This window comes from Eumetopias jubatus, unplaced genomic scaffold (genome assembly GCF_037043125.1).
Source record: "Eumetopias jubatus isolate StellerSeaLion01/CBP00866 unplaced genomic scaffold, mEumJub1_p1.0 scaffold_2, whole genome shotgun sequence".
Lineage (NCBI taxonomy): Eukaryota > Metazoa > Chordata > Mammalia > Carnivora > Otariidae > Eumetopias > Eumetopias jubatus.
In genome coordinates, this window is record NW_028274808.1 from 144007951 (window position 1) to 144256716 (window position 248766).

Consider the following 248766-nt stretch of genomic DNA (forward strand, 5'->3'; position numbering starts at 1 on the left):
GAGTATTTTTGTCTAGGATCTTGCATTCACAAAACCTCTTGAAGCTCGTCTTTGATGTTATCAATGAATAAAACCATACCCTCAGTCACAGAAATAGATTGATAGAATTTAATATTCAACTTTGAACTGTTTACCCCATCATGGACCAGAGCCTGAATGTACTACAGAATGCTTATATATTTAGGTTTGGTTCCTCTATCCCTCTGTAGAAAGGCCACAACACTACTTTGGGATTCAGTTATTTTATTTTTATTTTTTTATTCTCTTCATTCTCATTATTTTTCTTTTATGTATTTGTTTATTTTTAAATTCCAGTATTAATTAACATATATTATAATAAAACTAATATTATATCAGTTTCAGGTATACAATATAGTGCTTCGAGAATTCTATATATTACTCAGTCTTCATCATGATAAGTGTGCTCTTAATCCTCTTCATCTACTTCAAGAAGTGCTTGTATTTTTCATAACATGAATATCTTGCAATATATTTATGCAATCTTGAAATAACATAAATATCTTGCAATATATTTATGCAGTCTTAAAAGTGTAGCTTCTTAAACATAGGCAATGGATTTATTTTAAGAAGTCTTATAATCTTGTTTTGACACTTCTCCTTTTTCTTCTTCTTCTTTCTCTTCTCCCCCCATTCCCTTCAACATACTGTATTCCAAAGGGAGAGCAAAAAAGGTAGTGGCTCAGGCTCACCTTGACCTTTCAGGGGCTTTGTGAAGGAATCCTGTAGCACAGGAAAGCTCTACCTACCTGCACGAATATACCATGGCAACGGAAAAAGAACTCTGAGAAAATAAGGAATATCTTTCCTATGATAAGTAAGTGTTCCAGATGCAGGTCTTAAGCTATGCACTAATTCCATTCTGGGTGCTTTTGGAATCCTGCAGCCTGGTAAGGTAATGTGTAGTAAGCTACTCTAGGTTGCCCTCAATCATATCTACGTGACAACATAAAAAGTTTTCTAAATGGAAAAGGCTAACACAAAGAATCTAATGTTCAGTACATTCCAATACAAACCCCACCTTGCGGTCGGAAAGGAGCAACACCGCACCCCTGTGTACAAAAGATTTGCGAAAAGGTGGGGCTGGGAAAGTTTCAGGAAATGCAGGCAGGATTGGAGGCAAGCACGTACATAGCCCTCTATTCTTCCTATTTCTCAATTCTTTGGAATTTTATCAATGCACCTGCTCATTTCTTCTGTGTGTGTGTGTGCGCACGCATGCATGCATGCAAGCACCTGTGTGTGCTGTTGCATTTAAACACCTGGGTTTGTCATCTGTTCTATCTACTTTCTTCCAGTTTCATCTTCCTCAGATTTCCAAGCTTCTTGGAAATTGGTGCCTTCCCAGATGTTTCTTCTTCCATTGACAGTGTTAGGGTCAAGTGAGCTTGTTCTGCATCACTGCTGTTCAGAAACACTATGAGGACCAGGGTGTAGCCTTGGCAACAGTGGCTGGTCGTGTGGGTGCGGATTGTGTGTATATGTGTGTGTTGGGGAAGGGGGCAGTCTATCCATCTATCCGTTCAGGGTGGGGAGGAGTGAGAGGAGGAGAACAGAGATGAGAATGGAAGAAATGAGTGAGGATGTTAAGACACCTGTTTTTCTCTCCAAAAAGCAGGCACTTCCTTCACGCCAAGGATTGTTAAAATGGTCATATTAAATTATCTTTGGAATATGTACCTATGTAATGTACAACAGTACAGCCTTTGTAAAAAAAACAGTCGTGGCAAAATACACATCACATACAATTTGCTATCTTAACCATTTTTAAAGGTACGGTTCAGTGATATCAAGTACATTCTCATTGTGGTGCCGCCATCAACACTGTTCCGGTTCTGAACTGTTGATACTGACTTTTAAATAAAAATGACCTTGCTTCAATTTGAGACTCTTGGTGGAATCACTTTTGTCCGAGGCTTCGGTCTGTCTCACTTGTAAATTTTTTTAAGCAAATTGACAGGGTTGTTGTGAGGATTAAATAATTAATGTTTGTAAAGTGCTTAGTATAGTGATAAATGATAGTATTCTTTTGTTTTTGTTTTTGTTTTAGAGAGAGTGCACACATGCCTGTGTGAAGTGGGGGAGGGTCAGAGGGAGAGGGAGAGGGAATCTTAAGCAGGCTCCACACCCAGTGGGGAGCCCGATGCAGGGCTCAATCTCACGATGCTGAGATCATGACATGAACCGAAATCAGGAGATGGATAATCAACCGACTGAGCCACCCAGGTGCCCCTAAATGACAGTATTCTTATTGTTATTATTATGACTTCCTGTCATTCTAGTCACTTATTACTTCTCCATAAATGAGATGATCCAAAGCTTTCTACCATCATCTACTGATGCCATTTCTCTCACTCCTAGATCTATTGCTCCATAGATTTCTTATATTATTATTATTTATTATTTATTATTTATTATTATTATTATTATTATTTTAGAACCATGTGTCATTTTCTAGAGCAGGGAAATGGGCCCGGGGGGGGGAGGGAAGAAAAAAAAAAGTAGCTGCTAAGGCAATCAAAGAATAATCTTTAGCGCTACCCTGATCCAACACATTTAAATTATCAAACTATCTCAACAACTAGAGCAGCAAATGCTCTGAATCAGTGGGGCAGGGCCAAGGTCTGGGCAGCCAGTCCTCAGTATGGCTTTGGCAGGGCAGCTTCCATCCAAGATGTCAAACTGCACCTTGGTTTCCAGGACACAGTTTGCACGCCTCACTGAGATAAAAGTCCTGCTCCAGTGGACCCAAACTCTCCAAACTCCTCTCTGGCTCTGTCTGTCTCCCCTCTCGCCCTCAGTTTCAGTCTTTCCATTCTTGGCTCTTTGAGCCTAGTGCACACTCTGTCTAGAGCACCCTTCCTCCACCAACCTCTCTCTCTCCCTTTTTTTTTCTCAGCAAACTTACTGATCCTTTACAAGGGCTGAGCAGCAGCATCCTCTCTACCTTGCCTTCAACCTGCCCCCGTCTGGGTTCTGATCTCCCCATCTACTCTCCCCTAAATCTGTGGGCCTACCTCTAGCCTTTAGTGGAGTACATCAGAATCACCTGGAAGGCTTGTTGATACACAGATCACAGGACGCTACTCCCAGAGTTTCTACTTCAGAAGGTCAAGGGGGCCCAAGAATTTGCATTTCTACAAGTTTCTAGGTGAGGTTGATGCTGGTTTTCTAGGGAACAGAATTTAAGACCGGCTGCTGTAGCCTCATATGTAGTATCATAAGGAATTTTGTGTTTGTTTCTCCCTTCTGGACAGTGACTTCTGTGTAACAGGGTCTGAAGAGAATCCCAAGATCCTAGTACATAGTGAGCACATCAAAACATTTCCTGATACAGGAGCTCTTCCAGGCTCAGCAGCCATGCAGTAACCATGACCATCCACAGTCCACTTCCTCTGCAGGCTCCATTATAAGAGATTTCTGAGGCATGACTCAATATACATTTCTGTGCAAGGCCCCTTGCTGACATGCTGCAGGAGTCATGGTATGAGCCCATTGACCATGTGTGGGATTTCCCAAGGATTTTGGAAATCTCCCTTCAAATCCCCATTCTTCAGTGAATTTTCCATCACATGTGCCTCAAAGATAAGAACAATAAAACATTGTTTTCCTGTGGATAAATCACCAATTGTGTAAATGTCTGTCATTAACTTTGCTATTAAGAGCCACAAAAAGACAGGGGAAGCTACACGAGGCTTATCTTAAAATTTTGGTAAAATGTTTCCCATATGTAAATTATTTGTATTTCTGGTAAAGGGTAGGGAACAAGAAAGGCAGAACTCCATCTCAAGGAAAATATGGTGTTATGGAAAGAAAAGCCCCTTTGAATGTGACCTAATGGAAGCTTTCCACAGGACCAATTCCGTTCCTCCTACTACCTTCTAACCATATCTGCTTTTGTACAGATGACATGTCGAGTCTAAATCAAATTCTACCAAATTCAGGGAAAAAACTGGTTTGTTCAACTTCCGTTAAACAATTGAAGCCGGGAACCCAAGTGCTGCTTCCCCAAAGTGTGCTGGTTTCATTTTCACATATGAAACATGCAGGTGTTAAGATAGTCTTTTCAACTGTGCTGATCATTTCTATTAAGAAATTGCTAGTAATTTCTTCAGTGGTAGCAGATAGAAGAACTCATCCTGGCTCTGTATTTTCTAAAGACCTCTGTGAAAAAAATTTCAGTTTCCTCAGGCAAGCTTAGAAGACAGCTTTCATTCTTAATACTAAAAAAGAGGAAGCAAGGCAATAAGAGTGATCCAGCTCTCTCACAACACATCTTCCCTTATTTGTTTTTTCTGCAATTGTTGCCCAGTCTTTATGGGGCCACCCACTTGTGTTGCTTTTATTTCTTCATTAATACCATAATCACCAGGGCACCAATTACTTAATACTTAGTACGTGAATACATGTGTAGGGAGCTGGACTCAAAATGACAATTCAATTGCATACCTCATGAATGACCAACAGTTAACTTACAGATATTTAATCAGCAAAAAATAAAGATAGTGAACAACACAGACGCATTTCAAGTCATTTTTCCCTATAAATAAGTCCTAGCCTTTAATGGAATACACAGGCAACTGGGGGTGACAAATGGAGGCATAAACATAGGAAAGATTGTAGGTGTTAGGTTGTATGCTTCCATACCCCCAAGACCAGAGCACGCTGATCCTCAGGATTACACATCTTTATACCAGATTGTACAAGAAGACATAAGATCAACATGGGCATCTCCCTGTATCAGCAGCTTTAATGGGTGTAAAGAAACTTGAAATATTACTTTTATGGTGCACTAAAATAATCAAGAAAAAGTTATTAGGTAGGAAATGCTGCTTAAACAGATGTTTTCAGGGGTGCCTGGGTGGTTCAGTCGTTAAGCGTCTGCCTTCGGCTCGGGTCATGGTCCCAGGGTCCTGGGATCAAGCCCTGCTTCTGGCTCCCTGCTCAGCGGGGAGCCTGCTTCTCCTCCCACTCCCTCTGCTAATGTTCCCTCTCTCGCTGTCTCTCTCTCTCTGTCAAATAAATAAATTAATAAATCTTTAAAACAACAACAACAAAAAACAAATGTTTTCAAAGGAATTTTACCCTTGTATGGGTCATCAGGCTACTACTACTGGTTCCCAACCCCTAGGCTCCAAATGCTCTCCTGTCCCATTAGAGGTACTCTGGTTGTAAGAGTGAGAAGTGCTGGTGCACTGTGATTTCTGCTGACTTCTACTCACTCCTATCAGCTCTGCTGTGTTTAGCAATCTGTTGCAGATAAGTGTGCGTTTATATTCTGTCTCCTATTAGAGAGGGCACTCTGTGAGGACAGGGAGTGTGTCATTTATATCTTACCCCTTCCACTATGCTCAGCCCATGGCTTACTGCACTGGAAACAGAGTAAGACTCATTAACTCTGGGACGGGATTATTACTTTAGGAATATTCCAGGGCAGAATTGATTACAAGCAAAATTGTGGAGAAGTTGCCCTCAAAGTTCTCAAACCACCCACTTCCATGCTCCGCTTCCAGAGCCCAAGACCCCCATTGTCTCTTCTCCTTTCCCCTTTTCAAAACCCCTCTTTTGATTTATCTTTTATGATAAATGATTGATAAAACCTGGGAGTGTTCTCCCTAAGAGAAAAAGATTGTAGATGTTAGGTTGCATGCTTCCATACCCCCAAGTGTGTATTTTGCACTTTGAATACATGTTCAAATATGCAAATATTCAATATTTGCATATTTGAACAGGGAACAAATCCTTAGACTAAAGGGAATTGCAAGCATCAGTTAGTGGTTGAGAGAAATGATTTTTGTCATAGAGCATTCCCAGTTCTCTGAACACACAGACAATGACATATCCCAATGACTTATAAGGCCAGACTTGAAGTAATCCTATGATGGATGACATGAGTCAGACTGAACTCACTTTTTCATGGAAAAAAAAAAAAGAAAGATTTTCAAATTCCAAAATAAACAGTCAGTAACCGATGGCGTTACACACTGTAGGATCCATTGGGATTAAGTACACAGATATAAGTCTATCACAGATTAAGTTCTATTCTCTGATAAATATAAAAAAGCCATTTTATCCTGATGGGTCTCACTTTCCTTTATCAAATGAGAATCTTAGGCATTTAATAGCAGAGACTATTTAACAGTGTATTCTCTAGGTGCCAGGAAATTTCCTTAGTGCTTTCCACGTAGTAAGTCATTTAATTCTCACATCAACCGTAAAAAGTCGGTACTATTTTTTTTAAGGATTTATTTGAGAGAGAGCACGGGGAGGGGCAGAGGGAGAGGGAGAGAGAGCAGAGTCCTTGCTGAGCACAGAGCCCAACTTGGGGCTCGATCCCACGACACTGAGATCATGACCTGAGCTGAAACCAAGAATCGGAGGCACCCCAGAAGTCAGTACTATTACTATCCTCAGTTTACAGAGAGGACACTGAGGCAGGAGAGGTAATACAGCTTGTCCAAGACCCCACAGGGACTGAGTGGCAGAGCCAGATTCAAACTCTGATATCAAATTTCGGAGCCTGCCTTCTTTACCATTTCCATGAACTACAAAGCTCTTCCAGGACTAAGACTCTGGGGGCCTCTTTCATTCATCCTTGCTGCATGTCTGATGTCACAGCAAGTGCTTATGAAGGGTCCTAATAAAGAAACTGCACAATATGAAATACCTGCATAATGAAGAAATTTTGAGGATCATGATATGTGACTTGTTTGTCCAACTTTCTCCATATATAATAAAAATTTGAGAAAGACTTATCTAAACCTCTTTATTTTCAGGCGATTTTATTTTTTATTATTTTTTAAAGGTTTTATTTATCTATTTGTCAAAGAGAGAGCGTGCGTGAGAGAGAGAGAGCACTAGCAGGGGGAGCAGCATAGGGAGAGGGATAAGCAGACTCCCCGCTGAACAGGGAGCCTGATGCGGGACTCAATTCCAGAACCCTGGGATCATGACCTGAGCCAAAGGCAGACACTTAACCAATGGAGCCCCCCGGGTGTCCTGATTTTAAAGTTCTATATGTGGACTGTGGAATAGGAAGACCACTAATAAATAATCACTAATGTTAAAAGTTTTTCTCCTATTTGTTGATCCTGGTGGAATGGATAAGTTTGTTGCGTGTAATCCCATTGCACGTGAGCGGTAACAGCTGCCGGGCTACTCAAGGTCATATCTAGAGTTGGAGAGTTCTAAGTGTCCTTGGAAGTTCTCCAGGCCCAATTCTACACTACAAATTATGTCTCCTATTTTTCACTTGGGAAAATGTTTTGTTGTATATTCAGAGGATAAAATTCAAGGAATTGGAAATATTTGGCTGTTTTTCATGGGTGAGAGGTTTCTACTTACAAAATGGGACAAAGCCTCTAAACATTGAAAGGGACATTATTGATGGCACTAGAACTAAGATATATGTTAGGAACCCTATTAAAAAAATCCTTATCCAGTAACCTGACTTGGGTTTGGAATTTCATCGCTTAGAACTAACCTAAACAAATCATTTTCCTTTGTATTTTTTTCACAGAGAGCTTTGGGTCACTTTTTCACAATAAAGCATTTATAGAACTCTTAACTATTAAAACCATCTTGTTGCATGCTCACCAAACCAGATAAATATCAGATGATGGATTCTACTTTGCAATATTAAAGCTGATAATTAAACATATTAAATGCTTTTAGTCAATTTCTCCTTTTTTTAAAGCACTTTCCAGGTAGTTTAAACTGGCTGGGACATCAGGGAACTGGGTTCCGAGCACTTGCTCAGCTGCTTGCATGTTCTGTGACCTTAAGAAAGCCACTCAATCTCTTTGGATATCAGATGTTTCCTCTTCTAAACTAAGGATTAGACTCACCTTTATCATTCCTTTCTGCAGTTGTCCTGGTGACTAATTTATACATGGAACCTAAACAGTGTCAGTCTCATTTGAGGGGACGGTCAGAAAAAGTAAATGTCATATCCTTTGAAGTTCCTCAATCCAATCACCCACAAAAAGTTGAGGTTTCTCAAAGCATAACTATAACCAGGCCATTATAGTGTGCTTTTGTGTATCTCCCTCTCCTAAAAAAATGCGAACTGTTGTGTATTTCAGAAAAAATTCAAATTTCTGATGTGTGTGAGCACTTGTTTTAAAATCATAACATCATTAATATATATGAGCCATTATAAAACCAGGCTTAAGCATGCTGGTCCAAAAAATAACCATGCATTACCAGGAAAGTTTTCAGTAATCTCTATGTTCAGTCTGAACTTGTTATTTATTTGAACTACCCTGTTACATCAACTAGTCTTCATTTTACTGATGTGCCATTTTGACATTTTTTTCCTTGTCCTGGGATAATTTGACCAGCTTAGAAAAATAATTAAAAGGTAAAAGGAATGGGGGGAGAAAAAGAAAAAGATTATAGTCTATCTAGTAAAGATTAGCTAAATTGATTTCCAGGTATACCCTAATAAGTAATCATCATCAGCATCTTGAATTTTGAGCAACTGTTAAGAATATAGTTAATGAGACTCTGGGGAGAATTTTCCCAAGTCCTTCATTGGTGCTCCTGAAATGTATTTTCAGAATAGATCCACATTAGTAGGCACCATCTTGATTGAGCACCATCCTTGAAGGAGAAAATGATCAACATTCTCTAAACGGTAACCAGTTTTGGAAAGCATTCATTGAAAAAGGAGATAGTGCCAAAAATATTTCATGGGAGACTTGAAATATTTCTGTTTAGCAATAACATTCTAACCTAGCTTCCTCAACTCAGGTTAACCTGATCCCACTATTGGTAGCTTGTGTTTATCTTTGCAGCTACCGAGTCTGCCAAACCCATCACTACCCACGTCTTCTTTCTGCCTTTGAACCATGTATCCTCAGTGACACTGAAACTTTGAGCAATCTTGGACACAGGATTGGGAGGATATCATTTCCCAAGGCATGAAATATGTATCAAGGACAATCCCTCACCTTACCCCCATTCTCATATTTTATGAAATAATTGTATCACTAAATTTCTCATTTATGATTCACCAATAAACAATAACCCTTCTTTAGTAATCCCCTTTGTGGTTCTTTATAAATATTTGAGCTAAGAGCAGTTCATACCATGATTCTTACCTGTCTTCCACATTCTGATGTTTAGGCCTGAGTCTAACTTATAGAATAAAAATGTGGACATGGACTTACTTCGCCTTCATGCAGCCCTAATTCAGCTCTACAGAGCAGACTCTGTGGTCAGATAAACCTGGCTTCCAACCCTAAGTCTGAAGGTATAACCTTCAGCAAGTTGTTAAAGGAGTTTCTAGTTCCTTGTGTGCAAATTTGGGGTAATTATAACTACTTTGAAGGATTAACCAATATGATGAGTGTATGAATAGTAATCAAAACACAATAGACATTCAGTAAATAATACAATTGTTATCACTATCATTTGCTGAAAGAATTACTCAGACTAGCTTATTTTGAAGACCCAAATCAACCCAAATCTTCTGAAGAGTCAAGAGTAGCAATGAGTTATGTCAAACATTCTAATTATTTGAAAGAATGAATATCTGTAATTTGCAGGGAAGTTGTTAAGGAAGACAACCTGACACGGAGGGCAATATCCTCTTGGCACTACCCTGAGGCAGCATTTCTTCTAATGATTCAGAAACCTTTTCTCATACATGAGAACATAAATGCTGTCATTGAGATGTGCCAAGAATTCCACCCAGGGTTCTGACCCAGAAATGACTATACTCTTTCACATCATGAGTCTAACTTTATAAACTAGTAATATGAGACTATAGTTTTCTTAATTGTTTTTTTTCTTTTTCTTTTTCTTTTTAAAATTTCAACACTTACCTTACCATTCCAGGCATTTTCATGTGTGCCATCTTATTTAATCCTAACATCTCTGAGATAGGCATCATTACTCCCCATCACCAATGTCAGCCACTCATTGGCCGTGAATGATCCAAGGAAGGGGGTGTGGCATATAACCACTGCGGACAAGGGCATTTCTTCTGGCAAGGGGACAGCTATGAGTTGTTATTAGCCAGCACTTCTAGTAGCTGAGGGATGGGTGCCTGGCCTGGGGGAAAGGGGATAGCATTGGGCACCAGCAGGATCTACTATAACCCCATTTTGCAGAGGGAAAATGAGAATCAGAGCATTTACATGACTTTACTATGTTCATATATCTGATAATGGAAAACCATATCCTAAATCAGACTGCCTGATTCCAAGTCAAGTTCTCTTTCTACCATCCCACAGCTGGTTTACTTGAGGATACTGGAGGGGCAGTTGTGAATTTATATGAACCTCTTATCAAGTGGTAAGTTAGAAGAATGACTTAAGTGCATTACTCACTGTCAAAAGTAGTAGTTCCTTTAAATTTCCCTACAGTTAGCCCTTCTCAACTTCATCTGATATCCCCTTCACCTTTGTTTTATGGGAAATAGAAAACAAATCCATGGGCATTCTATCCATGTAATCCACGACTGCATGCACCTTGATCCCAAGTCTTCTCAGAAATTCATTCCAAACTTGAGTCCTGTCCTTTGTCTGACCTCATAGAGCAGTTTTTCATTTCCTTGGAACAAAATTGAAGTTTGAGACTTGGCCACACAAAGCCTGATGTTCAACAGGTCTGTTCTTGTATGCCTTATGTCTTATAGCTTAGTTTGGGTGACATCCACAATCAGCTCTTGGACTGTGACCACTACAAGGCATCACAATGGTTGAATGGCCAACACCTAAATTCAGTATGTTGAGGATGCTACTTTGGCTGGGGTATTGCACAGGCATAGACTTGAAAGGAGATCCTTGCTCTCAAGATAATTTCACATTTAAGGCAAAAGCGGAGAAATGCCTGAGGTACAGAAAACACTGGAGCCAAGAGGAAAGAAGTTTATTCTAATTGAGAGGATTGGAAAAGACTTCTTGGAAAAGAATGCAATTAAACTGTATTTTGAATATTGAATAAAATTTGAAAGACAGACATTTCCTTCCCAAAAGCAAAGGTCAGAACTGAAATCAGGAACTAAAGAAAGTAGATAAATATCTGGAACCAAGATCTAACAGCAGTAAGTTCAGAAATACAATGAGGGTCAGATTTCAGACCCAGAAGATAAACAAATCTAAAACCAAAACCAAAAACTGGAGTCACAATTAAAGACAGAGATAACAAAAACAAAACCGAGAAATATAACTAAAGTAACTGGAACCTAAAGATAATATGGGAAGTTTGACACGGAATCTTTTTTTTTTTTAAGATTTTATGTATTTATTTGTCAGAGAGAAAGAGCGAGAGCACAAGCAGGGGGAGCGGAAGGCAGAGGGAGAAGCAGGCTTCCTGCTGAGCAGGGAGACCAATGCAGGACTCGATCCCAGGGTCCTGGGCTGAAGGCAGCTGCTTAACCGACTGAGCCACCTAGCCATCCTTGACACAGAGTCCTTTATTGAAAGAGCTTTCTAAGAACTTAGGGAAGGTTATTAACAGGAGGCAGAAGTGGGTCATAAGGTTGCTTCGGCCTCATCTGGTCAAAGTCACCCTGAGGCTTCTAATCAGGACCTGACCACAATTACTTTTAGGGATGGTGGCTTATGAAGACTTTTTTGTCCAAGAATCACTTTGGAGGAGCAAAACGTCTCACTTGCTCCCATTCCTAGAACAAGCCCACTGATTAGAGAAACAAGATCCTCTTAGCCCAGGTGTGGGTTCTGGAAGTGCAAAAAGAAAGGGTCATCTTCTTTGATATCTTAGTTCTAATATCACAAGTTAGCAATGGTCTATAACATCATAGGGTCTCCCTTCCTTCCTTCCTTCCTTCCTTCCTTCCTTTAACTGTCACTTAGCATCTTTTATGTGCCTAGTGGCCTAGGCATTATCACGTTGAAACTAATTTACTTTCAACTACTTGAGTGTCCTAATTTGTAGTAAAGAAAGAAGAAGAGGAGATATGGGGAAAAAGAGTAAGAAGGAGACACTTAGGGTCAACTGATGAAAGCATTCCTTCCAGAGAGCTGAGGAGTTATGATGCCCAGACATAATGGAGCTGAATGGTCATGATTCAGGGCTTTCCAGGCAAAGCAAGAGAAAGAGAGAGAGGGGGCGGGAAATAACATTTCCAAGTGCCTGTTTGAATCAAGCACTGTGCCAATTATTTTGCATGGTTATCTCCATTTAATCCTCTTCATGTTGCAAGTTGGTAAGTTTCCAAAGTACTCCAAAGTAAAGTCACTCAGAATAAAAAATATGCCTCCTTTAACTATATGCATCCAACCTGAAGTGTAGCTCAGTTTGGCATTTTGGACCAAGTAGAGGGTCTTCACTGATCTTTCTTTCTTTTCTTTTTTTTTTTTAAGATTTTATTTATTTATTTGAGAGAAAGAGAGAGCATGAGCAGGGAGGAGGGGCAGAGGGAGAGAGAGAGAGAAGCAGACTCCTTGCTGAGCAGGGAGCCCTACGGCGAACTTGATCCCAGGGTTCTGGGATCATGACCTGTACTAAAGGCAAGGGTTTAACGCACTGGCAGGTGGGCTCTCTGTCAGGCTCAGTTGGTTAAGCGTCTGCCTTCAGTTTAGGTCATTGATCCCAGGGTCCTGGGATCAAGCTCTGAGTTCCACATCAGGCTTCCTGCTCAGCAGGAAGCTTGCTTCTCCCTCTTCCTCTCTCTCTGCTGCTCTCTTGCTCTCTCTGTCTCTCTCAAATAAATAAATAAAATCTTTAAAAAAAAGAATCTCTGCTCTTATGAGATTAAAAATTTAATTTGTTTTATTTTTACACAGTTGAGTAGCAGATACAGCCTAATTCATGAACGGAAGAGGGATGATAAAGTGTACCATTTGTTTCTGTTTTTATTGTACTATTACCCATAACTGATATCACAGCTCAGAAAACCACTGGTATAACAAAGTATAACCATATCCAGTCCCTGAGGATGAAAACCATTCCTGATACTACTGCTTCTTCAACATTGAGGGGCCCTGTTACATCTCACTGAGGCCTCTGTCAGGTCTAATTTTGAAAATATCCATATAGATATAATTGAAGATTAAAGTACTCATTTCATATAAAGTCCTAAACAGTTTAGTCTTTGCTTAACCACTATGTAGAACATTTAATTCAACAAAGATTTGGTATTTGAATGTTTCAAGATGTTATTGAAATAGCTAGAGTTTCAGAAGACTGTTTTCAAAAACATCTGGCATAGAGATTCAAGACAACACTAAGGGGCGCCTGGTGGCTCAGTTGGTTGCTTTTGGCTAAGGTCATGATCTCAGGGTCCTGGGATCAGGCTCCTGCTCAGCAAGGAGTCTGCTTGAGGATTCTCTCTCCCTCTGCCCTTCCCCCCTCAAATAAATAAATACATCTTTTCAAAAAGATAATACATAAAAATATTTTAGATAATCAGATTCTAAATAATTTAGATAATCAGGTAATTTTTTATATTAGCTGTCCTATTGACTCAGCCAGTTTTCTACTAACTAAAGATCTTTTATTTTCTTTTTGACATCTCTTGTTTTCTTTGAGTAAAATCTACCTTAACATAATATTTCTTAGGTGCTCAGACCTAGGAAATCATTTGTTACACAAAAAAGGTGATGAAAGAAAATTCATCCAGTGGAACTCATCACAAGACCCTCACATGAGTACCTTTATTTGTAGCACTTGACATTGGTTCAGTCCATTTTTATCATTGCTATTCATCAAATATCTTTTTTGATAAGTTGATTGTTTAAAAATTATTTATTAACAGTAATAATATAGGCCAGGTACTATGAAGCCTCTTGGGATAAAACAGTAAGTGAGATAAACCCAGTTCCTGCTCTCACAGAGTATACGGTCCAGTGGGCTCAACAATCCCCAGCCCCAGTGGAAGATTCTGAATTTCTAAGTATGTGGCTCTACATTTTCCTGAGCAATTATTCACATCTCTCTCTTCCTTGGTCTAAATTGGTGACATTAAAAGTAGTCTATGTGGGCATCTCTTCAGCCTAGGATGGAACTGAGAGCTGGCAGGCCTGTGAAATCAAGCAGAACACAATCATACAGCAAATGTTTATTGTGCACTAACTATAAACTAGTTGGTGGAGGTTACAGTTTTGGCAACAATAGACATATTCTTAGCTCTCGGAGAATTTTATGTTTTAGAAGGATGGATGTTTAAAAAAATAGATACTTAAATTACCATGTGATACAGTACAGATCCAAAGAACAGGGTTCACTCTCTCTTCCTGTCCCAGGCAGTACAATAAACACCACTAGACACAAGTAGCCAACGAGTCTTACAGCTGCTTATAGAACCCCACTAAGGAACTGTGGCCTTGAAGAACCCAGCGTCCTGTGCAAACTAAATCTGTGAGTTACCAGAATTATTCAAAATATCTATGTCCAATCTTTATATTCATCTCCACAGGCAAGGTCTTAAGCCATTTCTGACAGTTTAGCCTGCAGAAAATCCAATCCGCAGATGACACATGGTGAGTATATTCCGTGGTAGTCAGGGCTCACCTTCTCACAGGTGTTGTGAATGGGCATTGCAAAGCCAAAGCAGAGATCTGGTACTCCCGGCTGTGCCTCCCAAAACATTTCCTGTCACCTGGTAATGTGACTGGAAGAAAGTCATATGGCCTTCCTTATCTTCAACTAAGAAATAAAGGATCTGGGCCAGAAGAAATAGAAAATTATGATTCTGCATTTACTTATTCATGTCATTACAAAACTTTGATTAGCTAAAGACACCACTGGGGACAAATGCATATCTCCATCCTTTGGTCATTTCACTTTTTAGTGTAAATAATTCAGCTTCTCCCTTAGTAAAAATGGTTCTTGTCATTTGGAGAAAACACTTACATGGCAGACCTCACAGCCCACACCTCTCATGGCAGGTATCACCCCAGCAGATACATTTGGGGACTCCATTTCCACTTTGGGAAGAGCCATTTTCAATCTGCAGGGTTAATGTGCCAGTTGAGGAAGATGTACTTATAAAGTATCAGGTAGAGTATCATGCAGAGTGAGCATGAAGATTGTCTTATTTTATTCCATATTCCTTTCATCTCTCCCTCCTTTTAGCTGCCCCTTAATGCATAAAATGAATTATCCTTAAAAATTCATTTAGGAAGCAAAATTCTGTATATCAAGATGATTCCTCACTATTATAATTTATTAAAGTATAAATTTAATGGGTAAAAGAGAATCTATCTTACTTCAGCTTTTATGAAATACCTCTAAGAAATATTTGATTTCCTCCCATTTTAAGTTTCACTCTCTTGGGAGATACAGAGTCATGCTTTCTATCTTCATGAAATTATGGATGGGATTAAATTTTATTTTGGGAAGTCTCAAGTAAATTTTTTTTAATGAAATAAAGCATTGACTAAATTCTTTGCCAGGTGTTGTGACAGGTTATGCTATGTTGTACAAATATTGTTTTTATTTAATTCATGCCATAATGCTGTGAAGAAAATATTACCTTACCTATGGCATTCGACCCAGGAGCTCTCTTTCTCCTTCTCAGCTTACTTTCTTTCCTTGGCTTCCAAGACATGACACTTCCTGACTTTCTTCTACCTCTCTAAACGTTGGCAGACTTCAAGCCTCAGAACTTGGATATCTTCTCTTCTCTACTTAGACCCACTTCTGTGAACTTGAAATGTTTTTAATACCTGACAACTCCCAGATTTATATGTCCAGCCTGGTCCCCTCTGCTGACTCCAGACTTGACTATTCAACTGACTTCTTGCCATCTCACTTGGGCAGCACTAGGAATCTCAGACTTAACTTGCCCAAAATCATGCATGGTCCCCCCCAAGAGTTACCATTTCTGTAAATGAAAGCTCCGTTATTTCAATTGTGCAGTCTGAAAACTCGACTCCTCCATTGTCCCCATGTCCTCTTGATTTCCATTCAATCTGTTTCAGCCACCCGTTTTTTTTTTTCCTTTGATCCCTCCAGGCAGGTCCCCACCTCAAAGCTTTTATACTAGCTCTTCAGTCTGCTGAAACAGCCCCTCTCAGATCTGCATGACTCCTTTTCTTTCCCCTGCCCCCCGACTCTTTGCCTCTCAGTAAAAGCTTCCTTGACCATCCTTTTACAATTCTAACCCTTCAACACCTTTGGCCCCTATCTCTACCCACAGCAAACACTCCATCACACCTTCCCTGATTTTTCTCTTTGATACTTATAACCATATGATATACTATATATTTCACCATTTCCTTGGTTTATTACTTGACTCTCTACATTGCTCCTTCCTCCTACACATACACTAGAATATAAACTCAACAAGGGTGAAAATTTTGCATGTTTTGTTCAAGGCTGTATCCAGCACCTGCAGCAGTATCTGGCACATTGTGGGCATTCAGTACATATCTGTTGAATAAATCCCCATTTTGCAATTATAGCAATTGAGGCTCAATGAGATTAAAAACTTTAGATGACTGTGTGAATGACAGAGTGAAGATTAAAACCCAGTTCTGTTGGACTCTTAATATTCTCTGACCCTGAGCTATCAGCCCTTGATATTCATTTATTTGATTATTTGTTTGTTTGTTCTATTTGACATCAGGTAGCTCCAGACTTGAATACCCAACTGTCAACTTGATATCTCACTTGGGAAGCAATAGGAACCTCAAACATAACTTGTCCAAAATGAAAAATGCTCATTTTCATCAGCAGACCAACAGTTCTGAGAACTGGGAATTAAGTTCTCCTCTTAGAAACGTCAGGATTTCTGCCACAGGAAAAGGAAAAGACAGGATCAGAGCTCTTTTCTCACAGGGCCAAGTGATGTGGTCCTTCCCTTGACCTCCCTCCATCAAGCTCAAGACTGTACATGCCACATACCCCACTTTTCCAAGATGTTATTTCTGCACATTCTTGATACTTTGAGGCAATGGTAGACAAATTAAATTTAATATGGAAATTAAATTCTAGGAAGAAAAGATCTATGAATTGTAGAGTTCACATTGAGTTACAGTTTTCAACCATGCTTGGAAAACCTTCCTCTTTAAATGATTATGACATATGGGACAGTCTATTTCCATTCTTTTTAAGACTTCATATAAAAAAGAACAAAACCATGAATGGAAAAACTGGAAAACTGATGAAAGCTTGATGTGCATATATGTATTTTTTAATTGTACAGAAAAACTCCTTTTAAAAATTGCACACATATTTAGTTCATCCTCCTTAAATTAATAACCCAGAAGACCAGAAGAGAATTATGGTTAAGAGCGTATGGCTTTTGGAGATTTAAATTTGAATTCCAGTTCTACTAACTACCAGTTTGTGATCTTGGGTGAGTTACTTAACCTCTCTGCATTCAGTAGCTAATCCATAAAATTGAGATAAAAAGAGTACCTACCCAACAGTGTTGTTGTGAGGAAGATTCAGTGTGTTCACAAAGGTGCTCTGAAAGTATCGCCATTATGGGGCACCTGGGTGGCTCAGTTTGTTAAGCATCTGACTCTTGGTTTTGGCTCAGGGTCATGATCTCAGGGTCCTGAGATCCAGCCTGGTGCTCAGCATGGAGTCTGGAGTCTGCTCAAGATTCTTTCTCCCTTCCCCTCTGCTCCTCCCCCTACTCATGGGCATGCACGCTCTCTCTCTCAAATAAATAAATAAAATCTTAAAAAAAAAAGTATTGCCATTATTATCATTATGGACCTTGATCTCCACCTGTAACAATGTGATTGGAAATTTGCCTCAGATGGAGGCAAATTAGACAAGATGGAGGAGCTGCTCAAAACTTACAGGATAGTACGGAAGAACACATGTGTGCAGTCAAATAACACTGGGTTGAAGACTCAAACCATCAAAGATTACCAAAGATTATTGTTATGTGGAACTATGGCACATTTCATCCTTTCTACATCTTCTTTCTCAGTCTAAAGCATGATGCCAATAGTACCTACCTCAAAATATGGTAAAGGATTCAGTTAAGAAGGAATTAAGTTAATACTCGTAAAGCCTTCAGATAGGCCTTAGTGCAAAATTAGTGCTAAATAATTGGAAGAATTCAGTCTTACCACAGATAAATGAAATTAAATTACCAGGTGGAAATTTAAAATGTAGTCCAAAAAATTATCCAATATATGTAGCCTTATATACTACTCTCTGAGAGAGAAAAAGAAGGAAGGGAGGGAGGGAGGAAGGAAGAAAGATCTTTTACTAAGAAAGCTTTGCACTTTCCATTTCTTACAAGTCTGCTCTGTCATCCCATACTAAATGAGGCCAGTTGCCAAAGGAACTGATCACAAGTGGAATTCAAAAACTCTTAATATTTTTTAGGTGTCGTCCATGGACCACTTCATCAAAATTCACAGGGGCTGATTCTTAAAATAGAAGGAACCGGAGCCCATCCTATGTCTGCTGTGTCCAAAAGAGAGCAGTGGGTTGAGAGATGTCTACACTTTGAATAATTATTCATGTGTATTGTGGTATTCATTCAAGTTAGAAAGTCTCTGTTGTGAATTGCAACAAGGTGTTCTTAAAATTTTGAAAACAAAACAAAACCTCTTGATAATCTGGGCAGATTGTTCCTCAAACCTCATCAGAGAACTCAGTTCCCTTTTTACAATGACGTAAACTCCATTCAGAGTCTTGGCAAGAAAACAAAATGTTCTCGTATTGGTTACTGGTGTCATACTTATTCACCTAAACATGGGGATGTACATTTTGGAATAACTTAAGCAATGGCAGAAATCAGAAAGACTTCGTCAGAGTGGACCCAATCCTTAGAAATCTTGCCTAATCTCTATTTTTTTTTTCATCATCATTCCTCTGTTGGTATCCGGAGTCAGGAGGAGAGGCAGCAGAGCATTACCTAGTAGTTGAGGCATCCCTTCCTGGGCTGGAGCTTTACCTCCCCATTCTCTCCTTTTCTTCATCTATAAGATGGGAAAGTAGAACTTCGGACTTGGAGAGGATCTGGAAAGACTGAGATAAATGTAAAGCCCTTAGCCAGCATTGGGCCACATAATAAATACCACTATGCGGCAGTTATTATTATGAAAGTTGTCAGAGATCCAACTAATCTTCTTAAATAAGTAATCCACCAATTTTTGTTAAACTATAATCTAAATAAATGCAATGCTCCAAAATAAATCTCTAATCCTCCACTGAAGTGTTCTATTGATTTCCCCTTTCAGAAAGAATGATGGTAAATATCATATCAGAATATTCTTTTTAAAAAGATAAATGATCCATGTGTATTTTTGTAGTTTCAAAAAGGCACCTCTGACCAAAAGGTGGTATCATTCCTTCATTCAGGAAAATTGCATTTTAGTAAAACACTTACCTAGGAGATTCTTTGATGGTATTATTTATTGGGTATGAAGAGACAGCCCAGTTAAAACACAAGTTATAAAGTCAAAGTTGTTCAGAACTAGAATCTCCCAGCCACTCAGCTCATGGCCTGTGGGACTCTAGGTACCTCTCTAAGTCTCAGTTATTTTACCTATAAAATAAACTAATAATGTCTTTTCATAGGATTGGTACAAAAAGTAAATAACTAGAACCACATAAAAAGCCAGCCCAAAGCAGATTCTCAATGTAAATTTGAATTTTTTCACCCTCTTTGTAACCTTTACTCTAGTATAGTCTCAAAATTCACTAATCTAGACATCAATATGCGTATTTATAATCACTCACACAGAGTAACAATTTTGAGTTTGCAAACTGCTTGCATTTAGATCATTGGAAACTGAAGTTCTGAGAACCTAATTGTATTTGCAAGGCTGCTGAGGTGCAGAGCTGAGATGCTGGGAAGATCCCCAGGCCTGGAACCCAGCAAATGGCCCCCTCCCCCCTCCCTCCCTCAGGGGTTCTCAGACAGCCAGTACCAGGGTGATCTATGCTTTACTAAGCAGTTGTCAGAGAAGGTGCCCTACATCTGTGGATTATTACTCTGGCTTAGAAAATTTCAACAGAAATACTTAAGGCAAGATTTTAAATTGCAGGAGGAAGCCATACGTGCTTTCCTTACTTTCTCAGAGTGGATCTTCCGCATAGTTCTGCCAAATCAGCCCCTTTGCTGCAAACACCTGGCCTATCCCGAGTGCTGTGAAGCATCATAGGGTATGAACTCTGATGAAGTCTATCAAAGTAACTAACCAAGCCTCTGCTAAAGTGTAAGTTCCCACAAGAGTAGGGAATTAGGTTGGATTCTTGACAGGGCTGTTGTAATTCTCTAGATCAGTACCTTGCACAAAGTAGCACTCAATATACGTTGTCTTAATGAGGGAATTCTCTTTCATGTGAATGGGATTCTGATTATGACTTCCCACGAAATCCCAGACAGCCATCATGTGGTGCCCGTCAGAACTGCTCTTAAACTTTGAATAGTTGACCAAGAGTTGTCATGATATTTTTCCAACAAAACTGTAAACTATTTTAGGGCAGGACTGGGTCTTGCCTCCTGAGGAAAGAATACCTAGCATGGCATGTATTGAATACACAAATAACTTCTCTTTGAGGAATTACTTTTGTCTAAATTATCAAGTCACTTTTACAGACACAATTCCTTTCTAGAAGAATTCAGACAATTTGGTCCACCTGCAGTGGCATAGGTAACATTTTCTTTAAAAAATCTGGAATGCCGGTATCCTAATATATAATCTAGTCAGCGGGATGCTGAGGTGGAGGATCAAAGGGCCCTTTCAACCAGGTCAAGGGGAGGCCTCTCCACAGAGAGCCCACCTGCCAGTGACTTCATGGCTAGAATCTCTTCCTGGTTCCCCCAACTCATTTTTTATTTATATTTTATATATTTTATATATAAGTGTGTTATATTTTATATTTCTCATGTGTATTAATGTTTTTTCAAAGCAGCGTTTTGAATACAGAAATATTCACAGGAAACTCTGACAGTATCACCTCTTAGCAAGGAAAAGAATAGTACTTATTGTAAAACAAATTTTCCCAATTGGTTTTGTATAAACTCCTGTTTTGGCTTTTTGTAGTTGTTCCTCTGATGACTGCCTTTCTAGCAGATCTTCTAAGTAGCCCACGCACCTGCTATGATTATTGTGGCCACAACTTCAGAACTACAGAACAGGATGGCTAACCCCAGGCCTGTACTCATACAGCCAGAAAGTTTTAACCTGGAAAGGCAACAGATGCCAACCATGTATAAATGTTTGTAGAACAGCATTGCAGCTAGCCACTTCCAGTGGAAATTAGTTCATTGTACACTGTGGCAACTAAAGGTCATAACCAGGAAACAAATAGTGTTTTTCTTCAATCTATTCTCCAGTAAAGTGAACTCCAAGAGAGCAGGGGTTTTGGGGGTGCACTCAGCACCTAGGTCATTGATTAGCATGTGGTAAGCCATATAGCACACGGTGGGAAGTTAATATTTCGTTGTTGGATTGAATGCACTTTCTTGTGGTCCTTATAATAATATTAACATAGTAGACATGGTAGAATTAACAGTGCCCAGAAATGGCAATCAGGAACGTGACTTTCACCAACAAGCCACTTTGAATGAGGAATCTCTCTGAGCCTCTCCTCGTTCATCACAAAATTAAAAGAGTTGGGGTCGATTATTTTTTAGACCCTTAATATTATCTCTCTCCATCTTCACTTAGGACAATTTACTACCTTACACCCGGGCAAGCAGACGTTCTTTGGTCATTGCTTGGAACAGTGGTCCCAGTAGAAATGGGGGTGGGAAAAATGAAAGTGGACCCAGAGCTGGTTACTGAGAATTTGTACTTGGAATCTACACATACTAATTTGGGGACACAGAATGCTTCACCAGTTTATGACATTTAGGAAGTGATGCTAGTCCATGAGAAATAAGTTCTTGATCGTTTAACTCTTCATTTCTAGACCTTTGGTTGGTGTCAAAGAACACCTTCACCACTTCGTCCAATGAGGACAAACTCTTAGGACAGACATTTTCTACCACAAGTGCTGCCTGGTTGGATAAAACTAGGTAACTAAAAGCTGAGGGAAAAACTGGAGCTGCCCAGTAGAGAACAGTGCAAGTGGAAGACAGAGACCCCAAGGGGGAGTATGTTCATACAGTATGGCAGGTGGACCTTAGGGGCTCTAACTGACACCTGGAAACACTTGCAGACCAACAGTGAGCCCCTCTAGGACCAAGAGACTATAATTCTTCTATTGCAGAATACTTTCTTTTTCTGGATATTTATTTTGTTGTAATGAAACTTTCTGACATATTAATGACCATTGCATTTTCACTTTAGGGAATCAGTGTTCATATCCTATTAGTCAAGAGGAGACAGGTTTCTTTTGAGTGGGAGTTGGCATAAAGATGTGGCTTCACCCTCAAGTGCCAGGCACGTCTGCTCCCAGGGTTAGATAGTAATTCCTATTCCTTTAGTGAACCCTAACCACTCTGAGATGGGAGGGGATGGGAGAGAAAGGACTAGAACATCAGTGAAACTGCCTGGTACTGTCTCCCTGCCCCAGAGCCTCCCACTCACAGCCCTGCTTGTAGGGCCTTGGCCTTTCTGTGAAATAGACACTGTTTGGCCCTAGCTTGTAGAAAAATTAGAAGAGCTAGACTCTAAAATAAACTAATATAAGACACAGTATGGGCAGAAAAAAAAAAGGAAACACTTGGCAGAAAGAAACTGCCTTCAAGAAATTATTTTCCATGTTGTATTTGCATAAATTTGTCATGGGCCTGCCATTTCAATAGAAGAGGAAAAATGGCCTGGCCTTGACTCTGCTGGCATCCTGTTGCCCTTTGCAGCCAAGGTCAGACTATTTCACCTCTTACTTCTTTTCTGCTCCTCTTCAGGGTCTCAAAGCTGGCAGATGATCATATTTAAAATCATATGCGCTAAGAGTGAGCAGCCCGAATTGCGTAACATTTCACATGGCTAATAGTTCAGTCTCTTGAGTCATAGCCTGACAGACAGCTGCACAGCATGAAGCAGCATTTCCTGAGTCAGTGCATGTGAGAGAGAAGTTAGAGATGAAGGTTATGCACAGCAGACACTCTTGGGACCACCATCCGATGCCTTATTCTCCGATGTAGGAGACATCTCCACTTAATTCAGTGACATTAGCGCCTATAAAATTAATATAAACATCAGACCTTTGGAAACATATCCCAAGACACGGGATGAACAGCACTGGGTATTCAGCCTCTCCTTGCCCTAACAGTGAAAGTTCCCCACCAGGAAATGACAGTAGCTGTCAGCATATTAATTCATGAGCTATTTAATGTCTCTTAAGTGATAAGTGCCAGTTGGGAAATGAAATTCCAATGCTTTAGAAACTCTTCAATGAATAAATATAATTTTGTTCTCTACATTCACAGTAATAAAAAATTTTTTTCTTAAAACCAAACAAATTAAGTGACTTAACAAATGTCAGTGTGCTGAGTTCGGTTCCTAAACCATCAAACAGCGCATCTACTTCATGTTTGTACTTTTTTTTTAAAGATCCATTGAAGATTCATGAAAGGCAAGACATGATTCTCCATTTTTTCCTAATTATGGCCCATTGTTCTATGTTATTATAACATGACATAATTAAAATGTTCTTTCATTAATTGCCCAAGAAATTTTACTTGAAAAGAACAGATGTTTGTACACTGGGTGTAAATGTCTCATCTGGAAGCCTTAAGTGCTGAAGCTGTACCCCAGTGTCTTCCCAAAAGATTTTCCCCCAATTCGTTATGCACTTACTGGGTTCAAATAGCATACTATGAAAGGTGTGAGAGGAAAAAATATAACTATAAAGAAAAAGTTTTTCAAAAAGATCACAAAATGTAAAATAATCATAATAACTACTTATTTTGAAACTTAGCTTTTCAATCATTTCTTCTAGAATTCCTTTCTAAAACTCTTCCCCCAAGTTCAACACTCTCTGTAGAGAGTTATACATAATATACGACACTCTTTCTCTGCCTTGATTACTTATTTTAACTTCTAGGTTTACTCCTTAAAGACAGGGGCCATGCATACTCCCGTCTTTTACCACTAGGGTCTAACCCAGAGCCTGAATAAGGCCTGGCACCATCCTCACCTACTGACCTGTCTCCTCATTTGAATTGTGCAACATTTGTTGCTCATGGTGTGAGCTCCTTGAGAGAAAAAACTGTTTTAGGGGAACCTGGGTGGCTCAGTGGGTTAAGCATCTGCCTTCAGCTCAGGTCATGATCTCAGGGTCCTGGGATCAAGTCCCGCATCGGGCTCCCTGCTCAGCGGGGAGCCTGCTTCTCCACCCCTCCAATCATGCTCTCTCTCTCTCTCAAATAAATAAATACATTCTTTAAAAAAAAAAAGAAAGAAAAGCTGTTTTATCATGGCTTTCAGAGATCTGCTCAGAAATTTGATATTTAACATATGCTTATAGAGTTGGTAAACTGAATATATGTGGAGCCTCCAGAACTGTCATAATTAAAGACCTGCAGGAACAGCACAGTCCTTATCCCACAGGGCTTAAATGTTGGTCAGACAAAAAGCTAAAAAAATTACAAAGAAAATATCAGTTGGGAATAGCTTGGGAGTCCGAAGTGGCTTCTGGGCCCTATTCCACTGTCTTAGTCATACATCTCTCTCTTACTGTTGCAATGTTACAGTTGTTGACCTTGGTTCACCCAGTTGGTCGTGCCCTTAGAGTTGGGTGAGGGACCTTATACTCCTTCCTCCTACTGTTTTCTCCTATCCCAAGGCCCCTTTGTCCTTGTATACTCCTTTATCAGAACTTCTAGTGGTTCCCTTCCTGTTGGCCTCCTCCTATACTGTTTTCTCCTATCCCAAGGCCCCTTTGTCCTTGTATATTCCTTTATCAGAACTTCTAGTGGTTCTCTTCCTGTTGGCCTCATTATCAGCCCTTCTTTTCCAACTTCTCCCTGATGAATCACAGAGGAGTAAAGGGAGACCAAGAGCTATGCTGGAGGGAAGTGGTACCAGCAAGGTCATCAAATCCTGCATACCACTCCAACTAACAGTCTTATGGTCTGTTTTCCTTTGTCATCTCAGCCAATATGAACTCAATCCCAGGAGGGAAAAATAAAAAGAATTTTGTTTTTTTTTACACTTTGATATACTATTTATTTATTTAGTTAGTTATTAATACGGACAGCCTATTCAACATTACAGATGTTTTTTAAAAACCTATAATAAAATATAGTCCACTATCCAGCCCAGAAGAAGACAATAAACAAGATCATTCTTACAGTAAGTGTAGCATAAGCACTCACAATAATAGTCCCTTTCCTGGACATCAAAGGGAACAAACAATCAAAGTTTCTTTACCTACACTGAGGTTTTAATTTTCTTCAATTATAGCTGTTTCAGAGTCAAAAGTCAAATTTCAATCACCCCACAAATATGCGCAGCATCTCCCATTGAAGAGGAAAGAGCTGCCACCCCGGGCAGTCCATTTTACTGTCCTGCAGTCCTTCCATATTGGAGCCCATCATACCTTTCAGCCAGTATTTGTCAAAATTGTGCATGCAGACAAGATACGTAGGTTACAGGGATCTTTTGATTAATTTACAAAGACTGTGTTTCAGAGTTCTAAAAATCCATTTGGTGGTCGTAGTGGCAGTGAAGAGTACACTATATTTCGTCAAGCGGGTCTTATCTCTGGAGTCTTGGCATCGTCACCTTTTCTGGTAGCTTTAAGATCTGTTGCAGTTCTCTGTGGCAAGTGGAGGTGGGAAACTCTAAACAGCTACTGCTATGAGGCCATCTGCAGAATGAACTGGACTGGCTACTATGGCTTTTATAACCGCTTCCTTTCTTTAGTATAAGACAAACTTCTTTCTTAATCTTTCTTTCTATGTCCTGCTAGCTCTATTTTCTTAATCTTTTTTCCTATGTCCTGCTAGTTCTAATATAAGATTTAAATGGACTGTGACAGAGGAAACTTCTTGCTTTCAAGCTGAATGTTGAAAAACAAAAAAACCCAACAACCCCAACCTCCAATGAGCTATACTCAATTTCCTCAGTTGAAAATAAATGCCAGGGGGCGCCTGGGTGGCTCAGTCAGTTAAGCGTCTGCCTTCGGCTCAGGTCATGATCCCAGGGTCCTGGGATCGAGCCCCGCATCAGGCTCCCTGCTCCGCCAGGAGCCTGCTTCTCCCTCTCCCACTCCCCCTGCTTGTGTTCCCTCTCTCGCTGTGTCTCTCTCTGTCAAATAAATAAATAAAATCTTTAAAAAAATCTTTAAAAAAAGAAAAGAAATGCCAGGTGAACTTTTAAAGACAAGTGTTGGACAATGCTGATGTCAAAATGTACATAGATTCTAAAATATAGGCCAAAAGAGATGTTACTTAGTGTAACACAGATACTTCAACCCCTTAGTTTCATGCTGAAAGTACAAATGATTTCAATGTTAGGTTTCAGTGATGACAGCCAATTAAATATGAAATTAAAAAGCCTCAGGGAAGTCTTGCCAAGTTTGTGGCAGTTTCAGGAGTCTACAAAGTTAGGAAGAAGGAGAAACCATAGGGTAAAGAGTGAGAGCATTGGATTTTATTTAACTCTAGGTACCATGGGTTTGACATTAGTAGGTAAAACCAATGAATGAACAGTCATACAGTTTTTTGGTCACCGTGCTTCCCAAGCACCAAAAAATGGAGCTATTTTTACTATTCAGTTCCATCCTTAATAAGCTAGACAGACCCTGCTGCATTCTTGTTTGTTTCTTATTTACCAGTACATTATTATGTAGTTTACCAAATGTGAGGAGCAAGTCATTATGTAGTACCAAGTTTACATCATCATAGGACTACAACATGCACATTCTACTTAATGTAGCTCAAGCAACAGGAATACAAGAGAACAGTTATGGGGGGAGACTTGTTTTTGACAAAGTCATGTTCACACTAACTATGGGTTTAGAAATCTTATTGGCAGGTACCTACAGCAGTTCTTCAATTGGTACTGGAACATTACACGCATGCACAAGTGATATGGAAGAAAATGAAGCAGAAGAGGCAGCTGGATGGAGGACAAAGGGGAAATCGGAGCTGGGATAATGCCATGTATCAGAGACGGGCTGTTCTCAGCTGTCCACAGTAAGTCTCTGCTCTGTGAGAGAGACTCTTCAAAAAACAAATAGAATATGATAAAAGGGAAATGATTTTTGAAGTTCTTGCTCCATTGGCAGAAAGCAGCACTTTTGTTCTCATGACTGCGAAGTTTGGATACAACATCTAGAAAGGCCATATCCTGTACTTCCTTGTGTAGAGATTCAGATCCCATGAGATCACAAATCAGGACCATGGAATTATATTTGATTTCAGGAGCACTTCTTTCATCTGCTAACAGTCTGTGTAAAATCTCTACAAGTTTAGAACTTTCTAGATCTTTCTCATCAGTGCCCAACTCTAAAGCTATTAGTGCCAAAGCAACAAGGGCTTCATTCTGCATTACTACATGTTCACTAGTTGCCATGGTAACTAGATGCTTGATGCCACCACTCTGTACAATGGTTTTAATTACATCTTTTGATTTACTGTGTTGTATGAGGGCAGACAGCAGTCTGTTGGACTCCCCCATCACACCAGCGTGATCTTTGGCTTCACAACATTCTACCAAATGCTCCACTAATTTAACAGTCTTTCCCAGTTGTTCAGCAGCTTCTGCTTGTGCATCTATTAACATTCTTAATGTTCCCAGAAGTTTGAACTGAACCGGGGGTATTTCAGGCTTAAGGAATTTCAAAACTGCCTCTGTGACTCCAGCTGATAACATCTTTGCTTTATTTATAACTGGAATGGCCAGATTTCTGAGGGCACTTAATGCTGCATGCTGTACTGTTACATTTCCATCTTCAACATGTCTGTCCAGTAAATCCATAAGTTTTTCTACAATTCCACTGTAGAAACTGTGAATACAGTTTCCATCATTTCTGGCAAAATTTGCAATTGCCAATGATCCAGCAAGGTGTAGCTGGTGGTTATTTGATGGAATCCAGGACAGCACCTTTTGAAACACATTACCTTTTCCTCCTTCAAATAATTTCTGCATGGTTTCATCTCCAAGAAGTAGTAAAACCATTAGATCTGAAGCAGTTTTGAGCTCAGCAATATCATCCTCTTTGGCACTATCCACTTTCTGCTGAACAATCTCTAGTAGACATTCTACCAGGCCTGCTTCAACCAGCTATAGCTTAATAGTGTCATTTTCTGCCAATGGAGCAAGAACTTCAAAAATCATTTCCCTTTTATCATATTCTATTTGTTTTTTGAAGAGTTTTACCAGCTCTTCAACAATGTTCATACTGGCAAACTCTTCTTTACTTGACTTAAGTTCTGCTAGGTTGCCAAATGGAACAAGACACATTTCTGTAAGAGCTGCATTTTGGCAATGGATGCCCAATAATTTCACTAAGGTAGGTATAACACCCGTATTGATAAGCTGAGCTTGAAAGGAATCATTCTCATTGCTATAGTTCATCAGCATGCCACAAAAGACAGTCAAGAGCTTCTCATTGGCAGCATCTGTTATACTGCACAGTGACCTTAAAGGGTCAATTACAATCTGTGCACCACCTGTTTGGTCAACTGCACTTCTGCCCTCATGGCTATCATAACATATGTTTCCTAGAGCCCTGCCTGTTTGAAGTAGCCCTTCCTGGTCTTTGTTAGTTAGCAGCTGCACCAGTGGTGAAATCAATCCAGCATCCACACACGGAATATGCATAAATTCATTTTTGGCTATTTCTGCTATGATGTTAGCTACTTTGGCTGTGCAGGAAGACTGTGGAATCAACAGACTTGCAAACAGCTGAAGTATTCCACTTCCTTGGATTTTTTCACTCGCTTCCATATTATTTTGAGCCAGCGCTTGAAGCAGACAATCCAAGCATCCTTCTAAACTATCCTCAGTTCTGTCAACAGCTGTTATCTTCAACTTCTTCAAGGTATCACTGAGATTATCCATGTTTCTCCCAGAGGGTGAGGAGCCAGCAGGGCGAGGCGAAGGTCTCTGGTGCAGGTGGCCAATAAAAAGAACTTTAAAAGCTCATCCTGCTACTGATGAGTTCTGTTTCAGACAAGTTGATTCCGAGGTGCTAAAGGCATGCAGGAGAGAAAGGTGTCCAGGCAGATTAAAACATGGACTTCAAAGCTCCAGAGGGAGGTGGGCAGTTGAGCTCTCCATGGCTCCATAGCAGGAGAGATCAGACACCTCTCTGTCTAGACCACCAGGACTCCAGAGTTCCTTGCTTAAAAACAGACAACTTAGAAAGGCTTCTGCAAAATTTCATGCTTAATGACTGAAAAGCACATTAACACTTACACACAAAATTCTGTGACTCTGACCCTTGGCAGCTCTTTCACAGGGCTTTCCCCTGTTGTCAACTCCTTGGCCACCATGGCTTTCTGTATTCCCTGTTACTTAAAAAAAATTGTGAAAATTGTCATATTCATAGAATAAGTGAATAAGAATATATATAGTTTAAAACATTATTATAAATATATGTGTAACCACCACCCAGATCAAGAAATAGTACATTACTACCACCCCCAGAACATTCTTCCCAATCCTCCGCCCCCACACCTCATATAACCACTCTCTGGTTTTCTCAACAATCATTCTCTTACCTTTCTTTTTGCCTGCATTCCTAAATAATACAGCTCATTTTGCCTGGTTTGGGACTTTATATAAAGGGAATCATACTGTTTACATTTTTGGTGCCTGCTTCTTTTGCACCAAAAATTCTTTTCCACATTGTTTGTGTAATTTAGCCATGACATTCCACATGGCTATAGTTGGTTTATTTTCCTTGCCATTAGTGGTCAAGAGCAGGGACTCTAGAGCCAGACTACCAGGTTTAAATCTCAGTTCTATCAGTTCTCAGATGCGTAATCTTGCGTAGATTATTTTACCTCTCTATACACCTTCATTTCACCTTACCTGGAATTGATTTTGGCATATGGCATGGGTTAGGAGTCTATCATAGGTGGACCTCCCTGGGAAACAGTCTTCGAGCTGGTGATTTGCATACTTGTGGTTTATTGGAGAATGCTCTTAGGAACAATACCCAGAAGAAAGTGAAGGTAGCAGAATTTGACAGAGGGAGAATTGAACTTGAACTTGAATTTGAATGGGGAAGTAGATGCAGCAGAGGCCTCAGCTGATCCCATGGGGAGATATGGAGCTGGGATAACCTTCCCAAATCCCTCAAATTGATAGATTTGTACCCCCACACACACCAGTCTTTGAAAATGGGCTTCCCTTAACAAGGGGGACACAGACTTAAGCAAGGCAGCTTTCTTAAGCCAAAGGAACTTCCTGAGGAGGGATTCTGTTATGAGCTGTCATCTAGCAATACTCCTGGCAGCTAGAGAATTAGTACCACTACCCTGAAAAGGAGATCTGAGCTGGCGTGCCAGGATCCAATACAGAATCAATCTAATCTTTTCCCGTACAAATACTCAATTGTCCCAGCACCTTTCTCCACTTTATGCCATATGTATGCAATTCTGCCTCTTTCATATTAACTGTTCACACAGGAGTCTATTTCTGAGGGGTTTTTTATTCTAATTCTGTTTCCTTGGTCAATTATCTAATTATGACAGAGTGATATCAACACATGTATTGTCCAAAGGAACCAGAATAAGAAGACATTTGAACTATAAGGTATTAAGGGTTTCTATGCTGTTCTTAGCCTTTGGACTGTCTCTCTCCCCCCCTCTTTGCTTTATATGAAATATCCACACATACCTTGTTCATCTGGGATGCATAGTTTACTACTCATCCTTCCAGACTACGGTGAAACATGATTTCCCCTCAGAATCTTTCATTAGCCTCAGGTCCTTCTTTCTTTGTGATTCTTCAGAACCTCAAGAGCTGTCTTATAAGTTGTGTAAAGTTCAAGTCCTGACTTAAGTCCTATTGCTGTATGATCTTAGACTAGCTGTTTAATCTCTACATGCTTCCATTTCCTCATGACTTTTTCTGAGCATTCAATTTGAAGGGTTTCTTACATCACCATTTAACTTTTATAATATTGCTTGAATTATTTTTTCTTTTTTTAAGATTTTATTGATTTATTTGAGAGAAGAGAGAGAGAGATCATGACAGGGTGGGGCGGACAGGGGCAGAGGGAGAGGGAGAAGCAGACTCCCCGTTGAGCAGGGAGCCCAATACAGGGCTCCATCCCAGGACCCCAAGATCATGACCTGAGCTGAAGGCAGATGCTTAACCAGCTGAGCCACCCAGGTGCTCCCAAGTTATTTTTATTTGCCATTCTACATGATGAGTTTATGCACTTGTAGGTGTCATGAACTATTCATCTTTGTACCCTTGTCTCCTAGCAGATAGTTTCACCATATGGACACAACAGAAATTCCAGACAATATTGTTCATAATCTAGAATCCAAGAGGCACATTGGCTCACCAGAAAGAATGGTCAAGGATATTCATACACAAGTCGCTTGTTTCTGGCAATAAGACTCCAAGACTGGAGAATTTAGTTTTAAACTGTGAAACTAGTAATACTTTCCTTAATTCTAAGTTTCATATCTTACCTACTCTTTTCCCCTAGTAAAGGATGCCCCACTCACCATTATCACTGCCCTACACAGAACCATAGATTTCCACGTAGGCTAGGGGAAACAGATAAACTGAAGAATAAGAAGGAGAAGGAGGAGGAGAAGGAGGGAAGATGGAGAAGAAGAAATTGAGAAAGGGGAAGAGAAGGAAAAAGAAGGGGAGTGAGAAGAAAGAAGGAGGAAGAAGAGAGGAAGAAGAAAAGGAAGAAGCAGAAGCAGCAGCAGGAGGAGGGGGAGAAGGAAGAGGTTGACGGGGAGGAGGAAGAGAAAAAGAGGAAGAAAAACAACAAACAACAAAAGGAGGAGGAGGAATAAGAAGAAAATACAAAATATGGCAATATGTTTATATACCCTTCCCAATAAAGCAAATTTTTAAGAATATCATTTAATATTCTAGTTTGGTATCTTTGAACTACTTTTCTAAACGTCTGAGCTACCCGGGAGCCTGGGTGGCTCAGTTGATTAAGCGACTGCTTTTGGCTCAGGTCATGATCCTGGAGTCCTGGGATCGAGTCCCGCGTCGGGCTCCCTCCTGAGCCAGGGAGTCTGCTTCTCCCTCTGACCCTCCCCCTCTCATGCTCTCTCTTTCTCATTCTCTCTCTCAAATAAATAAATAAAATCTTTTAAAAAAATAAAAACATAAATGTCTGAGCTACCCAAACAAAAACGAATAAGTAAGTCCCAGAAATCGGATGAACTATCTAGAGGGTACACCACTTAAGACAATGAATGGATATGTCAAAAGCAAAAAACTCTGCTTTTACCCTGGAAGCTCAGGAAATAAGTTTTCTATTGAGGCACACAGAATGAGCTCAGTAGAAAACAAATTTACTAGAGTAAAATGGAACCAATGAAGTTTCTTCTTATTTCTGGAAATTTCTTTGGGAAAGTGGATGTGAAATTAAACCAACAAATTTGGATTCCAGAGCCTTTTTCCTTGCCTAGACCATAGGAAGAGGACCCAGAGGGCAAGTGACAGGACCGTCTTCAAGGCAGGTCATGGGGCTCAAAGATGAGTAGTGTCAAATAAACTTAAAAGCCAAGGAGTTGTTTGCACCTCCTCACAAAATGTAAATGATTTTTTTTCCCTTTGTTATAAGGTTTGGGTTGTGAGACCCATGAATGAGGAGGTGTTTCTTTCCCAGAACTACCTTTGTCTTTATTCCAAGTACCATTACACTGAGATCACGCACAACTCAGTGAAGCAAAAGCATCTCTCTTTCTCTGGGGCGTAATCTTTTGGGTAGCTGTTTCTTGGGTGATAATATGACAAGGCTGAGAACCTCAGGAATGTTAGTAGGTCAGTAGGGCGTTAGGAAAGTAGGCCATATGGGCTGCAGACATGCAAGAACAGATCTCAGGAGTTTGCTTTTGTTTCTTCCAGGCACAAGTAAGAGAGTGCATTGTTAGTTCTGCCATGTGCAACTGGATGCCATAGTTAATTTTGATGGCAAAGCTCTAACTAGATAAGATATTACTCTAATGAGGTAAATAACTGTGAGGACTAGGAATATCTGAGGATTCCAAAGTGTACTGCATTTGTTGCTGTCCCTCAGCACATGAATAACTGAGGAGTAAGTAGTTCAGGGCCAAGGTTGGTCAGCATGGTGATGGCCTTCTCAAGTGTGGTGGGATGCTTTATGTGATTATCATTATATGTTTTAACTCCCTTTGCCCTTTGTAGTCTCTTGCCTCAGGGGAGCTTAGATTTATTGGCTCTAAAGGAGATGTCTAAAGACTTCTTCTTTTTTTTTTTAATAAAAGCCTAAAGTAATTGAGATTATCCTAGCAATCCTGATGGAGGAGAAGAAAGAGAAGAGTGTCTTTATAAAGAAAGAGACCTGAGAAGGGAAGAGAAAGTACATTATCCAAGACTAGGAAAGGCACTATGATCTGAGTTTCTGCTAGGAATGAAAATCCCGAACTTCTCTCAGATCCCCAGAAAGGTGGCAGGACTCTGGGACAATGGTTGTATTTTTACATCTAGGAAAGTTAGACACAAGATCTGGAGTTTCCAAGTTGGCAAAGATTTCTGTGCTCTAAGCATGGTTTCTTGATCTGTGCTCCAAGCTTAGAGCTTTCTGTGCTTGAAGCATGCAGCTTTGCACTTAAATAGACCATGTGGGCTTGGAAAATGGGTCTTTCAGGGATTGTAAGACCACAGGAACATTCTTCAAATATTTTCTTTTGCATGCATCTCCTAGGATCATAGAAGTATCTGGGAGATGGGTGGTAGAAATTGAGAAGCCCCATTAATGGATGAAGTTAAATCTCATGAAACTTTGGGGGAATAAGGAGTATAGTCAGATTTATGTTCTTTACTTTAAAAAAAAAAGGAATGTGAATTTTCCCACATACTTAATTTTGTAGTCTAAGATTCATACTTGCTACACAAGGTTTGACAATAACAAAAGGGTCCTGGGTTAATAGCGTTAAGTGTTTGAGAAATCGTAGATAAAAGATGGATTCTTTTTAGAAGGGCAGGTTAGGAACCCAGAATTTAAATTTATGCTACTGATTTTGCTCTGAGTCCTAATTTTAAATGGAAAACATATACAAAAGAGCTAAGGACTACTTCTTATCTCACAGAGCTTTATCTATTAATCTATCTATGTTTTTAGACTCAAACAGTGCAAGATAGAGAAAGCTGTCTGTATGTGAGTGTGTCAGGAAAGGGTTATATTCCAGATACACATGAGAAAACAGAGGAGAGCTCTGTATAATCCAAAGATTTTCAAGGCTCAACAAATAACTCATTTATGTAAAATAATGTTGATTTAAACAAGATCTTATCATCAAAGGATGTGGATATGCCTTGGTAATATGTGAAAATAATTAATAATATTAATTTCACCTATAGGATTCTGAGTAGAGGGTGCAAAACTTTCAAAAGACTAAGCATAACACAGGATGTTGAAGTGTCACAAACTTGGTAGAAACTGGAAATCTGCCTTTTTTTTTTTTAGTATTTTAAACATTGGACAGTATTTGCCCAGAGTGGTGCTTCAAATTTTGAATCCTGAAACAACCCCATGGAAAAGGATTAAAGAATTTCCCCCAAACTGTTAACAAGACAAACTGTAAAAATAAATAAATAAATAAATAAATAAATAAATAAATAGGACCTTTGATGACAGGATAAAACACCTAGGATTTCATCTTCAGTGGCTCCATGTTGAGTGATATATTTAATATGCTTAAAATATTCTGCAATTCCTTGGTCTTGCACCTTTTCACTGTCCTCTACTACCTCATGTTCTCACTTTGCTCCTTACCTAGCTTGGATTCCACAGTGTATCGTTTTAATCTCTCTCTTGCCCCTTTTTCCCTTGATTAAATTTTCTGGCAAAGTGTTAACTCCAGGTAGTAAACAACCGCACCCTGAATACGGTACTAGAAGAGTAGAGTAGTATCCAGAGGAGGAAGGGCCCCCTAACTATGGATGGAGAAAAACAGAAAACCATGCCCACTGATGTCTCTTTAAATCCATGACCGCTAATCTCAAGAGGCCCTTAGGTAAGCTAGGTGTCACTATTCCCTGCCTTACTTCTCTATTATTCCAACATTGCTTCCACACCTTCTTATGCAGCCTAATGACCTCACTTCTTATTTCACTGAACACAGGAAAGTGATCAGAAGAGCAATTCCATAAGCCACCACCACCACATCTACCCTCATGCCTGTATCTGAATCCACACACCTTACCTTCCATTACAATGAACCAACTGCCCATGTCCCTATCAAGGCCAACTGTGCTACCTATGTTTGAGATCCCTTCCACTTTCAGCTACTGAAGGTCGTCCCTGCAGCAACTGACCTGGCTTCTATTGGCCAACTTTCCTCTCTAGAGCTACGCTGTCCAATTCATCACCAGCATGGGTGACTATTGAAATTTAAATTAACTACAATTAAATAAAATTTGAAACTCAATTCCTCAGTCATACTAGCCACATTTCAAGTGCTCAATGCCACTTGTGATGAGTGGTTACCATATAGGACAGCAAGAGTCAGATGATAGAACACTGCTGTCTAGTGAGAGTTTTATTGAGCAACACTGTTCTAGGAGATTATTCCCATTTATAAATTCTGTAATCTCGCATCTTAAAAATTATATATCTTCTCTTCCTTCTCTGGATACTGCTCTACTCTTCTCATACCACCTAACAGCACATTTCTTCGAAAGAGGATCTACGCTTGGCTGTCTTAACTTTTGTTTCTCTTTTGGGCTCAATTAAGACTTTCGTTTCACTATTCTATATAAAATATTTTGCCAAAGACACCAAAGACCTGTTACTAATCCCATTTTGCCAAATCAGTCCTTGCCTTAATCAACCAGAAACCCTGAACACAGGTAATCTGAAAGCATGCGTCTTCATTTGATTTCCAAGATGTCACTCTCCAGAGCCCCTTTCTACTTCTGTGCTATCCTTCTCAATGTCCACGGATAAATCCACTTCATTAACTTCAGGACTCATTTTTTGACTTCTTTTTTCTCTCTGCATTCATTGCCTTAATAATCTCATGGGGTTTCATTGCTTTAGATACCATCTTTACAATGATAAATCCAAAATTTATATCTCCCAGACCTGACTTCTTTCTCAACTCCATACTCCTGTATCTAATTGCTTCTTTGCACTCACCATTTGAATGCCTAAAACGCATCTCAAACGTGGCATTCCCAAAATTAAACTCCTGCTTTCCCTCCCACACACAGCCTGCTGCTCCTTAAGTCTTCCCACTTCAGTAGATATCTAGTCCATTCTTCAAACTGCTCAAGTGTGTATCTATAATTCAGCCACTTCTTAGCTCCTCCTCTTCACTACCACTAAAATCCAGGCCACCATCATCTCTTACCTGAAGTATTGACAAAGCCTCCTATTCAGTCTAATTGGTCTACCTACTTCTCTTACAACTCTACACTCTATTTTCAGTTGGAACATATTCATTGTGACTGAGTGAAAGAAAGAAAGGCCTTTGTTAAAATACAAGTCTTATCATGTTACTTCTCAGCACAATAGCTCCAGTGGTTCCCCCTGTAAGATAATAGTCAGAAGTTCTTGTAGTGGCTTTCAAGTCCCTGGATGATCTCTTCCTGTGGCAACTCTCTGACCTCACCCTCCACCACTTCTGCACTTGGCCCTACGGGTTCTGCTGCAACCCTCTCAGGCTGGGCTTCTTACAGATGAGTCCACATTTTAAGCACACTCCCTCAGGATCCTCTTCTGCCTTATGTGATCTTCCTTGCTTCTTTCGGTTCTCTTTGCAAATGGAAACACTTGACAGAAGTCTCCTGACTGCCCTAAAAAACAGCAGCCCCTTAGCACACTCTATTCCCTTTACCTCCCCATGGTATTTGAATTACCAATTTGCTCATTCTTGCCAACACTTTTCTGTTTAGGAATTAAGTGGTGAAGCCATCAAGCTTAAAGAAACATTTTACAAAGCCACAGCAAATAAAACTGTCAAAGAGTGTTCTACCGTCTTATTTTCTCCGTTCCCTGTCTTCTTTTATTACCTACAAATCAGCCTGTTCTGTTATTACTTATCCTAACACTGTTTTTTTATTCTAATGTCCACACCCTGATGCCTGGGCTTTCATCTCTGTGTACTTCTTGTATGGAGTGGTTTTTGAACTACTCCTCTCAAATGTGAACTTACTCATTTTAAGTAGGTACAAGCTTCTGTCTGCTTCATTATCTCTTCTAGTGTATCTATGCCAGAACATCATATAAAACACATTATTTAATTATAAATTGATTTCTCTTTATTTCTGCCTTATAGTATGGATATGATATTATATTGAATTCCACTAAATTATGTGTGCAAAGACTACTGGGTATTTACCACAAAGATACAAATGTAGGGACCCGAAGGGGTACGTGTACCCCAATGTTTATAGCAGCAATGTCCACAATAGCCAAACTGTGGAAAGAGCCAAGATGCCCATCGACAGATGAATGGATAAAGAAGAAGTGGTATATATACACAATGGAATATTATGCAGCCATCAAAAGGAATGCGATCTTGCCATTTGCAACGACGTGGATGGAACTGGAGGGTGTTATGCTGAGTGAAATAAGTCAATCAGAGAAAGACATGTATCACATGACCTCACTGATATGAGGAATTCTTAATCTCAGGAAACAAACTGAGTGTTACTGGAGTGGCTGGGGGTGGGAGGGATGGGGTGGCTGGGTGATAGACATTGGGGAGGGTATGTGCTACGGTGAGTGCTGTGAATTGTGCAAGACTGTTGAATCACAGATCTGTACTTCTGAAACAAATAACGCAACATATTTTAAGAAAAAAGAAAAAGAAGAAGATAACAGGAGAGGAAGAAAAGGGGAGTATGTCAGAGGGGGAGACGAACCATGAGAGATGATGGACTCTGAAAAACAAACTGAGGTTTCTAGAGGGGAGGGGGTAAGGGGATGGGTCAGCCTGGTGATGGGTATTGAGGAGGGCACGTTCTGCATGGAGCACTGGGTGTTATGAACAAACAATGAATCATGGAACACTGCACCAAAAACTAATGATGTAATATATGGTGATTAACATAACAATAAAAAAATTAAAAAAAATATTATGTGTGCAAAGAGATTATATTGCTTCTGCATTTTTGGATAGTGGGAAATAGTATAAAATATTTACTATAATAAGGAAAATTTGGATCTGTATGGTTGTAGACACCCAATCTAACCCCATTCCCTCATTTAATAGATGAGAAAACAGAAGCAGAGACATCCAAAGACCATGATGCTGGTTGGCACAGGGTAAGTGTACAATGACTTTCATTCATTCTTTTCCTACAAAACATTGCCTCAATATGATTCCAAATCTAAAAGAAAGAAATACCTATTAAATTACCCTTCTTGCCTAAGAATATTTCTTTTTAAAGGGAAATTTTATTCCTAATTGGATCTCTGAAATTATGTCAATGAAATTTTAACCCTGATTAGATTATCTGAAATCACCTCAACACCTTTTTTTTTTTACAGAAGTCCATAATTTAAGAGACATGGCCTTTTATAAAAATGAGGTATATCAGCTTGTAAATATAACCTTTCAAGGAGCCATCACGCACAATCATATTCTTGTGCTGTTGGTTTTAAGTGTTAAGTTACTGTTGATTGTTCAGTGAAGTCTCCCCACAGACACTCTTGTATTTCAATGCCAAATACATACAAAATGCTTATATAGTAGGAATGTCTTTAATTTCCACGGAATCATTCAATATTCAGACATGAAATCAAACATTTCATAGAGAGGTTTGCCAAATAGCAGTTTTTCAAATTTAACATGTAAATATGAAATTTCTAGCAGATGAAAGTAAAATCTAAGCCCCAAATGGTGGATTAAAATGCATTTTGCTTATAAAAATGATACAGAGGCGGCGGAGCAAGATGGCGGAGGAGTAGGAGACCTGAATTTCATCTGGTCTCAGGAATTCAGCTGAATAGGGATCAAACCATTCTGAACACCTAAGAACTCAACAGGAGATGGAAGAAGAGTAGCAACAACTCTCTGAACAGAGAAGCGACCACTTACTGGAAGGTAGGACGTGCGGAGAAGTGAATCCGAGGTGATATTCGGGAGGATAGACGGCGGGGAAAGGGGGCCTCCGTCGGCCGCTTCTGGCAAGTGATAGAGCCAAAATCGGAACTTTTAGAAGGCGGCTCCGCGGAGGGACGTCGCTCCAGTGGCTAAGCGGGGGGGTGGAACCCTCGCAGGACAGTGTGGTCTCAGGACCCTCGGGGTCACAGAAAAACCAGGGGTGCCTGAGTGCAGCAGAGCTCCCAGGTATTGGAGCGGGGAAGCCGGATGCAGTGACGGAGCCGAGGCGCGGGCTCTCAGCTCGGGGTTGCCATAAACTGTGATCTGCGGCACAGTCGGGGCACTGTTCCTCCAGCAGGGAACCAACAAGTGGCAGAGCTGGGGAGACTCCCCTTCCTCGCCGGGGAGGAGCAGTGCAGGAGTGCACCGCAGGGATCTGCTGGGTTTGGAGACTCCACACGGGGTTGGGAGCCAGAGATAGAAACGCTCGGTCACAGGCCGGGTGAGCACGCAGTGCGGCCGGAGACCGGGAAGACAGGAGTGACTGCTTTTCTCTGGGGGCGCACTGAGGAGCGGGGCCCTGATTTCTCAGCTCCTCCAGGTGGAAATTGGGAGGCCACCATTTTCACCCTGGTCCTCCAAAGCTTTACCGAGAGCTTGCAGGGAACAAAAGCTCCTGAGAGCAAACCCGAGCAGCTTGCTTAGCCCGGACTGACAAGGGCGGGGCAATTCCGCCTCCGGCAAAGACATTTGGGAACCACGGCAACAGGCCCCTCCCCCAGAAGATCAGCACGAACAGCCAGCAAGCCAAGACCAAGTTCACCCATCAGGGAGAAGTGGAGAATTCCAGCGCTAGGGCAATACTGCACATAGAATTCATGGCTTTTTTTACTATGATTCATTAGTTTTTCAAAGTTAATTTTTTTAACTTTTTTTTAAATTTTTCTTTTTCCCTTTTTCAACCAACATCTTATAAATCTCTTTTTAAAAAAAAATTTTTTTATTTTTCATTTTTAGAGTCATATTTTATCCCTTCATAGTAGTTACCCTTATTTTTGGCATATATATATATGTATATATATAAGTTGTTCTCTCTTTAAAATTTTAAGATATAGTTTCTTCTAACAGATCGAAATATACCCTAAATCACTAGTGTATGGCTTTGTTCTAGTCTCCTGCCTGATCACATTCTCTCCCTTTTTTTTCTTTTTTTTTTAAATCTCCTTTCTTTTTTCAAACAACTTCTTATCAATTCCTTTTCTAAAAGCTTTTATAATTTTTATCTTTACAGGCATCTTCCATCCCTTCATTATATCAACCCTTATTTTGTACATATATGTTTTTCTTCCTTTAAAATTTTAGGAAGCACTTTTTTCTAACAGACAAAAATACGCCCAAAATCTAGTGTGTGGCACTGATCTATGCACTAGCCTGATCATATTTGATCATATTCTGTTTTTTTTGTTCTGTTTTTGCTTTTATCTTTTTCTTTTTCGTTTTTTTCTCTTTCTTTTTTTTTCTTTCTTTCCCTGTCTTTTCCCCTGGTTTCAGGTCTTTTCTGATTTCCATAGGGTCTATTTGCTGGGGACGTTGTAAACCTGTTAGCATTTTGTTCTCTCATTCATCTATTCTCCTCTGGACAAAATGACAAGATGAAAAAAATCACCTCACAAAAAGAACAAGAGGTAGTACCGTCAGCCAGGGACCTACTCAATACGGACATTAGTACGATGTCGGACCTAGAGTTCAGAATCATCACTTTAAAGATACTAGCTGGGCTTGAAAAAAGCGTGGAAGTTATTAGAGAAACCATTTATGGAGAAATAAAAGAACTAAAATCTAACCAAGTTGAAATCAAAAAAGCTATCAGTGAGGTGCAATAAAAAATGGCGGAACTAACTGCTAGGATAAATGAGGCAGAAGAGAGAATCAGCGATATAGAAGACCAAATGATGGAAAATAAAGAGGCTGAGAAAAAGAGAGAGAAACAACTACAGGATCACGAGGGCAGAATTCGAGAGATAAGCGATTCAATAAGATGAAACAACATTAGAATAATTGGGATCCCAGAAGAAGAAAGAGAGAGAGGGGCAGAAGGTATATTGGAGCAAATAATAGCAGAGAACTTCCCTAATGTGAGGAAGAAAACAGGCATCAAAATCCAGGAGGCACAGAGAACCCCTCTCAAAATCAATAAAAATAGGTCAACACCCCGACATCTAATAGTAAAACTTACGAGTCTCAGAGACAAAGAGAAAATCCTGAAAGCAGCTCGGGAGAAGAGATATGTAACCTACAATGGTAGAAACATTAGATTGGCAACAGACCTATCCACAGAGACCTGGCAGGCCAGAAAGGACTGGCATGATATCTTCAGAGCACTACACGAGAAAAATATGCAGCCAAGAATATTATATCGAGCTAGGATCTCATTGAAAATAGAAGGAGAGATAAAAATCTTCCAGGACAAACAAAAACTAAAGGAATTTGGAAACACAAAACCAGCCCTCCAAGAAATATTGAAAGGGGTCCTCTAAGCAAAGAGAGGGCCCAAAAGCGCATAGATCAGAAAGGAACAGAGACAATATACAGTAACAGTCACCTTACAGGCAATACAATAGCACTAGATTCCTATCTTTCAATAGTTACCCTGAATGTAAATGGGCTAAATGCCCCAATCAAAAGACACAGGCTATCAGATTGGATTAAAAAACAAGACCCAGGGCGCCTGGGTGGCTCAGTTGGTTAAGCGACTGCCTTCGGCTCAGGTCATGGTCCTGGAGTCCCAGGATCGAGTCCCGCATCAGGCTCCCTGCTCGGCAGGGAGTCTGCTTCTCCCTCTGACCCTCTTCCCTCTCGTGCTCTCTATCTCTCATTCTCTCTCTCTCAAATAAATAAATAAAATCTTTAAAAAAAAAAAAAACAAGACCCATCGATATGCTATCTGCAAGAGACTCATTTTAGACCCAAAGACACCCCCAGATTGAAAGTGAGGGAGTGGAAACACATTTACCATGCTAATGGACACCAAAAGAAAGCTGGGGTGGCAATCCTTATATCAGACAAATTAGATTTTAAACCAAAGACTGTAATAAGAGATGAGGAAGGACACTATATCCTACTTAAAGGGTCTACCCAACAAGAAGATCTAACAATTGTAAATATCTATGCCCCTAACATGGGAGCAGACAATTATATAAGGCAGTTAATAACAAAAGCAAAGACACACATTGACGACAATACAATAATAGTGGGGGACTTTAACACCCCCCTCGACTGAAATGGACAGATCATCTAAGCAAAAGATCAACAAGGAAATAAAGACTTTAAATGACACACCGGACCAAATGGACTTCACAGACGTATTCAGAACATTCCACCCCAAAGCAATGGAATACACATTCTTCTCTAGTGCCCATGGAACATTCTCCAGAATTGATCACATCCTAGGTCACAAATCAGGTCTCAACCGGTACCAAAAGACTGGGATCATTCCCTGCATATTTTCAGACCACAATGCTTTGAAACTAGAACTCAATCGCAAGAGGAAAATCGGAAAGAACTCAAATACATGGAGGCTAAAGAGCATCCTACTAAAGAATGAATGGGTCAACCAGGAAATTAAAGAAGAATTAAAAAATTCATAGAAATCAATGAAAATGAAAACACAACTGTTCAAAATCTTTGGGATACAGCAAAGGCAGTCCTGAGAGGAAAGTATATAGCAATACAAGCCTTTCTCAAGAAACAAGAAAGGTCTCAAATACACAACCTAACGCTACACCTAAAGGAGCTGGAGAAAGAACAGCAAATAAAGCCTAAACCCAGCAGGAGAAGAGAAATCATAAAGATCAGAGCAGAAATCAATGAAATAGAAACCAAAAGAACAGTAGAACGATCAACAAAAGTAGGAGCTGGTTCTTTGAAAGAATTAACAAGATTGATAAACCTCTGGCCAGACTTATCAAAAAGAAAAGAGAAATGACCCAAATCAACAAAATCATGAATGAAAGAGGAGAGATCACAACCAACACCAAAGAAATACAAACAATTATAAGAACATATTATGAGCAACTCTATGCCAGCAAATTAGATAACCTGGAAGAAATGGGTGCATTCCTAGAGATGTATCAACTACCAAAATTGAACCAGGAAGAGATAGAAAAACTGAACAGACCTATAACCACTAAGGAAATTGAAGCAGTCATCAAAAATCTCCCAAGAAACAAAAGCCCAGGGCCAGATGGCTTCCCAGGGGAATTCTATCAGACATTTAAAGAAGAATTAATACTTATTCTCCTAAAACTGTTCCAAAAAATAGAAATGGAAGGAAAACTTCCAAACTCATTTTATGAGGCCATCATTACCTTGATCCCAACACCACACAAAGACCCCATCAAAAAGGAGAATTACAGACCAATATCCTTGATGAACATGGATGCAAAAATTCTCACCAAAATACTAGCCAATAGGATCCAACAGTACATTAAAAGGATTATTCACCATGACCAAGTGGGATTTATCCCTGGGCTGCAAGGCTGGTTCAACATCTGCAAATCAATCAACGTGGTACAATACATTAACAAAAGAAAGAACAAGAATCATATAATCCTCTCAATAGATGCAGAAAAAGCATTTGACAAAGTACAGCATCCTTTCTTGATCAAAGCTCTTCAGAGTATAGGTGTAGACGGTACCTACCTCAATATCATAAAAGCCATCTACGAAAAACCTACAGCGAATATCATTCTCAATGGGGAAAAGCTGAGAGCTTTTCCCCTAAGGTCAGGAACGTGGCAGGGATGTCCACTCTCACCACTGCTATTCAACATAGTATTAGAAGTCCTAGCCACAGCAATCAGACAACAAAAAGAAATCAAAGGCATCCAAATCGGCAAAGAGGAAGTCAAACTCTCACTCTTTGCAGATGATATGATACTGTATGTGGAAAACCCAAAAGACTCCACCCCAAAACTGCTAGAACTCATACCGGAATTCAGTAAAGTGGCAGGCTATAAAATCAATGCACAGAAATCAGTGGCAGTCCTATACACCAACAACAAGACAGAAGAGAGACAAATCAAGGAGTCGATCCCATTCACAATTGCACCCAAAACCATAAGATACCTAGGAATAAATCTAACCAAAGAGGCAAAGGATTTGTACTCAGAAAACTATAAAATATTCATGAAAGAAATTGAAGAAGACACAAAGAAATGGAAAAAGGTTCCATGCTCATGGATTGGAAGAACAAATATTGTGAAGATGTCAATGCTACCTAGAGCAATCTACACATTCAATACAATCCCCGTCAAAATACCAACCACTTTTTTCAAAGAAATGGAATAAATAATCCTAAAATTTGTATGGAACCAGAAGAGACCCCGAATAGCCAGAGGAATCTTGAAAAAGAAAAGCAAAGCTGGAGGCATCACAATTCCGGACTTCCAGCTCTATTACAAAGCTGTCATCATCAAGACAGTATGGTACTGGCACAAAAACAGACACATCGATCAATGGAACAGAACCGAGAGCCCAGAAATGGACCCTCAACTCTATGGTCAACTCATCTTTGACAAAGCAGGAAAGAATGTCCAATGGAAAAAAGACAGTCTCTTCAACCAATGGTGTTGGGAAAATTGGACAGCCACATGCCGAAGAATGAAACTGGACCATTTCCTTACACCACACACAAAAATAGACTCCAAATGGTTGAAAGACCTAAACGTGAGAGGAGTCCATCAAAATCCTAAAGGAGAACACAGGCAGCAACCTCTTCGACCTCAGCCGCAGCAACTTCTTCCTAGAAACATCACCAAAGGCAAGGGAAGCAAGGGCAAAAATGAACTATTGGGATTTCATCAAGGTAAAAAGCTTTTGCACAGCAAAAGAAACAGTCCACAAAACCAAAAGACAACCGACAGAATGGGAGAAAATATTTGCAAATGACATATCAGATAAAGGGCTAGTATCCAAAATTTATAAAGAACTTATCAAACTCAACACCCAAAGAACAAATAATCCAATCAAGAAATGGGCAGAAGACATGAACAGACATTTTTCCAAAGAAGACATCCAAATGGCCCACAGACACATGAAAAAGTGCTCAACATCGCTCGGCATCAGGGAAATCCTAATCAAAACCTCAATGAGATACCACCTCACACCCATCAGAATGGCTAAAATTAACAAGTCAGGAAACGAGAGATGTTGGCGGGGATGTGGAGAAAGGGGAAGCCTCCTACACTGTTGGTGGGAATGCAAGCTGGTGCAACCACTCTGGAAAACAATATGGACGTTCATCCAACAGTTGAAAATAGAGCTACCATACGATCCAGCAATTGCACTACTGGGTATTTACCCCAAAGATACAAATGTAGGGATCCGAAGCAGTATGTGCACCCCAATGTTTATAGCAGCAATGTCCACAATAGCCAAACTGTGGAAAGAGCCAAGATGTCCATCGACAGATGAATGGATAAAGAAGAAGTGGTATATATACACAATGGAATATTATGCAGCCATCAAAAGGAATGAGGTCTTGCCATTTGCAACGATGTAGATGGAACTGGAGAGTGTTATGCTGAGTGAAATAAGTCAATCAGAGAAAGACATGTATCATATGACCTCACTGATATGAGGAATTCTTAATCTCAGGAAACTGAGGGTTGCTGGAGTGGTGGGGGGTGGGAGGGATGGGGTGGCTGGGTGATAGACATTGGGGAGGGTATGTGCTATGGTGAGCGTTGTGAACTGTGCAAGACTGTTGAATCACAGATCTGTACTTCTGAAACAAATAATGCAACATATGTTAAGAAAAAAGAAAAAGAAGAAGATAGCAGGAGGGGAAGAATGAAGGGGAGTAAGTCATAGGGGGAGACGAAACATGAGAAACGATGGACTCTGAAAAACAAACTGAGGGTTCTAGAGGGGAGGAGGGTAGGGGGATGGGTTAGCCTGGTGATGGGTATTAAAGAGGGCACATTCTGCGTGGAGCACTGGGTGTTATGCACAAACAATGAATCATGGAACACTACATCAATAACTAATGATGTAATGTATGGTGATTAACATAACAATAAAAAATTTTAAAAAATAAAAAATAAAAATGATACAGATTAAGTCCCCACATCATATGCAATACATGGTAGTCAGCTTTGAAACCAGGATTTGTCTTAGGTGACCTCAAAGTTATCTTAGGGTTTCACTTCATGTCAATCTATAATTTTATTTATTTATTATCAAGTGGATTAATTGTGTGCTATGTCTGTGTTCAGATATGAGTGTTTCCCACAAATATTGTCAACAATATTTATGTTTCTGCCATGGCACTGAGTCACAGTGCTCTGCATTAAAGTTACTTGGATATGTGCCTGTCTTCATTGCTACACTCATGTTTATTGAGCAAATATGTTTTGAGCAACTTCTATGTACTAGGTGACAGGAATATGGAGGTAAGTATGATGGTCTTTGACCCTGCCATCATGGAACTGTATGCTCCTAAAGAAGAGAAAGCCATGTCTTTCATCTGTGTTACTCCATATGATAGCTCAGTAAGATGCTTTTCACAGCATATGTTTATAAAGTTGAGCAAAAGAGAATAACAAGTTAAGAAGGAAATAACAAACATGCTGTTGAAAGCAGGATGCAGCAGGCTTAGCCCAGCCTAATCTCTCACCCCTCCACATCCTCTCAGTACCTAAGACTTCTTCTCCACTGACATCTCACAAGTCCACAGGCTTGCCTGGATTCCCTGGCCTGGATTACTAGAAAATCTTGTTTTTTGCCTAAGTTTTGTTCCATTTAATCCACTCTTCCTACTGCAGGCAGAAATGATCTTTCTAAAGCACAATACTAATCATGCTATTTCTCACCTTAAAAATTCTAGGATGGCTCTTTGATTGCTGTTAGGATAAAGACCAAAATTAATGTGGCAGTTATAAGGCCCTCCATTAATGAGCCCCAACTGCATTCTCCATAGTCTTCTCCACACTGCCTGCTTATACTCTAAGACCCAGCCACACTGAATTTCCCTCAGCTCTTAGAAGTGACACGTTCTCTGTTGCATTTGACTTCTATGCAGGCTTGTCCCTCTTCTGGGAACACTCTTCCTTCATCCACACAGGAAAACATAAATTTTTATGTATGAAATTTTTTTAATATTACTTATGTCTCAGTTTTGTGTCATAGGTAGTTTAAATGTTTTTTCTTTTCTTTTTTTTGCTATTTTATTCTTAAAATGTTATACAATGAACATGTATTAACTTTATAACTAAAAACTCAACAATTAATGTATGCATACTTGTGACCCACTAATTCCATTCTGGATATATATGCAACAAAAATGCAAATATATATATTTTTTTCACCAAAGATCTGATTACTTGTAACAGAATTTTTGCCTTTTTAAATTAATTAAAGGCAAATATATTATAATTTTTTAAATGATAGTTGCTACTAAGTGAAGGGTACAGTGGACCCCTCTGTACTATCTTTGCAATTCCTATTATTTTATTCAAAAGAAAAAGTTAAAAAATATAATAGTCATTGACATAAATATTATATAGTAACTCTAAATAACATTCCTCTGAAAACTAAAATTCAGTTGGCAACTGAATGTGTGACACAACGAATCATTGATAAGATCTGTTTTCAGTGTTACTTTGTGGTTTAAGAAATATTCCTTTAAATGAATCATTTGAATTACTTATATTTATCAAAATATAAATATCAAAGAGGTGAACGTTGAACCATTGTTCAATAAGACTCTGTATTTTCTTTTCCTTGTTCCTAGAACTCAGTGAATCTGAAAGTTCCCAGATTAGGGAGCCTTAATATGAAAACTGGAATGAAAAATAAATGAAGAGAAGTGTGGTAGAGTTTCAATGACAAATGAGGATTGCAAAACAAAGAATGTATAGTTGATTGCTATTTTCCTTTTTCTGGGAAGTGCCTCATCTCAGCCCCCCAGAAAGATGGTCCAGAGAAGGCATGAGAGAGGAGGAAGGAGTGAGCTTCTCAGGAGCCCTGGCAGAGCCAAGGCTGGATTGCCAAGTGTGGCCGTCAACAACCACCACCACACAGGAAGCACCCTCTCCTCCATGCTTCTGTATCCACCTCCTGTCTTCACACATGTCTCCTTCCTGTCCAGCTCTTCCCATCTGATCAGTCCATCAGTCATGCAAATAAAAAAGTAAAATTTCCCCAGTATCCTATGGCCAGAACAGTGCTCCTGATATTCCCTCCACAAACTAGCTCGTTCATAAGGCTTCCTCAGTTTGATGAAGGGTACCATTATCCACCTAGTTGCTCAAGTCAAAAACCAAGAACTTATCCTTGATTTCTTTCTTTTCCTGCCACATTGCCATTTAATCCATCAGTAAGACACCTTTTATATTCAGAATGCATCTCAAACCCAACTGCATTTCTCCAAATTTACGGCTACTACTTGGGTTCAGACATCTCTTACCTGGATACAACAGTTGGGGTGATCACTTAGGAAACAAATCCAATCAAATTACTTAGATTTGATTGGATTACTTAGATTTCTGCTTAGAAATTTTCAATGACTTCCCACTGTAACTAAAATAAAATACTGACTCTTTATCATGGCTCCTCAGAGGCCCATCTCTGCCTCTCAGGAGGTACGCACTCTGCCCCAGCTGCCCGTACCTTTTTCTGATCCTCAAACAGGCCAAGTTCAGTACTATTTTAGGGTCTTGCACTCTGCCTGGAAAACTCTGTCCCCGGAGTTGTGCATGGCTCAAGTCATCGCCATCTAACTGAGGCCTATTCAGAACATCCAAACTAAATTAATCCTCTCAATGTGAAATAATTATTGTGCTCACTTACTCATTGTCTATTGTTCTGCCCCTTCCCAATCCCATGTAAGTTCAAGGTGAGCAGAAGTCACTGATATTTGAGGGGCCTAGAGTAGTCTGACACATGGTACCCTCTTGAAAAGAATGTGTTGGGAAAGTTTTGGTTCATTTTTTCCTCTATCGTCCTTCATCGGGATGACTAAAATATAAGGGAAAAAAAGAATAATAAAGGAGAAAGAGATTGTAGGGGCCAAGAGCAGGCCACCCAGAATCTGCCACTTAGGCAAAATGATTATTTTAATGAAAGCTACTTAAGAGACAGCCTAGGCAAGTAAGAAGGGCACTCCCTGAAAGTAGGAAATAAATCTGCCATGTAACAGATCCTCCCTGTACCAAGAGGGAGAGAGATATACTTATCATCAGAGATAGGAAATTTACAGCTAAGAAGGTAAACAAACCGTGTTACTTTTTGACTAATCTATGACATTAGCCCAAATTCTGCTGAGAATTGCTTACTTATTGAAGCTCCCAAAGTTAATTTTTTTGGGATAGGTCAATTCCTCACAGATTTACTGTCTCTGTATAAAAAGTCTAAAAACTGCCTGCTTTGGCCATGTCTGTAGGTTTCAGTGTCATTACTGGGCCTCTGTGAGCATGTACTATGACTTTGGTTTTTTTCTCCTGTTACTCTGTCTCATGTAAATCTTATTCTTAGTCTAGCTAGAAGAACTTTGGACAGAGGAAAATTTCTTCCTCCTCTCTAATATCAAGAAATAACAACATCAAGGGAAATAGAACAGTTCCTCCAGATTGTTCAACACGAAATGAAAAAAAAGAAGAGACAAGAATACTGCCCAAGGATACCTATGCAAACTGTGGACAGGCAGAGGTCAATGGAATTGTCTCTTGATTTTGGTTAGTGTGACTACTATGCAAATACTTTTGTTTGCTTTTATTTTAGCGAACATTATTTTCCACCATAGATTTGGGGTGGAGTAATCATTGTGCTTCAAAGATATTAGGACACTATCCTTGATTAAGAAAAAACTTACTCTGTAATGACTGCCACACTGCTCAACGTCCCCCAGTAGCCATAAGTCTATTTCCATCTGAGGTATCAAAACTACTATTTTATTTAAAAAGAGAGAGAGAGAAGGAGAGGTGAAGATTTAAATAATCATCCATTGAATTTTGCATATAAAAGTGAATACACTTTATATATATTTTTGTGACCAAGACACACCTAAGGGCTGGGCTATTTGTCACTTTTGCTAAATTATGACACACAGGTCCAGTAAGAACCTACCTGTTACAGGATTCCAGGTTTTTGTGCAGTGTATTGTATCTCTATTCTTGCTGCTTGAGAAAAGGGAAGATGCTTCCACAATATGAACCAATAATGGAAAACCGTGAAGAGCAGAATGTTGTCATGGGAAAAAAAATCCCAACCTCAGAATATGATTTCTCAGGGCCTCATATTCCAGAATGTAAAATAAGCATCTCTCATAGAGATCTTTTAGATTTCATTAAGCTCTAAAAAAATAAAAATAAATTAAAAAGTCATTGCAGTAAAGCTTTCCTTAGGCAATCAATGATTATGCCTGCACTGAGCTATCAGGAGAAGAATGAAGACATTGTATTATTAAAGTAATCTCATTAACCAAATCATCCCTAAAGAAACTGTTTTTATTGGGGATACTTATTAAAAATGTCATCTGCCAAGGATGATTTCAACACAAAGAACAATAAATCTGTCACAAGTTTTCTAAATAAGGTGTTTCCAGTTCAGGTCAATCAATATTTACCGAGGTTCTAATTTTCTAATTTCTAATTCGAATAGAAAGCTTTAGCTTGACCTTGGATAACACCACAGAGAGTTATGTTTCTCATTATTGAGGGTTTGTACTTTGTAGGGTTTTTTTTTTTTTTCCACAAATAGGAACCGGTTTCCCTCATTGTTGAAGAAGACACATTGAGCTCTTTCTTCTCCTTCTCCTTCTCCTTCTCCTCCTCCTCCTCCTCCTCCTCCTCCTCCTCCTCCTCCTCCTCCTCCTCCTTCTCCTTCTTCTTCTTTTTGTTGGGGGTGGTAAGGGGAATGGTGAGAAAGGACACTGTCGAAAACCTAAACTTTCCCAGTAGTAATCTTGGAGTCAGAAGCTTTACATTCATTAAATCCTCACTATGCTTAAATGTTTGGATGTGAAGGAAGCCTTGGAGCCGCAGAGCTGGTCTTAGGGAGAGAGCAAGACTCTTTGCACCAAGGCTGGAGCAACGGAAAGAAAAAAAATGTGAAGAATAGGCATCTATGAGGAGGCTGCAGCCAGTGACATGGCCAAAGCCCAGAGAACATGTTCAAGTCCGAGAGTCTGAAATCTGGGCTGGCACAGAGAGCTCCCAGCAATGAGGTGAGTGGGAGAAACAGCAGTTTCTCAGTGTACATGATGTTTGCAAATGAGCATGCATGGATATACATACTTATATAAATTCAAAATCTCTTCCCTTTTCCCTTTTTAATTCCACCCACGTTTCCATCTGTGTTGCTGTCCTCTCTACCAGTCTCTGGCTAGTCCAACAGTACTGCTACCGTATTTTACTGCATAGGTGGAAATGAGAGCAGGTTGTGTTACCAGGTCATTCATACACACAGAATGGCAGAAGGGCCTTTGCACTTGCTGCTCTCCCTGCAGATACATGCCTAGCTCAATCCCTCACCTCCTTCAAGTGTCAGCTCAAATGTGGCACTATCCAGGAGGCCTCCCTCCTCCTCATTTGAAATGCCATTCCCCTATTAATCTCTATCCACTCATATACCATATTTTTTTCATAGTCCTGATAACCCCGACATATATTTTCATGTAAATATATTCATTTATTTCTATGCTTTACTTGTGTCCATGACTAGAAAGTTAAGCTCCATGAGAGTGGAGACTTCCATGTACCCATGGCTGAATCTTAGCACCTTAACAATGCCTGGCTTAGTGTAGGTGCCTAACAGACATTTGTGGATTGCATTAATTAAAGGTACTCAATACATTTGATCATCCTTCAGAACAAGTCAAAGCACTGGGCAAGTGGAGAAAGAAATTGTCAAGGTCATTTTCTACTACCTGGTTTCCCCATTTTAGCTCTTCTGAAAGCTTGATGATGGGTTCCTCTCAGGAGAGGAGTTAACAGATCAGGGGTAATATGGAAGCTCATTTGTTGCTTATGTTCTAGATATGACCATAAAGCTGTAATTTTCCTAGAGGAAATATTTACAGGGCATGTTTTACACACTCACTTGTTCTCATAACAAAGCAGTGGCTAAAGTTTAAGACCGGACCCTGATGTGGATGTAGGTGATACCTGTATCTGCCCCCCCCCCCAACCTTTTAAAAAATATTCCCAGCCTTGGTTTGGTTGATTTTTCTTAACTGGTCAGACTCAGGAATTCTTTGAACTTTAAAAACACTTAAAAAAAATCTAGCAATGATTTAGACACTCTTCTCTTTCTCAGTCTTTGCTGGAGGCCACAAAAAAAAAAAAAAGTGCAGTGTAATTTCTTGGCTTGACAGATCCTAAAGAGAATAAAGAAAGTGGAAAAAGGAGATGTTAACTTTCTCTTTCCCTCTTGGTTTTGGATGGCAAGTCACTAACATTTTGGGAGCATTTATAAGGTTTATTATCTTGAGTGAAACCGGATAGAGAACATCCTTGAAGGAAGTTTTATGTGATATTTTATTGAGTTCCTGCTTTGTATCAGAAAGTATGTTTGATGGGACACCTGGGTGGCTCAGTCAGTTAGGCATCTACATTTGGCTCAGGTCATGATCCCAGGCTTCTGGGATCGAGTTCCACATCCAGCTCCTTGTTCAGGGAGGAGCCTGCTTCTCCCTTTGCCTGCCATTCCCCCTGCTTGTGCATGCTCTCTCTCTCTCTCAATCTGACAAATAAATAAATAAAATCTTGAAAAAAAAAGAAAGTATGTTTGATTCAGATGACTCAAAGCCATTCATTATTTCCATTTCCACCCCCAGTTTCTAGACAGCCTTTTGGACTTGTCTGTTTGAATGTCCCATGAAGATTTTGAGAACTCCCTGTCCCTGAATTAAATTATGGTGGGACTGCACATACTTACTGCATCCCTATGTTAAATAATGCTGGCGCCAAGCAAAACAATTTAGCTTCTTAATCCAGGAAATACTCTTTCCTGAAAGCTAAGACTGTGAGCCAATTGGACAGCTTACTTATCAAGATTCGCTTCAAGACTTTTGCCTCGGTGTGCCCATGGATCCCTACCACCCTCTTCCTTGCAAAACCCACCTTAAAATTTGCTAGCCAAGGCCCTGAAATGCTATAACTTCCCTGCCTTAACATTTTGAGATATCACAAGTCTGTGTAACATCATAATAAATCCAGCATTTCTTGATCAACAAGTTTTTCTGTAGCCTTTTGGGTAACTGATAGCCAATAACCTAAGTACAATTGTCTGAATCTGATCTCATTATTTCCTCCCCAAACATACGGTTTCTCCTTTGATGACATTAGAATCTACCCAACATGTCAGTTAGAGACAGAATTCTCTTTTACCACTTTCCCTTACCCCCAAAAAATAATCAATTCCAAAGTCAATAATTTTGTCCTCACATATTTTCCAACTTTCCCCTTTCAATTTATTGCTGCTGTCTTCTCACTTTTTTCCTTCCCCACTCTGAGTATTCTAGGTAATTAATTCCACCTACCTGGTTGGGATGGTTGAAGGCTGGCATCATGTATGCTGCTTAAATCCCACCAATGCTAAAATTCACATCTCCCAGAGAGGGGGCTTGGGGGCCTTCCCAACACTTCACATTTCCTCCTTCCTATCTAACAAAAGACCCTCCCTTTTTTTTTTAATTTTTATTGTTATGTTAATCACCATATATTACATCATTTGTTTTGGTGTAGTGTTCCATGATTCATTGTTTGTTCATAACACCCAGTGCTCCACGCAGAATGTGCCCTCTTTAATACCCATCACCAGGCTAACCCATCCCCCTACCCTCCTCCCCTCTAGAAACCTCAGTTTGTTTTTCAGAGTCCATCATCTCTCCTGGTTCATCTCCCCCTCTGACTTACTCCCCTTCATTCTTCCTCTCCTGCTATCTTCTTCTTTTCCTTTTTTCTTAAAATATGTTGCGTTATTTGTTTCAGAAGTACAGATCTGTGATTCAACAGTCTTGCACAATTCACAGTGCTCACCATAGCACATACCCTCTCCAATGTCTATCACCCAGCCACCCCATCCCTCCCAGCCCCCACCACTCCAGCAACCCTCAGTTTGTTCCTGAGATTAAGAATTCCTCATATCAGTGAGGTCATATGATACATGTCTTTCTCTGATTGACTTATTTCACTAAGCATAACACCCTCCAGTTCCATCTACGTCGTTGCAAATGGCAAGATCTCATTCCTTTTGATGGCTGCATAATATTCCATTGTGTATATATACCACATCTTCTTTATCCATTCATCTGTTGATGGACATCTTGGCTCTTTCCACAGTGGCTATTGTGGACATTGCTGCTATAAACATTGGGGTGCACGTACCCCTTCGGGTCCCTACATTTGTATCTTTGGGGTAAATACCCAGTAGTGCAATTGCTGGATCGAATGGTAGCTCTAATTTCAACTGTTTGAAGAACCTCCATACTGTTTTCCAGAGGGGTTGCACCAGCTTGCATTCCCACCAACAGTGTAGGAGGGTTCCCCTTTCTCCACATCCCCGCCAACATCTGTCGTTCCCTGACTTGTTAATTTTAGCCATTCTGACTGGTGTGAGGTGGTATCTCATTGAGGTTTTGATTTGGATTTCCCTGATGCCAAGCGATGTTGAGCACTTTTTCATGTGCCTGTTGGCCATTTGGATGTCTTCTTTGGAAAAATGTCTGTTCATGTTTTCTGCCCATTTCTTGATTGGATTATTTGTTCTTTGGGTGTTGAGTTTGATAAGTTCTTTATAGATTTTGGATACTAGCCCTTTATCTGATATGTCATTTGCAAATATTTTCTCCCATTCTGTCGGTTGTCTTTTGGTTTTGTGGACTGTTTCTTTTGCTGTGCAAAAGCTTTTTATCTTGATGAAATCCCAATAGTTCATTTTTGCCCTGGCTTCCCGTGCCTTTGGTGATGTTTCTAGGAAGAAGTTGCTGCGGCTGAGGTCGAAGAGGTTGCTACCTGTGTTCTCCTTTAGGATTTTGATGGACTCCTGTCTCACGTTTAGGTCTTTCAACCACTTGGAGTCTATTTTTGTGTGTAGTGTAAGGAAATGGTCCAGTTTCATTCTTCAGCATGTGGCTGTCCAATTTTCCCAACACCATTGGTTGAAGAGACTGTCTTTTTGCCATTGGACATTCTTTCCTGCTTTGTCAAAGATGAGTTGACCATAGAGTTGAGGGTCCATTTCTGGGCTCTCGATTCTGTTCCATTGATCGATGTGTCTGTTTTTGTGCCAGTACCATACTGTCTTGATGATGACAGCTTTGTAATAGAGCTGGAAGTCCGGAATTGTGATGCCTCCAGCTTTGCTTTTCTTTTTCAAGATTCCTCTGGCTATTCGGGGTCTCTTCTGGTTCCATACAAATTTTAGGATTATTTGTTCTATTTCTTTGAAAAAAGTGGATGGTATTTTGACGGGGATTGCATTGAATGTGTAGATTGCTCTAGGTAGCATTGACATCTTCACAATGTTGGTTCTCCCAGTCCATGAGCATGGAACGTTTTTCCATTTCTTTGTGTCTTCTTCAATTTCTTTCATGAGTATTTTATAGTTTTCTGAGTACAGATCCTTTGCCTCTTTGGTTAGATTTATTCCTAGGTATCTTATGGTTTTGGGTGCAATTGTGAATGGGATCAACTCCTTGATTGTCTCTCTTCTGTTTTCTTGTTGGTGTATAGGAATGCCACTGATTTCTGTGCATTGATTTTCTATCCTGTTACTTGACTGAATTCCTGTATGAGTTCTAGCAGTTTTGGGGTGGAGTTTTTTGGGTTTTCCACATACAGTATCATATCATCTGCAAAGAGTGAGAGTTTGACTTCCTCTTTGCCGATTTGGATGCCTTTGATTTCTTTTTGTTGTCTGATTGCTGTGGCTAGGACTTCTAATACTATGTTGAATAGCAGTGGTGAGAGTGGACATCCCTGCCGCGTTCCTGACCTTAGGGGAAAAGCTCTCAGCTTTTCCCCATTGAGAATGATATTTGCTGTAGGTTTTTCATAGATGGCTTTTATGATATTGAGGTATGTACCCTCTATCCCTATACTCTGAAGAGTTTTGATCAAGAAAGGATGCTGTACTTTGTCAAATGCTTTTTCTGCATCTATTGAGAGGATTATATGATTCTTGTTCTTTCTTTTGTTAATGTATTGTATCACATTGATTGATTTGCGGACGTTGAACCAGCCTTGCAGTCCAGGGATAAATCCCACTTGGTCGTGGTGAATAATCCTTTTAATGTACTGTTGGATTCTATTGGCTCGTATTTTGGTGAGAATTTTTGCATCCATGTTCATCAAGGATATTGGTCTGTAATTCTCCTTTTTAATGGGGTCTTTGTCTGGTTTTGGGATCAAGGTAATGGTGGCCTCATAAAATGAATTTGGAAGTTTTCCTTCCATTTCTATTTTTTGGAACAGTTTCAGGAGAATAGGTATTAATTCTTTTTTAAATGTCTGAGAGAATTCCCCTGGGAAGCCATCTGGCCCTGGGCTTTTGTTTCTTGGGAGATTTTTGATGACTGCTTCAATTTCCTTAGTGGTTATAGGTCTGTTCAGGTTTTCTATTTCTTCCTGGTTCAGTTTTGGTAGTTGATACATCTCTAGGAATGCACCCATTTCTTCCAGGTTATCTAATTTGCTGGCATAGAGTTGCTCATAATATGTTCTTATAATTGTTTGTATTTCTTTGGTGTTGGTTGTGATCTCTCCTCTTTCATTCATGATTTTGTTGATTTGGGTCATTTCTCTTTTCTTTTTGATCAGTCTGGCCAGGGGTTTATCAATCTTGTTAATTCTTTCAAAGAACCAGCTCCTACTTTCGTTGATCTGTTCTACTGTTCTTTTGGTTTCTATTTCATTGATTTCTGTTCTGATCTTTATGATTTCTCTTCTCCTGCTGGGTTTAGGCTTTATTTGCTGTTCTTTCTCCAGCTCCTTTAGGTGTAGCGTTAGGTTGTGTATTTGAGACCTTTCTTGTTTCTTGAGAAAGGCTTGTATTGCTATATACTTTCCTCTCAGGACTGCCTTTGCTGTATCCCAAAGATTTTGGACAGTTGTGTTTTCATTTTCATTGGTTTCCATGAATTTTTTTAATTCTTCTTTAATTTCCTGGTTGACCCATTCATTCCTTAGTAGGATGCTCTTTAGCCTCCATGTATTTGTGTTCTTTCCGACTTTCCTCTTGCGATTGAGTTCTAGTTTCAAAGCATTGTGGTCTGAAAATATGCAGGGAATGATCCCAATCTTTTGGTACCGGTTGAGACCTGATTTGTGACCTAGGATGTGATCAATTCTGGAGAATGTTCCATGGGCACTAGAGAAGAATGTGTATTCCATTGCTTTGGGGTGGAATGTTCTGAATATGTCTGTGAAGTCCATTTGGTCCAGTGTGTCATTTAAAGTCTTTATTTCCTTGTTGATCTTTTGCTTGGATGATCTGTCCATTTCAGTCAAGGGGGTGTTAAAGTCCCCCACTATTATTGTATTGTTGTCGATGTGTTTCTTTGCTTTTGTTATTAATTGCCTTATATAATTGGCTGCTCCCATGTTCGGGGCATAGATATTTACAATTTTTAGATCTTCTTGTTGGATAGACCCTTTAAGTAGGATATAGTGTCCTTCCTCATCTCTTATTACAGTCTTTGGTTTAAAATCTAGTTTGTCTGATATAAGGATTGCCACCCCAGCTTTCTTTTGGTGTCCATTAGCATGGTAAATGGGTTTCCACTCCCTCACTTTCAATGTGGGGGTGTCTTTGGGTCTAAAATGAGTCTCTTGCAGACAGCATATTGATGGGTCTTGTTTTTTAATCCAATCTGATAGCCTGTGTCTTTTGATTGGGGCATTTAGCCCATTTACATTCAGGGTAACTATTGAAAGGTATGAATTTAGTGCCATTGTATTGCCTGTAAGGTGACTCTTAGTGTATGTTGTCTGTGTTCCTTTCTGATCTTTGCTGCTTTTAGGCTCTCTCTTTGTTTAGAGGACCCCTTTCAATATTTCTTGGAGGGCTGGTTTCGTGTTTGCAAATTCCTTTAGTTTTTGTTTGTTCTGGAAGCTTTTTATCTCTCCTTCTATTTTCAATGACAGCCTAGCTGGATATAATATTCTTGGCTGCATATTTTTCTCGTTTAGTGCTCTGAAGATATCTTGCCAGTCCTTTCTGGCCTGCCAGGTCTCTGTGGATAGGTCTGTTGCCAATCTAATATTTTTACCATTGTAGGTTACATATCTCTTCTCCCGAGCTGCTTTCAGGATTTTCTCTTTGTCTCTGAGACTCGTAAGTTTTACTATTAGATGTCGGGGTGTTGACCTATTATTATTGATTTTGAGAGGGGTTCTCTGTGCCTCCTGGATTTTGATGCCTGTTTCCTTCCTCACATTAGGGAAGTTCTCTGCTATTATTTGCTCCAACATACCTTCTGCCCCTCTCTCTCTTTCTTCTTCTTCTGGGATCCTAATTATTCTAATGTTGTTTCGTCTTATCGTATCACTTATCTCTCGAATTCTGCCCTCGTGATCCTGTAGTTGTTTCTCCCTCTTTTTCTCAGCCTCTTTATTTTCCATCATTTGGTCTTCAGTATCACTGATTCTCTCTTCTGCCTCATTTATCCTAGCAGTTAGTGCCCCCATTTTTGATTGCACCTCATCAATAGCCTTTTCGATTTCGACTTGGTTAGATTTTAGTTCTTTTATTTCTCCAGAAAGGGTTTCTCTAATAACTTCCACGCTTTTTTCAAGCCCAGTTAGTATCTTTAAAGTCATGATTCTGAACTCTAGGTCCGACATCGTACTAATGTCCATATTGAGTAGGTCCCTGGCTGATGGTACTACCTCTTGTTCTTTTTGCTGAGGTGATTTTTTTCATCTTGTCATTTTGTCCAGAGGAGAATAGATGAATGAGAGAACAAAATGCTAACAGGTTTACAACGTCCCCAGCAAAAATACTGTATAGAAATCAGAAAAGACCCGAAACCGGGGGAAAAGAAAGGGAAAGAAAGAAAAAAGAAAGAGGAAAAAAAAAAAGAAAAAAAAGATAAAAACAAAAACAGAACAATACAAAAAAAGCAGAATGTGATCAAATATGATCAGGCTAGTGCATAGATCAGTGCCACACACTAGATTTGGGGCGTATTTTGGTCTGTTAGAAAAAAGTGCCTCCTAAAATTTTAAAGGAAGAAAGACATATATGTACAAAATAAGGGTTGATACAATGAAGGGATAGAAGATTAATGTAAAGATGAAAATTATAAAAGATTTTATAAAAGGACTTGATAAGATAAGAAGTTGTTTGAAAAAAGAAAGAAGATTTAAAAAAAAAAAAGAAAAAAGGGAGAGAATGTGATCAGGCAGGAGACTAGAACAGAGCCATACACTAGTGATTTAGGGTATATTTTTATCTGTTAGAAGAAACTGTATCTCAAAATTTTAAAGAGAGAACAACTTATATATATATGCCAAAAATAAGGGTAACTACTATGAAGGGATAAAATATGACTCTAAATATGAAAAATAAATTTTTTTTTTTAAAAAGAGATTGATAAGATGTTGGTTGAAAAAGGGAAAAAGAAAAAAAAGAACAGTTAACAAAAATTAACTTTGATGAACTAATGAATCATGGTAAAAAAAAGCCATGAATTCTATGTGCAGTATTCCCCTAGCGCTGGAGTTCTCCCGTTCTCCTTGATCGGTAAACTTGGTCTTGGCTTGCTGGCTGTTCGTGCTGATCTTCTGGGGAAGGGGCCTGTTGCTGCGGTTTCCAAATGTCTTTGCCGGAGGCTGAATTGCCCCGCCCTTGTCGGTCCGGGCTAAGCAAGCTGCTCGGGTTTGATCTCAGGAGCTTTTGTTCCCTGCAAGCTCTCCGTACAGCCTTGGAGGACCAGGGCAAAAATGGTGGCCTCCCAATCTCCACCCGGAGGAGCTGAGAACTCGGGGCCCCGCTCCTCAGTGCACCCACAGAGAAAAGCAGTCACTCCCTTGTCCCCGGTCTCTGGCCGCTCTCCGTGCTCACCCGGCCTGTGACCGAGCGTTGCTATCTCTGGCACCCGACCCCGTGTGGAGTCTCCAAACCCAGCAGATCCCTGCAGTGCGCTCCCGCGCCGCTCCTCCCCGGGAAGGAAGGGGAGTCTCCCTGGATCTGCCGCTTGTTGGGTCCCTGCTGGAGGAGCAGTGGCCCGACTGGGCCGCAGATCACAGTTTATGGCAACCCTGAGCTGAGAGCCCGCGCCTCGGCTCCGTCTCTGCAGCCGGCTTCTCCGCTCCGATACCTGGGAGCTCTGGCGCGCTCAGGCTCCCCGGTCTTTCTGTGACCCCAAGGGTCCTGAGACCACAATGTCCCAGGAGGATTCCACCCCCTGCTTAGCCACTGCAGCGACATCCCTCAGCAGAGCCGACTTCTAAAAGGTCCGATTTTGTGCTCCGTGGCTCTATCACTTGCCAGAAGCGGCCGGCGGAGGCCCCTCCCCCGCTGTCTATCCTCCTGAATATCGCCTCGGATTCACTTCTCCACACGTCCTACCTTCCAGTAAGTAGTCGCTTCTCTGTTCAGAGAGTTGTTGCTACTCTCCTCTTTGATCTCCTGTTGAGTTCGTAGGTGTTCCGAATGGTTTGATCCCTATTCAGCTGAATTCCTGAGACCAGACGAAATCTAGGTCTCCTACTCCTCCGCCATCTTGCTCCGCCCGCCCCCAAAAGACCCTCCTTTGTATACAAGAGTACCACCACCTTGCCCTCACTCCCTTGGTTCCTGTTACTGTTGCTTGTTAACTTGGTTGTAACATAAGTGATATTGCTTGGACTATCCTAGAAAAATGAGTTTGAAGCCATGAAGATGATTTGGAAGGAAGATAATTTTGAGGGGGAATCCTTTTGTCTCTCCAGATTCCAACGTTCCTTCCAAGAAAGGAGCAGGTTCTCACCCCATAAATTCCACAGTTATGGCCACAGGAATGAAAAAGAGATGGTATTATCAATTTACAATTCTGGGTACACCTCGTCCTCTCATGGGCCACAAATTTTAACATTTTTTACCAAGAGTTTGACATCCTTTGACTGTCTTTCGCTTCCCAAACTGGCTAAATGCCAAGTCGGTGGCTCAAAACTGAACTGTCTGGGTCTTGGTTTACCAGGCTCTCAGAGCAACTGAGAAGGAGGTCTTCAGTTGTTTACCTGCAGAGGCAGCCCTGTCACAGGGCCTTCTCATGGAAGAAAATGTGAGCCCAAGGAAGCAACTCCCAGGTCATGAGAACTCAGAATTATAGACTTATAACACGAGGTTCCTGCATGTTGGGAAAGGTGCCTCATGGACCCCAGTTACCATATAAAGAAATTCTTGTTGCCTTTAATGCTTACATGGCCCAGTGTTATTTTTATTTATTTTTAAGATTTTATTTATTTATTTGACAGAGATGGAGAGAGAGCACAAGCAGGCAGAGAGGCAGACAGAGGGGGAGGGAGAAGCAGGCTTCCCACTGAGCAGGGAGCCTGAAGCGGGACTCAATCCCAGGACCCTGGGATCATGACCTGAGCAGAAGGCAGACGCTTAACCTACTGAGCCACCCAGGCGCCCCCTCAGTGTGATTTTTAGCTGCATCAGGAGGTCAACAACATACTTGGGTATGGCCTACCACAAGGCAATGATCAAGTTTTGGGTTTCTGCTTTTGGTTTTTGGCCCCCACCCAACCCCCCAGGTTAGCAGATGACCATTAAAGAGGAAATAAGATTAAGTTACTTGAGAGTGAAGAAACTAACCCAAAAATTCAAAACTGAACTAACTTTTTTTCAAAGATAACTGTTTACATGTATTGAATGCTAAGCAAAACCATAGTTATAAAACCTTGTGAGGTAGGTACCGTTATTATATTAATTTTACTAATGAAGAACAGAGTAGGTACAGAGAGTTTAAGTAACTTACCCGGTCACACAGCACCTAGGTGGTGGAGCTTGGATTTGACCTGAGCCTACGCACTTCACCATTTTTACCAGGGTTTCTCAAAATGTGTTCCACAGAAAAGCAGTCCTCTGAGATTCTCCATAAAAACGATAATAGAGTCATTAGGTACCTTAATTCATGGCAGTTTACCACAAACATCATCAAATAAAGGCTCTGAAAAAACCTGTTTAATTTAGTATTATACTAACTTCCACAAACTTACTAAAGTTCAACACGCTTTTCTGCATAACTACCACTAACACCCCAGCAAACACAAAGAAACAACAGAAGATGGTAGAGGATAGAATTCCAGACTCTCTTCACATCCTTTCTGGATCTGGACACAACATATCACAAAGAGGTGTTTGTTCCATATTTCCCAAGCGAGTTAAAAAATAGAAATTCTTTCACATGAATCTCAACATCTATGACAGATTTGTGTGTGTGTGTGTGTGTGTATGTGTGTGTGTGTGTGTGTGTGTGTGTGGTCTTTATCTTTGCCTGGTGGATGATCTTCCAGGATTGGTCTGTCAAAGTCCAGGACATGAGTCATAACATCTCTGTGGTTTCCTAAAAATGAAAAAATAAAATTACAGTGTACCAAGCCCAGCTGGCTACCCTCTGGGGTCAGCCAGAGTTTCTATAGGCAAGCGACTATGAAAAGTTCAGCTGGTGAGTTCATAAAAGGAAATGATCATCCAGAAATCAAGAAAAAGGAAAAGTTCAACAGAAGTTAATCTCTCCTTTTCCAGAAAATATATGCAGTCTATAGGACTCATAGGGACAACAATTTTCAGATGCAAAGTCTGTATATCTGACGTTGTATAGTGTTCAGAGCATAGCCTGGCTCTGAACAGATGGCATACCTCTCTTTACTTCAGTTTCCTTATATGAGAATGAGATAATGAAAGTCCCATTCCAAAAAGTCATTATGAAGATTAAGCAAGATAATGCATGTGAAGTGCTTCACGCAGGGCCAGCGCATAGTAGATGCTCCTTCGAGTTGGCTATTATGAAGACAAAAGGAGGAATTCTACAGAAATTTGGCCTTAAGCAAGTCACTTCCTTCTTCCAAGAGCCTTCTTTCCTGTGTTGACAGTTTTCTCAATAGTTCCCTGGCCTACCAAAAAAAAAAAAGAGCAGTGGGAAAAGGCGGCCTCATTAGATGGAAACAGGCGCACATGGTCTCAATCTGACTCACAGATTCTGACAGAAACAGGGTGAATATCCAATTCCAGGACCTCTGGTCTTACCAGTATTAAAATCATTTAATGAAACACAAATTAGAGTTCCCTGAATAGAGCAGGGCTTTGTACTAATCGGGAAGAATCTTCTTTTCATCATTATGTCGTTCACTAAAGCAGGGTTAAGGTGGGAAGTATCTTCAAAGGATACTAAAAAGTAACTAAAATGTACAGAGCTCTTACCTTACATTTTCTGGGCTAAGCACTTGGTAAACTTTCTTAAATTTGATGCTCACAGTGAACTAATGATTCAGGCTCTACTTTTATATTAATTCTCTGGACAAGTAAATAGATCCTTGGAGAGGTCAAGGAAACAGCCTGAGGGCACACACAAGGTAAGTGCTTTGATCTGATGCCAAGGAGTCCATTTCCAGCCCCAGTCCATTTAATGACTCTGCTGCAGTGCCTATCTGGGCCAAACCCACTGCCCTGCTGAGATAATCCATTCTAACTCACCTACAAGAAGCTATAATGTAGATGTAGTTTTCATTGAACAGAGAATTGACCAAAATGTTATCTTTTAGACCAGGATGCACCGCTGTTTCCCCAACATTTTGCCCACCACTGCATGGTTTGTAATCATCAGAAACTTTTATGTTACTTGAGGAATGCCAAGTGGGTATTTCTCTGGTTAAAAAGCATCCTAACTGCATATGACCTGTTCATGAGTCTTCCTAATCTCTAAATAGGGATTGGTCCTCAATACCACAAACTCTGTCTTCAGTTAAACCATTAGCATTCTTAGCGTACAATCCTCCTTAAGATGAAAGGCAATGATGAGGCCTAGGCACCCGAAAGTCTTATGGATGTTGAGTGGAGAGATTATGTGAGAAAAATTCTGTCGTCAGATTATTGCACAAACAATGAAATCAACCGTAGAATTTAAGCCTTCTGAACCTAAGAGCCTTATGACTGAATTGGTTGGTTATTTGTTTTGGTATTGTGAAGGGCTCGCCTTTCAATAGATGTTTCTTTTTATTTTGAAAATAGTCCCTTTTTTTTTTTTTTTGGTTTGACATGTATGTAGCACTTCTGCACTGGGTACTCAAAGAAATTAGTAAAGAAAACCCTAGCCCTTGAAAAGTTTAAGTTTTAACTTGAAAATAAAGAAGTTATAAGAAAGACATTTAAGAAAATTTAAAAGGAAAATAATGATGCAAAATTGTGATTCTAATCTAGTCACTACACAGATTACCTTGGCACCAATTTTGTGTAGCCAAGCAATTTTCCAAATCAATGCCACTAGTGTACAGGCCCTATGCAAATTGCTTAATGCTCTTGTATGTCTGACTTGGAATAGGCACAAATGATAATCTTACTTACTTACATAATGTTTACTCTGGGGCAGACAATGTTCTCATTTCATCTTCATTAAAGCCCCGTAACAAAAGTGAGGAAAGAGAGCCAAAGAGGCCAAGAGAAGTTCAGCAATTCATCTGAGGTCACCGAGCTTGCAAGTGACAGAGCCAGGATTTAAACTCAGAAAACATGGCTTCAGAGTCTGGGGCCTTCACCCTCATACTCTGACTCAATGTTATTCCCAAGATGTCAGCTTCAAGCGCAGGACAACTCCTAGTCATCGGTGCCCTAGGTGAAGAAGGTCACGCTCTAGCCTTCCATTCAGACAAGACTGCAAGAGCTACCCAGACTGGAAAAGCACAAATTGACTGGCCTAGCCAGGGCCTGCCACAAAGGACAGCCTCACATGGCTGCCTCTACCGAGAGACACTAGGTCAAGATGACTGCCTAGAGGTGCTGATGGATGCACGTGCCCCTCTGGCTTGCTGTGCTTATGATTCAGGAGGGAAGAAGGGTCTGTGTCATATATGAATTCCCCTGAAGATTTCTCCTACAGAATGTGAAGTGTTACATCAGGTGACGGATAGAGACTGAGGATAGAGAAGTCATAGGTCCATGCCCTCCAGAAAATCCTGTTCTAAAGGTTTTTATTGGCAGCTACTCTTGGTTCTCATTTCTCTCAGACTTTCCTCAGATATCTCAGATATTTAATTTTCAATAAAGTTCTGGTATTTTTTTTAAGATTTTTTTTTTTTAAGTAATCTCTATACCCAGTATGGGCTCAAACTCACAACCCCGAGATCAAGGACCACACACTCTACTGACCGAACCAGCCAGACACCCTAATAAATTTTTAGTATTACACATAGGTTTCGTCTTTATCAAACTGAGAAATGAATTGACTGTCAAAGTTAATCCATCGACTCATAAAAACCAGCCAAACAAGTTAGGGTGAATCCTGCACCCTCATACCTTGCTCTGATTCAGACATCAATATTCGTAAGGTAGAGGTTGCAAAGAGTCAACTGCTGGCACTCCTGATATCCTTCGGCTATGGACTCTGGGACTGAGACACCACCAACAAGCTTGGGACAGACAGAGGACTATGTGCTACAAAAACAACTTAATCCCATATCTACTATGTATCTGCCGAGTAACGACAACTTATGAGTTAGCTGACAATGCTAACCTCTTTTGGTACATTCAGAACATACTGGAAGATCATTGCCAAGCTGCCTGAAGTATGATAATAGGAAAATTAGAAGTATTCATTAATGCCAAGACAAGAAACTTGTGTTATAGCTTTGCCAAATAACTTGTAGTGAAATCATTTATTACAAGATTATTTCCGACACATTTATTTAAAATCTACCATGAGCCAGGAAATGTGTCAGCTTTTTGGAACACAAAGATAAATAAGACAGGGCCACATCTAGTGCCAAACTTGTAACGCAGTATCAGTGGAAGCAGTAATGTCCATGATATCTTAACACAAGGGGAGTAAAATTTGTCTTCTTTCCTCTTTGAGGGAGACTTAATTTGATGCTATCTTAGAGTGTTAGTTATAAATAAATAATTTATCTTCTTAGTCTTAGACTTGGCAGGGAAACAAAGGTAATCCTATTCCCAACTGCTAGGCAAAAACTTTTTTAAAGTTTTTGATGGTGACGGGGCGCCTGGGTGGCTCAGTTGGTTGGGCGTCGTCTGTTTTCAGCTCAGGTCATAATCCCAGGGTCCTGGGATTGAGCCCCGCATCAGTCTCCCTGCTCAGCGGGAGCCTGCTTCTCCCTCTCCTTCTGCTCCTCCCCTTGCTTGTGCTCTCTCTCTCTCTCTCTGTCAAATAAATAAATAAAATCTTAAAAAAGAAGTTTTTGATGGTGACAAAATAAGAATCACTCTTCTTACTAGAAACAGAATTTACATAATGCAAACATTATGTAAGACATTCTCTTGTAAAGAAATAAACCAATTTGGGGGCAACAAGCCTGTTGACATTCCCCCATGGGCCAATGTCTAAGTGCCTACTTCAAAGATGGTTTGAACAGGGAAGAACATTTATCGATAGTGTGATAGAGACTCATAGTTGTCAACCCCATACGCTTTTCTCCTGCTAAGGAAATCCTGATTTGCCTATGTGCTCTCCACAATGTGACAGTATGAATTCTGCCCCCACCACCGCCACCCCCAGGGATGAATTATGACTGATCTAAATCCATTGGGACAATCCCATTTTCGTTTGCTAGTGATTGGTTTAGTGGTTGACCTGTGACTTATTTCTGGCCAGTTGGATGATAAGCAATATACTAGGAAGACTCCTGGAAAGGACTTTCTTCTCCAATAAGATAGAAGCATACAATAGATATGCTCTCTTTCTACTAAGGACATTGTCCTGTGCAAGTCTGATGCTTGGAGATACCATCCCCATCTTGTAACCATGATGAAAGACATTATCAATGTGATAGGATCACAAGAGCCTTGATAACATGGTCAATCTGCTGAGCCATTCCTAAAACCAACCATTTCATGACTTTCCGTTATGTGAAATAATAACAAAGAATTATTTATGCAAATGAACAAAGAACATTGTTCAGGTTCAAAGATAACAAATAGGAAGGGCGAGGGACGCCTGGGTGGCTCAGTTGGTTAAGTGACTGCCTTCGGCTCAAGTCATGATCTCAGGGTCCTGGGATCGAGTCCCGCATCGGGCTCCTTGCTCAGCAGGAAGCCTGCTTCTCCCTCTGCCTGCCGCTCCCCCTGCTTGTGCTTTCTCTCTCTCTCTCTCTCTCTGACAAATAAATAAAATCTTAAAAAAAAAATAGGGAGGGCGAGATTTCAAACACAGGTATCTCTGATTCAAAAGTCATTGGCTTTTTCTGCTTCCTTTGCCCTAAGTCAGGGTCAGCTGTAGAGCAGATCATAGTATTCTGACTGGTGAAGTTGAGCTAAATGATTCAGAACAAGACAGTTTGGTTTAAAACTGCTTTAGTGATTCAAATCACTAAAACTATAGTGATAGTTTTCAATCTAAACAAACATTGCCTGAATAAGCCTTCTTCTTGATTTTTAGTTGTGCACAAATTATCTTCTTTAAAAACTTCCCAGAACAATCAAATAAACTTCTGAAGATGTCCACATTAGGTCAAATACTTTAACAACTTCTTTTTTTCTGATAAAATTGTGAGTCATCTTGTACCTAAAACAGAGGCATATGTCTTTCACAAGTCAACATTGATTTAAGAAGGCTAGGGCAATTTCAAACACTCCTGGAGAAAGAATAACATTCTACTGTCATGATAAAGATGACAGCAGCCTCAGGAGAAGCAATTCCTGGGAGTCGTGCCAATCAAAACCACAGTGAGACATCACCTCATGCCCGTCAGAATGGCCATATCAAAAAGACTAGAAATAATAAGTGTTGGCTAGGATGTGGAGAAAAGTGACCCCTCACGCACTGCTGGTGGGAATGTAAATTGGTACAGCCACTGTGGAAAACACTATGGAGTTAAAATTTAAAATAGAACTACCATAGGATCCGTCAATTCCACTTCTTTATCTGAAGGACACAAAAACACTAACTTGAAAAGAGATATGCACCCCCATGCTCGTTGCAGCATGATTTGCAACAGCCAAGATATGGAAACAACCTAAGTGTCTACCAATGGATGAATGGATAAAGAGAATGTAGGAGGTGTGTGTCTGTGTGTGTGTGTGTGTGTGTGTAATATATAATTATTTATGCAAGTGAATAAAGTGTATATGTGTGTGTATAACGGAATATTATTCAGCCATAAAAAAGAATGAAATCCTGCCATTTGCAATGACATGGATGGACCTTGAGGACATGCTGAGTGAAATAAGTCAGGCAGAGAAAGACAAATACTGCATAATATCACTTATTATGGGGAACCCCAAGAAAGCCAAACTTACAGAAAAAGAGAATAGATTTGCGGTTACCAGAGGCAGGGGTAGAGGATAGAGGAACTGAGTAAAGGTGGTCAAAAGGTACAAACTTCCAGTTATAAGATAAATATGACCTGGGATATAAGGTACAACATGATGACTATAGTTAACACTGCTGTGTGATATATTTGAAAGTGTTAAGAGAGCAAGTCCTGGAAGTTCTCCTCATAAGGAAAAAGAATTTATAATTATATGAGGTGCCATTAGCTAAACATTGTGGTAATCATTTTGCAATATATAAATGTGAAGTCACTATGCTAAACACCTGATACTTACAAAATACTGCATGTCAATTGTATCTCAATAAAACTGAAAGGGAAAAAAAGCAACTCCCAGGACAGAGAAAGTATCTTTCATAAAAGGCTATTTATCAGGGCGCCTGGGTGGCTCAATGGGTTAAGGTATGCCTTTGGCTCAGGTCACGATCCCCGATCCCCAGGTCCTGGCTCAGCGGGGAGTCTGCTTCTCCTTCTGCCCTCCCACACCACCCCCCCCATGCCCACACATGCTCTCTCTCTCATAAATAAATAAAATCTTTTTAAAAATTTAAAAAATAAATAAATAAAAGGCTTCCCCCACCCCAACCCCCAGAACTGGGCAGTGGCAGGAAGAGAGAGGGAAATAGGATCTTAGAGCCCTGCTACTCAAAGTGTGGTCCAGAAACCAGTAGCATTGGCAAAGCCCAAGAATATGTTAGAAATGCAGGAGGTCGGGCCCCAACCCGGACCTACAGGATCAGAACCTGTGAGTTAATAAGACGCCCAGATAATTTGTAAGCACCTTACAGTTTGAAAAGCAATGGCTTAGAGCAATGATTCTCCACTTTGGCGGCACCTTGAATTTTCTGCAGAGCTTTAAAAAGCACTGCCGGCTAGGTCCAAGCCTCAGAACTTCTGACTTAGTTGTTCTGGGGAACGGTTGGCACACTGAGGTTTCTTAAAGTTCTCCAGTGATTACAATGTGCAGCCACGGCTGAGAACCACTGATTTAGTGAGCTGGTGGTGGCAGTTCCAGCTTATTTGTCCTCCTCAGTGATGGAAAGGAAAGGAGTATGTAAGTTTCTCCGCGTCAGACCCGAAGGCATGAGATCCTGCGACAGGAGAATGCTTGGCGATCAGATGTAGGACAGCAACAAGAAATCAGGGAGCTCTGAGTGCAGTCACACTTTCCACCATGGAATAGATCTTTCCTTACAGCTGGACATGTTCAATGAATCTTTATCAAGAAGAATAATTTTGGTTCTCCCCCTATCTATCATACACTGTGCTGGACAATGATGTCGATTCCCCTAATCATCCCATAAACTCTACGAAGAAGGTCTACTGTCCTTCTCTCACAGATTTGGAAACTGAGGCTCTGAGATATTAAGGCACTTTCCGAGGTCACGCATCTGATAACAGTGCTGTCCAGGATTTGAGGACAGACCCTTCTGTCTCCAAAGCTGATGTTCTTTCCCTCGATCTAATTGCTTTCATATGAACACAAACCGTATTTCAGATTCACCAAGTTTATCACTTCTGAAAATACACAAGATAAATCATTTTGAAAAGCAGTTATTCAATGCAATCACTCCTAATTCACCTACTTTATCCATTGCAAAGTTTACATAGATTTCCCAAAGGACTATAGTCCAAGCTCTGATTTTATCCCTCACTTGGGTGAGTTTTAAAACAAATAACTAGGGTTACTTCACCTCCTTTCTCCCTGCTCTCCACTGTCCCCCACCTCACCCCTAGCTGCAATTAAAATGAAACAAGAGTTGCAGGCCAAATGAAAGTCACTTCATTATTGCCATCTGAGTATATTTAGCTTTCTAATTACTTGAGCTAAAGGAAGTAAGGAAGGAATAATCAGAACATTATTGCTCTGGATGAGTTTAGCAGGCCTTGATGTGATCATTTTCCTAACAAGAAACCGTAGAGTCCCAGTAAGATGATACTAGTACCCTGTTCTCAACCATATAAGAATGTTATTTAGCCTGTGAAGGAAACTCCCCATCAGGAACACCTGGTGGGGCTTCTTTTTGAACATTTATGCCACATTGTACCACTTCAGTATCAGAGCACTTTCTAGTTTCAGGGTCAAAGAACTGAATCTGCCTAAAATGAATTCAGTAACTGATAAAAATGACCTCGGATGGGAAGAGAAGCTTCCAAAATGTGTTGGGCAGCACGCAGATGCCTAAGCAGATAAAAGTGATGTCTTAAAGAGCCTATCAAATAGCTACCTTACATGCAAATATACTGTCGCCTGTACTTAGAAATCAACAAGCACTATGCTAAAGTGCTGTATTGTGCATCATCCCATTGAATTCTCATAGCAGCTCTACAAGACCGATTCTACTGATTACATTTTGCAGATGAAGATGGTGAGGCGCGCTGAGGTTAAGGGACTTGCGTAAAACCCTCCTGCTTCTAATTGGTGGACCTAAGAATTGAATGGTTGCGCTCTCCAGAGCCCATTTTTTTAGCCCAACACTGCCACCTATAGGTAAAATGAGATATCGCTTCCTATAGGGATAAGGTTTAAAATGGAAAGTCCTGGATAGACCAGACAGACCAGCATCTATTCTCTTTCTTCCACCTTTCTTTCCTTTAAGGAAATACCTGTTGTAACCATACAGTAATCACGCATTAACCACGATATTTAAGTGGACTACCCACTTCCAGCTCCAGGTGATGGTCTGTTGGCATATTCTCTTTCCCTTGCAACAGTGGTCTATGTACCTTGGTTCAATCTGCATGAAGAACGGGAAATATCACGTAATATTGGTAAAAGTGCCCCCTTCTACCCTGGAAATGGACAAGGAAGCTGTTGCTGCTGGTAGGCATCTTTGTGACCCTGGGTAATAATAGAGCCAGAATGAAGAGATGGTGCAAAGATCTCGACTAAAAGATGTCTGATGCTGGATCTTCCTTTGGTTCTCAGTTACATGAGCTACTAAAGCCGCATTACTAAGTCTCATTGACTCAGGTGCTCTGCAGCTGAAAGCGCTTAACTGATATATCCATACTGATGCTGTATACTTTGGTGCTTGGAATAACTCTAAATGAGGGATTTACTTTCTACACACTATAGTTTTAATAAAGGCTCCATTGTACACATCTCCCTGAAGATAAAAGACATAGAATTATCTCCAGACCAAAGCAGTGATCAGAACATTGTTATGCAGCTCATCTGCACTTTGTAATTTGAAATTCATCATGCTAGGTTCATAAAAATAAAGGCATTCTCACTGAGTCAGTCATATTCACCAACTTGTGTAACTGTGTGAAACATAATTTATGTCAAACTCAAGGAAAACAAGCTCTGTTTTCTGAGAATTTGGAGGAAATGTTACCAGTCATAGGTGGCTTTTAGTCGAAGAACAGGAAATGATGTTGTGAAATAAAACATGACCAAGCCGAATATTTCTCATTTTATTCAAAACCATTTCCTCCATGGAGTTTTTCCTTAGGAATTCAAAGAATTATATGTATGGAGCATGACTCAGTCTCTCCACCGACTTCACTTACTGACAGTTGCAAATTTGGCTTCCCTACGTTGGATCTAATTAATACCCGACCACAGCCCTTACATGCAAAACAGACCCCTCTCTAACCTCCGCCCAATTTACCTCTCTGCATGTTTCCTGTCAGTGTCTCATTGGTTTATGTACTTACCCGCAGGTAGTTGTATCTGTTCTGCTCAAGTTAGGAGGAAACCTCAAAATTTCAACATGCCATACAAGCAAATGACAAACACAAACTGAATTTCATCTCCCCATAAGCTGTTCTATGGTTAAATTTAAAGGGAGAAATGTATTTAAATAAATATATATATTTAAATGCACATACACATATATACTGAATTTATTTAAAGTATTTGGGGAGAAGGCAGATTGCCAAACATTTAACAAAATTGCCGTTGACATATTGTCTAAAGAAAAGCGTATTGAAAGTTGAGGCAATCAGGAAAGAAAATATTACGTAAATTAGAGAAGTTAACGTGGAAATCTAGATTAAGGTAAATCAACCTTCGCCTTCAAAGTTCTAGCCAATGTTTAAGTTGAAATTACTCATAGGTGATGCGAAGAGGTTCTCCTGCCCCCACCCCAAAGGACGGCACTGTGTTTGAACAAGGGATGTGTGTTGCCCGAGAGAGAAAGCGCACCATGGGGTGCGGTGTCCCACGGAAATGCCACTGGAAGAACTTCTGTTAGAATTTGGGATCATGTTAGGAAATTGGGGGGAAGGGTTAGGAAGCAGAGCTTTGCTCTGGGTTACATGCTGTCAAGAAGGGGACAATTCTAAGATTGCGTCTGTAAATGAAGCTAATCCAGGCGCAGGGAAGTCTAGCGCAACGTGGAAACTGTAATTGGTAATGAAGCAGCAGGCACTCGGATTAACGAGCATGAGGGGGTGTTTGATCATTCTCATGGCTTAAACCACGTTTGAGATTTCGTCCATGTTCAGACGTGGTTGTGGAGCACTCTCATTTGTGTCTTGATCTACCGTTTCTCTTTCTCAAAACCTACAAGTTTTTCAGTGTCTAATTGCATAAAACAACCCCTATGGCCTAATTGCTTTTCAAAAGGAGCAGGCGGGTTTGTTGTAGCATAAATCAAAATATATGTTTCCATATAGCCAGTGCTGTATGTGGAAGTGTTTACAAAGCATGGGCTACACGGAAACTTTTTTTTTTAACAGAAACATATTTTTAAAAAGAATTACATACTTAAGATGTTATTATCAAATTGTAGTAATTAAAATTTAATAGCATCCTAATTTCAAACAATAACAGAAACTCTAAATAAATTTGCGTTTAAATCTTTCAGATTGTCAATTAGGCCATAACTTAAATGATCATCACTGGAGCTGCAATGGCCCCTCAGAGCTGTCCTGCGTGGGTCAGACGGGTTATCCTTCCACGTTATCAATCACTGGATGTGGGCAGGGCCCAGAAACGTGTGACCTTGGGTGAGGTGACTCCACAGCTGAGGCAAATGCTGAAGGATCTGAGCTACACTCGCAGTATCTAGTAGCTGGGGCAATGAAGGAGAATCTGGGGGCATAGCTCATGTCTCCTGCAGTCTACCAAGATCAACTTCACATACATACAGGAAGCGGCTCTTCCAGGATCTCTCCTCTTCCTGGGAGAAATGTGGGAGAGGAAATTAAGTGGGAAGAACTGTATTCCCTGCACTGCAAATGATCGTGGAATTGCAACTCATATTTTCTCCCTTCTCCATTATCCACTGTAGATTTCTCTTCTCTTCAGCTAGCAGCTCTGCTTGACCTTGAGGCTTCCTGGTGACATGACCCAGAAATGCGTCCTTGAAGAGCCTAAAGCCCTGATCCCTGTGACCTTCTCAAGTCAGGGTTGCTGCACTTGTCTATTTACCATCAAAACAGGGCAAAAGAGTGCCAAGAGTCACCTAAGTGCATCACCTGAGCTTGATCCACTGGTATGGGGTTGCACCTAATTTCATGTTCAATCAGAGGACACATTTCCCTCAGAGAAGAAGAATGATTCAGCCCATGACTGTGAACTCCACTGGCTTAACACAGGGCCTGGCCCGGAGAAAGCTGCCATCCTCCTCAGCAAATGTGCAAGGGAGGAAAAGGAGTTTGCTATGCAGCTGAAGTGTGTGTGTGTGTGTGTGTGTGTGTGTGTGTGTGTGTGTGTGTTGAAAACAATCTGTTACATAGACAGCACGATTAGTTAGCTCAGATGGCAGCTCAGGTGGGTCTCTGAATCCATGACCTCTGCTGTAGAATAAAACAGTCAGCTAGACCTCAACTCCTTTCGAACTGGGCTGTTTGATGACAACCGTTCAATGGAAAAGCGCCGCTGTAGCCGCCGCGAGAAAGCATTCCCGTTTCTGCCACTAGAGGGCACCGCAGCCCAAGCCCCGACATGAGGTTGCGGCTAACCTCACCGCACTGCAGCCGCGCTCAGACATCGCGTTGGTTTTTGCCTTGCTGTACCATACGGTATTACACTGGGTTGCACGAAGTGGAGTTGTGTCATACGGCATGGATTTGTACGGTATTTAATTGGATTGCCTTAAAGAAAATGCTACTTGCTATTATATTTTTAAATAATGCCTATAATTGATGCCTCTAATTGTCATTTTCTTTAATATTGGTGGCTGAAATTGAAACACAACAAAGCATAATTCATGTCAAGAATTCTTAATCAGACTCATTGAGGAAGAGATGGCGTGGTATGGTTGAAAGTGCATGGGTGATTCATTTGATCTAATGAACCGTTGCCGCTTCAGAGCCTACAACATTGCTTAGGCAGAGTAGGCATTCAAGAGCATATTTCAGTGAACCAGACATGGTTCTATTCCATGTATACTACTATCTGGGTGAACTTGGGGAAATTATTTAATTAAATATTTCTGAAAGTGGGTCCCCTGATTACCCATAATAGGTTCACCTGGGTGTTTATTTAAATGTTATTTTTTTAAGATTTATTTATTGATTTATCAGAGAGAGAGCACACACAAGCCGGGGGAGCAGCGGCAGAGGGAGAAGCAGGCTCCCCACCAAGCAAGAAGCCCGATGCGGGGCTCGATCCCAGGACCCTGGGATCATGACCTGAGCCGAAGGCAGATGCTTAACGACTGAGCCACCCAGGCGCCCCTAAATATTACTTCTTAAACTACCTTCGACCCAATACACCAGCATACCTGTGAGGTGATGGTGGTGTTAGCAGAGAACCTGCATTTTTAATAAGCATCCCATGTGTATATTAAAGTTTCAGAACTGCTGGAAAAAAATCAGTCAGGTTCAAAGCATGGGTTACTTTTATACCCTTAAACTTCCATCTAAGCTTACTAGAATTCAAGTCGCATGGGAGCACAGCTTCTGTCTTCCTCTAAGCTCTGTGATGGATGTCTGTCACAGCACACGGGGCTGCACCAGACACATGTATTTGATTGTGACTGACTCAGCGGCTCAGTCAGAGGTAGTCTCAATTTATCTACTGAACTGGGAGACAGAGCCACAGTTAAATTGATGTGGGTTTGTACTGGGGGAGAAGAGTTTGTCAATAAACTAGAGGAAGTTCAGGAAAAGAGAAAAGGACTTCACTCCTTGGGACATTTTAAATACTTCTCCCCACTCTCTGATGTGCTTGGGCTCTGAGGACAAGTGGGATGTAATTCTTATCTTTGCTCCTCAACAGGGAAGGTACTTTTTCCTGTGGCTTCATTTAATAGTTTTAAAAAATCTTGGATTTTCTACAGTTTAAATATGAATTTTGGCATTTATCCTGCTTGGTGTGCTCTGGGCTTCCTGGCTCTGTGGTTTGGTGCCTGACATTAATTTGAGGGAAATTTTCAATCATTCTTGCTTCAAATATTTCTCCTGATTCTCTCTTTCTTTCCGCCCTCTTCTGGTATTCTCATTAGGCGTACTTGTCCCACAGTTCTTAGATAGCCTATTCTGTCTTTTTCAGTCTTTTTTTCCCTCTTTCCTTTTCTTTTTTTTTTAATTTTATTTATTTATTTGACAGAGAGAGAGCACACAAGCAGCAGGGGGAGCGGCAGGCAGAGGCAGAGGGAGAAGCAGGCTTCCCGTGGAGCAGGGAGCCCGATGCGGGGCTCGATCGCAGGACCCTGGGATCATGACCTGAGCCGAAGGCAAACACTTAACGACTGAGCCACCCAGGCGCCCCTCTCTTTGCTTTTCAGTTTTGGATGTTTCTGCACCCATATCCACATATCCACAAGCTCAGAGGTTCTTTCCTCAGCCACGTACAGTTTACCTATGAGCCCATCAAAGGCTTTTTCATTTTTCTTACAATGTGTTTGAGCTCTGGCATTTCTTTTTTCTTCTTTCTCAGAATTCTTGTCTCTCTGCTTACATGGCCCACCTGTTCCTGCATGTTGTCTACTTGGCATATTGGGAATGTGAGTTTTACCTCCAGGGGCTCTACCAGAGTAAATATCAGGGAACGTACTAATCACTGGTCTGATAATTTCTGGTCTGATAATTCCAACATTCCTGCCATATCCAACTCTGGTTTTGATGCTTGTACAGTGTCTTCAAATTCTTTGTTTTGCCTTTTAGTATGTCTTACAGGTTTTCCTTGATAACCGGACATTGTGTGCTGGCTCAAAGGAACTGAGGTGAATAGGCCTTTGGTAAATGTGGTGGTGAGGTGGGAGGAGGGGAAGTGTTTGTTCTCTCTCAGTCTTTCAGTGAGCTTGTGTCTCTGGACTGTGAACTTCACGCAAGCTTCTCAGTTTTCACTCCCCCTCAGGAGGGACCAGATGACTAGAGGGGTCTGCAGTTGGGTATTTTCCTTCCCCAGATGGAAAGCTACAGGAGGCTGAAGTTGGGTATTTCCCTTCCTGCAGCTCAAGTTAGGCTCTGGTCGACTAGTTTCCCTTGAGGGCAGGCCTGGTTAGGAAGCACCGAGTGCCTCGGGGTATATTCCAAAATGAAACCACTCCCCACCCCCACACCAGAAGTGTGAGGGGACTGTTCTCTGGTGTTTACCCTGAGGACCTGGTAGAATTCCTGGAGGGAAAACTCACCAAAGTGCTCCGCTCCCTGCCCAATGACTGGGTCCCCCTGGAAGTTTTAACTCTCAGATTTGTCCACATGAGCTTCCAGCAATTCAGCAACTTCATTCAGGTCAGGTTTTTCTTACCCCTGCCCTGGTTCCCCCAGAGGTTTCTGCTCTTGGCTTTCTCTCCTGGTAAATTGTGATTCTCTGTACCGGGCTGTAGGTTTCTCCAGTTTCCTGGGAAGCCGTTGGCCCTGTGACTTCCCCTCCCTTATGGATTTAGGAATTTTTGGTCCGTTCACATTTTTACTTATTGTTTAGCAGAGTGGTGACTCCCAAGATCTTTACATACCACACCAGAAACCAGAAGTCTCTACTTTGTTCCTTAGATTCACAACTGAGGCTGTGAAGAGGCTCCTTGTGGCAGCTGAGGGACCTGCCTTCACAGGAAGGATCCTCGGAGGCCTGGACCTGAACAGAACAGTTTAGGGCACTGGCAGGATAACTGAGGAGAGCATCAGGATCCTCTTCTCATAGATGCACACACCACTTTGGCCCCCACAGAGATGACAGATTTGGAAGCCTTAACACCAGACACTCAGGCTTGGACATCAGCCTCAGTCCCAGCAGAAACCCAGGGAAAGTGGTGTGGCTTCGAATGGTTACAAGAGGGCGTCAAGGACAAGAACATAGGATGGCAGGGCTAAAAACCCTGGGGGAGATCTAGAAGCCCTTAGCTGGAAGGGATATTGCTAAGCAAAATAAGTCAGTCAGAGAAAGACAATTATATGATCTCACTCATATGTGGAATTTGAGAAACAAGATAGAGGATCATAGGGGAAGGGAGGGAAAAATGAAATAAAATGAACCCAGAGAGGGAGACAAACCATAAGAGACTCTTAATCACAGGAAACAAGGGTTGCTGAAGTGGAGGGGGGTGGGAGGGATGGGGTGGCTGGGTGATGGATATTGGGGAGGGTATGTGCTGTGGTGAGTGCTGTGAATTTTTTAAGACTGGTGAATCACAGACCTGTATTCCTGAAACAAATAATACATTATATGTTAATAAAAAAAGAAAAAGAAAATAAATACAAAAAAATAAAAAATAAAGTAAGCTAGAGAAAAGAAAATGTTATCAAGAACATCATAAGGAAGAGAAAATACATTCTTTTTTTTTCAGATGTATGCTTTTTTGTTTTTTTAATTTAGTTTAATTTAATTTAATTTTATTTTATTATTATGTTCAGTTAGCCAACATATAGTACATTATTAGTTTTTGATGTAGTGTTCAGCAATTCATTAGTTGCATATAACACCCAGTGCTCATCACAACACATGCTCTCCTCAATACTCATCACCCGGTTACCCAATGCCCCCACCCCCTCCCTTCTGTAACCCTCAGTTTGTTTCCCAGAGTCCAGGGTTGAGAAAATACATTTCTAGTACTATACTGTATTTATTGGAAAAAACCCATGTATAAGTGTACCCACAAAGTTCAAACCCATGCTGTTCAAGGGTCAACTGTACTAACATGTGGAGAAAGGAGAAACTGGTGATTTGTGTCTGGGAACTATAGTTTTAACATCAGGAGCTCAATATCATGGGTTCCTGTGGCCTCAAGTCCCCCGACTTTATAAAATAATGGCAACAAAACCTCACTCAAAGTGAAAGATGGGAACGAGGGAACCCTCTGGCTAGAAAACCGCAATGGAAATGTGAGCCTCTAAGTTTCATGTTCCAAGGAACTGTACCCAAAGCTTAAAAAGCCAACCCACTGCTTCTGATGACAGCTGATGTGGAGTTCTAAAAAGAGGTGCTGATATGTTTGCACATTCTCTCTGTTTACTCATTTTATCCCCACAACAACCCCCTGAGACACGTATTACTATTTTCGTCATTAGTCTTTTTCTAGGAATGGGGAGGCTAACACACGGAGGCATCGGGACTGGAGAGGGGTTTGGATCCAGGCCGTTAGTGCTACAATCCCTGGACTGCAGGGGCTCACTCCCTGGGGTCCATTTAGAAGGCACTGCACCTCTAGCAATTTTGGGGTGGTGTCTTCTGGGTTTTCTATGTAAAGTATCATGTCATCTGCAAATAGGGGAAGTTTGACTTCTTCCTTGCTGATTTGGATCCTTTAATTTCTTATTGTTTTCTGGTTACTGAGGCTACGACTTTCAGTACTATGTTGCATGAAAGTGGTGAGAGTGGACATCCCTGTTTTGTTCCTGATCTTAGTGGAAAAGCTCTCAGGTTTTCCCCATTGAGGATGATATTAGCTGTGGGTTTTTCACATATGACCTTTATTATGTTGAGGTATGTTCCCTCTAAACCTACTCTGCTGAGGGTTTTTATCACGAATGGATGTTGTACTTTGTCAAATGCTTTTTTTGCATCTATTGAAATGATCATATGTTTCTTATCCTTTCTTTTACTAATGTGGTGTATCATGTTGATTGATTCACAAATATTGAACCACCCTTACAACCCAGGAATAAATCCCACTTGATTGTGGTGAATGATTTTTAAAAATATATTGTTGGATTTGGTCTGCTAATATTTTGTTGAGAACTTTTGCACCCAAGTTCATCAGGGATATTGACCTATAGTTCCCCTTTTTAGTGGGGTTTTTATCTAGTTTTGGTATCAGGGTAAGGCTGGCCTCATAGAATGAACTTGGAAGTTTTCCTTCCTTTTCTATTTTTTGGAATAGTTTGAGAATAGGAATTAACTCTTCTTTAAATGTTTGGTAGAATTTGCCTGTGAAGCCATCTGGCCCTGGGCTTTGTTTGTTACAAGTTTTTTGTTTTTGTTTTTAAGATTTTATTTATTTACTTACTTATTTTAAAGAGAGAGAGCACTAGCCGGGTTGGGGGAGGAGCAGAGGGAGAGGCAGAGAAGCTCAAGCCAACTCTCTGCAGAGCATGGAGCCCCATTCAGGGCTCGATCTTATGACCCTGAGATCATGACCTGAGCCAAAACCAACCAAGAGTTAGACACTCAATCAACTAACTGAACCACCCAGGTGCCTCTATTGGGAGGTTTTTGATTACCAATTCAATTTCTTTGCTGGTTATCAGTCTGTTCAGGTTTTCTATTTCTTCCTGTTTCAGTTTTGGTAGTTTACATGTTTCTAGGAATTTATCCATTTCTACTCTCTGATCCAGCAATTGCACTACTAGGTATTTACACAAAGAATACAAAAATACTAATTCAAAGGGGTACATGCACCCCAGTGTTTATATAGCAGCATTATCTCCAATACCCAAATTATGGAAACAGCCCAAGTGTCCATTGACTGATGAATGGATAAAGAAGATGTGGTATGTAGATACATACACACAGTGGAATATTAGCCATAATAAAGAATAGAATCTTGCCATTTTCAACGACGTGGATAGAGCTAGGGAGTATTATGCTAAGCAAGATAAGTTAGTCAGAGAAAGGCAAATACCATATGATTTCACTCATGTGGAATTTAAGAAACAAAACAGGTGATCATAGGAGGAAAAAGGAGAAATAGAGGTAAACCAAGAAACAGACTCTTAACTCTAGAGAACAAACAGATGGTTACCAGAGGGGAGGTGGGTGGGGGGATGGATTAAATAGGTGATGGGGATTAAGTAGAGCACTTGTTGTGATGAGCACTGGGTCTTGTATGGAAGTGTTGAATCACTATATGGTATACCTGAAACTAATATTATACCGTATGTTAACTACACTGGAATTTGAATAAAAACTTAAAAAAAAAAAGAAAAGAAAAAGGCACTGTATCCTTGAGACTACTTAATTCTGCAATTTGATTTCATTCCCCTGATACTGGTAAAAGAGCTTTTTCTGCAATAGCTTCCTTGTTCAGATCTTTGCTTGCAGGAACACGTTGGGAGGTTGGAAACTTTGCCTATAGGATAGGAAAATGACAGATTAGGGGAATGGAATGTCACATTTCAAGACATGTCTAGGAAAAAAAAGATTTAGAACATTTAGTTTCTTTGACTCCTTCCTCCTTCCTTTCAACAATGGCTTTCTGACATTCCTTCTCTCACTGACAGGCATCTACATAGTCCAAGACCAAAAGAAAACACCACACTTCCTCCCTAAACTGTAAGCCTTCTGGGCATTGCAAGGACTGGGACGCGTTTGTCTGCCAGAGGTCAGTTGTAAAGGGTGAGCACAGCTAAAATGTTAGAGAAGGTTTGATCTAACATTACATAATTCAAGAAATGTCTCATCTCTGCAGCAATTATGTAATTATAATTGTAGGCACCACTTAATAGAATAGCCACTATTGGTTGGGCAGTGTCGTATGCTCTCACTAATCCATAAGATAACCTTATTATCCCCAGTTTACAGACAGGAAAACTAGAGCTTCTGACTCCTCCTCTGGCTGTCTTCACTCCAGCTACACCGAATTTTTCTGTCTTTTAATTTTCCTTGCTCCTTTCTGTCAAAAGTCTTTTGCATACGCTGTTAGTTCTGATTAATTGCTATTTCCCCCACCCTCTAACTTTTAATGCAGTTTAGAATTTATCTCAGTGTGTAATCATATATTCATTAGTGTCATTTTTAAAAAAGATTTTATTTTATTTATTTGACAGAGAGAGAGAACGCGAGAGAGGGAACACAAGCAGGGGGTGTGGGAGAGGGAGAAGCAGGCCCCCTGCCCAGCAAGAAGCCCAATGTGGGGCTCGATCCCAGGACCCCGGGATCGTGACCAGAGCCGAAGGCAGACGCTCAGCTGGCTGAGCCACCCAGGCACCCCTCATTAGTGTCATTTTTAAATAATATCTGTCTCCCACCTGATCCTCTGAGGTCCATAAGAGTGGGGATGGTAGGTGTCTTTGCTTATTATCATATCATAAGAAATTAGTGCAATACCAGGGACATGGCAGGCACTCTAAAATACAGGTTGCATTCATTAATTTGCCCAAATTAGCAGGGCTAAGAGTCAAACCAAGTTCTGCCTGGCTCCAGAGCCTGAACTGTCTCTATTGTGCCATGCCGCCTCCAACATATTCATGGCACTTTCGGAAAATAAATAAGCCTTAAATTAATAACCTACACAGAGTCGCCAAGAAAATGGAGCCTGGCAGACAACAGGACAATCACAATTGCAAAAGGTAAGCCTTGGTATGAATGTCATTGTAAAGTCTTCCAACCTTTGAATTTGAAGAGACTGATCTACCTGTCTTCTGTCATAGTTATCTGTCCCTCCGTATATCTAGAAATCTGTGGTTTGGGTTTCCACCACTCTTCCTGCTCTTTGCCCATCCCAGACTGAATTTCAGTGGCTGCCAGTCCGTGTTTGTCACTTAGATGGGTAGATGGATAAATGTGATAGAGACACGCATGATATAGATGATACAGATATAGATATGTATGTATGCCCATCCTTTGGGAAAGGATTGAAATGGATACCGGGGCCACGATGGAAAAACAAAATTTCAAACTATGAATTTTCTTTTCTAAAAAAATTTTTTTCACTGCTCACAGTCTATTTTCATTTTTCCCTTAGTTCCACCTCAGTTATAACTCATAACTTCAGTCTTGGAAGTGTCCGTTTCTTGCTTTAGAGATCCTTGCTATCTCCTGCTCACATCTCAGCAAACAGCGATATGGTTGCCATTTATTAAGCAACTATTATGCACCAGGCACCACAGTACTTCACTTACATGCCCTTGTGCAATAGGCTTTCCATCTAAGGTCTCTATCAAGGTTCACATCGCCCAGAGTCGGGCTCCAAAGGGAAGAGTAATTCCCAAGGTCACACCTCCAGTATGGAGCAGAACCAGAATTCAAATCCACGCACCCTTCCCCCGCCCCCGATTCCAATGTCTTTGTGTTCTTTCTGTCACACTGAAGAATGGCTAGAATATTCGAACCCAATTTAAAAGAAGTAATAAAGCCAGTCATCTCAACGGCAGGGGCTGCTTGACCCATATGAATACTGGAAGGGCAGATGACAAGCTACACTTACTTTTCCCTTTATTGTCTCAAACTTTCTCTCGCTGCTCGCTTCCTTTCTCCACTTGCTCCTGCATTAAGGAAGCAAAGAGTACTTGACTAGTCATCTGGCACATGTCTAAAAAATTAATTCTATATTAGAATTAAGAAAGATAAAAGATTTAAAAAGAAAAATAAGAAGTAAATGTCATTTATTGAATGCCTTCTTTATGCCAAGTGCTTTACAAAAGGTGACCCACTGAACAACAATGCATACAATCACATTTTGGAGATGAAGTACACTCGGACAAGTTAAAAAACTAAATCTCAGCATTTCATTATGAGTCATACCTTTTCCTTTTAGAAACTTCTGGCCAATGTCATCCACATGCATGGATAAATCACCAGCCAAATGCTGATTACTCCCAAAATTTAATACTCTAGGTCCCATCTGTCTCTTTGTTCCCAACCAGAAATTCTCATTCTTTTGTTACTAGAACCTCTACATTTTTCAAAAGTATTGACAACCTCGAAGAATTTTGCTTCTGTAGATTTTATGTATCAGTTTACTGTGTTAGAAATTGAAACTGAGAAAAAAATTTTAATTTACCTATTAATTTATTTAAAAATATAAATTCACTACATGTTAATTACATTTTATGAAAAATAGCTATTTCCAAAACAAAAAAAAAAATGTGCTGAAGAGAATGTCATTGTTTTGCAGTTTGCAAATCTCTTTAACATCTGGCTTAATAGAAATAACGTGGGTTCTCATATCTGTTTCTGCCTTTAATCTATTATAATATTGACAAAAACTGGCATCGTACACAATATATAGTTAGAAAGAGGAGTATTTTAATAGCTCCTCCTTTTTATTCTAACTAATAAAAGGACACTACCCAGAAGATACATAATTACATTACTCAAGTGTTTAACCTTGCTCCACAAATATATTGTGATCTACTTGATGTTACAAGAGTTTACCCCAGGAAGGATCCCTTAGTGCAAATAGGATATACACCAGGAGCTGCATGTTGTGGGTGTAACCAACACAAGCCCAACTGTCTCGTTTTCTGAAACTATACAAGCACCTATACCTAGAATAAATGACCTGTATGTAGCTGAAGTTCTTAAGGGTAGGATAGAAAGCAACTGTGATCCTTCTAAGAAAAATAATAGTTGATAGCTTATAACATTTTAAGTCTGCCATTAAGTATGAGAACTTTCGAATGAAAAACTAAAACCATACACCCATGCTTAGTTACTTCCACATATGACTACTGAGCCAAGTGTGTGCTGTAAGCCACAGGATGGTTTGAATAAATGTAAATGGTGGGAGCTGTCAAAACTGTGGTCCTTTAGTAATAACGTAGACAAGGGTCAATAACACACTACTTATAGTCTGCATTAATGAGAAGTGTGTTGTTTAACATTCGTATGTCCATGAGACCTAGCAACTTCCTAAATTCATGTGTTCTGTCCAGAAATCAGACCAAATATTCCAGTTTTTATTGAGAAATATGGTCACTATTACAATACTCCATTAAAGAATGTCCAGGCTATGACTTAACTTTCTTTCTTTTTTTCTTTTTTAAGAGTTATTTATTTATTTCAGAGAGATAGGGAGAGAGAGCGTGTGTGCACTAGTTGGGGGAGGGGCAGGAAGAGAGGGAGAGAGAATCTCAAACAGACTGTCTGCCAAGCACCGAGCCCGATGCGGGGCTTGATCTCAGGACCCTGAGATCATGACCTGAGCTGAAACCAAGAGTCCAACACTCAACCAACCGACTGACCACCCAGGTGCCCCATGACTTGACTTTCAGTATTATTCAACTGCTTATATTGAGATTTAAGAACATTGACCTTAATCACTTATAAGCTATTGTCACATGGAACAAAATTTTTTATATGCTGCTGTTATTGTTATTGCTATTATTACTATTGCTATTATTTTATCCATCTTTTTCCAAAACTTGAAGAGTGTGAAGTGGGTGTATGTATGTGTTGGAAGAGAAGAAATGAAGAAATAGAATGGTATAAAAATTAAATTGGCTAACTGCCATATTTAGAAAAAGCAATCATTGTCACATTCTGTTGGATTTCTTTATGTTTTGTACACAATTACAATATTAAAAAGCAGCAACATTTGGGGTAGGAGAATGATTATTGCTTATTTCATTTGAAAAGGATTCTCCACTCATTTAGAGAGTATGTTTATTTGTTAAACAACAAACAAAAAAAATGTTGAGGATCCCACCTCTTAAAAATCTATCAAAACACCATTACACCTTTTAAGTCTCCTCTGTCCTATGACAGAGAAGACTGAATGGAGTCCATGTCAATGTTGAAGACTGTAGCTCCTCCAGGGCAGAGACTGTCTTATTCCCCTTTATGTGGCCATACCTACATCTGCCTGGCACACAGCAATTTTTCAATGACTGAGTAAGTTGAATTCTCTCCATTGCCCATTACAGTGTTGGAAAACAGTCTATATTTAAGATCGGGAACTTTCTCTTAGAGAGGAAACATGCTTAGAAATAGAAATTATTTTTATCACTTCTCAGTATTATTTTTCATTGTTCAAGTTGTAAAAGCAGTTGTGTGGCTTTTATCCCCATCATTAGGACAAATTAGCCTTCAGCCCTACAATGTAACAACAGAAGGTGAACCTTTTTCAAAGCTCATCAACTATGTAAGTGTTTTTAAATGACCTATACATCGATAACAGCATTGCTTTAATGAAAGTTTTGGAGGAATTTTAAAAGGCAGTTTCTCCTCCCTTATCTTATTTTCTCAACAAAGGGAAATTTTCTTTTTTAAAATCGAAGTTCTAAAGTTTTTCTTTCTTTTTTTTTAAAAGATTTTATTTATTTATTTGACAGAGAGAGACACAGCGAGAGAGGGAACACAAGCAGGGGGAGTGGGAGAGGGAGAAGCAGGCTTCCCTCCAAGCAGGGAGCCCGATGCGGGGCTCGAACCCAGGACCCTGGGATCATGACCTGAGCCGAAGGCAGTCGCTTAACCAACTGAGCCACCCAGGCGCCCCTAAGGTCTTTGTTTTCATAGGAAATATATTATACATTACATATTCACAAATCTAAAGAGGAAATGATGGTTTACTCCTTAAATTCAAGATCAATGTTAGGATTTTTCTCAGAGAATTAATGTTATAATTGTAATTTACTAAGATCTTGAAAGTAAAAATTCCCAATTATAAAATATATTTATTTTAAGCTTTACATGTTGGAAAAGTAACTTATCATGTTGCATCATTATGAATGGCTGGCTTCCTTAATAAGGCAATCCAGTTAGGTTTTTATTAGGAGTCCCCTCAATGTTTAGAGTTATTCTACTTCAGTTAGTGCCCAGCATAGGCCTCAAGTACAGCTTCAGATATGAAATGAGGTGGACGGCCATGCAACAAGCTGATAGTGTTTTGGGTCACACAGTGTTAGAATCAGGCAATTTCTTGTTCTCCATATAGTTTCCTCAAGTTACAATCATCTCTAAATGTTCTTCAGAGGTGATTTAGTGGTCTGTGGAAATGACCTGATCTAATAATAACCCACATTTCTTTTTGTCTCCTTTTTTTTAATTTTTAAAGATTTTATTTATTTATTTGAGAGAGAGAGACAGGGCACAAGCAGGGGGAGGGGCAGAGGGAGAGAGAGAAGCAGACGCCCCACTCAGCAGGGAGCCCTATGTGGGGCTTGATCCCATGTGGGGCTCGATCCCAGAACTCCCGGATCATAACCTGAGCTGAAGGCAGTTGCTTAACTGACTGAGCCACACAGGCGTCCCTTTTTGTCTCCTTCTTTTCTGTTCTATTGCTATGGGTCATCATATCCCTGCAGAAGGACTGTGGTAGAAACACATTGTAATCCAAGTATTTCCCTCGATTTCCAATTAATGCGATATTGGTGTGCATGCATGTTTGTGTGCGTCTTACAAAAACAGACCAGATGTATTCTTCAGCTCGTGCTCTGAAACACACCACCTCAAAAGTTAGTGGCTTAACACAACCACAATTGATATAACTCATAGTTCTGTGGGTTGGCAATGTGGGCTGTGCTCAGTGAGATAGAATTTCTGCTGTTCTCAGGTGGACTCATTTGTGGGTCTTTAGTCAACTGCAGATGAGTTTAGAGTTTAGGCTCTGCCTTTAGGCTGTCAGCTAGGGTAATGGAGCAACTGGGCCAAGGGTCTCTCATCATCCCACAGGTTAGCCCAGCCTTGTTCATATGATGGTTTTGGGCTTGAAGAGCAACAAAGGTGAAGCCTCAGGGCCCAGTTGATTTTTCAAGCCTCTGCTCTTGTCACTTGAAACTGACCCATTGACCAAAGCAAGTCACATGTCCAAACTCAGAACCAGTGTATGGAAATTCCTCCCAAACAATACAGGGAGGCATGAACAAAACAGAGCCATTCTTGCAGTCAATGTAGCACTCACTAGAGTAACCTAAAAGAAGGCATTAACCAAGAAAAATATCTCCTTTTAGGAGCCTTTCTCCCCTAGACCTGAAGTCAGTTGCTAACATGGATTAAACCTGCTGGCCTAGGAGAAATTGCCAACGACAATGGTTAATGGTGAAATCACTAAATATAAACTAAATTGTTATCATTCCACAGTGAGAAGCTATTTATAATATTATAAGGCTAGAATAATCAAGAAAATTTTGGAAAAAAATGCTGATCAGATTGTACTGCCAGACACTGAACTGTACTATAAACCTATTAATAATGGGAAACGGATGCCTGTATAGCTACATAGCTCAATGGAACACAATATAAATTCTAGAATCATGTTAAAAAATAAATATGTCCTTAGTACTTGATAAAAGTGTCACTCCAAGTCAGGACAAAAGTAGATTTGTATTTATTGGCTCACTACCTATGTATGAAGACATCAATATTTGTCCCTGTGTTTCTTAAACCTCTGACGTGGGCCCAGCATTGTTCTAGGCACAGAAGACAGAGCAGTGACTAGAAGTCAAGGTTCCTGTTCCCTTAGAGCTAATGGTTTAATGAGAGGAGATGTAAAATAAAGTCACCCAAAACAATAAATACACATTCAATAATACATAAAACAGTAAAATGCATTCAGATAGCGATAACTGCCATTAGGACAATGGAATAGGGAACTGTGTCAGAGAGAGATTGGAGGGAGGCCTTATTTGGACAGGATGGCCATGGAAGGCCTCTCTGAGGTGGTTACATTTAAGAAAAACCAGAAAAATGAAAAGAAACCGGCTGTGATGAGAGCAGACCTTTCTTGGCAGGACAATAACAAGAACGAAGGAAATGAGGCAGTAGGCAGCTTAGTCTGTTCCAGGAACAAAAAAATCAAACCAGAGGCTTTAGTCAGTTGAGCAACTGACTCTTGATTTCAGCTCAGGTCATGATCTTGGGGTCCTGGGATCAAGCCCTGCACTGGACTCTGTGCTCAGCGTGAAGTCTGCTTGAGACATTCTCTCCCTCTGCCCCTCCCCCCTCTCTTGCCCTCTCTCTTAAAGGAAAAAAAAAAATCAAGCCAGAGCAACAAGTATAGAGTCAGCACCACGGAAGCAGAGACTCAATCAAGTCGAAGACGTAGGGAAGAACTGGGCCATGGGGGCCTCTGAGGCCGTGGGAAGGGGGTCAGGTTTAGATTTGATCCCAGATTCGGGGGCAGCCGGCAGAAAGGTTTTCAGCAAAGGAAATCAGAGGTGGTATTGTGACCTGATGTTTGTCTGTAGAAGATCATGCTGGTTACAGGTGGAGAATGCACATAGTGAGACAAGAGTGAAGGCAAAGACCAATTAGGAGGTCATTTGCAGTATCTGAGGAAGAAGTGATGTTGGCCTAATATAGGGGTAGTGGAGATGCAGACTAAGATACACCTCCAGACTTGCCGACTTACTGGAAGTGGAAGAAGGGAAGGAAAAGAATCAAGAGTGACTATTAAACATTTGGCCTGAACAACCATGAGTCTGTTTGCCACTGTGCTAAGCTGTGGGGATATAACGGAGACTAAGACATAGTCCTTGCCTTGTAGAGTTCATAATCTACAATTATTTAACAAATGTTGCTTGGTGAATAAACTACTAGTTTAGAAAAATTAAGTTAGATTTAAATATCACAGTTTTTACATCACGAAGTCTAGATGTGTTGAAATGCTAAATTTAATATATGAATACTATCTAAATAAGTAAGCTAGAAGAAAATAAGTATGCATATTTATATCCTTTAAGGATGGAAACACTTTTTAACACTGAGATCTAAGTGATAAGGGAAAATATTAATAGATTGAATATTGAAACTTTTAAACTTTTGAATGTAAAAAAGTCTACAATAAACAAAATTAAAAGGAAAACAATACTTGGGAAATATACTCATAGAATATATGATGAAGAGTTGATGTCCTAATATATAAAGAATCTTGAAAAGATGAAGCAAAGAATACAATAACTACAAAAGCAAAAGTACAGGGTAAGTCTAAGGAATGAGTTCAAGCTTTCAGATAATCAATAATATACATATTTAAAATAGGATATGATTTTTTTTTACCTTTCAAATTGGTAAATAAAAAAAGAAGAAGAACCTAGGAGTTATCTAAGGAGTATAAAATTGACATCTTTTCAAGAGAAATTCTTTAAAAATGCACATTGCCCTTCCATTGGCAATTTCATTTTTTGAACTGTATCTAAAAGGCATTCTCATGGTTGTGTGCAACTATATATAAACATTTTCTGAAGTCTTGTTTACAGTAATACAAATTTCTCACAATAGGAAACTGATTAAATAATACTTTGTGTGGTATAATATAGTGCAGCTAGTTAAAATCACATTGCAGGAAAAAAACCCAACTGACATATGGTCAAGTGTTCATAATATGTTTTATGTGATAAAAGCAAGTTATAAAACATCAAGGTAAAGGTAAGAGCATTTTGATAAATACCCATAAACTGTGTCAATGAAGGCATTCACCAAATTCTTTGTAGTAACTCTATTTGAGGGTTGGGATTGTAGGTGAATTTTTCTTCTGCATATCTGTGTTTTTCAAACTTTCCGCATTGCACATGTGTAATTATGTTTTTTCATATTACAAAATAAAAAATCATATATTTATAAAAGGGTAAGTGCTCGAAAATAAAAGGAGTCACCGAGCCTCTAACTAAAGGTAACTAACTGGAAAGCAGAAGTCAGAGTAAAGGTTTCAAGGATGCTTGTGATAAAAAAATGCAAAAAAAGGTTGCCCTGATACTGATAACAGGCAAATGAGCCCCATAGAGTGGAGACAGTGGAGGAAGAGCATAAACTTAGACAATGAAGTTCTGGTACCTGGGGGTCACAGACACTGCAGGTCCTGTTAGTCATCATTCAAAGGTCAGTTCACACGGCAGGTGGTCCTGGGGCCAACTAATCAAGTGAACACCCACAAGTAATCCCAAGTTACACTGTCCTCATATATGAGGTTGTAGAAGCTTTGATGGCAATCTAATAAGCCCATTGGCTTGATTCTGCTCAGTTTTTTTTGTTTGTTTGTTTTAAGATTTTATTTACCCATTTGACAGAGAGAGACAGCGAGAGCAGGAACACAAGCAGGGGGAGTGGGAGAGGGAGAGCAGGCTTCCCGCCGAGGAGGGAGCCCAATGCGGGACTCGATCCCAGGACCCTGGGATCATGACCTGAGCCGAAGGCAGATGCTTAACGACTGAGCCACCCAGGCGCCCCATGATTCTGCTCAGTTTATTAAAATAACCTTCCAACATGATAAAGCCGGTCACTCCTGACCTTTACGCACCAGTTAAATAGATAAACTGTCTGACCTCTTGAACATACAGAATCCTTAAAACACCATATTTATCGAACAGGTAACCTGCCAATCTATAATAATGATCAGTCTATGACTTTAACATTTGAACTCAAAATCAGTTCGGCTTACTGTACTCATTGTTGAAATTATATTGAATTTCTTTTGAGGGCTCTAGAGTTTACACTTGTAAAGATAACATCTTTTTTGAATTATCAATAGTTGCTTCACATGAGAAACAGATAAATGAACAGTGATACTAAAAAGTGTGTGAGCGGGTGTGAGAGAGTGTGTGTGTGTGTGTGTGTGCGCGCGCGCATATGTGCGCACGCAAACAAAAGCACTTTGTATTCCCACAGCCTCTGTCATTTGAGGGTCTCTAAGTCTTTGGGGCCCTTTTTGAAACTGGAGGTATTGAGGAAAAGCAAAGTCCCCAAATTCAATTCAGTCCGTTAACAACTAAATTGTTATCCAATTCCTCTTTTGTACTTCATTACAATAGTTTTCAAACTTTGATGTCTACCGGATTCTTCTTTGCAGCTTATAAAATTACAGGCGCCTGCAGCCTACCCCAGACCTCCTAGATCAGAGTCTCTTGGGTGCTGAGGCCCAGAGGTATGCAGGTTCAGCAAGTTACACAGTGTTCTGGGGTGCCCTGAGGTGTGAGAATCACCGCTCTGGGTGAAAAGGTGCTGGCAGGGAAAGGAGGCGGCATAAGGACAAAGGAAAGAAAATTAGACATTTCTAATTCAAAGACCACATTTTAAAAGGAAGACGTGAATAGCGGCATTCATTCCTAGGTAGCGTCATATCTTATGGACTACTCCTCCGTAATCTGGATAGAGAGTAGAAGTCAGTTTTAGAGTCAGTCCAATTCCGTGGTTAATGTCCATTCACGTCTCAAGATGTGTGTCAGAGAGCAAAGGAGGGTTTCTATCAGCTGCTACTAAGAAAGAAAGTAAACACTCCCAACATGCACTGAGGCACAGGGAGTGGCTCAGGTTTCTAACACTTCCCTGCTCCGGCGAATAGGGGTAATAATTAACAGCTCCTTGGGCTTGATGTTCATGCGGAGGGGCACTGCCAGGCGCAGAGCCTGAGCCGACCGCGCGCAGAGCCTCGAGCCGCCCCTCCTCCGCACTTGGCTCCGACTTCAGCGGCAGGTGAGTGAGCCCTGCCTTTTCCTAACAGTCGCAATTGGTAATTGTGTGACGGAGCGCAGGGAAACAGACTCTCCGGAGCAAGTTCAGCTCAGTAACTCAGGTACAAAGGCTTCTCCTGGTCCCAGTGAGAATCACAGGTGAAAAATGGGGGTAGGGAAAAGAACCCCTTTCATCCACCCCCTGAGGTCAGGTTGAGGACAAGTTATTAGAAAGCAGAGTTCATGGGCAGCCAACTTGAATGTGTGCAGCCTGAAACCCGGACATGGCTTTTCCTTTTGATTTTCGGAATACTCATTCCTGACCAAGGTAAGCATGTGGGGAGGAGGGAAGGGCTTGGAGGTAAGTCTGGCCACCGAAGCCCTTCTCTCCCTTTCCTCAAGGGAAATAGCGCAATGACCGCTTTATCTGAAATTGCACTTACCCTCACCAAGATACTAGCTCCGGCGTGACAGCCCCTTTTTCTTGAATCAGCGGGCTTGAAAGTACTTTTAAGTGAGGGTTCTGCTAAACTTTTATTTATTTCCACAAAGCTACAGAGGCATATCCCCCTAAAAATTGAAGAGGATTTCTGATATTATTTAACACTTCACCAAACAATGAATGACTATAAATAATTAAATGGGAGTCCATGAGTTAAGGATAGCAGTTCTGAAGCACGAGAGCCCTAAGTTCAAATCCTGGCTTTGCCACTTACTGGTGTGTCCCTTAGCAAGTTACTTCACCTAAGCAAGACTCAGTTGGCATACCAAGATATGCCAATGGGGCTTTGATGGGAATTAAAGACTTATAGCAAGAATTCTATAAGTGGTACCTGCAGTTAGCATTAAGAAATAAGCTCCACCAAAAGGGCCAGATCAGAGAGGGTGAGCTAAGCTGGGGAGACCAGACCAGACCATGTGAAGGTGGTAAAGGTAGACTGGTTTCCGGAAAGTGGGTCTAGGATGTGAGCAGATGGCAAATGGGCAAAACATTACCTCTATGAATGGCAGTGAAATTATCTGGCTTCTTGCTACTTTTTGAACAGAGTACATAAAGTGACAAATGCAAAATTGTTACTCAATCACTTTTACTTTGGAAAAGTCATTCGTATTAACCTGTTATTTCTAAACAGAAAATATAATTTTGTAGTAGGAGAGTTACACACAACCCCATATTGTGGAATGCATGACATTTAGTTTTATAAGACAGATGGCCCTTGAACAACTTTGATAAAATAGACCATGTAGTCCATGACCGTGTATTGTTTTTGTTGAAGCGTTACGGACTTTCATTTGTGTTTATAGACAAGAAACATACAAGAATGATACCTGTGTTTTGTTGGTCTTCCCTCTGAACTTAAAAGTATAGGGAAGTGACCTTACTTTATGAAACTTTATTTAAAGGGCCCTTTTGTTGGGCGCCTGGGTGGCTCAGTCGGTTAAGCGACTGCCTTCGGCTCAGGTCATGATCCTGGAGTCCCGGGATCGAGTCCCGCATCGGGCTCCCTGTTCAGCAGGGAGTCTGCTTCTCCCTCTGACCCTCCCCCCTCTCATGTGCTTTCTATTTCTCTCAAATAAATAAATAAAATCTTTAAAAAAATAAAAAAAATAAAGGGCCCTTTTGTTAATGTTGCTGTTAGTTTTATTAATGTTGAGAAATTTGAGGAGGGGACAAACTTAGAAGTTTCGACTAGCAAAGTATTTTCATTGACAACATTTTATCTTTTCATGTCATTAATATATATTTAAATGGTTTACAGTTGATCCTGGCTTAATATCATCATTGTTTTAGTGGATCCTTATTTCAAACTGCAGATTTGAAATTCTCCAATGTACTTATAATTGGATATTGACTAGATATTTGTGGATAGAATTCTAAAGCCAACCAAACTGAACTTTACTATGTTATTGTCCTATGGGGTTTTGTTGTGTTTAGTGTTTATAGTTAAAAATTTATAAAATAATCTCATCCATTTAAAATAAATTACAGTATCAGTAGTCACTAACTGTTTTTCAAAGACAAAATATTCCTTTATGCTGAACAGATATGGCTGGAACTTCTTACACCAAGTTATATAATACTTCTTAATGGTGTATGTCTGCACAACAAACAGTAGCCCCAATTGCGATAAATCTACTTAACCGTATTTGAGATTAATTTGAGATTAATTTATCTAACCACATAAATGTGTTAAGTCTTTGTAGTTAAATTCTCTTTTAGCATACATATATTTCTCTACTATTTCTAATGCGTGTATGTTTTATGATCAACTATTAAATGCTTTGGTCCATCGAGAGAGAGATAACCAGCAATGATTAAGAAAAAATTAATTTTCCCAATTATATTGGAAATAGTGTAACACATATGTAACATGTTTTTTAAATATGTAATTCAAAGTTTCATATTTGATATTTGTTTTAACTTTTAACTTCCTAATTAAGAAGCATCCTATACTTTTCATTGAAGTAGAAATCTAATGCTAACCATCAATTTACTTGTACAGATTCATTGAAGATGGGGAATTTGGGATTATTAGAGATACATGGGCTTCCTATAAAAGCTTGATTTTTATCTTGCCATTTGCAATGACATGGATGGAGCTAGAGAGTATGATGCTAAATAAAATAAGTCAGTCTGAGAAAGACAAATACCATATGATTTCCCTCATGTGTGGAATTTAAGAAACAAAACAAACAAAGGAGGGGGAGAGAGAGAGGCAAACCAAGAAACAGATTCTTAGCTACAGAGAACTGATGGTTACCAGAGGGGAGGTGGGTGGGGGGATGGGAGATTAACTAGGTGATAGGGATTAAGGAGTGCACTTGCTGTGATGAGCATGGGGTATTGTATGGAAATGTTCAGTCACTATATTGTACACCTGAAACTAATATTACACCATATATTAACTATGCTGGAATTAAATATTTGTTTTAAAAGTTTAGATTTTTAAAAAATTTTTAAATGTAGGTCAATCAGAAATACAACCTCTGAGAAAGAATTTCTGCGTATTCTCTCTTTGCCCTGAAGTCTAGTGTTAGAGAGAGTTAGGTTTTGTTGCAGAAATCCATCTATGTCTTTCAAAGCTATCAGATATAATGATTTCATCACTTCATAACCTCAGTTCAAGTAGCGGACTAATGCTACTGCTTTCAGTAGTTGAATGTGAAGGTGTCTCCTTTTTAAGTGATGACAGTGCAATCTTAGTCGCCGGGATGACTGAAGGACCAATTCTCTGTCATCATCCTGGAGCCTGGCAAATGGGGCTCAAAAGCAGAAAGTGCTCCCTCTGCAGCCAACACACAAACAAGAAGAATGATTCACAGTCCCTGGGAAGTCAAGCTGAGAATTTCCTCTTGGAAACTAGATGAAGCAGAGAATCCTTGGGCTAGACCACAGCAGCAGCTCCAGAAGATGCCTTTGGCAGACTGAGCAGCTCCCTCCCAGACTGAGTGGTGGCCAGGTGCCTCGAGTCCTGAGGTGGCTGCAAGCTCGAGTGCTTCTGCCACAGCTTCTGTGCCCTGAGGACGCTCTGGGGAGAATCCAGCCACTGCGTTAGTGCCCTGTCAGTACGCACTAGAATAGCAAAGGGTGACATTTCACATGGGGTTCCACTGGAACTGGCGGGAGTGACATGTCTGGATGTTTGAGCCATATCCTGTCCGGTCCTGTCTTAAAGTTAAGCACTGTAAGACATTTTTATTTGCATCTCAAAACAAACATTTCCCAATTGCAACACATACCACTTAATAAAGTGGTAGTTTTTATATGCCGGTTTCCCACTTTTACCATCTTTGTGAATGAGGCAAATTCTTTAGGAAAATATGGAGCCGGATGTTTCCCAGAAACCACACTTCTCTGGATTCTTTTCCTGTTTTACTAAGAATTCGATAATGGATAGAATTACCGATTTTTTTTTTTCTCATTTCCTTGAAGTCATATAATTGTATGTAGATCTGCTCTTCTCAACTTCAAGGTTCCTGGTCAGAGCTTAGAGGAAACATCTCTATTTTGGAGCTGAATACATATTTGTAACTTCCCATTGCTTCTTCAGGCCAAAACGATATTAAAAAAAAAACTCCACGTGTACAGCCCTGAATATAATCTTACTTCATAATTTAAATACACATTTGCTATTCCAATGTGTTATTTTCCATTCTTTATTTTTTTTTAGTAACCTTTATGGTTTGTGTTATGTAAGATGTGTTCATTGTGTATGATTTAGAAAGAACATATGAAATCAAGAAGAAGATAATTATCACTCATAATTTCATGGCTTTCAGTTTTATGGTTAATATTTTAATATATCTCTCTCTATATTGAATATATTCATTCTTTTACATATGTTTTTCCCTATATACTTGCATCCATACACTCACTCTGGGAGGTACAGAAATGAAACAAGCCATAATCCTACTCGAGAGGAATAGTTAAATTCAGTAAAGTAAAATATAGTCAGAGAGAGAAAGCAGCAAATCATGAGAAATGAGGAAGCCGCAGATGTTTCACTGGGAAAGTTCAGAGGCAGGAGAAACTCTCTTCGGCTGGGGAATCTTGGGACGTTAGCACCTGTTTTCTTTCAGTTCATTGAGAGATTTTGACTGTTTTGACACCTCATGCACCCAGTGGCCCCAGGAATAAGGGGCTGCCGATCCAGAGAGAGGCTTCCCTTCTGGGGCTAGCACCAGGAGCAGGCCCAGAGAGGGAGCTCATGAACCCTTTGTTGACTACACAAAGGAGTGAACCAAGTTTCCTCTCTTAAACAAGTAAACATTTAATCCGTGAGAGGGCACAGGAAGGTACTTTAGGTGACTGGCCCATCTGAGTTCATTGGGGCTGGGGTTCTCCTCACATCTTCTGGTAACTGGCCAGTCCAGGCAAGCGCCCGTCGAGGCAGGATACAGAGCAGGGGGAGGCCAAGCACAGATGCTCTCCACGGGGCTCAGGTCTCAGTGAGCTGGTGCTGTCTGATCCTGCCTTCTCAGGCTCCTGAGCTCGTCTGTGTGCTTAGACTGAGTCTCCTTTTCTCGTCTCTGCCCTTCCCTGCTGAGCCACTGAGGCCTATCTGAGCTTAGACCTACCTAGTACTTCTGGGACTATTTATTTCTCCAGGACTGGATTGCTGACCTGTCTGGTCTCCTATCCCATGAGCTCAGTTCTATCTGGACAAAATGAAAAAAACAAATAACCGAACTTATTGAATAATAATCTTATTTCATACACAGTCTAAGTCAGTAAACTCTGGCCTCAGGACCAGAGAGCTTATATGATTCACCCTTCCAGTTAAGTACATAGATTTGTAACAACTACCTTCCTCCTCAAGGCATAGTTTATTATGTTCTACCAAACTAATTGTGAATGCCCAACATAAGACCTCTAGGCTTCTAGAATTATCATTTTTCCTTTTTTCATTAATCCTCATCTCTGTGTGTCATGACCTCTGTTGTCCTTCTCTTAAACCTTTTGAGGAAACTAGCTCTGACCCTTAAATCTACCAAATCTCTATAATTTAGAAGATATTCACAAAGGTCCTACCAGGTTTTAAATTGCTATGAATCATGGTTAATGGGAGAGGGGAAACTGTTTGAATTCACAGATCTATCTCTCACCTTGACAATTAATAATCAAATGAGACTTGGATCAAATTACATTTTTACCTTTCAGATATTTGGACTGCTTATATGGTCAATATTATTTCCTGTTCAGTTAGCATATATTGCCCACGAACAAGAATTTTATCTTGTTTTTGTTTTTTTCCATAAATTCCTTTTAACTGGCTTCCTTCCTAAGGTCAGAAAAATAATGTAAGGGCTTCTGAAATCCTTTAATCACATCTGAAATCTTCTGACTTGCTTCAGCATAGCTCACAGGTTGACAATATAATTCCACAGTAATGTTTTGGGATCTTTAATGATACCTGAGCTATTTTCTTATAAATACAAATAGGGAGTTAACCAGAAAGCTCTTGCAATGGCTTTCAGCCCATTACTGTCAATGGCACTTTGTGATTGTAAGAACCTTCCATTGGTGATTCTGCAGTTCAATACATACCCAACTTCTAGTCTCAGCAAATCTATCATGTTAACTATGAAGTCAAGAAAACTTTATACTAACAATAAATCCTTCAGGCCACATCTGCAACTTTACATTTAGTCAGCCACTCAGCAAATATGAATTGAATTCCTTCCATGGTCCTGGCAAAATTCTAAGAGCTGGATGAACACAGGTAAATATAAAAAGCCCTGATCCAAAGAAGTTCATGTTGTGCTTGGGGAGGACAGGCATGTAAATACATAAGATCCTTTCAGATGCTGTTACGTACCTAAATGGAAATCATGTGGTAGTGGCTGACTGAGACTTGCTTAGGGAAAGCCTTTGAGAGAAGAGATACTTGGCCTGAGATTGGCAGGATGGGAAACAGATGTGAAAGGCTCAGGGCAGGGTGCTCCAAGGAGGAGCAACAAGTATAAATCTCAAAAATGGGAATGAGCTTAGGGAGTGACTGAAAACCAGCAAAAATCCCCAACATAGATGAAATGTAATCCATGGGGAAAATAAGGGAATGAATACTCCAGAGATTGATGGGATTTTGTGGGTCATCATAAGGAGGCTATATTTTATTCTAGTTCATTCTTGGAAGTCATTGCAAGTGTTTAATCATGGGATGATGGCGTTTGTTCAGTCTTTAAATTCATCACCCTAGATGCTGTGTGTGCAAGAGAATACTAGTCACAACGTGGATGCTGGGAAACTAGTCATGAGGCTGATGGAGAAATCCAGGAGAAAGATGACGATGATGGCTTGGCTCAGGGTGGTAACATTGGAAATAAAAGCTTTTGAGGTTCAGGTGACATACTGGAGGTACAGTCAGTAAGATTTACTTTTGGATTGGAATCTGGTTATAATGAAAGAGGAAAAAAATAAAACTGAGTCTTAGTTATGGTGCCTAATTGAGTAAATGGGAAAGAATTGTGGAGGAGGGAATTCTGGAAACAGAAGAAAGTCTGTGGCCATGTCTTGGCCATGTTGATTGATATGGAGATGCCTGCTAGACGTTCAAGTAGAGACTAAGTAGATATCGACATGAGTCTGGGAGTCTGGAGCTCAGCAGAGAGATTGGGCTAGAGATGGATTCAATTACCTGGGAGAAAGGGCAAACACGGAAGAGGACATAGCTGAGGATGGACTAGTAGAACAAGCCAGCATTCCATGATTGTACAGAGGATTCCAGAGAGGAACCTAAAATGTTGAGACCTGTGAAACAGCAACAAAACAAAACAAAACAAAACAAAACAAGGCAAGGTTGTTGTGGTTACTGCTTTGTCTGAAAACCTCAAGAAAAGAAAGGGTTTCAAACGCAGGAAACAATCAACCTTGTCAAGTGCTGCTAAGAGGCCGAGAAAATGAGGAAGGAAAATGAACCATTTGGCAAGACATAGGCCACTGGAATGTGGGAGGGAGGTGCAGGGAGGGGCAAATTAAAAGGATAGATGGTAAATAATTGGGATCCAGGAGAAGGTAGTGTTTGGACAATGAGGTCACCACTGGGGGATTCTCACTAGGGGGCAACAATAACCCTTTTTGTGGGTGATTAGAATGACAAAGTCTAGGGGCAAAACTCCAGTTTTAGAAGCAAGAGCAAGGGCTGTAGAACCAAACAGCCCAGGCCAAATCCTATGAATGAGTAACTGGGATTGGTCGGACTCGTGGAACATGCGACGCTTTTGTCCCAAGGCATCCTAAAATACCCGTGTGACTTCTGACCTACACAGAGTTAATCTGCCTGGTTGGCTAAGCTCCTCTCCCTTCCAGCATGAGTCCTCCTTGAGACCCCCTTCCAATGATGAGCTATCAAAGAGGATATATGCCCAACTAGAGGAGCACCAGTCTTTGAGCAAGAAGATATGAGTAGAAAAAGAAGTAAGGTATAAATCAAGAATGGCAGTATAAGGTGGAAAGCAGAAAATGGCATCACAGCAGGTGCAGGTAATAGGCTATGGAGAGACTTGATAAGGTCCCACTTGAGCAGAGACGAGGAAGAAGCAGAAATCTGGACCTCAGCCTCTGGTGACAGGGGCCCTCTCGTGTGAGGTAACTAACTCGTGAGAAGAGACCCAGTGGTTTGAGATCCATTAGATTAGTAGGCCTGGTATTTGAGAAAAGCTTCAATTTTCAGGTTGGAAAAGTAAGTGTTGGTGGAATTGCAGAAAACCTGAATGTCAGGTTGGGAGACTTGGATGGTATTTGCTAAGAATGAGAGCCCAGGAAGGTTTGTGAACAAGCAGGTGATGTGATGGTCAGAATGCTAAAAGCATAAAGGGAAATTAGCCAAGCACTCGGCTTAGAGACTATTACAATCTGCCGGGCCAGATGTGCTCATAGCTTTCAAATAGATTATATAGTTTCAAATAACGTGCTATAAGAAGACTGTGCATCAGGGTTTTTGTGAAAATAGCTTTCCTTTCTTTTTCCTTTTTCCTTCCTTTGGGTGATGGGGTAGGGGAGGATTGCTATTCTCCTGGAGAAAGAGGACATGCAATGCCTTCTAAACACCTTACTCGAACCAAACTAAGCTAATTTGGAAGGAAAAGGAGGAAGTCCCTCCCCCTCTTTTTTTTTTAATAAAAAATTAAACATTTCTCTCTAGCCCAACTTTTTATCCTGGTGATATCCCCTGTGATTCTGTAGGCTTGAAGCAATAGTAATTAAATATTTAATTCGGCAAAACGGAATGACTAGAAAATATTACACTTAAAATCTCTGGTCACACCCTAATGCCATTTAGATGAAGACATAAAGGAGGATGTTATTCATGTCTAACCACGGTTTCCAGAGCCCGAAGGAGACTTCAAGGATGTTACGTCACACTTAACCAACACTTGCGAGTCAGAGCTTGATTTTAGCTGCCTGGAAAGTTAAAATTGTGTTTGCAGGCCTGGGGCAGGGTTCAGCCAATTTGGGATGAGTGGCTGCAACAGAAGAAATGTCTTCCTTTGCACAGACTCATATAGGAGAGAACTCGTTCTAGAAATACTGTAAAAACAGACTTACCAAATTGGGCAGTCCTTCCTTGCCTTGGGACAGTGATTCTGGAGTTTTTTCGTTTGCATAGTACATTTTCCTCTTTTCTGCACATCTCCAAACGTTGCCCTAGGATTTCTTTTCTACTTTAGCTATCTTGTATTCCCACGTTGACAAAACATTTCAATGATTATAAAATGCCTTTTTGGGGGATTGTAGAAGCCTTTGGGAATTTAATATCTTCTTAAAGAAAATAACACTGAACTGCTAAGGAAGCAGAAGTTTAAAACTGACTGAAAATTTTTTTCACAAGTCTCTGGAAATTTTCTTTAAAAATATGATAACAGCAAGACATCTAATACTTTTTCATAAATTTCTGGAAATTTTACTATAAAATATAAACCCAGCAAGGCTTCAGAAACATCATTCCAAGCCAGGCAAAGTTCCTTATACAGTTTCTCCTTTTTTTCCCCTCCTTTTTATATGTCTCAATAAAAAGTAACCTTTGCACCAAGAAACAGCACTTTCAAACATCCTGAGCACATCTGTGCATTTATAGAAAGATAGAACAGGAAGATAACTTGTGCATCACTAAAACCTGGTGGTATCAGAACTGTGGATAAATTGAAAAATGAAAAAAAATTCCTGAGAGTGATTCCAAATCAAATACTAAAAATTCAGAAATAGGATTTCCAATTGGAGTTATGCCAAATTTAGCCATATTGGATACATTCATTACCAAAAGTGTAGCTGATACAGCCACCAACTGGAAAGTGATTTTCAGCACAATTTTGATCCAGAGTTTCACTTACAAATTTGCAAATCATTTGCATTTATCATGGGCCAGCATTGTGGTTTGTATCGTACTTTCTTAGAAATATCACCCTATCCTGTCTGCCTTTCTCTCTCCCTATCTCTCTATTGCATAGCTGTCCGCCTCCCAAATTCATTACCAAGGGGAAGACCGTATGTCAAGTGATATATTTCTGGTTCATTTAGTATTTTTTCATATGCCCTCTTTATGCCCATTTTTCTTTAGCGATTGTTTTAATTAAATTTTATGTTCCTCTTCTATTACTACTTATTTTCCCTAAATTATGTGAAGAATATAATTTTCAATTTTAAATGGGAAGTATATCATGAGAAATAAAATGGATTTTTCTCAAAAGCATATATCGAGTAAGAAAAACAGAGGAAAACACCCAAACCTCTGAAAACTTAGATGGGGGGAGTGGGGGCGAGAACAAAGAATACATTGTTACTTGTTCTCAAACAAGTCACTTTGTGAACAATTATGAAATGAAGGCTTAGAGGCTGCCATTTGGAAACTCACTCAAAGCAAGTTGTAGTTATAACTGAACTCTGAGCTTAGTTTCTTACCATTGAACGTTTTGGAGGGCATCTCACTTATCCTCATTTTATTTCCCTTAGATATAGAAAAAGTCTTTGAAAAGAATCTTAGAACAGACCAACTGATAGGAAATCAAAGATTTTAATCTGTTAACCTTTCTGAAATGCAAAAACAATGTTGGTGAAAAGCAAAAAGTAGAGGTCTTAAGACATTTAGACTTTGCTTCTAATGATCTGTCCCATTACTTACAAAGTGTCAGAAATACAGGTAAGAATACCCACACCTTGCTGGGATGGTCTGAGGATTAAATACGATAACATCTATAATGTGGCTCACATACAGAGTATAAGATCCATGGCACGTGGGGAAAAAAAAAAAGAGAGAGAGAAGGCTCTTTCCTTCCCTTCCCTCCCCAACCCAACCCTCATGCCCATGTATGAAACACTACTTAAAAATTTTCCTGAAATACATTTACATGCTAGGGACATGACAAAGCATTTCAATTTAAGTCAGAAACTCATTTCTGAATGCATCACAGGAATATACCAGTAACATTATTCTAATGTCTTAGGGTATCCTCAGATGACCTCAGAAAAGGGGAAACGAGGACTGTGATGGCTCACCAGCACTCTTCGTGGATCTTCGTTAATGAGAGGACATTCATTACCGGGTAATTATATGCCTGTATTATGTGTTATGCTGCTCCATCGTCATTTGTAGATTCTGCCCCCACACCATGTCATTCTGAGCATGATATATGACCTAAAAATCAATAATATGAATCAACGGTGGAGACATTGAATAGGAATTTGAATAAATATAGTTAAAGATGCTAACCCATAACTTCTCATGGAACAGTCACTCGTATGTCCTAAATAGTGGTCTGATTTCACTAAATGCTAAATTTCTATTTTCATAGTTGGCAGAATTCTCAGGAACAACCTCAAGTAGACGCCTCAGGCTCCTCATAAATGATACAGCCAAAGGATCAGTCCGGGGGCCGCAAACAGGGTTTTCTCTCCTCTTGTCTCCCTCCCTCGTTCCTCAGGACACACTTCATTTTCCCTGTGTCCCTTTTGATGTTAGGTTATGCAACACACAGGACATCCACAGTTGTTTTCTTGCAGCAAATAGCATCTTATTATATTGGTTAGGGAACAACAGAGCAGGGACTTGAAAGCTCTAAGAGTAAAGCTAAGGACTGAGTTGGCTAAGCTGGAGCAGAAGCAGATGAGGAGAAAGACGACATAGTAAGAAAAAAGAAACCAAGGGGTCCTGGAACAGGACCCATGTCTCACCAGGAAGAGGAACAAAGCCAAACAAATGACAGAGGGAAATGGATGTAAATGATGCCGGATTGGGCCATAGGAAAGTAGAGAGAACAACTGTGGTCCAAAATGGAATTAGAGTCACACCTGGAGGATACATATGACTTATACGAGGTGAGAAGAAGAGTAAAGTAGAAGACAGTGGATCCATCTATTCATTCCTCAAGTACTTATTAACTGCTCCCTGTGGACAGGGATTCTTCTGGACCCCGAGCATTCAACAATGAGCCCAACAAAACCCTTAGCCTCATGGGGTTACCTCCTAAAAGGGGGATACAGTGACTGTGTAAGATAAATGAGTAACAATATATATAATTAGATGCCGAAAGGTATGAAGAATAAAAATAAAGCAGAAAGGGAATAATGAGGGCTAGGGGAGGACAGCAGGGAGTCATGATGTCCTTCCAGATGGCCCGAGAAGGCCTCAGTGGGGAGGTAGCATTAGAAGAAAAGTCTGGAGGAGGTGAATGAACAGGCTGTGCAGGTAGCTGGCTGGGAGCAAAGGGGACAGCAGGGTCACAGCCCTGAGGCAGGTGCATGCCTCTAAGAGCGGAGGAAGCCAGTGTGGGGAAACGAAGCAGGAAGGACAGCAGAAGCTGAGGTTCCTGACACCATGGCCAGAGCGTGCAGGATCTCACAGGCCGTTGTGAGACTCCGGCTTGCCCACTTATGACAGGAGAAGCCACTGAAGGATACTGAGCACATGAGTACCTGGGTCAGTCTGGCTGTCGTGTTAGGAGCAGGCTGAAGGGGGGACAAGGATGAAGCAGAGAAATTATCAAGGAGCTGATAGTTCAGGGTCGAGATGATGGTGCCTTGGGCCTAGGGGGCAGTAGTGGAGGTTAAAAGGAAAAGGTCAGATTCTGCATATATTTTGACGGAAGAGACAATGAAACCACATTTTGGTGGGGGAGGGGAAGGGTCTGAGACTCTAGTGACCCTTATTTTGTGTCATATTTTGAATTGACCAAATTGAGGACTGATCAGTTACCTTCTGTAACCCAGAGCACCTTTCAGGCCCCGGTATCCACTTATTAATGGGAGCTCCAGGTGGTAAAGTAAAATATTGTAACACTTACACAAACACCAGACTTAAAGATAGCATTTTTCAAAATGGGGTCCATGGGCCATCCACCCCCCAATCAGACAATTTGGTAACACTGCAGATCCTGGGTTAATCAGGTCATTCTGATGCATACTCCAGTCTAAGAACCACTGCCAGGAGGAGGAAGGGATTAACGTTTGGGAACTTCTGACCACCTGAAATAAACAAAAGCCAGGGGAAATTATAAAGAGTTGTCAGTTGTCAGAAATTATAAGAATACCACTGACCACCTGTGATACCCAACGTGTCACAAATCTACCAAACACTTCTAATCATTTATTCTCTGGACAGGGAGTCATTCAGCTCCCACTCCATACTAGGTGAACGAGACAGAAATTACAAGCTTATGAAGGGATTTTTGTTTCCCTGCACAGAAATACATGAAAAATAATGGAAATTACTAGGAAAATAGAACCTGCTTAACGGAAATTTTGGCCAATTTCTTGAGAGCTACATATGATCAATAAAATAAGAGGTCGTGATATTAATAGTGTAGCAGCAATATAACATTTATGTCTTACTGCTGAATGAGAATTCTCTGAGTTTAGAAATTTCCCTGGGTGAAGGGTGTTGGCAGAAGTCAGCTTCATGCTCAAATGACTAAGTTTCCAGCTGCTGTTTGACTGCCTGGGGTCATCACTGCTCTGGTGCGACACATGGTAAATATTCTAAGTGAGCTGAGTTTAAAAAAATGGTTCCATCTGGTTGCTTTCAAAGTACTTTCACTTCAGGTCCTAGGCTGAAATCAGGGAACTTTAGAGGTGAGTAAATGCCAACCGTGTACTTGAAAAAGGTTCAAATCCGGTTTGAGAATGCAGATCAGATTTCATTCTCAGAATGGTAACTTTTTCTCCTACTTGGGAATCTAACACAGACCCTTGCAGTGGCAGACCACCAGGCATGTGTGCGTTCCCAGCCTCAGTAAATAGCTTTAATTAGCATGATGTAATAACATTTAGCCAAAAGTGCATTATTCCAAACAGTGTCTTTTTCCAAGCATGTTGCCCAGGCACCCTTTGCTGAAACAAAGGAATCAGCCACCTGCACCTCTGAGCACAAATTCAGCACAAAGAGCCAGTGTTCTAGAGGCTGCTCCTACCTGGCCAGGAGAGCCAGAGGGCAATGTTTGCCCAGTTTCCATGGCCAGGGTCTTCTCTCGATCAGAGGAACTGGAGCAAACACTGCGTGCCCCAGCGTGCTCTGCAGGTAGGCTTAGGAAGAGGGCACCACTCTCCTGAAGTCCACTGGACTGTCTTTAACAAAGGATAAGAGAACCCTCCCTGATATATTTGTTTTGAGGAGCCAGGATATTAAAATAAATCAGGGACCAAAAGTTCAAGACCTGTTTGGGACCATCTCCTTTAAACATGAGAAATTTTTTTCTATGTGAGGATTATTTCCAAAAATTTATTTTAACATTTCCATTATTAGGTTTCATGACCTAATGAAAACAACAGGAATTTTCATTATGAAAATTGGATATCACGTTAGTTACTATGTCAAAAAATGCTCAATAACGTTCCCCCAGATACATGAAAAAGGTCATTTATTAAGCTTTCTTTATATCAAATATTTTTCAATGAGCATTGACAGTCATGAAGCATACCAATATGACCGTTATTCCCAATAAAATTTACTTAGTCCACATTTACCTATTTTATCACTTTGGTCAGCTAAAAAATAAGATCATCTATCTCTCCAAGATACACTGAAAATATTTCAATAGAAAATCTGATAAAATCAAAATTCAGAGATGAGAAATACATTAACTTATGGAATTTACTTGAATTTCTGGATATGTCAGTTGGTGACACTGGTGAAAGACTTTTTTTCCCCTCTAAAAATATGTCAGGGGGCACCTGGGTAGCTCAGTCCATTAAGCACCTAACTCTTGATTTCGGCTCAGGTTGTGATCTCAGGGTCATGAGATCGAGCCCCACATCAGGCTCCACACTCAGCTCAGAGTCTGCTGCAGATTCTCTCTCTCTCCCTCTGCCCCATCCTCCTGCTTGCGCGCTCTCTCTCTCAAATAAATAAATAAATAAAATCTTAAAAAAAAATAGGTCAGGATTTAATTTTCTATATTTTCTTCCCAAAATAATTGCTGAGAACATACCATGAGCCAGAAGTTGTACTAGAAATGAGTATGGAATTTATTTTATTTTTTTATTTTTTTGCAAAAACAGAACAAGAGATGCCTGAAGCTACAGATTTCCAATTTGAGCCTTCACCAGAATCACCTGGAGGGCTTGTTACACGAAAGACGGCAGTGCCCCATTCCCAGATTGTGACTCAGTAGGTTTGGATTGGAGTGAGCATTCCCATGTCTTAAGTTCCCAGGTGGTGTAGGTTCTACTGGTCTGGGAATCACACTTTGAGAACCACAGTTCTGAAGGCCTGATAACAAACTAAGCTAAGTGTTCAGAAGGAAAAAGACCCTTTAGAGAATACAGACCTAGTCTAAGGAGGGCACGTTCCCTGAGATCTGAACAAAGAGGGGGCAAACTAGTTTAAGAGAGTGAGCGGGAGAGCATTCCTGACATGGGGAGACTGCTTGAAATCCTTATGGCCAGAGGGAGCTCAGAGTTCCAGCAAGTAAAAGTACCCAGTGTGGGTGAGGGACAGGACACAGAGAAAAACATCTCTTAAAAGTATGTTAGGCAAAGCAAATGCTACGGTGTGTTCTCTGTGCTCTGTATAGAGCATGGAGTAGATGGAGGATGCCCAGAAGAGAAACAAGGAGGTCACTTAATATATATCCTTTCTCTCTCTTTTTTTTAAGATTTTATTTATTTATTTGACAGAGAGAGAGAGAGAGCACAAGCAGGGGGAGCGGCAACAGAGGGAGAGGGAGAAGCAGGCTCCCTGCTGAGCAGGGAGCCCGATGCGGGACTTGATCCCCAGACCCTGAGCCGAAGGCAGCCGCTTAACGACTGAGCCACCCAGGCGCCCCAATATATATCGTTTCAAATGTAAAGGAGAATCAGTGGTCAGAGTCATGGCAGCGTCACAGAAGAGCGAGGAAAGCGCCTGTGTACCAGGAAAGCTCCTGTTGTGAGCTTTCCTGCTCAGGGACGTGGCCAGACACTCTGGTAGCAATCCCAAAGTTCTAAGAGGCTGTTGATGAATTAACAGAATAGAGAGCTCATTTCCCCCATCCCTAGGAACAGGGGGCCTTGGGCTCAGGAGGCAAGGTAGCCCTCCTCAGCAAGCACAAAAGCCTCGTGCTGTTCGTACACAAAGGGTGTTATTTGACAGTGAGCCGTGTCTGCTCCAATCATGACCAGAGTTGCATGGCACACTTGTGTTTACTTGTCAACTGGTTTAAAAAATGTATAAGGCTTGGATTCGACAAACCTGAAATGAAAGTTTGACACATGGGAGAATGAGAAGCAAGATCGCAGTACAAGCTACATACCAACCCAGCTGCTCCGTTCCCTCATCTCTATACCCAGCCGTGCAGCAAATCCAGCTGGCTTCCCCCCTCCAAAAGCCAAGCCCTTCTCCCCATCTAGTCCAAGCCCCCATTATGTCTTGCCTGCGCAACTGCGGCAGCCTCCTTATTGGGCTGCCTGTTCCATTTCCCGTCCCGATAGCCACTGCCCCCCGGCGGCCAGGAGGGCCCTTTACAGTGTGAGGCTCAGCATCCTGCTTAAAGCCTCTGAGGTTCCTATTACAGACTCCTTACCATAAGGGGGCTCTAAGGCCCAATGTGATATGGCCTGGAGGACCTTTAGAACCTCATCTTTAACCACTCTTCACTTCTTTCTCTCCTTCAAACATGCCAAGCTTAGTCTTGCACACAGGGCAATGCATCTCTTGCTTGGGACCCTCTCCTTAACTCTTGACACGGTTGGCTCCTTCCCATGACTGTGGTTTCAGTTTACTATGGCAGTCCTCCGGATGGCCCCCTCTGACATGTCTACCACCGTGCATTGCATCACAGGATCCTGTTTTATTGTGCTCCCAGTATTTATCCTTGTGTCAAATTAGCATATTTCTGATTTTGCTCTTTTGTTTTCTTGTGTCTTCCTCCTACAGACAGGAAGTCCCGTCACTGCAGGGACTTCCTTGGCTGTATACCCTGCAGTACCCCCAGCATCTGTTACATTGTCTGTTACATAGTAACCCCTCAAATTTTTGCTGATCATGCATGAGTATGGAAATAGTCAACCTCAGAGAACTAAATCAGGACCTCAGTGTTTTGACATGCACTACCCTTCAATACTGTTTCACATCTAGGGGCAAAGTGATGACACCAGGGCTTGTCTTTGATGTCCATGCGGATTTCCTGGGTATCTTGGTTAAAATACAGATTTTAATTTCTAACGAGATGCCTCCCAGGTGTTCAGACAATACTGGGACAGGAGTCACTCTATTTAAATCTTGTTGTAGACATAATAACGGCCTCCCAGAGATGGCAACATCCTAATCCCCCGAACCTGCGAATATTTCACGTTGCATGGCAAAGGGGAATTAAGATTACTCATCAACGACCTTAAAATAGATTATCTAGATGGGCCCGATGTAATCCCGAGGGTCTTTAAATATGGGAGGGGAGGAGAGCTCTGTGAGGAGAGTCTGTGTCAGAGCAAGGCTGCTGAGAACGGTCATTGCTGGCTTTGAGATGGAAAGGGGGCCAGGACCAAGGAATGAGGGCAGGCTCTGGAAATGAGAAAGCAAGGCAAGTAAATAGGGTCTCTGATTCACAGCCCTAACTCTATTCACACACCGGTAGCTGTCCTCTCCAGAATATTCAGCTGCAACAAGAAAGGGGACTATTTCATCAAAGTGGAGGTAGTTTCAAGTCCTTACTTTGAAATAGAAATATAAAAACTGGTGCTGATTTGTGAACAGTATGAGGGCTGTGAACCAGAGACCATATGTCCCTGTGTTTCAGGCCAGAGAAGACAATTGTAGCGCATAGACTTCCTTCCTTCTTTCTTCCCTGTCCACACACTACTCGGCTGCCCCTAGCAATTCAGCTGCGTGTGATAACAGAAAACGGGGTCTGATATGGGAGCAGCTCATTGCAGCTGCCAACTGGAATAACAGGTCATGAATTTTTTTAAAGCTTTTTCATAAAAGTCCTTAAAAGCCCAACCCTAGAGGAAAAGGGAAGAGATAAGTATCTTCCCTCATCTGAGGTTGTTGGAAAACACGCTAGTGGGTTAAAATTTCAAATACTGAGATTTACCCTTAGAAAGGGATTCTCTTAAAAATCAGATGTCAGATCTAGAGCACACGCCTGTTTTCTTCAGAAGCACTGGCATTTTAACGAAAGATACACTCCTTTGCCTCTCCCTTTTTATCCCCTCCTTTAGATCTTATCCACATCTAGTGACATTATTCTGTGTAGCTAAAGCCCCTCTCTTCAACAGTAGAGTTCATCATCAAGAAAACCACTTTGGGCATTTTTCTTTGTTTTGTATCCACCAGCAAGCTATCACTTCAAGTTTCTTTGTAATACTACAAAATTATTCCTGAGTCTTTAATCCTTGTGCTCTTACCTGAGTTCTCGGGGTTGAGGACCCGAGAGGAGCTGACACTTCTACCCACTAATGGCTCTGGGCCAGTTTTTGCAGGGCTCACCAGGAAAAGATGAATGCCCAGAAAATACAGAAGTCCAAAATGGCCAAAAGCAGCCGAGGGGCGATTGTGGGGGAGGAGAGGCACGTCTGGTTATATTACCTTATTGATCAGATTTGTAGTGGAGTTCATGCAACTCCCAGGTCCTTTTTATTATGGGTTGTCAACAGTGAAGAAGGAGTTGGGTCTTAGGATAGAACTGTTTGGGAGAACAAAGCAAACAAATCACAGGCGCCCTCATCCCAACTCCCAGCAATAATTACTGATACTTTAGCAGAATTACCAAAAATGTTAGAAACCTTTCCTCTTTGAAAAGGGCAGCCGTTTCAAAGGAAGTCAGGAGAGGTAGACAAATTCGGGGCTCCCAGATCATTCAGCATTTGCATTTTTACTGTCATCAAGATAGACTTCTTCTTCCCAACTTCGCTATTTTCAAACGGTGGAGCCCACCCCCTTCATTTGCAATGGAAATGTGACGAACCTACTTGGCCCGCTGAGGAAGGTGTCTATGCAAAGGTTGAAAGGCAGTCTTCTTTCTTCATGTGAACCAGGAGAGGAGGCCACAGGCAAAAAGACCCGGAGCTGTAGCGGCTGGTAGGAGAGCAGCTGCAGAAGTTTGCCATTTTAATTCCAGGATTCAAGTTGACAGTAATGAAGGATAAAGTGGATTACGAGAATTCTGCAACCTTTTGCAGACGTCACGAAGACGTCAGTAACGTGAAATGACGTGTTGTCTTGGCAAATGGCTTTGCGATAAGGCTCTACTTACTTTTTTCTGTTGTCCTAGTTCCTGGTTCCACCCTTTCCAAAAACATACAGGAGTTTATGTTTCGCTTTTATGGAAGCAAAACTGTGACATTATACATGCTTTATTCACTAAAGTTGGGGAAGTAGACAGAACTACAACCCATAAAATAGATCATCGTTTTGATTCCCAGCACATGGTCCCAGCTGGGTCACCTTTACATGCTTCACTCATTGTTATTTTATTAAAAACATAGTAAGTTTTAAATTCAGTTTTTTAACCTAACATGAAATTGTTGATCTCATAGCTCAAATTTAACCTTAGGAACAAAATCCATGTGTGCTGGGAGAACCAAATGCATAAGACAGCAAGTTAGCATTTTTATTCTGCCTCAATTTTTCATCTCTTTGAAGATATTTTTTCAGATGTCTCAGGTTCCTGCTCCTAAACATGGCAATATGCCCAATAGAATGTTGTTTCTAATGCTGTGGTCACAATGCAGTTCAGTGGCTGCCTGATCTGGACCCTGGACATTTTTCAGCAAGTCTCCATGAGGCAGAAGTCACATAAACTCAGGAAGCACAGCTGTGGCCAAATACGCCTTCCTAGGCTAAGCTGGGCTGTATTTTTCTCTGGTTTATTTCGTGTCATGTGGCAGCTTCTGAAGTTTGTGTTGGGTCACATTGTACAACAGTATTTCTGGTTTACCTTTATTGGGTCCAAATAGTAAGAATCGCTTCGCAAAGAGTGGGACAGGGTTTTTGGTTTCCAGGAAAGGGATGGGATATCCACTTAATTACACTGTATATCATTACTAAAACAAGAGCGAGAACTCTTATTACAACTAAAATTTGACATCCATTCTATCTATGGATGCAAGGCATAACTCCGTTCCATCCATCATGCTGTCCCATGTCCATGAATATTACAGTTTTATAAGATCAAATAAAAATGTTTCTTCCGGGGGCACCTGGGTGGCTCAGTAGGTTAAGTGACTGCCTTCGGCTCAGGTCATGATCCCAGGGTCCTGAGATCGAGCCCCACATCGGGCTCCCTGCTTGGCTGGAAGCCTGCTTCTCCCTCTCCCACTCCCCCTGCTTGTGTTCCCTCTCCCGCTGTGTCTCTCCCTGTCAAATAAATAAAAATCTTAAAAAAATTGTTTCTTCCGGCCAGCTAAATAGCATGATAAGATTGAGGAACTCATTTCTTGCTAAGTCCATTATTAATGGCAGAAGTTCAATGTGTGGGTAATTCCCATCTGCTGAGCAGCTACAATTCAGACCACAAAGTACAAAGTACACCTAAGCATTTTACAGTTAATTCTGGATCCACTATTGCTCATAAAACCAAGCTGGGAGCCTTAAAGGAACAGGAGCCCTGAGCCCTCTTCTGCATCCTTGCCCTGCGTCTGTCATCCCCATGTGAAGTCTCTTGTGGTTAGCACTCTTCACGAGCTGCCGTGAATAATTTTGGGTGTCCATCAGCCTCTGTCAGGATCTGATCTCTGCACTGCCAGTGCACAGTGCCAGCTTCTGTCTTGAGAAGCTTATTCTTCTAGCCCTTCATCTAATTAGAAGTTTGCCAGTCCTCAGTTTTCTTAAAACATTATCCGTATCAGGGCACCTGGGTGGTTCAGTCAGTTAAGCAGCTGCCTTTGGCTCAGGTCATGATCCCAGGGTTCTGGGATGGAGCCCCGCATCGGGGCTCCCTGTTCAGCGGGGAGCCTGCTTCTCCCTCTGCGTCTGCCCCTCCCCCTGCTTGTGCGTGCGCTTGTGTGTGCTTGCGCGCTCTCTCTCTTTTTCTCTCTCTCAAATAAATAAATAAATCTTTAAAACACTATCCAAATTATATACTGTTTGATGTTTTTTTTAAACCTTGTTATATATTACGATGCAGTATTTCATGTTCCACAAAACCAAGCTTTCACAAAGTCAATTTCTTATGTATCAAACATATAGTGTATAGGCTGTTTGAACCTTATGTCTATTTCTTGGGCATCCCTGTGGCTTCTAGACTTCACAGATTTGTAAACTGAGAAGATTGTATGTGAAATCCATTTCTTCTCACCCATTTTATAGCTTTGTTAGGGCAGCTGAATAGTTGCTTAGCAGTCTGATCAGAGCTGGATGGGGAACTTTTTGGTGGCTGAGAGGGAGAGATACCCAGATGCTTGTTTCCTTTCTTGAGGGGAGGAAGGTCCATATGTAACATCTAAGCGGATCCAGAAAATCTGTTACAGTCAGCATTGACAGGGCACAGTGTATATTAAATCACTGCCCCCTTTGCTGACTAGGGACTGCCTAGATAACGCTTTTGTGGTTACCTTCCGATGCCCTAAATCATGTAATCCCTTTACTTATTTTAGGGCCCATCTAGACTTCATTCCCTTCTGTACATGTGGGACACTTGAGCACCTTTCCATGGAACACAGCCTTGCCTTGCCCCTGAGCCTCCACCCCATACAGTTGCAATAGTCCCACTCATCTCTGCTGCCATCTTGTCCTGAAATCTGTCTCCTGTAAGTTCCCTGGTGGCCCTGATCATCATGTCTTTCTTTGGCCTAGAACTTTCAGTGTTCAGTAGCTGCCGCCTCCCTGCAGGGTAGAATTTTAAGCTTCTTAAAATGGCTCACGAGGTTCCTGCCTGCTTCTTCTGCTCATTGCTCACCACTGCCCATTTGCATGTTCTACTCTTAGAATCCGGACGCTCTGAGCTTTCTCCACAAAAGCTATAGAAATAGCCCCATGTCCTTGTGAACGTTCTCTTTGCCTGGTAAGCTCCTCACACTCTTCATGTTTAATTCCCCCCCCTCCAGAGTTCACTGTAGGCCACATCTATTCTTGAAGCTCTCACCCATCCTCAGAGTATGACTGAAACCCCCGGATTGGGCTCACACGGTGACTGATGAGTGCCTGAGTGAATGGCCATTCACTATTAGAAGACACAGGCAGACACGGATGATCAACTTGACAATCACTCTTCACATCCTGTGACTTCAGTGCCAACAAGTCAGATTAACATGTTGCAGGCTAGGTTTTATTAGCAGGGTTATATTAGACCCGTTGTTTCATCTGATACACCAAAAATCATCTTCAAAAGTTCCTCTGGTAAGGTATATACAATTAAAATGTAATGCTGTTTTAATATTTGCAATGCATTCACGTTTGCTATAGTTGTTTACATAACTTGTGAGCTTTCTTCCTAATGCCTCACTTTATCCCAGCCCTTCATTTTACTGAGCTCTACTACTCTTCCACACTCCGGAATCCTTCAAAGTGCCATTAATATTCAGTCAGAGAGATCCTGCCTGTGGTAAGAAAAATATGGACAACTTCTGTGGTATTCACTACCCTGTGTTATACTTGGGAGGGGTTGGCCGACTTTCTCTGTAGAGGGTCAGATAATAAATATTTTAGGCTTTGTGGGTCATGTGGTTTCTGTCACAACTACTCAACTCTGCAGTTACAGCAGAAACGCAGCCACAGATAATAAGCAAACAAATTAGTGTGGCTACATTATAATAAAACTCCATTGATAAACACAAATAGCCCAGGACCACAGTTTGCTGACTCCCTGGGTCATCTGGAGACTTTTTTCTGTGGGGGAAGATTTAGTCAGGTTCTGTTCAGGTACAGAAACATTTTCCAAGTGGCTTGATCTCAGAGAATATCTTCTAATCATACATGGTCCTGAAAGTAAATACTTTGAAAGATACTTGTAATGTATCTTATTGTGCAGTTTTATCAGAAACAGAAGCTGAGGGAATAAGATTATATAAAAATTCATTTGCCTTAGTAACAACCATCACAGCTCAGCATATCAGAAGTTGCATCCCAAGTGAACCAGAAATTTCTATATGCTGCCCTGGTACTCAATATGAAAGCTATAAAAGCGTTCATGCTCCTTACCAGTACAATAATTTCTAAAAAATATCCCACAGTAATGACTCCAGGGGAACAAGTCCCTTGTGTGTGCAATGATATTTAGAAGAGAAATATTCATCAACACTGAAATTCTAAAGTAACTCAGTTGGGGATGGAACCATAGCATGGAAGAATTTTGTAGAATGTTTTTTGAGGTGATTGTGTGAAGTATATGGAAACTTGGAAATGGTCACATTAAAATTACAATGCCAGATGGAAAGAGTACATTTACATGATCTCAAGCATAAAAATCAATATACATGAATTCTGTCATCCAGTGTTCAATAAGTATTTATTGATTAGGAGCCTACTGTGAACAAGTCTCTGCTCTAGCACTGGGAAGACAATAGTGAATAAAATAGACCAAAATTCCCGCCCTCATGGAGCCAATATTCTTATGGGAGGGAGACAGATATTGAGGATCAAAAGAATTTTAAAAAATAATATATTTGGAAACTTAAAAGATTTTTTCCCCCATAAAACTGCTTATATAAAAAAGCCTTTCCTCCTTTATTTGGTATGTTTCATTTTTTAGGAATAAGAAGTTCTCTGATCATTTCATTCAACTGGTGTTTATAGAGTTCTTACTATGTGCCAGACACTCTTCCAGGCACATGGAATATAGTGCAAACAAAACATACAAGCACATCTATTCTCATGGAGATATGGTCTGGTGAGAGAGATCGAATATAAGACAAATAAGTACAATATGCTCCAAGGTTAGAGGTGACAAAGGGGCAGAGGTAAGAAAGCAGGTTATGAATGTTGGGAGAAGGCAAACTTTTAGATTGAGTGGTCAGGAAGGACTCCTTGAGATGGTGAATTCTGAGTAAAGAGTTAAAGAAAATGTGTAAAAAGTGTGACAGTGGGTAGGGGGTAAGATGGGAGGTCATTCTGGATAGGGGGATCAGCAAGTGCAAAGGCCCTGAGGTGAGAATGTGCCTGACATATTTAAGGAACATCAAGGAGGCCAGTGGCTAGAGTGTAGTAAGTGAAGGAAAGGATAATAGGAAATGAGATCAAAAGGAAACAGAAGACCAGATCACATCTGGCCTTTTAAGTCATCGGAAGGATGTTGGCTTTTATCCCGAATAATGAAAAGATATTGGAGAATGCTGAACCGAAGAGAGAGATGATCAGGTTTGCATTAAAATAATACCTGCTGTTACAACAGACTACAGATACAGGAGGCTTTTAGGGGACAGTCGCAGTAATCCAGGTGAGAGAAGATGGCTCGGACCAGTAGGATAGTTAGGAAGGGTAAGGATCTCAGGCTGTGGAGGCACAGGCGAAGGATAGAGGAGGGGGTAGGAACCAGTATTCCTGCAGCCAGATCCCACCTGCCACGAAGGATAAGTAACTCGGGAGCAGTGACCATTTCTGAACACTTACCATACCATGGGTAGGAAACACGATGTCAGGCACATACTAGGTGCTTAATTTAGGCTGATTAAATGTTGTAAAACCAAAAAGAAATGTGAAACCAGATCTCTATTTTGTGGCTGTCTCCTGTCACAGAACAGTCTCCCCACCACTTTGCCCTCAGTCATTTTCCCTTCTTTGGTTATTTATTTATGAATTAGCCTCTCCAGTGTTTGTTGATGTCCCAAGAAGACTTCCATTCTCAATGATCTGCAGTAAGTGAAAATGACAGAACAGTAAAGCTTCCATTGAACCATTTCTATCTTATACCTGTATGAACTGAATGCACTGTTATTGCCTCTTACTGTTAAAGAGCTCGATTGTAAACAAATGTAACTTTTTTTTTTAGGGAACAACTTAATTCTTTATTGAAGACCTATAACATTTTTTATGGGAACCAGAAAAATCTGCATATTTTATATGGACAGGTAAGCCCGTCAAAGGAATACAATACAGTTTGATTCCCAGAAAGAATCCCATAAAGGTATAGAGGAATCAGGATGAGTTGGAGTCCATAATCTAGCGGCACAAATGGTCTGGAAAAACAGGTGAATCTTTGACTTGATCATGGTTTTTATTTTTAGACTATATCACAAAATCCCAGTCCTGGAACATGTGACTTTTTAAGCACTTTTGGGGATAGGAAAGCATTTAAAAATAATTATAATGACCTATTTACTTTGTATTTTTAAAACAATGTATAAATATCTTTTGCACAGCAATTCCACTGAAAATCTATCATAATACTTTCTGACAAATGTACCAGAAAGTATAGAGAAGGTGGTGTCATTCCATGGTGACATCATTTGTAGTAGAATTTGAAGATACCTTAAGCCTATACCCATGGGGGATTGCTCAAATAAATATGATATGGGCAGTAACATAGTTTGATTTGGTCGTTAAGATGAATCAGTTAGATTCCAATGGATGTGTACCATGTTATAACAAATTTCAAAATGTGAAGGAAACAATTCAGAAAAGTCCTGAAGCTAGAAAGCATTTTTAGGGGCACAAATGGCAGGTTGTTGTACAAACTGCCTTAGATTTTTTTATTCTTCCTCTTCTTCTCCTTCTTTGAATGCTTCATTCTCCACATGTCTCTCCACTCAGTCTTGTATCCCAATGGAGCTCACCTCACATCTTTACAATATCTTCCTGGTCCCAGGGAACTTTAGACTTTTGTACCTCTGATTCCCATCTTCAAATTTGATGGTAGAGCATTGACTTTAGGCCACTGTGATTTGGCTTAAAATTGCCATTGGGACAGAAGGAAACTTACAAACCACTCTGGCCTTTACTAGAGAAGTTAATTGATTTAGTTCAATTGAACATTTCAGTTACCTTCCCAAATGTAATAGCAGAAGGAAATAACTAATCTCTTTACAAAGAAACGGGCATAATTTTAAATTATTTCAATATTGTCCTATATCTTAGATCTCTAATATATGTAACTGTAAAGATAATTTAAGAAAACTTAAGAAAAGGTCAAAACTTTAAAAAATTATTGTTTATATTTTACTTGAAGTTTCTACAAAATCCATGATGTTAAGGTATTTGTTTCCTTTAGGAAAATGTTGGAATTTTGATGTTATGAACATATAATTTGAGGCATATTCTTTCTAATTCTATGAACAGTGTTCAATTTATAATACAAAAGTCATTTAATTTTTTAAAATTACATGAAGTGAAGTACACAGTGAGACTATCAGATCGTTTAATCTTTCCATCTTTACTCACTGGTCAATAAAGTTAGAATTCAGAATTTTCTAAATATCCTTGGTTACAATAACAGATACTGTTCAAAGGGGAAATATGGAGGCTAACATGTAGCTTTCTTAATCTCTGGTTTAAGACAAGCACATCTTGATTGTCTGCCATGTGCCAGACACTGTTCTAGAAGCTGTAGATACAGCAATGAAGAAACTGAACAGAATGTCTTGCCTTCATGCTCCTCACATTATAGTAGACAGATAAGAAACAAAATATACAATATATCCAATGGTAGTAAAGACTGTGGACAGTGGTAAAGCAGGAGATCTAAGTGGGGTGGGGGAAGAGGACCACTTGACCAAAGACTCTGAAGGATGCAAAGAAGCCAACTTTGCCGAAGTCTGTGGGACACACATTCTGGACAGAGACAGGAGCTTGAGTAAGGGGCCGAGCCTGGCTAGTGTTAACTGAAGTACAGCAGGGAAGCCAGGGGAGCCGGAACCTTATGAGAATGGAGAATCAGTGGTCAGAGTAGCTAGAGACATAACTGTGAAAGGAAAGCCCCAGGATGTGTGGGTCTTGTAGACCAATGTGAAGACCTTAGCATGTGCTTGGAATGCGATGGAAAGCCACAGGGAGTTTTGCGTAGAACAGTGACATTATCTAAAAGGATTCATTTTAAAAGGATCTCTCCAGCAAAGGGGAGTATAGGGAAGGGCAAGAGAACAACGAGCAAGAAAACTCTTGCAATGATCCAGGCAAACAATGACAATGGCGTGGGCCAGAATCATGGTAGTGGATACAGCGAGTGTGGTCACATTAGGGATACAATGTTTAAGATGGAGCTAATAGGATTTGCTAATGCGTTGGATGTTGAGTACAAAAGAAAGAGTAAAGACGGCTTTAAAATTCCTGGCCTGAGCAACTGGAAGGATAAGGGTGCTATTTGCCAAGATGGGAAAGACTTGGAGAGGAAACTATTCATGGGGGAAAGATCAAGAGTTAATTAGGAAGATATTAAGTTTGATGTCAGGTAGGCAATTGGATGACCAGAGCTCAGGAGGAAGGTTTGGGCTGGAAATACAAAGTTGGAAGCTATTAGTTTAGAGAGAGCTTGTAGGGATCCTTGAGATCACCAAGGATACTGGGGTAGACCTAGAAGAGAAGAGGCCTATGGATTTAGACAAGATTAAATAAGTGTACACAATCCATGTTTGCATGGAATTTCCTTCTTTTATTATATTTCCAACTTAAAAATTAGTCAAATGCTATTGATTTTTTCAAATAAATAATTTCTGTTACACATTTAACACCTTTTTCGTACATTTTCCACTCATCCTGCATAATAATTTTGTGAGTTAAAATTTCCTGTTCAGAAATGAGGAAACAGCCACTAAGTCTCTGAAGAGCTGTTCTTCAATTTCTAGTTTAGTATAGTGTTTAGTTCTGCATTAATTCAAAGATAACAGAGTTAAACTTCCAGTTCATTGAAGAATCTTGGAGTTCAGAAAGCATTTTAGCATACTCTGCCCTCTGGTGGGCATGTCATTACCATTATGACTTACTCACTCGGCTGGTTATAGCTGTTTCAAAAAATGAATTATTTTGAGGATAAATTGAAAAGCCAAACAACCCCACTGGAGAATTTATTTTTATCTATTAAAATGTCTTACAGTCTTGATTTCTACATTTTCCGTTAAAAGATTTACTTTCTATAAATAATACAAAAACCATGCTTGAGATGATTGGTTTCTTCCCCAGACAGAAGATGGAGAACCAATTGTTGAAGGAATGTTGGACATTTCCTGGGGAGTAAAACGGCCTATACAACTGAAAATCCAAGATGAGAAGCAAATCCCTTCTTTTACTAAAGTGAAGTCACCAGATGTCTTTTCCAAAAGGTAAGCTGTCTTTCATGTTTTAACTCCTTAGAAGATAATCCTCATATTTTCTTACCTTTATTGTGTGGACTCTTAAAGATGGGAACTTGAATGCTTATAACATGATCTCATCTGATCCCCAGCCACTTTGTGAAGTAGGTGTTCAGAACCCGGGGCTCTGAGAGGCTGGGTTATTTGTGCAAAATCTCCAAATACCATGTAGCAGACCTCAGGTCTACCTCTCTGCTGTGTTGCTTCTCTCCTGGAAGACTGAATTCCTTTGTTAGAAAAGACAAAACATATTGGGGCGCCTGGGTGGCTCAGCTGGTTAAGCAACTGCCTTCGGTCAGGTCATGATCCCAGGGTCTTGGAATCGAGCCCCGCATCAGGGTCCTTGCTCAGTGGGGAGCCTGCGTTTCCCTCTCCCTCTCACCTGCTACTCCACCTGCTTGTGATCTCTCTCTCTGTCAGAGAAGTAAATATCTTAAAAAAAAAAAAATATATATATATATATATAAAGGCAAGATTCCATTAGGCCTGGCGTGGTCACGGAAAGGGGGGATAAAATTTCTCCTCTCCTTGGAACAGAGGGCTCTTCCTGCTTTCTGGAAAGGAGCTTTAATTATGGACCGCCTGATTGTCCTGATCCTGTTCAACAGGGCACGACAAAGTGCCCTTGAAGCTCAGTAACTGCACAAGACCATCCTCTGTGTGGGTTGATGCAACTGTACCCTGAATACAAAAGTTGGGCTGAATTTTTTCATTCTCCTTTGCAATTTTTAGAAAAATAAACATTCCCAGAAGAAATCATACATTTTTTTTTCTTTTTTCTTCCTAATTCCCTACTTTCCCTCCTTTTTAATCCTCAACTTTCCATCATCTCCCTATTGTGTATATGTAGAGGTACCAAGCCTTCTCCTTACCCATCCTGCCATCTATAACATCTATAACCGGATGGGCTGGAGTTTTAGGAAGAGAGGATGCAGAGAGAGCCAGGACCTTTTCCTCAATCTGATCTTCCACCATAAGCGGGGAGAACCCAAGTATCACCTTGAGGGAAGCCCCACTTTTGCTTTGGAAAAACCGCTGATGCCCCACCGTGATTTGCACCTGGCCAATTTGCTCAGACATGATGCTCCAGCAGTTCTGGAGAATTACAAAATGTAATTCTCTATACATACCGTGCAGCTTCTTACTTTCCTTCCTCCCTGCTTTTCAACATCCATTTGCCTGACTCCCTTCTCTCAGTCTTCTCAGATTCTGGTCAGGGAACAAGGTAACACATTCCGCAGAAAGCATTTTCTGACCCTTTCTTCTGTACGAGGTGCACTGACAGTTTTTCCTAGGTCACTTTCAAAATACACCCTTAATTGCATTTTTATGCACCTACCTCCCCCTCTGGCCTGCGAGCTTTTTCAGGGTATGGAGCATGCCTTATTCATCTGTTATCCTGGTGCTCCGCAGTGTGCCTGGCACAAAGAAGAGACTCAAAATAGAGTCTTGAATAGAGCCCACAAGCCCCGTAGTGAAATTAACCTCTGCTCTGTGTGAAAACTGTCTCCATCTACCGCTTCTGACTAGTCTCCCATCCAGGCTAATGGTTGCCGATGGGCGAAGGGTCCAGTGTCTGTGGAAGAGCAGAAGGGAGACCACAGACTTGGGCAGCCTGATGAAGCCCCACATCCCTCACTGTCAGAGGCCAGATGACTGATGGGGCTGAAGATTCTAAGTGACTAGGAGCATCCTGTAAAAGGAGAAATTACCCCTGGGCTCTGCTTTGAGATAACCATGCAAGATATGAATTTGGCAAAATTAGCTATCGTCATTCATGTTACCTAAAAACTCATTGCAAAGTTCTCTGACCAGCCAGCTGCTTTTGATGCATTTTCATTATTTGAGTCATGAAAACTTAGTAAGTATGGAACATTAAGGGAAGATGTCAAGGAGATTCAGTGAGGTACTTGTGTTATCACATGAAGCCTTTTTTTAAATAGCTACCCAAGGTATTTTTAAATTTGCAAATTAACATTCAAAACACTTGTTCCTAAAAATCCTCAATTTGGGCACAAGTTTCAAGAGACCAGGTGGACAAAGTAATGTTGATGCCTCTCCATACACGGTGGTAAGTTAAAAATTAATATTCTCATGATGTGCCTTCCATCGACACCAACAGCATTTTTCAGTGTTTATCAGAAAGAACATTGCTGTGAACTAAACAGGAACGATATTTAGTTTCAAGTTGACAAAAGAATTCCCTAGAGAACTTAGCTTGCCCCTTACCACGGTAATGAAACTTACTAGAACATTCGAAGTGAAGGGTATCAGATCCTTCTGGAGGTTAAGAGTGATCAGAAAGAGATGCTATCCCTCTCACACTCAAGGGCAAGATTAGATTCAGTTGTGGTCAGTCAGCCAAGACTCTTTCATGGGAACCAGCTCAACACTCAGCAGGAAAGGGCAGCATGATTTGGAATGGCTATTCCTTGGCCTCTGGTTCCCTAGCGGGGCACCTGGCCACCTGACCTCCTATTCTTTGTTTCAATCCAATCCTAGACACAGTCACTCTGGCTGCCACCCGTAAGGGGGCATTTGCTTAAATTCTGAGCATGGAAGGAAATCATATGAAGAAAGGGACGATTCCCTCACTCTCACTTCTCAAGTCCCCTTCTTCGTCCTGGGTGCCTGTGTGCAGAACTTCTCCCTCTGCTCCCACAGGGTCCCAGATGTGGGATCTGCAGTGGGTGGACATGGAGTGAAAGACGGGGAGGTTGTGTACTCAGTGGCAGGAAGGGCTGCAGTCTGGTCTTTTGGTTCAGCCATTAGGAGCATCATCAGTTTGTCATGCTAATTTGTTTTAATTATCTTTGAAATGAGTCACCCTGAGTCAGCTTAAAGGGAGTGGTGGAAGCTTAAATATAAATCAGTTTGTTTGAACTGTGACCACTTGTGATCCTTTATGGAAACAATCCTGTGGGCAGTACTTTGATCTTTCCTATCTGGTCCAAGTATTTTGTTTCGAAAATCTTTCAAAATGTTTTTTTCAAAAAACCCCCAGCCTTACTGAGGTTACGTTTGCTTGCACCAGTTTCCAGTTCTGTTTTTGTTTTGTTTTTTTTTAATCTTTGTGAAATCAACTTTGGCACATTTTGTACAAATCATGACAGAATGACATAAAGAACAGAAGCCGGACAGGCGTACATTTGAATAACCTTAATAGTGTGTGTGTTTTTGTTTTTTTTTTTACAACACAGGTAGAAAAATGACCACATTCACTTTGTCTATCAAATTACTACCTCCTTTTTATTTTGCAACTCATCAGAAAACTTCCCCACAGTTTAAATTTATCACAGTACACATCCTGAAGCATGGTCAGAGCAGTGCCAACAGTCCCGTGCTTGGGCAAGTTACACTATGTGATGTTGCATAAAGTTCCATCCAGCTTTCTTTGAACAACTCTGGTTAACTGCCCTCAAGTGTAGTCATGTGCAACAACTGTATGTGGATGACTCTTCGAATTACACGATCCAGAGCTCAATACTGGTGCTTTCAGAAGTGGGGCACCCGGGTGGCTCAGTCAGTTAAGTGTCTGCCTTCTGTTCATGTCATGATCCCAGGGTTCTGGGAGTCGAATTCTTGAGTCGAATCTGAAGTCTTGCATTGGACTCCCTGCTCAGCGCAGCGGAGACTGCTTCTCCCTCTCCCTCTGCCTCCTCCCCCTGCTCATGCTCTGTTTCTTTCTCTCTCTCTCTCTCCCTGTGTGTGTGTCAAATAAATAAATAAAATCTTTAAAACAAACAAAAACCCTGATGCTTTCTACTAAGATGGGTAGTGAGGAAAAAGGGCCAAACACTCATGTACTGAGCCATGTTTGCCCCCCTGTATTTGTGTGACACCACTAAACTGTAAGAAAGTGAGGACAAGTGTCAAGTCGGCCAACGTTACCAAGGATTTTTGGAATACCACTGGCGTGGCGCTCTCGGGCATTCTCATCTTCCCCCATATAAAATAGTTTCAGGTTGCCTTCCCATTTTAGTTTCCGCTTTTCATTGGTATTGAGCCTTCCCCATTGCTAACACTCTTTCTATGATAATAACATCTGCCTCCTTGTGATAATTAATCTCTTATAGATTGGGGAAGATGGGTAATTTTATCTAGCTTAAGAATAACTTGATTCTGGGGCGCCTGGATGGCTCAGTCGTTAAGCCTCTGCCTTCAGCTCAGGTCATGATCCCGGGGTCCTGGGATCAAGCCCCGCATCGGGCTCCCTGCTCAGCGAGAAGTCTGCTTCTCCCTCTCCCACTCCGCCTGCTTGTGTTCCTGCTCTCGCTGTCTCTCTCTCTCTCTCTCTCTCTGTCAAATGGGTAAATAAAATCTTAAAAAAAAAAAAAAAACTTGATTTTGAGTCAGGACCTGAATAGGTCTCCTTTGAGTTCATTATTACCCATAGTTCTTGGACTTTTCTGACATTTAACTGGCTATCTTCTGGATAGTAGAGCTTATGGAAAAATTAACTAACAAATACATTAGGATTACCTTATTTATATCATAAGACTAGTAGTATAAGGCTCAAATGATATAAAAGTTATAAGAAAAATCAAAAGGATTCAAGGATCAAGGGAGAAAATCATGTTTGTCATGTTCACCATCACTAGTCTGAATAAGAATTTTTCGTTAGTGTTGCCACCAGTGACATTTAGATAGAATTAGTGCTACAAATGCCACATTTGGGAAGAGTATGTGCCCCACTTATGGGTTTTGGTCATAAGGAAAACAGACATTATGGAAGAGATTTTTAGTAAGAGTAAGACCAGTCCCGGCAGTGATAGTATCCATAACCTAGAGAGACCCAGGGATATCTTAGATCCCTAATGGTTCCTGGCCTACCATGAAATGGGTACGGGTGATGAGGATGATCATGAAGATGAGGAGGAATTTGGTAATTTTTAACACATACTGCATGCTTACTATGTTTGAATAATCTTACACATTATCTCATTTAATCTTCTCAGCAGCCCTGTCCTACCTCCTACTATTATCATCCCCATTTTATAGGTAAGGACACAAAGGCACAGAGAAAATAAGTAACTTGACTAAGACCAGATAAATAAAGGTGACTCTTGGCCCTGCTGGTAAAAATAAGTAGTTGCCCAGTCTTATGTATTCTAATCACTAGAATGCATTGAAAATTGTTAGTGTCCAAGGCACCTGGGTGGCTCAGTTGTTAAGCGTCTGCCTTCAGCTCAGGTCATGATCCCAAGGTCCTGGGATCGAGCCCCACATCAGGCTCCCCGCTTGATGGGAAGCTTGCTACTCCCTCTCTCACTCCCTCTGCTTGTGTTCCTGCTCTCATTCTCTCTCTCTGTCAAACAAATAAATAAAAATCTTAAAAAAAAAAAAAGAAGAAAGAAAATTGTTAGTGTCCTATATATAAATCATAATGTTTTAGAAAAGAAGCTTCTCATACACTTTCCTCCTTTGTTAATTGCATTCATAGTAGTAAAGAGCCTTAAAAGTGGGCACCACATCTCACTGAGAGCCACTCTACCTAAAAAGCCTCTGAATACAATAGGAACTCAAAGCATGTTGGCAGAAAGAACATTTTTATATCTAAACTCTCCCAAGAGCATTGTGAGATATCTGTGGAACAATGGATTATGTTGATTTCTACTAATTCCATTTGAATACACATTTTATAGAATCTATACAACCTTGCCTTTCAGGGTATAACTGAATTATTATATCAGATTTGCCTAAAATCAGTATGGAAGAACACATGCTGACCATTCTGGTATAAATATAATTTTAATAATATCATAAAATTGTCATAATTTAGGATATGCCTACCTATGAAGGCCCTCAGTACTATATTAATACTATAAGTCTGAAAACCATCATGAATAAAATTGATGTCATTTACAAGATTTATTACTTTTCAGGGGAATGACACGCTGGGGAGAGTTTGATGATCTTTACCATATTAGTGATCTGGACAGGACCCAGATTCCAGCGTCTGAAGCAACAAATTCCCAAGAAGGTAAGTATCACATTCTTCCTGATGGAGAGACTTCTTTTTTAATGTAAAGCATGCATCCTAAATGTTTCTCTGAGATTTAACATTTTACACACCACTATTTAATAAAAAAAAAAAAATCTCTTAGGATCATACTAATTTAAATCACTACAGTGCTCATATGATGTTTAAGAACCTTACTTTACTATATAAAAATACCATTTTTAAAATTACATCAAATCACTTAAATTTACTAGATTAGGGAAAGCTAATGGTTTGAATAAATTTGTATACATAAAATTCTTTAATATTTTCCCCAAGGATTAGGATCATTTATTATACTCAGTAGCTTTTTATGTTGGACCAATCCCCTCAGATTGGATTCTACATCTTTTTAGAAGTTGAATGTTTTAGTTAATAGATAGTCACATAACACCACTTCCCAGAAAGAGGCAGATATACTGGAATCACTATATTTGATAGAGTAGTTTCAAGCATTGATTTTAAAAAGAGAAATCAACCTGAACATCAGATAAGTTCATATCGAACTTGACAAACCAATGGTAAAGCGCAGCTCCTATGACATGTGACCTCGGGAGCCATAATGATGATGTGATAGTGGTAATGTTAGTAACTGTCACTTACTGAGACTCTGCTAAGTGTCAGGCCTGACATCATGTATCTTACATAGATTTGATTTTCATATAATACATGGAGATCCAAGGAGAAAGGAGAGGATGACTGAGGCTGGGGGCAGAGTTCACGTTTCTGGGGTAGTCCTATTACCAACCTGACTTCAGACGGAAAAGGGTATCCTGCTGACATCATTTTCATGAATCAACCAACAGCTTCCAATGTTTATTTATTTTTTTCCAAGCCTTTCTCAATGCAGTCCTTTCTGCCATCTCCATAACAACCCACATTCAATAACAAACATGATGCTCCTTCCAAGATTCCCTTATCTTTGTCTGATGGCTGTTGGCATCTTTTATATAAGCGTCCTTCCTGTTAGCCCTTCGAAAACACCCATCTAAACCCAGGGGAATCCCAGTTTCTTGGCATCAAAGCTACCATAAATCTATCGGTATCTAAGCACCAGTGCTAGAGAAAGATGAAATATCTCATGCCTATTGGGTGATAAGCTAATTACAATAGGAAATTTTTTAAAATCCCAAGGTAAAATGGAACAGTTTCCTACTGTTTGAAAACATTATAGTTCACTGCTTAGCTACATGCTTTCTTATCAAATACATATACAAATCCACCCAAAGAGGTAGGTGGCTAAATGATATGGCCTTATAACCTTTATTCTTCCCAGGTCATTTATCTTATCACAGTAGCACTCTGAAACCTTATGCAAAAGAGGAGCCAGAATCCCCACTGCTCTATCGCACCATGAGCGAAGCAACCCTGGTGAGAAAAAGGATGAAGCCTCCAATGATGGACGGAAAAAAGTTACAGAAGCACAGGGCCTCTATTAACGGGCACTTCTATAACCATGAAGTGAGTTATAATTCCATTCATGTCCTTTAAAATAATGTCTGTTTTTCTAACAAGATCACACAATTCGACTTACAATTAAAAATAGCCATTGTAAACTAGTGGTCGTGTATCTGATATTTATCGGGTACTCTCTATGTGTTAGGTATTAAACTGTTTTAAATTGGATTTTGATGAATTATCTCATTAATCACTAAAACAATCCCATGAAATAGGTACCATTATTTTCCCTTCCTTAGATGCGTTCATTGAGGGTCACAGAGGGTAAGTAATTTGTCTTAGGGCACACTCCTTTTATTTATTTATTTTTTATTTTTTATTGTTATGTTAATCACCATACATTACATCATTAGTTTCGGATGTAGTGTTCCATGATTCATTGTTTGTGCATAACACCCTGTGCTCCACGCAGAACGTGCCCTCTTTAGTACCCATCGCCAGGCTAACCCATCCCCCCACCCCCCTCCCCTCTAGAACCCTCAGTTTGTTCTTCAGAGTCCATCGTCTCTCATGGTTCGTCTCCTCCTCCGATTTCCCCCCTTCATTCTTCCCCTCCTGCTATCTTCTTCTTCTTTTTTTTTTCTTAACGTATATTGCATTATTTGTTTCAGAGGTACAGATCTGTGATTCAATAGTCTTACACAATTCACAGCACTCGTCATAGCACATACCCTCCCCAATGTCTATCACCCAGCCACCGCATCCCTCCCACCCCCCCACCACTCCAGCAACCCTCAATTTGTTTCCTGGGATTAAGAATTCCTCATATCAGTGAGGTCATATGATACATGTCTTTCTCTGATTGACTTATTTCACTCAGCATAACACCCTCCAGTTCCATCCACGTCGTTGCAAATGACAAGATCTCATTCCTTTTGATGGCTGCATAATATTCCATTGTGTATATATACCACCTCTTCTTTATCCATTCATCTGTCGATGGACATCTTGGCTCTTTCCACAGTTTGGCTATTGTGGACATTGCTGCTATAAACATTGGGGTGCACGTGCCCCTTCGGATCCCTACATTTGTATCTTTGTAGTAAATACCCAGTAGTGCAATTGCTGGATCGTATGGTAGCTCTATTTTCAACTGTTTGAGGAACCTCCATACTGTTTTCCAGAGTGGTTGCACCAACTTGCATTCCCACCAACAGTGTAGGAGGGTTCCCCTTTCTCCGCATCCCCGCCAACATCTGTCGTTTCCTGACTTGTTAATTTTAGCCATTCTGACTGGTGGGCACACTCTTTTTAAGTAGCAGCTCTGAACTTGAATCCAGCTGTGTCTGAGTCCAGACCCCAAGTGTTAACCAACGTGATGGGTGAACCCTATCTCAGGAGCGGCTCTGCGCCAAGCACTGGGAATAGCAAGATGACTCAATCCATGCCTTTGCCATCATGGAACTCAGGTCTCGGGCAAGGAAACCCATACATCAATCAATGGCATTTGAATAATGCAAGTACCACAGGAGAGATTGGTTCAAAGTACATTTGAACACTAACATTTAAATAAAGAAAGAAAACCAGCCGCAGAACTGTTATTCCAATAAATCAAATTTCTCATTTCACCACGTTCCATTCCAGGCCTTGTACATATATACATATTTTTTTATGCAAGCATAGTTGTACTTTAGAAATAATTTGTATTCTGATTCTTCACTTAATGTGTTAAATTTATGTGTTCCTTTCCACCATTTTTGTAAGACATTTCACTTTGCTGAAGGTAGGAAATATATGATTTTTTTCCCTAGAACTCAAATTTTTCATGTCAGGTACTTCAGCAATTATTCATCCATTCATTTAATAAATACTTAAAAAGCACTTACTCTGTGCCAGGTATCATTCTAAGCCCTTTAATACAAAATGTTAACTCATTCATCTGAAGCTTTTCTCCTGGAGGGCTTTCTGCCTTATTCCTTCTTCTGCCCTTGGGAACATAGCCATAGTGTGCCTTTGGAGGCTGGTGGGGAGAAACGTCCCTTGTGAATTCTTTGATCAAATTAGACACTTTTCTGGCTCCAGAATTTCCTCTTAGCCATAGAGTAATATGGACAGTCCCCCAGAGATGTGCAACTACCAATTGCCCCGGTTTCTGTGCCTCATAATTATGCTGTGTCATCATCTTGTGGGGGTGATTTGTGTTAAAGAAGCCTGTGAAAACCCCCTGTTCCAAATGAGCAGCTTCCAGATGGGACACCCCCCTGCGCCGCTGTGCTAAGAATGACATTCGCCCTAAGTTGGCAGCACTGTAGAGTGGCTAAGTGCTCGGGTGCTGCAGCTTGACAACCTGATTTCCAATTCTTGCTGAGCAAAGTTAAAAAATACCTGCATCTCTTAGCTGTCATTCCTTCACTACTTCCTACTTTGCAAGGTTGATGGGACTAAATGGAATGAGGTGAGCTAAGCGCTCGGCACAGTGTGTGACACAAAGGAAGAACTCAATTTACATTAGCTTTATTGTCGTTGGTTGAAAGAGATCAAGCTGGAACTACACATATGTCCTACAGATGCCACAAAACAAAGTCCCAAGCCCCAAAGCACTGTATCAATGGGTGTGCCGTGAGAGGCATCTAGGAGTTTAAGTTGATATAGTTGTAAGATGTGTTTTAATGTCACACAACCCCATGAGAACACCAATATTGTCAGGACATGAATAACACCCATATTAGAGGCTTAGATTATGGTATTTGTGCATAACTTAAGACTATTGACTTGACCTGTGGTATATTTCTATCCTTGCAATAAGAATAAATGATTTTCTTCTATTGTGTGTTTTGGCCAACAAAACTAATCAAACCCTCTGAAAAACATGATTCCAAATTCATTGTATGTTGGCACTTTGGAAGGGCTCTTGGAGATCATCTAGTCCCATGCTCTTATTTTATAAATGAAATCCTAAAGAGGCCTGTTTAGGCCTTAATGTTAAGTGGGTTGACAAAGTTGGAGTTAGAAGACACTGTGATCTAGGTCCTATCCTAATCTAGTGCTGTTGCCAAACTCCATAAATATTCTTCATATAAACAAAATGAAATCACATATACCCTCCCCTCAGTGCCAGATGAACATATGGGTCTCCAGGGCACCATAGAACTCATCAGCACTGGTCATACGTGTGTCACAGAGTGACTCATCAATGCCTCACAATGTGCACAAACATTGAATTTTCTCAAACTTAGCAAGAGTTTATTCCAGACATCCTCCATATATCTACTTCGAAAAATTATTTCTATATCCATATTTCAATTCATACAGATGCTCCATGTCTGCTGAACCCACCTCATTTTAAGAGTCTTGGAACACTATTCGTATTACTTTGTATTTGTGTTTAGTCATAGTTAATTTATTTTAAAATCTTGAACCACAGGAAGAATGGTCCCTGTTTGGTGGGAAGCCTGCTTCTCCCTCTCCCACTCTCCCTGCTTATGTTTCCTCTCTCACTGTGTCTCTCTCTGTCAAATAAATAAATAAAATCTTAAAAAAAAAAGAAAATGTTTCGAACATCCTCAAATGATGTTTTACCTAACTTACTCTAGAAACGATGTAAAGCTGCTTAAAAGGATACGTAATATCCCAACAACAACAAAGAAAGCAAGCACAAAAGAACAAAATTTTCAAACTGGTGATTTGAGATTTTTTTCTTTGCGCATAAGAAGGCCAGGTTCAACATATTGATTCTTGTTAGTATGATGTAATTTTAAGAACTTTGTTTTCTTCCCAGACATCGATTTTTACTCCAACCTTTGGATCAGAAACTAAGGTCAGAATAAACAGTAATATGAGGACTGAAGACGTAATAGAGCAACTTCTCCAAAAATTTAAGGTGATCTTTATTATGAAACTGAGCTATAACTCTCTTGAATATAATTTAACTGTAGATACACAAATGCACTCTTTGGAAAAAGACCTATGAACATGTCAATCTAAATTAAGTTGTTCAGTTCTGAAGGATCCTCTTATGTATCACATCTTTTCATAATTGAGCCTTGAGAAATTACATTATTCCTAGGGAGTAGAGAAGTTTTCATGTCTAAAAGTGCAAAATGAAAGTGAGGAAACAGGTAGATAATCTGGGTCTGGTTAGCTTAGAAAACATCTGACAATGACCAATCCATCAAATATGAAAGAATTCATGTTTTATTTTTTTTCCATTGACAGATTGAAAATAGTGCCCAAGATTTTGCACTTTACATTATTTTTGCAACAGGAGGTAAGCTTGATCACTCTTTTTATAGGATTCCGGAATGCTGTAGTTTTCTGCCCGTGGGGAAGGCAGAAGAGCCATTAAACCACATTCTGTGGAAGAAAGGGAAGGAAAGGAGAAAGAAGAAAAAGGGGAGGGTGTTTTAGAAGGTTATTTATATTTCACAATCTCAGAGGAAGATGACTCAAGAATAAGGTACCCTAGAAGAGCTTATAATACAAAAGAGTTTGCTTGTTGGCTCCCAGACATTTAATTACCTGAACGTCAGTCAGAGCCCCGGGGTGGGGCAAGGGGTTGTCTGTGAAAGTTCCCAAGAATTGTTATGCATTGAAGTCCCTGATTCCTATACCTCTTTTTGGCTTTCCCTTCTCATTCTAGCTCTCACTGGAGTCATCAATGCGTACCATTTCTCTTGTTATTACCGCTTTCTTAGCACAGTACCTGCCACACTGTAGGAGTGTTCTCTCTCCCTCAGTAGAGGCAAATATGCACAACTCGGGGGTCGGGAGCAGAAGGTTAGCAGCAAGACATTGGGAAGAGGCTACGTGTGAGGTGCTGAGAGCAAGGACGAAAGAGAGATTAGAGAAAAAGCTAAGGCAGTACTGAATGAAATTTTTGAAAACCCTAAAATTGTTAAATTGTAGAAATATCTCCAGTTATAGTTTAAGTGTCAGAATGTTTGAGGTGGAAATTGAACAGAATAAAATAATAATTTTTGATCCCAGGACAACTGTAAGAAAATGAAAGTTGGGTCTTTAAAAATATACAAGATTTGGGGCGCCTGGGTGGCTCGGATGGTTAAGCGTCTGCCTTCGGCTCAGGTCATGATACCAGGGTCCTGGGATCGAGCCCCGCATCGGGCTCCTGACTCAGCAGGGAGTCTGCTTCTCCCTCTCCCTCTGCCTCTCCCACTGTTCATGCTCTCTCTCTCTATCTCTGTGTCTCAAATGACTAAACAAAATCTTTTAAAAAGTAAATAAAAGTAAAAATATACAAGATTAAAGCCCTTATAAATTGAAAGCTTAAAGCATAAGAAATATAATATAAATTTTAAAAATTCTAAGAGTGTGTGTACATATATATTCATATTCTCCTTGTTTAGGAAAAAACTAAAAGGTATAAAATAAAAAGCAGAAACAGACTATAAAAATGTAAAAGATACAAATAGATTATGAAAACTATCAGATAAAAGATTAATACCTATAATATCAGAGTTCCTGCAAAATTATAACAAAAAGACAATTCAATGAAAATAGAACCCACAATGCAATATTATCTCACATTTAGCAGATTGGCAATATGTTTCAGAAGGATTCTACCTATGTCTGTGTGGTGAAGGGTAAAAGAGTATTTTCATGCAACTCTTGTGAAAATATGACTGTCTTTACTTTTTTGGAACTGATTCTAACATTATTAACATTTACAGGATACATATCCTTTAACCTGGCAATCCCACTGGTGAGAATCTACTCCACAAAAATAAAAGGACTAATACCTACAGATTTATGTGCAAGGCTATTTATAATGACAAAAAATTAAAGACAAAGTCACCTGTCATGGGAGAATGATTAAATAAGTCGTTGTTAGGCAGCCATTAAATGGAGTGTGTTAGATGTATACCAGTTAAATGGAGGGAATTCCATAATATCAATGTGAAAAACTCAACATGCCTACAAATGTCTATAATATGATCGTATTTTTGTAAAAGAATTACAAATCCCATTTCAATATGTGGTATATAAGATCATATGATCAGGGAGAAAGGTATGAAATGATAAATATCAAATCGTGAACATCGATTACCCAGCTGGGGGTTAGGGTGATGCAGAGTAGAGTACGGAGAAAGGAGGAACACAGAAGCAAAAAAAAAAAAAGTAAACCGTTTTTAAAAACATGGCTACAGTAAAAATAGCAAGTTTCACACGACCACCTTTCTGTGTTGTGTGTTTGTGTGCACGCATAAAGATGTATACGAAGGGATGGCCACACAAAGGGTAGGGCTGATGATCTCAGAGTTCTGGGGTTCCAGGTGCTTTTTACTTTCTGTCTTACACTTGTTTCCATAGTTTCAACTTATAATAGCTTGTGTGGGTTTTTTGAAACTTTATTGAGGGATAATTGGGGATAATTGACAAATATAATTGTATACACTTAAAGTATATAATGTGATTATTTGATATACTTTTACATTATGGGATGATTACCAAGATTGAGATAATTAACACATCCGTCACATCACGTAGTTAAAGCTTTGTGTGTGTGTGTGTGTGTGTGTGTGTGTGTGTGAGAGAGAGAATACTTCAGATCTACTCTCAGCAACTTTCGAACATACAATACCATATTATTAACTCTAGTCACCAAGCTGGACATTAGATCCTCAGAACTTATTCTTCTAATAACTGAAAATTTGTACCTCTCTCACCCTCTCTTCCCTCCCTGACAGCAGGAGTTATTTTTATAATCAGAAAAAAATTGTCTATTTTCACCACAAAAATGTAGTTCTTTAAAATTTTATCTGTAAAAATCACATGGTTTTTTTTTTTTTGGTGTCAAAAATTCTCGTACATAAACTCCAGAAGATAATCATAACTAGCACCTGTTAGGGATCAGGAACAGAGAAAAGAATGGAACCTGTAGCACCTGTTTAGGTATTAATCTGTAAAATAGAGACAGGTGCGTTTTCCACTAAGCCCATGATCTATAACAGTGTTTTTCAAATTCTAGTGCATTTCTGAATTACCTGAGAAGTTCATTAAAAATACAGATTCCCAAGCCATCCAGATCCAAGAATCCCAGTCTGGGAATATGTATTTCTAATAATTATCCCAGAAGCAAATTCATGAAGCAAGAAACCTTGCTCTGCAATATTAAGAATGCAACAAACTGAGGATGCAAAACCAAGTTACTATAAGATGTAGAGGTCAGAAGAGGCTTCTAGTGGGTGAATAAGATTAGCTAAATTACCAGGTTTCTCCCTCGCTTCAGAAATGTAGAGGAATTAAAGCAATGAACTCTGACTCTGTGGAAACAAGAATGGATAATATTAACTTTAATTTTGCTCTAGATCCTCTCCAATCCCACCCAGGGGATGAGAACAGTTCTGATTCTTAAAACTATTAAGAGCCCAAGGTAATTGATTTCATAAATGACAATGTAGAAAGGACTAACTGGTCTACCCTTTTCCCCTTTCAATCTATTTCAACATAGCAGACAGATTGTTTTTAACAATGTAAGTCAGACAATATCACATCACTTCTCAAATCCTCCAGTGGTCTGTCTTCCCACAGTAAAGCCAGAGTTTTATGCTGGTCCCACTACATGTTCTCTTCAACTTTGAATAACCCTTCCTTCATCTTCATGTTGGCCACCCTGGTCCCTTGCTGCTCTTTGATAGCATTAGGCATGCACTGACCTGTAGGGTGACTGACTTATTTACTTACTCTGTTTGGGACACACTTCCCCCAAATGGTTCCATGATTCCATACCTCATCTCCTTTAGTCTTTATTCAAATGTTATATCTTCAGTGAGCCCTTTCTCAGCCACCCTATCCATAATCGCATATGTGTCCCCTGTACACACCTATTTACACATACACATTCTTCTACCCCTTTCCTTGCTTTATTTTTCTTCTGAATACTTATCACTAATACATGATGTGTTTTATTGGTTTATCCTTCCTTAGCCTCTCTGTCCTCCACTAGAATGTAAGGTCCATGAAGGAAGTGATTTTATTCTGCTTTGTTTTATAAGGTGCCCAGCACAGAAAACAATGCCTGAAACATAGTAGGAACTCAAAAAATATTTGAGGAAGGAGAAAAGGAGATGAATGTAAGGGCACTGTGTTTTGTTCATGTTTCACTCTGATAAAAATGAAATTGCAGATGTGACACTATTTTGACAGAAAGCTGGAAGTGCTTTGGTGGGTGGGAGTATTTATAACTTTTGGAAATTTGAAGTTCTGGGAATATGCCAGATTGGAAGTTACTTTCTTTCTCATCTCATTATTATGGCTGAATGGATGAAGCCCTCAGATGAATGAAATAATAAAAATACCCATGATGTGAAAAACATTATGAATATATTTTTTTCTTAGATTTTATTTATTTGACAGAGAGAAAGAGAGAGAGAGAGCATGCACACAAGCAGGGGGAGGGGCAGAGGAAGAGGGAGAAGCAGACTCCCGGCTGAGTAGGGAGCCCAACGCAGGCTTGATCCCAGGACCCGAGAACCATTACCTGAGCCGAAAACAGACACTTAACTGACTGAGCCACCCAGGCGCCCCTATGAATATATTTTTAAGGAAGATCCAAGGATTGGATTGGGGTGAGAAACAAGGGAATCATTGAAGATAATTACAAAGCTTTGGACCTGAACAACTGGGAAGATGGAAATACAGTAACTGAACTAGTAAAGAATCAATAAAAATTTGTTGAGTGAATGAAAAATTATAAAGAAGTTTTTGGGTGTGTTGCTTGATAAAAGCATAAGTAGAACTAATTTGTCTGAACATCTGAACCAAAGGCAAGGCTGAATTACCTGAGATACAAGTCAAATTTAAGAGATAGCAAGAGAAAGGAGTCCATTTGTAGTTTTTTTTTTAAAGGTTTTAATTTTAATTTATTCATCTGAGTAAGTGCCTCCTGTTGTATGTTTTTAGGTCTTCTTCCAACGTGAGCTGAAGAAAGAAAATGAGTGGACAACGTATCTTTCTCTCTAGGATGGATCCCTGACTATGGTTGATTCTTGTTTTCCTTTGCAGAGCAGAGAAGGCTAAAGAAGACAGATGTCCCCCTGCTGCATAGGCTCCTGCAGGGACCTTCCAAAGACAATGCTCGCATTTTCCTCATGGAGAAAGATGCAGAAGAAATTAGCAGTGATGTATGGATCCTGTCACCCCGAATCTCTTTGCTTTCTCCTGACTCAGCACCTCTCACAGAATCTGCTTGCTTTTTGGTTTCATTTTGTTTTTTCCCTTTCCAGGTGGCTCAGTACATTAACTTTCATTTTTCTCTGCTGGAATCCATCCTTCAAAGATTAAATGAAGAAGAGAAGAGAGAGATCCAAAGAACAATAACCAAGTAAGTCAGGAGCATGCATGCTGGGTGCCTATTCCTTTAATAGGCCCAGGGCACAAAATGTGTTCAATTTTTAATAACTCTTTTTCTCCTTCTCATTTTCAGATTCAGTACAGAAAAGGCAATTATACTGAAATGTCTTCAAAGTAAACGGGTAGGAAAAACGGAGACAGCGGTTTAGCAGCACAAGCTGCAATTGCTAAAACACTTCAACAGAATCAGAGGGATATTACTATTTGATGAATGCATGCATTTGACCCTTGCATGCATACAAATATATACGAACTTGAATCTGTAGGAAATTGAATGTCGAAAAAGCTTGTCTCCCTTTGAAGTGATGAGGTTAACTAGGGTTCACAGTTGCACTGAAAGGGGCTTGAATTTAGTTTCAGTAACTGAAACAAGCTTGGATACTGTGTATTCCAAATACTTTAATAGTAAAACACTCAGCGAACTCGAATCTAAATGGTGTCTTCATATGTCCTGTAACTTAAGCTTCTTTTAGCTCAAACTGTCAAGAGAACTAGAGCATCATCAACTGATTCTCAGAAATGATTCAGAAGTAGAAGTTGCCGGCTCTTGAAATAAAAAAGAAGCACATTCTCACCCTACCAAGGAATCGGAGGGGGACGGTGTTTTGCAGCTCCCTGAAAACTCTAGCATCTTTACGAAATCCAGGACTGTCTCTATATGGTTGATGGCTTTTGGCTATCTGTAACATTAGAGCTATCTGTCCTTTGGGATGGAAAAGCTTATGGGCTCTGTTAAGAGATCTAAATTGCAATTTTCTCAACCTGAGCCCTTTTATACCCCACTCTGTTCTATTCATGACTTTCAAAAGTATTATTAAGCATTTTTAATGTCAGTTGAAGTAGTTTTCTTAATTTTCCAAACAAGTATGCCACAGAGATTTAATATATTTAATCAGCTAGGACAAGATTTGGCCCACAGTAACCATTTGTTGCCAAATGAACACAACAGATAATGCAGAACTTGTAGCTGAAGGTAGGCAAGGGATCTGGAGTTCTGCTCTTTTTCTCCAAGACAACCCAGTCCACGAGACAACTCTCAAGGTACTTAAAAGTCGGCTGAAACCGATTTGAAAACAAACAAACACTTAGAATGCCCACAAGTATCATCTATGATTTTTTTTATGAATTCTACGTTAGAATGGAGTTTTAAGCAACACTGTTCAATTCTCTAAACTATGTCCATTTGCATTCCTCCTAAGCATTGTATTAAATTGTTTGGGTATATTACATGTACTAAGGGAGAAGGGTTGTATGTAATAAGCCCAAGTTGGAAGATTAGTTATCAAAATTAAAATGCGACACCTTTTTAAGACAAAGGTATTACTTCTTAGTGGCACCAAAACCAAAACCTAAACCAGATGAAAGTAAAAGTGGGCTATGACCTTCAAGTCCTAGGATATCTTCTCTTGAGGAAAACAGAGCCTTGCTTCATTATCCTTCCAGCTATCAGTTAATAAGAAAATGATCTCATCTTGCCAAAATGGGGCAAATGAAATAGTTAAAATTCAGTATACTTATAAAAAATTTTAAGTAGTGTCAAGTGCCTGCCATAAATGACAGATTAATCATTAATATATTGAAAGTCTACAAGATATGTAAGAAAAATACCAAGATGTGGATAGAAAAAAAAAGAAACCACATAAAAAGTAAAATCACAGGAGAGGAAATACAAATAGCTACTGTGGGGGGGGGGGGACTTGTATCTTAATGGTGATCAACTGTATTAGTCTGTGTCCAATAAGGAGACAGAAACAGTAATCTAAGCAGAAGTTTAATATAAAGAATTGAGCTGGGATGATAGGAGAATAGAAAGAAAGAGAGCTCTAAAGGGTACCCTAAGGCTGAGGAAGAGGACCCCAAAAAGGGGAAGTTTGGAATCAGGAATTCAGAATTCACCAGAGAGGCTGTGGTTGCAGCCCATGGTAGAGAAGTTTGCTGCTTGTCAGCACCACAGTCATAGGACAAACGAGAACAGCCTTTTGGGGTGCGGAGCAGCTGGGGTAAGTGGACACATGTGCAGAGGGCCTTGGGGATTCTCCGCAGACCCAAGGCCCAGATCACATAATGTCTGTGTCTGGAGGTCTGCGGGGAAGTTTGGAGGCCCAAAGAAAGAATCGGGTACTGCTGCAGGTGTGCCTGGACTAGGAGCTAAAGGGGCTTCTTTTGCAGGAACCCAGTGCAACTCTGTGCATGATTTGGGCAGCAGCGTCTCCGAAGCTGTGTGGGACAGAAGCTGGGCAAGTGGCTTCCTAGATGGCCACCCCGGGCAGAGGGGCAGGACTGTCTGTCTGTGAGCAAGCACTGAATTGAGGAGATGGAGCAGAGAGCAGTGATTTGTGCGAGGGCATAGACCTAACACTCAGCTCCAGGCTATGCCACCACAAACAAAATAAAAAGCTGGAGAAGGGGTTGGGGACACAAATGGGAAAGAAAGCTGCACAGGCAACTAGCCCTGGAGAAAGCACACTGGGCAAAGCAGTGGAGGAAAAAAGTCCAACTCCCAGAAGCCTTGCCAGTTCGCCCCGGGAGTCAGGAAAGCCCAAACTGCCTCCTACAATGTTTCTTCAGCGCCCTCTACTGACGAAGCGCGACATCATGCAAAACTCAAAGGAAGCACATTTAAAGGGTCCATATCCATTTTTCACAGAACCAACAGCTGTGAGCCCAGAGTCAATAAAATACTTTTGGTCTATTAGCAAAGATTAAGAAATGATACTAAATACTCAATAAATTACAATGAGATAACCACTGCAGCTACTGGTAGAAATACAAATGGATATAACTTTTCTTGAAATCAATGTGGTAGTTCATCCTATAATTCAACTTATAGGATCTTATATTGAAATAATCAGGCATGCAAAACATTATGCAAAGATACTTATTATATTGCTGTTGTGGTAAAAGGAAGAAAATAACCTAAATGATCAAAAGTAGAAAATGATTAAAGGAAAAACATTTCCCCAAGAATGGTATGCAGCTATTAGAATTATGTTTCCAAATAAACTTTAATTATAGAAGAAAATTCTTCTTCCATATCTAAGTAAGAATATACATAAAAATATTCAAAATATCTCTTACCCATAAAATGTTTGTGTGTGTCTGTGTGTGTGTGTGTACACTACATACAAACCAAAAATACATTAAATATGGTTATATCTGGGTTATAGAATTATGGGTGAATCATTTATTTTTCCATGCTTATTAAATATTCTAAATCAACACGTATTACTTTTCAAATTTGGAATAGAAAAGTTATGATTAGAAAGTTACCAACCAGGGGCGCCTGGGTGGCTCAGTCGGTTAAGCGTCTGACTCTTGGTTTCCACTCAGGTCATGATTGCAAAGTCATGAGATGGAGCCCCATATTGGGCTCTGCATTCAGTGTGGAGTCTGCTTGAGATTCTTTTCCCTTCCTTCTCCCTCCTCCTCTACTACTCCCCCTGCTCACGCTCTCTCTCTCTAAAATAAATAAATAAAATCTTTAAAAAAGAGGGTTACTAACAAAAAGTAGCAAGTACATGTAAGCACAGAGTCCTACTAGATGCAAAAACATCAAAGTATTTAGTAAGAGATTAACTTCACTTCTGTGGTAGTTTTAAAATATATTCATAAAGCCTTTGATATTCCACCTTTCAAGAGATAGGACCTAATCTTCCTCACCTTGCAAATGGACCGGACTTAGGGATTCAACCCTAATGAATAGAGGAAAGCAGAAGTGACAGTGTGTGATTGTGGGGCTAGGTCACATAGCACTGTGGCATCCTCCTTGCTCATTGTCTTGGATCACGGGCTCTTGGGGAAGCCAACTACCATGCTGGGAGCAGCCCGGAGAAAGGCCTGCATGATGGGAACGGAGACCTTTGCCAAAGTCTGCAACAACCAAGGCCTCCTGGCCCCATGTGCTGGCCCCAGTCAAGCCTTCAGATGACATAGCCCTGTCTAACCGTTTAACTACAACCTCATGAGAGACCCTGAGCCAGAAAACCCAGCTAACCCACTCCTGGATTCCCGAATCTCAGAAAACCTATGAGATAAGAAATGTTTGTTGCTGCTAAATTTTAGGGTAATTTGTTACATAGCAATAGATAACCAATACAATTTCTGAGACAAAAATTTATTCGGAAGCATCTTTGCATAATACGAGAATATAAACTTTTGTCATAAAACTGTTTATCCTTGTTCTAGGTGGCTCGAATATTTCACTACCAGTTACATATTAGTTCAAATTCGATCCCAGATAATGTTAATACTTATTAATGGTAGAGGACCTGTTACATTCATCTTTGTATACTTCGCTGTACTTAATGTTGTGTCTTGTGCATAGGATGCGCTTGATAAAAATCAACTGAATAAAAGACTTAATGACCTAGTGAATCAGTGAGTAAAAGAATGAGTGAATGAGTTATAGGAAATATTTTTTTCTAAAAATCTCCTGTATATATGCCTCCTTTTCACAAGTCTGACCCGGTAGCTAAAGAAATACAGAATCTTTTTTTCTGGCTTCCCCAAATTTGGTGGTATGTTTTATTATCTCTTGGCTATATGAAATGTTGTTAGGCAGTGTTGCTATGGAATTTTGTTTAGGGCCATTCATGTCGGTTTCAGGAACTGAAGGAGAAAGAAGTCCATTTTCAAGGCAGTTGATGAGGTAGACAAGATGGCAGGTGTAAGTGTGATGTTGCTATATCTACATGTGAAAGGAAAGGAATGGGATGCAGATAGGACAAAACCCTCAATGGCACCCATTTGTCTTCTAAATAAGAATCGCTAACACCTATTAGATTGAGCCATTTGAAATTGTCAAGATTTAACCTGCAAAAGCAGCAATTTCAGATTACTCACACTAATAGCACTTGCCATTTGCCAAGAAGTGTTTTAAGCTTTATGTATATTAGCTGGTTTAGTGTTTATTATAGTCCCACGAAGAAATGACCCTTTCAACCCAGTTTTAAAGATGAAGAAGAAAACCAGCCATGGAGAAGATAGGAGATTTGCTAAGGTCTTTAGTAGAAGAGCTAGGTAGGATATGAATCACGCTCCAGAATCCACCATTTTAACCACTGTCATCTATGACCTCACTCTCAACTACACTCTCTCAGTCTGGCAGTGGACAGGTGACAATCTACTTCAGTGGACTGTTGTGGGAGTTGTAGGAGTAACGTGTGCCAAAGGTGGCGCTTTACATGTAACAAGTGTGATAGATTTTAGCTGTTGTTGTAATTAAACTACACTATGCCCCCAGCCACCATTGTATCCCTCTCCTCCACTAGGTCTTACTGCCGACAACTACTTACCTGTTGTCTGAAAACCCGCCAAACTGAATCACTCACCATTCCTCGAAATACCTCACAACCCACCACATCTCTATCTGTTCAAACCTTGTCCAGTTTCTAGTCCTTGGCCAGGGTCATTCCCTCCATGACTTTTCCTGGTCTCTGTGACAATGTGTGATCTTAGACTCCCGGGCATCACATTATCAGTTAGCTCTGCTCTTGTGACACTGGGAGTTTGAAATCTGCCTTTTTTTGTAATTCCTTATGTGATTGTGTCCTGTATAAGTTCATTAGTTATCTGGTTTTAGTATATTCGTGTTATGCTCTATAGCACCTAGCAGTGTATGCAATACGTAGGAACTTAACAAATGTTTCTTTGGATCTAATTTGCTGATGTATATGAACATGTTGAAATCACTGGAGTGAGGAAAAACTCTTTAAAATCAAGTGAAGTGGGGGCACCTGGGTGGCTCTGTCGGTTAAGCATCTCACTTTGGCTCAGGTCATGATCTCAGTGTCCTGGGATTGAGCCCTGTGTCAGGATTCACCCTTAGCGGGGAGTCAGCTTGTCCCTTTCCCTCTCCCCCCCCGCCCCTCCCTCCACTTGTGTGTGTGAATACTTTCTCAAATAAAGTAAAACAAACAAGTAAATAAATAAAATAAAGTGTACTATAGTGAGGATTAAATTTTTTTATAATCAAAATAACTCACTTATTTAGTAGGCACTAAAATATTACTGCTTAGTTTTTATTACACACAAAATCTGGAAAAATAAAAGTCCAGATGATTAAGGTCATTATGTCATTTATGCCAAGATTTCGGGGGAGAAGACTGCTATTACAAATCATCACTGAAAGCTCAAATTAATAAATATCAGGGCGCCTAGGTTCCATTGTCAGCATCATATATATATATATAGGGTAAAAATAAAAGGTGGACAGATGGGAAAAATGGGTTAAGGAGGTCAGAGGTCAATTTAAAAATTTAGAGAAGAGAGCACACATACCAAAAATACATAATATATACAACATATATATTATATATATACATACATATATATTATATATATATTACATATTATATATATATATATATTAGAGAATGAGATGGACAGGAAAGAAGGAGAAACTGAATGAACATGTGAGGAATTCTTCCAAGGCTGAGGCTTTAATTGCAGAGTCAGTGGTTAAGGGAGACAACTGTTCACGGAGAGAAACAGCTATTGTCGCCTCAACACTGTGAAGAGAAAACCGCCAACAATTTGCAACGAGTGCTTCAGGGAGATTTCTCTGGCGCTGAGTTTCCAGATAATGATGTTCCCTGACATGACAAAGGAGCACTAACGCCCTAGTGAAGAGCCCAGTTTCTGGAGCTGAATGGTCTAGATTGGAATCCTGGTTCCAAACCACCAGTGAATACCCGGGCAAGTTACTTAACCTCTCCGCACTCAGTGTCTTGGTCTGTAGAATGGGAAGGTTAATAATAGTACCTGCCTCTTTAGATTGTGATGAGGACCGAATGAGTTTTTCCCAGGTAAAAACTTACAACACTAGCACCATGCTAGTTAGCACGGCAGCCAGGGACAAAAACGAGCCAGAAGTTAAGTCTAACTATGTGTCTTTAGAACACAGGCTGTTGCAAAAGCAGACTTATCTAGCACGTAGGAGACTATGTACGGCCCACAGGACCTATTCCTCACCTCAGTCCTGAACTTTTGGAGCTTTGCTAGTAACTCAAAGACTCTTGGCAAACAGAATGTTAAATATTTTCTTGATTTCATAATGTGTTCAATGCCTTAGGCACAAGGCAAAGTCCTGATTAGTTCAAGTCTAACTGATGGCGAAAGAAAGAGGCAAAAAGAAGGAAAGACATGTTCACCAAGCTCCACCTGAAGGTAAACTTTATGAAGATAGGGATTTTGTTCTGTTCTGTTTGGTCACCGATGTGTCACGAGCTCCTAGAACCGTGCCTCGTACACAGCAGATACCCACTAAAAATCTGCTGAATGAATGAATGTTATGAGTGGTTCCAAGTACCTTCCCAGTTTCACACCTTCAAAAAAAAAAAAAAGGCAGTTATAAAGGTGACTTATTATAGAGCACATTCCATTTAGTTCAATGATCATTTCCAGCAGTGTTACAGACAGAAACTTCAAAGCTGCACTTGGGTCTTTCTAATTTTGGAAACCCAGCAGCCAGTTCCCAGCGAGATGTGACAGCCCATTGCATCTACCTGAGGTTTTGAAAGACTCCCTTGATTTCATATTTCTGGTGCTGCTCCTGAGAAGCTGAAAGCTTCTGGGAGAAAGGAAGAACGTAAGCTGGTTGTATGAGGGTTACGAGTAGTAGATTTCTCTGCTAAGTAGGAAAGGAGAGATTTGGTGTAGCCTGGCGAGGATCCTTGAGTAACATTGTGAGTGGCTGAAAAATGATGTTGTTTCGTATTCTGGATATTAGACATGAGTTTCATTACTCATGAAAAATAAAAGGCAGATCTCAGGTCATTCGGCGATGACTAGAGGACACAGTCAAGATGGCGGCAGTGTCTGGCCTGATGCGGAGACCCCTTGAACAGGTCTCGGGGCTGCTGAGGAGGTACTTCCACCGGACGGCGCCGGCGGCGCTGCAGGTGACAGTTCGTGAGGCTATAAACCAAGGTATGGATGAGGAGCTGGAAAGAGATGAGAAGGTATTTCTGCTTGGGGAAGAAGTTGCCCAGTATGATGGGGCATATAAGGTTAGTCGAGGCCTGTGGAAGAAATATGGAGATAAGAGGATCATAGACACTTCCATATCTGAGATGGGCTTTGCTGGAATTGCTGTGGGTGCAGCTATGGCTGGGTTGAGGCCCATTTGTGAATTTATGACCTTCAATTTCTCTATGCAAGCCCTTGACCAGGTTATAAACTCAGCTGCCAAGACCTACTATATGTCGGGGGGCCATCAGCCTGTGCCCATAGTCTTCAGGGGGCCCAATGGTGCCTCAGCAGGCGTGGCTGCCCAACACTCACAGTGCTTTGCTGCCTGGTATGGGCACTTCCCAGGCTTAAAGGTGGTCAGCCCCTGGAATTCAGAGGATGCAAAAGGACTTATTAAATCAGCCATTCGGGATGATAATCCAGTGGGAGTGCTAGAGAATGAACTGATGTATGGAGTTCCTTTTGAATTTCCCTCAGAAGCTCAGTCAAAAGATTTTCTGATTCCCATTGGAAAAGCCAAAATAGAAAGGCAAGGGACACACATAACCGTAGTTGCCCATTCAAGACCTGTGGGCCACTGCTGAGAAGCTGCAACAGTGCTATCTAAAGAGGGAATTGAATGTGAGGTGATAAATATGCGAACCATCAGACCAATGGACATTGAAACAATAGAAGCCAGTGTCATGAAGACCAATCATCTCATAACTGTGGAAGGAGGCTGGCCACAGTTTGGAGTAGGAGCTGAAGTTTGTGCCAGGATCATAGAAGGCCCTGCATTCAATTTCCTGGATGCTCCTGCAGTTCGTGTCACTGGTGCTGACGTCCCAATGCCTTATGCAAAGATTCTGGAAGACAACTCTATACCTCAGGTTAACGACATCATATTTGCAATAAAGAAAACATTAAATATTTAGTTTGGACTTGAATTTCAAGTCATTAGAATTTACTTAAAATACTTGCTGTCACTTCACCTGGATTGTACTGTAAGACCTTACAATTCATAAAGTTATCCTTAAAGCAACAAGACAAATGTTTTTGTACTTGGAAGAAGTTTAAATGTGCTTGTATGTGGAAAATTTCTTCTCTCCTGCCCTAGACTCCATGGGGCTTTTTTTGGTCTCTTATGATTACCACGTTCTTTGAATAAGGCTAATGTAAAATTTTACCCTCTCACAAGGACAAGGTATGAATGTGGCAGAGTTCTACAGAAAGATGTATCCAAAAATGACAACTTGTATGTAAAGATGAAACCTATTATCTACATTTGCTGTTAGATTGTTTTGATAAGGAATAAAGGAGTTCCTAATTATAAAAAAAAAAAAAAGGCAGATCTCAGTAAAGACTCTTTGTTGACATTTTCTGTAATCATTTGCCTCCCAAGAGAGACTGGCACTTTTCAATCAGTTTGGACCCCTAGAAAAAACAAAAGCAAATAAGTACATCTGTAAGAAAAAGAGAAACAAAACAAAACAAAACAAAACATCTGAACATCTATGATCCCCAAATAGAAAATCTTTAAGACTTACCTGTTATATGCCTGAGAGGGGCTCTAATGTGCCCACAGCTCAAGGTCTTAGACTTTCTCATGACCTAGTCTCTGTGCTTAAGGACTTAACTAACTGCCATGCTTCTCCCACTCTCAGGACCCCAGATTTGGAATCAATAAAAATTTGCTGTTTCCTCACAAAAATTTGAGACTGTTTAGCTGCAGGGTAAAAACAGACAATCAACATCAGTTTCTCATTGCATTTTAAAACTTCCCCAGGCGAATCCCATGCTAAATCATCATATAATCAGGTATAAGAACTCAAGAGGAACAAAATCACCAACATTGATCACAGTATCTCTACTGCCTTCATATATTCATATATACTCGTATTGACCTCTATGCTTTCCAGAAGTTTTCCCCAATTTTTACCCGTATAGTTTTTATTCAAATAAAAGTCATTTGTGGAAGCCCAGAGAAATCAATAAAAGTTAACTTGCCTTTAGTGAAGTGGGAATGGGACCCCTAGAACTTCACTGCTAAGGTTAGCGCATGCACGCACACACGCCCCCTAGGTGATAGATGATTTGCACTCCTAAGAGCTCCTAGCACCCTGTGGGACATGGTTAGAAGTCTGTTAATTTAGTCCTTCTTCGTGCCCTCAAACAGACCACACCTAAATCATCTAGAGACTGGAATTTATTTGTTTTTAAAAAGAGCACCCCAGTTTAAGGTATCTTTGTTCTGTTGGGTTTTTTTTAAGATTTCATTTATTCATTTGAGAGAGAGAGACAGAGAGACAGAGAGAGCATGAGCAGGGGAGAGAGGCAGAGGCAGAGGGAGAAGCAGACTTACCCCTGAGCTGGGAGCCCGATGTGGGGGTCGATCCTAGGACCCCAGGATCACGACTTGAGCTCAAGGCAGATGCCTAACCATCTGAGCCACCCAGGTGCCCCGGTATCCTTGTTTCTATGGCAACCCATGACTTTTTAAATCCATCTTTGTGGGAAATTTTCCCATAAACTTAACCTCAAGACCCTCATATTTAATCTTGTTCATTGGCTCTGAACCTAACAATAGTGGGGTAAGCCTTGTTTCTCCGTATCTGTCCTTCCAGACTTTATTTCATAGTTCCTCAGTAAATTTCTAATTTGTAATAAAAATAAATGTTGGGGTAGGGGGACGTTTCTGGTAAAGGTAAAGTAGAAGAAAGGCATCTGAGAAACTACTATAATAATGAGAAATGTCCTGCATGAAATAAGGGATGATAACGTTACATCTTGAGGCAAAGTCCAAGGAAGATATTGAAATATAAAACATGGACTCATATAATGTAATGCAGGGAAAAGACAGAGGAAACATTTTCCTTACACTGACATCAAATTAGTCACTCTGATTTCCTATCATCCTGGACATGTTGGTAGACTGCTATCATGTCACCTAAGACTTTGGAATAAACATTACCAATTTCTCCATATCCCTGTGACATGCTTTTCAATCCTGTTATTGTTTTAGATACTCTCTGGACATAACAATTTGCCAGTGTCCTTTTAAAATGTATTGTCTCTCATCTCTTCCAATATCCCAGTGCAATCATGATAAAAATATTATTTAAAAAAGAAGAAAGCCTTACTGATGCTAAAAAAAAAATCGACATAAGAGATATTGATGAACTCTTGAGGGAAAAAAAAGAAAGTCATCAGTATGATACTGACCAATATTTCAAAGTACAAAAATAGGAGCTCAGAATAATAAAATGATGATATGTCACAGCAGTAAAAGGCCAGAAAGTCACTGATTTCTGGGTTGCTTTTGGTTCTTGTCTGCTGCCCAGCCTGTTTTTTCAAACTTCCTAAAGATTCCTGTAGCCACCACCATGCTTTCAATGAACTAATCTTTACTTAACCAGAATTTGATCCTATTATTTACACCTAAAGAGCTCCCATTGACATATCAGTAAAAATACTGTTCCAATAATAGACAAAATAATATTTTAAAATGCAAGCACCCAGAAATTTATCTCCCAGGTGCCCATTCTGAAATAATACAGACAGACATACATATGCACCTATATGTTAAGAATGTAGCCCAGCAAACCATAAAATAATTCAAGAAAAAAACATAAAATAGTATTTTAGAAATAGTCCAATTTACCCAGGACAGCCATGAATCAACCCCAGAAATAACTAGATCCAACTGAAAGATTAAGTTAGAAGACTTTTTGAAATATATAAGAAGACAGAATATTCTCTTACAAAAACTATATTATTGAGAACCTGAAGCATTGTAGTGATGTGTTGAAAGTAGGTGCTTTATTTGCCAACATAGAAAAAGAAAGACAATTGGTAACTCTCAAAAACAGAAGGATATAGTAGGGAATCATAGTCCAAATGTGCAAAACTTATGAAAGTGGCATGATTTTCTGCAGCTTAGGTAAGAAAATAGATTTCGTTTAATCTCTACACCTTTTAACAGGGTAAGTCATTCCATTGGTCAATCCACTCATGGTACTCATGTAAATTATATTCCAAGTAAACACACAATTAAATATACTATTTAATGGTTTCCAGTTTTTAGCATCCACTTATGAACAAAGCATATGAACCTTATATTTAATATCCAGATAAATAAACCCAGACAATGTAGAAGTAATAGTATATACAGCTTTAAAAAGAAAAGCTGGCAAGGAAGTCAAAGAAAGTTTAGACACATTAACTATTTTTGGAGAATCATTAGATGCTGACTGGTATTAAAGGGCCAAGAAATAAAATATAACCAATAAAAGAACTAAAAATACTTTTAAATAAATTAAGAAAGCATCTATGGATAAGGTTCTTGAAGTTAGCATAAGTACACTAAATTCATTACATGATGTTAATATTTTAAGAAACTATTACAGTGATGATGGTAATCACTGGAACTAAAAGTGCAAACTTAAAATTGGTTAACTTTTGGGAATGGGAAAAGCACCCAGCTCTTCTGCTTGAACTTTTACTGTATTCACGTATTACCTATATAATTTTTCAAAGCGTGCATAATGTAGTATAAGAAACTGAACATGGTAACCGGGAATGATCTGATCCACATAAGTTGGGATTATCATGCTTCTTCATCTGATCCTTGTTTTTTCTTTGGAAACACATCCAAGATTGCAGTAGCTCTGATACCAGACCCATCAAATTGTTAAGCACAGACACCTTAACTGGCAGATCTTTCCACATGAACCTGTGTCAAGTCACATCTAACAGTAGAACCTCGCTTTTTTTCCATTGTTAAATTTCTTGTATTATTTTCAAAGCATTATTTCAACCTGCCCACATTTCTGCTAATTCATGTTTACTTTCTTCTATATTATATTCTGTTGGTTGATAGAGAAATATCTCAGGCTATCATTATCATTCCCCACTGGCCTGGCAGAAAGAATTTCTGTGAGTCAAATTTTCTTGTTGAACCTGCTGATGTCTACAGTTCGTGTTATTATTTCATGGAATGTGAGATGCCTTTTCTTTGGATGATCCAAATTCACCCTGTGTAGCTGAATTTCTTATTTTTTTTCTTACATATATATTTCAGTTGTACTCTTGCCAACATTCCAACATTGACTTTGGTCCACCCTTTTTCTCCATAGAATTTGGCTTGCTTCTTAAAATATGTCTTCTGTCTTATCTAAAAATGCTTTATCTTCCCAATAGCCATAGCTAGTAAGACAGTCTTCAAACCTGCCCACTTTCTCTTTTAACAGGCAGAACAGGTTCTCATAATCGACTATTATAATCTCAGAAAAGAAAACAAAGAAAACGCCTGTAGGTCCTTGGAGCGGTTAGTCTTTCCTAGCTAACTTGGAACATGCATAGACTGCCAGTTGGCTGAGTCTCTTCACTTCTGGGGTCTTGGTTCCATGGGGGTTTCTGGAGTATCTAGGTATTATTCCTTTGCACTATAGTCAAATCTAGAACCCTTTATTAAACATAGAGGTACAAAGACACGAATTCTTGACAATAAAATTCTAAAACAGTTTGATAATCTATTCCCACATTTTTTGCTAAGCCTGTTCATACACCATAAAGTTATTTTTTTAAATATTCCAGTCTTATCTTTATATTTAATATCCCCAAATTCTTTCCCTTTCTTTCATAAATATGTTATTTCCCCATTGTTTCATTATTTCTGCTACTGTCCTTGGTTCCAGCTTCTCACTGAGTGTTGGGCATATGAAATATGGGGAGGGAAGGGGGAACAGTGTATGATTAGCCACTTGCACCTTAGCAAAGTGATTCTTAAAGTGGTCCCCAAACCAGCAGCATCAGCAGCACCTGGGAACTTGTTAGAAATGCAAATTATGTCAGAGGGGGAGACCAACCATGAGAGATGATGGACTCTGAAAAACAAACTGAGGGTTCTAGAGGGGAGGGGGGTAGGGGGATGGGTTAGCCTGGTGATGGGCATTGAGGAGGGCACGTTCTGCATGGAGCACTGGGTGTTATGAACAAACAATGAATCATGGAACACTGCACCAAAAACTAATGATGTAATATATGGTGATTAACATAACAATAAAAAAATAAAAAAAATAAAAAAAAAAAAAGAAATGCAAATTATCAGACCCCACCCCAGAACTACTGAGTCAGACACCCTGTGGGTGGAAAGTGCTGATTTTGTTTTAGTAAGCTCTGGAATTGATTCTGATGCACACTAACATTTCAGAATCATTGCCTTAGGATAATCAGACAAGAGTAAACTTGACCAAACTTTAGAGATAGTACATAATTACAGATAATAAGCATTTTTATCTGAAGAAGTAATTCTGGCAAATTTTAATGAACATGATATATTCTTCAGATAGCTTCTATTTTCTCCTTTAATTTGGAGGAGAAATCCTAAAAGAAAGTAGAGAGGGGAGGGGAGGGGAGAGAAGGGGAAAATAGTTGGGCTTTCCAACCATTAAGTTAAAGATTGCTGTTAGGCAAAAAGTGTGGGGAAAAACACACAGAAATCTTCCTATCCTGCTACTCACCAATAATAGTTTGAGCAAATAATATTCTTATGCAGGAACACGAATACTTCAAGAAAACTCGCTTGGGAAATCGCAGGCATAGGCCCTTCTTCAAAGTGTTGATCTGTGTGGCTACGGGGTTGTTACTCAGGTGGAAACATGTTTTCTGAATGCTTTACGAAAAGCAAAAAGGCTTTAAAATAAATAAATAGACCCTAGCATGGGTGATTACTTTGATTTTGTGTATCAGCGAGTCTGAAAGTCAGTAAAATTTTTCTGTGAACAACCTGATAGTCAAGAGTTGGGGCTTTGCCGTTCATACAACCTCTGTCACAGCTGTGTCTCAGTCTGCAATTTCTTAATTCAGCCGTTGTAGACAGAAAGCAGCCGTAGACAATACATAAATAGATGGGCACGGCTGTGTGTCAATACAACCTTATTTATATAAACAGGAAGTGGAGTCGATTAGCCCAAGGGCTGTAGTTTGCCTGCCCTTGACTAGACCATAGACATATGATTTTTAACATAGACACATGTACAGTTTAGCTGAATGGGTAGAAAAGAGCCACTGAAGGTAATTAAAGATTCATGAAAATTGTTACCTGCGAAAACATTTCCCTGGGCCACTGCTAAACTTAACCCTGATCCAAAGCATCCCTAGTCTGTTTGCACTATAAAGGCTGCTTTATTTTTTTTACCTACGCTCTTGCATTCCTCTACTCAGATACTATAATCTACTATTTCTGAGTTTCTGTTCCTCACTTCATGCCCCTGGGACAGCAGTTTGTCCTAGGTCCCCTCCATGAATTTTTTTTTTAAGATTTTATTTATTTGACAGAGAGAGACACATTGAGGGAGGGAACACAAGCAGGGGAAGTGGGAGAGGGAGAAGAAGCAGGGAGCCCGATGTGGGGCTCGATCCCAGGACCCCGGGATCATGACCTGAGCCGAAGGCAGACGCTTAACGACTGAGCCACCCAGGCACACACCCCCACCCCCGTGAATTTATGTGAATTTTCTGTGCCACATCCTACCATGATATTCTTAGAAATTTAACTCCTACTTGAAATGAAAATCATTTACTTGTTAACTGTATGCAATTAGATGAATTCCAGAAAACAGTCTGCTGGGAGTCAGTTTGGTGGGTGTGCACAGATACTCTGTTCTGTCATTGTTCTTTCCTCTCTATTCTTCAACCCCTATTCTGATGATCTTCTGGCCACTGAGAAAATGAAACCCTTTTCACTGGTTCCTTAGTTAAGCCCCAAACTACATTTGGTGACTATTCCTGACTGTGTCCCAGAAATTTCTAGAACAAAACTACAGTTTGCCCAGACAGGTTTTTAAACTGCTATTTCTTTAAAATTTCATGACATTCCAAGGACACCATTTCTCTACAGTTACCCAAGTCTTCAGTCCATCCTCCCTCCTCACACCCCGAATCCTAAACATCTCCACTCCATCTGGTGTCCTGACTCTGGTATTCATCTCTATCTGTGTCTAACCCTGATCGTTTCCTCAAGTAAACATAAATATTAACATACCCTAAAGCTGAATATAATCGATTACACCATTCCATCTAGACTGTGATTTTCTCCGCATTCACTCACAACTGGAATGGAGAACTTTTTTTTTTTTTTTTAACTTCAGTAAATCCTAAGCATGCTAAGAGAAAAGACAAGGAGACAGAGATACCTCTTCTCGGAAACACATTTCACTTGTCTCTGTTTGGCAGCACTTCACTAGGTGGGTGAAATCTGCAAGCATCGATTGGAACTGCATCTCTGTTGCATATGGTTTCTGCTTCACAAGGTTGCTGAGGAACCTGAATCAGAAAGGAGTGGCAAAAATACAGGTACACCCTGAGTTCTAGAAGACCAGCTTGCACACCTGCCTTACTGATTTAAAGCTAGACACCACCCACACCTCTTGGTCGCCCCCACTCTGATGGTTAGAAGCCCGGAAAATGCTGTGCTGTGTTCACAGATTTCACACTGCCCATCTCCATCTTCGTGTTTTGCCCAACATATTTTTCTTCCAGGACATCTCTTTTACATAATTCATACATTAAATTTAATTATTTTTATGTAATTATTACTAGGGTAAAGATTTTTGTTTTCTATTTTCATTGCATTGGATGGTAAATAGATGATATAGTAAATTAAATCATTTTTCCTATAATATTTTGTTATGAACATTTATTCTGAACAACTAACTTCCAAATAAATATTACAAGTGTAACACAGCTGGAAGTTGAGGGTCTTTCATACGTTATTAATGATAAGCCAACAAACCAATTTCAAACTATAATGGTTTGATAATCATCTCCAATTTCCTTCACCAAAGAGTTTCCCCCACAACTGTAGTTTCAACCACTTTGAATATTCAAAAGTGTATCGTGGTTTCTGTCTCTCTAGTTAATAGTATTCCCAATCTTCCAGTGTTATCTCTTCCCTCTTTCTCTCTCTCTCTCTCTCTCTCTCTTTTTTTTTTTTTTTACTGTTTTAGACCAAGACAGATTTAACCACAGAGCAAATAAGGCATGAGGGGTAGGAAAAATGCACATTAATCAGTATTTTACTGTTTAACCAAAAACCCTTGCTTATTCTTCGTTTTCACATTCAAATTGATAATACCCCATGGCCTTATTTGTGCCTTGAATGGGTATAAAAGAAAATATCTCAAAGCTCTAAGTAGCTATTTCTCTGATAATTTAAGCCAGGGGTCCAGTAAACAACTGCAGATAGTAATTATTTTAGGCTTAGAAGTATAGTGTTATAAATATATCATATCACAAGACAGAAAACTCCAAAGCTCCAGTTGCCTGGGGTGGGCTGCTCAGTAGGCAGGGGGCAGGCACAGTCTGTGTCCTGCTGTCATCAGTGGGGGAAGATGGAGGGGAGGGACTAGCCAGTGAAGGGGGAGGTGCCCGCTGTGGTCAGTTTCACTCTCTGCCCCACACACGCCCTCCTCTTCTCCCAGCTGTCTCAATGTGGGCAGCTGACCCAAGAGACTCGCTGAGCCATTTGACTCCTGGACTAAGAGGCCACCACCTTTCACTGCCCAGCAGTGACCAACAGCAACGTCCCCAGCATACAGGTGGCACCAGCTCAGGCACTGTGCAGCAGTGAGCATGGTCATCTGCACGGAAGGCAGGCACCGGGAGCAAAGTGGGGGACATGGCTAAAGCAAACTTGGCCCTCTGCAGCTCTCAAGACCAGCGCAGTCGAGCAGTGCCCTAGGGACCTACAAAAACAGCCGCGCCCAGATGCCCATAGCATTCCGATCCCATTAAACAACAGAACAAGAGACATCCAGCTTAACATGGTAGCCCACTGGACATGCCTCTTTGAACTTGCCATTTCGACTCCACCCTCTCCCACCACACCAACCTTCACACCCCCACCCTGCCTTGAGGATAGACAAGCTAAAACAACAACAGGACTAAAAATATTGGGAAAGCACAAGCTACTGATTTTTTTTTTAAGATTTTATTTATTTATTTGTCAGAGAGAGAGCACAAACAGGGGGAGTGGCAGGCAGAGGGAGAAGCAGGTTTCCTGCCAGGGGCCTGCCAAGCAAGGAGCCCGATGTGGGACTTGATCCCAGCACACTGGGATCATGACCTGATCCGAAGGCAGATGCTTAACCAAATGAACCACCCAGGCGCCCCACTAATAATTTCTTTTCAGAAACCACCTCAAAAGGAGGCTGGTTTGAGGAATACATAATCATTGCCCCTCAGCTGCCAGACAGCTGAAAGAAGTGAAGAGGTTTTAACTACTCCCATGTTTGCCTCTAACTCTAAGTCCTAGGAATCTAGGGAGGGAAATCAGATATGGGAACAAGGACTTAATGTACAGAAATGCTCATTGTCAAAATGTATACTGGTTAGAAGTTGAAAACAATTTTCATGTCCAGCAATAAGGAATGGTTAAATTCATTATAGTACCCAGATGGTGGAATAGTACCATGCCATTAAAATGTGCTTTAGAAGATTAATTAGTGAACAAAATGCATACATTATAATTTTTAAAAACTATATCAAAAATAGTGGCAACAGCCAACGTATTTACTATGATCCAGGCAATGTGCTGAGAATTTATATTATCCCGTGTAATATTGTCAGTTACCTTTTTAATAAGGCTCTATGTCATCTCCATTTTGCAGTTGTAACCATGATTTCAGACCCCCTGGGAATATTACAGTTTGGGACATATACAGCAAACCAGTGAGGTCAGCCTCCCTCCCAGAAGGCAAGAGGATTGGGAACCACTTGGGAGAACTCCTCCTGAGACCAGAAGTCAGCCTCACAGACTGCTACCCAGTAAGAAAGGCTTGGTCAGTGGAAGACGGGAATGATTTCGTGGTTCCCCAACTGAGCCTTCATTAGACTCATTTCTGAGTTACATGGGATCAGGATTCCTATTTGAAAAAGTGCTGTAAGAGAACTTTCACTGAAGTCCTGCTGACTATGGAGACATACACAGCACTGCCCTGGGGCCCACTGCAAGTGGATGATAATCCTGGGGGTCAGGGGAAAGGGGTGATTTTCTTTTCACGACAAAACAGAACACAGTTTTGTCATTTCAAGGGACCCCATCTGCAGCCGAGCAGGAGACAGCAGCACCTGGAGGGCAGAATGGTACCCAGGGGCCCAGGAGTGGTGCCAGGGAGAGCATGCTTGGAGAATTCCTGAAGGTCAAGGGAGTTTCCTCAGCTCTCCCCTAAGCACAGACTCTAGGGATAATTGCCGGAACCGAAATTTTGTATAAGCAGCTAGTCACAAGATTGTGCGAAACTTATTAAATATTAGAATCATAGACTGATGGACAAAGGGCAATTGTGGGAGCGTGCGCTTGTAAGCATGTGGGACATTATATATTCTTATACTACACATATGTTTACAATGGGCACCTCTGCGGTGTTGGAATAAAAATGTTATGATTTTCTTCTCTCTGTATTTTCTAAATTTTCTGCAATGATTCTGCATTACTTTAATAACAGAAATCAATATTTTAAAAAGAAATAGAATAGTATAAACATTGTTTTCTCTCCGACTCTTCTGTACACAGTTAATCTTCTAATTAGACCTAAACTTGATCTCATTTGAAAGAAAATGCTGTACTTCTTTTTAAGTATCTCTGTATAATTCAAGTTTGTATGGTTAGCTATATCATCAAACTAGTTTCCACTACCTTTGAATAATCATTATCAGTTTTTAAGAAACTAATTAGTAAAAGTGAGAAATATAGGTTATTTTCCACTGGAATTTGGTGGAATTTGTCTTAGAATGTATTTTCCTACAAAAACAATATTACTCATGATGCTGAGATTCACTGACCAATCCTTGAAAGCATAGGCTTGCTAAAGTCCCAGGTAATAGAAACTACCTGTCATGCGTGCCTATACTGTGGAAATACCCATCTCCAAACTTGTAATTGGGGCTTCTATGATCTGGCTTAGGGGATTCAGCACCGAAAGGGCAGGAGATAGTACAGGAAGGGGACAGAGTTTACTACTAGTTCATGCAGAAGCTGGACTTCTCTTTCCTTCTTTTATCATAAAAAGGGCACAAACTTTGAAGTCAAACTTACTTTGGTTCAACTAGATAGTGTGATGGTGAGTGAAGTACTTAACCTCTCTGACCTTTACCTATAAAAAGAAAATGTGAACACCTACATTACAAGGGAATTGTAAGGACCAAAAGTAACGTATTAAAGGGCTGAGTACAGTTACTGGCATACTCCAGGCAATAAACAATGGCAAAGATAATAGTACTGATGAATAATTATAATAATAATAGCACATCTTGTTTCCATTTCAAATTATCGGTTGTTTCCAACCACGGTCTTCTTCTTCCCTGATTCTCACAATAAATGGTACATTGTCACAGCTCTTCTCCTATGTATTCATTTATTCATTCAGCAGATGATTGATGAGCATCGTCATAATTTCCCTGAGGATCTAAGCTGTAGATTCAACAGTAATAGAGAAACCTAATGGGAGAGGCAGGAAAGCTCCCTTGTCTATACCCTCTTCTCTCACTTACAAGCTGTGGGATCCAAGTGATTCCAAGGGATTGGATGGCTTGGCCCCTCCCAAGCTCTCTAGTCTCACCCCAAAAGTTTCTGTCCCTTCCCTTACTTATGCCTCAGTCACACTGAACCACTCCACTCTGCTTTCCTTTTTCCCCTGCTGGAGGGGCTGATTTCCAAATGCACTTCCCCAGAGGGACCAGTAGGGGGAAGACGAGCAAGACCGCTGGGTTTCCCGAACATCAGCCAACAGCTGCTTATTTAAACCCGGAGAAACATCCGAATTGTACTGGAATAGGCAAAGGGAAAAAAGTCTCCCATTATGAGAAGATAGAAGGTCTGGGAATGAAATTCAGAGCAGGGATATCAGGAGGTCATGTTATTCCTCCTTGGAACTCCAGACGTAAAGGCGGTCATTTCTACAACTGGGGACTCTGTGACACTTAGAAGCTGGACTCCCTACCCCCCAAAACTGTCAAACACTTGTGATCTGCTTGCAGTTTATTTACCTCTCCTGCCCACTTCCTCCCTCTCCACCCTGATCTCCTTACCTACCAACCTGACCACTGTTATTTAAAAATAGTTCCCTTAATTCTATTTTTTAGCTTAAAATTTTTAATTTACCTTTTTACGTCTTAAATCCTATTTCTAATTCAGTACCATCAACTTGTTTTCAGTTTTTCACTTCTATGATATTAATCTTTCATTTTCATTAAATTTACCTACCATTTCATTTAAAGTACATTCTAGTCTTTGTATACTTTCTTAAATCTTTGCATTTCAACTCAATATTTTTAATTGGATTTTAATTTTTTTTTACTTTGAACTTCTATTTCCCTTTGATTGTCTCTATCTTATTACATGATCTCAATTTCTACCTTCTCTTCTACCTTGCTCAATTTTTCTTTCCCCACCCGAAGCCCCTTCACTGGTTTTTTTGTTTGCTTGTTTTTGCATTTATGCTGTGATGGTCAGCCCGAATTATAAATGTATAAAAGCCATAGAGAGCCCTTGCCACTATCCCAGGAAGTAAGGGTTTTTTTTTTTTCCAATTTGACCCTTGACTCCTAATATGGATTCTTGCAGAATATTCCAGAAATCTCTACTTTAACTCTTTCTATGCTACTGTTTTCTCCATATAGAGAACACAGTGAATTCACTTGAACAGGGATGATTCCTAATATTTCATACTTTTTATTATCTAGCCCTTATCTAAGAGCTCAGTGTTTTGTTTTATTTTATTTTATTTACTTTTTTATTTTATTTTATTTTATTTTGAGAGGGAGAGAGAGAAAGCACAGGTGTGAGTAGGAGGGGAGGGGCAGAGGAAGAGGGAGAAAGAGGGAGAGAGAGAATCTTAAGCAGGCTCCATGCCCAGCACAGAGCCCCGACTGGGTGCTCAAACTCACAACCCTGAAATCTCGACCTGAGCTGAAATCAGGAGTTGGACACTTAACCAACTGAGCCATCCAGATGCCCCAAGAGTTCAGTGTTTTAAAAATTATAACCAATACTATGATTCCTTGATTAGGGCACACTAAAAGCTGTATGTTGGTAGTTAAAGCATATGTGCTTTGAGCCAGATAGCTTGGGTGAATTTTCCAGCTCAACGACCTATTTACCTGTTGCATGATCTCATACCAAGTCTTCTTGCCTTCTGAGCCTCAGTTTCCTTATAATTAAAATGGCATATCATGTCACCTACCTCATAAATTTGTGGTAAGGATTTGGTGAGATGCCATACATAAAGCGGTGCCTATCTATACCCAGAGAACTTCCTCAAAAGAAGGCTAACGTGCACACTAGAAGAGACCTCATTCTTCTACGTTCCCACATCCAGCCTGAGCGAGCAGAAGAATGGCTGACTAAATGTTAACAATGGTCTTCGGGGGTTTCCTGGGAAGTGTTAACGTCTAGGTTAGGACTGGCTCACCTTGACAACTGCAGTAAGGATTCCAAGAGTCAGCTGGCTTAAGAATTGCAAGTGCTGTGATAAAACAGAGCAAGCAACAGCCTGTACTTACTGCCTGGGAGCATGCGTCACTCCGGAAGCAACAAAAACTTTGCCTCACTTGGCAAGAGATATTGTTGGACTCGTAATATTTAGACCCTGCAAGTGCATGTCTTAGAGTAAATAAATGAATTAGAAATACAGGAAGCTACCACTCCTAATGATCTTGGGGGGGAAGGAATAATGAGGACTAAGGCTCCCTTGCTTTCTCCTGAGGACAGGAGCAGGGGCTCTAGAAGGGAGCTGCCCCACCGTTGCGGGGCTGGAGTGCAATCAATGCATGCTGCTGATTCAGGGAAACCAGAATTTCACCCTTTGGCTTTTCCTAGAACGGTCACCTTTGGTCATCTCCAAATGGGGCCTCTAACAGCACACTCACCAGAAGCGGAGTTCATTCCAGGGGAAAATGCCTGGACCGTGGGAGTATCTTGGCTCCAGGCTCAGGAGTGGAATGGGGGTGAAGAGATAGATGATTGATGCTGCTAAGAAAGGAAATTCTTTGTCTGCAGCAGCAAACAAGGAGTCTCTTTTCTAAGAGCTGACAGTAACTGTTGCATTCAATCCGTCTATGCAGGAGTGGGGAGAATTGGGGGGAAATGCCAACCACCTGTGAGATCTTAATCACCTTATGCCCTCCGTGGCAAAGGGCAAATCAGCTGCTCTAAAGTTATGTGTGCTGATGCACTACTTCCAAAGCCAACCCGGTGACACCTCAGTCACCTCAGCCTCGGTCACAGTCAGAAATCTGAGTCTCCCAGGTCACCTGTCACCATGCTGAGGTTTCTACACCCCTAATCTGACCCATCTCCTGCTCTCCTGGTCCTCTGTCTCCTTTGTAACTTGAGGCTTTCTCAAGAAAACATCCCTCTATCCACAGCTTCTCTTCTGAACTTCTCTGTCTTGCTCATAAGAAAACATGAGACTCCCCAAAGGATACCGCTTCCCCCAGGACCTTTCAAGGGGAGGCTGTTTTACTTGAACTCCACCTACCTTAGTATCTAGGTCTCTTTTACTTCCAAGATAGCTCTTCTTCATCCTCTTTGAAAAGCCAGAGCTCCTTTGAAGTACACCTTATCAAGCTCTAACATCCCTCATCGATACTTATTCCTGCCCCATATAGAAAGTCTGGTCATTTTCCCTCATTTTTGATGACTTCAGATCCAGTGTATCACCTCTCTTTCCACCATTATCTTGACATTTATCATTTCCTATAGTTTCAACAACTGTATTAATGATCCACAGGTGGCAGATTGATTACAAAAATGGACGAATTATCCATCTTTATCTGTATTCATGTCCTTTACAATGTGATGTTCCAACTCTTCCTATCAAGAAATGAAGTCTATTTCCATACCCTACTTTAATCTGCCCTGGCCCTATGACCTACCTTACAGCATCGGTGGCATTGCATATTTCCAAACCTGGGCCTCGTGAGACCCCCACACATCCACCTTCTCCCAGCTACCATGTGAAGAAGCCTAGGTTAACCTGCCAGAGGACAGAAGACCACGTGCCGCAGAGACAAGCCGTCCTAACCAAGGCCAGCCTTGGCCAGCCAGCTCCCAGCTGACTTAGCAGCTGACCATACACTCTTGAGCAAGCCCAGCTAAGAATGGCTGAGGCTGGCCCAGGTCAACAGACTCATCCAGTCAACCTGCAGACTCGATTGCTGACTTCATCCAGAAGCCCTTTTTACACAGAACACATGTTGGGAAACTCTGCACGAATGTATAGACTTTGTATACTACTGGCAACATTTCTGACCAATAGGCTTCAGTATTGGAAACAGCAACCAAATCCGAATTGCACTTTGCAAAGTAATAACTTATATTCATAAAATTTTCTAATTTATATATGTTTTCATATGCATTACATATGTATATATCATACACACACACACATGTTCAAATGTTCCAAATTTCCCATTTTAGGAAAAATAATTAATGTACTGCTCTGTCAATATTTTATGATCAATAGACTTCAATCTCACTAGCTGATCTAATTGGCGTAGCAACCATGATAGCTATATTGCAAAACTGCAGGAATATTCTCCATTCTACTTGACCTCTAACATAACATTTAGCTGATCCACTCATTATGCAATATTTATAACTGAGCCCAGTTTACAGTTCGCTATACCTGTTCCCTTGTGGGCAGAACAAATTAAAGAACAAATTAAACAAGGATTCTTACTTTTGCTTTTCAGTTTGGAATTCCTCCTCCTGAGCTTTGCACAAGTTCTCTTTAAGGTTGATGACTTGCTCACAGGATAAAGGTGGAGAAATATAAGTTCCATTGTCTTGCAGATCATCAAAGCATGGCTTCCTGAAGGCATACGAGGCATCACAGCAGTGGCCCACACCAGCATTGATAGGCTCTGCTTCATGTCTTCTGCGTAAACCTCCAAGAATTAGTTTTGCCTTTCCCAGAAGAGAATTAAAATAAGAGCCATAAGGTTTAGGTCATTTTGTTTTGTTTTGTTTTGTTTTGTTTTACTCCATAGAAAATAAGACTCATAAATATTCTCAAATTCTGGTTTCTTCTAGTTCAGCCTGGATTTCACTGTTTGGGAAAAAGCAGGAGTGTCGGATGCAGCCTGGTTCCCAGACTTGTCCTCCCTCTTCCCCTCATCCTCAAGTTGAGTTCACTTGAACTCCACCTCCAGGTTCCTTCCCAGTCCAATTTGTAGACCAGTGTTGACTTAAGATAGGAGTTTCTTACGCTCTTTTAAATTAAAATCAAGCCTCAAGTCAACAGCACTGTTAATTTGACTCAGAAGTATAATTGCTGAGTGGAGTTCTTACTTAAGAAGCTCAAATCCAATTTGTTTCTATTTTCTAAAACTGGACATCTATAAACACCACAGTGTTCACCAAGTGAACTTGGCGTATGGTAAATGCTCTATGAATATTTATTGAATGAATGAATGATGAAAGAAATCTTTGGATCCTAGTTCAGTTATCACCTTCATTTCCTTGTCCTCTTCTAGAAATGTCACCTTGCCTTGCTCCTTGTGTGTCTGATTCTTATCCTGATGTTGTCTACAAGCCCACCCGTATGCATTTTCAAGTATGACTCCCCAAATTCCCAATCATTTGCATATTTGGGAATGAAGTAATTGAAGCCAGTAAGCATCAACATTTCATGTATGAGTTTATCCATTTCAAATGTAACCAAAGAGATCACCTAAAAATAAGGCTTTAGAAACACATAAGTCTAATTGAAAGAGTTCCCCAAGAAAGGCATGACTAGATAATAAAACTTTATAATGAAATAAAAGTTAGACAGGGCTAGATAATAAAATTTTTTATATCTTCAATCAAAAAAGTATGTTTTATCAGAAGAAAGACCAATTTAGCATAAAGGAGATGTTTTATCAAGAACATTTAGGGCAGAGAAAACTGTCACCAAATAAGAATTCAGTAGTGTTAAAATAATACCACTTGAGAGAGACCTGGAGACTACATCTTGGAGACATGAGCATACAGGTCCCTGGAGGGATGTTCTCCATTGTGAGGAAGACATAATTTCTCATTTCTCAGGATAGCCTGGAAGAAATATCCCTTAAGACCATCCCTTCCCTTCTTCTGATTCCATTTGCACAACTACCCATATTCTCATTCAACTTCCTAAGTATTTTGATTCAGGAAAAAGTGTACTCTAGTTATTAGGCCCAATTATTGATGCCATTGGAAAGACATTTCTCATTGTAAATGAACACAGTGGTGGTATTCTGTCTAATAAATTTAACACTTGTGAGTTTGATGTGAGATAATAGACAGTATAAATATTTGATCTTTGACCCCAGTTCCTGACAAAGGTCTTCTGAAGCCCTTGTAAATTCCTAAGTGATAAGGGAATTAGGAGCATCTTTTGTTCTAATGAGGCGACTCTGGGTGGGCTCCTGGATGGGGGCTCATTCCCAGAAAGACCAAGCCATGATTAGAAGCTTGGAATTTTCAGCCCCACCCCACCCCCCATTCTCCAGAGAGGGGAGATGGGCTGGAAATGAGTTAATAATTGATCATGTGTATACATAAGGAAGCTTTTTAAAATCCCAACAGTTTGGGGGTTGGAGAGCTCCCAAGTGGGTGAACCCATCCATATACTAAGAGGGTGACACATCCCAATTCCACAGGAACAAAAGGTTCTGCACTCAGGACGCTCCCAGACCTCACCCTAAGTATCTTTTCATTTGGAAGTTCACATTTTCCTTTATCAAATATTTTACCTATCTGGTAAACTTAAGTAAGTGTTCCTCTTAGTTCTATGAGCTGCTCTAACAAATTAATCAAACCTGAGAAGGAGATCCTGGAAACCTTAGATTTATAGCTGGTTAGTCAAAATCACAGGGGACAATCTGGACTTGCAAATGTTATCTGAAGTGGGATAGGAGCAGTCTTGCAGGACTGAGTCCTTAACCTGTGGAATCTGACATTATCTCCAGATAGAGTTGTCAGAATGAGTTAAATTGTAGGACACCCAACTGGGGTCACAGAAAATTGCTTCTTGTATGGAAAAACATCCAGTGTCAGAGGTGTGGTGACTGTTTTTTGGTTTTGTTTTGTTTTTTTCCTATACATTTGATTAGGATGACTTAGTCTAAAATCAGCATTTTCTTTGAAGTTGTTGACAAAGTCAATTTTGTTGGCTTGAAAATCCAAGAGTTAGACCATGGAGTATGATCCAGGTAAAGACTTGTTGAATCTGACATCACCACCATTAGAGAAGTAACAGCCTTACCTCTGCTGCTAATCAAGACAATTGGCATGAGCTGGCCTAAAAGAAGTTCTCCTGGGGATAGAAATATCAAGCTCCATTGACAATTCATGATGTGTCCACAAACATGACATTGAGTGCTGGAGGCTAGAGATTAAGACTTCAAGAGCAGGCAAACATGAAGTCAAGACAGACTTACCGAGTCCTCCATGCAGGCAAATTGTTGCTCATCTCTCAGGGGGCAACATTTGGTGGCAGCAGCTCCCATGTTCTTTATGAACATAACCAACTCTTGAGCAGATAGTTGTGGGGCTTTCTTAGTGTAAAGGATTATGAGCCTGAAAGAATAATTTTCTCTTACTCCTGGCAATGACCATGTGCCTAAAATGAAGAATTCTAGAGTTTCCTCAATATTTGACAATCTCTAGCTTAGGTTGAATGAAACATTAAACAGGGTTTAATTCTTTTTAGTCCTTATTCCAAAGGTCCAAGAACTTATTCAATATACCTAGAATTCTCTTCACACCTCACACATTACTCCACCCTGATCCTTTGCTGGGGTGGGGGCGGGGGGGGCGGGTGGTACTTATCAAGGATACTATGAGAGCTAATTTGGATGGCTGCAAAATCAGACTTAGTAAACAGCTTCTGAAATAAATGTATACACAGGCCATTACAGCCTGTGTTGGTTGTCTACAGTGTGTAGGAATAGGGGGACAGCAACAATCAGCAAACAGGCCCTAATTTCACATGGCTCACACCCTAATGGGCGAGATAGCAGGTACACTCAATGTAGTGACAGGAATTTAGAGTGCTGTAGCTGCACCGAGAATGGCTTCTAATCCCATCTCAGGAAGGTCACGCATGCCTCCTGGAGGAAATGGCAGGTGGACTGAGATCTAACAATAACAAAAAATGAGCCTGGTGAAGGGGAGTGAAAGTGGGAGGGGAGCCGTTGAATGTGACTGTGGTTTTGTTTTGTGGGGTTTGGGGGGGTCATTAGGGATTGGAGACAGAAAGAGGAAGAAACCTTAGTTACAGAATCAGATTTGCCTTGTTTTTAGGATAATTATAGTTGCCATATAAAGAATGAATGAAGGTGGGCAAGAAGCAATGTGAGGGAAGAAGTAGTTGAAGGCCATTCCAGAAATCTAGGTGAGAGACAATGATAGACTCAACTAGGAAAGTGGTGGGGGGAACAGACAGATATGAGGAAGATTTTAAGGAGAAAGACTCTACTGACCTGGATTTGAAGACAACAAAAAATCAGAATCAATCATTGCTTTTATATTATAATGGAGTTGGGGAAAGAATTTAGCTGTAACATCCAATGAGCAGGCAACCTAATCCAGTGGTTCTAGTGTGTGACTCATGGACCTGCAGTTATCAGCAGCCCTGGGGACTTGTTAGGAATGCAGATTCTCAGGCCTCATCTCAGACTTACAGATGAGAAACTCTGGGGATGGGGCTGGGTTTTAACAAGTCCTCCAGGTAATTTTGATACACTCTAAATTTTGAGAACCACAGATCTAATCTTTAGACATTAGTAAATGAACACAATATAGAAGTAATAAGCCAAATATTCTTTCTGAAAGAATAATTTTTTTCTGGATCCATTATTCTGGACACGAATTTTATGTATTTATGTATTTATTTATTCCTTTAAAATATCACTTTAATTCCTGCACAATTTTTATATTAGTTTGGATAGACTAGGTTTTGTAACAATAACAAAAAATGCAACTTTGTTGCATGGTTTCAAACCACAAAGGTTTATTTTTTGGGGCACATGGGTGGCTCAGTCGTTAAGTGTCTGCCTTCGGCTCTGGTCATGATCCTAGGGTGCTCTCTGCTCAGCGGAGAGCCTGCTTCTCCCTCTCCCACTCCCCCTGCTTGTGTTCACTCTCTTGCTGTGTCTCTGTCAAATAAGTAAATAAAATCTTAAAAAATAAAAAAAAGAGGGGCGCCTGGGTGGCTCAGTTGGTTAAGCAACTGCCTTCGGCTCAGGTCATGATCTGGGAGTTCTGGGATCGAATCCCGCATCGGGCTCCCTGCTCAGCAGGGAGTCTGCTTCTCCCTCTGACCCTCCCCCCCTCATGTGCTCTCTCTCTCTCTCATTTTCTCTCTCAAATAAAAATAAAATAAAACCTTTAAAAAGAGAGAGAGAGAAACAAAGGTTTATTTCTTATTCAAGCCGTATGTCCAGTGCAATTTGGCATGGTGGTTCTGCTCATCTGGAACCAAGACAGATAGATCAGCTACCATCTCAAATGTATCTGGATATTGTATCAGAAGGAAAGGAGAAAATAGAAAAGCATGCATTGGTTGTTAAAGCTTCTGCCCCCAAAGTTTTCACATTTTATTAGCCAAATCAAGTCATGTGGTGTGACATATATATTTTTTTTCAATGGACACAATATTTTGCAGATCATCCAATCAAGAGGTTGAGTCTATTTCTCTACCCCTTGACTCAGCTTGGCCATATGACTTACTTTGGCTAATGGGACAGTAGCAAATGTGATGTAAGTAGAGTCTTAAAATGACATCAATTTCAAGCTGAATTTATGGGACACTATATCAAACTGATTTTTTCCTCAACGCTCCACTAAATAGACTATTACAGTAAGACCCTAAAGATTACTAAAAATTGGCTTTTGGTTTTTGACATAGTGATCTTTGAAATATCATCTCTCTGCACACAAGAGGCTTATGTATTCTCTCTGGCAAATAGCTCAGGTATCTATTCATCTTTACCTTCCATGGTGAAAATACTAAATTTACTATATGACCAGACTTGAAACTGACAAAAGGATGCTACCACTGCAGGCAAAGCCCTAAATAAATGTCTAGGTGGGAGGGAGAAGACCCCAAAGAGACTGCAGGAAAGCAGCCAGGGCGTGCTTGGTTCCCTAACCTCTGGATATTGGCTGGAATCTGGAAACTGGCCTGGAAAGACATGTAGAAACACCTAAGGCTATGTGGACATCTGTATTATCAAGACAAAGATAGCTAGGTTAATTTTGAACTCATTTTTCCCTTGGCCTCTGAGATTTCAAGGTTGGATGTCGACTCTTAGCAGCTCTCAGCATCAGGAGTTCACACAAACTCACTAACAAGCATAAATCTGGAAAATATCTTGGAAACCTACCAGTCATGGAAGTTAGCATCTCCTAATTTCTCATGTAAATCACAGTGATGTTTTACACGCTCACGGCTTTCACGAACCACTCTTTGGAACATCTCTTGCTGGAAAATAAAGATAATCAGTGTTATCACAGTTAATGATATATCTTGAGGTAAGATTGCAAAACCCTGATAGTTTAATGTAACTATTTTCCTAAACCCAGGGCTTTATTTACTTAGTGAGCTTGCAAATCTTGAAAAACATGTTCTGGTAAAACAGGAACGGCCGTGTACTTTGTGGAGAAAAGAAGTGGTACAACAAGATTGATATTTAGTTTCTGGTGATATAAATTCATTTGTGGTTGATACGGTGTATTTTACAAGCATAAGGCAAATCATTCATCAAGCCAAAGAGATATTTAAAGGTAGTTTACAGATCTAAGTTTGATTGGTCAGAGAGTGTTGGTTATATTTAATAATACAGCCTTTTTACATAAACAGCACAGATACAGAGATGCAGGTATAAGCGTAGAAATATAAGTATGTATTAAGAAGTCACGGTTTAATAAGAACATCCAGCAGCCTTTAATATGGTAAAGCACTCCACAAAAACACATTGAAGTGAATCAAATGGAAATCTCAGAACTAACCGCTAGTTCAAAGAGTTCTTCAGCTGTGCACATAAAATTCCAGTGGGAAAATACAAGTGACCTTTCAGGCTTAGTTCTTCAGTAGGAGGACAGGTTATCATCCTAACTAATCTGACCCAGTGTACATGATCTTACTGAGCAGTGTTTGTTACAGTGAAAATTTTACCAGATTTGCAAACTGTTTGCCTAGATTTAACCCTTAGCCTTGTCCTTACTGCCTGTGTGAAGTTGGGCAAGTCTTTTAAACCTTCTACGACTCAATACTTTCATCTACAAAATGCAGTTAATAATTCTGGCATTACCTACGTTATTGGGCTGGTGTGAGGATCAAATAGGATACTGGTTGCAAAGTTGCTTTGTGAACTCTAAACATCCATGTTCCTGTAAGGTGCTATTATCATAATGATTATTGTGGAGGTCTACTGGGGATGCTGCAAAAGCGTGCTCACCCACAGAGGAATAAATTACCTTCATTGATCCTTCTCTCTGGGAACAGAAATGTGGTAGATATACCTGCTTGAGCCCAGACAGGACAAGAGACACCTTCAATACTCTACCACTACCCCACCCTCTGTAAATATGTAAGCCATCGCTTAGAATAACATAAACCAGAACCAACCTGGTTCATGGTAATCCACAGATAAGTGATCATCTGGTCACATATGTAAGGTCACCTGCTTTTTTCATGTCAGATGCACAAACAGAGCTGCTGCCTGTAAACAGCATGATTTCTGGCCTGAAACAGGGACAGTTTCCAGGACTACTTAGTGGAAACAGTCAATCTTCTCATACCCTGATATGCTGTGCTTTCATGCCATCTGCTGAGGTTCCTAGCAGACACTCATTAAAAGGGAAGATTGGACAGAGAAGGTTTCATGACACACAGAAGCTATAAGACAGTGACTCACCTAGGGAGCTGCTATAGTATGATGCTGGGGCCTTTGGTTTAGATGAAAATCATATTTGTTGTGCAGTGTTGGCAATTAGCAAGAAGGAGCACAATCTTTTTACAAAATATGGCACTACCAACAGCACAGGAATTTTTCCTATGTTGGTAATCACTTATGAGTAACAAGTTAAAAAATAAAAAGGCATTTACCCCATGGCTATAGCATTCCAGAGGATTTTCTAATTTACAGCATTTTGCCAATAAATTTTGATATACCGTATCCACTCTTGAAACCACGGGAACTGCCAGTTCTGAATGTCTTCTTGAATATTCATAAAGAAACCTGTATCCATATGAAATATATTAGAAACAGTAAAATTCAGAAGTCATGAGTTTTCTTTCAAAACCCAATTATGATTATGAAATTTATTCAATATTTTCACTGATTTTAGGCATTTGGAAACTTTGGGAGGATGGCAGGAAGGTTTAATTGACTACATTTTGAGATAAGGAAACAGAATCAATACAATTACGTGATTTTTCCAAAGTCACACAAGAATGGTGTCAGATTTAGAACTTGAAACTAAAACAATCTGATTAGCTGATAGTTTCTGGCTCAGGGTCACTACTTACTTTTATGAGAAATTAATTTCCAGTATTTGGATGAGAGCACATTTTTCTTAATCATCTCTGAGGCTAGATTTTATAAGTATTAGAATTTTTTTTGATAGAAAGTGATAGCTAGGTATTAAATCATCATCTTCCCCTCTTTTCCAGCTAAGTTTTCAAGCTTGAGTGGTCCAAGCATAATCTATACATTATTCTGGGTTACAAGAAAGAGAAATTTGGACCCTAGAATGTTTACAAAGGAATCACAAGCACCTTTGAAGTGATCTTATCCAACCCCTCAGTTAGTAGCTGGAACAGAAGAGCTTAAGGAAATTAAGTGGCTTGACCTACATTCCAAAGTTTATGCATGACAAAGCTAGTCTTTGGAAGTCTGGTCTCCCAACTCATAGCTTAATGTGATTTCCACTAGGAAGTTATGCCTATCGACTTTTCCAGTACCAAATGCAAGTTTAGGAACGAGTGGGTTCAGGCAGTGACATTTACTTTTATAAGCCATATCAAATATAATTCCAGAAATATAGCTCAAGTCATTCTACAAAGAGCTTTGAAGAAAACTCAAATTCTTATGCATTGTTGGAGTTTAATTGCTCCAAATAATGCTTCACAAAGTGACTTTGGAAATACTTCAATCACACAGCAATATTGTTTTAATATTACATATTGAAATCAGTTTGTCTTGTATAAATCAATATGCATTTTGGAATGGACACCTGAGATGTTAATATTCCATCTCTCTAATCTTTAAATGCCACACCATGGCTTAGGTAGTAGGTATTAAATTAATTAAAATAGAAGAGCTCACCAGGTATACCAATCTGAAACCATTCCTTAGGGATGAGTATCTTAGAGAAAAGTTTGCAAATACTTGACCCTCACTGTGTTTTTAAAAATTCTGTATTAGTTGTCAACACTTAAAAATCAAGCAACTTCCAGCTTCTTTCAAAATGCAGTAGACCCTATAACCTAGCAACTGCACTACTATATCTTTACCCCAAAGATATAAATGTAGTGATCCGAAGGGGCACATGCACCCCAATGTTCATAGCAGCAATGTCCACAAAAGCCAAACTGTGGAAAGAGCCCAGATGTCCGCACACACACACACACGCACACAATGGAATACTACTTGTCATTTGCAAAGACATGGATGGAACTAGAGGGTATTATGCTAAGCAAAATAAGTCAATCAGAGAAAGACAATTATGATCTCACTCATACGTGGAATTTAAGAAACAGAGGATCATAGGGGAAGGGAGAGAAAAATAAAACAAGATGAAATCAGAGAGGGAAACAAACTATAAGAGACTCTTAATCATAGGAAACAAACTGAGGGTTGCTGGAGGGGAGGGGGTGGGAGGATGGAGTAACTGGGTGATGGACATTAAGGAGAGCACGTGATGTGATGAACACGGGGTGTTATATAAGCCTGATGAATCACTGGGCGCCTGGGTGGCTCAGTTGGTTGAACGACTGCCTTCGGCTCAGGTCATGATCCTGGAGTCCCAGGATCGAGTCCCACATCGGGCTCCCTGCTCAGCAGGAAGTCTGCTTCTCCCTCTGACCCTCTTCCCTCTCGTGCTCTCTGTCTCTCATTCTCTCTCTCTCAAATAAATAAATAAATAAAATCTTTAAAAAAAAAAAAAGACTGATGAATCATTGACCTCTACCTCTGAAACTAGTAATACGCTATATGTTAATTAATTGAATTTAAATAAAAACAAAATAAAATAAATAACATAAAATAAATGCAGTAGACCCAACTACCCCAAGTCTGCATTCCTATATGCTAACAAGTGGCTGGAGCTGTATAAGTAACTGCCACTTTTGACTCCACCAAACATCTCCTCTTAAACAATTTGAGTCACTCATTTACATCATGGGTTAGCATCTGTCATCATTCAAGTCTACAACCCTTCCCAAAAAGTCCATAAATATAGTATTCCATTACAAAGATTTTACAAAAGTCTGTATTACTCTTGCAGGAAAATCATCTGGCTTGTTGGAGAACTGCGCATACAAATAGGTCTTCTGTAAATCTGCTGAGTGGCAAGGATGGAAGATCAGGTTCATCGTCATTTTCTGAGTTGATAGCACATTCCCCTCGAAATGGCTCCGGCAGCGCACAGCATGGACTGATTTTGAGAGGATCGACTGCTTGGAACAGGTATAGTTCATAAGCTGGCTCTATAAAACATCAAAAGGAGCAGTTGTTTTTGATGACTTCATTCTGAACTTATTTATTTTTATTGTTATTACTAGAAAACCAGAGAAGAACTTGGCATCTTCTATTGCTTTATCCTTGGCAAACTGAGAGAACCAAAAGGTCAGTGTATAGTGAGTCATTCTAATAAGGAAGGCTTCTCTATTTGACCTCACTCAAGTGTCACAAGTTCTTTTCACATCTCTTAAGGAACTTAAGGGGAGACTGACTAGAGTATTGTTTCCATGGTTAGCCCCACAAGATACAAAGGAGAGTTTTATTGTCTTGTTATCATTGTTATTGTTTTAGGATTCCAGTTTAGAAAACATTTTGTCTCTGTCATTTACCACATATGTTGCTATAATATTACTATTATGCTTACATATTTAACATATTTACTTACACACACAAATAATTATGTACATGTGTATATGAATAAATTAATCTCTGCACTTAAGAAACTCACAGTCTAATTAGAGAGTCAAATAAGTAAACAACAATCATAATGCAGTATAACAGAAGTTGTAGGAGAAGTGCATACGTGACCCTTTGGAAGAAAAAAGATTGTCAATCTAGACTGGGTGGAGGTCAGAGTGAAGATCTTAATATGAGTCCTGAAGGACAAATAAAAGTTACTTGGAAACTAAGGAAGAGGAAGAACATTCCAAAATTATTCATCTTTATATATAAAAAAATCCTGGAAGTGAGATTATATGACATATTTGGGGAAATGATATGTAGGATCTTTGGGGGCTATTGAGAAAATGTAGTTGAGAAATAATGGGGCTTACTCTGGAAAACAGGGCGGAGGTTCCTCAAAAAGTTCAAAATAGAACTAACTACCCTACAATCCAGCAAGTGCACTTCTAGGTATTTACCCAAAGAATACAAAAATACTAATTCAAAGGGACGTATGCACCCTCCAATGTTCACAACAGCAGCATTCATTATAGCCAAACTGTGGAAGCAGCCCAGAGTCCATTGATGAATAGATAAAGAAGAGGTGGTATATATACATAATGGAATATTACTCAGCCATTCAAAAGAATGAAATCTTGCCATTTGCAATGACATGGGTGGAGCTAGAGGCTATTATGCTAAGTGAAATAAGTCAGTCAGAGAAAGACAAATACCATATGATTTCACTCACATGTGGAATTTAAGAAATGAAACAGATGGACATAGGGGAAAAAAGAGAGGCAAACCATAAAAAAACTCTTCATGGCAGAGAACAAACTGATGGTTGCCGGAGGGGAGGTGGGCAGGGGATGGGCTAGAAGGGTGTTGGGCATTAAGGAGGGCACTTGTTGTGATGAGCACTGGGTGTTGTATGTAAGTGATGAACCACTGAATTCTACTCCTGAAACCAAAGGCCAGCCATCTCGGACTACATGTGTAAAAATAAAAAAGGAAAAGACCAAGAACAGATCTACTGGGAATACCAATTTTTAAAGAGTAGTAGAAGAGGGGAAGAAAATTGAAAGAAATTGTGAGAACACAGAGGTTCCAAGTCGATGAAAAACTTCTCCTACCACCTATCATCTTCTAGACACACCTTTGCAGTCATCACTGGAAAAATAAATCATTGCAGTGCTTGACAGCTTTGGCTCTGAAGTCAAACTTCCTGAGTTCTAATCTTGACTTTGCTACTTCCCAACTTTGTGACCTAGGCAAGCTACTTCGCTTCTCGATGCCTCAATTTTCCTCATCTATAACATGGGGGCTAAAGTAATAATACTTCCTAAGCTTGTGGGAACTAAATGGAATAATAATTATTAGGAATAAAGAAAGGAGCCTGGCCCAGGTTAAGTACTATAAAAGTGTTTGTTGAATAAAAGTGAAATGCTTAGAATTAGCGGCTGCATGCAGAAATTATTTTTTTAAAGTTTGTACTATAGCAATTATTATACAACCCCAGAATGTTGGTCTAATAGTGCCTTGAAGTCAAAGAAAGAGAGAGAACCCTACAACGTAAAATTTAATTATGTTGACTGAGTGATATAATAGACTTATAAGCCCTATTAATTCATATCACCTAATATTAAAAATTAACATCTATTATAAAGGTTATGTGCTTTTTGAGTTGGGTTTGATATTGTGAAGCATCAGGGAATGATATAAGCACTGATAAGTATAAGAAACTTTCTAGGACTTATAATTCAAAGGTATATAACCCATACACCATTCCAAAAAGCATTAGAAGAAATACTCTAATAATAAGATAATTAAATCAATATGAAAAATAAACAGTAGAAAGGGTGCATTTATCATGATGAGCACTGAGTAATGCACAGAATTGTTGAATTGCTACATTGTACACCTGAAACTAATGTAACACTATGTTAACTATACTGGAATTAAAAGTTTTTAAGTAAATAAATAAATCAACAGTGGAATACAGTGTATCAAAGAAATGGTAGTTCAACTGAAATCACTCTTGTTAACAACGTTATTAAAAAAGAAAAAGTACAGGGCGCCTGGGTGGCTCAGTTGGTTAAGTGACTGCTTCGGCTCAGGTCATGATTCTGGAGCCCCAGGATCGAGTCCTATATCAGGCTCCCTGCTCAGTGGGGAGTCTGCTTCTCCCTCTGACCTTCCCCCTTCTCATGGTCTCTCTCTCTATCTCATTCTCTCTCTCAAATAAGTAAATAAAATCTTAAAAAAAAGTACAAAAAAACTAAGAAGTCAACCCCAACAACTGAAATAAAAACAGCTAAGGAAACCTGAGAGAACGAATAAAATTAAAAGCAGAACCTAGTAGAATTAATAAATAAGTCCAAGAACTTTGCCTTGGAGAAGACCAAGACATTAATTAGGACCTTTGCAAAGCTAATTAAATAAAGGAGAAAATGCAAATACATGGAAAAAAGGAAATATAATTACATACTTGATGTTTTTAATTATCAAATAATAATATTACTATGTAGAACTCAATACCTAAATGAGAAAATGCTGATAAAGGAGAGTTTCTTTTAAAAAATATATGTTACAAAACCTGACCAAAAAATGGTGCAGTTGATGCTCATTAGTCACAATAGTTATAAATTCACTGAATTTGTGAATACTGACTCATCAGCCCTAGGGGAATCTAGAATGAGTACCCTGCAAGCCTCTGGTCACATTTTTGTTGTCAACAGATCAAGACCTAACCTTGTGTTATGTGCGTTTCTATTTAAAGACCCCTTATTTAATACATACAGTTGATTTATTAATGTTGAACTAATATGTCTAACACATTATTTTCTCCATAAGGCTTTTTAGGAACCCCAGACAGCACCTCAGCACTATGCTTGGGGGCCATTTCAAACAGCTAACTTGTCAACCAAAAAACACAAAAATGTGAAAAATGAGGCACTAGACTACAGAAAGGATACTTATTTACAGTACAAGAGCTAAAACAAGAAGGCAGAGACTTGTCCCCAGCCGGGACTATGGGCATCAGGCAACTCAAATTCTCCACTGCTCTGAGCGGGCCCAAGTCTGCGGACGACCACCGAAGTGCTGTAAGTATTGACTTGGAACAGAGTTGGGGTAAATGTGGGCAAATAGGTGAATTCACAAGCACTGAATTAACAAATAGTGAGGGTGGACTGAAAAATGTCAAAATAAATCTATAGCAAAAACAATGGAAAAGCTGTCACACGGGTTTCTGTCTCAATCCCTGCTCCAGTTTCATGGACAAGTTCTTGCAAACCTTCACAAAACAGGTCATTCTCAATATTGTTACATGAGCTCACAGATTTTGAAAGGGAAAACAGTGCAATTTTTGGAAGGTAGCATAACTGAATACCAAAATCTGAAAGTTCTAGATCAATCTCATGTAAATACAAATACAAAAATTTGAAAATTATGTATATATAAAATCCGGAAATATAGCAAAATGAGATGGATGTAAGCAATCTAAAGATGGTTAAAAGTTAAGAAATCTTTTAATATGATTCATCAATGAATAAGTTAAGTGGAAATCAAATGATGATTCTAAGAAAACAAAAGAACATTTGCTAATGTTAAGAATCCATCCTAATTAAAAACAGAACAACCTTGGGATGCCTGGGGGGCTCAATTTGTTAAGCATGGGACTCTTGATTTCGGCTCAGTTCATCATCTCAGAGTTGTGAGATCAAGCCCCTTGTTGGTCTCCGTGCTCAGCGCAGAGTCGGCTTGAGATTCTCCCCACCCCCCGAACCCTGCTCATGTGCATGCTTTCTCTCAAATAAATAAATAAAATCTTTAAAAAAAAAACAAGAAAACAAATCTCTAAAATAAGAGTGAAAAATCTCTTTAACACATACACAATACCTTTCTCAAGTCAGTAACTTTAAACATGTTTCCATGAAAGTCTGGACCAAGACAGGAATGCTAGAACCATTTATAGTTTTTTATTTTATTTTATTTTATTTTATTTTTTAAAGAGTTTTTATTTATTGATTTGACACAGAGAGAGAGACAGCGAGAGAGGGAATACAAGCAGGGGGAGTGGGAGAGGGAGAAGCAGGCCTCCTGCTGAGCAGGGCGCCCTATATGGGGCTCAATCCCAGGACCCTGGGATCATGACCTGAGCTGAAGGCAGACGCTTAACTGACTGAGCCACCCAGGAGCCCCCATTTATAGTTATTTTATATTGCTTGCGAATATTAGCTAATACAATGAAATCATTAACGATTGTTCTGGCATTCCTGACAAGGTGTAGAATTATAAATGGAGTTGCTGGTTTGGCACAGGTATTGTTTATGTGCTAAAGGATATTAGAGATTTTGTTTTGTTTTGTTTTGTTTTAATTATGATTGAGTCTGTCAGGCCCCCACTTTCTCTTTTCTCTTCCCCCCAAGTTCACCTAATCTTCACATAAATAACATTCTAATTGCCTGTCCTGAAAGGCCAGGACTCCTTCTAAGTATGGAGGGGAGTGTTTCTTCCAGAACTAGTTGGGATTCCTGCCATACAGAGAGAAGTTCAAGAATGACATTATATTGTGTATCTCCAGGATGAAAGGGACGGTGACCGCGGCCACCCTTCCCAGTGGTCGGGCTGAATATGACACGGATTTGACAACCACAATAGGTACCAAAGAAGAGCTGTGGCCTGACCCCAACTCTGTTCCAACAAAGTAAATAGTTGAGGACATAGAATCCGAGGGATGTTACTGAGTGTCTATGCAATGCCTTTCTATTTTAATTCCCATAGTTACTCATATTCCTTAATCTTTCATGGAATGGGACTAAAATAGTTGAAGGTGGGGGCTCCTGTCCATAAGAGTCATGGACATCCCCATGAAATTATGATACTAGTCCTTCTTTGTTGCTGCATTTTATTTATCATGATGAAACATTATTTAATTTTCTAACTTGCAGAATGAATAAGAACATGACTTGTAACCTCTGATTTACCAAAGCCTCATTGGGTTTTTGACAGTTACAATTTTCCCTTCTCTGGGATTTAGAGACTTTACACTTGGATGAGGGGCAGTTCTTGCCCCCAAACCCCAAGACCACATCTTTGTCTTGATGTTTCTTTTTTCCTCCAGGCTGATGTGGCCTGGGGCTCTGGGTTGCAATTCTGGGACTTGCTTGGGATTCAAAGGTGAACAAAATATAAACTCAGTTTGGAAGGAAATTAGAGGTCAGCTCTAAAAATTAAAGAATAACAGAATGAAGTAAAGAAAGACAGGATAAGTAAGGAAGAAAGGAAGGGAAGGAGCAGTGGGGAGAGAAAAGAAGTAGGGGAGGGAGGAAGAAAAAATCATTGCTTGAGGTGGGACGAGACAGGAGGGGAGACATGACCGGTAATTCCACTGGTAAGATTGAGAAATGCTCATTATTTTATTTTAGATTCACGACATACCATGGTCACCTTTGTTTAAGAACTGCAAGTTTTGGGGCACCTGGGTGGCTCAGTCGGTTAAACATCTGCCCCCAACTCAGGTCTTGATCTCAGGGTCCCAGGATTGAGCCCCGTCTTGAGCTCTCTGCTCAGCGGGGAGGGGGAGTCGGCCTCTCCCTCTGCCCCTCCCCCTGCTTAGGCTTCTCTCCTCTCTCTCTCTCTCAAATAAATAAAATCTTAAAAAAAAAAAAAGGAATTGCAAGATTTTCAAGACTGAGGTGAGTTTTAAGAAAGGAGAGGCTCTCACCCTGCCAAGTACACATGCTCCTACATCTCCTTCACAACACGTCTGATGCAGATTTTTAATATCCACAGCCAGCCTGGCAATTTCAGAAAAGTCAGCTTTGGGTTGTTTTTTAGTCAGCAGAACCAATTCCCTGAAAAGAAAAATAAGTACATCTTAAACCGTATTTTGAATTCAATCCTTTCTAAAATTAGTTCTAGTTCATTGAGTAACCAAAATAATAGAAACACATTTGCAAATGTAGGAGGAAGAGAGTGTATTTTAAATGCCTTCCATTTCTTCAACGATAGAACTCAGAGCCACACAAAGATCTAAATCACAAAACAAACACCATTCAATTCATAATCATGCAAAATATAGTCATTTTCATCATTGAAATGATCACTTAAGAAGCTGAGTTGCTTAGATGGATAATTTGGAAATTTATCTGACCTGACTTTCCAAGTAAAATTCTTCATCATAAAGACATATATTTATCTGACCTGACTTTCCAAGTAAAATTCTTCATCATAAAGACATAAAGACATAAAGACAATAATTCTAAGAGTCTTGGGTCTCCCTTGCTTCTCCCGTTGACAACTGAGCAACATCCCCAAAATTTCTCTGGCAATCGGGAAAATGGGCCTGCCTTATAAAGAGAACTAAGCTTCCATCCAGCCCAATGCTGTCCCAGATTAGGCAAGAAGGTGATATAAGGAAGGATACATCCCTTCACAGTAAACTTGGACAGAAATACAATCTGGGCCAGGAAAGAGGCACACTGAGTAACATCAAATTCTCCTCACCCCATACTCTTCCATCCCCACCCACAAAACACCACTAGATTTTTCTGTTCTGCATGACACTAGAGCCAAAATCTTTCCTATCTTCCCAGAGAAAAGAATACATTTTGTCTGCCAGGCTTTATCAGGTGGAACAATTAAGAGCCTGCATCTTCATGTACAGAATCTTTTGTGCGCTAAGGCAGAGATAAGGGGTCTGAGCAGATGGAAGAAACTGAGGCAGGAGACAGTGGACAGAGATGAGGATTGTGTAGTTTCAAGCCTGGCTCTATGTGCCCTATTGAAAAGGCAAGTAGCATAGGTGTAGAGAAAGGAAGCAGGTTTGCATTGAGAGACATTATTAAATAAAAAAAAATGATTTTTCAAATGAGTTTGATCAAATGGGGTGATCCAACAGCAACAGAGTTCACATATGTCAATCAGTAACTTACACTGCTTTTGCTACTTTGTGGTTGAATTTAATCCCAATTTCACATAAATGGTGATGCCTCAAAGATATTTCTCTAACGTATTTTCTGATGGGTTCTAGCTATAAGTAGAAAAACACTCATCAAAGAAATGTGGTTGTAACAGCAAAAGTTACTCTTGTCATTAGTAAACAAGAAAGAAAAGGAAAAGTTGTTTATCTCCTCAAAATTAGAAAGTCCTTACTGTCTTATTTAAAAGAGACCAAATGCAAAAGCACAATGTCGTTTGTTTGTTGGTTGGTTTGTTTTATAAAATAGCATCTTACTTCCCAGAGATCACTTGTTCTAGAACCTCAAACGTTTGGAATAAAAAGAAGACATGAAATTGAGCAAACAAAAATCCAGAGAGCCACAAGAATAAATTTCAATAAAGTCTTACAGTTGTATTTTGTTTTTATCAAGTTACTAGCTCTGTCATCTTGGACATGTCTCCTACTGCTTATCTAAAATATATGCCCCAGTTCGGCAATATACATTAATGAAGTCCCCCCCAAATATGTTCATAATTTTTAAACCAGGATTTTTACTTTGGAAACTATCACAAATAAATTCTTCTACATAAATAAAAACACAATTATTAAAAAAGAAGAACATGCATGTTTTGTGACAATGGCAACATTTTGGAGACAAATAAAATGTCTCAACAGCAGAGTGATGGTAAAATAAATAATGGCACATTAATTTTGACAAAATGTATACTTCTAATAAAAAGTAGATATATTTAAATCTCAAATCAAAACTAGATATTCAGTGTGATCACAACAATGTACAAAATAAAATCTGTGAATGGAAAAATGAATGAAAGGAAATATACTAAAATTGGTATCTCTGTGTGCTGGGAATATTAGTAATATTTTAAAATTTCAGAACAGCTCTGTAGTTTCACTTAAAACATTATAATGACCATAGATTATTTTTACTTTGGCTAACTATATCTTACAGTGCTATTTTTTTTTAATTTTTTATTGTTATGTTAATCACCATATATTACATCATTTGTTTTGGTGTACTGTTCCATGATTCACTGTTTGTTCATAACACCCAGTACTCCATGCAGAATGTGCCGTCCTTAATACCCATCACCAGGCTAACCCAACCCCCTACCCTCCTCCCCTCTAGAACCCTCAGTTTGTTTTTCAGAGTCCATCATCTCTCCTGGTTCGTCTCCCTTACAGTGCTATTTTTAAGAACAAGTTAAAAAATATATACAAAGGCAATATTCAAACCACAAAACTAGCACAATAATTATAATTTAATTTAGTAATTATTAAATATAACTAATTATATTTTATAATTAATTATAAATGTAATTATTACTTTAATCCTTATTTGGTTGTAGTATACGCATTTAAAATCTAGTACAAACAAGCTTGTCTACTTCTTCAAGAGTCTCTGAAGACTTAACTCATAAAGCACATTCTCTAATCATAAACACAATTTTTACACACTTGGTTATGTCATTTTCTCTGAGGAATAAGCAAGAACCATTAGGAATGGATATCCAGGAAGCAGCAATACTGGAAAGATCATAAAGTAGGGTAGAAGAGGGAAGAACTCTTGGCTAACTTTATAGGGGCATGTTATACATTAAGGAAAATTCTCCACTGAGAAGGGTTAAGATTAAGAAAACTTAAAAGAGTAAGCACAACTTACTTTAAAAAAAAAGCTTAACCTCCACAAAAAAGTTCATTCTTTAGAAATGTGAAGTAATGAGATATAAGTCTGCATGATCATTTGTTTTTTCTGTTTTTCATTAATATAAACCTAAAAGGAAAAAAAAGACTGTCCTGCTTAGGAATTCAGAATTGATTTCTGAAAAAGTCACTAGGAGACAAATGGAGAGGGAGGTAATATAGTAAAGTTCTCTATGATAATGATAATATCTTTAATGATAACAGCAATAATTATTGAGTACTGAGCATGTGACAGAAACTCTCTAGATACATTATTTAATTTCTTAGCCAAGGTAGATGATGAGGAGCTCGATAGGAAAAATGGGTTGAGAAGAATAGAGAAATAGGGGTTTTGAGGAATATGAGACAAATTTGCACTGAGAAGATCAAAGAAAACAGTAAGAATAAAGTGGCACTGCATTTAGTCTTGAGGAATTCATCAAAATAACTATCAAACTACTACTCATTTCAGTACAACCTTTGGAAAATCCATCTGGTGCCCTCTCTAGTAAAGATGGTCATTTTATGTTGATATTTGAAACCTTTAAGGAGATGTGGGAAAAGTTCTTTTATCTTAGAACTAATCACTGATTTACATCTCTTCAATGAAAGAGAAAAGGCCACATGGTTAAAATTAAGTGTGATAGATTGTATTTTCCAATGATGGCTGCAGCGATATCTTCTATCCTGGGCTCTTCTTACAGTGAGATTTTGACAATCTTCCCATCAAGAGGTACAGTATATATACTCTCCTTTTTTAAACCGGTGAGGTTTTATGGTGTTTCAACCAATAGTATATGACAGAAGTAACTTCTGAGGCTAGCTCATAAAAAGGCCATGTAGCTTCTGCTTTAGCCACTAGAATATGCATTCTTGAAGACTTTGGCTATATGTAAGCAATCCAGCTGTCCTGAGGCTACCATGCTGTGGGCAATCCCAAACTAGCCAAGGCAGAGAGACCACGTGGAGAGGCCCTGAGACTCTATGAGAAGAAAGCGATGTTGAGCTAGCCCCCAGGTGCTTCAGCTCCCCAGAGTTCTACCACAAGAAAGATCATGAGCCAGAACTGCCCAGATAGCCCTTCCTGAACTCCTGACCCACAGAAATCATGAGAGAGAATAATATGATTGTTGTTGGCTTGAGTCGATAAATTTTGGGGTGTTTTGATGTGCAACAATAGTAACTTGAATATTAAATACTTATGATGAAGTAATGTCTATGCTAAATCATACTTTTCAAATTGTAATAACAATATGAATTGCCTCAGGATCTTGTTACAATGAAGTCTTACTTAGTAGATCTGGAGAAGAACTTCAGATTCTGCATTTCCAATGAGCTGCCAGGTGATGCATATGCTGCTCGTCCACAGTCCACACTTTGCAGAGCAAGGCTCTAAATAACAGTTGACATATGAATATTTTACCTTTATCTGGAAGCATTCAGTTTTATTTTCTTCTTGGCAACATGACTGAATAGCTGTTTCATAGCAAGCAGACATGGTCAGAATAGTGGGTCCATACAAGAATGGATGCTTTCGAGACGTTTCATAAATGTATCTGTAATTTGGAAAATATGAAGTTGTGTAATTTAGATTTCAAGAATATGTGCCAACACTGTTTCTTCATCTAGTTTTGTTGACCTGGACTTCTAGAATTTCATGGTGAAAGAGATGAGGTAGCATGATACGTAAACACATCTCATGTTCACGCCACTCTGGACAGATCACTGTGAAGTTAGTCAGACATTCACTGAATGCTCATGAAATGACCAACTGTAACTTCCAGGCTGGTGGGGAAAGAAAAAGTAACTAAAACTTGTCATTTTTATATAAGAAGTAGAAGATAGAAAGTTCAGTAGTCCAAACTGAATTGTAAATGCCAGATTGTACAGCTGGTGCAGGAGGATTAAATTTAGAATCTATTAGTGATGGGGGAGGAGTCTCTCAAGATCATCCAGAAGTTCTTTCTAGACTGGGAAAGTTAAGGCCATTGTCCTCCAAGATAAGCCCCTCAATATTTTGGTTGTTACTAAGCCCCCTGTCTTTATTTCCCTCTCTAGTTCATTCATTCCTCACACTCCAAGAGCCGGGGCATCAGCTCTGCCTTTCAGTTGTAATACATATCTCCTCCTATTTTTGCAAAGCTTGCTCAAAAGACCCCACAGACACACATGCAAAAACATTCATCAAGATGACATTATAGGCAAAAACTGGCTCAATGCTCACACAGAGCCATTTTCTTTCCCTGTGTGCACAGTGAGACTCCTTTCCCAGGCTCCCTTGCAGTTAGGTTGAGAACATGTAACTGAGTTCTGGATGATGAAATATGAATGAATATGCTCCACACCACTCTGAGGTGTGGCTGTTAATGTCTCAGCACAGTTCCCTGCTCTCTCTTTTTCTGTTTCACAGTGACCTGGGAAACACATGCTTCAGATAATAGAGAGATGGAAACATCTGGCATTCCCGAGTTACCCCTTGGAGAATTGTCAGGAGCTGAGGCAAGTTAGAGAAAGAGGAGCTGCCAAGTGTCAGAGTAGCCAACTAAAACAAAATAAAACTAATACTCAAGACTTTAATCATTTATTGGGATAGTTTGAGCAAGAGGTTGAACTGGAGAAAGGGCTGACTCCCCAACCTCTCCCCCTGTCCACTTTCCCTCCATGATCCCACACCAGTACTGGCCGAGGATGAGGTAGAGCACCACAGACTCGGGGATGGCTTTCTCCTGTGGGATTCCCAAACAAAAGACTCCTGTGGTTTTAAGGACCCTGGGGCAGGGCAGGAAGAAGAGGAAAAAGGACTGGGAGTGGGAAAGTCCTGAGTGCTGAACCAAAGTGCACCGAAGTCTGTCCAAGTTTCTCCCTCCATCCCCCCAGTGAGGAAGTCACAGCAGGGCTGGGCTAGGAATGAAGCTCTGCACAAAAACATGGCTGGTATGGGGGGAGGGAGGAACCCAGCCCTTGACTACAGCTCCTTCAGAGACTGAAATGTGTTTTGTCCCAGTCTGGTGTGGGAAGGGCAGCTTGCCCCTCTGAGGCCTGTGATCCATAATTGCCTATTGTCAGGCCTGAAAAAAAAAAAAAAATCATGCCCAGGATTCAACTAGGAGCCAGAGAGAGCCAAAGAGAACCACCCAATTTAGACTATGATATGAAAAAGAAATCTTTACCGAATTCAGCCAATATTTAGGATTTTAGGATTTATTTATAAATTTAGGATTTCCTTGTGACCACAGCACAGCTTAGTCCATCCTGATTATTATGGTACTATCCTTAATTCAAGTTTATGATATAATATCTGTAAAGTAGGCCAATATCACCAGAAAAAGGGTGACACCAGAAAACCAGGTTTTCAACATTGAAAGGAAAGGATAATGGAGGAAGTGATAGAAAGAATAGGGACTTGGTTCATGTGTTAACTTGCTCCCACCCCAAGTTCCTTGGATAATACATAAATCTGTATGCCTGCTCCTTTGGAATCTAACGCCAAGTCCTTTTGGGATCCCAGAGAAGAATACAGCTGCAGAAACCGCTGAAGTCAAATGAAAAATTTCTACTGTTGCCTTCCCTGGAACGATTGAAAAAGCAATTATATCTCATGACAAATAGCCAAGGAAATGCTTAACATATTTTAATAGACATTCCTGAGTGCTACAGAGTCTAAGAGACAAAATCCCACCCAAGAAGGTGGCTAGAGTTTCTGGAGTCAGGGACTATATCCATATGTGACTTCATCAGAAGAGTATTTCTTGCTGCTCTCTGACCAGATAGGGAAGAGTGGTGCCCTAACAGAAGACAGGAGTTTTGCAGGAGACCTGAAGCACTAACCAAACATCAACAGAGACCTTATCTGACAACTGGTGTGTAGCAATCCCGTGGTAACATTTCCTTTCGGTTAAAAGTACAAAATCTTTTCTCGTGGGTGGATGACCGAGGTGGTGGCCATCAGAGTTGTTTACCAGAGATTTCCAGATCCCCCTTTTCAGGCAAATGGTAGGATTGTGCATTCCCACCCCTTCTGAGGTGACGTATGACAATGGGACTTGCTGGTTAATGATGTGTGAGAAGAAATGATGAGTGTTGCTTCTAAACAAGCTTAAGAAGCAATGCATGATTTATTATCATCCCCTTCCCTTGCCATAGTAATCAAAGAAGCAAGTGTTGAGATGGTGACTTTGTCAACCTAAGTCCCTAAGTGACTATGAAAAGCAGACCTCCTACCAATCTACATTGGACAGATAGCATGAGTGGGGGGAAAAAAAACACCTTTTGTTATATTGAGCTGCTGAAAATTAGAGATTATTTGCTACCAAACTAAAGTTAACTTATCCTGGGATTATTACTTTTGCTTTTTAAAAACCTATAAAAGAAAAAAATCATCCACAAATCATGGAGGGAGAAAAATAGGCCAAATAATAGAACTGAACATTATTCATTAGCAAGACTTAGAAAAGTCCGTCCGCACTTCCTCCCAAAAAACCTTCCTCATTCTCACCAAGGGGCCCCAAACCCCTGGAAGTTTAGTCAATAGGCTTCTATCAGCAGAGTTTCTCAAGCCCAACTTGTAGAAACAGAACAGACCAGCAGAACTGATATTATCAACGTACACCTGCCTCCCAACATAAGGCAAAATTTTTGGTCAATATGAAATTTCACCAAAGCCATTCAATACCTCTGCTCTTTATTGTGTATGCTGAATTAAGGGTTTATTTTTGTGCTACAGTAACAGTTCCCTTAGAAAATATTCAATATGAGCCAATCCAATTTCGAATCTCCAAAGTTTAACTTAGTATAAGGAAAAGCTTTCTAATAATTAGAGCCATTTAAAAAATGGAATGTCCCTATTGTAAGGTAACATAGGGTCACGCTTGATTGGAAGTCAGGTTCTATAGTCAGACTTACAATAGAGGCTTACAATAATTAAAACTGCTATTGAAAATTCCTTAGATAATCCAAAGGCACAATAACTATGGTTTTGTGTATTTGTAGACTATGCTATATTGTGAAAAATCTGAAAGAGCTGACTTCTCCAGCCAGCTCTGATATATGTTACTGTTTCCTTGGTTGAGAATTAAATGAAGTTGTTGCTTTATAAGTATGAGACAAATAATTAGAAAATTATTTTTCCTTGAATAATTATAGTTGTCTGCACATAAATTAAGATTAGCATTTAAACTAATTCCTTAATATTGACTTCATTGTAAATATTCAAGAAGAGATTAGATTCACTGCATGAGTATTGGTTAGATTTTGTAACCTCTGAATATTCAACCCAAACCTGATTTTATAATTCTCTATTAGAGTGAAAGCACTACAGTAAATAGGTAGCTGGGTCATATTTTGGTTCCCATCTGGTTGCCCCTGATGTCAGACAAGTTGGAACCTGCCCAGTCCCCATTCCTTAGTTCTTTCTTTCCCCCTTTTTTAAAAAGATTTATTTATTTATTTGAGAGAGAGCGCGCATGCACACACATGCATGCAAGCAGTGGGGAGGGGCAGAGAGTCTTAAGCAGACTCCACCCTGACCGCAGAGCCCGACGCAGGGCTCGATCTTGAGACCCTGAGATCATGACCTGAGCTGAAACCAAGAGTTGGACACTTAACCGACTAAGCCACCAGACACCCCAGTCCTTTCTACCTAAGTGGCTAGGGCCAATTAATTTCTTCTTGAAGGCTCAGTAATGTCTGGGGGCAATTCTGCCCCCACATGGGTGAATTAAAGGAGTTTACATTATGCAACATCAAGTCACCCTGTCCGCTCATTCATCTCTGGTCTAAAGTTTCATGTGTCAAATCTGAAATCAAATCACTACCATCCTCCTTGCCCTCTAGAACCAGCAATCAGATCATTGTCTTATTCCCTTTGTCTGAGCCTGTCTTGATAAAATGGCTAGAATTGCATTCCCTGAGAACTAAAGTTTTTCGTTTCTCTTATCATTTCTACCTCTCTAGGCATTGGTTTCCTGCCTCTAAACCCTAGCCACTTGCTCGCACCCCTTTACAAATAGACCTCTATGTTCACTAGGAAAACAAAATAGGAGCTTGCCTACCCATTTGCTATAATGCTGTCCACTCCAGGTGGGAATTATAGAATCAGATATTATGAGTAGAAAACTCATCTCTGTCTAATCTACAATTGTCACTTATTCTTAGGTTCCCAATGACAGGCTCTCTCCATGCCTATCAGATACCCTCTCTGCTATCCCTTGATGAATCTCCCAAATGCCAGCCTCTTGTCAGACCTATTACCTGCTCTCTGTCCCTAGTACTCCATTTATTATGCTTTGCCTACTTGCTGTACCTTTCAACATCATTTGCTACTGGTCTGACTAATCTAACCATTAAGGAAATGGGTCCTTTATATTGCCCTAGTAATTTTTAAAAATTATTTTTAAAATTTTTTTGTCCTAGTCATTTTTAATGTTTCTACAAACAGACATTTTCATGCCCTGTCAGGTTTACTGAGATTGTAATTGTCCTTCTGAGGGAGAAAAATATATATTGTAGGTCAAATTTTTACCTTATTTCATGTAATAAAGCATTGTGTTCTCAGAGGCCCATATATATATAAAAGATCAGTCTTCAAAATTGGAAAACACTCTTCTTCAGAGAGTATGGCAAGGAGAAATGACTTACCTCTCCTTCACTGACACTTGATTCACTTTGTCCATCTCACAGATCTGCTCAGGATTTGGAATTTGGAATATATCACTGTAATCTGCATCATCTTTTTTGTATAATAGGAAGCACTTGAGTCTTGCTTTGTTATTTATATTGCAACAGTCAGAAAACTTCTGTTTGTCAGCCTTTCCTTGGTTATTACAAATGTGCTCTAGGAACATAGTCATCTGCAGGAGGAAATAATAATTTAAAGGGGAAGCATGTGTGATCTACATTCCTAGGAAAGTTAAAGAATTATTATCAAGAAAAGGCCACTGAGCATATGATCTTACACTCTGTATTTAATAATCCCTGGACATAGCTCTTTTGAGGAAAAGTTTTTTAGGTATGTAAGTCTAAATTCCCACATGCTAGACATGGACCAAATGGAACTTATCACTCTCTCCTTTCCAAAATAATTGTGATTTCAAATTCATTTTCATACAGTTGTTAAGAGGTATTAAACATAAGCCAAAATTCCAGAGCCTAATAAAATCAGGGTAATTTTTATAACTATCCACCAAGAAATAAATGTCATTTGCTTCCCTTGCTTCCTAATTGTTTTTAGTTTGGTTTCCATGGGAAGTTGTTTTAAGAATTGAACTCCGAGGCAGTGTGTATTCAGTGCCAAATATTCAAATGAAAATGTAATAATTCAGTTAGTTTTCAAATACCTTTGAGTGGCAGTAAATGTGTGGGATGCTGTAAGCTGCAAACAACATACATGTCCAGATTTCAGGAATAAAGGCAGAAAAAAAAGGCCATCTTTTGAAGTAGAAATAAGGAGTCACTATAAAATAAGTGAGACTAGTGACTGGCAGAAACACTTCATTTCCAATGTGTTTGTAGGGACGCCTGGGTGGTGCAGTCAATTAAGCAGCTGACTCTGGATTTTGGCTCAGGTCATGACCTCAGAGTCCTGGGATTGAGCCTCACATAGGACTTCACGCTCAGCAGGGAATCTTCTAGAGGATTCTGTTTCCCTCTACCTCTTCCCCTTCCCCAACTCTCTCTCTCTAAAATAAATAAGTAGATCCTCTAAAAAATAAAATAAAATAAATAAAATGTGTTTCTAATTAGACTGATGGTTTTTCTATGTCCACTAAGAGTCTAGTAAGAGATAGGTTTTAGCCCCAAGAAGATGGAATAATAAAAAAAAAATTTACCAATAAAGAAAACTGTTGATTTGTAATTTAAAATATGTGGCATGAGACAAGTGATCCAAAACATATGTAGATTGTTTTTTTTTTAATTTTATTTATTTATTTATTTGAGAGAGAGAGCACATGAGAGGGGGAAGGGTCAGAGGGAGAAGCAAACTCCCCGCCGAGCAGGGAGCCTGATGCGGGACTCGATCCTGAGACTCCAGGATCATGACCTGAGCCGAAAGCAGTCGCTTAACCAACTGAGCCACCCAGGTGCCCCAAAACATATGTAGATTGTACAAATATGTTAGTGTTCATCAAGAATTTGCTCATCATAAGATAGACATACTTTATGAGACAATAGTAATCCCCAAGATTTTCTACTAACTAGGAAAAAGAGCCCATAATGATATTCACTTCTTTCTTCCTTTTCATATACTCTTAGAAACTTTTTTAAATTAGTACTTTGATTTCCCAGGAACCTTTATATGATGTCAGATAATAGTATTCCAGTGGGAGAGGCAGAGCAACCAACCAAAATGAACAAATTGGTTGGCCTCTGCGTTATAATTCATTCTCTTGAGCATTTGGTTTTCTGAGTCTGATTTCCCAGAGATGAAATGAAGAACTGTAGGCTTATAAACCTACAAAGGTTGTATTTTGAGTGTGATTGATATACATATTGTTGCCTCAAAATCCCCTACTAATTCTTCAACATCCCACTTCATAACAACACCTTTTGGTTGGAATTTTAGTTTAAATAAGAGAGAGAAAGGCAAAACATGATTCACCTACCAATTGGTGAGAGCATTCTGATGGTGACTCATGTGACTTGAGGATCTTGCACTTCTCTGCAACATCTACCAACTCTTCAGCTACGGTTTGTACTTCTTCATAAGTTAATTTCTGAAGAAACTGAGCAACCATAATGCTGGCGCTGAAACATAACACTTGTGAGAGTGTTAAAGATAAAATAGAACTTTTCCTCCATCATTGTTAGATCACTGGCCCTCTCCCCATTCCAAAATGATTGTGATTTCAAATTTCAGAGAAGAGAATGTTGATAACAAAACTCACATGTCTCTTAAGTTCTCCTGCAGATAATTCTGGCTATTAATGTGGCACAAGGCTGAAAAAAATGAGATTTTGTTTGCATAAGAGGATATTTTCAAAATTGAAATTTATAATTCTGAAATCCAAATTTATTCACTTATAAATTTTCAGATCTTTTTTATTTGCCATCAAAAATTAAAACAAATTTTACCAGACTTATCTTCACTTGTGTTTAAACTACATTCTGTGAATGACTTATTTCTATTCAAATATATTGTGTACTTGATATCTGTCATTAGCCCACAGATAAGTTGCATGTACTTGTGTTGACACACCTGAGTTAATTAACATGATTTGGTTATTTAACTCTTTATATTAGAAGTTACTAGCGTATCCAAGGAATACTAAGAAAATTAAAGTTTAACATTGGGAACAGACGTATAAACATTAGCACTTTGCCAGGCTTCATTTGGCAAAGACAATATCTCACCCATTCTGGATTTACTCATCAACTTTATCTTTCATAACACCTCCACTCACCACACACACACACACACACACACACACACACACACACACACACACACACAAATGTTCTCTATTGAAAACAGTATCTTCTTATACTAACAGCTTCTAGAGAGCTGAGCTGCTTTCTATTAAATAAAGAAACTATTATCATCTCTGATACGGGTAAAGGCTTTGGAGTCAGTTACTCTGAGTTCAATTTCTAGCTCTGATACTGAATGTGGCCTTGGGAAAATAGCTTAAGCTCTCAAAGTTTCTGGTTCTCTACCTAGAAAAAATAAATAAACTCTACCACATTGGATAGTTGTTAGGATTAAATGGAAACATACATGTGTAGCGCCGAGCACAGCACCTAGCACAGAATAGGTACTGAAGAATGTAGCTCATAATATTATTCCTGCTACTATAAACACAGTTGCTTTATCCAGAATCATTTACCCAATTTCAAACACAAGTTTGAAATGTATCTTTCCCTCACCTAGAGTGAAGTAAGGCTAAAACGAGATCTTCCTCTGTGTGTTGCCTCAATATATTAGCTCTCTTTCTGCATCCCTTCCACAAATTAATTTCTAGCAATTTCCAATGACTCTGTTGACAATGATGAGCACTGAGGAAGATAAGCCTTTCCTTATATTTTAATATATATTTTAGTAGTCATCATGCCTTATGTCCTGGCACATGGGATGTATAGATTGTAAACAGGATCCCTACCTGCAGCTAGTAAACTTCTCAGAAGAGTTTGACATTGAACGTAGCTGAAGAAAACAAGAAAACATATGGGTCTAAGAGTCTTCATTGTTCCAGATGAACCTTTAAAGAAGGTGCTCTATCATCTGAAAGAACTGAAGAATCCTTTTTATACTCTTTTCAAGGAATTACTATTAATAATTAACCTTTTCCTGGTGAATATTTTTTCTAGGCCAGTACGACCCTGATAAAATTGAAGAAATTCATGACAATGGAGAAATATTGCTAATGGATGGCATTCATTAATGAATACTGGATTTTAAAATGTGTCATGTCAATCTACTTGTTTTTTTCAAGATTATACCATGTAGGCCTTGTAGTAATCAATAAGCACCTTTGGTACAGATCTCATTTCCTGGGAATGCCTGTTGACACGGACAAAGTTCTGAAGTGGCAGGAGGGAAGGTAAACATGTACTATCACAAATTCAGATAAATGGTTAAAGCCCTGGTTCCAGTGCTGGGCACATTTTCAAGTCCCAGGGGTGGGGGGTGCATAGGCCTTGGGAGCAAACCCAAGGAAATGGTACCTAACTTATTGAGTGTTTATTGTGAGGCTGGTGCTTTATATGACTATTTTTAGACAACAATATTCTTCTTTCTTGAATAAGAAATTAAAATTCAGGATCATATAGGCCTGCCCTCCATACTAGGTAGCCACCTAAAAGTGGCACCTGGAAGACTTGAGTTCTGGAACAGGCCAGGAATACTTTGTGCAGTCTGTCGAAAGGCCATAAAGCAGCACTGGCGAGGGTGAACTGAGACAAGTGCATGGGCAGCCTCTTGGCCCAGTAGCTGTATGAGATTGAGAGCATCATGAAACTCAAAGTCAGACATGGGGATGACATGGAGCTGCTGGACCAGTGAAGACATCAGGATGCAAATGTGCAGATGAAGCGACCCCTGGTGCTGAAGGCACTCTATGAGAAATGGGAGTTGACAATGAAATTGGGCCTTTTCATCTCTCAATTCAAGGAATGAACTTTTTTGATGACCCAGGACAGGCAACCAGGAATCACTTCCAAGTGCATGTAGCTCTTGAGGCTTATATCTGAGGCAGACCCAGAGGACCTGGATTTGCCTTGCCAGGTCAGGGCTTACCCACAGGACTGAGAAGCCAGCCAAAAGCAGCACTTGGGAGCCTCAAGTTCTGGGGAGGCTTGGGAACACACCATGCAGCCTGTCTATGGGGTACAGGTGGAGGAGTCTGGACTGCTTTGCAAGGCCATAGCTTGTTGGGCTATGGGAATATCCTTCACTATACCTGGGAGCCTTGACAAAGCTGGACACCTTGCAAGGGCTGATTCTAGCATGCCGACCATGGTATCCTCAATGGGAGACACCTGGGGGTCGTGTTTGTTACAGTAGCCTGGGACTTCAGAAAATAGGCAGACCTGAAGCACTTGGATCACCCTGCCATGTTGGAAACAGGAAGAAACAGAAAATTTGAGCAGACCAATTACCAGCGATGACATTGAATCAGTAACCAAAAACTCCCGACAAACAGAAGTCCAGGGCCGGATGGCTTCACAGGCAAATTCTACCAAACATTTAGAGAAGAGTTTACACCTATTTGAAGCAGGAGGACTAGGTTCTTGTCTCACAGAGTACAAGAATCAATCTCATGGACAAAGGAAAGTGAGCAAAGCAATAGAGTTTTAAGTAAGGATACAGAAAAAACCCTCAGGAGTGGGAGGGGTCCTGACAGGGTTGCCAACATGGGCCTCCACCGACATTCTTATTACCTTAACATTCTTTTTTTTTCTTCAAAGATTTTTATTTATTTATTTATTTATTTGAGAGAGAGGGAATGAGAGATAGAGAGCACGAGAGGGAAGAGGGTCAGAGGGAGAAGCAGACTCCCCACTGAGCAGGGAGCGCGATGTGGGACTCGATCCCAGGACTCCAGGATCATGACCTGAGCCGAAGGCAGTCGCTTAACCAACTGAGCCACCCAGGCGCCCCTTACCCTAACATTCTTGTGATGTCTTGGTTTGAGTAAGGACTGGTGATAACATCTTTAATAGCTTACTTCTACTTTGGGGTCTGATTACTCTTTATTGGTCACAATGTGACTGCCATAAAAAGACCCCACCTGTGACGCCCCCGGCAGGGTGGTCTGGTTTGTTCCCTTATCTCTGATTTCACTGTGCCTCAGCATTTCTGGGATTTTTGGAGAGCCTATTTCTCCCTACCTAGCCGCACTTGCTCCTTAGTCATATTCTCCTCAAACTACTCCAAAAAATAGAAGAGGAAGGAAAAGTTCCAAAATCATTTTATGAGGCCAGCACTACCCTGATACTGTTACGGAACCTGGACTGGATCGCCCGAAAGAAGAACCAAGGGGCACTCGGAGGATAGGAGGCTTATTTAATGCTAGCGGGCTCAGAAGAGAGTGGTCTCCAAAGGTCTGAGCCCCAAGCACAGACAAAGGGGACAAATTTATATTCCTCTACTTCCACATACTTGGCACTTTTGGAGTGTGAGCGAAGCAGGGCAGGGAGAAGAACCCAGATCGGTGCGTGCAGGAAGCAGAGCAAGGGGGCGCCTGGGTGGTTCAGTCCTTAAGCGTCTGCCTTCGGCTCAGGTCATGATCCAGGGTCCTGGGATCGAGCCCCGCATCGGGCTCCCTGCTCCGCGGGAAGCCTGCTTCTCTCTCTTCCACTCCTCCTGCTTGTGTTCCCTCTCTGTGTGTCTCTCCATGTCAAATAAGTAAAATCTTAAAAAAAAAAAAAAAAAAAAGGAAGCAGAGCAGGGAGAAGAGTCCGGAAGAGCCCCGGGACAAGGACTGGGACTCTCTCTCTGGCTTGGTCGGCCGTCTTAGGACAGATTTTCCTTATCATTCCTCCTTTTGATGCCCCTTTAAACACCTAGTTTAGAGGACATCATTCAAACCTAGTTTGACTCTGAGGGTTGACTGCAAGTCTTGGGACAAACATGGACTTAATCATAAACTTAACAGCACACCAGGTAGCAGAAGACCAGGACTGACTGGGGCCAGGAAAACCATGGTGAAATGTGCTCAGGAGTGGACAGCAGAGGGCCAGTAAAAGTGGGATCTATGACCTCAGGTAGAAGCCTCTGGGGGAAAGTCCAGTCAGGAGGGGCAACAGTGTAGAGTCCAACTCCCAAGATGAGGGAAATCATGCTGATGAGAGCCAGGGACGATGGGGAGCAGGTCCATCAGTCAGTGGGGTCTCATCGAAGGTGAAGCCAGAGTGGGTTGGTGAAGTCTGGCCAGACTCTCCACTGGCACAGCTCCTCGTCCTAATGATGAGCTTTCTTCTTTCTTCCAGTCTTTGACCCAAACTGAGTCCCCTGTCTGGAAGTATACCTGAGACCCTAAGGAGATGGGGCCCTCTCAAAGGTATACTTTTGTAATTTCTTTAGGGTGGCCCCCAGGGCCTGAAGCTGCTCCTTTATCCCTTTATCTCCAACCTGATGCAAGTTTCCTGGAAGGCTTCCCAAGCACAGGGGAGGCTGTACATATATGAATTCGAATGGGGAGAAACCTGATGTCCTGGGCGTGCAGCAAGCACGCAGGAGAGCTAGGGGTAGTAGATCCAGCCATGGGAGGTTAGTCTCCTCACAAAACTTTGCTAAGATTCCCTTGAGGGTGAGATTCATTCACTCTACTTTCCCTGAACTTTGGGGCCGGTAAGCGGTGTGGAGTCTCCAGGTGATGTTGAGAGGTCAAGACCTGTACAATGTCTGCCACAAATGTGGGTCCATTGTCACTATGGATTGTTAATGGCAGGCCGAACCGGGGCATGATCTCCCGCAAGAGGACTTTAGCTACTTCCCAGCTTTGCTCCATCCTGGTTGGGAAGGCTTTGACCCACCCAGAGTATGTGAATGCTATTACTAGGAGATATTTGAACCCCCTGCTCAGCTGCACATCTGTGAAGGCTACCTCTAGATCTTGGAAGGGGGTTGCTCCATCCTCTGGACACCTGGTGGGGGCCATGGTGCAGACCAAGCATTATTTTTAGCACATGTTATGCATCGTTCACTCGTTGCTCAGCATAGTGCTGGCAGCTGACTGATGTAGTAGTGCTTCTTGAGAAGGGCCTCTAATGCAGTTTTTCCCAGATGAGTGAGTTGATGGTATTCCTTGACTAGATGTCCTCCAGTTCCTGTTGGAACAAAGATGCGCCCGTCTGGCATCACCTACCATCCCTTTTCAGTCAGGGTAACCCACTAACCCATGGCACATTCCTTTTCCTTTTTAGTGTAACTGGGCAGAGGGACTTCTTCCAGGGCCATGGTGAGGGAAGGGGCTCTGTCTATGTCCACACTGGCTGCAGTCTTGGCTGCTAATCTGCCAGACGATTTCCCTGCGCTATGGGGTTGTCTCCTTTCTGGTGTCCCTTACAGTGCAGGATTGCTACTTCCTTTGGAAGCCACACGGCTTCAAGGAGTCTCAGTATCTCCTTGTTCTTGATAGCTTTTCCTGCTGGGTTAGGAGGCCCCTTTTCTTGTAGATGGCTCCATGTGTATGTACAGTAGCAAAGGTGTACCGAGAATCAGTATAGATGTTGACTCGCTTGCCTTCACCGAGGGTGAGGACTCGGACTAAGGCATATAATTCAGTCCATAGAGCTGACCATCCAGCTAGTAATGCCTTAGCTTCTAGGACTTCAGTGGTTGTGGTTATGGCATAACCTGCTTTCCGGGCACCCTCTTGTAGGTAACTGCTGCCATCGCTGAACAGCGTGAGCTCTGGATTCTTTATGGCTTCATCCCACAGATCTGGACGGCTCGCGTAGACTTCATCAGTCACCTCGGAGCAGTTATGTCTTGTTCCCCCTTTTCCATGGGGAGAAAGGTGCTGGATTTAATGTCCTTACTGTTTCGAGGGTGACCCGCGGGTTTTCGTAGAGGAGCCCTGGGTATTACGCTAGCCGAGAGTTGGAAAGGAAGCGGTGTCCCCGTGCGTTCATGAGGAACACAAATGCATGAGGGAACTTGAAGTTAAGTTCTTGCCCCAGGGTAAGTTTGTCCGCCTCCTTGATGAGTAGGACTGTGACTGCCAGTGCCCTGAAGCATGGTGGCCATCCCGCTGCCACGGGATCCAGCTTCTTTGACAGGTAAGCAACTGGCTGTTGCCAGGGCCCAACAGTCTGGGTGAGTACCCTGAGCGCTATTTTTTCCTTTTCAGTCCAGGCAGGGGGTTCTCGATCTGGTACCCCTAAGAGATCATAAAGCAGTCTTGCTCTTGCCGAGAACCCAGGGATCCAGATGCTGCAGAATCCTGAAGCCCCCAGGAATTCTCGTAGGCCCCTTTTTGTCTGAGGCTGTGGCAGGGAGATGATGACCTTTTTCCTCCTCTCCGGCCCTAGTTCTTTTCCCTTGTGTGAGGAGGAAACCAAGGTATCGGAACTGTTGCTGGCAGATTTGTGCCTTCTTCCATGAGGCTTGGTATCCTGAGTCTGACAGGAGCTGTAGGAGGGCCTTGGTGTCTTTTGTGCAGTCTTCTTGTGTGTCACTGGTGAGGAGGAGGTCATCCACGTTTTGTTTTTTTTTTCCTGAGCCACTTCGTTGCCCCAGGGGGTTGCTTTTTAAACACAGAACTTCTGGAATATTCCCCCCATCCCACCCATTTTGATTCAGTGGGTTTGCATAGGCCGGATAGTATTACACCCAGTGCTCATCACAACACGTGCCCTCTGTAATACCCATCACCTGGCTACCCCATCCCCCAAATAGTTGCCTTTTTAACAAGGTCCTCCCAGGTGACTCTTTTTTTTTTTTTTTTGGTAGAAGGCTTCTTTTTTTTTTTAATTTTTTTATTGTTATGTTAATCACCATATATTACATCATTAGTTTTTGGTGCAGTGTTCCATGATTCATTCTTTGTTCATAACACCCAGTGCTCCATGCAGAACGTGCCCTCTTCAATACCCATCACCATGCTAACCCATCCCCCCACCCCCAGGTGACTCTTATAAAGGAATTTTGGAAACAATGTCTAAGCCTTCCTGTTCAGAGTGCGGCCAGTGGACCAGCAGGATCTGTATGGCCTGGGGTATCTTGTTTAACTCTCCAATGTCAGCCCTACCCCAGAGAGACAACCGGAATCTGCCTTTGAACAGTGTAGTAGCTTGGCTTTTGATCTCACCTCTTCTCTGTTTTCATTTTAGTAGGGTTCCTTCCTCGACTTCCTTGCCCTAGTCCTCTCCAGAAGAGCCAGTGTCCCCTGCGTCTCCCTACCTGAGACCTGTCCCATCTCTGGGGGATGCTCGCCCCAACCTCCCACCACCCAGAGACGACAGGGAAAGGTGCTCTGTAAAGCTTAAGAACCTAAACAGCAGGAGATCTTGCCTTGTTGGAGAAGGCCAACTTGACCCACAGGTCCTCCGACCTCCGCAGATTCCAGACCCTCAGGCCTGTCTCATGATCTCAATTTTGGTTGCTCTGCTTTGTCTCCATCAAGTGTTCTGAAGCATTTCACACATGACTGGGCTCAGGCAATTTGGCCAGACCTGTTCAGAGACCCCATCTCCTCTTGCCTTGGGTTCAATCAGAGGCTAGTGTGTCCAGTGGGCTCAAATGTTATCTGAGCCCTAAGCTTGGAGAGTATGTCTCAGCCCAGGAGAGGGATGGGGTAATCAGACAGATAAAGGAATTCGTGTCAGACCTTGTGGCCCCCGAGTTCACACTGGCGAGCTTGGCAAAAGGGCTGTTGTATCGCTCGCGTCCCAGTGGCCCCAAGATGGTCGCAGTCCTTTTGCTGAAAGGGGCCACTGGGGAGGTGACAACAGAGCGCTCAACCATAAAAGTCACTGGTTGGCCCCCACCTTCATTCTGAACATGGGCTCATGGGGGCCAAGGAGGAAAGAGCCCGGTCCCCCTCAGTCTGAGTCCATTCCCGCAAGGCCTGTGAGGTCCTCCTCTTGGGGTTCTTCCTTGTATTGGCTAGACATTCGTTTTTCCAATGTCCTTTCTTTTTACAGTAGGCACATTGATCCCTTGCCAAGGGGGCTCTGGGCTTCCCCCTTTTTGGTGGTTGGGGTTTCCCCGTGTTTGTGTTGTCCTTTTCTTTCAGGGCGGCGGCAAGGAGGCTGACTTGCTTTTTCATCTTTTTGTCAGCTTCCTACTCGGCTGAGACCTCCCTGTTCATGTAGACCTTATTGGCCATCTCTCTTAGTTGGGTGATGTTCATCTTGGCAAAACCCTCTAGTTTCTGAAGTATTTTTCTGATGTCTGGAGCAGCCTGAGCCACAAAGGAGGTGTTTACCATCTGTTGACTTTCCTGTGCCTCGGAGTCAAATGGAGTGTATATCCTGTCTACCATGGCCTGTGGTTTCTCAGAGTAGGATGGGGTGTTATGTTTCCAGTTGAGGAGTTAGGTGGTGGAGACGGGTTGATAATATATAGTGGAACGGCCGGGTTGGACCGACCCGTCTTCATTGCGCCCCTCGGGTTCCCACGTCTCTCCTACCAGCATTTGGAGGGCACTTGCACCCAGCCTGGGGTGCAACCTGGCTGCTGGTTCTGGAGAAAGTGGATCCTTTGGGCCTGGGAGCGCCAGTGAAACCTATGGCGGCACAGTGTCTGGAGCTAAAGGGCCAGGTATAGACGGTCTTGGGGGTATGTATGGTGGGGGCAGGTTTGGTTTGTTCTCAGGATCTCCAGCTAGGATTTGTGGAGACTGGGGCTTTTGTTGATTTTCTTTAGGTCGCTTGGATGAGGCGATTAAGACCCTGGCCTGTCCCTGCCTATTGCAAGTGAATCGCACCCTGGGGGAAGGGTCTGAGCAGTTCCTAGCCAGGAATCAATGTATGGAAACTGGTCAGGGTGTCCTGGTTCTCCTGTTAATGACTCACCATACTTGATCCATCCAATGTCCCTTCTGAAGGCCACCCGACATCAAAGGTGGGCCATTCTAATTCACATAGGGTTCTCAACTTGCCGGGGTTCATCCTGACTCGATAGTCTCCCAAAAACCCCGTCTTGAAATTTTTGATCATGGTCTCTAGAACTGTAGGTTTACTCTGCCCTGACCCCATGGTGATGTCCCTGTATGCTGTGGTTGCAAAGACAGACAAAGCAGGGGGAGTGCCTCCTGAGATGAGGGGACCAATCAAATGCCTGTCTGGCCGTGTCCTGAAGGAGCTTAGGTGAGGCTTAGCCGTAGTGGTCTCAGCGTTGTGACTTACAATCGGAAACTATTCTGATGTTGCCATATACCGTATGCCGTTCACCACGGAATCACAGACGGGCCCACTCAGACTCCATAGGCTTCTGGGGACCTTAAGGGTGCCTGCCCGTGGAGTCACAGAATCAGTCAGCTTGAGCAAGCCAGGTCGGGCTGCACATCCATGCACACATTCACACTGCAGAAGTTATTACATTCCCTCCCTGGGAATCCCCACCTGTGAGACCTCTAAGAGGTCTCTGGGAGGTGATCAGGCTCCCCTTCCACCCCAGTGGGGGTGGCCCTGTCTGGGTCCTGGGGCCCCAGGCCTTACTGGAATCCGACATCGGGACCAGGTCCTCACCAGCCAAGTTTCCTTGAGTCTGGTGGGAACAGCGGAGCAGGGCCAGCCCTAGGCGACCGGTGTGGGAGACTGCTGAAAATTAGGCAGGACGTGCCTTCTCCGTTATGATCCCACCTTCCATCACCGCCTCGCCCTTGCCCCCAAACTGGTTGCAACAATGGGCCAGTGTGGTTGGGTTTCCCAGTCAGGGAATCAAATGCTATGGGACCTGGACTGGATCGCCCGACAGAAGAAACAAGCGGCACTCAGAGATCTTGGAGGATAGGAGGTTTATTTAATGCCAGTGGGCTCAGAGGAGAGTGGTCTCCAAAGGTCTGAGCCCCGAGCATATACAAAGGGGGCAATTTATACACTTCTACTTCTGCACCCTGGCACTTTTGGCGCGTTGGCGTGTTCACGAAGTGGGGCAGGGAGAAGAACCCAGATTGGTGCACGCGGGAAGCAGAGCAGAGAGAAGAACCCGGAAGAGCCCCAGGGCAAGGGACTCTCTCTTGCTGGTTCGATTGGCCATCTTAGGACACAGATTTTCCTTATCAACACCAAAACCAGAGAAAGACACCACAAAAAAAGAGAACTAGAGGCCAATATCTCTGATGAACATAGATACCAAAATCATCAACAAAATACTAGCAAACTGAATCAAACAATACATTTAAAAAATCATACACCACAATCAAGTAGGATTTATTCCCAGGACACCAGAGTGGTTCAATATTTGCAAATCAATCAACATGATACATCACATTAACAAGAGAAAGGATAAAAACCATATGATCATTTCAATAGATGCAGAAAAAGCATTTGACAAAGTACAGTATCCATTCATGATAAAATCCCTCAACAGAGTAGGTTTATAGGGAACATACCTCATTATAATAAAGGCCTTATATGAAAAACCCACAGTGAACACAATATTCAATGGGGAAAAACTGAGAGCTTTTCCCCTAAGGTCAGGAACAAGACAAGCATGTCCACTCTCACCACTTTTATTCAACACAGTACTGGAAGTCCTAGCCACAGCCATCAGAAAACAAAAAGAAATAAAATCATCCAAATTGGTAAGGAAGAAGTTAAATTTTCACTATTTGCAGATGACATGCTACTATATACAGAAAATCCTAAAGACTATACCAAAAAAACTATAGAACTGACAAATGAATTCCGTAAAGTCACAGGATACAAAATCAATGTATAGAATTCTACTGCATTTCTATACATTAATAATGAAACAGAAGAGAGATAAATTGAGAAAATAATCTTATTTACAACTGCACCAAAAATAATAAAATACCTAGAGTAAACTTAACCAAAGAGGTAAAAGACCTGTACTCTGAAAACTATAAAACATTGATGAAACAAACTGAAGATGACACAAAGAAATGGAAAGATGTTCCATGCTCATGGATTAGAAGAGCAAATATTGTTAAAATGTCTATACTACCCAAAGCAATCTATACATTTAATGCAACCCTTATTAAACAGCCTTTTTCACAGAACTAGAACAAACAATCCTAAAATTCATATGAAACCATAAAAGAACCCGAATAGTCAAACCAATCTTGAAAAAGAAAAAACAAAACTGGAGGTATCACAAGTCCTGATTTCAAGCTATACTACAAAGCTGTAGTAATCAAGACAGTATGGAACTGGCACAAAAATAGACACACAGATCAATGAAACATAATAGAAAACGCAGAAATAAGCCCACAATTATGTGGTCAATTAATCTTCTACAAAGGAGGAAAGCATATGCAGTGGGAAAAGGAGTCTCTTCAACAAATGGTGTTGGGAAAACTGGACAGCTACGTGCAAAAGAATGAAACTAGACCACTCTCTTACACTATACACAAAAATAAACTCAAAATGGATTAAAGACCTAAATGTGAGATCTGAAACCATAAAAATCCTAGAAAAGAGCACAGGCAGTAAGTTCTCTGACATTGGCCATAGCAACATTTTTCTAGATATGTCTCCTGAGGCAAGGGAAATAAAAGCAAAAATAAACTATTGGGATTATGTCAAAATAAAAAGCTTCTGCACAGTGAGGAAACAATCAACAAAACTAAAAGGAAACACACTGAATGGGAGAAGACATTTGCAAATGACATATCTGATGAAGGGTTAGTATCCAAAATATATAAAGAATGATACAACTCAACAACCCAAAAAACAAATAGTCCAATTAAAAAATGGGGAGAAGACATAAACAGACATTTCTCTAAAGAAGACATCTGGCCAACAGACACATGTAATGATGCTCAATATCACTTATCATCAGGGAAATGATAATCAAAACTACAATGAGATCTCATCTCACACACGTCAGAATGGCTAAAATCAAAAACACAAGAAACAAGATTGGCAAGAATGTGGAGAAAAACTCATGCACTGTTGGGAATGCAAACTGGTACAACCACTGTGGACAATGGTATGGAGGTTCCTCAAAAAATTAAAAATAGAACTACACTGTGATCCAGTAATCACACAACTGGGTGTTTATCCAAAAAATACAGAAACACTAATTCAGAGGGATAAATGCCTCCCTCTGTTTATTGCAGCATCATTTACAATAGCCAAATTATGCCTGAGTGTCCATCAACTGATGAATGGATAAAGAAAAATGGTGTATATATACAATAGGATATTATTCAACCATAAAAAAGAATGAAATTTTGCTATATGGATGGAGCTAGAGAGTATAATGCTAAGCAAAGTAAGTCAGTCAGAGAAATACAAATACTGTATGATTTCATTCATGTGGAATTTAAGAAACAAAACAAACAAAGGAAAAAAAAAAGAGAGACAAACCAAGAAACAGGTTCTAGAGAACAAACTGATAGTTACCAGAGGGGAGGTGGGTGGGAGATGGGTGAAATAAGTGAAGGGGATTAAGAGTACACTTGCCATGACGAGGACTGGGTGATGTATAGAATTGTTGAATCACTGTATTGTGTACCTGAAACTAATATAATACTGTATGTTACCTATACTGGAATTAAAATAAAAAACTTAATTAAAAAATGCTCAATAACAACTACAGACTCGGGATCATATAATTTGCTCATGGACTCACACAACTACAGACTCAGGATCATATAATTTGTTCATGGACTCACAGGTAGAAATTCAGGTTTGTCTAACTTTGGAGCCCACACCACCCAAGAGCTAGTACTGAAAACTGAGGTGTCGACATTCTTGAGCTATTGTCACCTTTACCTAACACCCAGTCTGGGGGTCTAGGGGAGGAAAGAGGTACTTACTGATTAAATAAAAAGTCTAAGAAAATTGTGAAGTCCAAAAGTTTTGGGAATAGGAGATCACTGGTTACTACTTTAACAATTCACATCCTGAGTTTCCTTATTTCTATATGGAGGATTTGGACCAGATAATATTTAAGGCTGGCAGTCCATCACTTGATTGTGCTACGCATATATTCTTATTTCTGGTTTCCTAGGAAAAAAATATATATTTATTTATATTTATATTACTAGTGAGAAAGATATATCTTCCTGAAAAATAATGACAATTCTGTTCTTATTTAGGTTTGGGACACATTGGCTAATGATAAAGAATATGGATGAGAGGGCACCTGGGTGGCTCAGTTGGTTAAGCGACTGCCTTCGGCTCAGGTCATGATCCTGGAGTCCTGGGATCGAGCCCGGCATCGGGCTCCCTGCTCGGCAGGGAGTCTGCTTCTGCCTCTGACCCTCCCCCCACCTCATGTGCTTTCTCTCTCTCTCATTCTCTCTCTCTCAAATAAATAAATAAAATCTTTAAAAATAAAAGAATATGGATGAGGTGTGATGGAAAACTAGGGTCAACAAAGGAAAAATTATCTTTGGCAGCTTTTCATCATCATTTTCAGGATCCTCTAAACAGTGCTAATGCTCAGCATCTCTTCTCTTATGCATTCTTAGAGCTGTGTCCCTGAGATTTTACTCTGAGCCTCCCGGAACAATTAGAACTGGACCTATTATTTTAGGGATGGCCAATCCTCTGGATGAGAGCTGCCAGACTGTCACCCACTGCAGACATGACTAAGTGATCACTGCCCTCTTTCTCTCTGAACCTTGACTCAGCCTTAGAATCATTCACCACTCAATGCCACAAGAGAGCCACTATTAATTGATTGGAGCTGACACTTAAAACAAAACAAAACAAAACAAAACCAGCCATTGCATGTGTGCTAAACTAATTCCTTTTTTTATAAAAAAAAAATGGACAAAGTTTACATCCTATTTGAACTCTCATCCCAGAGTAAGAGATTCTTGAAAACATAAAAGGTTGTTAAGTCCTTTATCAGTGACTAAAGGTGGAATCTCAGACCAGAGGAAAAACAAGTAGTGAGGATTATTTAAACAAAGGCAAGGGGATGGGTTTTCTGATAAGACTCAAAAGACTGCACGGAATTTGTTCACTGTCAGAGTGAGTGAGAGGTCAGTTTACACTGACCTTTTTTTAAGATAAAAAATGGAAGATGTACAAGACACAGTGATGATTTTTAATAAATATTATTTCACCACAAACCTAATTCTTATCTGAGTCATAGAAACAGAGTTTGCAGGAACCTTAGAAAGACCAGGACTGGATCCCTAGATCCCACAGAAAACCCAGGTGGGGATTGCTTGTGCATGTGCAGTCGTGGCGCACATTATTGTACCATGAGGCCTACCCCACTTAGAATCATCACCGGTACTAGAAAATTCCTCATCCACTAAATTCTGGTACGTTCTAGTCATTGGTTTGAGTCCTGTCTGAGCAATACAGAGTATGTGTGATGTGCCCTCATTCCAAATCCTCTTTTCTCTAGGCAAAATAAATCTTTTTAATAAATCATTCCTCCTCCTCCTTTCCTCCCATCACACTGGTTACCTGTTGTTTATTAATATGGCACATCAGTAGAGAATTGTAGGGCAATTTCCTCTGTGATTATAGAGTCTTGTGATTCGAGGCTATTCATCAATATCTAGCATTTCCCTGAGTGAGTGTGTACATTGAGGCCGTGGAAAGGGAGAGATGAAGTCACTGGCAGTTCATAAAAGGCACTTGAAGAAAGAGTGTTGGATGCCTGGGTGGCTCACTCAGGTAAGCATCTGCCTACAGCTCAGGCCATGATCTCAGGGTCCTGGGATTGAACCCCACATTCAGCAGGGAGTCTGCTTCTCCCTCACCCTCTGTGCTCTCTCTCTCTCTCTCGCTCGCTCTCTCTTGCTCTTTTCAAATAAATAAATAAAATCTTAAAAAAAATAAAAAGGTGTTCATTGTCTCCCTGTACAATATGGGACTGCTTTAATTTTAACCCAGCAGGTTCCTGGATCTCTGCTTTCATATCTGCTGTGTCTAGCACAGTATTGGACACATAGCAGAATCCACTATTAGATACCAAACTGAATTAGCTAACTGGGTTCTGATTCACTTCTGTTTGCTAAAGTTATTACCCATTATATAAGTGAAACTTTCTTCCTGTTCTCCTCATTAGTAAATGGAAGTGTTTGGAAAATGGCAAAAGGACAAAATAACTTCATGAAATCAACATCTATTATCTGCTGGCCATGGTATTGGGTACTTTATATAGTACCCAAATTTAACACATTTCTCTGAAGCCTTTGTGATGTGGAGATTATTCTCTCATGTTATACAAAGAAATGGAGGTCTTAGATTGTAGGGAACTTGTCTGAGGCCGTACAGCAAGTTAATGGCAGCAAGAATTTGATGCACCGCTCCCCCCGCCACGATTCCCCCTACATCTTCAGCTTAGATTGAGTGCCTGTTCAATGTGCTCCCATAGCAGCGGAACTTTTTCTACCCCTATGACATCATACGTGATTGCTTGTTTACCCTCCTCCTCCCCTGCCATGGGGAACCATCTCCAATCAGCTCTTGTTTGTATGCACAATGTCTGACACACAGTAGGAGCCTAATAATAAATATTTGTTGATGAAATAAATAAAAATCCCAAAGACTACACCGTAAATGCTATGCCAACAGAACTCTGTGACTATTCTCATGTATCATCTCCTAAATGGTCATCGTCTCCCATTTCAGACATTGAAACACTAAGAACTTTAAAAGTTTAGAAAACAGGATAATCAGGCCATGAGCCCATGACCAACCTTCATTTCCTGGCTTCCCAGTTCCCCCCACCCCCAACTCCCTCTCCTTAGCCATCACCGACAAGCACGTACATCACCAACATTAACAGCAATTACGGCTTGGAACAGTAAGAGAAAGGAGCCATTGTCTCTGATGCCTTGGGTGCTCCTCCCTCTCTATGAATGACAGATTTCATAAGTCATCCAACATGGCCACACCCAGGAGGTAGGGTGTACAGACGTCAAGAATACTGTTCTGGGATTAGAGGACTCAAATGCAAACCTTGGTTCTGCCAATTACCAGTTGTATGGCATTGAACAGATGACTTTATCTCCCCAAGACTCAAGTTCCCTGTTTGCAAAATGGGAATTAAAATGATATCTACTTCAAGGGTGCGCAGGTGGCGCAGTCAGCTAAGCACCCAACTCTTGGTTTTGACTCAGGCCGTGATCTCAGGGTCAGGGGGTCAAGCCCCACGTTGGGCTCTGTGCTCAGCGAGGAGTCTGCTTGAGGATTCTCTTTCTCCCTCTCCCTCTGCCCCTCCCACTTGTGCTCATTCTCTCTCTCTCTCTTTCAAAGAAATAAATAAATCTTTTTAAGATAAGGTATCTCCTTTTAGAGCTGTTAGGCTTCCATGAGATAATGCACGAAAAGTCCTTCAAACGATGTTTCGTACATTGAAAACATTGAGTGGCAGCAGGTAATGCTAGGAGCTGCAGTAGGAGGAGGGCTGCCTGGCCTCAGCTCCCCATGTCCTTTCCAGTAGCAGCAAGAACAAGCATCTGTGAGGATCCTGCCCACACCATTGCTGCTTCAGAGCCCTGCCCGCCCTGGAGCGGTGTACATTTGCCAAGGAGCTGATGATGCTGATGGATGAATGCGTCCTGATTGATCGATTTTGTTATCAAGTTGACACATGACATCAGTCCTCGAGAAATAACTTTATGATCTTGTTTATTGCTTGCTACAATAACACAGTTTCAGGTAAAGGTTACAGAAGGATCTTTTCACTGTGTTCTTCTCAGAAAATAAAATCCACCGCAGGCCAGATAGGAAGCAGGTAAGCCGGTGTTCCTCTCTTTTCCCCACAACCTAGGAAGAAAAAAATAGTATCTTATGCAACACAAGATTGTGAAATCGTATAACTTGGGTGATGGGAAGTCATGTATATAGAAAACTGTGAGGGGTAAGTATGTGGTATTTCTTATAGATCCAAACCTACTCCCTGTGGCAGTCCAGGCCTCTCTTCCCAGGCGCTGAACATCATTTTGTTCCTAAAGTTTGTGTGTCTTACCTAAACTGCAGAGGAGAGAGCATCCTTCATGTAGCTTTGTGAAATCACAAACATACAGCTTTTCACTTATGAACATGCTGCTGTGGCAACACTCTTAGGACAGGTTTACTGAGGCCTGTCTGCCCATCTCCCCATCAATATTCACAGATTTCCACTGCCTCTCCATTCTCGTCCAGACAGCTGAGGGCGGTAGCAGAGAGGCAGAGGATTGGGTACCTTTCAGCTCCCCGGAAAGCTGCTTGAACAGTGAGAGAAGTGCTACCACAAACACGCCACACAGAGTGGTAGAGACCCAGAGAGACATGAGAGGACCAAGATGGACCTGTGGGGTACAAGGCACGTGAAATGAACCAGAAACAGACACTGAAGCAGCAGAAGGGAAAAGGCCGGGTGACCACACAAGCTATATTTGTGTGACATACATTTGGCATTTGGCTCAGATAGCAGGGATTACCTTTGGTGGGTTTTACTTTATATTTCTCAAGCTGCCTGGCTTTTGGCTGTCACTTTGGGGCCCTGAGAGGGAAAAAAAAGAAAGAAAAACACATAGAAAAATTTAAGACATGATTATTTAAATTTCGAGATGCATGTTGCCTTGAATTTTGGAAAGAAAAATTACAGCAGTCCCATCTTGTACAGGAAGACCATGAACATCCTTTCTTCAAGTGCCTTTTATGAACTGCCAGTGACTTCATCCTTCCCTTTCCATGGCCTCGATGTACACACTCACTCAGGGAAATGCTAGATGTGGTATGGGTTAATAACCTCAAATTACTTTATTTTTTAAAATATTGTATTTATTGGGCACTTGGGTGGCTCAGTCACACACACACACACACACACACACACACACACACACACACAATTCCCACAGACTAAGCACTCCCTTGGAAAAAGTGGAGGGCTGTCAGCCAGAATGAAGGCTGTGTGTGAGTGTGCATGTCTGTGACCAGGCAGGAAGGATAGGAGAGGCACAAGTTTGTGTGTGTGCGTGAAGTGTGAGTCTGGGGTGAAGTGAGAGTTGCTGGGAAAGAAATGGTGAGAAAGGAAGCTGGAAATCAGTGAAGAGCACTTCCAAGCAGCCATCCACTGAGGCTGGCCTTCACACATACCTGAGAACCCTGGACCACCACAAGCTGGCAAGAGAACCCAGTCACTGGAGTGAGAACACTCAGGGAGCATGTGTCCTCTCTTCCCCCTCACTACACGCACCCCCCCCACCCGCCAACTCCTCACTTTACACATGCATGCTGCTACAAGGCCATGAAGGTGAGACAGCCACCCCCTGAGAGACTTCACAGACTAATACCCTTCCTGCTCCCCTCCCTTTGGAGATGATTATGATTTCCTTTGCAAATCAGTTTGGCTATTTGTTTTATTAAACTAACGAGGGATTAAAACAGGAGAGTATGGACCAAAGGTATAATTCAAGGATAAGTATCGCCATCCTCATTTACAGATGGTGTAGTACGGTTCAGTTTAAGTTATATGACCAAGATGACTGGAATTAGAACCTGGCTTCTCCTGACATCTTTTTCTTACACTGTGTTGTTACCAAGGAGACAGTGCCTGGGTCCTTCCACAGAGGAATATGCTGGTGACATCCAGCTCACGGGGCTCTGAGAGGCCTCAGAGACATTCTGGGGAGGAAGCAGGGTCCTATTGGGAGTTCTGTTGTATCTTGTGTGACCAGGAATACCCGCTGAATTTCAGCGGAAAAGAAATAGAACTACCTCTTCGTTAAAGCAGGCTTCAGGCCCTTCAGCTTTGCAACACTTCACCACCACGTCCGTGAAGGCTGTAAGCAATGACCTCAGCGCCTCATCTGTAAGTTCAGGCCTTCGCTTCACCATATTGACGAGAAACCTGTGACCCAGAGATGCCAAATAGAATTAATTAAAACTTCTTCCTTAAGCTCCTCTTCTCCAAAACGCTTGTCACAATATCACATATCTTGGGGGGCACTTGGTTGGGGAAAGTATAAGAAGTTAAAATATTCCACTTTGAAGGGGTCTCCCGAAGCTTTCCTGTTCAACTTGTGGGATGGATTTCAAGGCAACATTCTTCAGAGAGTTATGTAATTATAAACAAAAATGATATAAAAAAATGTGAACATATATTAGGTCTTCCTCGTGCACAGTACTGTAGATTATTATAGATTACTTTTGGTCTTTCTAGAAAATTCATTTTATTTTTTTTATTATGTTATGTTAATCACCATACATTACATCATTAGTTCTTGATGTCGTGTTCCATGATTCATTGTTTGTCCGTAATACCCAGTGCTCCACGCAGTACGTGCCCTCTTTAATACCCATCACCAGGCTAACCCATCCCCCCCACCCCCCTCCCCTCTAGAACCCTCAGTTTGTTTCTCAGAGTCCATCGTCTCTCATGGTTCTTCTCCCCCCTCCGATTCCCGCCCCCCTTCATTCTTCCCCTCCTGCTATCTTCTTCTTATTTTTTTTAAAACATATAATGTATTATTTGGGGAGGGTATGTGCTATGGAAAATTCATTTTCAAACAACCTCTATTCCCTTTTTCTCAGTAGCTGAATGTTGTTTCCACTCCACTTGATACAGACACTACCTAAGTCCCCCCCAAAAGTCTTATTCTTTAGCATTTATAACATTGCCTGAGAAGACAAAAGTAAAATTCTTGTCCCTTTTAGGCCTCTTATTTTTTCAAACATTAAGCAAGATTCTCAGGGCAAATATCTAGGACATTCCCTCAGGAAAGTCCAGTTCATTATGAACCTGCCTGTGAGCCTTTTTGCTAGCTGCCCTAAGTCACCTTTCCAAATCACAGTGTACTAGACAATCCACGCCTAGCGAAAGAAGACTAGCTAGGTTTTGACTTATAAGCAACAGCAATAAATAGGCCCCGGTGTTTTTCTGGATTGGAGAGACTGGACAATATGATAGAAGTAACAGGATTAGAACACCAAAATCACATACGCATCACAGTACACCTTCTCATTAATTATGTGCCTTCAGGCTGAAGAAAAAGATGGATGGAAGAGAATGTTTATACCTGTCTTTCTTTTTTTGGAGCTCCTCATTATGAGCCTGACATAAGTCTGTGTGAAAGGTAAATAAATCTTGAGGTGTGGAGGGAGGCACATATGTTTTATCAGCTTCCAAGCCCTCAAAGCAGGGCCTTCTGAAGGCAAAGTTGGTTTTACAACAGTGGTCCACGTCTGGGTTGATGTTCCGATTTTCATTTATTCCACACAACTCTCCAAGAACTAAATCCATCTGTCCCAATGAAAGATGGAATTCAGATATGACTTTAAAACTTGAATAGAGTCTTGAAATATGGCTAGAGAAACAGATTGTTCTAAGATGACTGTTAACTGTACTCAGAAAAACCCATGCATTTGTACACATGATACTACTTGCAAAGCAAAGTAGAAGCTTGCATTATGACAAAATTTCAAGCCATTGCAATTCAAATGCCTGTGGGTTAATTTCTTGTTAGCTTATATACAAATCTGTAATTGTGAGCAGAGAGCTGCAAAACAGCCAACTGAAAGTGGCAGCCAAACACTGTGGCCCTCTGATTTATTCCCTTCCTGGGGTGTCCTCCAGGATAATCTCCACCCCAGTCCTAAAAAGATACATCCAAGTTGTGATTGGGCAGGAAGCATAGATTCTCTTACTGACCCGGTGGGGCAAGATTGAATTTGTAACATTACTTGAAATTACAAAGTTTCTTATATCATTCTGAAACAATATCCTTATTCCTGCCATCTGCCCTAACAATTTACAAATAACAAATTAGTAATAAGAAATAAGAGGGGCGCCTGGGTGGCTCAGTCGGTTGAGCGACCCACTCTTGATTTCGACTCAGGTCATGACCTCAGGGTCGTAAGATAAAGCCCTGCATCAGGTTCCATGCTCAGTCTGCTTCTTCCTCTCCTTTTGCTCCTCCCCCTGCTCTCTCTCTCTCTCTCTCTCTCTCGCTCTCTCGCTCTCTTGCTCTCTCGCTCTCACTCTCAAAATAAAAAAGTAAGAAAGATGATTTGGAGAACACCAAAAAAATACTTAATACATTCTCTTTTGCTTCTTAGGATTGTGATGCAGTGAGCCCCCCCAAAAACTTTGACATTCCTTGCTTAACAATGTTGAAAACAATGAAGAAAGGCATATAACTGCCTTATTGCTGTAGATCAATGAGTACAGCAGATGTCTTTTTTTTTTTTTTAAGGACTAGTTAGGTACGTGGGCCATGCTCACCAAATTATCAACGCAGGCAAACTCTTCACTCAGTGTGCAACAGGTGGCCAAAGCTGTCACCATTTCCTTGCCAAGAAAGGTCAGTTCTTCAGTGGAGACCTGGGGGGCTATCTTTGTGAATTTGATAAGGTAGCTGAAAGAACATTTGTCTGTTTGGTTCTAAACAAAAACAGATACCCATTTTCCCTTGTCTAACTGCTTGAAACCCTAACTCTTCAAGGCTAGGGACAACCAAGGTAAGGACAACGTGAACCTCGGCTTTCTCGTAAAATGGGAGAAACTGTCTCTTTACTCCCTGTTTCTCCCACACCCTGCCTCCTAGATTCTGCATTTTTGGCCTCCTCCTAATTTCATGGTAATCTCAGAAATTCTCAGATTTGCTCAGCCTGTCTTACCTGGGGGTATAGGAACTCCCTGGCAACAAATACCTTGGCTAGTATGTAAAATCCTGCTTGAAATCCCTTGCATAGTTAATAAATATTTTAAAGGGAGAATTTAATTAATAGATACATGTTGGAAAAGGATAATCTGAGATGAAGGGAACTAATATTTTTATTAGTTAAACTCAATGGGCTGAGTTTGAGTTCTCAGCCAACAGCCGGGTTGCAGAAATAGTGAAATCCTATTTTTTAAACTGTGTTTTGATTTAGAGACGTTTAGTTTAAACACACACTATATTACCCTGGTAATTAATTAAGAAAATCCAGAATAAACTGTGTATTATTCATGAATTTTCACAAGAGCACTAAAAAATAAATATTAAAGTATTAAACAAATCCAAAATTATTTCTATAAACTCGGTAAGAGGGGTTCAAAATCTGGGCAAACTATCTTTCCCTTGGGAAATTGCAACAACCTGAAGGTTCCTCTATCCCCTGCCTTCTCAAATGGGGCAGAATCCAGAGACTCTGGCTTTGGATTGACAAAAGCAAGTCCAAGTGAAAACTAGAGCATTAGAGAATCAATTTTCTGGAATCCTGTATTTCTTTCGTTTCTAGCCTCATTCCTGGTAAAGGCTTAATATGACAGCTTAACGCACATTCTTGACTTTTGTGTTTTTATTCTTTCCCAGGTTATGGATTTGCCATAACTGAAAGACTGAGCTGAATTTTTGTGGCACTGTTTATCTCACTTATCCTGGTCACAAGCGTTAACCAACTTGCGCAAGCAACTTACTAGTATTTCAAGTCATCTTTCCCCAAATCCTGGAAATGTGCACATTCGCGTTGTACTATCTTGAGGCTTTTCTCAGTTGTTTCATTGAATTTGTATTCCTAAAAATAAGAACAATCATATTTATGAACATTTTCTCTAAAATTTAATCACAAGCCTCATGTCAACTTGTCAAGTAGCTTTCATTTGTATAGTATTTTGAAAGTATCATTACCATATATTTCTCACTAAGTTGAGAGTAGTTTTCTTTATATGAGTGCGTAAGAATTTAAATCTTTTCAGCTATAAACATAGAGATGGCTTTTACTAAAATTTGAAAGTCCAAATTTTTCATTATCATCCTGTACATTTTTTAGAACTTTCCAGCTTACAAAGAATAATTCAAATCTTATGTTGACAATGATCATATTTGCTTAGCACTTTCATGTGGCCAGAGTAGTCTTTCATTTTTACATAAAGGAAATCAGCCTTATGAAGTCAAATGACTGGCTAGAATGACCCCGCTAGTCAGTATTGCTACAGAACCTTTTTAATCACATTTATTTTTATTTTATATCTTATTTTCCATCATTTAGAATTGGAACTTAAAATGTCCAACAAGTGTCTTCAAATATTTGACAAACTCTATCTCCTCAGCATAAAATTGGATAGTTATCTACTGAGTGGTCATCAGAGATAAAACTACATACCAGTGAATGGATGTGTGGGGCATACTGTGCCTCCATACGAAGAAAGAATTTTCTAGCACTATGATTCATTTAAGGGTCAGGAACAGAGAGTGGCAGAATTAGACTGAAAGTCAAATCCTCTGACTTCATTGCTCAAATATGAATGGGTATAAACTGGCTTTTATGGTTAAGTGGAAGCAATTTTTTAGATAAAGCCAAAGCAACACATATCAAATGAATGAGAAACAAATCAGAAATGCCAAATAATTAATTTCCCTGATACATAAGGAATGCATATGAATTGACACTGAAATACACTAATTTCAAGAGGAAAATGGATAATGGGCATAAACAACTTATTCACAAGAAATTTATAATTACAATAGCTAAAATCATATGGGAAAAGCCTAACTTCACCTAAAAATCAAATAAATGCTTAAGACACAGTCACTATTTTTTACATATAAATCTAGCAGTTAATTTCCATGTGCAATGATGGCAAAGGCGGGGGTGAAGCGAGTATTTTCAAGCACTGTTGTACGACTGTATATACTTTCTAGAAAGTAACTTGGGCATTTTGTATCAAGTGTTGTTGTTGGTTTTTTTTAAGTCTATATACTTTGACCTAATAATTTCCCTTCGGATAATATATCTTAGGAAAATAGTCATAAATATTAATAGAGATGAATGAAATGAGATACTCACTTCTGGGTTGCTTACAAAATTAAAAACCTAACTAAATGTTCACAATGTCCAACACATGGTAGAACAGTTAAATAAATCATGATGATGAGATCCCATCATTTAAAATAAAGTGTTTTGAAGTCTGTTTAATGACATAAAAAGTTTTCTATGATAATAACTAAAAAATAGACCCAGGGGTGCCTGGGTGGCTCAGTCAGTTAAGCAGTTGGCTCTGAATTTCAGCTCAAGTCATGATCACAGTGTCCTGGGATCAAGTCCTGTGTCAAGCTCCCAGCTCAGTGGGGAGTCTGCTTGAGGATTCTTTCTCTCCCTCTCCCTCTGCTCTCTGTCTCTCTCTAAAATAAATAAATAAAATATTTTTTAAAATATATCAAAAAATTTAAGAAAGTATTATTTCAATCTTATTTTTAAACACTGATATATGCATATATGCATAAAAAAGTGAAAGAAAATGTTAATTATAGCTATTTCTCAGTGATAGTATCAAGCTTTCATTTTTATCTTTATAACTTTTGGTACTTTCCTAATCATCTTTGATAATCATTTACTACTTTTACAATCATAAAAAATCCTATACAGCTCAATAAAATGCAGAGTACATAAATAAAGATCTAAATGTAAAATATTGAATGGGAAGATTTTTTTTTTCATCAACACACAGAATTAGTAGTTCAAAACATTGTGCAGAAACCTAACATAGTATCAGTCTTCCCAATGATTAGCCCGCACGGAATTTAAGTACACTCAGATGGGTCAATCACATTTCCTACTCCCTAGACTAGAGAAAAACTTTGATGTCAGCTATGAAAGGTTTGTTGTTAGGCTTTGTTTTGTCCAGTTCTGTGAGCCCGGAACACTGGAACCTACTGCATGGCGGTAACAGTCTGGAGGGTTTTCTGTGTGGCAACACTCTTTCAGAAGATCTTCATACACTCCAGCAATTCTTAAAAGCTCCGGTATAGACAGTTCCGGATGTCTCCTTGAGTGTTCATAAAGAAACCTGTGATGTGTAAAATGTTTCAAACATTAGACCTTAGAGAAAGAACAAAATATCAAATCCTGCTATCTCTTAAGCTAGTCAGATCTTGTAACACTGACTCTGCTTTCAGATGCTAACTTCTTCCTCCAGTTTTGCTCAGGGAGTGATTTCAGAGGATATTTTGACTACAGGAAATCATTTTATAAAAGTTCTCTTCCGTAGAATGTTTTAAACCAACAGTGCTTTTACTTGAGAGGATAGAGTGATTAGTAATTCCGAGTTAATTATTAGGATGAGTTGATGCATAAAACATCAGAAATAGTATATCATGCTACCAATACTTTAGAAAATACATAGTGAGTCTAATTCTGTTGGAAACAGCATTCAAACCTCCAACTGGAGATGGTGGAAATATGGCTTGCTCCCCACTCCAGGGTCATCTTGGTGAGAGACTGGGAAGCCCATGACTTCATCCCATCACTTGTCAAATATGGGAGTCCCCACCCCTGGAGCTCTAAGTCATTGGCAGTGGTTTCTATGGCCTCAGTGGAGGCTCCAAGGGTACAGGCGGTGTGATATGGGGAGAAATGGGAAAGTGAGAGGGAAGAGGCTAACACTTATTAAGCCCTTAGTAGGTGCTAGCACTGGATCAAGCTCTGGGCATAGGAGATAAAGAAATGCTTCCTAGCCTCTGGAAACACTGTTCTTGTTTAACTTCACTAAGTCCTCAAGATCAGTACTACTCTATAGCTGAAGAAAGGAAGTCCAGACCAGGGAAGCACCTTGCTATATTAATGGAAGTGTAACATGAGAACACAGGTCTCTGGTAGGATGCCTAATTCATTCTTTTCTAAACAAATTGACTCTCTTTGCAGGAGAGCAGTGTCTCCGCTAAGCACCCAGCTGTGCTCTTTACAATAGTTTTCATAATAAAACCTTATTGGGGCACCTGGGTGGCTCAGTCAGTTGAGTGTCTGCCTTCGGCTCAGGTCGTGATCCCAGTCCTGGGATCGAGCCCCATGTGGGGCTCCCTTCTCAGCCAGGAGACTGTTTCTTCCTCTGCCTCTGCCCCTCCCTCCGCTCATGCTCTCTCTCTCTCTCTCTCAAATAAATAAATAAAATCTTTTTAAAAAATCTTATCTATCCATTCAAAGTAAGTTAAAGTGGCCTTCTATGTTTGGCAAGAGCAACACCTCACAAAAGTTTCTCAATTCCAGGGAACTCTGCATCCCTTTTTGGTTCAAAGTCTTTGATTCTTGGTTTTTGGGTTTTTTTGACATTGTCTCTCCTGCTTCTCCACCCTGCCTTCTCAATCCTATTTGTGGGGTATATTCCCAGACCCTAACGCAACTGCATTTACCCTTCAGAGAATCAAGGGCTTTTCTTAATATCTGATGTAAACCATGGACCTTTCTATAGGAATAAAATCACACCTAAAAAACAAAACACCCCACCAAAAGGCTGCAAACAAAAATTCCTAGAAACCTAACCTAGCCTGGAAGATCTATTGAGATCTTGTGTGAAATGTTTACACCCAGAAAGACTGCACCTTAAAACTCCTTTTCTGTTCAACAAATGGTGTTGGGAAAATTGGACAGCCACATGCAGAAGAATGAAACTGGACCATTTCCTTACACCACACACAAAAATAGACTCCAAATGGTTGAAAGACCTAAACGTGAGACAGGAGTCCATCAAAATCCTAAAGGAGAACACAGGTAGCAACCTCTTCGACCTCACCCGCAGCAACTTCTTCCTAGAAACATCACCAAAGGCACGGGAAGCCAGGGCAAAAATGAACTATTGGGATTTCATCAAGATAAAAAGCTTTTGCACAGCAAAAGAAACAGTCCACAAAACCAAAAGACAACCGACAGAATGGGAGAAAATATTTGCAAATGACATATCAGATAAAGGGCTAGTATCCAAAATCTATAAAGAACGTATCAAACTCAACACCCAAAGAACAAATAATCCAATCAAGAAATGGGCAGAAAACATGAACAGACATTTTTCCAAAGAAGACATCCAAATGGCCAACAGGCACATGAAAAAGTGCTCAACATCGCTCAGCATCAGGGAAATCCAAATCAAAACCTCAATGAGATACCACCTCACACCAGTCAGAATGGCTAAAATTAACAAGTCAGGGAACGACAGATGTTGGTGGGGATGTGGAGAAAGGGGAAGCCTCCTACACTGTTGGTGGGAATGCAAGCTGGTGCAACCCCTCTGGAAAACAGTATGGAGGTTCCTCAAACAGTTGAAATTAGAGCTACCATTCGATCCAGCAATTGCACTACTGGGAATTTACCCCAAAGATACAAATGTAGGGACCCGAAGGGGTACGTGCACCCCAATGTTTATAGCAGCAATGTCCATAATACCCAAACTGTGGAAAGAGCCAAGATGTCCATCGACAGATGAATGGATAAAGAAGATGTGGTATATATACACAATGGAATATTATGCCGCCATCAAAAGGAATGAGAGCTTGCCATTTGCAACGACGTGGATGGAACTGGAGGGTATTACGCTGAGTGAAATAAGTCAATCAGAGAAAGACATGTATCATATGACCTCACTGATATGAGGAATTCTTAATCTCAGGAACAAACTGAGGGTTGCTGGAGTGGTTGGGGGTGGGAGGGATGGGGTGGCTGGGTGATAGACATTAGGAAGGGTATGTGCTATGGTGAGCGCTGTGAATTGTGCAAGACTGTTGAATTACAGATCTGTACTTCTGAAACAAATAACGCAACACATGTTAAGAAAAAAGAAAAAGAAGAAGATAGCAGGAGAGGAAGAATGAAGGGGAGTAAGTCAGAGGGGGAGACGAACCAGGAGAGATGATGGACTCTGAAAAACAAACTGAGGTTTCTAGAGGAGAGGAGGGTAGGGGGATGGGTTAGCCTGGTGATGGGTATTAAAGAGGGCACATTCTGCATGGAGCACTGGGTGTTATGAACAAACAATGAATCATGGAACACTACACCAAAACAAATGATGTAATATATGGTGATTAACATAACAATAAAAAATTAAAAAAAAAAAACAACTCCTTTTCTGACTCAGCATGCTCAGTGTTGCTCCGTGATTTCTCCTCAAACACTATGTTGTAACATGATGATGGTGATAAAAAAATTGCTTCCATTTGACGAGCACATGTGTCAGGTAGAAGTGAAACACACTACCTCTAACATTTTGTTCAGTTTAATTTGAGTTAATACCCAAAACTCATGAGAAGCAATAGAACACAGTGGTTTGGTTCTACGAGCAAGAGTCTGGTGCCTGACAGCTCCCGTTTGAATCCTGGCTCCACCGCATATCATCTGTGTGACTTGGGAGCAAGTTACTTAATTTCTGTGCTTCCGTCTCCTTTCCTATAAAAAGGGATAATAAAAGTATCCTAACCTTAGAGGATTGTTTTGAAAACTAAATTAGTTAGATGAGAAGCACTTAACATTTGGTAAGTTTTCACTAATCTCTCTGTCTTCCAGAGCTCCGGGTTCACATACAAAATTGTCTCATTATACTTGAGACCACATGGATGGACCTGGAGGGTACTAGGCCAAATGAAGTAAGTCAGACTGAGAAAGACAAATACCATACGATTCCACTTATAAGTGGAACCCAAAAAAAAAAAAAAAAGACTACAAACGAATAAACAAAAAGCAGAATTAGACCTATAAATACACAGAACAAACTGATGGCTGCTGGAGTGGGGGGATGGGCAAAATGGGTGAAGGGGAGTGGGAAATACAGGCTTCCAGTTCTGGAATGAATATGTCACGAGCATAAAAGGCACAGCATGGGGAATATAGTGAATGGTATTGTAGTAGTGACATACGGGATCAAATGGCAGCTACACTTGGTGATGAGCCTAGTATAATATATAAGCCTGTCAAATCATTATGTTTTGCACCTGAAACTAATGTAACATTGTGTGTCAACTATATTCAAATAAAAAAAAAAAAACTGTCTCATGACCTTCCCAATTGTTACTTCATGTGTACCTCAAAGTCAGTGTGGTCAGATCCAAACATATTCTCTTTCCCACAAAACCTTCAATCCATACTTCCCATCTCATTGAATCTGAAAACTACTTACCCAACCACCTAAGCCCCAAACTGGGATTCATTCCAGATGAAGTTTCTAAAAAACAAAAGTGATTTTGTCCTCCCTTATTCTTCAGTGAAAGCCCTTCAGTGGCATCTCGTTACTTAGCACGTCTGCGTGATCTGACCGCATAGACTTCTCACTACCCTCTCTCACTACGAATACCCTACACAAAGCCACAAACACACCGGGGGGTTTTATACTTCCATCCATGATCTACCTCTTCTGTCTAGATTACCAAAATGTCTTTAACTACCTCTTCCCTATCAAGCCTTTCCAAGTTTCCCAAGTACAATTGACCACTCCCTTCTCTGTCTCTACATTATGGGTCACATAGTGCTATCGGAAATAGAAGAACATGTTGTGCATTCATTTATTTATAAGTCTGTCTCTTTCCCCATGGCATTCCCTGTTGATGAAAGCTTACTGCAGATAAAAGCTCTGTCTAACCTCAGAGAGTGCCTAGATTATGTTTCATTACCAATAAGCTTGGAATGAATGAATATTCTTATATGAATTTTATATATGATGATGTGAAACACAGTGAGGTTAACTTGTCCTAGTGACCCAACCAGATCTCAAAGCTAGTCCCTTTGGCTCCAAGTCCACTAGATTCCTTTGAACGGCTGTGGAGTGGCAGAGCATGGCAGTTCAGCCCACAACTTCCTAGACCAGACCTTCTCTGGTCAAACCCTTCAACAAGTGACTTAGCTGCTCTGTGCCTCCATTTACTTATCTGAAACGGTGGGGCAAATCATACTGATTCATGACTGTTGTGAGAGTTAAAAGAGATCATCTACATCAAGTATTGAGTCCATTGTCTGGCACGTATCAAGTACTCAATAAATGTTAGCCATCCCTATAATCACACAGTTCCATCTTCTTAAAATCAGGTGAAAACACCATAATCTGTAGCCATGATTTTTTTTTTTAAATCACGTGATACCCAATGATTTAAATGGTTCCTATTCCTTCCACCCAAATTAGCCAAAACAGGTCAAGTCATAAGTTTCTGTTTGCCTTATAAATTTCAGTATAGACTTATGTTACTCAGCCATGAAGATCGTTTGATTAGCATCTCGTTCTTCACACACATTTTCGCTTTCAGTAAATTTCACTTCTCTTAGAGCTAAGTCCTTTGGTCTATCATCTTTATTCGAGGAAATGATGCACTCGCCACGCTCTGGCATTTTCTTTTCACAGCACTCTTTGATCTTGCTGGAGATGGAATCTTGTTTGGAACAAATATGGCTCATAACCTTGCTCTGTAGGACAGAAGAATGAAAATTACTTTATTTTCATCATTTCTTCAGGGCTGGATTTTCCTTCATAATGAAATGGTTGTGTATACACAACCAACCATGTTCCTCACATCTGGAATTGCTTCGTCAGATAATTTGATCACAATATTTAAATTTTGTCTTAATGTAATACACATGAAGTTTTCACATGAAGGCAAGTTTATTTCTGATTTCAAATGCTAAAATTATGAAAATTTTGAAATGATTATAAAATCCACATTTCCATAACCAAACAATAAAAAAATAGTGAGTGATATTGCTTTTAATTGGAGTCCGATTAAGGACAAAATAATTCTTGGAGACATCTGTTGTCCACTGCTTGAAATAAAATGTATATATCTTCATATTCTAAAAATCAAGTTAATTAACATACAGTTTTGCTGTGAATTTTAAAAAGTAAAACTGATTAAAAGTCACTAAGAAAAAGCCTCATTTCAACTAAGAAGGCAGGATTTTTTTTTCTTTTTGTCTAAAGATTTGTTTATTTATTTAACAGAGAGGGAGAGAGAGAGTAGGAGGAGGGGCATAGGGAGAGGGAGACAAGCAGATCCCCTGCTGAGTGGGGAGCCTGGAGCAGGGCTCAATCCCAGGACTCTGAGATTGTGACCTGAGCCGAAATCAAGAGTTGGACACCTAACTGACTGAGCCACCCGAGCGCCCCAGAAGGTGAGATATTTTTAATGAAATTGTGTTACTTTTGTGTGCATGAACAACTTAAAGTAAGTCAATAATATATATACCAGTATATATGCCCTTAGAAAATCACTTTAAAGAATAACATAAGAGTTATTTTAAATTAACATCTCCACTTATTTGACAAGACTGCTCCTAAATAGCTGGAGGAAACTCAGAGAAAGCAGTTCTTAAAGATATAATGGTAAAAATTATTCTCTGAGCTTTACTACTTAATTTCTAATATCTCTAAAAGAAGATGTGCAATATTAATGAAAATGTCAATATGCCTTAAATGACTCTAAATTCCTAAAGTTTTATGTCAAGGACATTTAGCTGTGTAAAATAGAATCTGTTGAGTAATCTAATAACAATTCCATGTGTAAAAAAACCCAAAGTTTTATTTGAGCTTATTTGTTAACATTTTATTTTTTTATTTTATGTTATTATTTAACAATTTAACATTCTTTTTTTAAGATGTATTTATTTATTTGAGAGAGAGCAGGGGAGGAGGGGCAGAGGGAGAGGGAAAGAGAATCTTCACGCTGACTCCCCGCTGAGCTCGGAGCCTGATGCGGAGCTCGATCCCAAGACCCTGAGATCATGACCTGAGCCAGAACCAAGAGTCAGCCGCTTAACTGACTGAGCCACCCAGGAGCCCCTTATTAGCATTCTTATTTCAGGTGGTAAATAAAGTAGCCACGTATGAGGAAACTTCAGATTAAAAAAAACTGGCTGCCCCAAATCACTATTTTTACTTGGTTTTAGAGAATATTTACCCTCTCATGGATGCACTGCACGGCATCCCCTTCACAGCATCCATCATACTTGGAAGAAACATCTTTTAGGAGGGAGGTAAGTTCCTTAAATGCAATCTTGGGAAATTTCTGACTAAGTATAGCAACATTTCTGGAAAAAGAATTGAGAAGCCACTAAAACAACTTCAACAGCAAGTGAGACAAGGGGGACTTCTTGGCTGATACAGTATAAATAGCTGCAATAAGAATTGGAACCCTTGTTTTATTCACAGGTATCTTTACCAAATAGCTGTTTATATGGGGCACAGCCTGCAGGATCACTCAGCAGCTCTTGGGTTGATATTTTGAGTCCTGGACCAGGAACAGGATAAAAAGGACTGAGATATATGCTCGCTTCCATAATTTTTATAGAAAAACACATTTGTCAGGACCACAGCTTCCTGCTTTGAGCCCATTCAGGGATAGATAATCCATCCCAGAACTCTTTCCTGCTGATGTAGTTAAAATCTCGGACTTTTTCTCAAGACATTGCAATAGCACCATTACTAATTAGTCAGGATGAGCACTAGAGATAAAAATTATCCTTATAAAGTTGTCTCCTAGTCATTAAAGTCAAAGATGGATGGATACATCCCATCTAAAGCACTTGGAGGTTTTAAAACCCTGGTTGGGAACTTCCAGACCAATTCAGATTCCCAACTAACCAAAGAATATCTCAGAAGTAACCATCTTTCTCTCTAGGGTCTCCCCACTTCCCAGGTCTTCTCTCATTCTGAACTAGTATCCTGGTTCTGAGCTATCCATGTGGACTGAGAATGACCTCAACACCCCTGGAGAAGAATAAAAATAAAAAGTCATCAACAATTTAACAAAAATGGGACACAGAGGAGAAAACATAAGCAAAGACAAGATTCGTATTAAAACTCACATCGATTCTAAGACTTGCAGTCCAAACTTCATAAGTGCCCCACAGACATTTTTTTGAAAAGAAGATGATGCTTTTAAATATTGTATGACAGGTTCTGCCTGAAGGAGAAAAAGAAAATTCTATTGAAGCAAGAGCAAAATCCTATTATTCTCTTATCTCTTAACTACATCTCAACCAAATTTCCCAAAATTTGCTCAGAAACAGAAAATCTATGGGATTTTTATCCTAATAAGTTTATATATCAAAAGAAACATGTATTTGTGGCACATTATAGAAGTTAGGCCAGTCTTCCTGATGACTAAATTATGCTTGGTGGGAAGGTGTGTTGTGAGCTTGTCCATCTCCAATGGGATGATTAAATTTTATGGGTAGCCAAAAGAGGGCTTGTCCAGAATAAAAGATAAATGCCATTTTTACCCTATCACTCACTAAGGCTTTCCTCCAATTTACAAGGAAGGCAATGCTAGAAGAAAGACCCTGGAAATAAGCAATTGTCTTTCAAGGGTCTCAAGTGGTAAGAAATTTAGATCAGCAGCAGGTGGACAAAGGGTTGGAAAAAACCATTGAAAGTGGCAAGAAAATGATAAATGGCAAACAACCCTTTTCTATAAGTTAACTTTCAGTAAAGATCTGCAGTGTGGGGTGACTACTTATCATTTTCATGAAATAAATGCAAAACTCACCTTTGTCCGAAAGCAGTTAGCTTTGTCTTGTTCTTCACAACATGTTTTAGTCATCTCCTCAAAACGAGCAGCAACAGTTAGAAGTGTAGGGGCAAAAACAAAGGGGTTCCTTCTGGAAACTTCATATATATAACTATAAAAGAAAAAAGAGGGAAGGAGGGAAAGTGGTTAAAAGTGGGAAAGAAATTTTCCAAAAAATGGTAGACAAGGGATGGGAAGAAAGGGGAAAGGAAAGGAAAGATAGAAAAAGACAAGAAGATCAGGTTGCAAAACTGAAAGAGGAAGGACTTCCCATTATGGAAGGCTTCAATATAAGACAACATTATCCAGTCTCTAATAAAAGTTTTATCAGTTAAGTTGCCAACTCCCAAATCAGAGTGATGATTACAGTTTTCATCCTGAACACTGAACTATGGCTGCTTCCAGACAGTCAGCAGCTCTCCCTTCCACATTCAAAGAATAGCTACCTGTGCACACTCCCTCTGAGATCCAGGGATTTTATTTCCTTATGTTCAGATCCACTTGTTATTTAAGTTTCAATGAGCACACCCCTTTCCAGAAAAAAAAAAATCTCTGCTTCTGTAATTATTGCGCTATTGCAAACAGATTTTTGGTAAACATCCATTGATTTAATGTTTACCCTCAGTAAAAGCTCCACCTTCCTTTTGGGAATACTAGATTATTCCCTCCAGTAGCAATTTGGCACCATGCACACACTCTGTTCTAGGGCTTACCACATTAGAAAAACATGTATCTTTATTGAAAGGATCTTGAAAGTAGATTTCATATCTTATTCATATTTATATCCTCAATGCTGAACACAGAATGTGACCCACAATACACGTTGAATGAATTAATCCATCAATGAAACTAGCTATGTTCCTTTGGAATAGATACCGGACTCAGCCTAAGAATAATTCTTCAATTAGGTAATCCTTCTGCTAAAAGAAAACTTACTTGTTTAGAAAAGATTCTCTGTTATTTTTATAAGTCTGGCATTTCTCTTCAGGATCCAGGGTAGGAAGAGGAGGCAGAAATCCTACATCAGCTTTCTTATTATGGAAGAAACAAAGTTTTCTTTCCAAGTCAACCTTACTGCAGCAGTGTGAAAAATTATGCTTTTGTGGCAGTCCCTCCAGAGCACATATATTTTCCAGTAAAACATCACTCTGGACAACAGAAAAGTAAAAGACATTTTATTCATTGTAAAGTTTTTCAACCTTCTGAGATGACACAATGAATGCAATGAGTGATGAGTGTCACCCTTCGGGAAAGAGATTCCAATTTCGCCAGTATTACCAATAAAGCTTTGCTACCCACACCTGTGACAACCATCCCACACTTTGGGAAATTTTTTCTACCCTGCCTTGGGAGCCTTTAACCTCTTACTCCTTCTTTGCTACTTACATTTCTCTTATATAACAGCTTTTTCCCTTTCTCTCAAGGTGATGAGGTCAGAGTGTGAATGTGTTGGTAAAGTATTAGCAGTAGTGTTTCGTAATAGTCTTCTAGAAATGCAGATGGTGAGGTGCCTGGGTGGCTCAGTCTGTTAAGCATCTGCCTTCGGCTCGGGTCATGATCCCGGAGTCCCGGGATTCAGCCCCGTGTTGGGCTGCCTGCTCAGCAGAGAGTCTCCTTCTCCCTCTACCTCCTCCTGCTCTCGCTCTCTCAAATAAATAAATAAATAAAATCTTTAAAGAAATAGAAATGCAGATGGTGACTCTATTTGGCAGAGGCCCAGAAAAGGGGGTGTGACAATAGAGCATATACTGAAAGAGGCAGCTAAGAAGGCTACCTCTGTACTTCTGTGCACATTGTCCAACTATTGGCTACCTCCCTGCCTGTATACATATGGCATGGACTGCCACCTCGTAGCCAATTCTGTCTATGCACCATAATACAGAATTGCATCTCTCCAAGGAAAGTATCTTATCCTAAATTCCAAAGTCAGGCAAAATAAAAAATGAGGGGGCATGGAGCATCTCTTTTTTTTATATATTTCAAGCCAAAAATTCTCTGTTCAACAAATAAGCGTATTTGTTTAAAAATGCAAACAATTTACTTACAGCTAATTTGTAACACATTGGGAGTGTCACGTCACCCAAGCATTTATCTCTATATTCTGTCATGGCTTTTACCAACACTTCTACTTCTTCAAAGGAGATCTCCTGAATATACTGAGCAAGTGCGATGATTGTGCTGCAACAGTCCACAGAGAGTACACAGTGATCACCTGTAGAATTTCCACTTCTGTCCAACAAAAACTCATAGAAACATCCACTTACTGATTAGTCTCAGGAAATTATCGAAGTGTGAGGGCTATAAATTTTACAATTTCTTGACAATTCAATTGCCTTATCTGAATTTTATGAGTAATACTGTATTTACTTTTTAAATACAGCTTCTATTTAATTGAATTACTTTTGAGAAGCATTAACATTTCTGGAATATATCAGATAAGATCATATAAACGCCATCATCATAAAAAATAGTTTAGAGAAACTCACATATATCCAACATTCTCCTCTATAAATTTCTGGGTGATACTGACATCATCTGAAAAGCAAAGATATATAGGTTATTATGTATCCTGGTATTTTAACATTTTCCCACCAAATAACCATACATGACATCTATATTTACGAAGTATAAAATAGAAAACTCACTGTAGAAAGTAATTTGGCATACTTAACAAGAAGGAGAAAAGTCATATGAACCAAATTTGAGATCTTAATCACAGCCTACTATGTACTCAAGAGATATTCATTAAGTTGAATTGACTTGAATTAGTTTCAAACTGACCAGACTTCAGATTTGCCCTTGATGTCTCCCCAGCCACAAATGTCAAATCCAAGCCCCATTTTCATGCTAAGTATTTATCATGTATGACTAGGAAAGCAATATGAAGATTAACTGATACGTGATGTATTGCTACTACAAGGCACAACAAGAGATGCCATAGTGTGCTAGTAGTCAGTATAGTTTATAATGCCAGCCAGACACAGATATTTAGATGATCTCTGGACTAGTCTAAAATCATTGATTCTGTCCCAAGGAGCATATGTTAATCAGAGCACACTTATATTTGTCCACATAGACTACTTTTATGGAGGCCTTACTTTTGCAAGGTATTGTGCTGGACAATATGAGGCAATCAGTGATAATTAAGACATCTCCCCTGGACCTCGGGTCTCTAAGTACTCTCATAGTGCAAGTGACTTATGAACATGACTATAATCCAATTTAGAATGTACATGACATTCTAAATTAATATGGGTAAGTTTATGACAGGAATGCTTTATGATCCTTGGGTGAGAAACCAGAAAAGGATTATAGCAAGAGTGGCATATGAGTTGAATCTGAAAAAACGTACAAGATTCCAGCTAACAGAGAAATAAAGAAGCTCATCTCTCTGTGTAGAGAGAATAATGTGAGGGAAATTACAAAAGTAAGAAATCTTGGGATGTATTTGGAGAAAGTCAATTAATCCACTTTCGTGAGAGAGTGGGTCATAAAGAAAAATGGAAACTAGGGTAGAAAGGACTTGAATCCATATCCTGGGGGTCTTGCACTTAAGCCTAGGAGTTTGGGCTTCAGTTAGAAGCTATGAAGAGCCATTGAAAATGTTTATGTAGAACATTATTTCTTTTTTTAATTGAAATATAATTAACAGACAGTGTTATATTAGTTTCAGGTATACAACTTATTGATTTGACAATTCTATATATTACTCAATGCTCACCACAATAAATATAGTCACTATCAGTCACCCACACAACATTATTACCATATTATTGACTATATTCCTATGCTGTACTTTTCATCTCCATGACTTATGTATTTATTTTATGACTGGAAGTTTGTACCTCTTAATACCATGTATTTATTTCACCCATTCCTTCACCCACCTTCCCTTTGGCAACTTTGTTCTCTGTATTTAAGAGTCTGGGTATTTTGTTTGTTTTGTATTTTAGATTCTACATTAAAGCAAAATCATATGGTATTTGTCTTTCTCAGTCTGACTAATTTCACATAGCATAATATTCTCAAGGTCCATCCATGTTGTCACAAATGGCAAGATCTCATTCTTTTTTATGGCCGAGTAATACTCCATTGTATATATACACCACATCTTCTTTTTTTTTTTTTTTTACACCACATCTTCTTTATCCATTCATCTATTCATGGACACCTGGGTTGCTTTTCTATTTTGGCTATTGCAAATAATGCTGCAATAAACATAGGGTACATACATCTCTTCAAATTCATGTTTTCATTTTCTTTGGTTAAATAGCCAGTAGTGGCATTACTGGATCATATGGTATTTTTAATTTTTCAAGGAACCTCCATACTGTTTTCCACAGTGGCTGCACCAATTTACATTCCCACCGATAATGTATGAGTGTTCATGTTTCTCCACATCCTCACCAACACTTATTATTTCTTGTCTAATTTATATGCAACCACAAAAGACCCTGAAGAGCCAAAGCAATCTTGAGAAAGAACAACTGGATGTTTCACAGCCTCAGATTTCAGGATATACTACAAATTTGTAGTAATCAAAATAGTATGGTACTGGCACAAAAATAGACATATAGATCAATGGAACAGAATTGAAAGCCCAAAAATAAGCCCACGTTTATATGGTCACATATAATATGTGACAAAGAAGACAAGAATGTACAATAGGGAAAAGACAGTCTCTTCAATAAATGGTGTTGGGATAACTGGACAGCTACATGCAAAAGAATGAAACTGGACCACTTTCTAACACCATACACAAAAGTAAACTCAAAGAGATTAAAGACCTAAATGTGAGACCTGAAACTATAAAATCCCTAGAAGAAAGCATAGGTAGTAATTTCTTTGACATCAGGCTTGGCCACATTTTTCTAGCTATGTCTCTGAAGGCAAGGGAAGCAAAAGCAAAAATAAACTATTGAGACTATGTCAAAATAAAAAGCTTTACACAGAAAAGTAAACCATCAACAAGATTAGAAGGCAACCTACTGAATGGGAGAAGATATTTGCAAATGATATATTCAGTAAGGGGTTAATATCCACAATCTATACAGAGCTTATACAACTCAATACCAAAATACCCCCAAGCAATCCAAGTAAAAAAGTGGGCAGAGAATCTGAATAGACATTTTTCCAAAGAAGACGTACAAATGACCCAACAGACATCACTAATCATTAATCATCAGGGAAACACAAATCAAAAGCACAATGAGGTATCACCTAATATGATTATTTCTATATGCTAAGAAATATCAGGCAGGTAGTGGTATAGCTAATATGCAGGGAATTAGAAATAGACACAGACACAGACTAGAAATAGACACAGCCTGACAAAGAGAAAGTGACAAGAACTATTTGCCAAAGAGATGGGTGGGAGAATGAATGGATGGATAGAAAAAAAGCAAGAAGCCCATTAGGTGACATTTGTAATTGTTCTACTGAGAAATCAGCAAGACATGAATTTTGTTAGGAGTAATGGAAATGTAAAGGAAAGCACAGATGCAAAATATATTGAAGAGACAAAAATCAACAGGATTTTTGAAGAAGTCATTACAAGGGGCAAAGTAGAAGAACTCAAAAATGACCATTCCTCAAGCAGCAAAGTAGAAGAACTCAAAAATGACCATTCTTCAAGCCCTGTGACTGGTCTCACTAGATTAGACTAGCAGGCACTGTGGGGAGTATGAAATTAAGTCAGATACAATCCGCATCTCCAGAGCCACAGCAATGCTTATGGAACTTTTGTGCAAGTTACAAAAAAGTCCTTCATCCATGCCAGAGGGATTACAAAAAGACACTTATTCTAAACAAATGAAGTTCAAAATGTTCCCCCTTTGGGAAGAAAAAATATATGTCACCCTTTCCCCCCAGGCTGACACTGCCTTGGCCAGATTAATGAGTATGTACAAACTTGAGAATATTTATAAACTGTGCAGTTGGAAGAAGCAGGGTCCTGCGTACCCTAAAGGTGTTTACCACCTAGTTGGGAGATACGTTGAACAACCATAGATTAAAGAAAAATCCCAACTCACATCTCATGCTTCACTGTTACCATACACTATATACACTTGCAAGAAATACTAGTATTTTAAAATCCAAATTATATAACCCAGCAACACTTTCTATACTGCCATAAAGCTGGTGACCATTTGCTGGGTCAAAGAGATAACTACTATCTCTGTCCATAGACTGGGTAACATGACCATGAAAATACAAAATCTGGGAAGGTTAGTTCAAGATATGTGACCAGTATATATAAGCTCATGGGGGGAGGGGAGTGAAAAATTAAATGGAAATAAAACAAAGTTAAAAAATAAGAAATTATCCCAACCTAGTCATTCCTTGGCTAATATACAAGTAAATTTCTTACCTACATCTTGAGGCTGTGTGGGCAGGGTTAGGGATTCAGGCACAAAGAACAGGAAAATAACAAAACCTGTAAGTTTTAACTGTTTCATTTTTTTTTTTTTTTAGAAATCACATTCACAAAAGAAAGTAATGTAACTGAGGAAGATCAAGTTTTTATATTATTCTTTGACACTATTAGTAAAAAAGTAACCTGTTTAACCTATTTCTCATATACCTCACGTTTGATTTTTATTTGATCACACTGCAGATTTTTTTGTTAATTATTAACTAGAAAAAAAATTATCTCTGTGTTTTACTGGAAAAATCTATTGGGTTAGAAAAAAAGTCCACAGGTTAAGTATGCGCAATACCTAATCAAATAGACAACCGAAAAAAAAAAAATCTTAAAACATTGCAAATGTTAAAGAAAAAGGGACTAGAATAAATAATTCACCAAAGAGGAAGCACAACTAGAAAGATGCTAAGTTTCATTAGAAATCAAAGGAAGTTAAGTTTTAAAAAGTAAAATTTTTATATACCTGACAGAATTAGAAAAAAGAAAATAATTAAGATGTCCAATTCTGGAAAATGTATAGTAAGACAAGTCTCATATAATCAAAACTTTTGGAAAACCAGTTTATATTAAGGATCAATAATCTTGAAAATATTCATATTATTCGAGCCAATCACTCAAATTCTGGGAATCTACACTAAGAACATGATCCTAAACATGGAAATATGTGGAAGTGCATGATAAAAAGGAAGTCAATTTTTTTAGTTATGCCAGTAAAAGGGCCTGAAAACAATAGCAACCAAGGAGTAAGGAGCATATTTCATGCCCACATTTTGGGTTCTAAACACTCTTCTCTACTATAAGGATCCTGAGCTTCTTAGAGAAATGAATAATTCCAGATATGGGACATGAAAAATAGAAGATGAGCTGAGAACATGGTGCCAGAAACTAAGGAAGTGCTCAAAAATTGATGGGGTCATATGCAAAAAAAGTAAAAGCCAATGGGATAATTTGACATCATAAATAATGACAGGAATGCATTATAACCCATTATGTTTTTGAAAAAGAGTTTTTGGATCTATACCCAACCAAAATTAAAACAAAAGTAGGGAAAGGAAAAGCTCTTCTCTACGGAAGAATGCCAACTAATAAATGTAGTTAGAATCAAAGCATCACAGTTCATAACACCATACTGTACACTAAACTGTGGTATAGTCACTCTGTGGGCTACTATTGGTCTTTATAACTAATAAATATAAAGAATATTAATAACAGGAGAAATATTTGCTACATAATATTTGGAAAAAGGGTAGAATCTAAAATTGTTTACATTATATGTAGAAAGTGGTAATGTGAACACACTACCAAATAGGAACCAAAGGAAACCAAAAGAAAGGGAGAGAGAGAGAGAGAGACAGAAAGAGAAGGCAGAGTATATTACGGGCAATCAAGAGAGAGAAACATACAACAGTTTCAAATAGCTAACTATACACTAGGATAATTCCAAATAGATCAGACATCCAGACATAAAAAGGAAAAACAAGCAAACATAAAAGTACTAGAAGAAATACAAGTGAGGTGGGAACATTTTTGTACCTATGATGCAAAATCCAGAAACAATAATAAGTTCAACTACATAAAAAGAAATTTAAAGACTTTACATGGAAAAATACTGTAGGCAAAGTCAAAAACAAAGCGAAAAAAAACAACAAAAGATAACTGTGATCTATACCATACAAAGAGCTCTGGAAATTTGAGGAGGCAAGAAAAGACCAACAAGGGGCGCCTGGGTGGCTCAGTTGGTTGAGCGACTGCCTTCGGCTCAGGTCATGATCCTGGAGTCCCGGGATCGAGTCCCGCATCAGGCTCCCCGCTCGGCGGGGAGTCTGCTTCTCCCTCTGACCCTCCCCCCTCTCATGCTCTCTCTCTCAAATAAATAAATAAATAAAATCTTTAAAAAAAAAAAAGAAAAGACCAACAATCTGAGAGAAAAATAGTAAAATGATCTAAGCAAATAATACATAAGAAGAAAAAAAACTAATGGGTTCTAAACATTAAAAAAAATTCTCCAAATAAGAGAAATGCACATCTAAACAACACTACAGCAGCATGTTTTACCTATATGATTGGCAAAAATCCAAAAATTTGGCAACATTCTGTGAGGATAAAACAGTAAGGAAGTAGTTCCTGTCATCCATGGCTGGTGGGAATGCAAAATGGTGGTAAAGATCTATAGAGGAGAATTTGGCGGTATCTAAAAATATGTGCATTTATCCCCTGAGCCAACAAATTTTCTAGTAGGTGCCCACCCTAAAAATACACTGCCAATATTTCTAAATGACAGAAGCACTAGGTTATTCATCATGGCATTATTTGTAATTGCAAAAGATTGGAAATAATTCAAATGCCCATCAATAGAAGGTCAGTTAGTGAACTATAGCATATACACACAAAGAAATTCTATGAAATTTTTTAAAAACACTGAAGAAAAAACCTTATGCATCATATGGAGTGATCGCCAAGATTATGTTTTTAAGTGAAAAAGGCAAGGTATAGAACAATATAAGGAATATGTAATGTCTCATGTAATAAAGATAGAATGGTGTCATAGGAATATATTTATATACGTACTTGCTGAGATATTAAAAATAAAGAACAGAATGATTAAACTAAGAATTAAGAAAAGCTGTTATCTGTATGAGAAAGAGGAAAAGGGAGACTAGGGTAGAAGGAATGTCTAAGTCAGTTCGGACTATTATAATGAAATATCATAAACTGGGTGTCTTATAAACAACGGAATTTTATTTCTCAGAGTTCTGGAGGCTGGGGTCTGCAACACGGCACCATTGGGGTGGGGTTCTGGTGAGAGCCTCTTGCAGGCTGCAGACTGCTGACTTCTTCTGGTATCCTCATATGACAGAAAAAGGGTATCAGGGTAATGCTGGCCTCATGGATTGAATTGGAAAATATTCTTTTCTTAATTTTCTGGAAGTGGGTAGAATTAGTAATATTTCTTCCTGAAATGTTTAGTAAAACTCACCAGTGAAGCCTGAAGTTTTCTTTGTGGGGATGACCTTAACTACATTTCCATTGCTTTAATAGATAGAGCAATAAGCAGATTATCTAGTTTTTCTTTTTTTTTATTTTTTTATTGTTATGTTAATCACCATATATTACATCATTAGTTTTTGGTGCAGTGTTCCATGATTAGATTATCTAGTTTTTCTTGACTGAGCTTTGTTAGTTTGGTAGTTAATGGCATTTGCCCATTTCCTCTAAGTTGTCGAATTTATTGGCAAAATATATTTCAAACTAGCCCCTTATCATTTTAACTTCTAAGGTGATGTCTCCTCTCTCATTCCTAATATTGGTAATTTATCTATTCTCTTTTGTTTCCCTTGGTAAATCTGGTGAGAAGTTTATCAATATTATTGATCTTCTCAAAGAACCAGCATGAGGTTTCATTTATCTTTATCTTTTTGTGTGTGTGTTTTCTATTTTGTTGATTTCTCTTTTGATCTTTATTATTTCCTTTCTTCAACTTTCAACTTACTTTGTTTTAATTTGCTCCTTTTTTTTCTTTTTCTTTTTCTTTTCTTTTTTCTTTTTTTTTTAGTTTCTGAAGGTGGAAGCTGGGTTCACAGTTTGAGATCTTCCTTTTTTTCTAATATATGTGCTATAAATTTCCTTTAAGCACTGTTTTACTGGCATCCCACAAATTCTGATATGTTGTTTATTTTCATTCAGTTCAAAATATTTTTAAATGCCCTTTTTATTTTCCCTTTGATTCATGAGTTCTTTAGAAGTGTATTATTTAGTTCATGGGCATTTGGGGATTTCCAGAGATCTTACTATTACTCTTTACCAATTTAATTCCATACTATCAAGCAATTCTCTGGAATCTCTCTTAACTCTTTGAAAGCAGCATCACAGGGAGAAGACAAATTCATTATATGGAAACCCACCAGTGCTGGGGAAATGGGGACTGGCAGGGAAGAGTTGGAAGAGTTAATTCAGGCTGGTCTATATCCACCAGTTTCAATAATTTGTCATCCCAACAGTTTAGTCCTATCCTGATATTATGCTGTGGACACCAGGCAATCTGGGCTACTGCTTCTGATTTATGGCAACGGGACAAGTGACAGTCTCCTTTGCAATTCAGCATACAGACAAGAGCACAAGTTAAAATCTATCCCCTCCCCAAACCCTCTTACACTGTTGGTGGGAATGCAAACTGGTGCAGCCACTCTGGAAAACAATATGGAAGTCCCTCAAAAAGTTAAAAATAGAGCTACACTACGACCCAGCAATTGCACTACTGGGCATTTACCTAAAGGATACAGAATACTGATTCGAAGGGGTACATACAACCTGACGTTTATAGCAACAATATCAACAATAGCCAATTATGGAAAAAGCCCAAATGTCCATCGACTGATGAATGGAAAAAGCTGTGGTGTGTGTGTGTGTGTGTGTGTGTGTGTGTGTGTGTGTATACAACACACACACACACACACACACACAATGGATATATATATAGAGAGAGAGAGAGAGAATGTATATAATGAAATATTACTCAACCATAAAAAAGAATAAAATCTTGCCATCTGCAATGACATGGATAGAGCTAAAGAGTATAATGCTAAGTGAAATAAGTCAGTCAGAGAAAGAAAAATACCATATGGTTTCCCTCATATGTGGAATTTAAGAAACAAAACAAATGAACATGGGGGGTGGGGAGAAGGAGTTTTAACTCTAGAGAACAAACTGATGGTCACCAGAGGGGAGGTGGGTGGGGGGAGGGGTGAAATAGGTGATGGGGATTAAGGAGGGCACTTGTTGTGATGAGCACCAGGTGTTGTATGGAAGTGTTCAGTCACTAAATTCTACACCTGAAACTAATATTATGCTGTACGTTAACTAACTGGAATGTAAATAAAAATGTGAGAAATAAATAAATAAATAAAATCCACCCCTTCCCCCATCACCTAGCCACCGTCTTTGAAGCCAGCTGCCCTAGACTGCTACACACACCAGATCTTAAGAGACTTTAACTTCCTCAGTGGTTTCTCATGTTTATATATTAATTTCTCACACCTATGTTTCTCCTTCTTCCCGGTGTGACCATTAGAAGAGGGACCTAGCAAAGGAGGAAAAGATGGCGGAGGAGTAGGGGACCCTATTTCACCCAGTCCCCCAGAACTGAGCTGGATATCTACCAGACCACTCTGAACACCCACAAAATCAGCCTGAGAGGTAAGAAGATATATTTGGATCTCTAAAAACAGAATATCGGAGGCGGTTGGCTTCAAGGTATGAAGCAGGGAGCTGTGATTCCACAGGCAGATATCCAAAAATAAAAAGAAGGGGGAGGGAGTCATGGGGATCCTGCACCCCTTGTGAGCACAAGTCTCCTGCTCTGGGGACAGGGCACAGACTAGCAGACCAGTAGCGGCGGGGAAAGGATGTTAGGGCAGCCCCTCAGACTGAAACCCAGAGCAGCAGGCCAAGTGTGTGAACTGGGGGTGGCTAGCGGTTTTAGAAACAGAAAGGGCAGAGACGTGCCCTGACCTGGAGGCAAGGACTGGGACTACTGCTGAGGGGCACACAACCCAGGATGCTGCAGTTTATAGCAGCACGGACAGAAATGGAGATAGTGTGGCCTGGAGAGCTCACTGAAGAACAGACTGCGATCTCTCTGCTCTGAGGCAGAGGGTTGGAAACAATCTCTTCTGCTCTGACTCTTGGAAGAGATGTGGAAAGCCATCAGGGTAAGGCACCAGAGAACAAAAGCCCCCCAAAACTGGTTTGCACTGAATACATCCCCCACCACAGGGGGCATGACAACTCTGCCCAAACAGGGTTGCCTGAGTAACAGCATGGCAGGCCCCTCCCCCAGAAGACAGGCTGGGAGAACAAGAGGCCGACAACCCTAAGGTCCCTATAAAACAGGTGCATCTTGCTTGGGTTGTGGTCAATAATTTGGATTCTGTACATTCCCTCAACCACCCCTCAATGGAATGACTAGGAGGAGGAACCCCCAAAATAGGAAAGACTCAGAGACTGTGACCTCTGCCACAGATTTACAAATGGATACAGATATAACCAAGATGTCGGAGATGGAATTTGGGGTAGCAGTTGTGAAGACGATAGCTAGAATGGAGAAATCAATTAATGGCAACATAGAGTCTCTAAGGGCAGAAATGAAAGCTGAACTGGCAGAACTTAAAAATGCTATCAATGAGATCCAATCTAATCTAGATAATCTAACAGCTAGGGTAAGTGAGGCAGAAGAACGAATTAGTGATGTAGAAGACCAATTGATAGAAAAGAAGGAAGAAGAGGAGGCCAGGGAGAAACGACTCAAAGTCCATGAAAACAGAATCAGAGAAATAAGTGACACCATGAAACGTTCCAGTGTCAGAATTATTGGGATCCCTGAGGGGGTGGAGAGAGAGAGAGAGAGGACTAGAAGATATATTTGAGCAAATCGTAGCTGAGAACTTCCCTAATCTGGGGAATGAAACAAAAATTCGTGTCTTAGAGGCAGAGAGAGGACCCCTCCCAAGATCAAGGAAAACAGGCCAATGCCCCGGCATGTAATAGTAAAACTCGCAAATCTTAGAACCAAGGAAACCATCTTAAGGGCAGTTGGGGGGAAGAGATTTCTTACGTGCAGAGGGAGGTAACATCAGAATCAGACCTATCCACAAAGACCTGGCAAGCCAGAAAGGGCTGGCAAGACATATTCAGGGTACTAACCGAGAAGAACATGCAGCCAAGAATATTTTATCTGGCAAGGCTGTCACTTAGAATGGGTGGAGAGATGCAGAGCTTCCAAGACTGGCAGAAACTGAAAGAATATGTGACCACTAAGCTGGCCCTGCAAGAAATATTAAGGGAGGTTCTATAAAAGGAGAAAGACCCCAAGAGTGATATAGAACAGAAATTTACAGAGACAATCTATAGAAACAAGGATTTCAAGGGCAACATGATGACAATAAATTCACATCTTTCAGTATTACTCTCAACGTAAAAGGTTGATGCTAAATGCTCCCATAAAATGGCACAGGGTTGCAGATTGGATAAAAAGACAGGACCCATCCATAGGCTGTCTATGAGAGACTCATTTTGAACCTAAAGATACATTCAGACTGAAAGTGAAGGGATGGAGATCCATCTTCCATGCCAATGGACCTCAAAAGAAAGCTGAGGTAACAATTCTTATATCAGACAAATTAGATTTTAAACTAAAAACTGGGAGGGGGCGGAGCAAGATGGCGGAGGAGTAGGAGACCTGGATTTCGTCTGGTCTCAGGAATTCAGTTAATAGGGATCAAACCATTCTGAACACCTAAGAACTCAACAGGACATCAAAGAAGAGAGTAGCAACAACTCACTGAACAGAGAAGCGACCACTTACTGGAAGGTAGGACGTGCAGAGAAGTGAATCCGAGGCGATATTCAGGAAGATAGACGGCGGGGAAGGGCTCCGTCGGCTGCTTCTGGCAAGTGATAGAGCCGCGGACAACAAAATCGTAACTTTTAGAAGTCGGCTCTGCTGAGGGATGTCACTCCAGTGGCTAAGCGGGGGGTGGAACCCTCACGGGACAGTATGGTCTCAGGACCTTTGGGGTCACAGAAAAAACGGGGGTGCCTGAGTGTGGCAGAGCTCCCAGGTATCGGAGCGGGGAAGCCGGCTGCAGAGACAGAGCCGAGGCGTGGGCTTTCAGCTCGGGGTTGCCATAAACTGTGATCCGTGACCCAGTCGGGCCACTGGTCCTCCAGCAGGGACCCAACAAGAGGCAGAGCTGGGGACACTCCCCTTCCTCCCCGGGGAGGAGCGGTACGGGAGCGCACCACAGGGATCTGCTGGGTTTGGAGACTCCACATGGGGTCGGGTGCCAGAGAGAGAAATGCTCGGTCACAGGCTGGGTGAGCACGGAGTGCGGCCGGAGACCAGGGACACGGGAGTGACTGCTTTTCTCTGGGGGCGCACTGAGGAGTGGGGCCCCAAGTTCTCAGTTCCTCCGGGTGGAGATTGGTAGGCCACCATTTTCACCCTGGTCCTCCAAAGCTGTACCAGAGCTTGCAGGGAACAAAAGCTCCTGAGAGCAAACCAGAGCAGCTTGCTTACCCCGGACCGACCAGGGCAGGGCAATTCCGCCTCCGGCAAAGACATTTGGGAACCACGGCAACAGGCCCCTCCCCCAGAAGATCAGCACGAACAGCCAGCCAAGACCAAGTTTACCGATCAAGGAGAACAGCAGAACTCCAGCGCTAGGGGAATACTGCACATAGAATTCATAGCTTTTTTTACCATGATTCATTAGTTTTTCAAAGTTAATTTTTTTTAACTTTTTCTTTTAATTTTTCTTTTTCCCCTTTTCAACCAACATCTTATCAATCCCTTTTTTTAAAAAAAAGGGATTTTTTTATTTTTTATTTTTTATTTTTCATTTTTAGAGTCATATTTTATCCCTTCATAGTAGTTACCCTTATTTTTGGCATATATATATAAGTTGTTCTCTCTTTAAAATTTTGAGATACAGTTTCTTCTAATAGATCAAAATATACCCTAAATCACTAGTGTATGGCTTTATTCTAGTCTCCTGCCTGATCACATCCTCTCCCTTTTTTTTCTTCTTCTTCTTTTTTTAAACCTTCTTCTTTCATTTTTCAAACAACTTCTTATCAATTCCTTTTCTCAAATCTTGTATAATTTTCATCTTTACAGTCATCTTCCATCCCTTCATTGTATCAACCCTTATTTTGTACATAGATAAGTCTTTCTTCCTTTAAAATTTTAGGAGGCACTTTTTTCTAACAGACCAAAATACACCCAAAATCTAGTGTGTGGCACTGATCTGTGCACTAGCCTGATCATATTTGATCATATTCTGTTTTTTTGGTATTGTTCTGTTTTTGTTTTTATCTTTTTCTTTTTTTCTCTCTCTTTCTTTTTTCTTTCTTTCCCTTTGTTTTCCCCTAGTTTCAGGTCTTTTCTGATTTGTATAGAGAATATTTGCTGGGGACGTTGTTAACCAGTTAGCATTTTGTTCTCTCATTCATCTATTCTCCTCCGGACAAAATGACAAGATGAAAAAAATCACCTCAGCAAAAAGAACAAGAAGTAGTACCATCAGCCAGGGACCTACTCAATATGGACATTAGTACGATGTTGGACCTAGAGTTCAGAATCATCACTTTAAAGATACTAGCTGGGCTTGAAAAAAGCGTGGAAGTTATTAGAGAAACCCTTTCTGGAGAAATAAAAGAACTAAAATCTAACCAAGTGGAAATCAAAAAGGCTATTAATGAGGTGCAATAAAAAATGGGGGGCACTAACTGCTAGGATAAATGAGGCAGAAGAGAGAATCAGCTATATAGAAGACCAAATGATGGAAAATAAAGAGGCTGAGAAAAAGAGAGAAACAACTACAGGATCACGAGGGCAGAATTCGAGAGATAAGCAATACGATAAGATGAAACAACATTAGAATAATTGGGATCCCAGAAGAAGAAGAAAGAGAGAGAGGGGAAGAAGGTATATTGGAGCAAATAATAGCAGAGAACTTCCCTAATGTGAGGAAGGAAACAGGCATCAAAATCCAGGAGGCACAGAGAACCCCTCTCAAAATCAATAAAAATAGGACAACACCCCGACATCTAATAGTAAAACTTACAAGTCTCAGAGACAAAGAGAAAATCCTGAAAGCAGCTCGGGAGAAGAGCTATGTAACCTACAAAGGTAGAAATATTAGATTGGCAACAGACCTATCCACAGAGACCTAGCAGGCCAGAAAGGACTGGCATGATATCTTCAGAGCACTACACGAGAAAAATATGCAGCCAAGAATATTATATCCAGCTAGGCTCTCATTGAAAATAGAAGGAGAGATAAAAAGCTTCCAGGACAAACAAAAACTAAAGGAATTTGCGAACACAAAACCAGCCCTCCAAGAAATATTGAAAGGGGTCCTCCAAGCAAAGGGAGGGCCTAAAAGCAGCGTAGTCAGAAAGGAACACAGACAATATACAGTAACAGTCACCTTACAGGAAATACAATGGCACTAAATTCATACCTTTCAATAGTTACCCTGAATGTAAATGGGCTAAATATCCCAATCAAAAGACACAGGCTATCAGATTGGATTAAAAAACAAGACCCATCAATATGCTGTCTGCAAGAGACTCATTTTAGACCCAAAGACACCCCCAGATTGAAAGTGAGGGGGTGGAAAACCATTTACCATGCTAATGGACACCAAAAGAAAGCTGGGGTGGCAATCCTTATATCAGACAAATTAGATTTTAAAACAAAGACTGTAATAAGAGATGAAGAAGGAAATTATATCCTACTTAAAGGGTCTATCCAACAAGAAGATCTAACAATTGTAAATATCTATTCCCCGAACATGGGAGCAGCCAATTATATAAGGCAGTTAATAACAAAAGCAAAGAAACACATTGACAACAATACAATAATAGTGGGGGACTTTAACACCCCCCCGACTGAAATGGACAGATCATCTAAGCAAAAGATCAACAAGGAAATAAAGACTTTAAATGACACACTGGACCAAATGGACTTCAAAGACATATTCAGAATATTCCATGCCAAAGCAACGGAATACACATTCTTCTCTAGTGCCCATGGAACATTCTCCAGAATTGATCACATCCTAGGTCACAAATCAGGTCTCAACCGGTACCAAAAAATTGGGATTATTCCCTGCATATTTTCAGACCACAATGCTTTGAAACTAGAACTCAATCACAAGAGGAAAGTCGGAAAGAACTCAAATATATGGAGACTAAAGAGCATCCTACTAAAGAATGAATGGGTCAACCAGGAAATTAAAGAAGAATTAAAAACAATTCATGGAAACCAATGAAAATGAACACACAACTCTTCAAAATCTTTGGGATACAGCAAAGGCAGTCCTGAGAGGAAAGTATACAGCAATACAAGTCTTTCTCAAGAAACAAGAAAGGTCTCAAATACACAACCTAACCCTACACCTAAAGGAGCTGGAGAAAGAACAGCAAATAAAGCCTAAACCCAGCAGGAGAAGAGAAATCATAAAGATCAGAGAAGAAATCAATGAAATAGAAACCAAAAGAACAGTAGAACAGATCAACTAAACTAGGAGCTGGTTCTTTGAAAGAATTAACAAGATTGACAAACCCCTGGCCAGACTTATCAAAAAGAAAAGAGAAATGACCCAAATCAACAAAATCATGAATGAAAGAGGACAGATCACAACCAACACCCAAGAAATACAATTATAAGAACATATTATAAGCAACTCTATGCCAGCAAATTAGATAACCTGGAAGAAATGAGTGCATTCCTAGAGATGTATCAACTACCAAAACTGAACCAGGAAGAAATAGAAAACTTGAACAGACCTATAACCCCTAAGGAAATTGAAGCAGTCATCAAAAATCTCCCAACAAAAAAAGCCCAGGGCCAGATGCCTTCCCAGGGGAATTCTACCAAACATTTAAAGAAGAATTAATACCTATTCTCCTGAAACTGTTCCAAAAAATAGAAATGGAAGGAAAACGTCCAAACTCATTTTATGAGGCCACCATTACCTTGATCCCAAAACCAGACAAAGACCCCATCAAAAAGGAGAATTACAGACCAATATCCTTGATGAACATGGATGCAAAAATTCTCACCAAAATAGTAGCCAATAGGATCCAACAGTACATTAAAAGGATTATTCACCATCGACCAAGTGGGATTTATCCCTGGGCTGCAAGGTTGGTTCAACATCCGCAAATCAATCAACGTGATACAATACATTAACAAAGGAAAGAACAAGAATCATATGGTCCTCTCAATAGATGCAGAAAAAGCATTTAACAAAGTACAGCATCCTTTCTTGATCAAAACTCTTCAGAGTATAGGGATAGAGGGTACATACCTCAATATCATAAAAGCCATCTATGAAAAACCTACAGCGAATATCATTCTCAATGGGGAAAAGCTGAGAGCTTTTCCCCTAAGGTCAGGAACGCGGCAGGGATGTCCACTCTCACCACTGCTATTCAACATAGTATTAGAAGTCCTAGCCACAGCAATCAGACAACAAAAAGAAATCAAAGGCATCCAAATCAGCAAAGAGGAAGTCAAACTCTCACTCTATGCAGATGCTATGGTACTGTATGTGGAAAACCCAAAAGACTCCACCCCAAAACCGCTAGAACTCATACAGGAATTCAGTAAAGTGGCAGGATATGAAATCAGTGGCATTCCTATACACCAACAACAAGACAGAAGAGAGACAAATCAAGGAGTCGATCCCATTCACAATTGCACCCAAAACCATAAGATACCTAGGAATAAATCTAACCAAAGAGACAAAGGATCTGTACTCAGAAAACCATAAAATACTCATGAAAGAAATTGAAGAAGACACAAAGAAATGGAAAAACGTTCCATGCTCATGGATTGGAAGAACAAACATTGTGAAGATGTCAATTCTACCTAGAGCAATCTACACATTCAGTGCAATCCCCATCAAAATACCATCCACTTTTTTCAAAGAAATGGAACAAAGAATCCTAAAATTTGTATGGAACCAGAAGAGACCCTGAATAGCCAGAGGAATCTTGAAAAAGAAAAGCAAAGCCGGCGGCATCACAATTCCGGACTTCCAGCCCTATTACAAAGCTGTCATCATCAAGACAGTATGGTACTGGCACAAAAACAGACACATAGATCAATGGAACAGAATAGAGCGCCCAGAAACAGACGCTCAACTCTATGGTCAACTCATCTTTGACAAAGCAGGAAAGAATGTCCAATGGCAATAAGACAGTCTCTTCAACAAGTGGTGTTGGGAAAATTGGACAGCCACATGCAGAAGAATGAAACTGGACCATTTCCTTACACCACACACAAAAATAGACTCCAAATGGTTGAAAGACCTAAACGTGAGACAGGAGTCCATCAAAATCCTAAAGGAGAACACAGGTAGCAACCTCTTCGACCTCACCCGCAGCAACTTCTTCCTAGAAACATCGCCAAAGCCAAGGGAAGCAAGGGCAAAAATGAACTATTGGGATTTCATCAAGATAAAAAGCTTTTGCACAGCAAAAGAAACAGTCCACAAAACCAAAAGACAACCGACAGAATGGGAGAAAATATTTGCAAATGACATATCAGATAAAGGGCTAGTATCCAAAATCTATAAAGAACTTAGCAAACTCAACACCCAAAGAACAAATAATCCAATCAAGAAATGGGCAGAAGACATGAACAGACATTTTTCCAAAGAAGACATCCAAATGGCCCACAGACACATAAAAAAGTGCTCAACATCACTCGGCATCAGGGAAATCCATATCAAAACCTCAATGAGATACCACCTCACACCAGTCAGAATGGCTAAAATTAACAAGTCAGGAAAGGACAGATGTTGGTGGGGATGCAGAGAAAGGGGAACCCTCCTACACTGTTGGTGGGAATACAAGCTGGTGCATCCACTCTGGAAAACAGTATGGAGGTTCCTCAAACAGTTGAAAATAGAGCTACGTACGATCCAGCAATTGCACTACTGGGTATTTACCCCAAAGATACAAATGTAGGGATCCGAAGGGGTACGTGCATCCCAATGTTTATAGCAGGAATGTCCACAATAGCCAAACTGTGGAAAGAATCAAGATGTCCATCGACAGATGAATGGATAAAGAAGAAGTGGTATATATACACAATGGAATATTATGCAGCCATAAAAAGGAATGAGATCTTGCCATTTGCAACAACGTAGATGGAACTGGAGGGTGTTATGCTGAGTGAAATAAGTCAATCAGAGAAAGACATGTATCACATCACCTCACTGATATGAGGAATTCTTAATCTCAGGAAACAAACTGAGGGTTGCTGGAGTGGTGGGGGGTGGGAGGGATGGGGTGTCTGGGTGATAGACATTGGGGAGGGTATGTGCAATGAGCGCTGCGAATTGTGCAAGACTGTTGAATCACAGATCTGTACCTCTGAAACAAATAATGCAACATGTGTTAAGAAAAAAGGAAAAGAAGAAGATAGCAGGAAAGGAAGAATTTGGAGGGGGAGACAAACCATGAGAGACGATGGATTCTGAAAAACAAACTGAGGGTTCTAGAGGGGAGAGGGTGGTAGAATGGGTTAGCCTGGTGATGGGTATTAAAGAGGGCACGTTCTGCGTGGAGCACTGGGTGTTATGCACAAACAATGAATCATGGAACACTACATCAAAAACTAATGATGTAATGTATGGTGGTTAACATAACAATAATAAATAAATAAATAAATAAATAAATAAATAAATAAATAAATAAACTAAAAACTGTAGTTAGAGACACAGAAGGACACTATATCATTCTTAAAGGGTCTATCCAACAAGAAGATCTAACAGTTGTAAATATCTACTCCCCCAACACTGGACCAGCCATCTACATAAGCCAACTGTTAACCAAAATAAAGAGTCATACTGATAACAATACATTAATTGTAGGAGACCTCCATACTCCACTCTCAGCAATAGACAGATCATCTAAGCAGAAAATGAAAAAAGAAACAAGAGCTTTGAATGACACACTGGACCGGATGGACCTCATAGATATATACAGAACATTCCACCCGAAAACACCAGAATATTCATTCTTCTCGAGCACACATGGAACTTTCTCCAGAATAGACCACATACTGGGTCACAAATCAGGACTCAACTGATACCAAAAGATTGAGATTATTCCCTGCGTATTCTCAGACCATAATGCTCTAAAACTGGAACTCAATCACAAGAAAAAAATTGGAAGAAATTCAAACACGTGGAAGCTAAAGACCACTCTGCTCAAGAATGTTTGGGTCAACCAGGAAATCAAAGAAGAACTTAAACAATTTACAGAAACCAATGAGAATGAAAACACATTGGTCCAAAACCTATGGGATGCTACAAAGCTGTCCAAAGGGAGAAATACATAACCATCCAAGCCTCACTCAAAAAAAAATAGAAAAATCCAGAATTCACCAACTAACTCTACACCTTAAGGAACTAGAGAAAAAGCAACAAACAATGCCTAAGCCACACATTAGAAGAGAAATAATTAAGATTAGAGCAGAAATCAATGAATTAGAGAGCAGAAACACATTAGATCAGATCAACAAAACTAGAAGCTGGTTCTTTGAAAGAATTATTAAGACTGATAAACCACTGGCCAAACTTATCCAAAAGAAAAGAGAAAGGACCCAAATTAATAAGATTATGAATGAAAGGGGAGAGATCATGACTAACACCAAGGAAATAGAAACAATTATTAGAAATTATTACCAACATGCCAATAAATTGAGCAACCTGGAAGAAATGGATGCCTTCCTGGAAACCTATAAACTGCCAAGACTGAAACAGGAAGAAATTGACAACCTGAATAGACCAATAACCAGTAAGATTTGCAGCAGTGATCAAAAACCTCCCAAAAAAACAAGAGTCCAGGGCCTGATGAATTCCCTGGGGAATTCTACCAAACATTCAAAGAGGAAATAATACCTATTCTTCTGAAGATGTTTCAAAAAATAGAAACAGAAGGAAAGATTCCAGACTCATTCTATGAGGCCAGCATTACCTTAATCTCCAAACCAGGCAAAGACCCCATCAAAAAGGAGAATTTCAGACAGATAACCCCAATGAATATGGATTCCAAAATTCTCAACAAAATCCTAGCTAATAGGATCCATCAATACATTAAAAGGATCACCCACCACGACCAAGTGGGATTTATCCCCGGGATGCAAGGGTGGCTCAACCTTCTCAAATCAATCAATGTGATAGAACACATTAATAAGAGGAGAGAGAAGAACCATATGGTCCTCTCAATTGACACAGAAAAAGCATTTGACAAAATACAGCATCCTTTCCTGATTAAAACTCTTCAGAGTATAGGGATAGAGGGAAAATTCCTCAAGTTCATAAAATCCATCTATGAAAAACCCACATGAATAACATCCTCAATGGGGAAAAGCTGAGAGCCTTTCCCTTAAGATCAGGAACATGACAAGGATGCCCACTCTCGCCACTACTGTTCAACATAGTACTAGAAGTCCTAGCAACAGCAATCAGACAACAAAAAGAAGTAAAAGGTATTCAGATTGGCAAAGAAGAAGTCAAACTCTCTCTTCGCAGATAACATGATACTTTATGTGGAAAACCCAAAAGACTCCAACCCCATATTACTAGAACTCATACAGCAATTCAGTAATGTGGGAGGATACAAAACCAATGCACAGAAATCAGTTGCTTTCTTATACACTAACAATGCAACTGTAGAAAGAGAAATTAGAGAAACAATTCCATTTATAATAGCATCAAAAAACATAAGATACCTCGGAATAAACCTAACCAAAGAGGTAAAGGACCTATACTCTAGGAACTACAGAACACTCATGAAAGAAATTGAAGAAGACTCAGAAAGTTGGAAAAACATTCTATGCTCATGGATCAGAAAAATAAACATTGTTAAAATGTCTATGCTACCCAGAGCAATCTATACCTTCAACGCCATCCTGATCAAAATTCCAATGACACTTTTCAAAGTGCTGGAACAAACAATCCTAAAATTTGTATGGAATCAGAAAAGACCCCAAATCCCCAAGGAAATGTTGAAAAAGAAAAACAAAGCTGGGGGCATCACATTGCCCGATTTCAAGCTATATTACAAAGCAGTGATCACCAAGACAGCATGGTACTGGCACAAAAACAGACATATAGACCAATGGAACAGAATAGAGAGCCCAGATATGGACCCTCAACTCTATGGTCAAATAATGTTCGACAAAGCAGGAAAAAAATACGCAATGGAAAAAAGACAGTCTCTTCAATAAATGGTGCTGGGAAAATCGGACAGCCACACGCAGAAGAATGAAACTCGACCATTCTCTAACACCATACACAAAGGTAAACTCAAAAGGGATGAAAGACCTCAATGTGAGACAGGAATCCATCAAAATCCTACAGCAGAACATAGGCAGTAACCTCTTCAACATAGGCCACAGCAACTTCTTTCAAGATACATCTCCAAAAGCTAGTGAAAACAAAAGCAAAAATGAACTTTTGGGACTTCATCAAGATAAAAAGCTTCTGCACAGCAAAGGAAATAGTCAACAAAACAAAGCGGCAACCCCCAGAATGGGAGAAGATACTTCCAAATAACACTACAGACAAAGCACTGATTTCCAAGATCTATAAAGAACTTCTCAAACACCCAAAAAACAAATAATCAAGTCAAAAAATGGGCAGAAAACATGAATAGACACTCCTCCAAAGAACACGTACAAATGACTAACAGACACATGAAAAAATTTTCATCATCATTAGCCATCAGGGAAATTCAAATCAAAACCACATTGAGATACCACCTTACACCAGTTAGAATGGCAAAAATTGACAAGGCAAGAAACAACAAATGTTGGAGAGGTTGTGGAGGAAGGGGAACCCTCTTACGCTGTTGGTGGGAATGCAAGTTGGTACAGCCACTTTGGAAAACAGTGTGGAGGTTCTTCAAAAAATTAAAAATAGAGCTACCCTATGACCCAACTGATGCAATTGCACTACTGGGTATTTACCCCAAAGACACAGATGTAGTGAAAAGAAGGGCCATATGCACCCCAATGTTCATAGCAGCAGTGTCCACAATAGCCAAACTGTGGAAAGAGCTGAGGTGCCCTTCAACAGATGAATGGATAAAGAAGATGTGGTCCATATATACAATGGAATATTACTCAGCCATCCGAAAGGATGAATACCCAACTTTTACATCAACATGGATGGGACTGGAGGAGATTATGCTAAGTGAAATAAGTCAAGCAGAGAAAGACAATTATCATATGGTTTCATTTATTTGCGGAACATAAGAGATAGCATGGAGGACATTAGGAGAAGGAAGGGAAAAATGAAGGGGGGGAAATCAGAGGGAGAGACAAACCATGAGAGACTATGGACTCCCAGTAACAAACTGAGGGTTTTAGAGGGGAGGGGTGTGGGGGGATGGGTTAGCCCAGTAATGGGTATTAAGGAGGACACGTACTGCATGCAGCACTGGGTATTATACGAAAACAATGAATCATGGATCACTACATCAAAAACTAATGATGTTTTGTGTGGTGACTAACATAACATAATAAAATTAAATTAAATTAAAAAAAAAGAAGATGGACTTAGCAACCCCTCTAGTTCACCATGTTATAAAAAAAAATACAGCCTATGGCATGTGCGATTCACCCACATATCCAACAAATATTTATAGAATGCTTATTATGTTCCAGGAGCTGTTCTGTATGCTGAGGATAATAGAAGTGAACAAAAGAGACAAAATTTGCTCTCCTCAAGGCCTTACACTAGTGTGGATAGACAGAAAATAAATAAACAAGTAAAATCACATGTATGTCAGATGGTGATAAGTGGTGTGGAAGTAGGTAAAGGGGTACAATTTAAAATAGGTCAGTCAAGGAAGGCATCATCCTGCAGATGATAATGAGTTGAAGCCCGAGGAGGTGATGGAGTGAGCCCCACATATCTGAGGGCAGTTTTCCAAGCGAGAAGAATCACAAGGGCAAAACTCTGAGCAGGAAATGAATTGGTAACGTGAAGAACAGCAAAGAAGCAGGCCATGTGCCTGAGCAAAAAGACCCAATGGAAAAGGAGAAAGAAGAGGACAGAAAGGTATCAACATGTAGGGTCGGTGGACAGACTTTTCATTTTACTCTGAGTGAAATGGGAAACATTAGAAGTTTTAAGCGGAAAAGTGGTATAATGTACTTAGGTGTAAAGGATCATTTCAATTACTATGTTGAGACCAGAGCTGGGGGTTGGTCAAGGGTACTTGAGGGGAGACCAATTAGGAAAATATTGCAAGAATCCATGTGTGGTATTATTGTGGCTGGTACTAAGGGTATGGAGAAAGAGTCAAATTCCAGATATACTCTGAAGGTAGAACCAACAGGCTTTGCTCATAGGCTGAATGTAAGGGTGATATGGAAAAAGAAATCATAGATGACTCTGGCTTGAGCAAAAAGAAGGATGGACAAGACAAAGGGAGACACAAGTTTGGGACAGGATGGAGTCCAGGTTGGAATGTGTTATGTTTGAGTTGTCTCTGCATTATCAACATGAAGATGTCAGGGAGAAAGTGACACAGGAGGCTGGAAAGAAAGGAAGAAATCCAGGGTGGAGATATAAATATGTGTTGTCAACATCTAGATGGCATTAATACACTAAGTCTAGATGAGATCGCCTAGGGAGCGAGTTTAGATTCAGGAAGAGTTGCTCTGGGACACTCCAACATTTAGAGGTCAAAGAGTTGCAGAAAATGCGGTGAAGACCGTTGAGACACAGCCAATAAGATTGGAAGAAAATGCAGATGCCAAGTAGGTAAATGTTTCAAGGAGAAAAGAGGGATCAAATGTGTCAAATTGTGCTGCAAGAAATCAGGTAAGGACTGAGAATTGACCACTGCATTTTGCAGCATGGAAGTCATCGTAACTTTTACTATGCACTTTTCTACTTTATGGTTTACCCAACT

General features: G+C 40.1%; 3 protein-coding genes and 2 pseudogenes across 3 annotated transcripts; 2 read left to right on the forward strand and 3 right to left on the reverse strand.

Moving 5' to 3' along the window:
• Nucleotides 1-26819: 26819 nt before the first annotated feature.
• LOC114206714 (rap1 GTPase-GDP dissociation stimulator 1 pseudogene) lies at nucleotides 26820-28917 on the reverse strand (annotated as a pseudogene).
• Nucleotides 28918-102868: 73951 nt separating this feature from the next.
• Nucleotides 102869-136960, forward strand: RASSF6 (Ras association domain family member 6). The gene is made up of 10 exons (XM_088020712.1): nucleotides 102869-102960; nucleotides 116752-116830; nucleotides 119874-120013; nucleotides 125929-126026; nucleotides 127321-127505; nucleotides 131221-131322; nucleotides 131658-131709; nucleotides 136464-136582; nucleotides 136685-136782; nucleotides 136885-136960. Exons 1-10 carry the CDS (start codon nucleotides 102905-102907, stop codon nucleotides 136958-136960), a joined length of 1005 nt encoding a protein of 334 aa, XP_087876838.1. The 5' UTR covers nucleotides 102869-102904.
• A 7644-nt stretch (nucleotides 136961-144604) lies between these two features.
• On the forward strand, nucleotides 144605-145714 carry LOC114206756 (pyruvate dehydrogenase E1 component subunit beta, mitochondrial pseudogene; annotated as a pseudogene).
• A 433-nt stretch (nucleotides 145715-146147) lies between these two features.
• On the reverse strand, nucleotides 146148-190746 carry LOC114206713 (alpha-fetoprotein-like). The gene is given in 16 exon segments (XM_028100580.2): nucleotides 146148-146195; nucleotides 152957-153086; nucleotides 161504-161730; nucleotides 164229-164367; nucleotides 167178-167275; nucleotides 168902-169034; nucleotides 171296-171332; nucleotides 171335-171463; nucleotides 171466-171505; nucleotides 177649-177778; nucleotides 178859-178956; nucleotides 181991-182123; nucleotides 187204-187415; nucleotides 189168-189309; nucleotides 189450-189501; nucleotides 190662-190746. Coding segments are annotated over 16 exon segments (1833 nt in total).
• Nucleotides 190747-207067: 16321 nt separating this feature from the next.
• Nucleotides 207068-229291, reverse strand: AFM (afamin). Its single transcript, XM_028100692.2, has 14 exons — nucleotides 229204-229291; nucleotides 225320-225368; nucleotides 224879-225011; nucleotides 223770-223981; nucleotides 222813-222945; nucleotides 222130-222227; nucleotides 221223-221352; nucleotides 219521-219735; nucleotides 214240-214372; nucleotides 212003-212100; nucleotides 210827-210959; nucleotides 209622-209845; nucleotides 208321-208453; nucleotides 207068-207103 (listed from the first exon to the last, which is right to left on the reverse strand). Exons 1-14 carry the CDS (start codon nucleotides 229289-229291, stop codon nucleotides 207068-207070), a joined length of 1815 nt encoding a protein of 604 aa, XP_027956493.1.
• Nucleotides 229292-248766: the final 19475 nt, after the last annotated feature.

What these genes read in the sequence shown, in the direction of transcription:
- RASSF6 (XM_088020712.1), top strand. Translation starts at nt 102,905, where the DNA reads ATGGCTCACCAGCACTCTTCGTGGATCTTCGTTAATGAGAGGACATTC. An exon ending in GAGAGGACATTCATTACCGG is followed by an intron (nt 102,961 to 116,751) that starts GTAATTATATGC and finishes TTTTTTTTTTAG; the next exon opens with GGAACAACTTAATTCTTTAT. An exon ending in AGCAACAAATTCCCAAGAAG is followed by an intron (nt 126,027 to 127,320) that starts GTAAGTATCACA and finishes TATTCTTCCCAG; the next exon opens with GTCATTTATCTTATCACAGT.
- AFM (XM_028100692.2), bottom strand. Translation starts at nt 229,291, where the DNA reads ATGAAACAGTTAAAACTTACAGGTTTTGTTATTTTCCTGTTCTTTGTG. An exon ending in CACACAGCCTCAAGATGTAG is followed by an intron (nt 225,369 to 229,203) that starts GTAAGAAATTTA and finishes TTTGCTTTTCAG; the next exon opens with ATGATGTCAGTATCACCCAG. An exon ending in AAAGATGACTTGAAATACTA is followed by an intron (nt 210,960 to 212,002) that starts GTAAGTTGCTTG and finishes ATGTTCTTTCAG; the next exon opens with CTACCTTATCAAATTCACAA.